Here is a 243,793-nt window from a genome sequence, read left to right on the forward strand (position 1 = left end):
TATACATAGTTCCTTTATCAGGCAGATCTGCACTTTGGGTTTCATTCCAGTGGAGGTGAAAAAGATGTTTGTTTTTATGCCTTTGAAGCAGTATTGCAGGTTTCAGTTTTAAACAGTTTAGTGAGAACACCTGGAGCTAAAAATTGTGATATTGCCAAAGCCCTCTGGGTTCTTGCATCCTGAAATACCATAAGCGTCATTCTAGCTTGGTGAGGGAGGTTAAAAATATCATATGATCCAGGTGAAAGGAGCACAGGGATCAAACAGAAATTTAATCTTAGCAAGCTGCACAATATAGATCCCCACAGCAATGTCTATTTCTATTTTAAAAACTCTCCACATGGTTTGTGGGGAGAGGAGGGACGACAAATAGCTACATCACGTTACCATGTGTTGCATTGCCTAAAAAATAAGCTAAAGCCTAACTGTGGAGTGTTTCAGTCTCCCGATAGGTATACAGACGTCCCTGGGAAGATACGTGCGGGTTAAATATCTTGTTTGCATTACTGTTTGTAACAAAGCATTTTAAATCTGAACTGGAGCCAGCTCTAACTTCACCTGTTTATCCTGCATTTAGATGCAAGAAATGTCACCCACTAACCAAAATGTTTATTTTTTTGTGGACAGCTCCTTCTAAAAGAAGCCACAAGTATAAAAAAGAAGATTTGCAATAATATTAGCATCACCAGCAGTTAGTGGTAATTTTCTTCATTATTGCTCACTCTGGTTTCTGTGCAGCAGGAAGGAGTTATAACTGGAGCAGCCATTCTTGTCTATTCTATTTAAAGAACAAATGTAACGATCTGGCAAAGGTTAACAAATATTCAGAAATCCAGGGTTAGAGTCAAAACTGTGCACAGCTCCATAATTAATTTGTATATATAATGTCCACACCTACATACGGAAATTGGGTATAACGGGTCAGTTGTGAACACAAATTCCTGATTTGCACATGGAATCGTGATAGTTGCATATGCAAATTTAGCAAGCATCATATGGCCCAATCTCCTGAGGTTTTGAGAAATCGGACCTACATTTTATCAAAGTCTCCACCCATACAATGTTATTGTTATTTAGATGGATACTTCTGTTAGACTCTGTTTTTCTCTCTCTCTCTCTGATTATATATGTAGCACCTCATCACCCCAATTCATTCTGTGATGCTGCAATCAATGCGAGGGATTTTCTCCTTGAGAACCAAGAAAATGTTACAGCCAATGACTTGGACTATGAAGATTGAAGAAGTCTTGCCCTTTTATAGGCTGCAGGGAGCTGCTATTGTTACTAACAAACACAGAGTGCTTCACATCTCGCAGTCCAGACAGACACAACCAGTTGAGGAAAAAATACTTTGAGATCTTTGCATGGTAGGCATTATGTTAGGACAAAGTATTTTCATTCCAGGCCTCTGAATAAACCCTTCTATTATCTATTACAGTCACTTGGGTTTATTTTGAAGACACAAAACAAAAACAGAGGGGGGAAAAGATCCTTCTCCTTTAAAGAGTCACCTTGAATTCTTGTTGCTATTGGAATCATAGAATATCAGGGTTGGAAGGAACTTCAGGAGATCATCTAGTCCAACCCCCTGCTCAAAGCAGGACCAATCTCCAATTTCTGCCCCAGATCCCAAATGGCCCCCCCCTCAAGGATTGAACTCACAACCCTGGGTTTAGCAGGCCAATGCTCAAACCACTGAACTATCCCTCCCCCCAATACATCTCCTCTGTTCTGTTCTTATTTGCCAAATGACAGCATGCAAAATGGAATTTCAGGACCCACTTCTACCTAATGGAAACAGCAGCAATACTGGCCCTTCTTTGGAAAAAGGGGAATAGGGGGTGGGAGACTGATTTCCAAGACCTGAAATGGTTACAGAGAATAGAAAAAATGCTAAATTACAGAGGAAATCAGATCAGAGAGACTGAGCTAAGGGGATCTGTGAAAAGCCAACAGGATTACATGGATTGACACCAGTGCTTCTAGGACTAAACCATAGCAGATTAGGACCCCAATACCAGCATTATCCTCTTTTAAGAAAATTTCCCTTCAGCTTTAAGAGCCAGATCCTGCTGCCTTTGAAGTCAATGGGAATTTTACCATTGACTTTAACTGGGGCAGGATGTAGCCCCAAACATGAATTGAGGGAACTTCTACTGCTACAAAGACCATTGTTCCCTTTCAAGTTTTCTGCAGAGAGGCAAACTTTACAGCACTAATGGGTCATTGAGAGAAAGCAGAGAAGCATGAAAATTAAAGGTGGCAGAGACCTCCAGCTTATATCCAATTCCCCCACTGCCAGCACAGAATTGTGCCTTACAGCAGACCCATTAGTGCTCTGTTCACATCAGGGGGGCTTCTCATTACTAATCTGCCTGACTCTCTGTCCTAGGTAGGAAATGCTCATGCTATGCTGCCTGCCATTTGTAGCTTCCCTCCCCACCCCGTCCCCAAAATTATGATGCTTTCTCCTAGTTTCTCTCTCACTTCCTGGGCCAGCAAGGGCTAGCATCTCTGCAGAGAGGCTGTGCACTCGGTCTGCAGGGAAGATAGACCGTGTCCACAATCTATGGTTGATACATGGAGCAATCCTGACCATCTCCCCAGAGATTCACACTCAGCTGGAAACGGACAGTTATTCACTATTTATACACCACTAGACTGCTTACAGGAATTAGCCAGTGCATTCCATTCAGATTGCCAACCCCTGTGCCAAGACAGAGTAACCTTAGTGGTAGCACCATAAAACAGACCATGGGACACTGCAAACATAGATAAATGTATGTCTCAAAGGGTTTTCCTGCCTTTAAGAGTTTACAAGATAAATCCAAAACAAGACACAGGGCAGCAGTTCAAGAAAGGGAGGGCATGAATATTACTGAGGAAGAGGAGGAGGAAGGATTGTTTGAAGGAGTGGGCTTTATAGAGGGTTTCAAGGCGATGACAGAGGGCAGTTGCTGGATGCAGACAAGGAGAGAGTTCTGTGGCAAGGGGCAACACGAGATAAAATGAAGCAGTAAATCAGGAGCAGTGGGAAGACAGAAGGCCACAGTGTGTAGCCGGAGGTTATCAGGACGTGGAGGGATGAACAGAGGAAAACTTGATGATTCAGAAGACCCCTTCCTGCCTCCCAGCTGTACTTTGCTATGAAGTATGTCACTTTCAGACCCAAATATACGTCCTTGCACAGAAGCCTGGTGTTACCATTCTAGCATGCTGCTCTAAAAGCAGGTGCCAGAAAATCCTGTAAATGGCAAAGAAAGGAATCCCACACACCACTGAAAGCTGCCTCCCCCAGACTGTTTGGAACTCTCTCACTCATTAAGCCTCAGCAAGTTGAGTGTTATTGTGTTCCTTTTACCTTCCTGCACTTATCCAACAAGTCATAACCCATAATGCAAAATGCTTTCTGCAGAGTACGCTGGGGATGAGATGGCAGCTGAAGGGACCTTCATGTATGTGCCAAACCATAATGAGCGTGATCAAGCGTCGTATCCGATGATTCACTGGGAGCTCTATCCTTAGCACTATCTTTGCCAGAGGATGGATTAGATTATTTTATTAGTCCACCTCTATCTACCACAATCCGAATTGTTGTCTACCCAGGAAGACAAGACTATTGATCAGTTTTTCATTTCCCCAGAAAGCCACTGAGTTTGAAAAGGCCCATGTCTCAAGATGCTTAAAATGCCTGAAGAGGTCTTTCTGGGGGTCCTCTTTTGCCTTTCCCAGACTCAGTAATGTGCCAGCTGTCATGGGCTGGGTGGCAGTAGCTCCATGCCAACTTCTTTAGCTGGCTAACACAAAAGGGAATGGCTGGAGATTGGTGCAAAGATGATATGTGACCTTTTCACAAAAATAACTGGCAAAACAAAAAAACAACTCCAACAAATGAAACAACTTGTTTCTTCCCTTTGCTATGTTTTGATGGTGTTGGGTCTCATATGCCGCTTCAAATTAAAGAGGGAATATTCTCTGTACCTCCCCCTCCCTCACTACCCTGTTCTAACAACAGAAATACCAGCCACAGTCTGAGTTTGAGTACAAAGATTTTAGTCACAATGGGCTAAATCCATCCCAGTGTAACTCAGCTGATGTTGGTGGAGTTGCATCAGAGATGCATTTTGCCCATTGATTTAAAAAACAGGTAAATCAGCTAGAAATGCTGAAACCATCCTTTTCATTAACAGTGCAAGTCCCCAGAATTCTTATTTTTTGGTAACATGTTTAAACATCATTCCTGTTTCAAAGCATTTTAACATTCCAAGCACTGATTTACTCTTAACCTCAGGAAAAATCTGTAATTCCTCTAAAATAAGGAAAATAGAATAATGGCATTCAGCTACTCCATGCATCAGTGCAACAAATATATCACTGAGGGCAAGATTCTCTGCTGGTGTAAGATGGCCTGGCTCCATTGACTTCATGGTTCCATGATGATTTATACCCACTAACAATCTGGCTGTCTGAAGCTCAGCCTCCTGTTTTGCATGCCAGATAGAAATAGACTAGGATAGAGTAGCAAGTCCAAGACAACACATGTCTTAAGGACTGTTTATCCCTTGAAATTTGTGTAGCAAGGTACTGAGTCTATCATGTCCAAACAGTGTCATAGAATCACAGAAGATTAGGGTTGGAAGAGACCTCAGGAGGTCATCTAATCCAACCCCCTGCTCAAAGCAGGACCAACCCCAACTAAATTATCCCAGCCAAGGCTTTGTCAAGCCTGACTTTAAAAAGCTCTAAGGATGGAGATTCCACCATCTCCATAGGTAACCCATTCCAGTGCTTCACCATCCTCTTAGTGAAATACTGTTTACTAATATCCAACCTAGACCGCCCCCACTGCAACTCGAGACCATTACTCCTTGTTCTGTCAAGTCAGTCTTGGAAAGAACCAAGAACCATCTCTCACTACCAGAGGACAATCATTTCCTCAGGAGATGCCATGCTGCAGGCCTTACTGTCCACCCAGGGGATTGTCAATAGGAAAGAAAAAGACCAAAGACCCAACCACTAAATCCTCCTAGGAGGACTGAAAGCTGAAAACAAAAACATCTTTCTGATCTTATCCTGATTTTGGCCCAAAAGTTTCATCCTTTGTCTTTTGTAGTAATTTATCATGTTGCAACATTTCCCTAAATGTCCTGAAAACCGACTTGATATAGTTGAACAATTCATTTATCTTACAAACATGCAACTTTAAGACAAGCAGAGCTAAGCTTTCCTATTTATTAATTAGCGCACAACAGAGTCCAATATGGGATAATGTTAGCATTTAGGGGCAAGATGTGTTTTTACCCCACAGTGCCATCTTGAGTTATATCTCAGATTCACCAAATGAAATAATAGTGCCATGCACGCGTGAGTAGCTTTTTGTACGTTTCTCACTTTTTGAAATACTGTAGAAGGTCACTGAAATGGAATACTGGTAAGTGATTGAGTTTTGGGAGAGACAGAAGACTAAGGATCTCAGACTTGATCGCAATAACATCTGTAATACCTAAAGAGACAGAGAGATTTGAGGAAATAAAAGGAGATAGGTAAGAAGATGACACAGATGCCTGGGATCAGAGTCTATTCCTGCCTTTCACAGTTCATAAAATGCTCAAGAAAACTCCATGCATGTGATTGAAAACAAGATGCCTGTTTTCCCTCAGAGCTGACCTTGAATTGATTTACTTCTCACAAAGCCACCATCTCTTAGCACTTTTGTGGTACCGTCATCAGAGGATTTCAACATTAACTAGGCCTCAATGTGTTGCCCAAAGGAGGAAGGCAAGTATTATTATCCATTTAACGGAGGGGAACAATAAACAAACAAGAGTGAAGTGACTCCCAGAAGATCACAGAGTATCACAACAACCCATCTAATGAAGATGCAAAAATCAAACTTACTGTGTCTCCTATTTGGAGATCTGCACACTTCCTGAGTCCAGGATACAAGAAACCGTCTTGGCACGTAGCTGTGAAGGTCAGGCTGACATCCTCAGGACTGTCCCAAACGGTTAGTTCTACTTTAGACCGAATACTCTAGAAAGCAAACAGAAAAGAAACCCATCAGATTACTAAAATCAGTAGGCATCTTTCTTGTGCATGTGGTTCTTCTTAGTCTATTGAGGTTCTTATACTGTGCTCAGTGTGGCTGGGCATCTATATATATAAAAAAAAATTTAAAAAAATAATGCGTGCACGCACGTGTATATGTAACATTATATCAGCTCAGTGTACTTTTGACCAGCACAGCTAGAATTGTGGGCAGCTATCCATTCACACACATGCACCCACTCCTTCACAGAAAGGATAGTCATCTTCAAACAGTCACAAAAGGTATTTTTTCCATTGAAAAGTAAAGGACTGATAAAACATGGCTCGTATCCTGAAGACATCAGTTGGAGGTTTTATGGTGGATCGAGGACAGTACTGTGCATGTGTCCATAATGCTGCATATTCAAATCACAGACTAATATACCTGAGGATTGTTTGTGCACAATGTGACTGGAATGCAGAGATGTATAACTAGATCTTAAAACAGATATTTCTGTGCCAGGAAGAAAAACTGCTCTAGAGTATGAATGGGCTCTGTTGTCTACCTCTGAGGAAAAGGTCAGCATCTGGCCTGAACATCCATAACTCTCCTGTATAAAATTACTGTTATTAAAATACAGGGCCTGATTCTTCACTCTCTTGCACCCTGAGAAGTCATTTACATCTGTGGAAAGGGTGTGGAAAACTTTACCAAGTCAGAATTACCATGCCAGCAATTGTACTGTATTCGCTCGCTGATTAACAATGCTGATCAGAAAACCAATAGTTTTCCAGAGAAAATATTTCTCAGAGGGAAGGGGGGAAAAAACAGACAAGTTTTGAAATTTTTTCTGTTGAAAGATATCATGTCAGGTTTTCTATGGGAATTTTTGTTGAGAACTAAAAAGAAATTTTTTGTTTTGTTTCATTTCAGAACATTTCAGACTAAAGAACTGTGTTTCTTTTCCATTTTCAGATTTGAGGGGTTGGGGGAGGGTTCCTCATCCCTCTCTTATACTCTTCTTCCTGCCCTTTCTCCCCCTCCCCCCAACTGGGACATTTTAAGTCAAACTGAAACCAAACTATTCATTTCATTTTGAAATACTTATTTGAAACCAAGTTTCTTGTTTGTTTCTGATCAGAAAAAATCAAAATAAATTTTTTTGTCAAGGAATATTTTGGTGCATAAAATTGTTTTGATCAGCTCTTCTAATGCTCTGGTAGGTTCTCCAACCCACTCTGGCTTAACACCATGGCCAATCAGTCTGCTAATGAACTCTGTGTTCACACTGAAAGGCAATGCTAGCAAAAGGCTAATGCTTTTGGAAAGCAGCAGGGAAGAAACTGGTTTACACCATGCAAATCTGAACAACCCAAGACAAAAAACCCTAACTTCCCATATCTATGTTGTAATACAGGAAACTATTTCCTGTCTGGAGTCTGGATTATGCTGTCAGGTTCATGGGTTCACATTACAACCCCTGCAGAGGTTCTATTACTTGGAGTCTGAACACAGTATGTTTCTATAAAGTTCAAATGCACTCCACACACATCTGCCAACCCACTCCCCCTAAAACTAATCTCACAAAAATGAACATTGACCTGTCAGAATAATGTGCTATCTCTTCTTCCTGATCTGGGAAAATTTCAGCAGCCAGCTGTATCCTAGAAGGGAGACTAACTATCAGTAATATAAATACACTGAGTTATCACTTGATCAAGACTGAGTCTATTTAAAGAGCTGGAGAAAAGCTGTCTTGGCATTTTTCTATCAGCACTTGGAATACTCCAGCCAGCATCCTTTCCTAACTATCATTTAACCACTTGGTGCTATCTCACGTACTCAATAAGCCAGGAGAAGCATACGCTCTATGGAGCCCCCATAGCTATTAGACTCTGATCGTCTCTGAGGATCTGTCTACACTGAGGGGGGGAAAAGTCTGTTCTTAGATTAACTAACTTGAGTTAAAAAAGCAGTGAAGATATGGCAAGTCTGTTTTTAACTTGGGTGAGCAGTTCCAGTTACAGCCTATAAAGGAGCTTGGAGTTGAACTCAAGCTACTAACCCCAGTTAAAAGCGGAGTTGCCTTGTCTGCACTGCTATTTTAACCCAAGTTAGCTAATGTGGGTTAGCTAAACCGAGTCAAGAACACACCTTTTATTTGCAATGGAGACATACCCTTAAGGGACTGGTGGGAGCTCTCAATAGCATACTCATTTAAAACCAGACTGAACACAGCACTGAAGTGCAGACTGGGGAGAACAACCCCACGCTGCTCACAAGATAGCTCACAAGATAGGGGTCTTTTCTCTTATTTCTAGGATTCTATGATATCCTTACTGACAAATGCATGTTGTTTTTTAAATCAGCAACACTACATAGCTCCTATAGCTATAGAAGAGCCAGACAAGTTCTATTTCACCTCATGCTTCCTCAAAGTAACAGACAAATGTGATGTGATGTTGGTGGCTGGTGGTGACGTGCAAGGCAGAAAGAACACAGCTGGATTGTCAGATGCCAGATTGAGAGTAGGAAGAGCAGAGCAAGAGGTGGAGGGAATCCAGTTGTGGCTTATACAGTGAAAGTTTGATATGGAAAATAAACAGGGAAGCACCAGAGAGGGAGAAAGGATTGAGGGAAATCTCACTAATCTTCCTTCTTCCTAGCCATGGCTGACTTTCCCTCAGGACAGAAGTGCAAGATGCTGGCTTCCCTGGTCTTCCTACTTGAAAGAACTTTGCCTAAGCAGGTTTCTCATCTATATTCAGTTCCCAAAGATCTCAACCCCCTCTTGGTTGAAGGACTTATCTTTCTCGGCTTGCAAGAGCTCTGTTTCCTTGTGTCTGTCTAGGGATAAGATATCAAAATGGCCTTCTGTCTCGCTTATATCTTCCAAAGTTCAATGACCTTGTTTCAAGAGGCAGGATGACCTCATGTTGTTTCCCCCTTCCTGTGGGTTTCCCCTCCCCCTGTACGTACATAGGGCTTCCATGGTTTTGATTCTAGGAAGCGTAATTTACATAGAAGACAGTGTGAGGTTCCCTCCTGTCTGGGAGAGACCCATTTCCGACTTTGTTTGAGCACAGACTGACAAGCCTAATATCCATGAGTATCCATAATTCCTTATGTAGTGTTAATACATACAATTCACAATGTCAACTACCAGTTGCCATAGGCATTCATAAAACACCTCACTCGTTATACTTTTATAATACAGCAATATTGTCTACAATCAGTTGATTCAATTGCTCATCACTTGAGGTTCAGGCCCCCTTCCCACACCTCTTCAGAGACCAGTAAAACTTTGTAATGTATTGTTTGAAAAGTAAAACCCTGACCAAGGTGTAGATGCCATGCTGTCTCCTCCCCATGGGTTAGCTTGACAGTTTTGTTTACCTAATATCTTAATGGACCTTCAATGTCTCTGCCTGACAGCTGGACTGGTCAGAGAAGCAAATACACATTCCTTTGTCTAGGAAGACCTGTTTATCAACTCCCTGTGACATGCCTGGCTTAAACACAGTTTAGTCAGCATTCCAGCACATATCCATAACTCTTAATACACACCTCCAGGGCTTAAATTCAGCTGGAGCTGTCTGGAGCGGAGCTCTGGTAAATATTTTCAAACCTCTGGGGGGCTGTGAGCCAGATTCAGGGGAGTTGCGGGGCTGAAGCCCCGAGCCCTGGGGCTCCAGGAAATACTCTAAGAGAATTTAAGCCCTGCACACTGCATACATACATCACACAAGAATATTAATGATCAGGGGGATATTAGTTTTCCAATGACATGTTACAGGTCATCTTTTAGATACAGATTGTAACCACAGTGAGTTGGGGCACACTGAATTGATCAAGCCAGCTGAAACTCATTACCTGATACCAGTGAGCCCCTTACCCTCTGGCACTAGGATGCTCTGAGTGTCACAGAGCTGGATCAGGCCCACAGTGAGCTGCCTGACAAAGACACACTAGCTAAGATATCACTGGCTTTACCATCATCAGGGTACTCTGATTTAGGGACAGCAATACTCAGGAAGAGAGAAAGCTACCCTGTGTTAGCCTGCCGTGCACTGGCTGTCCATGTGGGCCCTGCTGACACGTTAACAGTTCATTAATGTGCTTTGATTAGTCCTTTTTCAAATAGCACTAGAATTAGATCAAGGCGCATTAACAAAGTGTTAATACACGTCAGCAGGGTCAACATGGATGGTTAGTGCATGGCAGGCTAGTGCAGGGTAGAGTCACAGCCCAGCTTGCCACGTTCGGGTAGACAAGCCCTTAGTCTCACTGTGCCTCAGTTCTCCATCTGTAAAATGGGGATAAGAGCAGTTCTCTGTCTCATGGGGTGTTAAGAGGATAAATACATTCAAGACTGTAAGGGGATCAAATACTACAGTAAGGGGCGCTGTATAAGTATCTAAGATAGACAGGGCGTGAAACCAGCACAAACAACTTCATCCTGAATCTGACCCAGACGCTACAATCCCTGCAGGGTGGAGGCAGCAGCTCCAGTGATAGTTCTGGTCCTACAGACAGCTGGTTCAGAAGGAACCAGTTATGGGTGGAGCCCACAAGGGAGGAATAAGCAAGTTGAACTGAACTCAGTTTTTACTACACATCAGCTGAAATGTTAAAGTAAAAGAGAAACTTACATTGTATGCCTTGACTATCAGCTGGATAATGTTGTTGGAGTCTTGATGTAAAATCTCCACTGTCGTTCCGGGAATTAGTGCTGTAAAATTCTTAAAAACAAACACAGAAAGATTCACAAAATGAAATACAGAGCATGGGTTAAATTGTGCTCTCAATTCTACCAGTGTAGCCATTAACCTCAATTGTTGCTTGCATGGGATGGAGGACACAGTTTTGCCCAGAATCTATTAGTTAGAGTACATGATACAGTGTAATTTTAATATGGAGCGCTTGACAAAGGAAATAGGAGCATTATGGGTCCATAAAATGCTAATCAAAATCTATAGCCAAAGAAACTGGCCAAATAATGATCAGCAACCCACTCCCAACCAACCAAGGCCCACACCCATTAGATGGAGCAAGATCCAGTGGATTTGAACTTGTGTAAATGAGAGCAGAATTTGGCACACATTCCTGCCATACAAGAAGCAAGCCTTGGATTGCATCAGAGACTGCTCTGGTGGATATGCTAGTTTGCACTGAAAAGGGTGTGGAGAATGAGATAATAAGCCATTTAGCTCTCTGTGGGTTACTAGCATGATTTTGAAATTACCAGCATTTACGATTGTCTTGCTTTAGTGCAAGGGATGAGTTTCTGGGATAAGGTATTTTTTTTAAAACATGGATGCAAACATTTATGAGAGCACCTTCCATGCAACCATTTCCCCTCTCCACTTTATTTTTTATGATGAACAGCATGGTTTCCTTCTTTAAAAAATAAAAATTAAAAAGGCAGCAGTGGCAGCAGGAACCCAGACCCAGTTTGTGTGCGTTTCTAGAAATACTTGAGACTGAGAATAGAAACTCTACATGTGTTTTAGCCCAGATACTATTTGAATTCCCTCAGAAAAAATATTTTTTGTTTGAAAGCTCTGGATTTAGTGATGGAAAAATACAGCCAGGCAGAAACACCGTGCGTTCTTAGGTAATGGGATTAAGTAATAGCAGTGGGGTGAACAGGTGTGTGCTCTCTCAGATGCTGAATGGCTGGCAACTTTCCTAAAATCAGGATCAGGCCAGAGTCTATTTTAGGTATTCACATGATCGTAAACGTTTATCTGTTTACTTTAAGACGCTTACGTGCTTTTCACAGAAACGACAAGACTTTCAGTGTCTGCAGAAGCACAACTGGGTGAGTTCAACTTATGCAAGAATTTCCAGGCTTTACAGCACAGCTCTTGCTCACATGTATTTAATTCAGAGTTGTTCCTCCTTTCCTCCCACACCAGCCTGCTTCATTCTGTTCCTGTTAGAAGGAAGACTATTCCAAGTGTCACTAACGGCTCTTTCCCCACCAATTGATCACATAAAAACCATCTCCCTGCTGGTTCAACAGCACTTACCTTGTAAAGTATATAATGAGCTTTTGTCACAGCAAATATGAGATGAATGTTGTTTTCATCCAGTTTCTCCCCAAGAAGTGCTAGGGAAGGATAATCCTAGGAAAACAGATCGGAAAGACTCATTTGTGACACAGAAACAAAGAGCAATTTAATGTTTATTCTAACTAGAGCAGCAAATTTCCTTATGAAAACACAGCATGTGTTATTCTTATGCAGAGTCCTTATAGTGTAGTTATAGCCAGAAAAGTGACATATTCTCTCTGTATATGTATTTCTTACACACCTATCACATGCAAATGCCAACAAAATCAGCTACGGCAAACAACCCATCTGAAACACTGAACTCCCCACTCTTTACTTTGCCATCAGTGAGTGCATGGATTTAAATTAGTTGCTATCTTCAAGGAAGGGAGATGAGGCCATTATTTGGGGTTGCTGTCATGGGAAATCTACTGCAGAGAGAGAGAGAGATCTGACATTATTTTGCCCTGAAAGTGGTAAAATCCATTGTCTGCTCCTTGTGTCTTAGAGTAATGACAAGAAAATAAGCAGCTTAACATCAGAGTTTTAACTTTAGCCCTGCAAAGCCCACATAGATGTGGGGGAGTGAGATGGATTCTATGTGGCCCTGCACACCATCAGCAGACCATCTGCAGGATCTTCACTGTGTTGATTAAATGAAGACGACAGAAAGAGATTGGCTGGAATTTCAGATCCCAGGCTGAGTTTGCAGTTAGGGGAGAAAACCCCACCATCTTTTTACTTGCAAACTTATCAAGTTTAATTTGGAGCCAGTGAGATGAAAAACATGGAAGCCCGTGGATTCCTTCTTTGCCAATTTCACAATATAATGCCACACCAATACACAGAAAGTAGGAGTGACCAATGGAAATGTAATTTTATTTGTTACAAATTCAAACAGGCAAAACAAAAATTAGCTTGCTTCAAGGACTCCAGCCTGTCGTCATTAGGCAGCCAGCCAGGAAAGCCTGGCATAATGAGGGTGGGGAACCTTCTATGTACATTCAGGAACACAACAATCATCAGGGTTTGTAAGCAGCAGAATAAAGCGTAGATCTGCGGAACACTTGATAATTACACAACAGACAAGGACTCATTCACCCAGGAAGTAACCTGCAGTCTCCTCTGTTGACTCACTTGTAATTTCCAAAGAAAGAAAGAAAGGTTACTTTGTCTATTATCATTTAATATTTATATAACTATCAGACCCAGAAGCCCCAGTCAGGAACAGGGCCACGTTGTGCTAGATAATGTATACACAGGCCCTGCACTGAAGAGATGACAGACAATCTACTGCACATGTACTAGAAGAGGAGTACGACATTTTACATTTTCTTTACACTCTGTGGACGAATCTTGCCATGATTTGGGATGTCAAATGAACCTTTCCTGTGTGCAACTAACCCTGAGGGGTCTGCAAGCTTGAAAGTCTGCTTAGCCATTTTTGGATGCTACAGGAAACAAGGGGACTGGATGGGAGGGATAGCTCAGTGGTTTGAGCATTGGCTTGCTAAACCCAGGTTTGTGAGTTCAATCCTTGAGGGGGCCATTTAGGAATCTGAGGCAAAAAAAATTGGGGATTGGTCCTGCTTTGAGCAGGGGGGTGGACTAGATGACCTCTTGAGGTCCCTTCCAACCCTGATATTCTGTGATGGCTCAGGGACTTGGCAGTGCAAGAGGAGTCTTTCACTTGTAGACTGCCGACTCAAATGAAGCCCCCAGGGTAGTAGGGAGTGCAAGTTGTTGACATCTGTCAAAGGGTCCTACAACCTGCAAGATCAGCTCTTTTAATAGGGGTATTTTGAAACCAAATAAATAAATGCAAGGAATTTGCTGACACTCAAAGGTTTCGAAGCGCCCAATAAAAAGGGAACCCAGCACACAGGAGGCACTGTGGTTTATTCTCACCAGCTGGTTGGACGCACTGTATTCGTTCGCCTCATTCAGGTGACACTGGCCATCATGTGGCTGGACCAGTCCACCTAACTTCCCGTCCAGTGCTATGTGTGGCACATCGTCTGTCGTGAAGACCAGCAAGTGAGAGGCCTCTTTCCGCCAGCCAATCTTCTCCTGGGTGGAAACAAAACCAGGAGAGAGTCATCAGTCTCCTTTTCTGAGCCAAGTGCTTCTCAGGTTGTGCTGTGTATTGTCCCAGCCCCACACCCATACAACAGAGGAGTCTCTGTTATCACTGATTAAAAGGATACTGCAGGCCTGTCCGCCGACTCCTGACCAGGGATAAAACTCAGGAACCCCTTTGGGTACCATTTCCCAACATTTCTTTCAAGTAAGATTATTTAAAAAGGCACTAGGAGGTATGTACATAAGTGAACCGTCCACCAGACCCTCTCTATGCTGCTCCAGGAATAAGCGTTTCAGCTGCTTTTATAGCCAAAGGAGACCTGCCAAATATCTCCAAACACAGTAAATCTGATCTTGTTTCCTCAGCAACATGGAATTGCCATGCTGCTGCAAACAGCATGGAGCGATAGTGAGAGCTGTACTCATAATGGATGGCATTTTCATTAAATACTGGTCATAAAAAGCTATTCTGAGGTGTAATACACCAGAAGAGGTCTCTACCCATATAGCACACACACCCCATACACAAACTCAGGGTAGGTTTTTACTTCAGAGTTAATCTGGGCTCTTACTTGGTGTCATCGTAGGGCTACAACTTTGTCACTGAGGTCATGGTGGTCAGAGAAATCATGAATTTGAGCAACATTCATGAAATCTTGGCAGTGGCTGTAAAAACACATTTGATTAGGTCCCCAAGCCAAGTGGCGTTGTGATCCTGTGCACCAGGTCGCAATGCCTGGGGTGGAGAGCCAGGTCCAGACACATGGGACAGGAGCTGTCATTATGGGGTGAGTGTGGCGTGGGCTTGCTCTCCAGTCCCCCGGCAAATCCCATCCCAAACATCACCTGTTGTGTCTGTTGATGTAGTGGAAATTACATTATTTGGTGACCTTTCCATTACTGATCCTTTTCTTCCTGCACCTCTGCTATGAAATTAACTAAAAATTTCCCTGCTAAAATCAGAGCCTTATTTATCCCTAACTGTTTTGGACCAGGATGTAGGCGGTCTGGCCTAGTAGTTAGAGCAGGAGTCTGTTCTAGTGGGCAGTGCAGGCAGCCAGGTTGGGGAACAAAGCCAAGGCTCATCACCAGAGTCAACTGTCAGTTACCAGAGCCAGGGGTCAAGCCAGATCAAAGCTGAGGGTCAGAGCCAAGGTCAGATGCCAAATGCCAGAGGCAAGGGTCAAGCCAGACTCAGGGACAGAAATCAGATGCCAGGGTCGGAGCCAGGACTGGTCACTGAAGACTGGAGTCGAGGCATAAGGGCAGGAGGAGAGGCAAGGATTAAGCATGGTGCAGGAGCATGGTGGAAACAGGAGTGAAGGTGGGGTAAGGCAGGAGCCAGAAGCAGACCAGGAAGCCGGGTGCAAGAGACGGACACAAGCATGGTCCAATGGAGCACCACAGGGAACCACCTTCTTACTCAGACAAACTTCCTATTCCTCCTCCTGGCTTAAATAGCGTAGTTGGACCAATCAGTGGAGCTGGGTGATCCTCCAATCACAGCTCCTGTGGGTGGTGCCTTGGCTGGGGCTATAGCTCTAGTAGATTCTCAGCCCACCTGGTTTCAGTAGTCATTAGATGGAAGCTAGAATGTGGTAGCTGTCTGGGGATTCTCTTGAACCAAGGCCACCACACTAACTCTCCTCCTGTCTGCACACAAAACCCTCCCATCCGAGTTTGGTGGTGTTTTACACCCAGGTTAGCTGGCTCATCTGGAGCTGGGGGCTAAAACCCAAGTGGTGCTTTCACTTGAGCTGATAACCTGCCCACTTTGCAGTGAGGACAGGGGTCTGGGGCTAAACCACACAAGCACTGATAGTCAGTCCTCCAGTGCCTTCCCACAATTCCCCCATGTGCCCAAAAGGACAGACATGTTCTCCCACAATTCACAGGGAAAGTATCACAGAGCAGCTCAGCTTACCTCTGCACAAAGGACCATGGGGTAGGCCCCCAGAAGCCCTAGTGACACACAGTGAAAGTGCAGCACTAGTGAGGACACAATAACTTGGGTGGGGCTGTGCAGTGAGCCTGCTCACTACCAGGCTGGGCTATACCCAGATGCCAATCAACCACATTAACTCTGCAGTGAAGGCACATCCTTCAACAGAGAAATCCTCCTAGCTACCTGGAGAGAATGCTCACTCAGGCCATACTCTGACTGGCTCATCCGAGAGCCTGCAGTACGGGCTGCGGAACAGTGCCAGGAGTATCCCTTGCTACTTATGCATAAGGGCCAGACACAATTACAGTCTGTGCTCAGGAGAGCACAGGGACTGCTCCCTCTGCACTCCCCCATGGAGGCAGGGCACTGCGTGGGGAAGTGCTCTACCCTATATGTTCCCATCCTTTGGAGCTCCGGAAGGCATTCTTCCTTCATGATGTAAAATGCTTCCCTGTCCTCTCCTAAGGCACTCCAGCTCTGCACCACCCACAAAAGCACCGCTGTGCTTTTAAAAGCACAATCAAGGTTTAGATCCCCTTTTTGGGGCACCTGTAAGGCAAGAATGGCATTTTCAAAATTCTTTGTTGCTGGTTGTTAATCCATAACGTTACAGCACATTCCACCAATGCTCCTGGATTGCATGGACCCCAGGCTACATGTAGGTGCAATTCAAAGCCCAGATGATTGCACTAACAAGCCCTAGATATACATGCTGGGGCAGAACAGTCCCAGAATAGGCCCTCCACTCTTAGCTTCTCCCTTTGGTGCAGTGGAGTCCAAGGCTGGGATTTTCAAATGCACCTAAGCAGTTTGGGAGCACAAGTTCTCTTGACTTTGACAGACATGTGTTTTCATGAGTGATTTAGGCACTTCTGAAAACCGCAATCCAACTCTGGTGAGCTTCCTGGTAATTTCAATATTTCAATTCAATCAATCAAAGAAACAATTTCCCAGTTTATATTTCTCCTTTTTGACATGGTTGCTAACCCGAGGTTTTCATAATGGCATTTCTAAAGAGCCACACAATGAATATAAGATTGTAGGAACAAATATTTGCCAGTCACGTGGCTAACACACCAGTCTCACTCATTCTCTCTCCCACCCCCACTGTCCTGGAACAGACACATTCCAGCTCATTTTGCAATGTGCATTTTTGATCTGGCAAGCACAAGGCATTCGACAGACCTGATCTCTTGGACAAATGGCAAAAAAACTTCTCAGCAACATGCAACTCCTCACGTACTGGAGTGAAAAAAAAACACTTTAATGTTAAACCATATCAAGCATTGGATGTTCAAGTACTTTGCGATACCTCCCTTCTCTATCCCTTTGGGAGGTCAAAAGCTGACATAGTTCGCAGGACTGAGTCCAAAACAACCCCAATGAGGTTGGAAGGATTAAGCTAGAGTTTCATTAGCTGTGAAACGTGTGTGCATAGACAGAACTGGCTGCATTTAAAAAGTGGTTATTATGCCATTCAAAAGTATGCTGCTTCAATTCATCGGACTATTGAGACCACCTTTAAATCAAGAGCCGATTCTCTTTTAATGTATTTTCCCTTATTCTTGTGCTTAAGCCAAACACAGGGAAACTTAAAAAATGACTTTTCTTTAAAAAGGGAAAGAGATTTTGTACTAAGCCAGACAAATCACACTGGAGATTTCTGGTCCAATTAATAATAAGCATAGTCCCCTGGAAGAAGAAAACTGGCCCAAGATTTTGTTTGAAGAAAAGAAACAAATGTTGATATTTAACCATTTACCTGTTGCCTTTGTTAGCTAAGGAGCAAAATCTATCACCTGAAAGGGTTGGAGGCTGCGTTAATTTTCAGGCTCACTCATTTTTGTATTTGCAAAAAGCAGGGCTCTGAACAAGTGCATTGGTGCCCTAGACAACACTGAAGTTTGGCATTTAATTCCCTTCTCTGGCTGCTATCACCTAACCCACCATTTCACCCATCCTTCTCCTGCCATCTCGTCCTCCAAAAGGACACCATTTTCTGCCTGGTTAGCAGCACCCATGAAGGGCCAAATCCTGAGAGGTATTAAGCACCTTCTGGCTCCCACCAATTTCAGTGGCAGTTGAAGGTGCCCAGAACCACTCAAGATCTTGGTCTAAATTTTCAATAGCGTCCACCAGTTTTAACCCTCTAGGCCCAATACTCAGGGAAGCTGATCCCCTCACAGCTTCAGCGCAAATCAATGGGAGCTGCAGGCATTCAGCACCTTTGAGGAGTAGGTCCCAGATGTCTCAAATTGGGCGCCAAAATTAGACATGCACATTATTTGTAGCAAGAAAACGGATGGTAACTGGAAAGGGAAAGATGCCCCCTATGGACTGTAAGTTTTTCACGAAAATTCCTATTAACTAGAATCTTTGCTGGTGGTGTGGCTCACCGTTCACTGGATAGGGAAGACATCAGGGAAAGGTGCAACTCTTGTAGCTTCCTACCAGATCTGGCTTTAGTAGCCACATGCTTCCCAATTATTCCCGGAATGAAACTAGCTTCTCTTTCTAATATATGACTTGTGTTATGGACAGGCAGGGCTAGACCCAAGGTTTGTGGAAGGAAGCCATTAAATACTCCCCAAAGTAGAGGAAGGTCAGGGGAAGTTTAAGCAGTGCATATATATATTTAATATGTTTATTTTGGCACTAACCTTTGACTAAGTTAAAGGTGGCAAGGGCATGTGTGGAGCAGGAAAGGAGACTTTCAGGGCGGGGAATGCATAGGAGGGGAATGGAGAGGAAAACCAAATTGTGGTAGGGCTGCCAATGCACTGGGTGGAACTACTAGGAACCAGGAGGACATGTGAAACCTGCACAAGGCCAGCCAACCAAGTGTACGTAAGCAGTTCAGAGGAAACCAGCATTTCACACAGCCTTAAGCAACTACATCATAAAAGTGCTGAAACATGCAGCCAGTCATTCTTCGGTAGTTAGTTTCTATCATGAAATGCAGAACACACTGCTCCGTTTATGATCATAAAAACATCCAACCAGACTTTAGTTTATTTCTACCCAGCTAACAATTTGAAAAAAAAACGTGGAGATCTATTTGTGCCCCTCCCCCCCCACATCCTTTTAAAAAAATCTATATCCACGAGACAAAAGGTGACCTTACAAAAGGAAGGGATACAGGGTCTGATCTCAAGCCAAGCGACGTCAATAGGAGCTTTTCCATTGGTTTCAATGGGGTTTGCATCAGGCCCGTAACTCCATGAGTAAGCAACATTGCTTCCTCTAGAGAGGGAGCAACAACTGAAAGCATGAAGCAGCAACGAGCTTCAAGCCTTCTGTACTAAAACCAGTATTTCCAATGGTAAAAAAAATAAATCAAGCCTTCACTGCAATTTTAGCAGATCCCAAGATCTCTGAACTCTGCTGGAGAATGAAAAACCAACAAATCTTATACCAAATTTTTCAAACTTGGATGCCTAAAGTATCTAAATTCCTATTTAGGCACCCAAATAAAAGGGGCCTGGTTTTCAGATGCACTGGGCACTCTGAACCCCCAGTGAACACGTGTAGAAAAACAGGGCATTTTATTATTGTGATATAAGATCTTTAGAAGCACATATATGATTTAGGAGCACAAATCCCATTGGCTCTCAAAGGGACTTGTGCTCCTAAGTCACTTAGGCACTTCTGAAAATATTGCCTTAAAACTTAGGTACCTAGAGTGGGATTTTCAGATTATGTACCAAATGTATAGACATGAATTGGAGGAGGAATGGAAAGCAATGAGTTGGGGGTTTGTTTCTAAGTGATTTGCCCTTTGTACTGCTCAAGTCAAATTTCCAAAGGGAAAATATATATATAACCAAGCAATCGGGACTAATCACTCTTATTTTCTTCCTGCAGCTCACTTCATAGAACGTAGGAGTCACAAACTTCTTAGGCATTGACAATATTTGTACTTTTAAAATTAAACACAGCAGGAAGCCAAAAAGCTGCAAGTGGAAAATGTAATTACAGAAGACTGGTTAATATTCCTGTCTAGCCAGTTTAGCCTCAGTATAAAAGCTCATTGTGCCTGGCTTTTTCATTGCCTAAGACAGTTAGCCCATCAGTGTTGATTTTTACCATAACATCTTTCAAAAAGAAGCCAGATGTTGGTACGGCTATTAGTTTGTATTTATTGTACAAATCTTTCCCACTCTAGGATCTTAAAAAAAAAAGAGCGAAATGAGACCGGCCAAAAGAGTAATGACTCGGGGATACAGAACTTCTCAGACAGCTAACTCAGAAAAGCAGCACTGTACTAGGCATTGAATACACTTAAATATTTAGACAATTTAGATATTCAAAGAGACTAGCACTGCCTCCAAATGTGGGTGTCCAACTTGAGACACCTTAAAAAGGGGCCTGATTTTCAGAAATGCCCATCAGGAAAGTTGGGCACCCAAAAATCAAGGCACCTAAAAATCTCTAGTCGCTTTTGAAAATCTTGGCCCTGTAATTGGGACAACATTAAGGGAAACACGGGAAGTGCAGGAGCCAGATGCCAAGCAAAACGCATGTATAAGACATGAAGATACCCATACCGACTGCCAAAGTGACTGCTGATATTGTTTGTATTGTGTCCCTTCACTGTGAGCAGTGGAGGTGTCCTGGAGATCCCAGCCACACAGTGGGAACTTGGCCATTTACACCACATTTCAAGATGGTGCAATGTGCATTGACTTCCCTGGTTGACCTGGTCTCCTAACTGGCATGGAAGGGATTGTCAGTGCCATGCCCCTTCTGTCCCACCTCCAGAAGAAGCCAGTAGTTCCTCTCCCCTTACTCAGTAGGATCTACAAAGAGCTATCCTTTCCATATGGAGGGAATAAATATTATCACATTTTAAACAATCATAACAAAACCCCACCTGGGGTCACCAGTAGGAAGTGAAACTGAGGCCATAAGCACCAAAAACACAGGCCTCCACTGCTTGAACTAAAGGAAAAAACTCCTTTAGCTGTTAGCAAAAGTATGCTCTTATCATCTCTGAAAACAAATTCCTAGAGGAATGTAACACTATTACCTAACATGCTACATATTCTCCCCATCAGAAGTTTGTTCCAAACTTCAGAGGTCCCACAGCAAGTGTCATTACCACTAACCTGACACACTGGTGCCCTGTGGAGGCAGGGATGTGGTGATATTCAGAAGAAATCAGGGTTACAGAATTAAAAACAACAACAAAATATTAAATATTAGATTAATAAAATAACCAGTCTCATGAGCTCTGCAAGCAATGGGTCTCCAGACTATTTGCTAAAACTGGAGCGCACACATGGCCTGGGTTATTACAGATGTTGCATCTCTTACAGTCTGTCTATTCTGCAGCCACTAGATGTGACTGCAGCTCAAACAGACATACCCAACCTAACTTGAACCTAGCTAACGCAGGTACCAGAGCAGTGAAGCTGCAGTAACATGCTTCATTGTGGGCTGCACAAGCCTGCCCAGAACCCTGGGTAATTACTGGGACTAGCCTGCGATGAAACATGAGCTAGATTAGAGCTACCCCAGGTATGTCTACTTAAACTGCAATCAGGCCGTGTTATTGCAGCATAGACATGCCCCTAGATTTCAAGTTCCTTGGAGCAGTTATTGTGTCTCCCTCTACATTTTGTACAGTGTTGAAAGTGCTGTTGGAGCACAGCAAATAATACACTAATGATTAATTAATACACTACATTGTTCAGAACTTTCAGCACCAAAAGCACAGGATTTTAACAGCTTGAGTCAAAGGAGTTATACCATTAGCTAGTAACACTAATTGGCTGTTATCCTCAATGTAGGCCAGCCATTATAAGAAGATCTGATTCACACACACACTCAACAGGTGTGTTATGCACAGATGTATATTGTCGGCACTTCAAAGAATTCCATCACTTCACTCAAGCATACAGAATGCAGATTTCTTCCAAGATACTCAATAGGGGCACCCACAGAACTGACAATGGAATCAACTCTTACAGCTCGAAATTCACATCTGCAAGGACTCACATTCTTTATCCCTTTGAACTATGCAAGATACTAATGGTTGTTTTCCATACATAAAAATCTATAAAATAATAATAAAAAACCCCTTTCCGCTGTATCTTTGTTATGTACTCTCTGCAAATTTAATCGTGATTTCCAAGAAATCACCAAATGCTGAAGGTCTTTTTTCTATTGCAAGAATAGAGTTGAGGAAAGCTCCTAAACCTCCTTTTTGTTGTGCTTTAAAACTCAAGCAGCACAAGCAACCAGTGACTCACCTTGCACACAGCAGCCTGCAGGATTGCATCAAAGCCACCTTCTGGAGCATCTCTGTTCCGGGAAACCTTCTGTTTCCGAACTTCTTCATTGAAACTGTCCACTTTATCCGTGAGGGACAAGAGATGGCGGAATCCAAAGGATGGGACACAGTGTGGAAATAACTTGTAACTGGAAGCAGAAATAGGACAGAATGAGGAGCTAGGAATTGCAGAGTTCTGTTCCCAGTTCTAACACAGGTAAGTCCCCCCAGACAAGTCACCCAAAGCCAAGTGTTCCAATGCAGCTTCTCAATTTGATAACCCCCAGTTCTGGATGCTCAACTAGAAATGCCTCCCAAAGAGCAGGAATTGTGGTTGCTCAACACTCCTGGAAAAACTCAAAAGTTGAGGCACCCAAAGTCAGAGGCCACTTTTGAAAACATGGGCTTCGCCGTTAAGTTTTGGCTCCTGTATAATAGGGCTAGGATTGCTTCATCACTTAGGACTGTTTGAATCTACAGCACACTAGCTGCTGCACCATGTAAGTGATATTAGAAAGACAAAACAAAGCAATGAACCAGAGATCTGAGCATGATAAACCAGAAGGCTCAGGGCTCTGGATCCAGCTGATGTCACAGATTAGCATGATGTCTAGGAAACACTGCCGACTCCTGGTTGAGCACTTCCACCCTGGTGTCTAACATGCTTACACTACGTGACATTCATGACACCTAAGCAGTTTTCCAAATTGATAATCATCCTTATTATTGATATTGCACTTAAAGCACCACACAGATATGAACTAATTCATCCCTACAGCATCAATCTGAGGCAGGTGAGTAACTATTATCTCAGTTTTCCCAGTCCCCGGGTAAGTCAGTGGCAGAGCTGGGATTAGAATGCCCTTCAGCGCCTGTGCCACTTCCACCATGTTACTCTGCTTTTGGCTCAAGCACTAGGTTCTGATTGGAGTTAATATCTTCAGCCCAATTGATTGTGTCTCACAAAACACATCACATGTGTAAGCACTGCAGCGTTAGCTCTCAACCTGTTTTGCTGGGGTAGGAGATTTTCACAGTTTAACAACTTCAAACCCAATTAGCTAACATTCTGCAGCCTAAACAGAGACTATCTTTTAGTGCTAGGTTAATTACATGGAAAAAACAGTGAATGCACGGGGGTTTGGGAGGGGAGGAAAAAAACAATGATTTTAAAGTAAGTGAGTCTAGAGAGTAAGACTTTTACTGATTCATTATTAACTTGTAAAATAACCCAAGAGAACAATTAAAGGCCTTTGGTGCCAGCTTTATATTCAGGGCACCATTTGACTTAACATAGCTTAAAAGATGCTTTTAATAGGCCGAAGATTCTTTTTTAACACAACCCACTGAGAATTCAGATTCCTTACTCGCCAGTCATGTATGCAGGTGTACAATGTTCAGTCTCCAGGGACCAAGGATAAGCTCTTTTAACTGAACTTCAGGTATTTATCACACTGCTATGTACATATCCATACGTAAGTGCACTTTATAGTAGTGATTGTATTGTGTGCAATGACATCATCTACCTTGGGTACCCTACATGCAGAAGGGAACAAATCATCCAGTGAGGTTTCTAGCTTTGTAGGGTTAAAAAAAAAGAACTAGATAAGTTCATGGAGGATAGGCCAATCAATGGCTATTAGCCAGGATGGGCAGGGATGGTGTCCCTAGCCTCTGTTTGCCAGAAGCTGGGTGACAGGAGATGAATTACTTGGTGATTACCTGTTCTGTTCATTCCCTCTGGGGCACTTGGCATTGGCCACTGTCGGAAGACAGGACACTGGGCTAGATGGACCTTTGGTCTGACCCAGTATGGCCATTCTTATGTTAGTATGTACACATTTGCCTACCGATTTAAAATGCATGATGGCGCACAGGAAGAATGAAGAGAAGAAAGAGGATATAAACAACAGCTCAGAGGGGCCTGCTACATGTGCAGGGGATAGCATGGTGTGATCACTTGTGATCAAGCTTTTGCTCAGGGTTCCTATTCACTTATAGGGGCAACTCAAGGTGTTTGTGCTCTTCAAAGCCTTGATTTATCTGGGGCTCAGCAAGAGGCTCCTATTGCTGGCTCTGAGTAAAATGCCTGGGGGGCTAGAAGGCAGATTCTATCAGCTGAGGACCCTCTCACCTTTGAGATCTGCTCATCTTGGCACATCACCAGAGCCCCAGGCTAGTGCACATCAGGGCAGCGAGAAGATGCTGAGTTAGCACTGGGTGTGTTCGTTTCCCCCTACACATAGTTTTATGGAAATTTACGATAGTCACTTGTTGACATGAACCTGACTGAGCCAGTGATGTGGGCTCTAGACAGCAGCAAAATAAGAAACAGACCATGGAAATAGAAATAAATAGCATATATTCATCATCACCGCATGCTCCCCAAGCCTTTACACTGTTCATGTCAAGACATTGTACATGCCAGCTGCATAAAAATGATTGTTTCCTAGGTCCTGGTTTTTTAATACTGTCCCTGTGACAATTCAGATCTTCAGGTGAGTGATGCTGGGTGTCTGTTCATATTCTTAGAGGCCAAATCCTGGCTCTTGGGATGTAACCCAAAACAAGGCACACATTAACACTGCAAAAGCACCAGAGCTCGGACTTACTCACACACACACACACATCGCGTGCGCGATCAGAGTTTGGGGCGATTCAGAGCTCATACCCAGCTCAGCACAGTAAGCGCTGAAAGAAACGGGCCACCCCACATCAGTTGCAATCTCTAAATCCTGCTCCAGAAACCATCTGCAACTCAGTACCCAGAAAGCCTGCAGAGTGGGAACTCTATTGCTTTTGGGTAGCCAGGAATGGGGCAAAACAGTTGTGCCCCCAGTTCCACTTCTGGCTGCAGTTTTTTGGGTGCCGGTCAGCAGAGAGCTCGGGATTTTTTACATGTGTCTAAACACAGCCAACCGAAAAGACCTAACTCCCTAATAAGCAAACGACCTGTGCTCTGCAAGGTAAACATGGCAATGCAATCCACTTCTATGGCAGCAATCAGGGTACAATGGCGATCCAGAGGAAAACAAATGAATAGACAAGAGGAGAAAGAACAGCCCTGAAGCAGGCATTCCAGCCAAACCACTCAGATTTCTCAATGCCTCTTAAATCTCTTCCCAACCCCCCACAGCTGCTTCGGACACCTCATAAAGGTGAAGAATGTTATGATATAAAGATAGTCCGATCTAACAGGAATGTGCGCACGATGGGAAAGAAGAAGGCAGCAGCTCTAGGCTGATTTAATTAAAGGACTGCAACAGTTTGCAACTTCTCACTGCACACTCAGTTCCCCTTCCTCTTATTCCCCCTTCACCCTCCCAATGTCTCTTTCATTAGCACTGCATTTCACTGGATATAATTCATTTAATCGTACCTTATCTGTACCTCAACAAGCTCTTGCAGATCTGATTTAAATCCCTTCCCCAACCTGCCAGAAATGTGAGACAATGGCAGTGAAGATGGCTGAGCATGTACGCTCCAGGCAGTGCTCAGATTGCAGGGGGAAAGTAGAAAGCCCTGGGTATCCCATATCATGGTGGCAATAAGCCATCCCTATGCCCTGGAGCCTTGTCAACTGCAGCAGGTGAGCACAGCATTCAGAAGCATGGGCTTTGACTGAGTGACCCAGGACAGCCTTCAGAGTGAAAACATTCATCCCCAGAGCCAAGCGTTCATCCTCAGCCAGTGTGGTTTTCGCTGCATCAGCATCCCAAAGTTGGCAACACAGGATACTTTACTTTAAGCTACATTGAATGAAGGCCACTTTAATTCTGAATAAGTGCCTCCACACAAGGGTTTAATGCGGTTTAGCTAATCCACTTTAAATTCACACTGTTAGTTAATTTGGATTAATTTTCCAAAGTGTATCCCTACAGTCAAATCTTAAATCTGGTGTAAGGATATTGACGTCAATGGAGTTACACCAACATTTAATGGGCATGAGAACCAACCTGTCCTGGGGTGTATATACCCTATTCTGGCCTGGCAACCCAGGGGCTAACGCAGGAACTGCCAGCCAACCCTGATTGGCAGCCCCACAGCAGCTGGGAGAATAAAAGATCTGGAGAGCAGAGGGGTGGGGTTAGGGTGACCAGACGTCCCGATAAAATCGATTGTCCCGATTTTTAGTTCTTTGTCCTGCGTCCCGACTGATGCACGGCTGATATTGAGGCTTTGGCCGCTACAGCGTTTCTTTCTTTTTTTTCTTTTTTGCTTCCCCCATGTGTCCCGATATTTTGTCTGTTTCATCTGGTCACCCTAGGTGGGGCGGCTGCCAGAGGAGCAAACAGGCTAAAGAAGGAAATTCCAGCCAGCAACAGACTGAAAAGCTGCCCAGAGAAGGGACAATCACATCTATGAGCTGGAGAAGCCTACAGAAACCAAGGGAGGTAGGAAGGAGCTCAGGGCACAGTGCGAGGAGTTGCTGAGGCCTGATTCTGCCTGCCTAGTTTAAGGGCCCTGAGCTGGAACCCAGTGGAATTGGCAGGCCTCATCCCCTACTGGATCCTTGGGAGACATAAGAACTGAAGGGGTTTCCAGACCCCCCAAGCACAAGGACCCATTGACCTCGCCAATTATAAGGGGGAAACCCACACACCGCAGCAGGCCTGAGGCTAACACCCTTCATTGCCCGATTGGGACTACCACAGAGATTCAGGCAAGAGGAGATGACTGACTGTCCTGACAGATTGAGTGAACTCTGGTGCAGTGCTCCACCTCGCCAAGGAGGGAGTTGTTGCATCAGCACACCCACTCTCACAAGCCATTCAACATGCCTTCAATGACCACCTGACATTACTGCCCCCCCCCTTCAAAAGCTTCATTGTTAGAGGCCAGCCAAAACATCTCATCTCATCTTTGAATTGAGGATTGCAGTTCACATTCGCACCCACGGTTCTGAAGCCAGACCTGTAATTTTGGTTCCAAATCAAACCCAAAATAGACAGCAAATGTTTTTCAGTTAAGAGTTGGATGGTGCCAAAATCTCACAAGAAATGTTGTTCTTTTATGGTCTTTGGCCTAAGAGAGCAGAAGCTCATAAGAACAGTTCACCCACTTTGAGTCGACTCCTGGCCCTGAGTGAGATAATCCAGATGGGAACAGCACATCCTCAGACCATCACAATTAATTTGGAAGCTACACATATGAAAACATGTCTACTAATGTGAAGCATTGACCAACCAAAAGTTTTCCCAGACACTGCTGGCTCCAGGAACACAACTGTTCTTGGCATTTTCATGGTCAAGGGGTCAAGAGTTGCCGTGGGTGGGATTTTCAGAAGTGCTCTGAATTGATCTAACACTACTCCCACTGAAGTAAATTGGAGTTTTATCATTGACTTTAATGGGAGAGTGTTAGTTTAATGCTGAGCACTTTTGAAAATCTCACCCCACGTGTCTAAAGCAGGAGCGTCTGGCCTTTTTCACAATAGCACAACACCACATATAGTTGGTGCCCCCAAAACAAATGGGGGAGGGGGTTTGATGGCCAGAGGGTGTTCACATGTCCAGCAAATAAACAAAATTCCTGTGAGAAAATGCACTAACATGTCCCTCCTTTTCTGCCAAGCCAGACTCTAAGGGCCTGATTCTTCTCTCACTTAGACCAGTCTTCCTCTGGTATAATTCTACAAATTTACTCTATTTTACACTGGTGTAGATGGAAGATTTCAGGCCCAGAGTCTCTAGGCAGAGCAAACCAGAGCAAGGAAGGCTCTGAAATGACTGCAGAGCTAACAACTGAGCTGTATGGATGAGCAATAGCTTCTGGACTCCAACCATGCTCTCTCCACCCGCTCCATACCCAGCATCATCATTAAAGAATGAAAAAAAAAATAGCAACAGTTTCTAGCCCATTATCTTCAAAATACTTCAGAAGCATACATTAGTCCTCCTAAGACCAGTCCTCCCAATACCCCTGTAAGGTAGGCAAGTATTAATGTGGTCTCCATTTTAAAGATAAGGAAGGGGAGGCAAAGAAGCTGAAGTGATTTGTCGAGGGCCACAGAGTGAGTCAGTGTCAGGGCAGGATTAGAATTCAGAAGTTCCTGCCTCCTGGTCCTTTGCTCCAACCACACCTATGTCTGCTCCTTCATCTGAGCATCCAACTGCACTGAAGAGTCTGTTATAAAGTGGGGGTTTTGCACATCTTGATGTTCTGCTGCTCCTGAGCTGTAAAAAGCTGTCCTTCTTAGTATAGCACTAGAGCATTACAACAGTGTGGCTGTGGGTGCTCAGCCCCTCTGAAAATCTGGACATAAATGTGTGTAATCCAGCTGACTCTAAAACAGCAACAACAAATCAAATCTTTCAATAATGGCCCAGGAGAACACCACTGAACCTGCAATGAGAATTACGTAGGTGGGCAACGGACAGAGTATTTTTTGGTGGAATTACATAGGGCCTGAGACAAAAATGCTCATCAAAGCCAGTGGAAAGACTCCTTATATTGTATTTTTCCATAACTGGAGATGTGCCTGAAAGAATGACAGAGCTTAACCATCATGAAGTTGGAGGGGAAGAAGGGCGAGTTAAAATCCATATTGGAATTTTGCTGATTGGACCGAGTGCTATCCCTGAATATAAATGCATTGTAAAGAAAAACAGTGAGCTGTATTTGCTTGCTCAGTTCCTAAACAATGCTCAGTATTGTAACCCAAATGGAAAGAAAGGATCTTATGGAACCATTGTCAAAGAAAAGTCAGCAAGAAGACGCAGCTAGCAACTGATGCATGCTGATGGAGCAGTTGCCTGCAGTAGTCCCATAATCACCCGAAGTAGACACGGCATTTCATCCAGCAGGATCACTAACATAGTGCATGCAGCTAGCCAGAGAGCTGTGGCAGGGTGTTCTCAATCTTGCAAATGTGAAAGATCACGCAAGTCACCATAAAACAAAGGATGCTGCCAACAATGAAGAAAACTGCCTGGCATCTCTACTCTACAGGACATATGCCAGCCTAATAATAATAAATAATAATACCGCCTAGCTCTTATATAGCACTTTTCATCAGTAGAGCTCAAACTAAGGTATGTATTACTACCCCTGTTTTACAGATGGGGAAACTGAGCAGAGAAGTCACACAGCGGGGAAGTGACTTGCCCTAGGCACCCAGCAGGCCAGTAGCAGAGCCAGGAATAGATCCGGGTCTCCCAAGATGTAGTCCAGTGCTCTATCCACTAGGAAACACTACCTCCCTCAGCCTGCATCCCCCCCACCCCCACCTGAAGCCTGCACCACAACTGGTCAGTGGGGCTCCAGAGAACACTTACCCTATGCAGGGATTGTTTTGATATCGCGGAGCTGTGTAGGAGAAAGGAGAAATATTTTTGTCCACAAACGACCCAAACCCCAGCCGGAAATTGCTGGTGAGCTTTCTCATCTCCTCAGCCAGCTTGGTTCCCAGATTCCGAATGTTATCCAGGTCATCCTTCATGGATAGCGAGAGATCCATCAAATAATACAAATCCACAGGATAGTCTTCTACCTGACGAACCTGCACTCGGAAGGAGGTCTTGTCACCTGCAGGAACAGAACAACAGGAACAGAACAGAGGCACTGAGAAGAACTGCATTGTAGAAAGAGTCCCCTGCCACAACACACACTCTTTTGAATCTGGGTCCATATCTATTCTGCTTCTAATAGATCAGTGTAACCATCAACAGCAATAGACATAAGGATTCATGTTGAAAATAGGAGCTGTTCTGCAAAGTTTCCTGTTTCAAAGTGAAACTGATATATGCAAAATCCAGATAGCACACTTTTCTTGCTGTAGCCCATTCCAACATGTATACCATTCCTTCCCTAAACTGACCACAGAAATAGCTGGAGATAAGCAAGAAAGGGGAGAGGGAAAGGAGGCTAAACATGTCTTTTTGTAAATCCATTCCCATGTATATGAACTGAGAAATGTTACTCTAGTCTGTATCTACATATAGTTTTGGTGAGGGAAGTGAGGAGTCCCTCATTTTTAGTTTAGGTAGCACCTAAGTATATGCAGCACTGTATATATTGTGTCAAACAAACACCAAAATGCTTATAATCTAGATACACACTTGGGTCCAAAACAATACAGAAAGAAAAGGAAGCAGCATGGATCACAGCTGAGATGCTTCATGGAATAGAGCAGACTTTTAGAAGGCTATCGAAATAGGGACCTTGGCAAACCTTGTTTGGCGGTCTGTTCAAAATAGAATGGGCATAGTCAATGAAGGAACAAGGTGGGTATGGGCAAAAGAGACAAACGGAATGGTCCAGAAAGAATCTTCAGTGGAACAGAAGGAGTGAGAAAAGTGTGGGAGGAAAGGAGGGCAAGAGATGTAGACAAGGAGAAGAAAACAAGAAGTCTGGACTTTATGCAGAAGACAAGTCAATAAAGAGATTAAAGAAAGGAGGAGACCTGGCCAGTCTCTCTGATCATGAGAAGGGATCATGTCAGCGGCATTTTGGATAGACTGGGAGTGGAGGAGAGATGAATTAGAGAGAAGACTGCTGTAGTTATAAGAGCAATGTATTTACCTGTGGTAACTGGAAGTTCTTTGAGATATGTGGCCCCGATCTGTATTCCACTGTGGGTGTGTGCATGCACTCCATGCACCGCAAGTTGTAGAATTCTTGCAAGCAGTGTTCATTGGATCGCGCATGCACTTTTGGCCTCCTCAATGTTGAGTGCATAAAGGGCAGAGCATACTGACCACCTCCCCAATTAAATCCAATAAAGATCCGAAGTAGAAGGAAAGGAGGGCGGGAAGTAGAATACAGGCAGGAACCACACATCTCAAAGAACCTCCAGTTGCCACAAGGTAAGTAACTTCCTCTTCTTTGAGTGCTTGTCCCAATGTGTATTCCACTGTGGGTCACTGACAGGCAGTACTCAAGTTGGAGGAGGATGTGAGGATGCAGACAGCAGAGTCATTTGGAGACCTCTGTCCCAAAGGATGCATCAGTGGAGGAGTTAGATTCTAGTGCAGAACGTCTCGCAAACGTGTGGATGGAACTCCACTTGGCTGACCTGCAAATGTCAAGTAAAGGTACTTCCTAAAGCGATGCCACTGAAGTTGCTTGAGTTCTTGTAGAATAAGCCCTCAATCCATGAGGGGGAGGAAGATGCAACAATTGGGTAACAGAGCAGGATACAGCCCAAGATCCATTTAGAGATCCTCTGGGAGACTACAGCTTGACCTCTGACTCATTCTGCTATAGTGAAATACAGCCTAGGTGATTTTCTGATTGCTTTTGTCCTTTGCAGGCAAGAGCACAACATACACTGAGGGAATGAAGTCTCCTCTCCTGCTCAGATGAATGTGGTTTTGGGGAAAAAAAAACAAAACACAGGTAAGTGGATTGGCTGGTTTATGTGAAACTCCAAAACTACTCTGAGGGTCAGTTTCGGATGTAGTTGTAAAGAGACTTTGTCCTTATGGAATACAAGTGTATGGAGGATCTGCCATGAGGGCTACCAGCTCACCTACCCTCCTGGCTGAAGTAATAGCCATAAGGAATGCAACTTTCATTGACAATTGAGACATGGAACATATAGCTAATGGTTCAAAGTGAGGCTGAGTGACTGCTGAAAGTAAAAGGTTTAGATCCCACTGAGGAGTAAGTTTCCTTACTAGCAAGAAGCTTCTGATTAGACTCTTCAAGAATCTGTTAATTAACAGCCGAGTGAAAATTAAATTACCATCTGATGGTGGATGGAACACACTCATTACTGCCCAGTGGACTCGAACAGAACTGAGGGAAAGCCCAGCCATTCTGAGAGAAAGATGATAGTCCAAAATAAGGGGAATATCTGCTGACTCAGGAGATAAGTATTTCTGCTGTGTCCAGATGGACAAACGCTTCTATTTCCTAGTAGAACCTTTCCTGCTATTCTTAAGGATGGTTTGGTACAGCTTCAGAGCAAGAATGTTCTGGTGTCAATGCCTGTTCAAAAACCAAGCCATGAGATGAAGCGCTTTAGGGTTGGAATGCTTGATCCTGCTCTTCTTGTGGGTCAAGAGATTAGGAAAGTACTCGATGCTGATTAGAAGGAGATTTGGGAACTAAAATTATCTGGGCCAAATAGGGGTGATGAAAATGACTTGTGCCCTATCCTGATGAATTTTCCCTATGACCTGAAGGAGTGGTAAAAGAAGAAAGGCAAAGCTCAGATGGTCGGACTGAGAGAGAAGGAAAGCATCATCTTGGGAGTGTAGTCCTAGAGATCCTCTGGAAAAATGTATGTTGCATTTCTTGTTTGTTTGGGAGGAAAATAGATCCCAGTTGGGTTTCTACCACTCATTGAGCGAAGATACTATACACTTTGTCTCTTACGAGGACAGTCATAAGATCAGGTTTCAGAGTAGCAGCCGTGTTAGTCTGTATTCGCAAAAAAAAAAGGAGTACTTGTGGCACCTTAGAGACTAACAAATCACCGATGATAAAACTGTCGAGATGCTGGTCTAGGTTTGCAAGTATTCTACACAGCCCGTGGCAGCGAGCTTCCCAGCCCAGGTCAACATTTGTATTTTTAGTGCGGTAGTGCAAGCCCAAGTCTGCCAACCTGCTACGGGCTGTGTAGACATGCCCTTAGTGTCTTATCACTGGTGGGCAAACACGCGTGGAGCTGCGCAAAACCTGGTACCTATGCTTGTTATGAAGCATCACTGTCAAGCAGTGTAGATCCTAGATTCTCCTCTCTTTCACTGGACTAACTCCATTTAATTCAATGGGTAAAACCAGGAGGAGACTCAGATTTCGCAGCTTGGTTTAGGAGCCACAGCTATTTAAATTATTTCCCTACAGCTCTAGTTCAAGAGATACTTCCAAAGCAGGGCCCCTTTTATTACATGTAACTGCTTTGCCCTGGGGCTTGCATAGGAAGAGTTCCTGATAAAGGCATAGCTATTAAAGAAGGGCAGTTTCTATATTAACAATTGCATTATAGGTTGTAGCTACTAGATAACAGCTTCTAAAACAAACGATGTGTCTACACTGGCACTTCCTCTGCAAAACTTTTGTCGTTCAGGGAGCGTTAAAAAAACCCCACACCCTGAATGACAAAATTTTTACTGACAAAAAGCAGCACCGGTGTGAACAGTGCTTTGTCGGCAGGAGCGTTCTCCTGCCGACAAAGCTGCTGCGCTCGTTGGGGGTGGAAGTTTTTTGCTGGTGGGAGAGCTCTCTCCTGCCGACAAACAGACAAACATCAGCTACACTTCTGTGTCACTAAAAGCCTCATAAAAGCCAAAGCCGAAGAGTATCAAAGAGGCTGCATGCTATACTAGTAACTACTCCCCCCATCCAATCCAAGTTTCTGTTTAAATACCATTTTCTTTCTGTAGCGCTGGAAAGCCATTACACCACAGGGCATGAATTTGCATAGGGCCTACAAGTAAACAAAGTTCTCAGGATGGCTATGTTTGATCAGCTAAACGTAACATGCTACCAAAAATATATATTGGTGGGGAGAGGTGGTAAAGGGAAAATGATACGTGTGCAATACCTATCAACACTGAAGGGGTGGGTGGGAGAACAGATGCCCCCAATTGCAGACGTGGCTGTTTGAATTTAGTGCCCTAAGGATCAGTTTTAAATGGGAAAAAACAGGAACATCTAAGTGAGAATCAGAACGAATTTCCTGCTGAAACATTCAGCCTTTTCAGAAACAAAGTTTTGGACCTAACCAATTTGAATGAAACCTTTTAAACTCAGCCACAAAAATTATCCCACCGTTCTAACATGTTCAACTGCTGCAGGAAGAAGCGGTTCTGTACATGGAAGGGAAGGGGAATACTGCACAATCCGCGAGGTGGCATTTGACCACTTGATCCTGGGGTTCTCAATTCTCTTGTTGAAGAGATGCACACAAACTGAAGGCACTTTAATTATATGCATTTAATTTCACACCATCACCTATGATAATTTAAGATCTGTCACAACTACTGTACATTAAATACACAGTACAACTCATTCCAAGTCTGTTTAATCTTCAGACACATTAATGGCTTCCATCTCTTCCCTAGAGAGCAAGAGATGTTTTAATCATTAACATTTATTTAAAGCTACAATCCTTTCCTTATTCCCTGCATTAAGCGAGATTCTTCTGAGTAACAATTTCACCTGCAGCACTAAATATGCATTCAGTGGAAGTGATTGATGTGACAGGAGGCTTAGCTAAAGAATAGCCTTTTCCCCACTCCTCCCTAAAACTGTTAACAAGCAGGTTTTTTCTCTCCAGTTGGTAAAAGGATTTTCCTTTGTGCACGAAGAGCAGTTTTCGCATGGTGTTCTTCTCTCTTCTAGAGAAGCATATGGACTTTACAGTCATAGGGTGAAATTCTGTCTCAGTTGAAATCAGTGGGAGCTTTGGGATTGACTTCCATGGGGCCAAGATTTCACCCAGGGTATTTATAACCCAAATAACTGAAGAATAAGTCCACAACTGTAGATCTCAAGGCAGGGAACAAGTCTTCTCTATGGCTACAATCCTACTAACAGGTTTCAGAGTAACAGCCGTGTTAGTCTGTATTCGCAAAAAGAAAAGGAGTACTTGTGGCACCTTGGAGACTAACCAATTTATTTGAGCATAAGCGTTCGTGAGCTAGAGCTCACTTCATCGGATGCATACTGTGGAAAGTGTAGAAGATCTTTTTATACACACAAAGCATGAAAAAATACCTCCTCCTACCCCACTCTCCTGCTGGTAATAGCTTATCTAAAGTGATCACTCTCACAAATCAAGTATTTGTGCTGAAAATGGCCCAACTTGATTATCATACACATTGTAAGGAGAGTGATCACTTTACATAAGCTATTACCAGCAGGAGAGTGGGGTGGGAGGAGGTATTTTTTCATGCTTTGTGTGTATAAAAAGATCTTCTACACTTTCCACAGTATGCATCCGATGAAGTGAGCTGTAGCTCACGAACGCTTATGCTCAAATAAATTGGTTAGTCTCTAAGGTGCCACAAGTACTCCTTTTCTTAATCCTACTAACATTTACCCATGTGCTTAAACTTTACACTGTGCAAGCAGTCCCACTGAAGTCTGCAAACTAAGCATGTCATTGTTTGCAAGATCAGGGGCTGCATTTCTAAAGCACCACGCATATAGCAACAATCTGTGAAAGTATTTTAATAACAACCTGCACATGGAATTGCTTTCATCCATTCAGCTGGGACTAACATAGCGCTGGTTGCTTCCACTCCCACCCAGTGTCACCCCACCACTAACAACATCTTGCACTAAAATGATCCCTTTCATCGTAAGACCTCAAAACCCTTTACAAACTCTACTTAAAGCTCATAGAAACACTATGGTAAGGTGACACTAGGGGCCCAGATTCTGAAATGCATCCAAATAAGAGGGAAGAATCTGGCAGAGGGAAACAGATTTTAAGTGACAAGTTCAACAATCCACAGCAAGTCAGGGAAAGCACCTTTAAGTATAAGCCCTTTTAAGTTTTGACTCCCAGTCACCAGCTCTTTCTATTAGATCATATTGCCACACTTACGTTTTAAAGAACTTATTCAAATCCCTCAAAAATGGAGGAACACAGAAGTTGCAGTATAGGATCAGATGATTAGTCTGTTATATCAGGTGTCCTTACCCCTGCAGTAGTCACTGAGAAAGGAGAAAACCCCTTTAAATATACCTAGCCACTTGAACAATGCTGTCTGTACATGAAGGAACAACACTTCTTCTTGACCCTTGCAACCTACACCTTTGAACATGGAGATGCAATTACCTTTTTGATCTCAGTTTGCAAACCACACTTCCTCTCAAGAAGAGGGTCAATACAGCAGTAATTGGATGAAATTCTATGGCCTGGGTTATGCTGGAGGTCAGACTAGATGATTTAGTGGTCACTTTTGGCCTTAAAATATAGGAATCAATTAATCTATGAAAGACTTGCCTTGAGAAGGAGTGAGATACTGGGTCCAAATCTCCTCTCACTCTAATAAATCCATCGATTTCAATGGAGTTACCGCCGATGCACACTGGTCCATCTTTCCCACTCCATTACTCCTAGACAGTTTCACCCCCAGGAATAATCCACAACCCCCAGAGCTTTGATTTTAAACTTTCCCTAAACCTGAATTAAGGAACACTGCTGATACATTGTCTCAAACAGTTCATTTGAGAACTAGAAAGACTGCTTTTACCTGACTTAAGAATGAAACCTCAGCAATTTTTCTCCTCACTGCTGTAAAAATGAGCAGAGGAAGATTTATATACATTGGGCTTTAATGTGGAGAAAGCATCTGTCTTGTTTATTTAGCATGTGACAATCTTTCTAGGTACCCTGAAATGCAACTATTCTCCCAAAAGCGCTCTTAGTCCTATTTCGTAAGGCTTAGGGCTAAATGGCCAATAAAACATGCATTCTATTTTATATTTTTAATTCCATCTCTATGTCCCCACCATTCACATTTCTGATAGCCAACCAGGGCACGGTGCATTAATGCTAGAGACAAGCTTTAAACCATGGTGTTAAAAACTGCACACCTGACTTTGATGCCCCTTCTATGTCTGTAAATCTGGAGTGACTCCTATAAAGTCAGTGGAGTTATCCCACTTTGAACTAGGAGCCTGCCTCGAGATTTAGGATCTAACTTTACACACTGAGATTTGAAAATTTGGTATTAGGACATTAGAAATACCTTGAGAGAGTCAGAAGGATAGATCAGATTGGAGATTGATACCTCCCAACTATCTACTCTGTTCTGCTTCTAGTTACTAGTCAAAGATACAGACACGTTGATTCATCTTCAAAGTATTAAGACACTTATGCAAAGTTTCCTGATGTAACACAAAATTGGAAGCACATGCAAAGTCCAGACAATGCTGTTTCCTTTCTGTTTCATATTTATTGTCCTGCCATTAAGTGAAACCATCAGAACTCAAACTCTTACATAAGGATTAATATGTAATTTCCACAGGAGATGCTAACCTACAGGATTAGGAAATCATTAGTCCTAAATGAGATGGGATCCTGCTCAACGTTAATGGAAAAGAATGAAAGTGGGAGATCCCATTACAAACATCCAGAATTATTCCTCCCTGTAATGGTCCCTATACCCTGCTGTGCCAGCATACAGGTGCTGGGAAAGCCCTGTAGCTGGCTGGGGAAGAATTTCCTCCGCTCAGACACTGGGTAGGCACCACTACACAATCCCCCTGGAGTAGTGGGTGCACCAAAGGCAAAGATAAGCCCCTATAGCACTGAAAACTATGTGGATTCTAGACTGTTCAGGTAACACAGATGCCCATTAGCAGCCCAGGCAGAGCAGGTTTAACTTAGAGCAACCCCTGGGGTAGCTAGTTTACATCAGGGGCTGCACTGGCCTCCAGCCAGCCCAGAACAGAGAGAGCACAAAGATGGACTAAAATCATTTTTGCCTCCCACTGTGCTGCGGGCTGTGCCTCCTAGAGATGCAGCGCACACGCTACCCTAAGTCTCTATTTTGGAATGCTCATTTCTATTGATCTGCCATGCAAACAAACAGAGACCAGTTCACAGCAACCCCAAAGACACGTTATATGTAGTATATCTATCTAGCATAGGTGTTTCTAAAGCACCCTTCGCCTAGGAGTTGTACAAGTAAAGACAGCGCCAAGTGGATTCCAAATGGCAACATTCCCACCATCTCTCTCGCTTGCAAACCTCTCTCTTCTCCTCTCTCCAATAAAGAAGGCCTTATCTAGGCATGGGATCTTACATTGTGATCCTAAAAAGGCCAGTGTGCATTGCACATCTAGTCAGAACTGAAGCCTGCCCACCATTCTGCCCAAAACTCTACCACTAGAGTACCTATCAAACAGGAGAACTGCTCTTATTTCTGAAGGCTACTGGCCAGTAGCCAAAAGGCCAGCCTGGGGGAGTTCCACCACCTTCTCTCTAGCTCCAGTACAAAAAGGTCAATTTAAATGTTGCAAACTGTGCAGAACTGTCCTGGGAAGCTCTGAAATTTGCTGGTTACAAGAAGTTTCATGGTAGGGAGGGTTTTGGGGAGTCAGGGTTTGATAGCAATGCTCTGCTGATACAGTGTTTGCCAGCAATTGCTTCAGGAAACTCTTTAGCATAAAAGAATTAGAGCTGGTCTTCTGCGGCAGTAAACTTATTTGGTATACAACACTAAGTCCCAGAAACCATCTGCATGGCCAGCAGCAATTCCATGCATGCCTGTGATTTGTCTACTATAGTAGCAGCGCTCACTCACTCTCTCTCAAGAGCAGACCATGGCTTTGTCTACACTGCCAAGTGAACGACAGGTGCTTAAAAGAGCCCCCCCACTCTCCCCAAAAGACAAAAGCTTTGCCATGGCGAGTGGCAGTGTAAACGGTTCGTTGTTGGCAGGAGCGCTCTCCTGCCAACAACACAAACCCTGCTCGTAGAGGGTGGAAGTATTTTGTCGGCAAACGTATCTTGTCGCTAAAAGCTATGTAGTGTAGACAAAGCCCATGCTTCCCTTCCTACTCCTGGGCTGCTTAGTCTTTATCACCGCAGCCAAAAGAGTGATTGGAGAGGCTCTGTCCTGGGATGGAAGAGTGGGTTTGATCTGCCTTTTCAGAAGCATCCACTAATACTGGGTGCCCAATTTAAAACAGTATTGGCCTTGAGACACTAGGGCCTGCTGCTTTGCAGAATAAGGTACTTTCCAATGTCAGCAGCCCTAAGAGAGCACTGCATTGATTCACAGTGGGAAGAGTTTATTCAGACCCTTAAGGGCTAGAATAGTTGTAATGTTACAGCTTGCATCGTGCAGAAACCGACGGACGCCCTAGAGCCGCACTGGCGCTAGAAGCCACCAGCTCAATCTTCCCCCTCTTCACGGGAGAAGACGACATACTTCCTCTTTACCTCTATGCTTGAAAAAGCTAGAGCAAAAACACAGGTCCCAGATTCACACCCACTTTCCTTTGACGAAGCAAGCGCTTATATCGGCTGTTAGCTTTGCTCTAAAGGGTCTTACGCACCAAATGCCAAACGTATTTGTAAGAATGCTGAACCCACACGACAGCTTTTTTTCCCTTTGCAAGAAACATTAGATAACAAACATGCTTCCACGGCTGAGTCCCGCTCTTTCAATTATAAATTCTTTGCTTTGTAATTGGAAGTTCAAGGGGAACGGGTGGCGTAGGGTCACAAGTTCAAACCTCCTATGGCAGTGACAGCCAAAGCCCTGATCTTGCCATTTGTATTTTTCTGGGTCTTTCACACAGCAACAGGGACTAGCAGTTTTTAAATGTGGTTAATTAGAACATTATGATTGTAAACCACAACAATTGTCAGGCTGGGGGTTATGTGTAGGAACTTTCGTTTTAATCGACTAATTTTGAAGTTGAGAATGTCCGTTTACATACTTATAAAGGATTAAGACTAGTACTTATAAGGGTTTTATAAAGAATTAACTCATCTGGAGGTCACCATAACAGGAGTACCCTCTCGAGTGAGCAGAAATACTGAGGCCCTTACTCCACAGTGCACAGGTGGACTGAAGTCAATAGGACTGTGTGGGTTTAGCAGTTCCCCTTTGTGTTGTAAGTTACAGGATCAGGGCCTGAGATCTCAAATCTACTCAGAATTTTACACACACCACACACACACACCCCTCAAATATCTTCTAATCCAGAACAAAGGTCAGCATCATTGTTAACTCACCAGGCCGCAGATTCAATGAGATCTTCTGAGGCATTATTTGTGTCACATCCGAAAGGGTCAAGCTGGAGCCCTTGCTACTTAGAGGAAGATTCTCCACGATGTTAATGCTGCTTTTGGGAGTCTCAAGTTCCCCCGCACAGCCATTCGTAATCAGGTTTTCTACGAAGTCGCACCTCGATGTGATGAATTTTGTGCTGCCGAATTCCTAGGAGTTGGAGAAGGAACAAAAGAGAAAAAAAAATCAATTCCGCAACGGGAACCTTGTTTTGACATGCAGCGATCTGCAGCAAGAGGGAGGTGAGCGGGAGAGGACAATGTCATCTAGATTGGCTGCACTGCCAATGCATCCAGCACCTAGAGGGACTGAACCTTTCAGATCAAACTAGTGCAAAAGTGAGAAAGCAGGGGGGATATGGGAGAGGACAATCCTTCAGAATAGTTGTGAAAGCTGGAGTTTATGGTATGATCAAGAGGCACTGCTCTGTGACAGCAACTCCTATCAGGCCTGACAAACTCATTACACCTAACATATTGCTGTCATAGTATTTGTCTATAAAGAGTGTCTTGTAAGGTATCAAATGAAAGCTGTAACTAGGGCTCCATGTCTGTCACAGAAGTCACGGTGAGAAAGACAAATTTTCAAGTCTCACAGAGCTCTTCTTCAAGTCTGGGAAATGTACTGCCAGGATCACAGTAAAATGCAAGGTTTCAGAGTAACAGCCGTGTTAGTCTGTATTCGTAAAAAGAAAAAAGAAAAGGAGTACTTGTGGCACCTTAGAGACTAACCAGTTTATTTGAGCATGAGCTTTCGTGAGCTACAGCTCACTTCATCGGATGCATAGGTGGAACAGATTGTTTAACATAAATAGTTAGCACATACTGTAAGGGACCATTCAAGGTAGAGTTGCCTGTTAACACCTCTGCAGTCTTAGGACAAAAAGAGGGGGTTAGTGTGTTACAGATTGTCTTTATAAGCCATAAACTTTGTCTCTCTAATATCCAGGGACCGACACAGCTACAACACTGCATACAACAATGGAAGATATTGAATTTAGCCATCTGAAATGGAAACTCCACAACATGAAGAAAAAAGAAAAAAAACTTAACAGCAACAACATCTGCTTCCAGAGCAAATGCAAGAAACAAAACATCATCCTTAGAGGCCTCGCCATCTATAACTCTCTGACCACTACACACAACTCTACATATGCTGAACAGCTCTGCACAGATACTAAAAATCATGGACTGAACAGAGACACTGGATTTTTGGCTTATAAGAACAATCGGTAACCCTCTTTTTTTGTCCTAGGACTGCAGAGGTGTTAACAGGCCACTCTACCTTGAATGGTCCCTTACAATATTGCAGTGATGCTGGGAGTACCTTTCCAAGACTTGAGGAAGAGCTGTGTGTGGCTAGAAAGCTTGTCTCTCTCAGCAACAGAAGTTGGTCCAATAAAAGATATTACCTGCCCCACCTTGTCTCTCTAATAAAAGGAAGAGTGAGGAGAGATTCTGGGATCGCTGGGAGGGAGTGGGAGCAGAAACAGGTGGGAAATGGAATGTTTTAAAGGGGAAGGGGAGAAATAAGCTGTATATGTTGAGGAAGATGTTAAAACCTAATATGGGCTCGTAGATAAATGGACTCAACCTCCAACTTGCCCTCATGTATGTCTGGCGATTAATGTTGAACCAAACTACAGCAAATGTGTATCCTATCTATGTAGAAGGAAGAGTGCTGGGGTGTAGGCCACAATTGATATCTTGCTCTGGGGCAACAAATGGCTGTTATAATCACAGGGAGTTTACCAACTGCATTGAGATGTCCCTCAGCCCTAGCAACAAAGAAACTTAATCCAAACACACAGCATTCCCTGGGGCAGTGGCTTTGTAACAGCCGGACACATAAAGAGGCCAAGTATTTTTCCAAAGAGTTTTTAGAAACTATGGAGTGGGGATTTTCAAAGACGCCGGAGGAAGTTAGGTACCCAAAGCTCAATGAATTTTGATAGATTTCCTCCAATTTCTGGAAGATAGCTGCATAGAGACACCCATCCTATGCTCTGAGTGCCGACCCCATAGGTTAAAACCACACAAAATAATACAAAAATAAAAGGACAGCCCATAAATACAACCACTCCAACCATCCCTCCAATTCACTCAACAGCCTGGGAAAAATAAAAATAAGCAATTACCCAGTTTAGGCATCTTCACATCTTTCTACACAGCTCTTTTCCTCAAAAGATCTCAAAGCATTTTACAAACAAAGTCATCCTCTCACAACCCCCATTTGTGGTAGGGAAGTGTTACTTATCCCTACTTTTCAGAGGGGGAAACTGAGGCACAGGACCATCTAATGAGTTGCTCACGGTCACACAGCAAGTCAGTGGCAAAACCAATGATAGAATCTACATCTCATGGCCTCATCTTTAACCATCAGACTGGCTTCTTCTTAATAATGAACAGAAGAGCTTCTCACTACCTCCTAAAACATGAGGGAAGAACTTGAATATTGTGCCACCAACACACACACAGAATCCCCAAAACATTTTTTTAATACAAGGTTAGAATGTTTATATTTGAAATATACTTGATTTACATTCCAGCTTCCAAATACTAAGTCTAACCAAAGGAATGGTATGTCATACAGATATTAACATTAATTTCTTGGAACATGTAATGCAAACAGATGACCTTCCAGATAGAAAGACTATTTAAATCATTTTCTTTTCTTTTTTTCTTAAAAAACAAAAACAAAATCAGAACAGTGGGTAAAGGGACAGATTTTAAAAAGATTACCTAGGGCCTGTTGATAACGTTGTAAGGGTTTGATTTAAGCCCCACTGAAGTCAATGAAAAGACCCCCACTGACTTCAATGGGGGTCTCTGCATAGCCTGAGTGATATATTGTACAAATGGTGGGAGGAGTTAAGGGAAATCTAAAAGGAAGGAGGCTCTGCTGACTAAAGCCCCCTCTGGGAGTCAGGAGACTCGGGGCCTGATTCTTGATCTCATTTACACAGGCTTTACACTTGCACAGCCCCATGGACTTCAGGGGTGTTGCTCCTGGCTTAGCTGAGACCAGAATCAGGCCCTGGAGTTCTACTGCCAGTTTTGCGACAGTCTCCCTCTGTCATCACAACCTCTCTATGCCTCAAAGTCCCCATCTGGAAAATGGGAATATGTTATTAATCATGTTTATTACAGTAGTGTGTAGGGACCGAGCAAGATCAGGGCCCCAGTGCGCTAGGCACTGTATAAACTCAGAGGAGCAGATAACCCCTGCCTCTAAGCGCTTACAGTATCAACTGCCAGATTGTGCAGCCCTTACTCACACTGGCAGGCACTTACTCAAGCAAGTAGTCTCCCTGAAATCAATGGAGCTAATTGAATGAGTAAGTTCACCAGCACAATGGGGTCCTGTCCATGACCAGCACCTCTAGGTGCTACCACAATACAAATAATAATCATTTGAAAACCTCTCAGGGAAGGCACTACAGAAATGTGAAGTACTGTAACCATCCTGATTGTATATGAGCCCTTTCCTGCAGCCTACGCGCTATGGTTGGCACTGACCTGGCTGTGTGGCTTTATTTGTGTTGGTTGTCCACCAGCATGTCAGAAAGAGCGCTATCACTGCACTAACGTAACCTACACAAGGGCAACAGAAAGTTTCAACCAGTCGCATAGCCGTGCGTGATTATCCCTAAAGTACTAATACTGGGCAAAGCTTTAGTACAGAAACTTCAAACCAGGTGACATTTGGGGTTCATCGCGGACCAGAAATACAGCCCGACCTGGTATGACATGAAACGTCTACCAAACGTCTCCAGGAATCTTAGGGCTTGACCCAAAGCCCATGAATATTAACAGTAAGGCTAGGGCTACTCTAGAGATCCTACAGCCTTGCAGCTGCACCAAGAGAGAGAACTGTCCCATCGGCTTAATTACTCCAGCCTCCTCCCCGAGCAGTGGGAGCTATGTTGGCGGGAGAAGTTCTCCCCTCGACATAGCGCTGTACACCCCGGCGCTTAAATCGGCATAAATTATATCGCTCAAGGGGGTGGCTAATTCACACCCCTGTCAACTTAAGCTGTAGTGAAGCCATAGACAAAGACTCCCACTGACTTCAATGAGCTTTGTATCTGGCCTTTATTTTTTGGAAGGGGGGAAGTAAACACAGACCTACTTAGGAAGATAGGGCAGGTAGGAGCAGCAAGGTCAGCTGCAATTCTTTCCTCATCAGTGTGTGACCGCACTGTGAAAAAGGTCTCTAGATACAGCATTGTTTACCATGTTGTTGAGCTTCTCTGTCCGTGTTATTTAGAGAAGAAGGAAGAAGCCAGTATGCAATGGCCTGAGTATGCATGGATCTGTATTTGAGTGAGGGGAAAGACACAGCAGAACATATGTAGCAATGACACTCTCGTGGCCTATTTTCCTCCTTTTGGTAGAGCTGTAGAAGATGGAGTCACCAAAGTCACCCACAAGGGAAAGAATCAATTAGACTTAGGGAGGGGAAGATCCACTGAAGAACTATGACTGTTATTGACTAGATGGGCTACCAGCCACATTCAGCCCAGGTTTCTGCAAACAGCACAGGCCACACACCCCTCCCGTCCAGAGGTGGAAAGTTACCAGGAATGGTGGGTATTGCAACACTAGATAGCAACCACAACACATGAAATTGAAGGGGAAAAGAAAAAGAGACCAGCACAACTCAAGGAGTGGGCCCATTTATGTGACGGGTATGGCAAAGGTGTCTGGATGCACCGGTTCAGCACATCTCCTCAGCAACCTCCACTACTGGGACTGCCATGAAGCCACCTTTCCTCCTCCTTCAGCGCCCCGAGTCAAAGCTTCACACCCTTGGCAGAGATCATGAGGGAGGAACGGGGAGGTTACCACTGCATGCCTCCCTGGGAGTTTTCATGGGGCAGAGGGTGGGGCTCAGTTATTGCTGGGAAGTCTCTGTGCTCCTTTGGGCAAATCTCGCCATGCAGAGGTCACCCCTAAAAGCTTGTCTGGTTTTCCTTATACTAACAGATACGGTTCTCTCAGTGGCTACAGCATCCCCATGTATATTTCTATAATTACGGTCGGGAATACACCGCGTACTACAAACACTGACTCAAAGCTATTTAGTTACTATCCAGAAAATTTAAGGGCAACCACTGTACATAGCCATCTCCTAACAATAACTGTTAATGCCTCTCAGCTCATTGTCATCTGCGCACTCACTAAATATTAATCCACCCATTTTTTTGACATTTAAGTCTTTTCTACTGAAATTTCTTCTTCTAAAATAACCCAAAGTAGGACCACAGGAATTGCCAAACTGGATCAGATCGTGGTCCATCTAGTCCAATATCCTGCCTGCAACAGCATTCAGCACCTAAGCCCTTCCCTCTAAGTTTTGCACTGATCAGGGAATTGTCTTGCTCCTGTTAGTTTTTTAAAAACAGATGTATCAGCAGGGGAAACAGTAGCAGTCTGCCTCCTATGTGCTGGCTCCTACAGAGCTGAAAAGCCGGGTGACCTTTATAGTAGTTCACTACCGAGAACCTTTCACATTTCTTTATAATGTGAATGAGATCAAATTAATAAACAGATTAATTAAATGCAGTGCTTCTGGCAAAACCCCCAGCCCCCACTAAGCTACATGTAGGAAGAAGTAGTACAGGTTTCTCACATCATTGCTTCAGGAACCAATTGCCCACTTGTGATCCCTATATTTACATTGTCAAGCTGTCCGGAGTGGCTCAGGAACATTAGTACCAACCTCAGGGGAGAATGTTACCAACCAGGGCACAAACCTCAAACTGGTTGTGAGTTCTGTACTTAGATTTCACCAACCAAGTATCCAGCGTGAAGTCCTGAAGCACTATAACAGCCTTAACATGGAGTCACAGACCGTCCCCTTGGGCACTCAGTCTATCTTGCCATCCAGGCAAGCCTGCCTTTGTGTCAGATGGCCCCTTACACCAAAAATCACAACAGTATTTAAGTTACTCCCAGTTCCAGAAGACCAGTCGCTTACTAGTCAATTGCACCTTAGATCTTATACCAAAGACAACACTTGTAGCCAACACACAGATGAGCCAGACTGGTTTCCAGCTATGTGCTGGTCAGTGTTCAGTTGAGGACTAGTGGCCTTGGCATGAGCTGGCACCTAGTCTGCTAGCGTCACATACATGCTTTTGATTTTTTTTTTAAAAAAAAAAGGATCCGATGAAGTGAGTTGTAGCTCACGAAAGCTCATGCTCAAATAAATTGGTTAGTCTCTAAGGTGCCACAAGTACTCCTTTTCTTTTTGCGAATACAGACTAACACAGCTGCTACTCTGAAACCTTTGATTTTTTAGTGTACCTTACCAAGGCCCCGGAAGAAACTTTGAAGTCATATGTCTGCAGTTCGTGAGTGCAGGAAATCATGGTAACTTGCTGCAGAATGTATCTCATAAGCTCAAGCAGCAGCCAAGATTTCATGCTTGGTAACTGATGTGGGGCTGGTACCAAACCACAGGTCCAAATACTCCTGAACTTTTGGACTGTCTGGATCTAAATGCAGTGGTTCAGACTCTTTGCTGTTTGTTTGGATACTATGCTAATACGTGGGGAAGAAAACATGCCACCCAGAGGTTTAAATGCACAGGTAGTATAACTCAGACACTGAGGGACTAGAGCGTAGCAAGAAAAGCAACTAAGAGGAAGGTGTAAGAAGGGGCATTGCAGGACTCCCTCACATATACACACATAGGCACCAACTTCCCCTCTTCCCCATGGGTGCTCGACCCTGCCTCTGCCACTGGCCCCGCCTCCAGCCCACCCCTTCCATGAGGCCCTGGCCCTGCCCCACCTCTTTCCACTCCTGCGCCGCCCCCATTCCAATCCCTTCCCCAAAGTCCCCGCCCTAACTCTGCCCCCTCCCTGCCCCTATTCCAACTCCTTCCCCAAATCCCCGCCCCGGCCCCACCTCCTCCCCTGAGAGCGTCATGTTCCAGCTCCTCCCCTCCCTCCCGAAGCGTGCGAACGCTGCTAGACAGCCCCGGAGCACCCATGGAGCCGGCGTCTATGTATACACATACAAACTACACTGTCTTCTGGCTCCTCCATGTGTAGGTTACACCAATTTAGACCCAGTTATTGACATATGCTTATACATTGTTCTAGCATTTAGCCTCAAAAATCATAAATTGGTACAAAGAGGGCTCAGAAAAACATAAGAATGGCCATACTGGCTCAGACCAAAGGTCCATCTAGGCCAGTATCCTGTCTTCCGACAGTGGCCAATGCCAGGTGCTTCAGAGAAAATGAACAGAACAGGTAATCATCAAGTGATCCATGCCCTGTCACCCATTCCCAGGTTCTGGCAAACAGAGGCTAAGGACACCATACCTGCCCATCCTGACTAATAGCCATTGATGGACCTATCCTCCATGAACTTATCTAGTTCTGTTTCAAACCCTGTTAGTGTCTTGGACTTCACAACATCCTCTGGCAAAGAGTTCCACAGGTTGACTTTATGTCAAGAAATACTTCCTTTTATTTGTTTTAAACCTGCTGCCTATTAATTTCATTTGGTGACCCCTTAGTTCTTGTGTTATGAGAAGGAGTAAATAACACTTCCTTATTTACTTTCTCCACACGAGTCATGATTTTATAGACCTCAATCATATCCTCCCTTACTCGTCTCTTTTCCAAGCTGAAAAATCCTAGTTTTATTAATCTCTCCTCATACAGAAGCCGTTCCATATCCTTATTCATTTTTGTTGACCTTTTCTGAACCTTTTCCAATTCCAATATATCTTTTTTGAGATGGGGTGACCACATCTGCACGCAGTATTCAAGATGTGGGCGTACCATGGATTTATACTGAGGCAATATGATATTTTCAGTCTTATTATCTATCCCTTTCCTAATGATTCCCAACATTCTGTTTGATTTTTGACTGCTACTGCACATTGAGTGGATGTTTTCAGAGAACTATCCACAATGACTCCAAAATCTCTTTCTTGAGTGGCAACAGCTAATTTAGACCCCATCATTTTATATGTATAGTTGGGATTATGTTTTCTAATGTGCATTACTTTGCATTTATCATCATTGAATTTAATCTGCCATTTTGTTGCCCAGTCACCCAGTTCTGAGAGATCCTTTTGTTGCTCTTCGCAGTCTGCCTGGGACTTAACTATCTTGAGTAGGATTGCCCACTTTCTACTCGCACAAAACCAAACACCCCTGCCCCACCCTCCTCCAAGGCCCTGCCCATCTCCCACCCCTTCTCTGAGGCCCCGCCCCCACTCGCTCTCCTCACCCTCACTCACTTGCTCATTTTCACCGCGCTGGCTCAGGGGGCTGGGGTGCAGAAGGGGGTGAGGGCTCCAGCTGGGGGTGTGGCAGCAATAAAGTCCAAGGGCAAAAGGTAAAATAGTTTGTACCTTGGGGAAGTTTTAACCTAAGCTGGTAAAAATAAGGTTAGGGGGTTTTTCATGCAGGTCCCCACATCTATACCCTAGAGTTCAGAGTGGAGAAGGAACTTTGACAACCGCTTTTTCCAGATCATTTATGAATACGTTGAACAGGTCCCAGTACAGACCCTTGCAAGGGGACATCACTATTTACCTCTCTCCATTCTGAAAACTGACCATTTATTCCTATTCTTTGTCTCCTATCTTTTAACCAGTTACCAATCCATGAGAGGACTTTCCCTCTTATCCCATGAGAGCTTACTTTGCTTCAGAGCCTTTGGTGAGGGACCTTGTCAAAGGCTTTCTGAAAATCTAAGTACATTATATCCACTGGATCCCCCTTGTCCACACGCTTGTTGACCCCTGTCAAGGTTCCTTCAAGACTCTGAACTCTAGGGTACAGATGTGGGGACCTGCATGAAAAACCGCCTAAGCTTATTTTTACCAGCTTAGATTAAAACTTCCCCAAGGTACAAACTATTTTACCTTTTGCCCTTGGATCTTATTGCTGCCACCACCAAGCGTCTAACAAATATATGACAGGGAAAGAGCCCGCTTGGAAACGTCTTACCCCCCAAAATCCCCCCAAGCGCTACACCCCCTTTTCTGAGGAAGGCTTGATAAAAATCCTCACCAATTTGCACAGGTGAACACAGACCCAAACCCTTGGATCTTAAGAACAATGAAAAAGCAATCAGGTTCTTCAAAGAAGAATTTTAATTGAAGAAAAAGTAAAAGAATCACCTCTGTAAAATCAGGATGGTAAATACCATACAGGGTAATCAGATTCAAAACATAGAGAATCCCTCTAGGCAAAACCTTAAGTTACAAAAAGACACAAAAACAGGAATATACATTCCATTCAGCACAACTTATTTTATCAGCCATTTAAACAAAACAGAATCTAACGCATATCTAACTAGATTGCTTACCGACTTTTTACAGGAGTTCTGACCTGCATTCCTGCTCTGGTCCCGGCAAAAGCAACACACAGACAGAGAGAACCCTTTGTTTCCTCCCCCTCCAGCTTTAAAAGTATCTTGTCTCCTCATTGGTCATTTTGGTCAGGTGCCAGCAAGGTTATCTTAGCTTCTTAACCCTTTACAAGTGAAAGGGTTTTTCCTCTGGCCAGGAGGGATTTAAAGGTGTTTACCCTTCCCTTTATATTTATGACAATCCCCCTCAAAGAATTCTAGTAGATTGGTGAGGCATGATTTCCCTCTACAAAACCCACGTTGACTCTTCCCCAACAAGTTATGTTCATCTATGTGTATGACAATTTTGTTCTTTACTATAGTTTCAACCAGTTTGCCGGTACTGAAATTAGGCTTATCGGCAATAGGTATGATAATCTGCAGACACACATAACTAACTACAGAAGCAACATTACAAGTTACCCCTACGATGGCATCAGTGACTTACTATCAGCAAACAACTATTCACACCTCCGGGTGGCATAACAGAAACACTTTGGAGAGTTTCCAGTGTACAATGGCCATCTGTCAAAGGAAAGGAGTATGTGGACTTCATCTGGGAAAGCTAAGGGCTCCGGAATGAGTGATGAATGCTTACTCAGGCTCTGGCCCACTATCCGTTGGCAGACACATGCAAAGGAGCAGAATTCCACACACCAGCCTCAACACAAGATCAGCAGGTTTTAGTTCCTTCATGCTGTGGTTTTTGAAGCTTTATCAATTACCTGCACCTGGGTTTCTCTGTGGAATCCACAGAATGTCAAGTCGCAACTTCCCATGCTTCTTTTTCAGACACTTCTGTCCCTTCCGCACTCATCCCACCCTAGTTTGCTTACTTCCTAAGATGTCTGGCACGAAACCAAAGAATTTAAAAAAAAAAATCAAGCTGATGTGCAGATGTTTTATTTATGCTATGCCGTGATTTATAAAATCTACAGTATTTCACTGATCTACTTCATACCTTGCAGGAGCAATGAACAAACAGTCTATCAGGAAATTAAAAAAAAAAGTCACTACATTATCTCACTCCTACACGATCGGTAAGGTGCCAAGCACACTTTTGGCACCAGATCCATAACCAACACTAAAGCCAAGTCTTCAATGACAGACAAGTGAGATGCTCCCAAAGATTGTACGGAAAGAAGCAGGGGGAGGAAGGGGAAGAGGAGAGGATATTATACAGTCCACAATAGTTTATAAGCAAAACAGAATCTAGGGATGAACTGAAACCAAACTCCCTGACCCAAACTTTACAAAAGCTGAAATTCAGACCCAGACTTTCCAGCTTGCTCCCATTTGTAAATTAACATCAAAACACTCAAATAAGCACCATCTATGCAAGAATAGGAATGCAATCTTGCCAATAAGTTCACCGTCTGCCTCTCCTACAAAGAAACCCATTAAATAGCCACCAGAGGTTAGCAACCAAACGTTGTTTGTTCTAGAGCAAAGCTAATCTGGCTAGAAAGTGCCTGAATGTTTTCATTTGTTTACAGTAGCACTCACGATGTGCTAGGTGCTTGCCAAATACTGTCCCTTCCCCAAGGATTTCCCAACTAATGGCAGCCAAGCAAACAAAGGTTAGACAAAAAAAGAACTGGAACAACAATAGACAAATTATATACAAAACAACTTGATTCACTGTAGGAAACATTTAGTTCATATAATAATTTAATTCCTGCCTTGATCTGTGCCGGATTTTTCCCTGGCATTTATTTCTTCTTTATTCAGTCCAATCTTACATTAATTCAGCCTAAATTTCCCTTTCCTTAGCTTCATCATTTGATTCATTTCTCAATAATATCTCTTGTTCCCCCCTCAGCTTCCCAGCATAAATACCAGAGATGACATTTTTTCCAGTGGTTTTGATGAGACCAGCTTTTTTTTTTTTTTTTTTTCTCCTTTTGCTCGTTCCATATGAGGCTAAGTTTGGCAGGAAATAAAGGTGCAATGGCAGCTCCCACTAGGAAAGAAGAGCTTCCATCAGAGCCATCTGCTTTCACCAGCACACCTGAGCAGCTCCAGCAATATTGGCAAACAGGCCTCCAAGGGGAGGTCAACTAGATTCCTCTGCTGCCACCCAGAAAACATTACGCTGATGAAAAAGCCCAAAGACTGTACAAATTAGTACAAGTTTAAAAGGAATATGTAAGGCCTTAGCAGTCTGAAGAAACGATTCTGGTTTTTCCTCTAGATTCCAGCAGAAAGGGGCGGGCTGTAGCTGTTTGAATCACTTTGCAAATCCATATTCTATTTCTCTGACATATTTTTACTCATACACCCCTGCCATTGCATCATCTTTAAAAACCACACTATGGAGAGGCCTTCAATACTATCCACTTAAATCTGCATATCTTGCAGTTTCTTCTTTAAGAGATTATTAATCATGTTTATCAGGGTAGTGCCTAAGGACCAGCCAAGAATGGGGCCCCTTTGTGCTAGGCACTGTACAAACAGAGTAACAGACAGCCCTTGCCTAGAAGAGCTCACAAATTTAAGTAGACTACGAGACACGGGAAAGGGGGAAAGGGTAGAACACACAAGCAGAGTGAACAAGGTAATGGTGGCAAATATGGTTGTTTCATTATTTGGAAGAGGGGTTAGTTAGGAGGGGATCAGATGAATGGAAACAACAGGGAAGAGAGAGGGGCATTAAAAGGAACAGGAGTGAGGGGGACAGGGCAGTGGAAAAGAGGGTAGGAGGGGAAGATGTGAAGTGAAGCTGAAGTGAAGAGACAGAGATTGGAGCAAATGACCAATCAGCACAGGGCAGAAAAAGTCCAGTCAAACCTGCAGAAAGTTGTCTGAATGGCCAAAGTCCCCTGCTTCGGCTGTTTCTGCAGCTGCTCCTACCAGCTGCAGTCTCTGACTCGTTCTTCTCTACAGTTCTCCCCTCCCCGCAAGGTCACATGGTGCAGAGTAGGAGATTTAAATTGACTCATTTCAGTCCCAGCTTTCAAGGTGCTCTGCCGTGAGCCAACCAAATTTGTGTTCATTTCCAGGTTTCTAATAGGGGCAGTAGATTTTTCACACCCCTGAGCGATGTAGCTATGTCGATCTACATTTTAAGTGTAGACGAGGCCTAAGACAGGCAGAACTCACATTGGGCAATGAACTGGAATTGCTTGCTGGGAGCCCCTCAGAACACACACACTGCACTTTAAAGACATTTTGCCTCAATCACAACGAAAGGAAGTAGGATTCAAACCGTTAATCACATTTTAAAGAGTCCCTTGTTCCATCTGATCACATAAGAAGAGGGAAAAGGTTATTACAGCACTTTCAATTATCTAACCACAAGCCACCAGCTACATGCAGGGAAAGTTCAGCTAGAGCCAGCTGTGTGATAGTTCTCATCAGAGCCCAAACCCTCAACATGCAGTTCTGCTCTGAAAAGTGACTGTCAAAATGGCATCGTTGGCTTCCATGTTTATTGGGTCTTTGTCATAAATATAAAGGGAAGGGTAAACACCTTTAAAATTCCTCCTGGCCAGAGGAAAAACCCTTTCACCTGTAAAGGGTTAAGAAGCTAGGATAACCTCGCTGGCACCTGACCAAAATGACCAATGAGGAGACAAGATACTTTCAAAGCTGGAGGGGAGGAGAAACAAAGGGTCTCTCTGTTTGTGTGATGCTTTTGCCGGGAACAGAAAAGGAATGGTGTCTTAGAACTTAGTAAGTAATCTAGCTAGATATGTGTTTGATTCTGTTTTGTTTAAATGGCTGATAAAATAAGCTGTGCTGAGTGGAATGTATAGTCCTGTTTGTGTGTCTTCTTGTAACTTAAGGTTTTGTCTGGAGGGATTCTCTACGTTTGGAATCTGATTACCCTGTAAGGTATTTACCATCCTGATTTTACAGAGGTGATTCTTTTACTTTTTTTCTTCAATTAAAATTCTTCTTTTAAGAACCTGATTGATTTTTCATTGTTCTTAAGATCCAAGGGTTTGGGTCCGTGTTCACCTATGCAAATTGGTGAGGATTTTTATCAAGCCTTCCCCAGGAAAGGGGGTGTAGGGTTTGGGGAGGATCAGGGGTGGGGGGGTAAGACGTTTCCAAGCGGGCTCTTTCCCTGTCACATATTTGTTAGACGCTTGGTGGTGGCAGCAATAAAGTCCAAGGGCAAAAGGTAAAATAGTTTGTACCTTGGGGAAGTTTTAACCTAAGCTGGTAAAAATAAGCTTAAGGGTTTTTCATGCAGGTTCCCACATCTGTACCCTAGAGTTCAGAGTCGGGAAGGAACCTTGACAATCTTAGTGATTTCTGTTCTGACTGTGCTAACACAATACCACGGAGTAACTAAAACACCAAAAGCTATCCATTTCTGAGGGCTCTTTTTCAGTATTGGAGTGCATTAAGTTAGTACTATACCCATAAATATTTCATGGATTTTAGGAGCTAACACTATAAAGATCACTGGTCAGAAAATTGTTTTGGGGAATACAAACTGAGCATATAATACATGCTATTATACTGATACCATTTTAACACCCGAATTATTTATATTTTGTAAAAACATCCATCTACAAAACTTTAGACATGGGAAATACCTCCATGAGTTTAAGTTCCAATGGAGCCATATTTGGTTTAAAACCGGCATTCCCTGGCAGAATAATGCTACAATGCTTGGGCTATAAATGCTAATTAATGAAAATATGAAAGTGAAATGGTCTAGAAATCCACGATCAGAAAATATAACTGACTAGACTACTGTGTTTTCATTGTTCAAGTTTAAGAGAAATAGACAAAAGTGATATGCAAACCAAGAATGTTTTTAGATTTTCAGAATTAATAATCCAAGGTGACATTTATAATACAGTTAAAAACACTGTCTTTTAGAAATACATGGTTCTTAACTGGCCAGTTTATTATTTCATTATTATGATTGGTATTTGCAAAGAAAGGCTTTGAAATGGATATTTAAATAGCTGACCCAACCTAGATCTAAGAATGTATTTCTCTCTTGTAAATAGATTTTTCCCCTTTTTGCCCCAAATTCCATTTAGAAATCATTACCAAAAAAAAAAAAATCTATGGCTTGCTATGCAACATCACAACACTAGTGCCAAAAACTGACCTACAATTAACAGTCACCACAACTACCAGACAAACATTTGCATTGGCAGAATTGTTCAAAAATTGCCTTTCTATGCCAAGAAAAAAAGCCTATTGGATACCCACAGCTTAATAGACAACATTCCTGTATTCTAAAATCACCACCACCGATTACTTGGCTGAAATAGTTTTTGCAGCTGTATACAAGATGTCTCAAAAGCAGAGGCTTTTGCTGCATTCCTTCTCCCTGTACACACTATGCACTCTTTTGCAACGGCATGAAAACTATTACGATTTTAGGTTACACAGTAATGCAGTCTTAACAGGTTTCCCCTAACAGTCGTAGCTGTGCCTATGAATAAATGAAAGCTAACAAAGTGTCTGAGCACTACAGTGGTTCTGCCTTTCAGCTCAAGACTATGACAAAAGAAATTTAAAAAAGAAATGACATAAAATGTCCTAACTGAACTAGAAGAAAAGTAGCAGTGAAGAAATGGGCAGCAAAGAACTTGAGAATTTTACCTCTGGCCAAACCAGTTGATGGCCGCACAAGCAGTAAACCTCCTTAATCACAGATCTAGGGCCCAGCAATAAAACAGCTACAGTAAGTCACAATTGCTCTTTGTTCTTCATACAATGACTTTTGCTCAGTTTCTTATGCAAGCTCCTATAGGGATTATGAACAGAATTTCTTGGTCTTTTTCCCCCTCTCCATTTGAGGATCCAGATAATTAAACTCACGTAGGGCCCAATACACTAGGCACATGGCAATGATGAGCTCGACAACCAGCATCAGTTCTTCAGAACCCACATCACATCTGCATTTCTAAGCAAAGTGACAACAAGATCTTTGCAGTACACTGTACTTCCCCTCCCAGTCCAGCGTTTGGAATCATAGCTCATCAGGTAGATTTTAACGTAGGGCCCAGCCCTCCAAGGAGATGAGCACTCTGTGCATACATTATGAGCTCTTTAGGGCAGGGATCATGCTTTTTGTTTCTCTCAAACACTATGCACAATTTAGGACACTACATAAGTAATAATTTAAGGCTATCATTTTATTAGGTAGTGTATATATTATAAACACGCACTGTAAATCTGGACACAAGATAGTGTGGCAGTACGTTTTTATGGGCTACACTACCAGTTTTCAATCTGTCCTGTGAAAAGGGCAGCACGTAGCTGCAGTGCCCCAGAAGAGATCGGGGGGGAATTGCCACAATTCCCTCCCTGATTCCACCTTTCCTCCAGGGGGAAAAACAAGCCTATATTTAATGTAGATTGCTTCCTCCTCTGTGTTGGCTCAGCTATACAGAACAGCACATGGCAAGGGTAGATCAAAGGCTCTGCCCTCTCTCAGTCCCTGCCTGCCCACCTGCGTGGCAGAGGGGAGTAGCAGCCCAGTCAAGACTGCTCTTCTTCCTGGTCTGTAACCTTTCCAAGCATTTAGCCTATACAGGGGTGTAAGAGGGTACAATCTTGCCCTATATTTCCAAACCCAGCCCCTGACCTTTGAGCACTCTGCAATCCTCCTCCATTTGGATACTATTTAAGGAAGAGATCCAATCATTTCTGCCCACACAGGAAGTTTGGAAGCTGAATATTCCCAGATCTGATCACCAGGTCCTGGCATTGTGCAAACACTATGGAAAGTATGGCCAAGCGCACAATCAGATTCTTTCCGGGCTTTGCAGAAACAGTAGCTAGTTTATAAAATATAAAGTCAAATGCTAGTGACTAGGGTCGTTAGAACTCCAGTAAAACCGACTGAGGATGTGACCATCGTACAACCTTCAGTGAAAAGGAATTCACATAGTGCAACATTCAGCAACACACAGTGGTCTGAAAATACGACGTATGGGATTAATTCAGCAAAACATGCTGACCCAGCGAGGTTATTGCACTGAGCAAATGCTAGAGTGCAAGTATATTTAGGATGCATAGAAAGGGAAAAGCAGATCCACTTCTCGGTTTGTCAAAGAGCTTATAAATTATGTGTGTGAGACAGTCTAAACAGGTGGGGTGTGGAGGAACTCCCCTCGTCTTTACCAATCTTTTTCAGTGGGGAATGGTTCTGGGAAGAGGGAAAGGAAAGGAAAAGTCTGTCTCTCTGTTTTGCAGTAAGCAGTTTATATTAACCCACAACTAACTAAAAGCCCACAAGCGGAACAGAAAAGCAAGACCATGTACATACCTCTTTGGAGCACCAAGCGCATTTTGGATGAATGAGCAGGCACTCTTCACAGGAGGTAGCACTTCCACTTGTGCAAATATTGAGACCTTCAACAATAAAAACCAACAGAGAATGGGGTCATCTTACAGGTGAAATAGCCTGAAATTGGAAGCTTATTGCTCATCGCAATACACTTTATGTAACAATTAATGTAAGATTAAACATTTCACAGGCCTTTGGAGCTTGAACCACCAAAAATTAGGACTCTAGTGATTTCCTTTCCTCCCTGCTCAGATCAATTAATTTTGGAAGAGTTAGTCAATTGATCAATCTAATTAAATATTTCCAAAACTTCTGCTAGAACACAACCGTCATTACTTTGATATGAATGTTGCTCCTTGCAAATCCTAGATAACATTGACTTTTAAAAGCTGGCAAAACAAGTCCCAGTAGGCTTTTTATGATTATTATTATTATTATTATTCCTTTTCATCTGAATGAACTAGTAGGGTAAAATATTAATACATCTTTTTAATCTTAAATTAACCTTTAATTATCTCCGATCCCCACTTCCCACACGAGTGATTTACATAATTGAGTCACCTCCTTACTCAAAATTGCTTTAATTTATTAAGAGTCATTTCCATAGGATATCCAGGTTAAGCAGGACAGCTCGTTTACATTGGGTCGTGTCCAATGCATCTTAGAATAGAACATGTTGGTCTGCGCTGTATGGTAGTATGTTTTTTACGTGGACTGCTAATGCAAAACACACATTGACTCCGGCACACACAACTTGCAATGTTATCAGCACCCTTAAATTATTAGCATCATACAGAGTAAAGACAACCAACAGGATTTTATATCCAGAATCTAGTATGGAGGTTCTGAGCACATTAAATTAGTGCTGAGTTGCCATCACTAGGGTTAAATCGTACTAAACATCAAAAGTATTAGGTTTGAATGCAACAGCGTAAGTTTAATGGTGTCTGTAGATATGATGAAAATAACCATTGATGTCTCTGTGCTCCAGTGTGCAGCTATTAACGTCAACTGTCGATAACTAATTAGACAAAATTCCAACAGAGGAGTCTATGTGGATGCTGCACAGTCTAAAAGGAAATGCCTTGGGCTTGAATTCTGAGCCCACTTATTTTTCCCACACTGAATGTCAATGAAAGCATTTCACGCCTCGTGCTACAGCTCATCTATTTGCAGACAATTATATCCACAGACACTATTGCACTATGCATAAAGCCAGTGAAGGCTGAGCGGACTTGGTGATGTCTGGAAATGGGCTGATTAAAGTTTTGCTCTTTAGGAGGAACTTTTTGTTGCAATGTCGGCTTCTGAGTCCCAACTGCTGCCCTCCTTGAATGCATTTATATTTAAAAATTTTAAATGTTGGATTTGGCTGTATGAGTCACTCAAGTTTGAGGGATGTATCGAAGAGGAAGGAAGTAGTGAATCAAGCTGGACAGCTGTATAAGGGAATGCCATGCTCTAGGTTAGAAGCTAGTAAAGGGTAATTTTCACATCACAATTTTTAAGTCACGATTGTGCCATGACTGTTTATGTCAATGTCTCACACTGGCAATTATCTATAACCCACAGGATGATTCATTTTAACTCACTCTCCTTAAATCAAGGGAGCTATGACTTGTACTTTTTCAATGGTTTTCATTGAAGGATACCGTCTGGTTTTGTTTTCATTTAACAATAGTTAACAATTATTATAATGTTATTTAATTGATTGCTATTATATACATGCAATTTACTCCTTAAACCAAGCCCAATTTCTGGACTTTTCAAGAATTCAAAAAATGAAACAAAATATTGATTATAAAACTGAGCTACTGTCTGCACAGATCTGTAATTAACACATTGAACTCTATTTCCAAACCATGCAATTAGATGTGGTTTTCAGAGAAGCGGTAAAGCTTTCCCCGCTCACAAGAAGTCTTGTAACAATGGGTTTTGTAGTATAGCAAAACTGCTGTGTTTTATTTTCCTTATAAATGAATTCAGGGGGCAAAGGAGGGGACTAATTGGAGAGAAAACAAACTGTTGTAGAAATCAGCCTTCCTGTTGCAGGTACAACCAGCACCACTGCTCTAAATGTCCAAGATGGGTCTCTGATACTGGTTTTGAAAAGTCAGTGCCTCACTAATGATATTTTGTGATGTTTACCAAGTAGTATGGTTAAGAGGACATCTCTAGAAGCCAACAGCAGCTGAGTTCTAATCCTGGCTTTCCCACTGACATTTAGACATCACTTGACCTTCTGTCTGGAAAATGAGGCTAATGTTTACCTACCTTCTTTACAAAATATTGTAAATGGGCTATCCTCACTTATAGGTGGGACTGTGAGGATTTACGTATTAATAGAGTTTAAGGCCAGAAGCAACCACAAGATCATCTAGTCTTAACGTTATTATTAAAATGAAAACCAAGAGTTCCCTTCATTGCGCCATTCCCACTCTGTACCATGGCTAATGCCTCCTCCACAGCCCCCTACTCAAGCCACTCAGCGAGGTGCAGGGAACATGGCAGCTTTTGAAGTTTCAACATTTGTTTTTGTTATGCACTGGAATAAAACTAAATCTTTCAACCGTTGCTGGAAAAAAGGGAATTGTGTCACAATGCCCATTTTTGGATCAAAACCTGAGCTTTTTGATTTGAGTGGTGTGCATCACCACTGGCCTGGGAGACCCAGATTCAAGTCCCTGCTCTGCCCAAGTCAGTGCTGAATTTTTCATCTCAGATTATGCTAAATCAGGTGGAGCAGAGACACGAACCTAAATTTCCTACATCCCAGGCCAGTGCCCTGATCACCAAGCTTTAGAGTGTGAGACTTAGGCTCTCTCTAACTTGATTAAAATAGATACACCTCCATGTAACACATTTCAGCTTCAGCAAAACAGCATATTTGGACAAAAATGTTTGGACAAGCTCTAGCTGGGAAAGGAATCCACCCCTCCGAAGCCACAGATCTCCACAGCTGCTAACATACCATCCTAGTACAGCAGCCTCTGGCATAACCCAAGCTTGCATGCCACCAACCACAAGAGGCTGGAGGATCTGCACCCATTCTCCATATTGCTCTACCCTGTATCTAGTTCCACGCTGCTCAAGCACCCAGCAGGCTCTGAGTGGCTTCCTCAAATCGTGCCGTTTCCTTGGAACAGCAGAACTGCACTGGTTCCAATGCAAGAGGGACCTCTGCACCCATGGGTGAAAAGGGCAAGATTTGCACCCAGGAGGATAACTCAGCTATGATCCCAAAATTCTGATGATGCAGAATGAGCTACACCAAACAGCAACTTTGTGAGAGGCGCCCAGGGAGGCCACCAAACAGATGCTCCATGCAAATTGCTGTGACCTTTTTTTAAACCAGTTCTGCCATAAAGCCCAATATAGCCAACTCCATAGTACATAACACATTTTAATGTACCAGCTTGCCTAAAACAGAGATACAGAGATAGCTCTGTATCCATGTAGTTAGGTGCGAGATTTCATCCACCTTAGCTATGTAGGGGCTGAAGTCAGTAGGAGTTATGAGTACTCAGCATCTCTTAGGATGGAAGAAAATCTATGGTCAAAATCTGTTGAGTTTTACTGCCCCATGCCATAGCACTCTCCACAGGATGAAGAGCTTGTAAATGTAGCTAGTTAATAATGTAAACACAAGGGGTAAATAAATGAATAGTGGACTCAAAGCAGTTTATTGGGTTTACCTTATAAGAGACCAGCACTACACTAATAAAGAGAGTGGCCATTTCCAGTATTATCAGAGCACAATCACAAATTGCTGCTGTTTTAATAGGTGTCCGGGAGCCATAAAAGCATCCCTGCTGAGGAGAACAATGACAGCTCTCTGGATGAAGTACATCTTTCACATTAGGGCTGAACCTGTGCCAGGAGCAATATAAGGAAAGGAGGCCTAGATATTAACAGATAATAAAATGAATGTTTTAGATTTTATGATTATTAATGCTGCCACTCGCCATCTAGATCACTGAAGACCTGTAACCCAAACACTCAGGGGAGCCTAATCAATATTCTAGGGAGGAATCTTTCTTCTGTTGAAGTTGATTATAATCAAACTTTATTCCTTTTCATGCCAAGTAGAGAATGGCTTGAGTTGTAAAATCCAGACCCACAAAGTTTAAGGCAGTTCACATCCGGACATGTGGTCTTCTAGGCCACATTCAATAGCAAGTCTCTACCAACTCTGAAAATAAAGCATCACATTAAAAAGAAAAACCTTGAAGTGGGGACCTTGGAGAATATCTATGAGCAAGAACTTGCCTGTTCTTTGTACTTAGGAGTGAAATGCAAAATTGTTCAGAAACCATTGGAAATCAAAGCTGAGCCCTTCGTTCAAATGGTTCAAGTCAATATGACTGCTGGCTAGCTCTCCACTAGCCTCTCAGGACACTTAGAGAAAGATAATCAGGTCTGTTCAGATAACAACTGCTTCTTGTACTATCATTACAATATTTGCTCCGAATGGACACAGAGATCTGGTACTTTTGAGAAACAGCAAAAAGCAATAGTATATATGGAAACCTGGGCACATGCAATTCCAGGCTTAGCTGAAGACAACACACCTCAAGTGTGACTTACTCAAAACATCTGTATTTTTAAGAGCAAGGCACATGTGGTTATTATTTACCACTGTGATATTTGGCAATTTGGTAAACATTTTGGAATATAAAACACAATCAAAACACAGGAGGAAAAAATCAAGAGAACCTTTGAGCTGGTGAACTGCCTATTTTATTGGGACTGTTGATTTTCATGCTCTGTATTTTTATTTTCAGTTATAATAATTATATATAGTCTCTGGGGGAAATTTTTTTTTTATTGGGATTGCTAGTAAAAAGGGATACCAGTCCAAAAACTCTTGAGCATCCTGACACCACTTGCAAAAAAAAAATTTAACAGCCTGTCCCCAAATTTGATGGGAGTTTGTTGTTTTCAGAACCACATGTAGAATGAACTAGCGCTTTCATTGTTTGGCCTAAAATGAGGAGAACCAAGGACTGTAACATGATGCATGTGCGTGGACTTTGTGAGGTCTACTCCTTTCCTGATACGGTTATCTCATTTCGGTAGGTGTGTCAGAGTCATGTCGGGCAGTATCATTAACCATATACCAGCTACTGCACTACATTCTGCCTTGAAACCAATTCAGCTCCTTTATAAAGAGCCCCTTATAACATGGCCAAACCCAGCATTAAAAACACCTCCTCACAACGTGCACATTTTCCCTTGGTTCAGATGGGGGAACCCTACCACGGAGACCTCTTTCGTGCTTCCGGATAAACAACCCCAATCATTGGTGGCTGCGCCTCGGTGGTGGATGAAATGAGCTCTGTGATATATATAGTGCCTGTACAGAGCTTTGAGTCCAAAGGCCCTGTAGACAACGTACAGTAACAAGGTTATGGAATTTTAAAAAAACAGATTATTTAAAAACCTGACCTCACACTTGGCAAGGCAATTTCCATCTTTTCATGTATTTATACCTGCTCCTGTATTTTCCACTCCATGCATCTGATGAAGTGGGTTCTAGCCCACGAAAGCTTATGCCCAAATAAATGTGTTCATCTCTAAGGTGCCACAAGGACTCCTCTTGTTTTTGCTGATACAGACTAACAGGGCTACCCCTCTGAAACAGATTATTGATAACCTTCGATCCAGAAAGTGTTTCAAGGAGTCTTTTGTGCTGGGGGATGGGGGGAGATCACCTGCCCCTCTAAGGGGGGGGGGGGAGGAATCCAGAACCCAGCCCCCAGAATCTGGAACATCAATGGGGCACTTCATCTGTCTTTAGCTGTTTCAGGGGAAGGCCGCCCTCCCTGAGCACTTGGCAAAGGGATGCCTTGCCAGGAAGAAACAACCCCCCCCCCCCAGCTAGTCACTTTCCCCACCCCCCTCTCTCTTGTCACAAGCCCCTGTGCAGCCCCAGGAAGCCACCACAGAGCTGATGGTTAGTACTATTACCCCTGCAGCGCAATCTTCGCAATTTCCACTCAGAACAGCCCCCCAGCTTCCCGGTCGGGTGAGACCTGAACAGCCAGCTTACCCCTCAGGTGGTGGAGCAGGGCGGAGAGGACGAAGAGGCGGGCGGCGCTGGGGGAGGAGAGCCCCCGTCCCCGGGGCATAGTGCCTGCAGCTGGAGGTGGGGTTGCGCTGCCGCGGAGGAGCCCGCCGAGCTAGCAGCGCCCACAGCCGCCGGGCCGGCGGGAGGCAGCGAGGCGCTCGGCCGCTGCAGCAGGAGCGATCGCGGGCTGCCGGGTGCGCATTACTGTCCCGGCGAACAGGTCACGGAGGCGGGCTGGGCGCAGAGCATGCCCCGGTCCCCGCGGGACCATGCAGCGAGCCCTGCGGCGCCTCAGGGGGTCCCCTCCCCGGCCATCAGCAGCGGGCAACGGCCTGGAGCGCAGCGCCACCGGCTCAGGAATTGCGTGGCGGGACCTCCCGGTTTGCAGCCAAGTTTCCCAAGCCTTGGATTAATCCCTTCATTTCTCCCTCCCCGGGTCTGCCCCGCGCCCGCTGTCCCCTCCCTCCCTGGGCCTGGCTCCCGCTGTCCCCTCCCTCCCGGGTCTGCCCCGCGCCCGCTGTCCCCTCCCTCCCTGGGCCTGGCTCCCGCTGCCCCCTCCCTCCCGGGTCTGCCCCGCGCCCTCTGTCGGTCCCCTCCCTCCCTAGGTCCGTCCCCCGTGCTCCGAGGCTGAGCAACTTTCTTCCTGCAGGAGGGTGCGAATATGAAACCTCCGCCCAGCCTGTCCAGTGAGCACGCCGGGATCCTTAACACTTAACTGCCCGCTGGGGATGCCTCTCTCAAGTCAAACACACACATGCCCCAGCCGTCGCGCCAATTGACACACGTACTCCCCCCCAAACACACACACACACACACACACACCCGCTCCTAGACGCCACCCAGACACACAAACAGCGGACATGCATCCACTCATACTCTTCACCCACACTGGCACACAAGTCCCATACTCCCCCCAACACACACACACACACACACACACACACACACAAAGATTCCACCCAGACACACAAACAGCAGACATGCACACACTCATACTCTGCACACACACTGGTACACAAGTCCCATACTCCTCCCGATACACTGCAAGCACAAGCCTTCGAACTAAACTAGTACACACACACTCACACACACACACACACTCTCTCTCTCTCCCCCCCCCCCCCGTGGGTATAGTTTTGTAACCTGTTCATAGGCTTAGAAGAATTCACTTTTTATTTTTTTGTCATTTCAATGGCTAATATCACTGTTTATTCTTAAGTATTTTCTGTTTTTATCCATTTACATTGTCAGAGTTGTGAGAAATTGGGGGAGGAGGGCTCAGCCAAGAAGGACGACAGACAAGCACCATTTAATGACAGTGTATGCCGAGATTCAAAAAGTTAAAGTTTTATAACCATTTAAACACAAATTGTCAACATCAAATGTAAAAATATACAAAGTTACAATACAAATATACAATATCCTTTAAACAAACTAGTAAATTTTCAAACCACATTTTTCTTACTTTGGCTATCTGTAAATGTGTGTCATCAATAGAAATAGTTTTTCATCAGTTGTGTATGCACTGTGAAATCAACATTTTTCAACATTTACTAATAAAAATCTAGTTTTTTAAAGCCTGCCCATCCATTTGCTTTCATTACTTTTCTTTTCCAGAAATGCATTAAGTATATCTGCATTACAAAACATTAAAGAACAATCCAAATCAACTGAATTGCCTGTCCTCTGTTAACTCCAAATGGAAGAATTATTTAAATATCACTGATAATTCCCTTAATTCCCTCCCTGCCTTCTACAGTTTCAGAAGCAGGTTCCAAAAACATATTTTCTGTCCATTTGTAACAGAGTGGAGAGAACAAACATTTCAGATCTAGAGGATGATTGTGGATTTATGAGGGCGTTTCAGTTGCTGTTTGGATTTACTAGTTTCTTCTGTTTTCATGGATTATAACTCAGTTATGCAACATTAAAGGAAAATTCCAGTAATTAGTTATACTAGTTTAGGCTTGGATCCTGAAAAGCTTTACCATTCATGGTGCTACATGTTTGCTGGAGCGGAGCATTAGAGTTTGAGCCTAAGAGATACTGAACACACACATCTCTATTCCTAATCTAATATTTACATTATTTTGTGTATGTAAATCATATTAACTATAATATTTGCTCTATTCCCATTAACTTTCATAGTTATTTTTTACAAATATGGCCAATTGTTTCAGTATTGCCGTAACTGTGAAAGGTCATGGAACTGGGTTTAATTTAACTAATTATTTGTAATCTGTCTTCAAGGCCACTGTTAGGAATTGTCCACACACAAAAGTTGTGCCACTTTCACTGTACCAATATCTTTAAAGCAGTACAATCCCCTTAGGGTGGGCACAGTTATATCAGTACACATGTATAGCTCCTTCTCATGTAGAAAGGGGAATAAACAGTATTACCAGCCCCGAAGGTTAAAAAACCATCAATCAGACCCCCAACAATCATGGGATTGGCCCAAAATCATGGTGATTTGGGTTTTGTTTTTTTAAGATTATATTATATTTTTGGCCTGTCTTTTGATTTCTATACTCCCCCCGCCAGCCCCCAATCTGTGTGTGTGAGAGAGACACAATTAGATTGCCAACACTCCCAAATTTGAGGTGATTGTGGCCCCCACTGCAGGAGCTTTTACCCCCACATCTGCCCAACCCCCTGCCAAGCAATCAGTTCTACCCCCCACCCCTTCCCGCCCCCTTCTCCTGCAGCTCCTGGGTCTTCACCCCTTGTCCCAGGCCAGAGTTGTGTGGGGATGCAACAGGGTTCTTTTCTCCCCATTCCAGGCAGGGGAGACGGGCAACTCCAGGGGTTCTTCACCCCCCTCTCTGCCCCTTCCTAGACCTGGTATTATACAGCTGCCCTGAGCTGCTGGGCACTTTCTGCTCCTAGTCCCTGCTCCCCTCTCCCTTTCTGTGAGAAAGGGGTCTGCTCCTGAGAGGAGGGGGAGAGAGCTGCGTCCACTTCCTGCAGCAGCTCTGATTGGCTGCTTTCCCCCAGGAGGCAGAACTGGAAAAGCAGCTAATCAGAGGAGGGGCCACTCTCCCACTCCCCCAGCTGAAATTCTGGAGTGACTGGTTTCTGAGTCATTTTGTTGCCAGACTAGTTCTGCTCCGCCAAAGTGGGGTGATGCGTGAGGTAACTGGGAGAGTTGGCAACACTGGATCAGCAATGCCAGTAGAAGGGCAGATAAAAGGTGCTGAATTTGTGCTGAGGCTTGCCAGGGCTGAGCCCCAGCACCGCTGGGCTTGCCGCGTCAGTTGTGAAAGTAAAGAAGTTGCTCAAGCCCAGGCACCTCTTTCCTTACAAATTAAGCACTGCCTTTATCCCAGTGCAATCGCGTCCATACTAGGACAGAGTTGTACTGCTATTTCGGTAAACCCCAAAAGGAAAAAAAAAGTCACACTCCAAACTGACGTCGTTATTCTGAAACAAACCTGTGCATAGCCCAAGCTTAACTGCCGTATTGAAAAGAAAAGAGCCAGCATTAGCTGGCCATTTTGTTGCAGGTATCACAGCCAAAGTGGGGTCTTGAGGAGAGATCTGAAGGAGGAATGTGTGTGTAGTGTTCATTCAAAGTGCAGTGTGCAAAGCGTGCCTGAAACAAATTGACCCCTGCTGTAATTTCAGCCATGTCAAGTTGCACCAGGGAGGAATATGTCCCAAAGGTTTGATAACAGAGAGGAGAATGTAGCCTGTTATGTGTGTATATCTGTCCGTTCAACAAACTGAGCCAAATTCAGCCCTGGATTTACAGTGCAGATCCACCTGGCCCACAGTGCACTCTGTTGCTGACATGCCTCTAGAATAAAAGGCATTCCTTTGTGGGGAACCTGGATAAAGGATCTCTGTGCCACAGAACCCCTGTGAAGGTGTAATGAGATAGGTAAAGCAGCAGTGCAGGGGGTTCTCTACCCTTTGCCCACCATGGTAGTCAGTTCTGTCCAAACTCTGAATATGCCAGCCTAGAGTGGACAGTAAGGGTATATCTACACTGCAATAAGACACCCACAGCTGGCCTAGCTTGTGGGACTCAGGCTTGCAGGGCTATAAAATTGCAGACGTGGTGAAGCCCAGGCTCTGGGAACCTGGTGTCCTGAGACATCATCATGCTCTAGGTAATCCAGTGTTCTGAATAAAGAATGATATTGACTATATCCTATAAGCAGACTGCAGTACTTGAGTGCTTTAAAACACCCTGCTTGTCAAGAAAAGAAACTACCAGGAGCTCCCTGTGCTGGCCCAGCTCACCCATAATCCCTCCTCTTGCTACACAGGAAAACAATGGGGATAAAAAAAAACCCACAGATGTACAAGGGAGAGCTGAAGAATGGTAAATAAGTAACACAGAGAAAGGAAACCCAAGAGGTAAGAGGAGAAATCTACAACAGTGGAAAAGTCAGGCAAAAAAAACCCCACCACTGAAAGAGATGGAAAACATACAGGGTATATTTTTGAAGAGAAGTTGCCTCAGGAGCTTGGTTCCAGGAGACACAGCCTTTCACCACTACATCACTGATTGTATTTAGCCCAGCTAGGTAGCATCCAAAGTTCATATACTGACTATTTGGTGGCCCGTGTGAAACTAGTGACTAGTTGGTGTCATTGCAGTTCCACTGGGATGGTGGATTTTGTGTGTGTGTGTGTGTTGTGGATACCAAATGGCACTGGGGGCCAGGTCCTGCTCAGTGGGAGTTTTGCCATCGACTTCAGTGGGAGAAGGATTGGCCCAAGGGTTTCAGTTCCATCTTTCCCTCCCACAGTGAATCTTGACAGAGGGAGACAGCTAGTCCAGGAGCCCCTGTGTGTGGTTCACTTTACAGACTTAGCTTTGAGAGTTCCACTTAGCCATGGAGGGGAATCAGCAGGGTATTAATGCTGATTAAAGCAGCATTAACACAGGGTCACATTTCCAATGGGAAATCTATGGGGTCTTGAGAAGAACATGGTATGGAGTGTGATTGCTCCTTGATTCCATGGCTCCTGCCCTGCTCTCCAGTTCCTGTAGAGGAATAACCCTGTAGAGCTTTAGTGGAGGAAGTTCTCTGGGTCCCTGGGGGAGAGCATGGTGCAAAGGCAGTTGTCTCCCATTTGGTCACATGCAGAAGCAGCAGGAAGGATATTGCCCTAGATATTTATAGAGCAACAGTAAAGTTAAGAGAAGGACTTTTTCATAGTTTTCCATTAAATGTGAGGAATCCACCCCACAAGAGCGAGGACAGCCACTGTGTCTGTAAGGTTGGCTACACAGCCAGGAAATAACCCATTAAATGAGGTTATGTGCGGCCTGAATTGAAGCTCCTAGACTAGTCTTTATCTAATCCTTTCTAATTGCCTGCTATGGTGGGCTCTGAACTACATGCCTATTGCTGACACTCTGGAGGATTCGGGGACAAGCTGAGAGCAGCTACCAGCATAGAGCAAAGTCAGAGAATGAAGATTACCTCCTGCATTCCTCTGTGTGACAGCATTTAATGAGCCACACACCTTTTCCCTAGAATTCCCTTATACAAAAGAAGGGACCAAGACCAGAAAGATGCAAGTGTAATCTGTGGAAACAGAATTAGTCAATATAAGGTGCAATGCAAATTGATGAGGAAATGGCATCTCGGGAAGCAGTGTGGTGCTGGGATTAGAGCGCAACATTCACAAAGTGAATGTGTCAGAGCTGGGATCATGGATGGACAAGTTGCATAAGGGCCAATCCTGCTCTATTGAAGTCAAGGAAAGTTTTGCCATTAACTTCAATGGTGCAGGATCAGGCCCTTAACCTCTCTAAGCCTCCAGTTCCTTATCTATAAAATAAGGATACCACCACCTCTCATAGGACTATTCTGAGGCCCAGTTGATTAATGGTAGCAAAGTGCACTGGGATCCTTGAATGTCAAATGGTAAGTATTACACATACTGTATTGTGAGGTCATGTGGTTCAATCCTGTGAGGCGCTGAGCACCCACTCAATGGTGCAGAGTACACTTACCTCCCACTGAAACCATTGAGGACATTCAGTACCTTGCTGGATAAGGCCCGTGAACTGTCCAAACGAAAAACCTGACTTGTAGTTAAGTGTCACAGTGCGTTTCCTCTGGAAAGGAAACAGGAAGAGCACTTGGACTCTGCAGGGCTCATCTTTTTTGTTTGCTTCATCTGGCACATCTTAAAGCTACTGTTAAGGCAGGACTTTCACCCAAGAGAATCCTTTCCAGTACATCTGAGCTTAAGATCTGTTTACATGGGACATGGTTTTAAACTCAGTTCTCTTGATCCCCAATCATCAGTAGAGAGGAACAAACTCAATGGGACTGATTTGGATTTTGCAAAACCCAAATCAGGTATATTTTGTTTGCAAAAGCCAAATCAGAGATGATTTGGATCTGAGTTCCAAATATCTGAATCCCTGGATCCTGCCTGGGGCAAGGAGGGTAGATAATAAGGGCTGGGATATCTCTAGATACCAAGTGATTCATTTAATAGGCCCTAGTCCAGATTTTTAATATGGCTCCTATCTTTATAAGGATTGATGCAAAACTCTGGTCTCAGACATGCTCTAACCTTGTTCAGATCTGAATACTGGGATGCGAGTCCAGCTCTAATTTAAAATAGAAGTTGCATCTTTCACTGCCCATTGCTTTGCCCCTACTTGACACTGCAATGAAATCCTAGTCCTGAAATTGTGACATCTCAATCCTCCCCCGAAAACTTCCCTGATGGCTGTAAAGTCATAAACGTAGGGTTTGTAATTTACTATGAGAGCCAAAAGGAAGAGAAGCCAGGTGGTGAGAGCATGAACTTTTAATCAAATCCCAGTAGGTGCAATAATAGGAGAAGCAATAGGACTCTGCAACCAGGGAACTGTAGTGTCCTGGGGACACCCCTTTAGAATCCTGGAAAGGACTTTGGAGCAACTAAGATAATCCCCTCCCGGCCAGGTTTCACACTGAAGCCTGTGAATGCTGGGATAGGACCCAAGAATTTAGATTGCATTAGAGGGATGCCTGTATCGTGTACATATGATCATTAAAGCTCATAGGTGCTGCATATATCATTATTAATTGTTTGCATTCATGCAAACAACATCTAGGAGCCCTGGTCATTGATCAGAAGCCCATCGTACGAGGTGCTGTACAAACACAGAACAAGACAGTCCCTGCCCCAAGGAGCTTACACTTCAAATTGCAAGACCAGGAGACAACAGATGGCTACAGACACATAGGAAAGTACAAGGAAACAGTGACACGAATATGGCCAACAAGATAGGCGATGGACTCAGCACATCAGCAGCCTAAACAGTGACGATTTATTATAGGAATCAATGCAAAAAGAGAGAGTTTTTAGGAGAGAGATGTGAAGGTGGATAAGGAGGTAGCTTGATAGATGTTTATCCAGAACTTCTTTCGAGTGTGTGTGGGGCAGCCTGGCCGAAAGCATGAAGGTGCTTGTTTGAAAATTTAACAAGTGAGTGATGGCAGCTGATGTCATGGGCCAATCAGAGGCAAGCATGGCCAGTTAGCTTGTGAGAGTGAGAAATGCTGGATTGACAGAGTGGGGATTGACCATGAATACAAGTACAATATGTTTGATGTGATAAAGAAGGGGAAGCCAGCAAAGGGATGCAAAAGAGAGGAGTGACATGGTCAAATTGATGGGATAGGGAAATGATCTTTGCAATAGCATTCTGAATAGTTATGGGTTTGTCAACATTGCATTTGTGAAGGCCAGACAGAAGGATGTTGCAGTAATCCAGATGTGTTCTGATGAGACGAGAGTTGTAGCTGCATGGATGGATCAGAAAGGCCGTACCTTAGAGATGTGAGAAGAATTGGAGAGAGTCAGACATAGGCCTGTAAACTGGGTATCATCTTCAACTCAGACCTTTTTAGGTCCTCACATCCAGGCTGAGTGACAAGCAGGATGATGGTGTTATCCACAGTTATTGGAAAAGGAGGTAGCAGGGAGGGCTTGTCAGGGGGAGAAGAAGATTAGGAGCTTTGTTATAGCCATGTTTAGCTTCAGCTGATGGGTGGACATCCATGAGGTGATGGCAAAAAGACAGGCTGAGATTTTAGTTTGGACAGGTCTGGAATAGCGAGGTAGATCTGTAAATCATCAGCCTAGGAATGGTAGTTAAATGGTTTGCAGATGAGATTACCCAGAGGTAAGGTGTAGAGAGAGAAGAAAAGGACAGGGATCTGGAGGAGGATTCTTTGAAGAACATGCTGAAGGAGCAACTAGAGAGGTAGGGGGAGAACCAGGAGAGGACACGGTCACGGAAGCCAAGGGAGGACAAGATTTCAAGAAGAGGAACATGGTAGATTGTGTCAGAGGCAGCTGACAGGTCAAGGAGGAGGAGCAGCACGTACCTCAGTATCCAGTCAATCTTTTGATTCAAGCAGCTCCTAGTTAAATGGAAGACTGCACATACCTAGGCTCAGATTGAACAACCTGGACTGATTTATGATTTTCCAAAACAATCCCCCAAAAGGGAGATGTGCTGGCTTCAGGTGAGATTTGCTTGGAGTTTTTCTGGCTTTTGTTTGAACCCAAAACTCAAAGTCAGAGAGAATGAAGCTCAGTGAAATGAAACAAATGAAAAAGCAAACTTGTGTGAATCCTGGTGCCCCATAGCACATTATGGAAAGCTCTGGTTTTAATACACCTTCTCACCAGCTTCTTATCTGAGCTGTTGCCAGACTTTCTTAAGCATCAGGAAGTAGACACAATGGTAGGCAGGATATGGGACTTGATAGATCAGTTTTCTTGACCAGGTTAATAACCAATTCTCTGTTTTTCTTCTCTTTCCAAAGATCTTCAAAGAAATGCCATTGGCTGAGACACGATTTCTCCCTGACTTCACCACCTCATTTATTCACCAGAGGCTAGATCCTTATCACTGTCCCAGATCACAGCCCAAGTACCCATCAAGGAATCCCCTCCAGGCCACGGAACCACTCTGCGGTTGCCACTAACGCTTCAGTGCTGCAGTAGCCTCCACTTCTACTGCATCCCCTTGGATTGCTACAGTGACAGTGCCACCTCCCCTGCCCACTCTTTCCCTTCCCCCAATTTTTTGCTGTGGGCTCGGACACAGGAAGACCCTGCAGAGTTATGTCAGCACACAGGGAGTCAAGAGCCCCCGTGTGACGGGTCTGGGCCCTTTGGGGTCACCTGATGTGCTGGGATGCCACTGACTCGGCCTATTTTTCCCAGCGTGGGTCCCCTTTACCGGGCCTTGCTGGGCTAGGCTCACAAGCCTCTTCCAGCCAAGCACACAGGCAGGGCCACACCCAGGTTGGCAGAATAGGCTGACTCGGTGGCATCCCAAACCCAGTTTATGTAATTTCGAATGGAGGGGGCGGGGCAGGGAAGAAGTTGTGCATATCTCCCTCCACATTGAGGGAGCGGGTGAATTTCATAAAACCTTTGGGTTTGTACCCCTTAAAGGGAGCGGGCACCAGAGCGTTGGGGAAAACCCCTAAGGTTGAATCTTTCCAGAGCGGATCTCTGTCTCTCTGTGCAGCTGGGTGCGGCCCTGCCTGCCAAAATAGCATTTGTTCCTATGTGGACAATGTACTGTACAGGCTGTGTGTGTGATTCTGCCTTTTAGTGGCTGGGCCCACAGAGAGGATATCAGATCTGCTACAGCTACAACCTGAGGGAACATTCTTCTAGCCCAAGTGATAGATACCTGTATTTTTGGAGATGGAGGACCAGGAGCGTGTTTGATTAATTGTCTCTGTTATTGATTGATCGACTGACAGTTTTCAGAAATGATGTAGGCACTTTATAGGAGCATATGAAAATATCATTCCTGGGAACACAGTCCATGGATTATTTACATCAGAGCCCTGCACATCCTTGGAGGGAGGAGTGGGACATGCTCCCAAATCATCTCAGACAAAACCGGAAGGATTTTTGTTTGGCTGTCAAGTTATTCCAGATTTAATTTTTAGAATCTAAACAAATTGTGGCTTGGCTGGTGTGCTGTATTAAAAACTGTGTTAAAATTGTAGGCTGTCTCTTTAAATTTCAGGATATTTTCCTGGTCCTGCTTGCAGGCTAGGGGGCTCTGTGGGCTAGGGGGTGCTGTAGGGAGGTGTGCAGACTGACTGCTGTTAGGCCCAGATGCAGCCAGCCAGCCTATAGTAAGGGTGGGGGAGTTGTGCCTCTCTGTTCAGGAGGAGCCTGTTTTGGGGTCCTTGTGTGTTATCATGCTCAATTCTAAGAAAGAAAGTAGTCTTATGTTCCAGCAAGAGTATTTATATTTGTCTCTAACTTCTCTGTGTGTGTGCCATGAACATAACAGCTGAAAAGCTGACTGTGGTGGGCTACATCATTAATTTCAGCAGTGCGGTTAATTAAAATGTGGATATACAAGTGTCATCTATTCAGTGCATGAGGTCAGAGGATATCTATGGCTCAAATGAAGGGTCACACCTGTGACCCCGATAAGCGTGCCCTGATCTGTGACATTAATAAGAATACCATCAATGGGATAGACCCATGGTTGCATGAGGTTATGACACAGAAGGGGGTTAAAAATTAACTCCAAGCCAATGGGAAAATTGTTTAGCATCTGTTACTGGTTGACCCAGAAGTAGAATGAATGCATTAAGGGTTCTTTGGTTTCTAAAGGATATTCCTGCTGTTGAGAAGTGACAGTACCACCTTGTGGCTGAACAAAGACTTTGCCGAGTAGAATAAATGAAAGTCACTTTGTGCAACACTGTGAAAGAGCAACATAAAACAACAATGACAATTTATAACACAGATCTAATAGATTCTATCAAAAGAGTAAATGGAATGGAAACAGTGAAGAGGTTTCCTTGGTGGACATCATCATTGGGTCGTATTTCATTTTGCTTTGGTATGTCAGAGAATCAGGGAAATCCTGGCTATACCAAAGTCAATGGCAAAACTCCCATTGACTTCAATGGAGCGGGGATTTCAAGTGAGTGAAATGCTATGAAAGCGTGAAAGCTGAGATTTGCAAAGCTGCCTAAACAAATTCTCACTAAAGTTAGTGGGTGTTAGCCTCCAAATCCCCTATTCAGCTTTTTAAAATCTCATCTGAAACTTTTAAAACATTAGCAGATTATTGTTCTAAGCAAATCCCTACACATTTTCTTTTGCCCTTTTCACCATGAAACATCCAGAATTTTAAATTGCTTACTGTCTAGATACATAAAAGGAAGCTTATGCAACTTTTGAAAGATAAAATCCTTTACCACTGGAAGGAATGAAAATCCTAAAAAGAAAGTCCTTGTCTTGTAAAATCATTTAACCTACAATGACGAGAGGTGGAACACATGCATTGTTTGGTTTGTAGTTAGTTAAGTTACACACTCTCTTTTCATATTTATTACATTTAACAAAATAACATGAATGGCTAAAAAAAACCTTAACAGCTAATCTGAAAAATAAGGAATTCCTGCAAGGTTCTCTGTGAAGGTAGCTCAGAGTGCCGGTTTAGTTACCTTGAAAAATTAACCAGTTATATAAAATATTTCTCAAGGGATTGTCAGATATTTTCCAGAGATTCAGCCATGCAACTCACTTCCTCTTCCTGGCTATATCTCTGATTTATTTGTAGAGTAACGGCAGGAGTGATCTTATTTTGTAATCAGTCTCACTTCAGAGGAGACACGGTGAGGAGAAAGGAATCCAATAAACTGTGCAGTAAAACAATTGTTCTTTGAGACAGGTGGGGATGGGAGGGAGGGCCCTAAAAACGGGTTTGAGTGTCTTCCTCCTCCCACTCTCCAAAAAATGTAACAAGCACTATGTTGGGAAACTATTAATATCCCATTAGAAAATTTATTACAGCACCCATTCTTTACCCCGAAACCCAACCACTTCTGAGAAAGATGGACCAGCATGATGGGTGGGGATGGTGAGTTCTGATTAATATTAAATGAAATAAAACTTCAGGAGTTCGTAGACTCTATTGGACAGTTTAAATATAACCCCAGGAGTTGTTGAACACTATGGGTGACTCTTTCTAGCAACTCAAAGTCATTAAAATAATATATTTACAAAATTAAATAAGGGTCTAACCCAAAACTGAAATGTTTCAAGGGTTCACAAACGTCCACCATACTTTTATAGAACAAGCATTTGCTGTAAAAACATTTAAAAGCTATGGGTATTTGTAGGGTGTTTACTATGGTTGTGATACATCCATTTTATTTCAAAATAACCCAAAACTTTAAGCAAGAAAAAAACATATTTAAAAAAAACCCACCAAGATATTCATTGATACCAGTAACATTAAGGATTGTTGTGCATGGTGATTTACTGTTTAATACTGTAAGAAGGCCCTACAGTGCTATGTTTTTTAATTGAAACAGAAAAATGTATTACACCTTAAAAAAAAAAAAGCACAGCCCAGTTGTGCAGACAGCTTAATTCCCCCACCCCTTAGATCGCAAAAGGGAACGTTGGGGATGGGTGCCTAATTTCCTTACGTATCGATTAATTCCGAATCGCAAGTGATCGCGTCAACCTGCTAACTACAGACTATGAAGCAAAGTGTTAGGATGGTATAAAAATCTCAGTCTTTTGGACACTGTCCTCTTTCAACAGAAACGATCTTGAACAGAAACTCTGCTGGACTGCAAGACTAGGTATGCTGCTTGTTTTTAACTCTGAAAATATATATTATATAATGTCACTCTTTGTCCATGCTGTCCTCACTAAATAATGGTACCTATCTTTATTGCTGTGTGATCTGTTTAGCATGGAAATAGCAACTTCATGCTGTTTTCACCAGGGCCAGCTAATACCCCATTTTTAACTATAGGTGTGCTTAATACTGTTAAATAAAAAAAACACCAGGTATAACACAGATTGCATAGGGATTTGATGCAATTGGGGAATAATACTAACTAAAAATTTTGCGTGTTCTTTAATCCAAAGGCCCAGATACACATGGGGGAAAAACAGAATAACCATGTGCCAGCATCCCTTTACCCTGTGGTGGAAGGTAACTTTCTGCAATTGGCTTTTAAAAGCATGTGTGTGTGTGTGTGTGTGTGTGTGTGTGTGTGTGTGTGTGTGTGTGTGTGTGTGTGTGTGTGTGTGTGTTTTAAAATGTTTGTAATTAGTTTTAATGTTTAAATTGTGAGTTAGGGGTCTATGCAAGACATAAGTGTGGAGTTTTTTTAAAGTATATGGTTGAAAACTGTTCGTTTGGCATGTTTCAAACTAACAGGGTTTTTACACTCTGCAAAATGTGATGTGTTTTTTAAAATGGATTGTTTTAAAATTAGTGTTTAAATTGTTGTGGGTGATTTAGGGGGCCTGTGCAAGACATAGTTATGGTGGGGGATTTTAAAAGTATTTTATTACACACTTTGTTTTTGGGTGCATGGTGGAAACATGCACTTGTATTAAAAAATGTCTAGGTTTTAGAGAAACACTAGCGGTAGAAATAAACCAAAATCGGCGTTTGTTGTACAGCCTGAAACGGATGATTTTGTTTTAAAGCTATGACTCTTTAAATAGAAAAAAACACCCTAATGAGTATTTTATTTTTTAAGTTTACAAGACAGTTTCATGTGTTTTATAAGAATGTTGTCGTCTGCTCCACAGTACGGTCAAAACATGAGAGATCCTAAGACCAGAGGGTAAACAAGCTCAAAAGTAAAAGGAAAGAGACAGCTGGAAAGGAAAATTCACCAACATCAACGGCTGATGGATGGATGAAGCCCAGTAAACATATTTTGCTTATTGGTTTGGTTATCTTATGAGGTTTTGTAATGTAAGCAAATACATAGGTGTGGGTAAGAAAAATGGTAAAGTTAAGTTTTGTAAAATGTTTATTTGATGCTAAATTGGAACATCTGTTTTTCTTAATCAGGCATGGGCAGCTCTCCTGACAATGCTGTAGTCAGAGCTACAGGGACACCTCCACCAGAACCGCCAAAGAACCAGGAATCTGCTCTGAGATCTTTACCACCACCACCACCAATGCAAAACAGCACAAGAACGCAGACAAAGCATCAGGCAGTCCAAAGCTCATATACGTCAAACCCAAGGACAAAACAAAAGACTTTGGTAAAAAGCAACCCATTGCAAACACAGCACCTTAGTGGTCAGCACCACACCAAGCCCTGAGAAAACAGAACGAAAACACACATTCACAAACCCGGAGCACGCACTTTAGGGTTTGTGAACAAAAAAATCAAGGACTGAAAGCTCCTGCGATGCTGGGGTATTACAACCACAACTCCAGTTCCTCTGTGGTCAACATCACACCAAACCCTGAAAAAACTGAGAGTGAACACACACACACACATTCACAAACCTGGAACATGTGCTTTAGGGGTTGTGAATAAAAAAACCCAAGGACTGAAAGCTCCTGCAATGCTGGGATATCTGAAAATTATTACAAACCATTCTCCCTACACAATAAGCTTGGCACAGCTCTTCATATTTTTCCCAAATCTTTTAAAAATACCGATGCTAGGTTCAGAAAGCTGAGGGACACTGTATCCTCAGGGCTTCTAAAATAAAGAAGGAATGGAAACTACATCAAAAATGCAAAAGCTCTTGAGGGTGACTTTTTGCAAAATACTTCACTTTTTCCAGAGGGTGGCTCTGAGCAGGCGTGACTATTCATGGAAAGGGGCCTGGGTAAAAGGGGCACCCTCAAGGGTACACATCAGCTAAGTTGTAAACAAAAGCGGGGGACAGCATTTGGGGGGGATAACCAGATGGCTGCCCAAAAGTTATGAGCTGGGGACACCGTAAAAATTTTTTAAAAGGCTAAAGAGAAAAAAATAAAAAGAGATGCCCCCTATTGGAGGCTCTCAGACTGATGTGTCTGAGAATAGGGAGGCGGAATCTGACCTGCAGTGTGGAGGTAACTCTCACACAGTCTAATTTAGAAAATTCCCCAGAAGGCTCTCTAGATGGGTCCCTGTCTACTCCTGATGATCCTTTCGGTGGCCCCTCATAGTCTGACTCTCAAATAGTGTCTGACGTAGAAGACGCAGCTGATGGTCCCATAGAGGAACCCCCAGGTAACCCTGAAAATGCAGATGCAGACCCCCAAACAGACATGACTGAGTGAGAAGTTGGCAACAGAAATTACCTAGATTTGGGGGTTCGGTGTATTGTGAGGAATTTCGTTTTGTCGATCTTGAGTGAATAAATTCAGCTCAGCAGGTTGTTGAAGCCATACACAGGTGGATAAAGTTAGTTCTCGACGACGTTAACAGTAGGGTAGCCCCCGACGATTACATTCAGTTACATTTAGAGCGTGGTAATTTAACCAATCCTTTGTTTTCGGTAAGGAGAACTAGGGTTGAGCTGTCTGCTGAAGACTTCTTAAATCAGACCTCAGAGCTGTTACAGAGTAAAACAGAGATGCATGTCGATGGGACATTGCGCCTCATTGTGACAGTTGTAAAAAACATGGGCAGGGTGGCCGTAGAGTTTTAAATTCTATCCTTAGTAGTCAAATCATCCATAAAAAGCGACAGTGTTTAGCATAGGTGCTGACTCCGTGGGTGCTCCGGGGCTGGAGCACCCACGGGGAAAAATTAGTGCAGCCAAGCTCCCCTCACCCCCTGCCCCATCTCTTCCTCCTCCCCTGAGCATGCTGCGTCCCCGCCCCTCCACCTACCTCCCAGGGCTTCCTGCCTGGCCACCGCCAAACTGCTGTTTGGCAGCGTTAGCATGTTCCAGGGGCAGGGGGAGGAGTGGGAATGTGGCATGCTCGGGGAGGAGGCAGGGAAGAGGCAGGACCAGGGTGGGCATTTGGGCAAGGAGTTGGAATATTGGCAGGGAGGGGGCAGAGTTGAGGCAGGGACTTTGGGAAGGGCTTGGAATGGGGGCGGGGAAGAGGTGGGGCAGGGGAGTGGCCAGGGGTGGGTCGAGCACCCACGGGAAAGAGAGGATGTTGGCACCTATGGTGTTTAGTAGGCCTGACTTACACCGGTACCAATCTGTGTTTTGCGGGCGGGTTCTTGGCCGTCATGTCCGTCTGTAAACCCACAGATGCGAAATTGCTAGACAGGGCGAGAAAGTTGCATGAGAAACTGGGGTGGTCAGATAAAAAAAAAAAAAAAAAAAAAGATTATGCTCAGTGATGTAGCGGCATTGAACAGCATTTAGGAGTCAACATACAGGTGGTGCTTTATGCGGCGAAAGGTGGGTGCTTTTTTTTTTTTAAACGGGAGGCCCAGTGTACCCCAAGCCTTTTTTCATCCTGTTGCACGATGAGCATTATTATGGGGTTCCGGATGTGAAAAAGTTGTTTGGTGCGAAAAATTATTGTGAGTTTTGCCACACGGTGTACAGCCACGACCACTCTTGCAGGTATCATTGCCACCTCTCCTTGAGTGTGACATACTCAGACGGCGTGGGCGTGCAGCTGAGGTGTCCTAGCTGTAGACTATATTGTTGGTCCCAAGAGCGTTTAGACAGACACGTCGACTGCGCATCGAAAAAACGAGTCAAATGCCTGTCTAAAACTTTGTGTGATAAGTGTTAGTCTTATGTGGACAAGGGGCACAGGTGTAAAGGGAGGCAGTGTCAGGGTTTGATCACCGGTGATATAGATAGCCACCTGTGTTTTACGGATAGCATTAGAAAGCCCAAATCATTGGAAAAGTATATTTTTTATGATTTTGAATGCATGCAGGAGATGGGGTTGCATGTGCCCAATTACATTTTTGCTATGTTCCTAAAGCTGGAAAAATCCTGGGAATTTAAGGGCAGTGAGTGTCTTTCTACCTTTGTTAAGACCTTTATTGGCAAAAAGTTCTAGGACTATGCTTTCCTAGCGCACAATTCCAAAGGTTACGATGCGTACTTTGTCGTTAGACAGTTACTGAAGGAAAAGATGTGCATAGAACTGATAACTCAGGGTAGTAAACTAATGTGTGTGGAAGTTAAGGCCCTGGGCATTTGTTTTATAAACTCTTAACTTTTTGCCCATGAAGCTTAGCAAGCTCCTTCAGGCAATGGGGTTTGAAGGTTGCAAAGGGTATTTTCCACACGTCTTTAACACTTTAGAAAACCAAAATTACATGGGGCCCATGCCCAAGGTGGAGCACTATGGCATAGACAGCATGATTCCCAGGGAGAAAGCATTTCTTGACTGCTATCAGGAAAACAGATATGAGACATTTGACTTGCAGAAAGAGCTCGCATATTATTGTCAGCAGGATGTCAAAATTTTGAGACAGGCCTGTATCCTGTACAGAGAAGAGATCATGAAAATGACAGAGATGGGAAATATTGTATAGAGAGGCCCTGGTAAATTCACAAAGGTAAAATTGTGTATAGATCCTTTCTGGTACATAACACTGGCATCTGTCTGCATGGCTATGTACAGGTTTATGTTTTTGCAGCCTAACACAGTAGATCTTCTTCCTCCAGACAACTATAACAGGCACAAAAAGAGATATTCGACCCCCTTTATTCAGTGGCTGTTGTATACTGCTCAAAGAAAATATACAGATACGGCATGCTTTACGGAGTGGGGAATTACAGGTAGGCCCCTACTTTCTAGATGGTTACGCCATTGTTGACAGTGTACGTACAGCCTTTGAGTTTAGTGGGTGTTTTTTCCACAGCTGTGTCACCTGTTATTGTGAAAAAGCACAGAACCCTATGATGGGGACAACTTTTGGGTTTCTTTATTACAAGATGCAGCTCAAGACCAACCTGATTGCCTTCTATGATGAGATAACTGGCTCTGTCAATATGGAGAAAACGGTGAATGTGATATATCTTGACTTTAGCAAAGCTTTTGATATGGTCTCCCACAGTATTCTTGCCAGCAAATTAAAAAATGTATGGATTGGATGAATGGACTATAAGGTGGATAGAAAGCTGGCTAGATTGTCGGGCTCAACAGGTAGTGATCAACGGCTTGATGTCTAGTTGGCAGCCGGTATCAAGCGGAGTGCCCCAGGGGTCGGTCCGGGGGCCAGTTTTGTTCAACATCTTTATTAATGATCTGGATGATGGAATTAATTGCACCCTTAGCAAGTTCGCAGATGACACTAAGCTGTGGGGAGAGATAGATACGATAGAGGGTAGGGATAGGGTCCAGAGTGACCTAGACAAATTGGAGGATTGGGCCAAAAGAAATCTGATGAGGTTCAACAAGGACAAGTGCAGGGTCCTACACTTAGGACGGAATAATCCCATGCACTGCTACAGGCTGGGGACCGACTGGTTAAGCAGCAGTTCTGGGGATTACTGTGGACGAGAAGCTAGATATGAGTCAGCAGTGTGCCCTTGTTGCCAAGAAGGCCAATGGCATATTGGGCTGTATTAGTAGGAGCATTTCTAGCAGATCGAGGGAAGTGATTATTCCCCTCTATTCGTCACTGCTGAGGCCACACCTGGAGTATTGTGTCCAGTTTTGGTCCCCCCACTACAGAAGGGATGTGGACAAATTGGAAAGAGTCCAGCGGAGGGCAACGAAAATGTTTAGGGGGCTGGGGCACATGACTTATGAGGAGAGGCTGAGGGAACTGGGGTTATTTAGTCTTCAGAAGAGAAGAGTGAGGGGGGATTTGATAGCAGCCTTCCATTACCTGAAGGAGAGTTCCAAAGAGGATGGAGCTAAGCTGTTCTCAGTGGTGGCAGATGACAGAACAAGAAGCAATGGTCTCAAGTTGCAGTGGGGGAGGTCTAGGTTGGATATTAGGAAACACTATTTCACTAGGAGAGTGGTGAAGCACTGAAATGGGTTACCTAGGGAGGTAGTCGAATCTCCATCCTTAGAGATTTTTAAGTGCCGGCTTGACAAAGCCTTGGCTGGGATGATTTAGTTGGTGTTGGTCCTGCTTTGAGCAGGGGATTAGACTAGATGACCTGCTGAGGTCTTTTCCAACCCTAGTATTCTATGATTCTATAAGACCAACTATCTGAAAAGACTTGGTTAAGTAGTGAGGACCCTCTGGGAGCATGAGTGGGAGGTGATAGAAACAGACATGGAACTTGCAGATTTCTTAAACAAAGCCCAGCTGCCTCAGCCTCTCGTGCTTCTGAAGGTGATGCTGCACTCTGATTGGAAGAGGGCGGTAGGGGGAGTTCTTAGAGGGGTAATACAACACTCTTCTGGGCGGGTCACCCTGCCCCAGAACTCCCCCCGATTGGTCAAATCCACTCTCAGGGATGTTCTCTGTGGCTGAAACCCATCCTGATTGGTAGAGGATGGTGGGAAGAATTCTTAGATGGGTCACATGACCCACTTTTGGACAGATCACCCCACCCTGGAACACCCCCGATTGGTCAAATCTCCTCTCGCGGCAGTCCTACAGGGGGGCGAAACCCATCCTGATTAGTAGAGGGTGGTGGGAGAAGTTCTTAGAGGGGTCACATGACATCCTTTGCTTCCGGTCATGTGTCCGTCTTGACCCTGGAAGTAATACCCCACTGAAGGCACAGTCTTGCTGCAGTGGGATTCCACATGTATCACTAGCAGGGGTCTATACTTTTGCCTGCAGAATCTCAGTTACTGGCAATAATAGAAGAGGACTGGCTCCAGTTTCATTCTCAGATCCCAGGCTGATTTGGCAGGCTGGGCAGCTAGAATAACCTTTTGAACTAAAAGCTAATAATCACAAAACCCCACAATGCTGTTTTCCCAGACACATTTCAGAGTAGAATAATACTTTAAAATAGCCAAACAGAAAACAAATCCCTCCCACTTTGCCTTTTATAACTACACACAGAGTTGCAGCCTAGATCAGATGTTTATGTCTGAGTCTGAAATCCTGAAGAATAGGGGTTTTAAAAGAAACTCTGACAGACCCTTGTAGCACAAGCAGGGGATGCTGTTGCTGCTGCTATGAAAGTTAACTTTGAATGCAATTAAAATTCCTCAGTGTTCAAATGACATGAACATCTGACAACTCTTGCAGTCTGTCTCGTCATTGACCCGCAAATAACTTACTGAGCATAATACAGCAGATTTAATTAAAGAGTAACTCATGATTCCACCTTCAAATACAGTTCAAATTCCTATGATTTGCTTTGCAAGAAAAAAAGGATTTTAATAATTATTTACATAAATGTTTTTAACAGCCAACAGCTGTATGTATTTTTAAAAAATTCATTGACATTAGGAGGTAGAACTGGAGATCTCTCTTAGATTAGAAACCTCAATGGACAGTCTTTTGCTTTACTTACCAACAGACATAATTTAAAAAAAAAATTGAAAAAAAAAATCACACACACTGAAAAGACTAAACTTAATTAAAATAATACATCTGTTCACTGAGACTTTGGCAGAGAGAATTAAGGCATCCATAGATATTGACTGCATAAATCAATAAGTTCGTTTGTAGGTTTTCAAGATGCAGACTGATATATCTTCAGATATAATCCCCATGAGTCCTAAAGTTATTAACCAGAATAGGTTGGAGTATTATTTATCTCCTAAGAAGTATTTCTGTTATAAGTATTTATTACCGTTATACGTAGGTATAGTCCAGCACTTCCATACAGCCATAATACTAACTAGACTATGGAATACCCATGGAAAGGTCGAAAAACCTATTGTGATGTCTGAACTTCAAAAAGTTCAGCAGTACAGTATAAGACCGTTGTATCCTAAGCTTCTCTGAACCAATTTGGTCTAGGCATCAGGCTCGAAAGCTTGCAAGATCAGTCTGCCTTGGCAAGGTTTCTAGTACATCTTGGATTCAGCTGGGTCAGAACAGTATGGTCAAGATATTCTAGACCATCTAGATATGGTCCTATTGAAGAACAGAAGCTGAAGCAGCAATAAAAAATGAGAAGTGTTCAGATTCTGGTTAAGGTACACTGTTTTTAATTGGAACCTGTCCACAGGTCTCTACCAAACCACGCCTCACTGTTGCTTGTGTTTCATGGTTTATACATGACCAGCATTGTGAGTAGAAAAGTATTGAAGGTTCAGTCCCTGGCTGGTGTTGGAGCCCATCCATCTCTGTCACGCCCTGCCTGCAGCTACTTGGGCCATTCTGGGTATGCCTACACAGCAAAGAAAAACCCACAGCTGGCCCATGCCAGCTGACTCGGGCTCATGGGGCTCAGGCTGTGGGGCTGTTTCACTGATGTGAATGCTTTTGGGCTAAGGCTAGAGCTTGAGCTATGGGACCCTCCCACCTTGCAGGGTGCTAGAGCCTGGGCTCCAGCTGATACAGCAGTGAAACAGCCTCAGATCTCTACCAAACCACCCCTCTGCCTGAAGCCCACAAGCCTAAGTCGGCTGGCACAGGCCAGCCACAGGTATCTGGCTGCTGTGTAGACATGCCCACTGTGGTCTGTTCCTTCTTATGACTCACCCAGAGAGCTGAGAGCCTCACCCCTCCTAGGGAAACAAGAAGTCCAAACAAAAACCTAAAGCCTTAGTGACCATGAACCAGGTCTTCAGCCCCAGTGTAGGCTCAGTAGTCCTTGCCCCTTTCCTCTTGCGGCTTACACTGCCTCTCCTGTAGGGGGGAGGTACAAGGGAACCCAGGCCCACCCTCTCCTCCGGGTGATAAGCAGCTAGGGTCTGTTTCTTATGATCCTTTGCTAGTTCCCTTGGCTATTTCCTACCTTTGCCTGTTTGCGGGTGTCTCTCCTGGAGCTGTGCTCTCCACTCCTCTCTCCTTGGAGCGTCTTCTCTCTGTGCAGCTTCTCCCAGTTTGTTGCTGAGTTTTCTTCTCAGGATGGCTCCCCACTGGCAGTCACCTGGAACCCCTGTTAGCCTCTCCTTTCAGGACCAGTCCCAGGGTAAAAGCTCACTGTTGTAGCTCTCTTCTCTTGTGTTCTGCTTTTGGCCCCACTGTCCTTCCTTGATAGAAACCACCCAGTCTGGCTATCCCCAGTTGGATCTAATCCTTAATTACCTGTCTCCCCTCCAGGTGTCACAAAATGGACTAATTGGGATCTCTGGCTGCCTTTAACCCTGTCATTGCCAGTGTGGCGTCAACCCCAGATGGCCAGTTGTCTGGTGTGACTTTATCAGAGGACATGAAGTAAGACTAAAGAATAATCATTCAAATATTGAAGCTTATCAGAGAGGGCCCATGAAAAATATCAGAACCACTTGGCACATCTTCCATTCTTCACAACTGGCTGGTATCCTTCCAGTCACATATTGGTTGCGTTAGAACATTTAAAGTATTGAGGAAGTGCATAGCTGCATACAAGTGTCATAGGTATCAGCAGGAGCAGACCTGTAGTCTCCAAACGAAAAGCCTCTACGTTCTGAGCTAATGGAGAGCTTCCTTACCTGGGAGAAAGTAGCAGACTGTTATGGGCATAGGGGCCAGCCAGAAGAAAGATAGATGATCATATACCCAAGGCTGGCATATCATAGAACCATTAAGAATCCAGGCTGGAATTTTCAGAGGCCTTTGGGAGTTAGGCACCCAACTCCCATTGAAAGTCAATGGCACTGGGTACAAAACCCCTAAGCAGCATCACTACATTGAGATTTAACCAATATTTCTAAATTGATCATCTGAATGCGAGGTGGGCACAAACCAAACTCCTGGATCCAACCCCTCTCTGCCTTTGGGGGTGTTCAGAAGCTGTATTCAGACGTCTACAACTAATTATACTGCATTCATCAGTGTAGTATCTGAGCATCTTCAGTTGCTCATTAAGTAACATGACTAACATCTGTCCTGTGTTTGTTCTCTTCTCCTCTCCCCTGGGGGAGAAGTGTGTGCAGTGGAGTGTTTTGTTTTGATTTTTTTTAAATAACACACACTGCTATGTATTTATATTAGAGAGAGCAGGTAAAAGAAATGTGCCTTTCACTTAAAGTGGAAGGGGTGGGGTTTGTGGTGGTCCTTAGTTCTTGTGGGAGCTCATTCAGAGTCTCACATTGGCTCCTGAGAAAGCTCTGTCTCCTGCACAGACGAGCTTTACCCTTACTATAAAGAGTTCCATCATGGTCTTCATCCTGCGGCTTTAGTCAATCTTTTAGGTACCCTGACCCCAGACCATAGAGTGCTTGGAAGAGAAGGACTGAGATCTTGAACTTGATTTGATATTCTGTGGGAGCCAGTGTAGGGTGCAGAGGACAGGTCTGATGTGTGCAAGGGAACCCTACATCTCTGTGAACAGCATTATATGAAAGTCAGTTTATTGAGCAGGTGCTGTGTTTAATAGAACACAAGTTAGTTTGTGTGTCCCAAGAACACAAATCGCAAACTGTAACATGGTAATTAAATTAAATTAAATTATATTTTATAGGCGCCTAACCTTTTTAAATATATATACAGAGTTTGAAATGCTAGTGCTAATCAATAGAGACATTATATGATAAATTATACAGTAAAATATGGATTAGGTATCATATTAAAAAAGATTTACTGAATGTAAAAAGACAGCGAAATTGCATAATAAAAATAATAAGGGGAAAAAAATCCAAGTAACAATTCTTTTCAGGAAGCTTAGTAGAAATATGCTTTATACAGCCTTACGTCCAGAGAAGCTGAAAGTGATCATATGTGATGGGAAGCTATAGCTTTTGTAAAAGGCATCGTTGGGAGGTAGTGGCCCTGCCATTGTATGCGGAGGGAAGTGTAAATGGGTTCAGACCAAAGCCCTGGCTCTGGACACCAGGCTCAGGCCTCGATCTGGGTCTCACAGAACTGAAGACCCTCCAACATGAAGGGGCTGTGGCAAGCAAGAGTTGGAATCTGAAACCAGATCTTTTATTATTTGTTTTATAGCAACACTTAGGGGCTCCAGTTGAGATTGGAGCTCATCTGTTTGAATGTTCCCAAGACAGCACTATCTATTTGGAACCCAAAGCAGTATAAAATCTGGGAGACTGTTCTTTGTAGCCTGGACTTACACTACTTTTTTTGTGTGGCAGTTTTTCATGATGTTAACACATCTTTGCCCGTGGTAGCAATGGCAAGAGTGCTGGTGCAGACCAGCTCAGATGGCTGTCATCACCATGTCATCTGGACCTTCTCTGAATAGGGTTAGACAACACAGTGGTTAAAATGCTGGTGCCCTGTATACGCTAGCTCTCCCACTATGGCTGCCACTGCTAAAGCTGCAAGGGTGGGAGGCTTCCTGAAAAAATCTTGTGTAGACACAATCTGTGATGGACAAGCCCATAGTGTCCTTAAATACATCTTGTCCCCATTTTAATTTTCACTTATTTAAGCAGATTAGTTATACAGATGTCTCCTTCAGATTGCTGTCTTCATTTAAAAAGTCGTCTGCAGAATTTGTCGTCAATTTAAGCATTCTAATTGCTACCCAACGAAAATCCTCTGGTAGGTGATGAAGCTGCAGAACCCATCGACTGTGGTCTGTTGTCATGGCTCTCATATCTCTTCAAGCTGCTGGTCTCTTGTTCTGCTTAAATTCAGTATCTGCGCTGAAGCCTGAAGTCATCACCCTTTGATGTCGTTTCAAACTAGAAAAAGCAATATGAACAAGTTGATGGGACAGAAAATACAGGTCAGTGTTCATGTGTTCTACTGCAGTAGCTCTTCCTCAGCCTAACTTGAGCTTTAATGGAAAACAGAGAGTTTTGGGGCAATTATTTTTCAAGATATGTTTTCATCTGTGAAAAGTTAATCTTGATCAGCCAGGAAAGTCTGACAAAATCACTATTTGGCTAAATCAGATCAAGTGATTGTTACCTGAAGTAATTAGTTCCTTTTTATCAGCTGTTTTTGTATATGACACAACGTAAAATTTACCATGTTTCTCAGATTCAAGGATTAGGCCTCAATTCAGCACAAGCATGCGCTTAAAATTAAAGCCCTTGTACAAGTTCTTTACTAAATAGGGACAATTTGCTGCATCAGGTCCTTACTGAGGTGGACCTAAAATACTTTTTTAAAAGGCTTTGGATATTCAAGGTCCAATTCTGCACTCTGTATCCAGACAAAACTCCAAGTCACTTCACGTGGGTGTTTTCCCTAAGCCAGGACTGCAAAATTGGGATGCCAAACATTTAAAAAACACTTTTTCCCCTAAAAGAGGGGTGTGTGTGTGTGCGTGCAAATGTTCAAGGATTGCAAGGCTCCAGATGAAATTGAATTTGATGGAAAAAATCTAAAACCTGGGAAAATTAACATTCGATATAAGTTATTGGGGGGCAGGGGAAGGGAGGAAAATGACACACAAAGCATAGAGAAAAGGAGGACTTGTGGCACCTTAGAGACTAACAAATTTATTTGAGCATAAGCTTTCGTGAGCTACAGCTCACTTCTGAAATCTCTGAAATCACACATCTGCCTGTACCACCGATGTGTTATTTATGGGGCGCACGCAGGATACAGCACATGCCCTTTATTGATCGCTATGTTCTCAATGTGATTAAAACTGCCGCACCAAGTGCCACGGTGCACCGCAGTTCTCCTGCTGAGTATAAAGAGCCAAAATCCAGGCAGTGCATCCCAGTGTGTCAGAAAACACCCTCTAGCATAACTCGTCTATGCTCGTTGGGCTCCCCCTGTGCATTGTTAAAGCAATGGGTGAGGTTCTCGGTTATGCCTCTTACGGCCCTTTAAGCCCCCTTCGTGCCCTCCAAACCCTGGGCTGCTCTGGGGGGCTGGAGTGGCCCCCAGTATAAATTAGACAGTTCTGAGAGCTTGTCTAAGTTTCAGCAGCCTCCCTGGGCAGCAGCACTGCACGCTGTGGCCTCCCCCATGACACCCTTTCCCACCCCTGCAGCTCTACCCACAGCACAAAGGCATCAGGGCTTTTAAGGGGGTCCTCAAAAGGCAGACTACAGCTGTCTTCTTCAGCTCCTGTGATAGGGGTATGTTTCCAGGGCTTGATCAAGGGCTTTCAGACCCACCACTCTATCCCTTTTACCCACTATGAAGGGGCTGGAGTGGAGGTGAGGAACTCACCCTTTCCCTACATTACTAGGGTTAAAATATACATTCTCTTAGTCATGTATGAATCACCTACCTCATCATCATCATAATCCCTCTCAGGAAGTCTCCTTGTTCGTGGTCCCATCTCATAAGGGTTGCTTATCTCAAACCTTTGGTTCACTTGACTACCATTGCTAGTCTGGATTGTGGGAAAGATTTTCTCATTTGCAGCAGGGTTGATGGCAGAAACAAGTCCAGGTGTTTCTCTGTTATCTGAATAGTCTTCTCTCAGCAAATGCCTCTTCTCTGGATTTTTTTGCCTTTTATTTGCTCTTTAATGAAAAAGAAAAGCGTCTTTTCCAAAGCTTAACTTTTTAGATGTATCTTGATCCATTTAACCCCCCACTCCTCCTTATTTTTCACACTCTCTTGTCCCTCTTTTTGAAATATGCAATGAGAGTAAGTATTGGTGCACCTGCTGCGTGCTATGACATCACTTGTTACAAAGGCCAGACAGCGCAGTTTATAAAGCAAGCCCCAAAACTTCTTATTACAAATATGGTTTAAGGTGCCAGGAGGGGCAGAGATCAGAGAAACCCCTTTCTATTTTGTCATGGGAAGAGGGAATTCCCCCTGACACAACACTAATTGCACTTGTAACTGTGTATGCAAACAAGAAACTGGTATGTTAATTTATACCCATTACAAAAGCTACTTTCATACATGCAGTCAAGGTCCTCCACCCTGCAAATGCCACACTGTATTCCTCCAGGAGTGGGCAAGGGTAGAGTGACTATGCTTGAGTGGCCTCCATACCCCTGCTTGGGAGGATCATAGGCTCCATGGCAATTCAGAATAGGCCAGTGCACAGGGGAGCATTGGAGCTGGGCTGAGAAAGGGGCCATTGGGTTTAAGATTAGGCAGATCTAGTGGCTGGGAACCCCAGATAAAAGATGCAGAGACAGCTGTTGTCATTCCAGCCCATAGGCTGGAGTAGTGGCTGATGGAGTTGCCACCTCTGAGGTATAGAACACTGCAACATGCCTATCAGTTACATGCCAAAGACCCAACTACCCCACTATCATGCCAGGGCACAGTGCAGCAGGTACCATCTCCCTCTGCCACCCATGCCAGGGTGAGGAACCTGCAGCCACCAAGCCAGGCCCATCCCAGCCCCTATTCTTCCTACGGCCTCAAGCACCTAGGCTATGCCCCCATCTTCTGCTGCTCTGAGCCCATGACCCCAGCCCCTGTTGCTGGACACCCTGGGTTGGTCCCTGTTGCCTATCTGGTGGCTTGCTTAAGGGCAGGTTGGCCCTGCAGCACCCCAGCCTTCTTGTTATTGCCACTCTCTGTCCCTCAACCACGAGTTGCCCCTGCAGCCAGTCCTGTCCCACCTCCTGGAGCTCACCCTCATTGGCTTCCCACCTGCCAGCCCTGGCTGCCCATTGGGGCTCAGTGCAGATGCAGCCCGCATCCCTGAGAAACTTTCTGAGAAAACCCGGGACTTTTATTGTCCCAAGAAGACTTACAGATTTCCCACAACAGCTACCTCAAAAAAAGGGATGATCCCAGGAAAACCTGGACAGGGGGCAACCCACGTGGCTAAGGAGGACCACAGAGGTGCTGAACTTGAGCTCCACAGTCTGTCCCTGGGCTCAAGGGGTGGAGTCTGACCTCCCTTCGGGTTGTGTGTTGTGGCAGAGATATGACTTTAGAGGCTTTAAGCAGGGGGAGGGGGTTCATTTCAGCCATACCTGCATATTTTGGAAACAGACACCCAGGGCCAGATTCTCAACAATGTGAGCACACATTTCTCATGACAGCACACAAACTATTAGAGGAACACATTCAAAGGGAAAAATACCTAACCTTCATGCAAAATGGTGGTAATGATGTGTCCCAAATAGAGAGACAATTGCATTGGCAGCTTTAAAAATCTGGCCCCTCTTTTTGAAACTAGCAAATCTGTAGAGTTTAGCAATCTCCCTTGTGTTTAAACGCCTAGCAAGCAACTATTTGTACCTCATTGAAGTGAAAATGAGTCCTGCAGCTAAGCCCAGGATCAGAGCCCCACATAGGACAGCCACAATGATAAGGATCAACAAGGAATCTGAAAAGAGAGAGATTAAAAATTCATAGCAAACATGATATACAAGGGAACCTCTCCTTTTCTCTAATAAGAATATATTTTGGAGTAAAATAGATTCTGTACCATCAAAACGTATCTGTCTTTCATGCTATTACTCTTGGGGCAGTGCTTATGAGATGGCCACCATCATGGATTGAACCCGTCTGCTCCAGAGCTAAAGGCATAAGCTGCTATAGTTTGAGCTAAAGCTCAGAGAGAACTGTAACACCTCATATCTGCTGTAAATCTGCAGAGGGGGACCCCATAACACCCACTCACCAGTGAGTTACATACTTTCTCAGCTCAAAGGAAGCTCATCCAAAGCATCTGAGGCCCATAGCAGTTTGAATCCTGGATCACCCCCACTGACATGACATCTGCCATCTTATCTTGGCCAACACACGCTGGGGATTGAACTAGGAACCTCCAGAGCTAAAAGTATAAGCTACTACAGCTCGAACTAAAGAGCTAAACCTGTACGTGTAGGGATTATAACAACTCATATCCTCTGTGGATCTGCACGGGGGAGGGGGAGACTCTTTAACACTCACCGGTGGGTTACACTTGCCATCAGCAAACTCCTGCTCCTGCATTAGGCTCTGCTAGTAAAGACCCTTGCATGGGTGAAGAGTTCTCTTGAAGTAAATGGTCCTCAGCACATGTTCCATACCAGCAGACCCTAGTGCATGCTCAAGGTCTAAGGTTGCAAATTAACCTCTTTTGCAACCTCCTATTTACATTTGCTTGTGCTTCACTGACATATTTTCTTTTTGTACTGAAATATCACCTGTTTGCTCTCAGTCAAAGGCTGGAGTTTTTGGAAAATTGGAGAAAATCCCTCTGTACGGTTACAACTGATGGAAGGGTGGGAAAAAATGATTTTTTTCTCCTGACTGGCTGCTATTTTCCAAATTTTGTTTGTGAAAACAAAACACCCCCCCCTCGCCCCAGTTTTCCTAAAGCCCTTATCTACCCTCCCAAAAAAATAATTAAAAAATTGTTTTCGTTCAATTGTTTTGGGGGGTGGGGCATGAAGGAAAGTTCCAACTAGGTATGCTCTGAACGTTTAAATGTTTATCTCTTCACAGGGGAGGAAGGATGGGCTTGTGGTGCAAGTATGAGCCAGAAGGGCTGGGTTTAATTCCCAGCTCTGCTACAGACTTCTTATATGACCAGGGCAAATCATTTAAACACACTCTGCCTCAACTGTCTTTCTATAAAATGGGGCTCATACTGACCTCATAGGGCTGTTGTGTAGATTAAAGTTTGTGACAACACTCTGAACTCCTGAGTCAAGAATCATTGAGTTGATCAATTTGGGGAGGAAATTTCAGAAGGGAAGTTCTCTTTTACTTAGGATGATGTTTTTTCTGACGCTTTTAGTTGTGTAATTGCCTGAAGCACTGTGGAATAATGAAAACCAGCTGCCCAATGCCAGGGTGCTGCAGCTATGTTTTTTCTGCATCTACAGTGTGGAGGAGTTTAAAAAAAAATCCACATGGAATTAAGCAAACTACATTTGCACAACTCCATAATGCTGCCGCTTCAGTGTCTGCTTTAAGATAGAGTAATCAGAAACTTATTTGCTAACTTTAGTGAGTAAAATAACTTTTCATTGCTCTTTACTCCTGCAGAGTCAACACAATTGAGGGCAGATCTACACTAGACATGCTACATCGGCGCAGCGGTGCCCCTGTAGTGCATCTAGTGAAGACACTCTATGCTGATGGGAGAGTGCTCTCCTGTTGGCATAATTACTCCATCTCCGTGAGCAGCAGAAGCTATGTCAGCGGGAGAGCGTCTCCTGCCATCATAGCATCGGTGTGAACAGCGCTTAGGTCGCTGTAACTTGCATCACTCAGGAAGGTGGTTTTTTCACTCCCTTGAGCGACGTAAGTGAGATCGACTTAAGCGGTAGTGGAGATTTGCCCTCAGAGAGCGTGAACTGGATTCCATTTCCTCTTGCACATTATTAATGCAGTTGCCTACTAAAATCCAGTCACTTAGCTCTGTGCAGCTACACCGTAGGCAATGAGGGTACAAAGTGTCTCTAAAGGTTTACTCTGAAGATAGTGGGGTGGAGGGGAAGAGGTATAATTGAGACTATCACTTTGCCCACACAACCTTTAGTACTAGTAATGCTGTACTATTTTGGATCATGAGTTAGTCTGTTAAATGTATATATTTGAGAGACACCATATGGTGTGCGGGTGAGTTGATGTTGCCCTCTGAATTTTATTGTTAGAATTTCCCAAGATTGTCTTTAAATTCATAACCTTGCTGTTGCATTTGTGCATATTTTAAGCAATTGGTTTTCTTAAATTGTTTTAGAAAAGGCATTAGAAGTAAGAACCCAAAAGCCTTCTTAACAAAATACATGCAGAGCATTTAACAGGGTCAAAAATTTCTTCCTCTTATAACTTATGCTTATGCCTGGCCAGCTTTACTCTGTGCTGTGTTAAAACTATAATTAGCCATTTCCCTAAAAACTTTCAGGCAAAACATGCAAAGGTTTTGAGGTCTTAGAGTTGAATACACACACAGGTTAAACATATACCAATTTAAGAATACAGTGATGGTAAGAGGAGTTGAAACATTCACATGCAAATGCACCCTGCACTGAATTAGACCCCAGCCAGTCATAGTGATTAAACAGTCATAAGTGTCAAGTTCTTCAGCAAACTTCTCTCTACACAGGATGATACTGTCAGCACAACCTCTGAGAGGGATGAGGGGGACATTTCTCTCAACAATATTTTCCTATCCTATAAGATGTTGAAAAATTGGAGAGTTTGCAGATAAAACTCACAAGAATGAAGGAGCTCAATCTGTTCAGCTATCAAAAAGAAGATCAAGAGGTGACTTAATCATAGTGTATAAATATCTTCCTGAGGAGAAAATATGGGGTACTAAATGGCACTTTAATGTAGCAGAGAAAGGTATAATGAGAACCAGTGGATGAAGTTAAAGCTAGACAAATTCAAACTAGAAAAAAGGCATGAAGGATGATTAATCACTGGAACAAATTAACTACCAAGGGAAGTGGTGGATTCTCCATCTCTTGATGCCTTCAGATCAAGACTGGATGGTTTTCTGAAAGACGTGCTCTAGCCAAACACAAGTTATTGGGCTCAACGCAGGCATAATTGGATGCAATTCGATAGCCTGTGTTCTATGGCCAGAAGGAGATCAAACTGGATAATCTAATGGTTTCTTCTGGCCTTAGTGTCTATAATGCTTCCTGCCACATGGCTACAGGACTCACGCTTTTTAACTCATCCTTCCCTAACTTTGTGTTGTTGTTAACATGGTGTGTTTGCATCTCCATATGCTACTAATGCTCACTCTACTATTGCAGGGTCTGCTCTGCAAATAAAACATTGCTGGAAATCTTTCCTATAAGTAAACATCAGAAACTCTTGTACTCACTGTTGCTACAGTTTACTCCAGAGTAGCCCACATCACACCTAAACAATAATAAAATAAATGGAAATTGAGTTCATGCTGTTCAGTAGATGGTCATGAAACAATGGAACACTCCCACCCACCACCATCTTCTCTTATTGATGGGTTTCATATTTGTGATCTTCTCTCTAAATCTACGTAGTTTCTCTCTGTTGATTTGGGTGAGAAGAAACAGTTGAGGAACACCAATTTCCTTTCTAAACTAAAATTTCTTTGTCCAAGATTTTCAGGCATGACTAGTGATTTTTGATGTCTCCATTTTTGAAGTGCCCAACTTGATACACCTTAAAAGGGGCTAATTTTCAGAACAGGCCGAGCATCCGTCTATGAAAATCAAGCCCCCATAGGTGTTTCAAGATGGGTGCCCAAAAATGGAGGCACTCACAGTCACAAGCCACTTCTAAAAAACTTGGCCTTTGTGTGTCATAGTCTTTCTTGGGCACCTGAGTGCCGACAGCGCCTCACTTTTCATACCAATGCTACCATTTTGAAATAAAACTTATGCTAGTGTCAGAATTAATTTTGCTGGTGAATGTAACAGTCATAGGAACAGCTGGATTGACAGAGAATGAAGAAGTTCTCTGTTTATCCAGAGGTACAGCCTGGGTAGTAGCATAGCTTCCCCACACTACTCCAGTAATGAGTTTCAACCCTGTCCTGGAGGAAGCATCTCTAGAGGGAAACCCAAGCAAAATACCATAGGACTTATACTGGTCAGCACATGTGCTTCCCCTGGACCTCAATGGAAGTTCTGCCATGAATATGAAGCAGTATAGCTCAGTCTTTGTTGGTTACTTAATGTCATTTAATTTGTGCAGTTTAGGGCTGTGATTCTAAAAGCAATATTGTCAACTCCATCCTGTTTTAAAGACTGTGTTGCCTTATCTTGATAGAACAAAGGAAGTAGCTGAGTACTCACTTCACGCAGTTTCCATCTTTGTTTTTGAAATTAGGAAGACATTGGCAAACTGGGGCGCTGTTTTTACCCGTAACACAATGCATGTGATCTTCTTCAGAACATGTGTTATCACAATCTACATTTTCAATGGAAAAAAACCGAGAGTTGTTTTAAAGACAGTCTGAAAATGGATATTCTGATATAGAGGCTTAATACTTCAATATGCAAATATTTACATTTTCAGTTAACAAAGAAGGTGGCAAAATACACCTGGTTTTTTCCTGTCCCCTTATAAACTCACAGAATTCTGATTTGCCTCTGTGCTATGTTATGTGTTTAAGGGCTATCGAATGATCTTTTAATAGAAATACACACACAGAAAAGAAAGTTAAATACAGGCACAATAGCAGAAGAAAAAGTACCATTGCTTGGTTCCCACCAGTCTGTGGCCTTGCCAACTCTTGTGATATTATCATGAATTTTTCCAAGATTTGCTGTTTTTCTTAAAGGCTCAGCTCTTGGAATCAATTAATTAGGTGAGAATCTCAGCTAATAAAGCATGTTTCTAGCACTCGTGGTTACGGAGAAAGGCTTGAAAACATGAACTGAATGTCTGGTAAAGGCTCCAAAACCAAAAGGCAAATAAGAACCCCAAATTTGTTATCTTCTGAAATCCCCTCATGATTGTTGAATGCTTAGGGCTGGCAATGCTGTCTTGTGCGGCACAGTCACAATACCACCCCTAAAACCCAGTGGGCAGCAGGGCAGCTGAATCCTAGAAAGGGGATTAGGGGTAGCTGGACTGCTGGCTAGCTCTGGGTCATGGTGAGGCAATGGGCCAACCTCATAGGCCCCAAGAAAATCTGCAAACCGTCAGGGAAAATAATAACACCAAGTCCTACAGGCATGCTAGTAAGAGACAATATTTTATTCAATAGGTCCTGACAAATAACAAAGACCTGCTATTTGTAAACCGCTGGTATGCACAGTCAGGCTCCAGATTCTTTCAAGCCCAGCAGCCCTGGTGGATTGACTCCTGAACCATTTGCAAGGAGAGTAGATTATCTACCCAATGCTCAGCTGGCTATGTGGTGCCAATACTGTGATTTAAATCACAATACCCAGATGGTTTAAATTAGTCATATGCTTACGAGCGTTGCTAAATTGGAATGGAATGACTCATGCGATTAAAGTGAAGCACCTGCTTAAGACCACTGTTTCATCAGGGCTTCAGTGCCCAATTTTCAGAGCTGCAGATGCTCAGCACCTGAGAAAATCCCTTTTTCTCAAATGGTGCTGACACAGAGTGCAACCAAGGGGAAATGAAGGCGGGGAGAGGAAAGCCCAACCCATTATAAGAGCTTATAATGGTCATAAAGCTCTCACCTGAACAGGTTTTTTCTTCTTTGTTCTTCTTAGAAAATCCTGATTTGCACTCACACTTTGGTCCATCAGTTTCCATACAATTAGTAGTTGCCTCATCACAGCCATAAATGTCACATTGTGAAAGTTCTAAAAACAAAATGAAATATTTCAAAGACTGATCATAAAGTAAAATCTATAATTAGCAGTAGCCTTTAATACGAGGTAGTGTGCCTGCTTAATAGCCTATGTACTTTGTAGTTAGTATTTCTGAATTCAATTTTAAGCTATATTTAGGGTACAAATACCCCCCGTCACCTTGAATTAACCTTTCCAGTATTGATGACCTTCCCAGCAACTGAACCATTCCCATCACAGGTGCTGATCTCTCATCTCTCCCTGCCTAGAGCTGGCCTGATTTGCCTCCCAGCGGCCTAACCTTCCCCAATGCCATCCAGAAAGAAGTTCTGCCAACACTTTAACAAAGAGCTCTCGTGAAAGTTTCTTCCCTTAGCCCCTTTAAAAAACATGCAATCCACCCCCTGCCCTCCTATACAGGGAGTTGCGCTTTAGTGGAGACGACTGATGGATGTAAAGCTGAGCATACATGTAAATATTTGCAGGATCCGGGCTTATAAGTAATATGTCATACAGTGTTCAACTTATATATAACTTGAAATTGGGATAGAAGCTCAGAATAGGAGAGGAGCTCTATAATTGATTGGGGTTAGAAAAAATTTCCCCTGTGGATGGGTTATTCAATAATTTCCACTATGGAGGTTGTTCTACCTTTTTCTGAGGCATTTGGTACTGACCACGCAGAGACATTAGGTTCACTTGATTGTCTAAATTAGCATAGCAATTTCTATAGTTCTAAATTATTTAAAATTGATTCAGGAAAATACACCTCAAAATGATACTTTGAAAAGAAATCTATCAGGATTTTGTTTCAAGTTGGTTCCAAAAGCTATGGCTTTGTTTGATTTGTACAGCTGTAAGTGATGACAAATGAGTAAATGGCACTAATAAAGCAGTGCTTACATCTTAGTTTAATTTTTCCATTTAGAATGTTACATCCTCGAAAAAAAAAGAAAAAAAAAGGACTAGCATAAAATATTCTGTCCGACTCAAACTTCAAATATCAAACTTGCTGCTACAGCACTGAGAGTGCTCAGACACCCCGTGCACAGAAGGAATCTTCTTGAGAAGATAATTAGGCATCTTAAATTATTTAATAATTGACTATAAATAGAAGTGACTGAGTTGTAGATTTTAAAGATTCAGTTTTACAAAGCAATCTTAATCCACCAGGACTCACACGGATTTCAAAGCTATTGTAATTCCGGCAAAATTGAGTCCCATACTAGGTCATCCTCTGAGCCTTCCCCCAAATTTTCAGCAAAAGATTCATCTCTGTTCCTAACTATGGGCTTAATCCTACAAGGCGCTCAGTGATCTGACCTTGATCTGTCAAAGCACTTAAGCACATGCTTAACTTTAAGCATGTGAATAGTATTACTGGGTAAATATGCTGGCCTTGTTTTAGCAAGGCAATAAAGTGCAAAAATAGTCCCACTGAACTCAATGGAATTATTCATGTGCTTACAGTTAAACATATGCGTTTGTGCTTTACTGGCTAAGGACAAAGGGATTTGGCATCTGTACAAATGAGCCCTAAGGCCCTGACCCATCACGAGTTCTGCATGGACACAGGTGTCCATTTGCATGGAGCTCAGTAGCAGGATCAGGGCACTGGTGTGCAAGTTTTATTTTTGCCAGAGTTCATTAAAAATGTGAACATTTTTCATGAACATTTTAGAAAAAAATACCTTGTGCCTGTTTTTCCTTGAAAAATGTCAACGCTTTTTGACTGGTCCCAGCTTCTGCTGATTTTTAATTACTGATACTTGTGCAGGAAATAGTAGAGAAAGTGCAAAACGTAACAAAAGATGTTCAGCTCTAAGCATTAATGCATTTTTCCTGCAAGAGTTGGTTGTTTTAGTAACGTAAGAATTTCCATACTGGGTTACACTGGTGAGACATCTCATCCGGTACCTGGTCACTGTGGCCCCAGTTCAGGAAAGTGCTCAAGCATGTGCTTAATCCGTCCCCATTCAGAAAACACTTAGGCACATGCTTAAGTTAAGCATTTACTTAAATATTTTCCTAAATTGGGATGCTGGCCTAAATGTGGCCAATACCAGATGCTTCCAAGGATGGGGTAAGAAACCCACCTACTGGACAATTATGAATAATCAGACAATAAGGAATTTTCCTTACTCGCTCGCCAATAAGAGATTGTCTTATACTCAGAAACACAGGAGTCATATTTCTTTTATTTTTGTCCTGTGTAAAGAGAGGGACTGTATTTTTATTCTGTGTTTGTCCCGCACCTGGTACAATGGGTTCCTGGTCCATGGCTCCTAAGTGCTATGACAATACAAACAATAAAGAATAATACTCCCATTAGCTACATAAACTGTAACATTCAGAAAAACATTCATTTTGGAAATGAATATTCCTCTTCTATTCCCAAATACAAATATAACATTATCTGTGTCTCAAAAAGACAAAAAGTTACAATGAATGGTTGAGTTTTCAAAGTAGATTAGGGGATTCGGACATAACTCATTAAAATTAATGGAGGGTATGTTTCAAAGAGCTTTGTCCTCATCAGCTTGGAAAATCTCCGCCAGTGTTCTCAGTGTAGTACTTACTTTGATAGCTGTCATTATTGAAATAGGAATGGCCTTTCAATGCTTCTTCTATGAGTCTATCAACAGTACTAGCGTTTAATTCTGTGGTCACTTCAAACATGTTGCTTATTGTCACGCTAGTTCCACTGGTCTCCGCTTTAATCTGTATTTTAGATTTTGCTGAACTTTGTCTGAAAAATAAGAATCTAGTGTAATTGTAGAAAGTACCATAAAAACCACATTTACTTTAACAACAGATTTTTGTAATCAATCACACAGGCATATCATAGGCAGCGAGAGCAGATTTGCCCACAGACACATTATACCACTGTGCAGTGCCTCTTGGTTCTCACCCGGCGATAACATCTTGAGGGGGTGAAGATCATTCAGTCTCCACATCCCATTCTTTAGTCTCTGCTCTGCCAACACGTGAGCCAATGAATGCAAATGAGTTGCAACAGGATTTTATGACATGGTCGTTTTCTCACTAGAAATTAGACTGAGATCACAAATTCACTGACTACTGGTTATTTGCACCAACCTGGATCTCATGTCAACTGGTAACCAAGAGGTTTACAATGCTCTATCCTACTTAGTAACTCCTTGAGGCATCCAGTCCCTGTTGTGATGAGGTTTTCACTCTTAACCCTAATCATTACACTTTCAAGAGCCAGATTTTCAAATAACGTGGGTGTACAATTGCCCAAATAATTTTTGCACATTGTGTTAAGTGCATATGTACGTGAACAAATAAGTAAAAGGCTGAAGTCAGAGTGGTCCTAAATGTGCCCCAAACATTTTCCCCTCTTAATGCTGCTGAATACAATAGTAACTTTACTAAGGGCCAGATTCTGATACCTATTCATGATGAACAGGGTCTTATGCCATGTTTGTCTTATCCCTTTGGCTATTATCAATAGGAATACCCAGGGAGAAAAGTGCTACTCAGCATAAGTTAAGCTCTTGGAATCTGGCCCTAAAAATTTACGTACCACATCAATACCATATTCTACTCTCAGTATTTATGCAAAACTCCCATTGTTACTAGTGAGGGTTCTACTGCGCATCAAGGGTTATTGTCTCAGCTCACCCTACACACAGGATGAGTCTGAAACTTCTGATGCTAAAATGTGTATTTTCCAAAGTGGGCCACATTCCCAAAAGCAAGAAGTCCTCACTGATCTGAAACCTTGTTTAGCTGAGTTCATTTCATATTGCTCATCTGAATTGATTAAATGAGGATTGACAGTATATAAGTTGGGGCAAACTAAGAAAGCAATGTGAGCGATGCGTTCTGTATCTATGCTATGTACACAAAGAGAGATCACAAACACAAACACACACACACAAACACAGGAGCTGCTGAACTTACTTTATATTCACAATTATTGTCTCTCCATAGTCTGTCTCATTTTTGAAAGTTGTGTTGAACTATGAAAGATAAAATGAATTTGGTTTATACCTTTGTAAAACCACAGAACAAAATAGCGAAGGGACATTTGTGGGGTTCATCTCTCTCAGAGCCAGTTAGGGAAATTAAAGGCCCAGAGTTCCCCATGCCATGTCCAGGCAAATTCCTATTGGCTCCTAAGAGAGCTCTGCCTAAACAAGGAGTGCCGGAGTGGGCCATAAAATTGAGTATAATAATAAATGACCACTACATACAGACACTGTAGGGGGCACCATCCTCCCAGGCTCCACACTTAAAGGGATGCCTCTATGCACAGATCTTCCTCATCCAGCTTGGACAGAGGGGGAGGGGGACTCAGCCTCCCCAGGGGAACCAAAGCCCTGTTCCCCATGACACTCTGGAGGGGCATCCTTGGGCCTCTGATATCCATGGTGAGGAGCAGACCAGGGACAGAGGCAGTGGGGTGGGTTCAGGGTGAACATCATTTCCCGCCCTGCCGCCTTGGCAAGCTGTGAACGGTGAGTGGAGTCTCAAGCCGTGGTAACTTTTCTGGGCCAGCACCTCCTCCCCATCTAGCCCTCAAACATGTGCACTGGAGCTCCCCCTCCCCCCGCGTAAGGTAGGGGGAGGTTTCTCAGAAGCATTGGATAATGGCGGAATCCTTGGTAGCACAGGTCCAATGGAGGCTCACAGCTAGAGAGCATGTGCAGGAGTGTGAGCCCAGGAGACGGTGGGGAGGCACATCCGCCCACAGATGTTCCTATTCCTCCAGCAGATCACAGATATTCATGTGACTCTGGGAGGTTTAGTGGCTGAGCCCCCTTCTTATGGCACAAGAATGTGTGTGTGCGGGCACACTCATACACCGATTCCATCTCTCTGGCTGAAGTACCCAGGGGAAATCCCACAACGGGAAACTCATAGTGGCTTCTGTTCCTAGACCTCTTCACACAGGTTTCTTAGCAGGAGGGGAAGATCTCTCCTCCCTTCACCAATCAGTGCGACATGGGGCACCAAGAAGCAACTCTTATAATGAGCAAATCCATCATCATAGTCCATTAAAGAACATTAGTATAATCACCCAGTATATCCCACTTCCCTAGGAAAGCTGTTCCAAGACTTCATTCAATGTTTATACAAAAGCACATTGTGTTTAACATTCCCCTCATTCATACTATTCATCTACCTATGGAACAGAAATTAGGACTCTTATTTAGGTGCCTAAATCCATATTTAGACATCTAAACTTTAGGCACCGATGTCTGAAAATGCTGGCCTTTGCTTATGCTCATATGGTAGGAATACATTTTCCCGTATAAAACTGTAACCTACTTTTACTCTTATTAATGAGAATTACTGTCTCAAACCTGCTGACGATGTTCAAATAGTTATCACTGAGTAGGATCATGTTTACTATGATGTACAAGTTATTCCAATCAAGGCATGAGGCCTACAAAAAGTACAGAATTTGTAATAAAAAAATAAATATGTATTCGTCCACCCTCCTTGTAGAAACATTTGAATTAAAAAAAGGGTGCAGATACAGCAGCCTTAGGACACAGGTTCCCAGAGCTTTAAAACTGTACAGATTCAAGGCACACAACAGAGGCTGGTCAGCAAATTTCCAGTTGAACAGTTTTCCAGCAGAAAATGCTGTTTTGTCAAAAAATTTAAATGTTTTGCAGGAACATGTTGATTTCTATGAAAGCTGCAATGGAAAAAGTGGAGATGGTAATGGAGTTTTCCCTTCTATCAGCCTGGGGGGGTTCCCTCTTCGCCTCAGACTTCCTCCTGTCGCCAGTTTGGGGGTTTCTCCCTCCACCTCCCTGCCATCTTAAGTCAGCCGGGAGGAAGAAGCAGTGCAAGGGGACAGGGAGACCTGGGACAGGTGCCAGCAGCATTGATATGTTCCCAAATGGGAATTTTCCCTTTCATGGGAAATTCTGAAGTTCGACGTTTTGATCCAATTTGGAACAAAACAAAATCTTGCACACTTGGAATTTCCTGTGTGACAGAAATCCCATTTGTTGACCAGCTCTAGTATATAAGGCCAAATTTTGGTTTCTTATCTATGAAAGAAAGAGAACAATACTTCAGGCACAACCTGTACTGTCAAACTCAGTTTCTTATCCGCCTCTAGGCCCTGTCTTCACCACAGCCTGCCCCCAGACTGCATTCCCTGCACCAACTCTTCTTTAATACCTTGGAGAGGGTATCCTGCTTGCCTTTCTCTTAAAGAGATAGCACCCTGTCATAGGGTCTGTTTGTTTTACATTCTATGGGACTTTTTAATAAGGGAAGCAAGTAAGCAAATTAGGGGCAAATTCTGATCTCCGACACATACATGCAACTTCCACTGACTTCAGTGGGAATGATGTGTGTACCTCTCTGAGGGTCGAATTTGGCTGTCATGTAAAGGAGTCTAGACTGATGTAGCATATCCCGTGACGGAGGTAGAGGAAGGTGTAAGTTATGCTGACCAAGACACCACTTTGAGGCCCCATATCTTCCTGCACATATCTCATTCCAGGAAGCAGATCTCAAGATTAAATATGTATGGAAGAATTTTTTTAAATGACTCACAAAATCTGTGACATTTTTGTATAATTGCTTATACTCTGGAGAGTTTTCATTTGCCATGCTGTCGGTATACGGTGTTTTCAGTGTCAACTGTCCAGGGAATACTTTTCCTAAAAATAAAGCAGAGACATTAATTCATTACACTGCATTTGTAATAAACAGGGTTACAATGTTGGGTTATCCATGTTTTATAGATGAGAAGCAACTCTGCATAGGATCCATATTTGCTAATTTTCTTCTATTGGAGGAGACAGGAAGGGATAAGTATTCACTTAACCAGCCCTTATCAAAAAAGGGTTAAACCCTGCTATCAGTGGGCACGGAAGGAAGAGAAACTGATGTCGTTCTTCTACTAAAATAATGTTAAACTATGAGTGTGGCTCAACACAAACAAAAACAGGATATGTCCAAGTATTACCGCATTTAATGGCATAAGCCAAGATTTTCATGAGTGGGTGCGTAGATGTCAACATGGGGTCCCCAGGGATCAGTTCTGGGTCCGGTTCTATTCAATATTTTCATCAGTGATTTAGATAATGGCACACAGAGTACACTTATAAAGTTTGCAGAGGATACCAAGCTCGGAGGGGTTCAAAGTGCTTTGGAGGATAGGATTAAAATGCAAAATGATCTGGATAGTGGATCAAAAGCTAAATATGAGTGAACAGTGTAACACTGTTGCCAAAAAAGCGAACATCATTCTGGGATGTATTAGCAGGAGTGTTGTAAGCAAGACATGAGAAGTAATTCTTCTACTCTACTCTGCACTGATTACTCCTCAACTGGAGTATTGTGTCCAGTTCTGGGCACCACATTTCAGGAAAGATGTGGACAAACTGGAGAAAGTCCAGAGAAGAGTAACAAAAATGATTAAAGGTCTAGAAAACATGACCTATGAGGGAAGATTGAAAAAAACTGGGTTTGTTTAATCTGGAGAAGAGAGGATGGAGAGGGAACAGAAGATTCACAGGGGACATTTTTCAAGTACATAAAAAGTTGTTACAAGGAGGAGGAAGAAAAATTAACCTTATCCTCAGCGGATAGGACAAGAAGCAATGGGCTTAATTTGCAGCAGGGGCGGCTTAGTTTGGACATTAGGAAAAACTTTCCAACTGTCAGGGTGGGTAAGCACTGGAACAAATTGCCAAGGGAGGTTGTGGAATCTCCATCACTGGAAATTTTTTAAGAGCAGGTTAGACAAACACCTGTCAGGGACTGTCTAATACTTAGTCCTGCCATGAGTGCAGGGGACTGGATTAGATGACCTCTTGAGGTCCCCTCCAGTCCCATGATTCTATGGCATATGGATTTTGGGGCAGATTTTCAAAGGCCTAGGGGTGCCCAAAGGTGTCTAATGATTGAAATCATGGGTGTTAGGTGCCTAACCTGCTTAGGCACTTCTGAAAATCCTACTTGGTGCCAATCTGCATCTCTAGGTGCCTAAATAACTTTGAAAAGCTGGCCTTTGGGCACCTAAGTAAGAGGCCTAATTTCCCCAAATGCTGAGCACCCAGCAGCTCCTATGCAGTCCCACTTCAACAGGACTTGGTGGGTGCTCACCAGTTTGGAAAATAAGGCCATTTTTTTAGAAGCCTATTTTTGGCACCTGCTTTTTTAGTCTTGGCCATAAACATTAGCTTTCACTTACCCCGGGATTTCCGTCTGCTTTTCACACAATTTAATTCACACCCTTAGCCCTGTGGGAGTGCAGTTTTTTCTAGTGTGTTAAATCCTTTTGTTTCAATAATACTTCAGGAGGTAAAACAGGTCAACCCAATGGGATATTTGCAGAGTAAAGTACTACTCAGCGTGGGTCAGAGTGGAGGAGACTTGCCCAGACCATGTACATTTTCACTGAGAAAATTAGAATGAGTATAGAAAATGCACCATTGTCTGTGCAGTGGATTAAGAAAACAGATAACCAGCACCCAACTCACCTTCCTGACATCTTGATGTTCTATAGTAGTATCCATACGGGCACTGGCACATATAACCTTGATATAGGTTAATACACTTAGCACTGCCACCACACGGTTTATTTGCACAGGGCAGAGGTGCTTCTAAGAGGAAAGATATTGACACAGCTGAACAATGCACTAGACCAGGAGGATGGAAGCTTTTTAGTTTTCCTCCTGTTAAACTATTCATGCCTCAAGAAGAGTCACACACTTAAACATTCCTTATGACAGTAGGCCAAATCCTCAGCTGGTATGAATTGGTGTTACTCCATTGACTTCCATGGAGCTATGCCTGTTTACACCATCTGAGGATCTGGCCCAGCATGCAACAGTAAGGCCACAGATGAATCATGATATGCAATCAATTCTAAACTGTTAAGTTTTCCTCTAAGCAAACAAGCAAACAAGGCCAAAAGGACTCTAAGCAACCTGTCCCAGCTGCTCCTAGGTGGAGGCCTGGCAAGCAGCTCTGCGCACTTCCCCTGTCCCACCCCGAGCACTGGCTCCCCAGCTCCCATGAGCCGGGAACTGCAGCCAATGGGAGCTGCAGGTGGAGGCAGTGAGTATCTCCCGCATCTGGCACCCCGCACCCGCTCCTGTGCCCCAAGCTCCCTCCCACAGCCTGCACTCCACACCCCCTCTCATGCCCCAACCCCCTGCCAGCCCCGCGCCAACCCGACTATAAACCGGACTTTCAATGAAGATCAGAAATGCCAGTTTATAGAGCTTTCCAGTTGGTGAAGTGCTGGATAAAACAGCTTTTACTCTGTGTGTGTGTGTGTGTGCACGCGCGCGCACTGAAAAGTTAGGAAATTCCACAATTAAGGTTGCCTGTGCAACCTTAATTTAGCCCCCTAGTGCATATGCATTACAATACAGTTTTTAATTGCATGATCACATACTATTTTTTCCACAAGACCCCTGCCTCACTCAGTGCACAGGATGGATGGTGCTCACTGCACAGGTGGCTGTTACTATTACTTTTTATACTGAAGGTGTGGCCCGGGTGATATTTCCTGCACAATATTCATTCCCTGCTCTGAATACAGAATTATTAATTTCCTCATGGGCATCTCTGTGGCACTCATCACTGTTATATCTGAGTGCTTCACAAACACTAAAGACCTTACCTTCACATCACTCCTGCAGAGTAGGGAAGTATTATTATCCCATTTTACCAATGGGGAACTGAAGCACAAGGAGATTAAGGCCAAAAGTGTCCACTAATGTTGAGTGCTCAGCTTCAGACACCAAGGGCCTGATTTTTCATAAGAACATAAGAGCATAAGGATGGCCATACTGGGTCAGACCAAAGGTCCATCTAGCCCAATATCCTGTCTTCCGACAGTGGCCAACGCCATGTGCCCCAAAGGGAATGAACAGCACAGGTAATCACCAAGTGATCCATCCCCTGTCGCTCATTCTCAGCTTCTGGCAAACTGAGGGTAGGGACACTATCCCTGCCCATCTTGGCTAATAGCCATTGATGGACCTATCCTCCATGAATTCATCGAGTTCTTTTTTTAACCCTGTTACAGTCTTGGCCTTCACAACATCCTCCAACATCATTTCAGAGTGCTTGGCTGTTTTATACCACTTGATATTCTCAATGCACAGCTCCCATTCACTTCAGTTGCCATTTTATGAGCAGGTGAGTGCATTTCTGCAAATGTGACCTATAAAATACGGCACACACAGTTAGCAGACACCAGTAAAAAAATGTGGCTTAAGAGACTTGACCAGCATCACCCTAGAACTCTGTGGCAGAGGCAGGGATAGAATTCAATTCTCCAGGAGGCTAATTCAACCATTTTAACGACAAGACCATCCTTTCTAATGAGGCCCAAAGAGGCCTGTAAACAAATGTGGGTCCCACAGCCAACAGCCCCATTCACGACACAGTCTTGATACTAAGTGCATGTGATGGACCTGCTCTGGGAATGTGAGGCCAGAGTCTTGTGGAAAAAATATTAGTGATCATGTAACAAAAACTGTATTGTAATGCATATGGACAAGAGGGCCAAATCATAAGCTTGTTAGCTGCAGTAGCTACAAGATGGTAATAACTGAGAGAGATTGGAGGAAAAACCTGTTTTTCTTTCTTTAGTCAGTTTGTTTCCTTTTTCATTTGACAACACTTTGTGACCAGTCTGTCAGTGTTTCCCCTGTAGAGCCAGGCAATTCTATGTATGGGTGTCCCACTGCTAGAGGGTGATGGAAAGAGAGGACCTGAAGCTTCTTTTAAACAACTCTTATGAACTGACTGGGAGCTGCCCAAGGCAAGCGCCGCCCGGCTGGAGCCTGCACCCTGAACCTCCTGCCCCAGGTCAGAATGCCCTCCCGCACCCCAAACCCCTGCCCAAGGCTGGAACCCCCTTCTGCACCCCTCCCTCTCAGAGCCTGTACCCCAGCCCCCTGTCCCAGCCCTGAGCCCCCTCCCGGAGTGTGCACCCCCTCCTGCACCCCAGCCCCCTACCCCAGCCCAATGAAAGTTAGGCAGGGTGGGGGAGAGTGAGCGATGGAGGGAGGGGAATGGAGTCAGTGTGGGCGTGGCCTCAGGGAAGCCGGGGGGGGGGGCAGAGGTTTTTGGTTTTGTGCAACTAGAGTGTAGAGTTTTTGTATGTATGATGTCACTTCCATTCCATTCAACCTCTTACCTGTAGAAGATGCAGATTGTGTAGCAGAGGTATCTCCTGTAAAAGAATGAACATCTTACAATGCAAACCTCAGATGGAGGTTTTTCAACAACCTAGTTTTCTACAACTACCCATCCAAATCAAACTGATTTTTTAAAGGAAATTGTATCTACTTAAAAATCTCTCTTCTATCCGGAAACTTATTCGCTGCTGCATCTGCAAAATGGCAATAACAGAGAGATTGGAGGAAAAAACTGTTTTTCCTCTATTTAGTCAGTTTGTTGCCTTTTTCATTTGACAACACCTTGTGATTAGTCTGTGTTAGTGGGGGCAGGGGTTCTGGGGGGGCAGTCAGGAAGGAGGGGGCAGTGCATGGGGTGGGGGGGCAGTCAGGGGCAGGGATTCCAGGGGCAGTTGGGAACAGGGAACGGGGGGGAGGGTTCTGAGTGGGGACGTCAGGGAACAGGGAGGGTTGGATGGGGCAGGAGTCCCGGGGGGGGGCCGTCAAGGGGCGAGAAGCAAGGGGGAGCAGAGGCACAGCCTGGCACAGCCTCCCCTAACCAGCCCTCCATACCATTTCTGAAACCCGATGTGGCCCTCAGGTCAAAAAATTTGCCCACCCCTGGATTAGAGGAAAAAACCCTATTTTTCTCTGTGTAGTCAGTTTCTTTACTTTGGGCAGTTGATAACACTTTGTGCCTAGCCTGTGGCAGTGGTTCCCCTGTAGAGTCAGACAATCAGTTCCACCCCCATTCTTTGTATGGGTGGCCCACTGCTAGACGTGACGAAAGTGGAGGACTTGAAAGTTTCCTTTAAACACCCATTATAAACTGACTAAATTTGAAATTGACATCAGCTACTCCGTTGAGTCTTCACAATTAAATCATCATCTTTATCAGTTATATTTTACAATTCTTTTCTGTAGCAAAATATTTTTGATTATGATTTTAAGATATATACTTATCAATCAGCTCCATTCCTCCCACTTACCTGTCGTAGTTATGGGTGCCTGGGTAGTGGTGGGTCCCTGGGCAGTGGTACTTACTGTAAAATAAGAAACAAATCTTTAAATGCAAGCCACACTATGGCATCCTAGTAAATATATATAGACATTAGACTTGACCTCACTAAATTTGAAATTGACATCAGCTACTCTGTTGGGTCCTCACAATTAAATCATCGTCTTTATCAGTTATATTTTACAATTCTTTTCTGTAGCAAAATATTTTTGATTATGATTTTAAGATTTATACTTATCAATCAGCTCCATTCCTCCCGCTTACCTGTCGTAGTTATGGGTCCCTGGGTAGCGGTGTGTCCCTGGGTAGTGGTGGGTCCCTGGGTAGAGGTACTTACTGCAAAATAAGAAACAAATCTTTAAATGCAAGTTAACTATGGCATCCTAGTAAATATATATAGACATTAGACTTGACCTGACTAAATTTGAAATTGACATCAGCTACTCCGTTGAGTTTTCACAATTACATCATCGTCTTTATCAGTTATATTTTACAATTCTTTTCTGTAGCAAAATATTTTTGATTATGATTTTAAGATTTATACTTATCAATCAGCTCCATTCCTCCCACTTACCTGTCGTAGTTATGGGTGCCTGGGTAGTGGTGTGTCCCTGGGTAGTGGTGGGTCCCTGGGTAGTGGTACTTACTGCAAAATAAGAAACAAATCTTTAAATGCAAGCCACACTATGGCATCCTAGTAAATATATATAGACATTAGACTTGACCTCACTAAATTTGAAATTGACATCAGCTACTCTGTTGGGTCCTCACAATTAAATCATCATCTTTATCAGTATTATTTTACAATTCTTTTCTGTAGCAAAATATTTTTGATTATGATTTTAAGATATATACTTATCAATCAGCTCCATTCCTCCCACTTACCTGTCGGTGACTGGGTAGCGGTGGGTCCCTGTGTAGTGGTACTTACTGCAAAATAAGAAACAAATCTTTAAATGCAAGCCACACTATGGCATCCTAGTAAATATATATAGACATTAGACTTGACCTCACTAAATTTGAAATTGACATCAGCTACTCTGTTGGGTCCTCACAATTAAATCATCCTCTTTATCAGTTATATTTTACAATTCTTTTCTGTAGCAAAATATTTTTGATTATGATTTTAAGATTTATACTTATCAATCAGCTCCATTCCTCCCACTTACCTGTCGTAGTTATGGGTGCCTGGGTAGTGGTGGGTCCCTGGGTAGTGGTACTTACTGTAAAATAAGAAACAAATCTTTAAATGCAAGCCACACTATGGCATCCTAGTAAATATATATAGACATTAGACTTGACCTCACTAAATTTGAAATTGACATCAGCTACTCTGTTGGGTCCTCACAATTAAATCATCATCTTTATCAGTATTATTTTACAATTCTTTTCTGTAGCAAAATATTTTTGATTATGATTTTAAGATATATACTTATCAATCAGCTCCATTCCTCCCGCTTACCTGTCGGTGCCTGGGTAGTGGTGGGTCCCTGGGTAGTGGTACTTACTGTAAAATAAGAAACAAATCTTTAAATGCAAGCCACATTATGGCATCCTAGTAAATATATATAGACATTTGACCTGACCTGACTAAATTTGAAATTGACATCAGCTACTCTGTTGGGTCCTCACAATTAAATCATCGTCTTTATCAGTTATATTTTACATTTCTTTTCTGTAGCAAAATATTTTTGATTGTGATTTTAAGATTCATACTTATCAATCAGTTTGATTCCTCCCCCTTACCTGCCGTAGTTGTGGGTGCCTGGGTAGTGGCACTTACTGTAAAATAAGAAACAAACCCTTAAATGCAAACCACACTATGACATCCTGGTAAATATATATAGACATCAGACCTGACCCTAATTCAGAGAACTGCCATGAAGGTTTTAACTTCCTTGCAAATGGAAGATGTGCTGTTCTTGACTGTTTGTTATGGTAATGTCCCAAATATTAACATATACATTGAATGTTCTCATGTTATGCTCCTGGGGGCATTCTGCGCTAAAAATAAAAAATTCTGCACCCAAAAATTAAAAATTCTGTGCACAATATTTTAAAATTCTGCAAATTTTGTTTGTCAACATAATGCTACACAATCACACCAGTTTCAATTATTTTGGTAATTTATTTCAAAATACCTGCCAGCAAGTATGTCTGTAACAATACAGACACACACATTAATTCCCCCAGGAGCAGAGACTTAAAGAAACCCTCTGACAACCCAGTTCCTGTTTCTCTGCTCCCTTCACTACCACTCCCGAGCCCAGCCATGACCACCCCTCACCCACCCCAGACATCCGCACCTTTCCTCCCCCACAGCCCAGGGATCCAGAGGGAGAAACAGCCTGATGCTTGGTCCCAGGTTTGGACAGGTTTTCTGTGCACTGCCCTCTCCTTCCCTCAGGGCATGCTCAGAACTGCAGCTGCCAGGAAGGCTCTAGTTCCCTTCCCCTCACCTCAGCATAGTCTTCTATGTGCGAGCTGGGCTCTGCCAGGTTCAGTAGCCCCTAGTGGTAGCTAGTAGCATTGAAGTCCATTTCTGTGGGGGAAAGGAAATTCTGTGCGCACGTTAATTTCTGCAAAATTCTGCATTGCGCAGTGGCACAGAATTCCCCCAGGAGTAACGTTAGGATAAGATATATTCATTGAAAGCACTAAGGGGCATCAGAGGAAACAAACCCTAGGATTGTCAGTGCCATTTGTTCAGCAGCAGCTGTAGCAGGTTGGCAGACCCCAAAGGGCCGTAGCCTCCTTGCAGATCATGCTAGTGCCCCACGATGAGTTGCTCAGTAATAATGATTTTTCTTCAGCGTCATAGCTGTGCCTGATGCTTGAAACATCCGGTGTACTCATCCCCACTCCACTCCTATTCCTCCTGCTAACCTGACATGGCTGTGAAAGCTGCAGCAGAACCTCCTACCAAAGAGCTAACTACAGGACATCTCTGGAGATCAGATCTGATTTTTACATACGTAATATCCCAGGCGAGTAGCCCAGGGGAGTTAGAACTCCCTACAAAGTGAGAGATGGGATGTTCTTGTCTCTTTGTTATGCTTATGTTTCAAGTGTAAACATTTAAAGGACCCGTGACCAGGTTTGTGGACAGTTTGTTTATCAAAACCACAGGGGAGATTCAGCCGGAACAAAGTCCTGCTCCTATAGCACCAAAGACGAAATTCACCAGGTACTGTGTTGACTTAGCACAGTGATATTATCACTGTTATTTAGACTAATAATTCTTCTCCACAGAACTATATTTGTGCCTGGTGTTTTTATGCCTTTGACATTTTTATTCCTTCTGCTTAGCTCTTGCAACTGCGGAAGGTGTGGGGGAGATACCTCCTATAAATGATTTCTGTCACCTTTTAACAGAAACCTCACAACCGCAGTCCAGTAAACATATACTGAGCCAGGGACCCTACCAATAGACACATATGGAAATAAATATCAGTACTTTTAAAGGCACCTCCACCAGCCTAAAAATCTTGCTCATGGCTGACATACATGTTACCTGCTATCGTTACAAAATGGCTACAACTGAAAGACTAGTGCAGGGGAAAATGTTTTCTCTCTGTTTAGTTTATTTACTCCATATATTTGACAGCACCATGTGTATAGTCAGTTTCACTATTTCCCCTGCATAAACAGTTTCTTCCTTTGTTTATATGGGTCACACACTACTACAGAATGAGGAAAACACAGGAAACACAATTTTAACTCCACAGAATTTGGCCAGGTGGCACAGAGACTTATATAGGTTCTGAAATTACTGTAAAGTCATGGTTTTAATTGACTGGATTTCAAGTGAGTAATGTGCTCTTTGATATCACCAGCATATGTCTTGGCTATTTGATAGCCACAAAACATCCATTTGGAATTTTAAAGAGACATTGTACATTTAAAAATAATATTGGTCTCTTACTCCCCACCACTTACTATTACGTGGAACGCTAACTTGATTGTTTTTGAAAGTGTTCAGAAGGGAATACATTGGGGTCAGAGTCAGGTGGCACGTGATCAAGACTTGTTACTGAATTTGGTCTGATTAGCTTCCCCAGCATGGGCCGGGTACTGACGGTGAGTGCGACGAGAACGCTGAACCGGTGTTTGATACTCCAATGAATCACTCCAGAGGTGGATGATGTCTTGCAGCTTGAGCAGACCAGGTTCAGGAAAGGACTTAGTACCTGTGACCAAGTCTTGGCCTTGACCACCTTTATCAAAAATAGTTTTCAACAAAATCTAAAGACAGGAACAGTCTTCCTGGATTTGACCGCCGCTTATGACACGGTTTGGGGCAGAAGCCTTCTGTGTAAACTCTCTCGAGTTGCCCTGCTTTGGGTGGTTGAAGTTGCAGAGCTCTTCCTCCAAAATAGGCAGTTCAGAGCACACATGGGCAACTGTTGCAGTTCCTGGAAATGTCAGATTAACAGTCTTCCTCAAGGGTCATTTCTTTCACCAATACTGTTCAATGTGTTTATCAGTGACTTGCCAGCAACACTCTCGTGCAAGCTTATCTATGCCGAGATCAATCTGCCGCAGCTATCAAGCTCAGCCCTTCTTAGAAACGGACCAAGTCCTGAATGATATGAAGCTCATGGCAGACTAAGCTCCTGCAGCCAAGCTTTTCCAAGACGGTTTCTATCCTATTTCATCTGCATAATGCAAATGCAAGCCACGAGTTAAATACTTTTTTAAATGGCCAACACCTTCAGCACAACTCAAACCCGGTTTGCCCTCAGCGTCCTATTGGATAGATCATTGACGTACTGCAACCACTTGAAGACAGCAGCCAAAGTTAGTACTCAGAATAACTTGCTCAGAAAACTGGCCGGCTCAGCCTGGGGTGCAAGCAGCCAGACACTTAGAACATCAGTCCTTGCCCTGTGCGATTCAACAGCAGAGGACTGTGCTCCTGTCTGGTGTTGCTCGTCTCACACGAGGCTGGTTGATGTAGAGCTTAACAAAGCTATACACATTATTACCGGTTCTTTACGTGCAACTCTGTTGCCGTGGCTGCCAATACTTAGTAACAAAGCATATTTGCTGTGAGGGAGCTTCCATCATGCTCCTGGCCAAGATCCATGAGAACAGCAACTTGCCTCTGTACTCAGACCTCTTCAACCACCTTCCAGTTCGCCTGTCTTCTAGCTGCCCTTTATGGTCTCTTCTGCCATATGGCGATGGAATTCGCTTGGTGTGACGAGTGGTCAGCAACAACCACCATCAATCACATTCTCGTCACCAACTGAACCATCCGTCCACCAGGTTTTCACTTGCCATGGCACCTGTGGTCATCCCTGAACTGGTTCCAAACAGGACAGGGCAATTGTGTGGCCAATCTCTGTAAATGGGGTTTTTCTAATGACCCACTACGTAGATGTGGTCAACTTCAGACTATGTCGCATATCCTTGACTGCTGACTTATTTCTACGGGGGCTACTGGCTCTTCACCAGGCTGATGATAATGCGATCAAATGGCTGGGCACACTGCGCTTACGCTGATGATGATGATCAGAGGGGGAAAATATAACATTTTCTTCAGTTCTTGTTTTGGTTTGTTTGTTCACTTGGGACTGCACTTTGTATACAGTCATTTTCGCTGTTTCGCTGGGATAACCAGTAAATGCATCAGTTTCCCCCCCTTTGTTTTTGTGTGGGTCTTTCACAGCAATGGGGGAGAGAAAACATCTAGGAAAATGTGATTGTAAAACCATAAAAACTGTCAGGGGATTCAGGGGCAGGTGTACTTGAAACTATATTTAATGTATATTTGAAGTTGACTATCCGTTACGTAGCCAATACCCTTCTAATATCACCAGCTATTGATATTAGCTTAGCACAGTTACATTACTCTCACTATTGTTTCTTATCCACTATTAGCTTTTAAAGCAGTGTATTTCCGCATAGTGATTTTAAATTTCAGATTGAGTGGTTCTTTCTGCTTACCTGTTGTGGCTGGGGTAAGTGTGGTAGTGTCTATAAAAGATAAAACGTCTTCAAATGTAAATCACAGAAGAACAGTCTGGCAAATATGTATTGACATGAGCTCTGCTTCTTACTCAGGCAAATCACCCTGGGGAATGGGGGGTGCTGGTATGTGTAAAATGCCGGTTAACTAAGAGGGAGGGAGTTTGGGTGTGGGAGGGGTTGTGGCGTTGGGGTGCGGGATGAGGTGCAGGTTCTGGGAGAAAGTTTGGGTAAGAGAGGGGGTGCGGCGCTGGAGGTTAGGGCACGGGATGGGTGGGGGCACAGGTTCTGGGAGGGAGTTTGGGTGCGGAAGGGGCTGCGGGGCTGGAGGTTGGGGCATGGGATGGGGTGTGGGTTCTGGGAGGGAGTGCAGGGTCGGGGCGCGGGATGTGGGCTCTGGGAGGGAGTTTGGGTGTGGGAGGGGGCTTTGGGTGCCGGATCCAGGGGGCGCTCACCTCGGGCAGCTCCCTGCAAGCGGAAAACTGTCCCAGCTGCTCCTAGGTGGAGGCCTGGCAAGCAGCTCTGCGCACTTCCCCTGTCCCACCCCGAGCACTGGCTCCCCAGCTCCCATGAGCCGGGAACTGCAGCCAATGGGAGCTGCAGGTGGAGGCAGTGAGTATCTCCCGCATCTGGCACCCCGCACCCGCTCCTGTGCCCCAAGCTCCCTCCTCCACCCAAACTCCCTCCCACAGCCTGCACTCCACACCCCCTCTCATGCCCCAACCCCCTGCCAGCCCCGCGCCAACCCGACTATAAACCGGACTTTCAATGAAGATCAGAAATGCCAGTTTATAGAGCTTTCCAGTTGGTGAAGTGCTGGATAAAACAGCTTTTACTCTGTGTGTGTGTGTGTGTGTGTGTGTGCACGCGCATGCGCACACACACACACAATCTATAAAACACTACATAAAAATGTTAAGGTACAAAAGTCAAGCACTGAAAAGTTAGGAAATTCCACAATTAAGGTTGCCTATGCAACCTTAATTTAGCCCCCTGGAGCATATGCATTACAATACAGTTTTTAATTGCATGATCACATACTATTTTTTCCACAAGACCCCTGCCTCACTCAGTGCACAGGATGGATGGTGCTCACTGCACAGATGGCTGTTACTATTACTTTTTATACTGAGAGTGTGGCCCGGGTGATATTTCCTGCACAATATTCAATCCCTGCTCTGAATACAGAATTATTAATTTCCTCATGGGCATCTCTGTGGCACTCATCACTGTTATATCTGAATGCTTCACAAACTCTAAAGACCTTACCTTCACATCACTCCTGCAGAGTAGGGACGTATTATTATCCCATTTTACCGATGGGGAACTGAAGCACAAGGAGATTAAGGTCAAAAGTGTCCACTAATGTTGAGTGCTCATCTTTAGACACCCAGGGCCTGATTTTTCTTAAGAACATAAGAGCATAAGGACGGCCATACTGGGTCAGACCAAAGGTCCATCTAGCCCAATATCCTGTCTTCCGACAGTGGCCAACGCCATGTGCCCCAAAGGGAATGAACAGAACAGGTAATCACCAAGTGATCCATCCCCTGTCGCTCATTCTCAGCTTCTGGCAAACTGAGGGTAGGGACACTATCCCTGCCCATCTTGGCTAATAGCCATTGATGGACCTGTCCTCCATGAATTCATCGAGTTCTTTTTTTAACCCTGTTACAGTCTTGGCCTTCACAACATCCTGCAACATCATTTCAGAGTGCTTGGCTGTTTTATACCACTCGATATTCTCAATGCACAGCTCCCATTCACTTCAGTTGCCATTTTATGAGCAGGTGAGTGCATTTCTGCAAATGTGACCTATAAAATACGGCACACACAGTTAGCAGACACCAGTAAAAAAATGTGGTTTAAGGGACTTGACCAGCATCACCCTAGAACTCTGTGGCAGAGGCAGGGATAGAATTCGATTCTCCAGGAGGCTAATTCAACCATTTTAACGACAAGACCATCCTTTCTAATGAGGCCCAAAGAGGCCTGTAAACAAATGTGGGTCCCACAGCCAACAGCCCCATTCACGACACAGTCTTGATACTAAGTGCATGTGGTGGACCTGCTCTGGGAATGTGAGGCCAGGGTCTTGTGGAAAAAATATTAGTGATCATGTAACAAAGACTGTATTGTAATGCATATGCACAAGAGGGCCACATCATAAACTTGTTAGCTGCAGTAGCTACAAGATGGTAATAACTGAGAGAGATTGGAGGAAAAACCTGTTTTTCTTTCTTTAGTCAGTTTGTTTCCTTTTTCATTTGACAACACTTTGTGACCAGTCTGTCAGTGTTTCCCCTGTAGAGCCAGGCAATTCTATGTATGGGTGTCCCACTGCTAGGGGCGGTCAGGGACAGGAAGTGGGGGGGGAGGGTCCTGAGTGGGGACGTCAGGGAACAGGGGGGGTTGGATGGGGCAGGAGTCCCGGGGGGGGGGGGGCGTCAAGGGGCGAGAAGCAAGAGGGAGCAGAGGCACAGCCTGGCACAGCGTCCCCTAACCAGCCCTCCATACCATTTCTGAAACCCGATGTGGCCCTCAGGCCAAAAAGTTTGCCCACCCCTGGATTAGAGGAAAAAACCCTATTTTCCTCTGTGTAGTCAGTTTCTTTACTTTGGGCAGTTGATTACACTTTGTGCCTAGCCTGTGGCAGTGGTTCCCCTGTAGAGTCAGACAATCAGTTCCACCCCCATTCTTTGTATGGGTGGCCCACTGCTAGACGTGACGAAAATGGAGGACTTGAAAACTTCCTTTAAACACCCATTATAAACTGACTAATTTTGAAATTGACATCTGCTGCTCTGTAGGGTCTTCACAATTAAATCATCATCATTCTCAGTTATATTTTACAATTCTTTTCTGTAGCAAAATATTTTTGATTATGATTTTAAGATTCATACTTATCAATCAATTCCATTCCTCCCGCTTACCTGTCGTAGCCTGGGTAGTGGTACTTACTGTGAAATAAGAAACAAATCTTTAAATGCAAGCCACACTTTGACATCCTAGTAAATATATATAGACATCAGACCTGACCCTGCTGCTGCTCTGCCTCCAGCCCCCTGGGATGCTTTTCTGGCCCCACTGGATGGCACGGCTCTGTTCCTTAGCTCAGCTCGGGACCCTGCCCTCTCCTTAGCTCGGCCCCACTCTGTCCGACCCAAGCAATTCCAGCTCACACAGAGGATGGGACCCCCGTGGCCTCCTGATTCCCTGATTAGCCTGCCTGGCCTGTCAAGCGGGCTGACCTGGAGCGTTGCCCTCTCCCCATTGTTCCCGGGGACTGTCAGTCTCAGGGTTCTGATTTCCCATAGACCCTTCCCCTTTTAGTACTGGGAGCTGGCAACCAAAACACCCCCCCTGAATGTTAGTCAGGGGGCAACAGTCCCCTCACATATGTGCGAGGTGGGCTCTTCCAGGCTCAGTAGCCCCTAGTAGTGGCTCGCAGCTGCAGCAGGTTGGCAGACCCCAAAGGGCCGTAGCCTCCTTGCAGATCATGCTAGTGCCCCACGATGAGTTGCTCAGTAATAATGATTTTTCTTCAGCGTCATAGCTGTGCCTGATGCTTGAAACATCCGGTGTACTCATCCCCACTCCACTCCTATTCCTCCTGCTTACCTGACATGGCTGTGAAAGCTGCAGCAGAACCTCCTACCAAAGAGCTAACTACAGGACATCTCTGGAGATCAGATCTGATTTTTACACACATAATATCCCAGGCGAGTAGCCCATGGGAGTTAGAACTCCCTACAAAGTGAGAGATGGGATGTTCTTGTCTCTTTGTTATGCTTATGTTTCAAGTGTAAACATTTAAAGGACCCGTGACCAGGTTTGTGGACAGTTTGTTTATCAAAACCACAGGGGAGATTCAGCCGGAACAAAGTCCTGCTCCTATAGCACCAAAGACAAAATTCACCAGGTACTGTGTTGACTTAGCACAGTGATATTATCACTGTTATTTAGACTAATAATTCTTCTCCACAGAACTATATTTGTGCCTGGTGTTTTTATGCCTTTGACATTTTTATTCCTTCTGCTTAGCTCTTGCAACTGCGGAAGGTGTGGGGGAGATACCTCCTATATATGATTTCTGTCACCTTTTAACAGAAACCTCACAACCGCAGTCCAGTAAACATATACTGACCCAGGGACCCTACCAACAGACACATATGGAAATAAATATCAGTACTTTTAAAGGCACCTCCACCAGCCTAAAAATCTTGCTCATGGCTGACATACATGTTAACTGCTATCGTTACAAAATGGCTACAACTGAAAGACTAGTGCAGGGGAAAATGTTTTCTCTCTGTTTAGTTTATTTACTCCATATATTTGACAGCACCATGTGTATAGTCAGTTTCACTATTTCCCCTGCATAAACAGTTTCTCCTTTTGTTTATGTGGGTCGCACACTAGTACAGAATGAGGAAAACACAGGAAACACAATTTTAACTCCACAGAATTTGGCCAGGTGGCACAGGGACTTATATAGGTTCTGAAATTACGGTAAAGTCATGGTTTTAATTGACTGGATTTCAAGTGAGTAATGTGCTCTTTGATATCACCAGCAAATGTCCTGGCTATTCACCATTATATCATCAGTAGTTGCACGTGTTATTTACAATTATTTTTCAACACCCAAGTTTTCTAGCGCCACGTTTAAATAAAACTCTGGATTTTTAAAAAGAACTTCCATCTACTTAAAACCTGCTTCTATTCAAAAAACTTGCTACGTGCTTTATTTGCAGAATGGCTTTGACAGAGAGATTTGAGGGGAAAAAACTATTTTTCTCTGTGTAGTCAGTTTCTTTACTTTGGGCAGTTGATAACACTTTGTGCCTAGCCTGTGGCAATGGTTCCACTGTAGAGTCAGACAATCAGTTCCACCCCCATTCTTTGTATGGGTCTCCCACTCCCTAGGCGGTGATGAAAACGGAGGACCTGAAAGCTTCCTTTAAACACCTTTTATAAACTGACTAAATTTGAAATTGACGTCAGCTACTCCTTTGAGTCTTCACAATTAAATCATCATCATTCTCAGTTATATTTTACAATTCTTTTCTGTAGCAAAATATTTTTGATTGTGATTTTAAGATTCATACTTATCAATCAGTTTGATTCCTCCCGCTTACCTGCCGTAGTTATGGGTGTCTGGGTAGTGCTACTTTCTGTAAAATAAGAAACAAATCTTTAAATGCAAACCACACTATGACATCCTAGTAAATATATATAGACATCAGACCTGACCCTAACTCAGAGAACTGCCATGAAGGTTTTAACTTCCTTGCAAATGGAAGATGTGCTGTTCTTGACTGTTTGTTATGGTAATGTCCCAAATATTAACATATACACTGAATGTTCTCAGATTATACTCCTGGGGGCATTCTGCACTAAAAATTGAAAAATTCTGCACCCCAAAATTAAAAATTCTGTGCACAATATTTAAAAATTCTGCAAATTTTGTTTGACAGAATAACACTATGTAAACCAACCTGCTGCAGCTGTAGGAGTTGCAGTTGATGAACAAATGAAAACAAATATCCACATCACTAGAATATTAGGATAAGATATATTTATTGAAACCACCAGGGGGCATCAGAGGAACAAACCCTGGGATTGTCAGCGCCATGTGTTCAGCAGCAGCCTCCTTGGAGTTGCAGCTGATGAACTAAAGAAAACAAATATTCACACCACTACAATAGCGGACATCGGCTCTGATCATAACTCGGGCAAGTAGCGCGTGGGAGTTTTAACTTCCTAGAAATTGGGAGATGTGATGTTCTAGGCCAATTATTATGCTCAGGCTCCAAAAGGTAACAAGCATTGCTAGGACAAATTTATCTAAATCCTTAGGGGGTATCCGTGGGGTCACCACTTGGGACCTTCAGAACCAAGGGTGAAATTCACCAGCTACTCCACAATTTTATGAATACAACCAATAAATATATTATTTATTAATCATTACTATTTGTCTACATCATATTTGTGCTTGTAAGCCCCAGAGTGAGCAATCTCTACTGTGCCTCCTCAATTTCAAAACCCAACTTGACAATCTGATTAAAACATAATTTATATATAGCCCTCAGGTCTGATCCTTACTCAGGGAAAAATCACCTGTGGGAATTTTAACTTCTGAGCAATGGGACATGTGATTTCCTTAACTGTTTGTTATGGTAAAGTTAACTTTTAACATAAATGTATCTATGATTTGGTATAACATGAATCAAAACCACCATTGGGACCCAGAGAGAAAAGCCTAGATCATGAAGCACTCACGGAGAAGTTCACCAGCTATTTGCTGGATCTTCACCTTTGGGGTTGTAAGTTAATTGGGGCTCGGATGGTCTTTTTGTTCCATCCGTACAGCGCCTAGCACTGTAGGATCATGGTCCATGATAGGGGCTCCAAAGTCTACCACAACACAAATAATTAGATAAATCAATGTTACCAACAGATTGGCTCCATGTCTAGTTGGCAGCCGGTGTCAAGTGGAGTGCCCCAGGGGTTGGTCCTGGGGCCGGTTTTGTTCAATATCTTCATAAATGATCTGGAGGATGGTGTGGATTGCACTCTCAGCAAATTTGTGGATGATACTAAACTGGGAGGAGTGGTAGATACGCTGGAGGGCAGGGATAGGATACAGAGGGACCAAGACAAATTGGAGGATTGGGCCAAAAGAAATCTGATGAGGTTCAATAAGGATAAGTGCAGAGTCCTGCACTTAGGACGGAAGAACCCAATGCACAGCTACAGACTAGGGACCGAATGGCTAGGCAGCAGTTCTGCGGAAAAGGACCTAGGGGTTACAGTGGACGAGAAGCTAGATATGAGTCAGCAGTGTGCCCTTGTTGCCAAGAAGGCCAATGGCATTTTGGGATGTATAAGTAGGGGCATAGCGAGCAGATCGAGGGACGTGATCGTTCCCCTCTATTCAACATTGGTGAGGCCTCATCTGGAGTACTGTGTCCAGTTTTGGGCCCCACACTACAAGAAGGATGTGGATAAATTGGAGAGAGTCCAGCGAAGGGCAACAAAAATGATTAGGGGTCTGGAACACATGACTTATGAGGAGAGGCTGAGGGAACTGGGATTGTTTAGTCTGCAGAAGAGAAGAATGAGGGGGGATTTGATAGCTGCTTTCAACTACCTGAGAGGTGGTTCCAGAGAGGATGGTTCTAGACTATTCTCAGTGGTAGAAGATGACAGGACAAGGAGTAATGGTCTCAAGTTGCAGTGGGGGAGGTTTAGGTTGGATATTAGGAAAAACTTTTTCACTAGGAGGGTGGTGAAACACTGGAATGCGTTACCTAGGGAGGTGGTAGAATCTCCTTCCTTAGAAATTTTTAAGGTCAGGCTTGACAAAGCCCTGGCTGTGATGATTTGATTGGGGATTGGTCCTGCTTTGAGCAGGGGGTTGGACTAGATGACCTCCTGAGGTCCCTTCCAACCCTGATATTCTATGATTCTATGAGTGTTATTTATTATCAATAATTATTTTTCTACAGTATCATATTTGTTCCTCCTTCCTTTAAGCCTCGTAGTATAGGCAGGGCAGATAGCACCTCTTCTGATTAAAGTTGCTAAACACTTCTATTATAGGACCTTGTTTTCAACTGCTTGTAACTTTGCCAAACTTCAACTGTTTGGGCTGAAATTTTCCATGCTGTGTAACTGCCTCAGGCTGAATTCTTGTGGACAGGAGCCAGGGACTGGGATCAGAAATGGGACTGGCTGGATAAAAAGACTGGGACAAAGAGCCGGAGGCCTGGGGAGGTGATTGGACAAGGACTCCAGGGGAGGATTCTGGGACCTGAAGCTTCCTTTAAATGTATTTTATAAATTAACTAAATTTCAGATTGACAGTATCTCTTTAATATTATCAGCTGGTCTGTTGGTTCTACACAATTAAATCATCTTTGGCATTATTTACATTTTTTCAATAGAAAAATATTTGTGACAGGTGATTTTAATGCTTATCAATAGGGGTGGCAGAATTCAATTTTTTAAAAATAATTTTGATATATAATATAGACGTTTATTTTTAAGCTTTTTAACATTTTGGATCATTTAAGTTTTCACAGGTCAGGGAAGTAATGGGGCGGGTGTCAAGAAAGCTTTTAATGACAGCAGGTGGTAAGATTAAATAAGTAAAAGTTTTATAAACCATAAAAACACACTGTTATCATTATGTATCAAAATATATGAAGTAAATATTCTTATATTAAACTCTAAGAAGGTCTCAAGTAGCATTTTTTTTTCTTTGCTTATCTGTACATTTCAACTAGTATAAAAGGAAATATTTTTTCTGGTTTGTCTATTTACGGTGAAATTGAGGTTTACCAACATTTAGCAATAAAAATGTAATCCTTCCAAGCCTACTAATCAGTTAATTCCATTCCTCCTGCTTTTCTGATCCTAACTCAGATAAATAGCTCATGAAAGTAAATTTTCTTGAAAATGGGAGATGTGATGTTCTTGTCCATTTGTTATGTTAATGTCCCAAATATTAACATGTAAATTAAACGTTATCACTAGTTGCAATAATATATATTTATTGAAACCACTAGGGGACATCAGTGGGAACAAATCCTGAGATTGTTGTCAGTGTTAACATCTAAAGTAAATGTAACTGTAGATTGAAATAACAGAGTTCTCTAAATTACCAGATATTGTGTGGGAAGAAAATATGGTACTATCAGCACCATTACCTTCCATTTCTTCTGCTTAACTCTTGGAGCTGGGGAAGGTGTGGGTAGAAAGAAGTTTTATAAAAGAGTAAAGAACTCCTAAAATGGAAACCTCACTACAACAATCTGGTAAAGATATATTGAGCAAGGGACAGACTCGGCCCATATTGAAGCTAAGGACAAAACTTCTGCAAGAACAGGCTTTTCTTTTGAAATTACCATGGAATGAACTTGTCCCCGTACTTGATTAACATTACAAATGCTAACATGTAAACTACAGATTAACACATATTTTAAAGAATCATATTCTAGTTCCCGTTTGAATTTGAGGAAGATTGACTTAGGTCTTATCCTGTTCCTGCTGAAGCCACCAGCAAAACTCTCCTTGACTTCAGTGGGATCAGGCCCATGGTACATTTTATTTAAAAAATGGTCCCGGTCTGAAAAGTGACTAATGAATAACAACACCTTTTCACTCAGCAGCTCCTGTGTCTCTGTTTGGACAGCAAACCATGAAACACCTAAATCAGTAGTTCCTGTTGGAAGTCTGCTGTATGTTCCTGTTGCAGGGGCAAAACCTGACTCTAGTTTTATCTGTGCAGCTCTGCCTTGTGTGAGCAAAACAACCCTTAAACAAACAAACAACCTTATTGTTTTTTCAGACCCAGACGTGAGTTTGCAGTGCTGAGTTGGGAATGGGAGTTTTCAGTTGTAAACTGACCACATTTGGTAAGGACCCACTGAGTTACAATGAACATGGTACCCTATTATGCTATTTGTACAGTCAGGTTTTGGAGTAGAATTTCAGTAGAGAATTTCAGCCCTTTTAGGTATCCTTCTTAACTGTTGAATTTGATGAAAATGTGGTATTGTTTGGGTCTAGAAAAAAGGAAAATAAATCTTAATAGGCATGCTGGTAAATATATTATACTGACATAGGCCCAGATTCTGATCTCAGTTCAACAGATTCTGGTGAAAATTGTTCCCCATTAGTCACTGTAGTATCCACACTCACTTTCACCCCAATGTTCTAATTTCAAAGCCATGCACGTAGGTTGCCAGTGAAAGTGAGCTAGTGTGGGGTCCCATCTGGGATACAGGAGACCACTGTGCCTGCTCCAAAGAAGCTCTGGACTTGGATCCTTTCAGAAGCTGAGTACATCCTAGCAGCAGTTGCAGGCTAGAAATGAAGCCAGTTTGCAGCTTCTGGGGACAAGCGATAAACAGGAGAGGAGTCTGGACCATGGGTAAGGCTCAACTGGGAGGGGAGGAGAGGGAGCTGCCCCTTTTCCCTCCCCGACTCTCTGCCTGGAAATTAGGAAGAGACATGGTGGGGGAGCTGCTGGGACTGGTTGGGAACTCCCACTGGAGAGAAAGCAGGCGGTGACCACACTCCAAACTGAAGAGGGAGGTAGGAAGTGGTCCTGGGAAGGCTGGTCAGATGCACCAGGAAGAGGTGACTGAGACATTCCTTGTCTCTCCCCTTTGGGCCCTGGGTCCCCCTACTTTCCCCTCTTCTCCCTCTCCCCTGTCTGTCTGGGAGAGCTCTGGGGCACCAGGGAATTGATGAGCCATGGTTGGCCCATTGGTCCTGTTGGCCTCTGATTGAAACCTGCTACAGGAGGCTTAATATAGGTTTTGTCAACAAGATAGCCCGCACTAGTGAGTTTCAGTCCCTTATTTTAATGAGCAGCCATCTGATTTCAACAGCAACAGAATTAGATTAGATTTGAGGTTTGTTGGCTTAATTCCCAAAGAACAGGTGATTTGCATTCTCTACAAGATTCACTTACATATGTATTAACCTTAACCTGAGGGAAGGCCATACCCCTGTGTTATCAGCACCAGCTACTGCAGACAAAGATTTCCATTAAACCTCATCTACACTCCACAAGGGTGGAGGAGGTTTTACATATTTAAAGGTAAATTTAAGGCTCAAGCACAATGCCAAATGGACACCCATGGAGACTGAAATTATGCATTTAGGCACAGAACTTTTGCAGAACAGACAACAGCTTCCCACTGCCTTCCCTGCATGCTTGCCAATCAGCTCCTCCTCGTCCCTCCTAGTGCCTCCTGTCCGCTGCGACTCAGCTGTTCAGCGGCATGCAGGAGGTGCTTGGGCGGAGGAGGAGTGAGGGCAGGGCGTGCTCGGGGGAGGGGTTGGAATGGGGCAGGGGGCGGAGTGGGGGTGGGAAGAGGCAGAGCTGGGGTGGGGACTTGGGGGAAGGGGGGGAGTGGGGGCGGGGCCTGGGGCAGAGCAGGGATTGAGCACCCCCTGGCAACTCATAAAGATGGCGCATATGCATGAGGTATTGCTGCCCTGAAACAACTCAAAAGGATTTTCATTTAAAAATTAAAGATTTGGGAACAAGCACAGCAGTTCCCATGTCTCCATGCTTATAATATATATTTATAGGTCATTGGACTGTACGCTATTCATGTTCGTACAGTGCCTAATACATTGTGAGTGCAACTGGAAATTATAATAATACCACCTAGCTTTTATGCAGCACTTTCCATCAGCAGATCTCAAAGCAATTTGTGATGGCATTGGAAGAAATGAATGTGTCACAATGACTGGTTTATCTAATGCATTGTGTGTGTATCACCATAGTCACTGAGATTGTGTCCTCCTTTCACATTGCTCTAAAGCAGCGAAGACCTTCAGACAGCTGCCATCCAAGCACCTGCTCTTTCCCACCCCTCCCTTTTCTCCTACATTAAAAGAAAAATCAGGAAGGAAGGAGTTAAGGCTGATCCTCTGTCTCATGTTTATATCAGTGGCAATGCTCCAATCAAATAAAGTAAGTTAAAGATTGACTCTCAGTTTTCACTTCGCAGATTCCTGGCTTTTGTTGATTTGATACTTAATTAGATGTAACCCTGGATATCAGATACATATCCCTGGCCCCTTATCATTTATTGTGTACCCAATCCCAAGCCTTCAAACTCAACGGAAAACTCCCATTGACTTCAACGGGGCAGGATCAAATCCTGGGTGAATTAGATGGTGTGGAGCTGTTTTTTGTGAAGATTATTCTTTCAGGGATTAAGTGTTTTGCTGAAATAAGGGACACCTACAGCAGTCCGTTCTCCTGGAGCTGAAGTTGAATAGTTACTTATTTACTAATGAAAATAGCCCTGCTTCTTATCTTTTCTAATGAAGGGTTAATCTCTGTGCTCTAGTACATAGGTCATACAAACAGATTGATGCACTAAATTAATTTAATCACAAACAACAATGTTTTTGTCTGGGTCTGTGAATGGGTAAAACTTGGTTTCAGTTAAATTTTTCCACCCCTTAATTAATCAGAAACTAGAAGCGCTAAAATGTAACCATTCTTCTGCTGAATATTGCATTCTTTTAGGAACCATCTTAGTAAATGCACCACTAGGAAAATGTTATCCATTCCCTGTGTAGATGAATTGGGTTGTTATTTAAAAGTCCCAGAATAGAAGATAGCGTTTCTTACCTGACTTGGCACAGGAAGCAAAGCTAAGCAGAAGGGCGAGAGATACGTAGCCTTTCATTTTTGAGGCTGCTCTCAGGCAATCCTACGAGGAAGTGGTTTCTCTCCTTATGTCTGCTCATTTAAGATTGTTCTAATGGGTACAGAGTTCAACCTCTAACTGACGTCAGAATTGCAAATGGCAGCAAATGGATGATGTTAATTTGTTTTAGCTTCCTCTTTAGACTTTGAGACAGACTGATGCTAGCTTGCTTAATACCAACAATTAACTTGCTGTAAACTGACGGCACTTTAAGCCTCAGCTCATAATTGCATTAGTCATATAAGCAAACGATTCTTTCCATATGCTCAGTGGGATACAAATTCTAGGCCAAGACATACAAAAAAGTAAAAGGTAACAGAAAACAGCTGGCGTTTGGAAGCCACAGAAATGGGAGTTGGATTGAGCCTGAACAAAGCAGATATGTGAAATAAACACTCTTTATCCTCAACTCCTGGCAAGACGAGTGTCAGCATAACCAACTGTCGACATAATCGACTGTGGGGTCAATTATAAATTTCTTTGCTGCTGTTTAAGGTTTGAAGTTGCTCTGCTAGGCCTGTAGGACTGGGTTCAATCTGTCTAGAAGGCCTTTCCTAAGAATGCATAAAGCTTAGGCTCGAGGGCTGAGTCAGAACCGTAGCTCTATTACGTGCTCTGGGAAATTAAAGTGTAACGTCCCTGGTCTCCTTTGCAGGCACCTCTTCCCTATGCGTAAGCCCTCAGATTTCTTTGGGAACATGGAACCACAAGGGTCTGGGGGAAGAGGGGACAAGCCGTCACTAGATACGTGAAAACCCTCTATATATTTACATAAACGAAACAGAGCCACCCAAATCAGAGCATCAGGAGGGTGGGCACCCCACAGTTCTAATAATAATTGTCTGATGTCTGGCGGTCCAGAACTCGTAGTCCCACCCCAACCGCCTGAAACCCCCATCCTGAGTCCAGTTAGTGACAGGCAAGGGGCACCAAGGGGCAACTCAACACCACCTCTGTTCCAGTCCAGAGAACCACTCTGTCAGGTCCTGGTCCAGTGCTGTAATATCAGCCCTGCTTTCACCTGCCTGGTGGGCTGGGGCACTGTGAAGTCAGCTCAGCATTGTTGCTGTCTGTCAGGTTGCTGCACCTACATCTCTGTGTCATTGTTGTTACTGCTCCAGTCGGGCCTTGCTGCAAAGTCAGCTCTGCACCACAGCCATTTGTCTGGCTGGGCCTCACTGCAAAGTCAGCTCAGAGCAAACTAGGACTCTGGCTCCTGACCTTTAGGACACAGCCCTCCTCCCTGATAAGCCTGAGTTTTGTTACCAAACCTTAGTTCACTTCCCATGAAGTCAAGGTGGCTCACTCTTTCCAGGTCCTCACCTGCATGTGATGCCCTTCCAAGAGCACAGGAATAAGAATAATCTATTCTCACTCCTACAATCAAAGCATAAAGGCATTCCAGCCAAACTCAGGAGATGGAATTATGGGTAAGCAATATTATAATTCATTTAAATGAAGCTGACCAGAGCTGGGCTTTCCTCGTCTCCCTTAGACTGGTGAGCAGAGTTCCATCCAACTAAATCTTCTGGCCTGGCAGGTGTATAGAGCTGAAGACTAGCTCTCTGCCGAGAGGGGCAAAATACACCAAGCCCATCTACTGCCATGAGAAGAATGTAGAAATTGCCATCCAGCTCTTTCTTCCCCAAACACGTACATATGTACGTACGTATGTACGTACGTGTGTGTGTGTGTGAGAGAGAGAGAGAGAGCGAGAGAGAGAGAGAGAGTGCTGGCTGTTTATGGTAGTGGGGAGTCTGGGAAGGGAGTGCTGGAAGGCTGTCATCGCAACTGGGACAGAGTTATGGTTGTGGTCTGATATATAGTGATTGTTCTAGCAGTGAGATGTGCCTCTCTGATGGGAGCAGTAACAGGCGTGTCCTGTTAGATGCCTTACCTTTTCATTTCTGTGGTTTTGTGTTAGGTATGTGATGTGCACAGTAGCAACAACCTTAACACACACACAAGATAATGCTCACAGCATGGCCGTCTTGATATTCCAAGAGGGTGTTGCTGGGAAGGAGCAGACAAACACAGCTTGATTCACTGTTTAGCTTGGGATTGTACCTATGTTTTAATTTCCACCAAACTATAAAACATCTGTATTCAAGAATGAAGCATGATCATGGGAAGGGAAGGCGTGTTTCAAAATTATGAATGTTAGATGGTTTCCCCCTCACACAGACTTCTGGTTTCTAGCCAGATCCAAAAGTGGAAAAACACAAGTCTTTGCAGTATTTATGGCTGGGTGGAGAATCCATTCCCCCCTCCAGGTAAATTAGTGGAGATGGAATCTACCAGCCAAATCTATACTGATAGATTTTCTTAAACCTTTTAAAAAACCTCTCTTTTAGAGAGCACAATTCATATGCCTCAGTGCTGGTATAGAGAACCATTTTCTTTCTTGTGTCCTGTGATACTGAGCCCTATGGAGGCTCCAAACTTCCAAGTCTGGCTCCATGAGCACAGCTGGAATCCCAAGGAGACCTTCCCTCTTCTATAGAGTGATTGGAGCTGGACCATCTCTCATGTGCTTTTGGGGAATGGTGTCAAGGAGGATCTGAGCAAGCAGAGAGCCTCAATCTGCAGAGCCCAGAGCAAGTCTCTGTGGCTTACTGATAATCAGCCATGGAGATCAGCTCCAAAACAGAGCTGTTATCAGAGTGAAAACCTCTCACCTACCCCCTCCTCCAGACAATAGGAGGGATGTCTGATAGAAAGGCCACCCCAACCATCCCAGGAAGCATCCTCCTGCAGGGGATCACTTTGTACCTTCATCCTAATCATTCTTTCTCCCCCCACACATTTCCACTGGTGTGACTGAAGCAGTGGATTCCACAAGGGAAGGTGTGTGTGTGTGTGGGGAAGGGGGAAAAGCTGGCTCTTTGGAGGCCCAGTTTAGAGGGTGACATTCAATTGCACATTTCCCCCTCCTCCCTACACACACATCCTCAGCAGCTGTGTCCCCCAGCCACAGCCCAGTGCTGCTTAACATCTCCGAAAGTCAGGCCATTTTCCTTTTAAATATATGACTTCTAACCACTCAGAGTCCATTTGATCCTGGAAATGGATATGAAAAACCTTTACTAACCAGGCTCTGGAGGGCATTCAAAAGAGGGGTTAATCTTAAATAATTGTTTTGTCACTGTTTCCCTACCCCAATGTGAGATCCTCCTGGCACTTCCTGGTTCACTAAAAAGATCTCAGAATTCATTACGAAAAATACAATGGTATTTGACACAATGCCACCTGTGAAACAGGAAATACAGCACCAATATATTGGCAAATATAGTGCCAGTCTATAAAAAGTGAAATAAGAAAAACCTGGGGAATTACTAACAGACCAGTCAGCTTAACTTCTGTACCCGGAAAGATAATGGAGCAAATAATCAAGCAATCAATTTGCAAACATCTAGAAGATAAGGTGATAAGTAACAGTCAGCATGGATTTGTCAGGAACAAATCATGTCAAACCAACCTCATAGCTTTCTTTGATAGGGTAACAAGCCTTGTGGATGGGGGGGAAGAGGTAGATGTGGTATATCTTGATTTCAGTAAAGCTTTTGATAACATCATAAACAAACTAGGGTAATACAATCTAGATGGAACTACTATAAGGTGGGTGCATAACTGGTTGGAAAACGTTCCCAGAGAGTAGTTATCAGTGGTTCACAGTCATGATGGAGGGGCATAATGAGTGGGGTCCTGCAGGGATCAGTTCTGGGTCCGGTTCTGTTCAATAGCTTCATCAACGATTTAGATAATGGCATAGAGAGTACACTTATAAAGTTTGTGGATGATACCAAGCTAGGAGGGGGTTGAAAGTTCTTTGGAGGATAGAATTATAATTCAAAATTATCTGGACAAACTAGAGAAATGGTCTGAAGTAAATAGGATGAAAGTCAATAAGGACAAATGCAAAGTACTCCACTTAGGAAAGAACAACCAGTTGCACACATGCAAAATGGGAAATGACGGCCTAGGAAGGAGTACTGTGGAAAGGGATCTGGGGGTCATAGTGTATCACAAGCTAAATATGAGTCAACAGTGTAACACTGTTGCAAAAAAAAAAAAAAAAAAGGGCAGCAAACATCATTCTGGGATGTTTTAGCAGGAGTGTTGTAAACAAGACACGAGAAATAATTCTTCCACTCTACTCTGCATTGATTAGGCCTCACTGGAGTATTGTATCCAGTTCTGGGCGCTACATTTCAGGAAAGATGTGGACAAACTGAAGAAATTCCAGAGAAGAGCAACAAAAATGATTAAAGGTCTAGAAAACATGACCTATGAGGGAAGATTGAAAAAAATTGGGTTTGTTTAGTCTGGAAAAGAGAAGCCTGAGCAGGGACATGATAACAGTTTTCAAGAACATAAAAGGTTGTTACAAGGAGGAGGGAGAAAAATTGTTGTTCTTAACCACCGAGGATAGGACAAGCAATGGGCTTAAATTGCAGCAAGTTGGACATTAGGTTTAGGTTGGACATTAGGAAAAACTTCTTAATTGACAGGGTGGTTAAGCAGTGGAATAAATTGCCTAGGGAGGTGATGGAATCTCCATCATTGGAGATTTTTAAGACCAGGTTAGACAAACACCTGTCAGGGATGGCCTAGATAACACTTAGTCCTGCTATGAGTGCAGGGGACTGGACTAGAAGAACTCTCGAGGTCCCTTCCAGTCCTATGATTCTAAGAGGATTGCAAAGAAGGAAGATTATGAAAGAATTGTGTGTAGAACCTTAGTGGTATAAATTGGCGTAGCTTTGCTGGCTATGCAAATGTATGTCAATTGAGTATCTGGCCCTGACTATTTTTATAAGGTAAATTAAAACTTATTTCTGTGAGGAATGCACTTCAAGGCCTGGATAGTGGGGGGCATTTAGCACATTATTTTAAATTTAATTTTTATTTTTGCCTTGTCATTTTCTGTTAACACAGTTACATCTTGAAGAAGCCCATTTGTATCTGAAACACGTGTCATGGAGCACGTCACTCACTCGCGGACTGGCACCTCCTCCTGGTCATTCTGGGGATTACCTTGAGGCTGACACCCCCGTCTGCAGTCTGCACCCCACCACTCCTTCTCCGCAGTCCGCCTGCAGCCCCTCTTCACAGTGTCAGAAACTGTAGTGTCCTCTTCATGGCTCGGCCCTCCAGCCACATCACTGTCCATGTTCCCCCCTTCCAGGGGAATTTAGCTTCTAGTCCAGCCACTTCCCCAGTGGTGAGTGGGGGGACCCAGGGCTGCCCACTATTCCATGTCCCAGCACAGGGACCTGGTGGATTTCAGCCTCCTTCTGCACCCCTTTGTCTCTACTACCGGTACATTTCCCTAAGGCCACTTCCCAAGGCCACAGCACCCTCCTCAGTCTCAGCAGCCCATCCAGAGCTCTCTCTCTTTTCCCCAGGTTCCTGCCTGCACTGCTCTGTCCAAGGTGCTACAGGTCTGCAGCCTACTCCAGGCACAGTGTTCCCTCCTCAAGCTCCAGGCAGCTACTGACATTGGGGGCCCCCACATCCCCCCCACCATGGGGCCCCACCTCCCCACTCCTCCCCTTCCCCCCAAGGCCCTGCCTCCTGGCCTGGCTGGAAGTCAGGCTGTGGTATGACCTGCCCAGGGAGCCTGGGCTGCTGTGGGGAGTCCGGGATCCTCCACATGTCCTGGATGGCGGGCCCTGGGAGGCAGAGGCATGGGTCAGGGGCTGGTCTCAGGTACCCCAGCTCCTCGCTCAGGGCAGGTGGAGGGTCTGGGGCTCCCCACAGCTGCCCTGGCTCCCTGGGAGGCTGTTACTACAGTCTAGGGTGACCATACCTCCTGTTTTGTCCAGGACAGTCCCCTTTTTAAGCTCTGGCCCAGACATCCCAAATTTTTTAGCAAAACTGGGCCTTTGTCCATCATCAACTGGCAAGAGCAAGTGAGACAAATTCCCAGTTTGGCCAAAAAGGAACTTGGGGAGGGGACAGCTCTGTGGGAGGTGGTGGGAAAATGAGTTCAGGAGGGCCCTAAAAGGAAGGTCTGTTTACAAATACAGGGAACAAAGGAGCAGTGTGTATATATATTTTAAGAAGAGGGCAAATTTTGGCTGTCTAAAAGGCCCATTCAAATAGGGAAGGAAGGAATCTGAGTGAGGGTGAGAGGGGAGCAGAGCCAAGCCTAGATAGCTGAAAGATAATGTACTGGGCTGGCTGGAAAAGTCTTTTAAAAAAAACAGCTATGGGGAGAAACCAGCTATTTACTAAAAACAAAGGAACCGTGTACAGTTGCTGCACGTTATTTTACCGCCTTTATTGTTTTACATGAGTTAGAACTGCCTATCTTATGGCAACTGGTTTAATAAAGAAAAACACAATGATTTAAAATACTTCAGTTATTCCTGTTTAACTTAGATACGATATGTACATTTCCCTTTTTTCGGTGGTTTGAGAAGCTGATGTAGTCAGAGCATCTGAGCACGGGCAGTGGAAACGAGTTCTCTTCCTCGCGAGGTGATCTTTGCTTCTTGCATACCTTTGCATTGTCTGAGTTTCCACATCATAAACGATTTGTACGTACTTACCTCCCAGCAGGGAGTGAGGATTAATTATTTAGCTTTTATAAAGCAGCTTGACGTTTAAAAACACTAAATATAAGCTACATATTTATTGGGAAACTACTAGATGGTAAGCTGCTCAGAATGGGAGCCGTGTCTCTTTACATGTCAAAGAATCCAACAATAATATAACATAGGCAGCATAGAAATACATATGAATGAAAATAAGTGGTTCAATGGACTAAAAATGTGGCTATCTTAAAGTTGTGATCTTGTCAATAAATTGTTTGGTTTTGAATTAATAACCCCGCTGCTACCTGTGATGGTAGTTTTGGAACCTGTAGTTTCCGGTGAGTGAGTGTGGCCAGGCGCAGCTGTCTGTACACATAATACAGCGTTATGCCAGAGAACGCTGCCTAAGTGCCAAATATTGTAATAGCTAAGACATGAGGTTTGTTATTAAAACAGTGTTGTCTCTTGGTAAGTGTTGGAGACTGGCAGTCAGGACTGTTGAGTTCTCTAACTAGCCGTGATAGTTGATTCACTTTCTGCTTGAGTGTAGGCAATTCCCTTAACCTGTGTGTGTGTTTTACTATACCCATGTGTAAACTGGGTGGAAGGAGAGGGGTTGGGGGGGGCAGTTCCACACAGGAGGGAGGGGGGAACATACTCACCCACACACAGCTCCGGCGTCTGGCCTAGCCAGGGGATGGGGGCCTCAGAAGGAAGAGGAGGAGCTGGGCGACATCGCCCCAGGAGGAGGGAGAGGAGGAGCAGGGCCGGTGTTACGGCTATCCTATGTGGCCCCTCAATTGGCTGGGGCCCTGCCCCTGGTTAGGGCTCATTGGCAAGTTTTAGCAAAGAGTCTTGGGTATTCACTTGCATGTCCTTATTCAGAATGCTCTTTTAGGTCACACTGATTCCATGGCAGCATGGGTGTCCATTTTCAGGGAACAAATGTAAAGGTCCAAGTGTTGCATCTGGATTCACGTAGTGATTTCTTGTAGGCTTTGCAAGTTACAGTCGTAGCTGGATTTTATCACTTTTGGCATCCAAACCTCTATTGCACCTGAACAGTCAATGAAGATTTTTCATAGCTCATCTGTAGTCCAGGATTTCAGTTCTCCTCTTGTAGGCCATACAACAATTATAGCCGTGATCATAAGATAAAGGGGTAAGGAATTGATAGCAGGAATGCAAGAGACCTGTAGGCCTAGACCTGCAAGAATAGCTTAAGCAGTTAGCATAAGTATAAGACCTTATAGCCTAAGTAGGACTAGTTGCTCAATAAAATAGCTTTAGTAAACTAACAGTGACCTTAAGTCACAAGATGGCACAAGATTTTGTTTATTGTTTTGTAATAATCATGAGTGTTGTAAACTACTCGTTGGTAACTGCATGCAGGCCGTTTGTACCATCATCGTATTTTTGGAGGGCTACATTAGCAGGCACTCAACCACAGGTAACCATAGTAATCCAACTGATGTATATGTTACTGAGCCTTGCCTAATTAGTATCCTAATATACAGCACCACCTTGGCTTACCGCCCTCACTTGAAGAAATAGAAAAGGCAATCAGTATGATGAGCTCAGGAAAGTCCTGGGGCAGAGATGGAATACTGGCAGAAATATATAAATCTACAGGTCCAAATATATAAATCTGTGGTAACAACACTCCAGAAGATCCTTACTGACATCTGGGACAACGACGAAATGCCACAAGACTTCAAAGATGCCACAATTATTTCTTTATTTAAAAATAAAGGCAGCAAAATGGTCTGTGATAATACTGTGGGATATCTCTCCTGTTTGTTGCCAGAAAAATCTTTGCTCATGTCTGTTAGGATATAGATATTCAGGGCTGTCTGCAAAGGCCTGTACTTTAAGAATTTAGGTGTATTCTTATCACTTGGCTAGTTCTAGAGGTATAAAAGAAAGAATCAAAATCACTGTCTGCTGGTTGTAAGGGCCTTCTCTTACTGTGACAGTCTGAGGCCCTGTTCTTAGGCTAAGGCCTTTGGCTAAGCAACAGAGGCAGCCATAAGCTGGGCAGCGACCGGTCACATCCTCACATTCCAAACTAGTCACATTGAAAGAAGGTGAAATAAGGTCCATTGGGCTGTTAGGAATACAATCCTGTCCTGATAATGCCTATCACCTCCAGAGAAAGGGAAGTGCCTAGAAAATGTAAAAGGAAACAGCATCCTGTCTGGCAAGAACTCACTTATCAATACTGGGATGTGAAATCCTCACTTCTGTATTGTTTTGTCATTATAGTTCCCACTTTGCTATTGTTTATCTGTATAATCTCTGTCTGGTTCTCTGATTGTTCCTGTCTGCTGTATAATTAATTTTGCTGGGTGTAAACTAATTAAGGTGGTGGGATATAATTGGTTACATAATCATGTTACAATATGTTAGGATTGGTTAGTTAAATTTCAGGAAAATGATTGGTTAAGGTATAGCTAAGCAGAACTCAAGTTTTACTATATAATCTGTAGTCAATGAGGAAGTGAGTGGGCGTGGGTGGGAGGGGGTGGGTGTGTGTGGGGGAGATGGGAACAGGGAATGGGGTAAGGAAATTGCAATCATGTTTTGCTAAAGGGGGAAATGGGAAAAGGGAATGGGAGTAAGGAAACTGGAATCCTGTTTGGCTAAAGGGAGAAATGGGAACAGGGACACAGGTGTAAGGCTCTGTGGTTTCAGAGCTGGGAAGGAGGATACTAAGGAAGGAAACTGGAATCATGCTTGCTGGAAGTTCACCCCAATAAACATTGAATTGTTTGCACCTTTGGACTTTGGGTATTGTTGCTCTCTGTTCATGCGAGAAGGACGAGGGAAGTAAGTGGGTGAAGGAATAAGCCCCCTAACAATGTCCTCCTGAACCGACTAATTTCATCTGTCTCAGAAGCCAGTCTATCTGAGACTCAGTATGGATTCAGACCTGGTCGTAGCACCATAGACATGATTTTCAGTATCAGGCAAATACAAGAAAAATGTATTGAACAAAATATGGATCTGTTCAGTGTCTTCATTGATCTGACAAAAGCATTTGATATAGGCAATAGAGAAGGATTATGGATGATCCTCAGCAAACTTAGTTGCCCACCAAAACTGGTAAAGATCATTCGTTTATTTCATGTGGGGATGCAAGGTCAGGTACTTTTTAATGGAAATCTCACTGACTCCTTTCCCATTTCAAACGGAGTCAAACAAGGCTGTGTCCTTGCCCCTGTACTGTTCAACCTCTTCTTCACCCAAGTTCTCAACCATGCTACAAACAGGCTCCACAGAAGCATATACATCAGACTCAGACACAACGGCTCAGTCTTCAATCTTATAAGGCTTAGAGCGAACACAAAAGTAACAGAACTACTAACAAGAGAAGTGCTCTTTGCGGATGATTGTGCCCTCCTAGCACACACAGAGGGAGCTCTCCAGTGCATCGTAGATTGCTTCACTGAAGCATCAAAATGGTTTGGCCTCACAATCAGCCTGGAGAAAACTGCGGGGTTGCATCAGCCATCGTCACTGCTCCGTGCCCTATCCCCGAACATCTCCACGAGTGGAATCCCGCTAAAGGAAGTTGACAGTTTTACCTGTCTCGACAGCAACATCTCCCATGATGGATCTCTTGACCAAGAGATCACGAACAGGGTACTGAAAGCTTCTCGGTCATTAGGAAAGCTGTGTAACAAAGTCCTGAAATCCCACAACATACCCCTCTCAACAAAAATAAAACGTTATCATGCTTTTGTGCTCACATCTCTCCTCTCCGGCTGTGAGACCTGGACACCATACAAATGGCATATCAAACAGCTAGAGGCCTTCCATAGGCGGTCTCTGTGCGCCATTATGGGGATCTGCTGGCAGGACAAAATTAGCAATCTGGAGGTTCTCCAAAAGTCAAATGCCATAAGCATCGAGGCCATGCTGATAAAAGCCCAACTACGCTGGGTTGGACACATCATTAGGATGCCTGAACATGGACTCCCCAGAAACATTTTCTATGGAGAATTGGCACAAAGACATGAGAATCAAGACCGCCCCAGAAAGCACTACAAGGACAGCATCAAGAACAGCACACACTTTGGTGCAATAAAACCGGGTGATCTTGAGAAGGCTGCGTTAAGTAGATCAGCCTGGCACCACACAGCACTCAGAGCTTTCCAAGCCTTTGAAGAGGACCGAAGTAATCGACTGTAAGCTGCAAGGGAAAAGCATCATACTACTGCTATAGCTACCAAGATGCTCACCAATGACTTTGTCTGCCTGATCTCCTCACAAGCATGTGCGTCTCGCTTTGGACTTCAGAGTCCCTCCAGAGTCCACAAAAAGAGAGAGCATGAAAACGTCATTGTCGAACCGACGGACTACACATATATACATTTCCTACAGACTAACCTATACGATACGGGAACCCTAATATTATTAGAGTGAGGAAGTTAAGATATAGTAAAGGAGGGAAGAGCTATGCATACATATGCATGAAGGACAGTGAGGCCTATACAACATGTGGTCTCAAGTACAGCCATTGGAGGTCTTCATCAGCATGCTGGAGTTGTACTAGGATCTGTCTCAACCCTTTAGAGCTCCCCCCAAGGACACAGTGAGTATATACCTGTGACGGTCATGCTGACAGTGTTATATTACATCACCTCACTTGTTTGGACTGTTTTACTTATTGGACCAATCATTGTAATCATAAAACTTTTATAGTTACGGAGGGTCTTCCGTGAGTGTGAGTGCTGTTGTCCTTGCCAGGCCCTATGGGGCTGCCAAACCAGTAATTCTGATAATACTGGGCCTGATCTTGGAACAAGAACCTACCAGTTACAGAGTGCTAATTGGGCAAACTAAATCAATACTATAATCACTAAACAATCAATACATCAGGCAACAGGTGTCCCTGGGTAAGCCCTGAGAGGCACATGGCAACTCCTCCTAGACTGGGGTCAAGATATCTCACTTCTGGAAGATTTAGAGTTAAAAATAATATTCAGTCTGTGGTGAAGATTTCAATGCCTGCTTGCTGCAGTAGCATGGTACTTCCTCTTTGGTTTCTTCTTGGTTTTGTTGTGCTGTTCCTCATGTGGTATTTCTTCATTTTTCTTGCTCAGCTTATATAATTAGAGGAAGATTTGGAGCACACTCTTGGCCAGAGGAGGGGGAGGGAGAAGGCGGTGATTGGGTGATCACTGTTTTGAGTAACAATTGGTAAGGAAGGAGAGTTGTTTTGTTTGCTAGATACATGTGTTACATAGGAGTCTTGTTGTTGTTGAGGGAGTGAGCGTTAAGAGACACCAACCACAGGAATAGAATCAAAATAAGGAAAAGGCTCCTGAATAAGAAATAAGTGGTTGTACAGGACCCTGTAACCCATACTTAGCGGTGGCAGAGGAAGCTGATTTTCTTCTGTAAGGAACAACATAATACAGAGCATAACTGTGGTGGTGTCTGTAACAGTTGAAAGGTCCCAGAGCGCCTCTGGACCATTCTCCTTAATGGTGGTCAGGTATGAGTATGCGGATTTACCCTGATCCCACAGTGACCTTGGTGGAAAGCTTGGGGCAATAACAAAAGAGGGAACTATGCTGACCCTCTATTGATGTAATACTTTTTTGGGACCGTAAGGGATAAGAAAGGAATACACGCAGACCGGTCAATAAGGGGAATGAGAAAAGCTAGGTATGGGGGGGTGGGGATTGACTCCGCTACACAAGCTTGTAAGTGTTTTTGTTGTTGAAGCAATTGTAATATATTTTGGGGGAAAATGGGTATCAGGGTACACAGTGTTCAGTGGTGGCTACAATCCCTTTGGCCTTGCAACTGTAGTTATATGTGTTGAAATACATTGAGGTGGCTCTGGTCATGAACAGGGACAAGACGTTTTTGAGCAACCCAGCAGGCTTTCTAGGTCATCTGTTTGAAGCAAAGGCGATTAAAGAAAAGGGCAAGGAGATAAAAGGCGCAGCTGTAGAGTGTCAGTTTGTGGCAATGTGTTAGGGCAAAGATTAAGGAGAAAGGTAAAGCAACTTGGCCAGGTGCAACAGGAATTAAAGAAGGAGAGGAGGTTCTCTCAGGGTTAAACAAGCAACTAGGGTCATTGAGACAGACACACCTCACTCTTACCCATAAGCAGCAAGAGTTGGAGGATACGTTTGAAGAAAGTAAGTGTGAGATGGGGGAAATCTGGGAAGGTGCATGTGTGAGGCATCTAAAGGTGATTGAGAGCTTGAGGTCTTTTGCAGAGCGTAGGGTAGAAACGGGGCAGCTGCTAGAGCACATTAACGGGTTGCAAAGTTCTTGTCATGAGCTGGAGACAGCCATGGATAGGGTGAATCAGCAAGTGGTGACAGTCACAGCAGGAGCCTCTTCTGGGAGCTCACAGGCTGTAGAAAAGCTGAGTATTCAAGAGCAAGTGGTTCCTTTGAAGGTTGCCAAGATGGAGGATGCAGGCAAGGAAGGGAGTCAGCCAGCTGTTCCCATTAGTAGGTGGCTCTGGACCTGGAGACATCAGTACCTCTGGGGCTTGTCACTAGAAGCAGAGCTAAGCAGATGGCAGAGCTGGAGGAATTTGAATTGGTTACAGTAGGCGATAGCAACACATCACACCTGGCAGGGAGTGTAAGGAAGTTGGCAGTTTCAGTACAGTGGGTGGTGTGCAGGCTGAAAGGGTGAGAAAAGGGAAGTGACAGGCAGCTCAGAGAGAGATGGGGTGATTGGAAGCAGCAGTGGAAGAGAGATATAGTGCTTCAGAAGGATCAGATCAGGAAGATGTAGGAGGCAAGACTGGCTCAGAAGTGGTGGTGACTGTGGACAAGGGGTGTAGCCCATACTTTCCCAGGAAAGTAGTGGCAAGCCAGCCTTTGTTTACTAGTCTTGTTGCGGGGCTGGAAAGAGTTACAGCAGAAGTGAAATGAGCATTGGCTGCAGGTGATTTTATTGAAAAAAAAAATCCAGTGAGGGCTCTATGGAATCACCTGCCCTTACACCTGTTTTATGCTATCGGACACCCCCTCTTGAGCACATGAAGACAGGGCTGGCTTGCCACCCATTCTGCCTAGATCACTACCCCAGTCTAGGGAAGGAAGCCAAACAATCAGGCGTTTGACATTGACTGTTCCCGTTGCTCACTCCCTCCGCCCTGCCTCTCCCCTGGACGATGAAGAGCTGGAAAGAGTCCCGGTTGGGATTATAGTGATCACCAATTGTGCCTCAGGGATTCTGAGGTTGACCCTGCTATGAATGGTCTAGTGACGAGGAGGTCGGATGCGAAACCTCTCCTTTTCCCATAGCTGTGGTCACTGATGTAAAAACATTAGATTTTGTAGCCAAGTCGGCTGGACCTATGCAAAAAGGAGGCGGTGGCTGTGAATGCCCAGCATCTGGAAGCCAGAGCCTCTATGCTGCAGAAATTAAAAGATGTAACACTCCGGTAGCATCAGTATAAGGGTCACAAACACAACCTGTGGTTATGATGGAAGGAGCCCCCAGCCACCAGGGGGTGGAGCACATGGGCATTCCTTCTTCTCCCCGAGATTCAGCAGGAGGCAAAGTCAGGCCCGTACACCTCATGGGAGTGGGGCTTTGCCCTCTCCTAGTTGTCAGGGTCCACCCTGAACAGGCGCTGTGGGGGAGGCATGTACTCTGTTTCAGGTGACACACCCAGGCCCAGGCAGTTACTGGAGGAAAGATGATCCACCCCGCCTAGAGCTTAGCAGAAAGAGGAATTTGGACCTGTTTTGCTTAAACTGCAATGAGCAGTGACTGCACAACACAGATGTCAAAGGCCTTCAGCAATAAATGAAAGATATGATCCTAGCCTGTCAGCCCCACCCATCCCATTCCATGAGCTACATCACAGGAGCCTTCCTTCTCATGGCTTCTCCTCCCCGCTTCAGGGTCAGCTGGCCATTATGGAGGGGAACCACAGGCATGACTCCAACAAGCCCTGTGTAGTATTGGGGCCTCTTTAGGCACTGACACAAACAGAAGACCCCTATATCAGCGATGGTGAGGGGCTGCCATCTTATTTTTGTTATCAATACTGGGGCAGCCATCAGCATAATTTGGGACGGGGATCCACAACATTCTCCCTGGTCCTCGGGAACAACCAAAGTCCTAGCCACATTTATAAACATCTGTGTAACAGTGAGACTTTCACGACCACTTGTAATTCAAGTGGAAAACACGAGAAGAGTGCTTGTATTTCCAAATATCAAATTACCTAACCCTTACAGTAATTTATTGGGATCAGATTTTTCTGAGTTATCTTGGAGGTATTGTTGATCTGACTAACCAGCTTTTGTGTGTTCCAGCAGCAAGGGAATTAGACTGTCGACTAGTGGTCATACCTGTGTGTGGTTTGGTGACACCAGTGGAAAAGCCAGTGGCCTGTGACCTGGATAAAGTGGTAGAGAAACATGCAAGACAGAAGGTGTTACAGGCATTGAGTCTGAAACATGGAAATGTCTGTGCCAAACACAAGCATGATTTGTGGGCATATGGTAGTTACCATTTTCGTGGATGGTGGAGACGTGCCTGCACAAAGACAGCACCCCTTCCTGGATAAAGCTAACCCCCTATACATATTCCTATAGCATCCCGTTTAGAGCAAGGAGTTCTTCACAGATGTACATCAACTGCTTATTTACCTTTCTGGCTCATCCAGAAGCCAGATGGCTCCTCATGCCTTACCATTGATTACAGGCACCTCAATCAGGCCACACCTTCCTATACAACCACAATAGCTAAAATGCCAGATTTAACTAAGTCATTTTCCCCCAAGGCTGTGTGGTTTACAGTCCTGGATATAGGTAATGGCTTTTGGGCTTTACTGCTAGTCAGAGCGTCACAGTACAGGTTTGCATTTACCTTCCAGGTGGTCCAGTTCACTGAGGAAAGATTACCCCAGGGATATCATAACACTCCCACAATACTCCATGCCCAGCTGGAGCAGGTGTTATCATGATTTTCCCAACTTTCTGTTGTGTTTCAGTATGTAGATGACATCTGTCTAGTAACTCGGATGAAAGAAGACCATCTAGAGAGACTGGATGAGCTCTTACAGCTCCTTGAAGCTGCCAGATTAAAGTGTAACCCTACCGAAGCACAACTAATGGCCACTCAAAGTTTCTTTCTTAGGAATCACCTTGACAAGATGGGGAAGGACCCTTGCACAGAAAAAGGCAGGTGCTGTCCGAGCATTGCCTCTGCCGAAGAGGCAGCAGCCTTGCGGAAATTTTGGGCATTAACAGGATATCACTGGGATTTTATTCCTAACTAGGCCTCTACTGCGTGGCCTTTATACCAACTTTGGAAAAACCATGTAGCTTGGGAATGGACTCAGCAACACACGGAAGTATTGCCACTCAAACCTACCACAGTCCCCAGTGGAAATTGCTCTCAGGATCATCTTCTATCATTAGATACTTTTTCCCTACCCAGAAAGCCTTCAACATGCCCATTAAATGATATTCAATAATACAAGACCAGAGTCATAATATTAATAGTTTTATTGTATTCTTTTATGATGCTGACTAGAACGCCAGACATAATTGTACTGGATGCAGGTATAAAAATAATCCAATCCTTAAAAATTATACTTTGCTACTACAGTGCTGTATAATTAGTGGAGGTTGCAAATATGATACAACTTTAAATAACACTGGTTTGGAAAATTAATTAAAAAACTACTCAGAAGCTAACATTCAGAGATATGAGAAAGGAAATCCAGAACAATGTAAAAGACATAAAGCAGGTCTACTGACTGTACATTCATTTTAATAATAGAAACATAAACAAATGTCACATCTTTGCCTTTTGCAACAGACTTTGCTGAAGGTGAACTTTACTGAAGCAATTCTGAAGACTACTCCAGCAGTAGTAATGATTCGTGTATCATGTTTGCTTTGTCTTAAGAAAAAGTCCTAGAGAATTTAACAGGGATGAAACCAATAGGTTTCCTCTAAAAATTTCCTCTAAAAACCTAAACCATTTAATAAGGGAGAATATCCTTCCTGTAAGTTAATAAGGGAGGATATCCTTCCTGTAAGTTCTTCTTTAACCATTCTACATGATTGTATAGCAGGGATACAATTCTCTATCAAATTTTGTAGGATTGTTCAAGAAAAGTTATCCTTTTCTGTTACGTTCCATAGGACTTTCCCACAGCTCACTGTTGTAGTTTTCAGACCTGTGGGCCACACCCTTCACTTATTACTTTAACAAAGCTCCCATTGATTTCAATTAGAGTTTTGCCAGAATAGGCACTCCAGGACCTCACCATTTAATTACTACTTCAAAAGAATATCAAGCCAATACTTCTCAGGTCTCCCTCATCATTAGGGATATCCCTCAGGTTGAACCCAAATTCCACGCATCACACATGAAATAATTATTGCCCCACTTGGAGCAAGATTTTTACAACAAAAAAGCCAAATAATTAAACTGGCTGAGCCATTTATTTCTTCTTTTTGGCTTATTGTTTTGGCTCATTTTCTCGCATCATTATGGGTCTTTGTCCTGCATTGGACCTTTGTGGATTCAGGGCAATGAAAAAATAAATATGATTTATTTGGCTCTGTGAAACTTACAAGACACACACAGTATATTAGACACAGCCCATCAACATTGGCATGCTCTGTGTTCTTATTTCCAGTGGGGCATTTGAGAGTAAATTGGCCAGTGGTTTCTCAGTACAGGAAACACCATCTTTAGCTCTAGAAGGCCTTCGTATAGGAGGAATGTTGCTCAATTATTAAAGGTTTCCCCACCTAAAACAATGTATGAAATTCTCATTCATTCTCTCTTTAAGAAGGTGCTCCAGATCTTGAAAAATAACATATGTACAAGCTCACATGCTACAGGGTTTGCTACAATATTAAGTACACGTTTTAAAATTAAACACAATATTAAAGGTGGTAAATAGTCATACAAATGGCCAGAGTTGAAGTAATGCATGCAGTGAAGCACAATTCATCCTGAAGTTGGCGTGAATTGAGGCTTGAATCAAACACCCATTAAAATCAGTGGGCGTGTGTTCCCATTGACTTTAATGGAAGTTGGATTAGGTCCTGGGTCTGCTACGAAGCACAAATAGCACAGAAAGAAGAACATTTAAGTAAAATGTATCTGTTTCTTTTGATTTTAAGGAAGAAATCTGAAGATTAAACATTGACTAGAGGGAATAAGGAATCCAGATAAATTTGGAAAAGAGACTGGAACTGACAAGTGCCGGGAAGGAATCCCTATAAAGTACTAAAGTAATGGCCAAACCCACTACATTTGATCATAGTGCTTGGGGAAAGTCCGGTGGAATACTGCAGGAGAAATACATATAATAAGGAAACAAGTTCCTATTTAGATGCATCAGTACAGGATTTTTAAATGTATTTTGCTCCTGACACCTCAGGCAAATGCACCTGCAGTGCTGAGCCCTGTTGGGGCTAGGAGGGGTGGAGTGCGATGGCATTAGACAGGGTGTCAGAACTTTATAGGAAATATGGCAAGAGAACAAGGATGAATTGCCTCAGTGTTGCTTAATGTATTAGGGGGCACAGGGCAAACTGCATTGACAGTTCTGCTCTTTGTTCTGGTTACGGCTTTAACTATTTAAAGCTGTAAACTGTTTAAAGCTTTGAAGTTCTGTTCGCACATTGCCACGTTCTACTGCAGACCAGAGGGTAGCAGCAAATCACACCAACAAAGCAATCAAGTCCCCCCTCAAATTTAGTGGTGGGTCTTGAATGCCCCCAATAGCCAGGCCAAATTTTGCTGTTCTATTCATCTCAAGTGGGCTGTCCCTCTGAACCTGGCTATTGGGGGCATTCAGCCCATAAAAGCCCCTCGGGCACAGCAGGGTCAAAACAATTGATAAGTCACCATAAAAAAAGCCCAACCACATAGACAGCTTTTCCTACCAAGTAACAAAGTTGGTACTTTTTCAAAAGTGAATCAACACCCCACCTACAAGGCTGCCTGTTGGCCTGGTTCTGCTATGATCGGCCAAGCAAGCTGACCTAGCTTTGATGCCTGCTCCTGGTCTCTTGCTCTGCATGCCAGCAGGGGCTAGGAGACCTGCAGACGCAACATGCTAAATTTATGGTGGATGCATAAGTGGAGATGGGATAAACCTCATCTTGCTGAATCACTTGTAGCCTATTAATCAGCAATACTGAAATACTCTGAATGGAGTTCTATCCATCCCTCCTTGCTCAGGAGAATGGCGGCCGTGACACATGGAAGCAATATTAAGAGTGGCCTAAATGTTCAATTTCCGGTACCTAAAATTAGGAAACATAACCATTGGAAAAACCAGGCTACCTTGATTTAGCTGTGTGTCTATGGATTTAGCTTAACATAAGGTGCCAAAGTTTGAAAACATTGCCCTACGGGCTGAGGGTAAAGAGGAGGAATGGTTTATCATCTGGAACACTTCCATACCTACAGATAGGAATAACAAACAATGTACCATTAGTGTATGGGGCTTAGATACCAAGGTGATAGCGAGATAGAAATAGATGCAGTAGATAGAAATAGACAGGATTAGTGTTTTGTTTTTAATTGAAGCGAACAATGAAAAAAATGTATCATATCCACGTCACATGTAGTGATGATCAGGACGGACTCTACCTGTTGCATTTATAGCACTAAACACTAAGGTGCATTGCACCCAACTAGCATTCTCTGCATTAGCAGAGTTAGGATTGTGTCGGTATGTGGCAAAAATTGGAAAATTATATTCTCCGCATACTGTGTTTGAGGGGATCAGCAATCAGAAAGACTGGCTTCGAAGTGGCCTGTTTCATGGGGGACATTTTTGATAGCACTTGTATTCTGAAGAATTTCACACAAAAAGTGAAATTCACCCTTGTGCAGAGAGCCACCACCAGCCCTATGCACTAAGTCCCACTTAAATTCTCTAAGTAGAGTTTAAGTCGGAATTGTATGAGGCATAGGTTGCATGCTGACTGTTTACACAGGGTAGATTTCACCCTGGCTGCAGATAACCATTGCAGATTTTCCTAAATGTTGCTGTGAGAAAAAACGATGTTTCCATTTGCAACCAAGACAGAATGTACAGTAGCTCTATGAGCCCAAGAGTTCATTTAGGTACCAGTCTGAAAGCATGTGGCGTTTTTAAAGGATAAATGCTAGTGTAAATAAATATTTTCTTATCTCTACCTGCTGTGCTATGTACAAAGGTTCAATAAAATAAAGATAAGAGATCTTTCTGGAAAAATCCTGCAGCCATTACCCATGGACTAGAATCAATGTTTCTCAACCTTTTTGCTACCAGGAACTAGCTTGCTGCCTTCCTACAGTGTGTCAGAGAGATCTTGGGGACCAGTGCTGGTCCATGGACTGGTCATTGAGAAACACTCTTGAGATTTCTCGCGGTCCTACATTTCTATGATTCAGGTAATCCCGCTGATTTTAATGGGACTGTTCACATGATTACAGGCTGCAGGTATGCACCCAAACGAGGGTTTAGAAACAAAGACATTAAAATGAACAGTTAACAATTAGAAAAGGAGGACTTGTGGCACCTTAGAGACTAACACATTTATTTGAGCATAAGCTGTAGCTCACGAAAGCTCATGCTCAAACAAATTGGTTAGTCTCTAAGGTGCCACAAGTCCTCCTTTTCTTTTTGCAAATACAGACTAACACACCTGCTACTCTGAAAGTTAACAATTAGACTGTTTAGTGATCCAAAGTTGGAGTGATCCTTTCAGTTCTAGGTACTGGTCCTGCAGCCCTTACTCACCCAGGTAGTCCCACTAACTTCAGTGGGACTGCTCATATAGAGCTCAACTCCTGTGAGCGATTGGGCCTCCTTAACTCTTAGTGAATCATTAGGAACTGAGCACTTTGCAGGATTAGATGCCTAAAGGCTACTTGTTTGAGGGCTGCAGGATCAAGTCCCTCATTTGTATCATCAGATAAGCCTATGATGGGATGTAGCACGAAGACAGCAGCCCCCAGCGAGGGGGGCAAAAGCACCATTCACTGAATGGAAATACTGATTAAAGTGCCAGGGGTTTCTAACAGCTATATTGAAAGTTTAGATCCTTTATCACAAAATCATGGACGTGTAGGACTGGAAGGGATCTTCAGAGGTCCTCTAGTCCATCCTCTGCAATGAGCAGAACCAACTAAACCTAGACCATTCCTGACAGGTTTTTGTCGAACCTGTTCTTAAACACTGCCAGTGGCAGGGATTCCACAGCCTCCCTTGGTAACCTATTCCAGTGCTTACCTATCCCTCCACTGTTACAATGATCAACACCCCCACAACACACCTTTCAAAATCCACGGATCCTACACATGCCTATCACAACATATGATGGTACCTCATCCAGTGCACTAACTGCCCCAACAACAACTATGTGGGTGAAACCAGGCAACCACTACGCTCTCAAATGAACTCACACAGGAAAATGATAAAAGACAAAAACACCCAGTCACCTGTGGGTGAACACTTTTCACAAAGCAATGTGACCTTTCAGTCCTCATCCTCAAAGGAAACCTGCACAACACTTTCAAAAGATGAGCCGGGGAGCTTATATTCATTACTCTGCTAGACCCTAAAAAACATGGACTGAAGTGAGACACTGGATTTATTATTACAATAATTTGTAACCCACTAACCCCTCTTTTTGTTAACAGGCCACTCTACGTTGAATGGTTCCTTACCATATGTACTAACTACTTATGCTAAACAATCTGTTCCACTTGCATTTTGCTCTGATGCTGGGAGTATCTTTTCCCAGACCCAAAGAAGAACTCAGTGTGGTTCGAAAGCTTGTCTCTCTCACCAACAGAAGTTGGTCCAACAAAAGATATTACCTCACCCACTTTGTCTCTCTAATATCCTTGTAGTTAGACAGTTTTTCCAATCATGTAACCTAAATCTCCCTTGCTGCAGACTAAGCCCATTACTTCTTGTCCTACCTTCAGTGGACAAGGAGAACAATTGATCACTGTCTTCTTTATAACAGCCCTATCTGACTGCTGTTATCAGGTCCCTCCTCAGTCTTCTTTTCTCAACACTAAACATACCCAGTTTTTTAACCTTTCCTTATAGGTCTGGTTTTCTAAACCTTTTATCATTTTTGTTGCTCTCCTCCAGACTCTCCTCCATTTGTCCACATCTTTCCTAAAGTGTGGCACCCGGAAATGGGCACAGTACTCCATATGAGGTCTCATCAGTGCACAGCAGAGTGGTTAACATATACCAGAATGTTATTTGTCTTTTTTACAACTGCATCACATTGTTGGCTCATGTTTAATTTGTGATCCACTATAACCATCAGCTCCTTTTCTGCAGTAATACTTTCTAGCCAGTTATGTTTATCTATTAAGCTGTTTTGTGTATTATAACTAATCACTAGAGTTTTCCTTTAAGTAGAGCTCCTTAGGCAGGAGCAGATTATGCAAGAATCACACCGCCTGCTTGTTCAGACTTGAGATACGTTAAATATTACCATCTGTGGCCTTGAGCCTGCACAAGGTAGGTATGAAGTTCAAGGCAAGATCAAAAGCCTAAGCAGGGTGGGAAGAACAGGGGATGCTGACCCTGCATCACTGAGAATATTGGTGCACAATCACATTGTTACTTCTGCCTATTGCTTGCAGCAGTAACATAAAAAGCAGAGTGCGCAGTTAAGTGCTGTATTTACACACTACGGATCACACTTAAGCAAATGTCTCCTCAGATACACTCCTCTCTTATCTCGCACCTCTCTTATCTCGCAATCTCAAGAGCAAGGGACAAGGCATGAACCGGGGTCTGAAACCTACTGCCATGAAGTACAGAGAAGGAGAGGTTACCCACCTAGTGCAGCAACTGGAGTTCTTTGAGATGTATGTTCCTGTGGGTGCTCCACTTCAGTTGCACCTGCGCCTTTGATCAGAGGTTTTTGATAGCAGCACCCGTTCGGCCCATATATGTGCCCCACACATCCTTGTACCCCGGCACTAAGCCTATATGGGGCCGCTGGGTGAACCACCCTCAGTTCCTTCTCCACCGCAAGTCCCACAAAGGAGACTCCAAAGCCAAGGGGAAGGAGGGCGGGTAGTGGAGCACCCATAGGGACACACACGTCAAAGAACTACAGTTACTGCACAAGGTGAGTAACCTCTCCTTCTTCCTCAAGTAGTGTCCCTGTGGGTGCGCCACTTCAGGGGACGTCAGAGCAGTACACCCCTAAGAAAGTGAGAGGTTTGGACCAGGGTCCAATACAGAAGAGAGAACTGCATCGCCTACAGCCACCTCTGATCTTGCAGCAAACACCAAGGCACAGTGATTAGAAAAGGTAGGTGCCGAGGGTCATGTTGCGCTCCACAGATGTCTACAATTGACACATCCTTAAGCTAGACTGTAGAAGGAGAAAGTACTCTAGTGGAATGTACCATCACTCTTGAAGGGGGCTGAATCTGAGTTTTGTCATAATAGACTGTAATACATCAGAGATTCACTTTGATAACTTCTGTTTTGAAATAACCGAACACTTGTTTCTGTCTGCAATGGACACAAATAGTCTAGGAGACCTTCTAAAAGGTTTGGTCCTATCTAAATAAAAAGCTAATGCTTTCCCAACATCTAGAGTATGCAACATGGCTTCTTGACTAGTCCAATGTGGTGCTGGGGGAAAACAAACAAACCAGGCGACTGATGGTTTGATTAATAAGAAATTCTGAGGACATTTTAGGTAAAAATCTGGGATGGGCCCACAGAAATACTTTCTCTGTAAAGCATACCATAAATGGGGGGGGGATGGTCCACCATTAAAGCCCCCAATTCTCTGACCGTTTGGGCAGAAGTTATAGCTATCAAGAAGAATGTCTTCACTGATCGATCTAATAAAGAACAAGTACCTAGTGGTTCAAAGGGGTACTTCATAAGGCAATACAGGACTAGGTTCAGGTCCCAGCTAGGAGTAGAGTCTCTGATTTGTGAGTAGAGATCTGACAAACCTCTTAGGAATCTTACCATGGCTGGATGAGCAAAGGGCAAAAAACCCCTTATGGGTATGTGAAAGGCTGTTATTGCTGCTAAGTTATAGCCTAATGCAGTTCATAGAAAGACCCAATGTTTTCAATTCCAACAGGTAATCCAGTTGATGACTAGAATAGCCTCATGACAAGAGAAACACTTTTTAAATCCCAGGAAGCCTAGCAATCCCAAGAAAATTAATAACAAATTGATCCCTACTGAAGGGGAGGACGGGACTCAACACTAACTATATATATGAACAAAAATGTTTTAAATAATATTTTAAACTTTTTTGTTGAAAGAAAGAAAGAAAGAAAGAAAGAAAGAGCTGTTCCAACAACTACAAACACTACCTATTAACCAACAAACTAAATTCTGAACACAAGTAGAGAACAGGCACAATTGTAGACTCTGTCTCAGGCCGCAGGTGCTTGAGAAGGAACTGAGGGTGGTTCGTCCGCACGGCCTCATATAGTTTCTGTGTGGGGCAGGAGGAGTGTGGGGTACATATGCGGACCAAGCAGATGCTGCTACCAAAAATCTCCAATCAATGGCTTAAGCACACCTGAAGTAGAGCATCCACAGGACACTGCACTCAAAGAAGAACTAATGCCTAGTACTGAATCTTACTTGTGTCTCTGTTCACACTTGAGATGGGACACAACAGCTTGCTGAGTGCTGGGCAAGACTCTTTAGGATCACAGGCTCTATGGCAAACAAACACTATTAAGTATCAGAGGGGCAGCCGTGTTAGTCTGGATCTGTAAAAGCGGCAAAGAGTCCTGTGGCACCTTATATAAGGTGCCACAGGACTCTTAAACACTATTAAGTGTCAGTTAATTGAGGGTCTGTTTTCACTATAGAGTTAACTCATGTGACCTTCACTGCAGTTACTGCTCTAGATTTAGCCTAGCCAGAGTGAGAGCAGCCACTCTGGGATATAGCACTCAAGTTCCTGCATCCACACTCATGCTGTACTCATTCATATGTGGCACTAAGAATTCTAAGGGCACGTTCCATTGTTAAACACTGCAGTAAGGAAAGCCACTCTATAAATTCTCTCTCATGTATTGTGGGAGAACTTGTCAGCCTTTTCTGAGCACGCAGGAGGAATTGTGGGAAAGCATTGTAAGATTAGTGGCACTAGAGTGGAACTAGCCTGCATCCACACTGCAAAGAGATTATGTTAATAGCTGATTTGAGTTTAGTTTATACCCCACCTCAGATCAGCTAACTCGAGTTAAGGATTTTTGTGTGTGGAAGGGCATTGAGCTAGGGCCAACTTGAGTTATAATTTGAGTTCACTTTGCAGTGAAGACAAACTCTAAGAGTATTTGATTAACGTGATCTTCACCAAGCACCCAACCCTGCACAGAGTGAAGTCAGAGAGCTTTGGATCAGACCCTGAGTTAGGAATGTAATTAATTATCAATTTGGGGCTTCTTCCTCAATGATCAACAGACATTTTTACAACAGCCAAATGTGATATCTTCAAAAATACGTATGTTCAGGGAAGCTACATAGTATTACCAAACAGGATGGGAGAAACAAGTTCAGAGTTTTCCAAGAATGAAACAATTGTGAAGTTAGACCCTATTGAAAAATGCAGAAAGACCTTCATAACAAATATTTTGTAGTTTTTCATGCAAATTTGTTGTTGATCATTCAAATTTTCTAGAATCACAGACTATACAATAAGCTTGTAAAAAATGCTTTTTAGTAAAAATGTTGAATTTTTTTGGGTCAAAATGTCACAAATTCCCGACCAGCTCCATTTGCAGTGACTAACTGTCAATCCAGTGCGAATTGCCAGCTAATAGGACTGACACAGAGAAGACAGATGGAAGTCCTTAACAGTTTTTTTATGATCCAAAGCCTTGTGCTGCTCCCACCGTCAAATGCCTCTGGCCACAACAGGCCTGATTTTCTGATGTGCTGAGTAGCTCTGCAGTGCCCATTGAAATCATGGGAGCTGTGGCTGTCTGGATCCAATGCAAAGTCTAAAATTCATGGTACATAAATCCAACCAGGGCTATAATACTTCTGTTCTCGCCCACTTTCTCCCTGAAGTTCATTATGGCTACACACATCTTCTGCAAAGCAATGCGATCTACCTCAACAATTCTATGTTGTAATTTATTGCTCCATTAATGAATACTTTATCTGATCTTGCTGCTTTTAAAAAGCATTTAAATCCCTGCTGGAGGTTGCTATGGTGACTTACCACAATATAATAATACAAGCTTTGAACAACATTGCAGATCAGTGGACAATACACTGTCACGTGCAGACATTTCCAAACACAAAGGAGATTTTCAAAGCAATGCAAGGGATTAGCTATACCTTTTCCCACTAAAATTAAGACAGTGTGGCTAAATCCCCCATACTCCTTTGAAAATGTCAACCTATGAATTCAGCCATCATTGCCAGATGCAGTGCTTAGTTAAGCGCTGAGACATTTGACAGAATGACACACCAATAAAGACAAATAATATTTAGTGGGCACCCCAGCTCCCTTGTTGCATAGGAAGCAGATCAAACCAGGGAAAGGCAGAGAAGGGTCTGAAATGAACATACACTTCCTACCCAAAAAGAGCACACAGTGTATCTTTGCATAAAAGTTGGCCAAGAGGAAACACACAGCAGTCAGACCAATATCTGTAATTTTACAATATCTGTAAACAAAACACTCCCTAGTGGTATCAATTTTAGAGTGTGGGCAACAATTAGTCTGTCTGTACTGATCTATTAACAAATTCATGTTATGTGACGTCAATGGCGAAGATAAAAGTGGAGCACGCACGTTAAGCTTCCTTATACTTCCACCTGGGTCTTTTACAGATTTGCATATTGGCTCATTCTTCCCCTCCGTCTTCACTACTCAACAACTACAAATGCATTTTCAAGGCAGCAATGCTCCGTGTTCTTTTGAGTTCAAAGTCTTTCCTGTATGTGAAGATTAAGACTGATATCGGCTGAACTGTCATGTGACAGAGTGTACCTGGTAAACAAGGACACGTATCTATGTTGATCTTCCACTCCCACACAATTATGTTAAAAATAGTCTCTTCGTCTGCTTTCGTCACTAATAAAGGATGGGTTATATTGTCCAGGGTAGATGCATGAATGTCGGGATCCAGGTAAACCAGTGTAAGGAGGATAAAGTCCATTTCTTTCAAGTTCAGCGTTTCTTAGGCCAGTTGCCTATAGTATAAAAAAGAAAAGAAAAGGCTCTTATTCTGAGGCCTGATTCCTATTTCAAATGTAGCCTTAAAATCTTTTCTTTCTCCAGACTCAAGCGATGAAACAGACAAACACCTGAATTTGTTTGGTTTTTTTTGTTCTTGTCTGAGTTCCCTTTAATTTCAGGCATTTATTTAGCTGATGTAAATTAGCATCGCTTCAGTGAAGTCAATGGAGCTATGTTACATAAGAACGGCCATACTGGGTCAGACCAAAGGTCCATCTAGCCCAGTATCCTGTCTTCCGACAGTGGCCAATGCCAGGTGCTTCAAAGGGAACAAAATGTTGATTTACATCAGCTGAGGATCTGGACCATAATTTTAAGCAATGATTGAATACAGTTATTTCAGTGGCTACAAGGAAATGTCGTCGTTTGAGATGATCTCTCAGATCCATTCCACCTGCTATTTCAGGATTGTTACTTGCTATTTTCTAGGGCTTTTAGTTGTTTGTTCAGTCTAATTTTAAATATCTCAAGCAACGGGGACGTGCCTAGACTTGATCTCTGATTCCATGATGCGCACTCTCAGAGCAGTGGAATAGCAGGACTCTGTGAGGCTCATTAATACACTGTGAACATTTATCTCTATTACCACCATGTGTATACAAGCGCAATCGTTTGGCTAACTCTCAATCGACAAAGTGATACAGGCCCAAACCGCTGGTTAGCTCAAACCACTGTTGTTAGCCTTTGCACCTGGTAATTAAGAGGGGAGAGGATCTGGAAACTATCAGGGTTTAGCAAACACTTCCTCAGTCCCTGTGAATGCAAAGGGAGGCGCTACGCACCTGAAGAGCACTAATACATCAGCACAGTGTGCTGTGGGAATACCCCTCTTAGGGAGCCCAGAAAGATGTTAGCAGCTCAGCTTTCAAAGAGAAGCTAATGCCACATGGAAGCCTCTGAAAAAAGTTCCATTTAGAGACAACTCTGCTGAGTCACCATAGTAAATTATTGGTTTCAGAGTAATAGCCGTGTTAGTCTGTATTCGCAAAAAGAAAAGGAGTACTGGTGGCACCTTAGAGACTATCAATTTATTTGAGCATGAGCTTTCGTGAGCTACAGCTCACTTCATCGGATGCATACTGTGGAAATTGCAGAAGACATTATTATATACACAGACACCATGAAACAATACCTCCTCCCACCCCACTCTCCTGCTGGTAATAGCTTATCTAAAGTGATCATCAAGATGGGCCATTTCCAGCACAAATCCAGGTATTCTCACCCTCCGCCCCCCCACAGACAAACTCACTCTCTTGCTGGTAATAGCCCACCCAAAGTGACCACTCTCTTCACAATGTGTATGATAATCAAGGTGGGCCATTTCCTGCAGAAATCCAGGTTCTCTCACCCCCTCGCCCCCCTCCAAAAACCACACACACACAAACTCACTCTCCTGCTGGTAATAGCCTATCCAAAGTGACCACTCTCCTTACAACGTGCATGAAAATCAAGGAAGGGGGGGGTGAGAAAACCTGGATTTGTGCTGGAAATGGCCCACCTTGATTTTCATGCACGTTGTAAGGAGAGTGGTCACTTTGGATAGGCTATTACCAGCAGGAGAGTGAGTTTGTGTGTGTGGTTTTTGGAGGGGGGTGAGGGGGTGAGAGAACCTGGATTTCTGCAGGAAATGGCCCAGAGTGAGTTTGTCTGTGGGGGGCGGAGGGTGAGAATACCTGGATTTGTGCTGGAAATGGCCCATCTTGATGATCACTTTAGATAAGCTATTACCAGCAGGAGAGTGGGGTGGGAGGAGGTATTGTTTCATGGTGTCTGTGTATATAATAATGTCTTCTGCAATTTCCACAGTATGCATCCGATGAAGTGAGCTGTAGCTCACGAAAGCTCATGCTCAAATAAATTGGTTAGTCTCTAAGGTGTCACCAGTACTCCTTTTCTTTTTATAGTAAATTATTGGGTACCATCTGGATACCAGCAGGATCTTTGCTTCGTAACGCTTAGACTGTGGAATCCTTACTCACAGTGAGAAGTGCCATTGAGTAGCATGAAACCATTGTTTGATCCTGTTGTGAGGCTCGTCATTCCTGTACAATGCACCTGTGCAGGCCCTTACCAACCATCTGCAAAAACTCACCATCCTGTTTACTGGTTATCATAAAGGACTTCAGAAAAGTTTGGGAAACCCCTCAATTTCCAAGGTGCTTTTGCTTTCTGAGAGCAGGGACAAGGGTCAATTCCATTGCTATGGTATATCCCAATAAATGTGCTCTGGAAAAACTTAAATTTACCTTGCAAATAAAATGCAAATCAAAACAAAGTAATGCTCATAGTCCTCTTATATCACTGGACAACATCATTGCAAAATATGGGCCTGATCCTTCAGCATTTGCTCACATGAGCAACCACATTGACTACATTAGATTTACTCACATGAGTAATGGTTTGCAGGCTCAGAAACTGTGCCCGCAAGACTCCCAAAACTCTATTCATAACCTCAGGCATTTGCTTTTGTCTTTTTGTCTTACATGCCATGCGTCCACATCTCACGTAGCAAAGGATATAATATCTCTGGACCATCAGACAAAAGAGACAGTATAGATGGAACCCAGGAATAGATACCGAATAATATACATCCGTCATCTGCAGCAGGTTTTTAGTGCTTCCATTTTCTTGCATTTCTATGGTCTCTCTGCCCCACTCCTGTGCTCGAGGATTCTTGGGGTACTCGGCATATGGCGACATTTGGAAATCTCCACTCTTGAAGATGAGTTTACTTATGTCATTCTTATTCTTCCTGTTAAAAAAAAAAAAAAAAAAGTTAAAAGCCAAAACTGACCTTGCTGTCTTGTTACGGTGACCTGATCTAAGGAGATTTGCCCTGATTCCAGGCAGTGAATCATAGAATATCAGGGTTGGAAGGGACCTCAGGAGGTCATCTAGTCCAATCCCCTGCTCAAAGCAGGACCAATCCCCAACTAAACCATCCCAGCCAGGGCTTTGTCAAGCTGACCTTAAAAACCTCAAAGGAAGGAGATTCCACCACCTCCTTAGGTAACACATTCCAGTGGTGTGAACCCAGACTGTAGGTGAAGAAAACTCCAGTTTTCTCCAATGCAGCTTATCCCTGGAATAAGTTGCACTAGTGTAAAAATTGCAGCTTTTCTTCTTCACAGTCAGGGTTTGCACTGGTGCACACTTGGTTGGAATCCCCAGTGCAGACAAGCCCAAACCTTGTGACTAAGGCAGGAATGACTTAACAGTGAGGGTAATTAACCACTGGAACAACTTACCCAGTGACGTGGTGGATTCTCCATCACTTGAAGTCTTTACATAAGGACTGTCTGTCTTTCTAAAAGAGATGCGCTTTAGCTCAAATATAAGTTATGGGCTGGATGCAGGAATCATTGGGTGAGAGTCTATGGCCTGTTTTACACAGGAGACCAGATTAGGTTATCATAATGGTCCTGTTTGGCCTTAAAAATCAGTGAATTGATGTATCTTAGTTCACAGAAGAGTCATGGAAGTGTCAAAAGTCAGGGAAAGGTCACAGAAAACCTGGGAATCAAGCTCCTCAAGTTTCTGTACATTTGAATAGACATATTTTGCAGGTATAATAAAACTGCTTGGACCAATGCCCTAGGCAGCCGGTCTGAACCCCCTGAATCTCAAAAACATCCCTCCCCCAAACAACCCACCTATCTACTGTATCTTATGAGAATCTCCTTTGGAGGAGATTTAGATCCAAAACTGTGTCCCCAAGGAGGGTGATATCCCAATGCTGAACATATATGCTACTGAGTGGATAGCCTACTTAAGGAAGGGAGGTGATCTTGTACCTAGATATGAAGACAAGGAGTCAGGACACCTGGGTTCTGTTCTTTGCTATACCACTGACTTGCTAGGTGCCCCTGACACAATCATGTTACCCATCTACAGAACTGGTATCATAATACTTGTCTACTTCACAAAAGTGTGGTACAGTTTTAATTAATATTGTAAAGTGCTATATTAAATACATTGAGTATAATTCTATTTAACTATGGGGTAAATCCTGCCTCTTATTCGGTGCTTAATTTGCAATGAAAGACGTGCTGGGGCTCAAGCCTTTAGATACTGGGCTTCAAGCAATTTTTTTACTTTCATAACTGACGCGGCAAGCCCAGAGGTGCCAGGACTATGAACTGCCAAGCCCAGAGGTGCCGGGGCTATGAACTGCCAAGCCCAGAGGTGCCGGGGCTATGAACTGCCAAGCTTAAAGATGCTGGGGCTCAGCCCTGGCACAAATTAAGTGTTGCTCCCAGTCCATAGGTACAGAAGGCCTCCTGGCCAGGGTAATTTTGTGGTGCCAAAGAGAGGCAGCACTGGTAAGAACATGTAGAGGCCTGCACTTCATGTGTGATATGGAATCCAGCTCTGCAGAACCTTCCTACATGGCCAAGAACAGGGTGTCTGAGCAGTGGGGCTGGGCTGGGGTTTGGGGGTGACCAGAGCATTACCCACTACCCAAAATCCTCTAGTCTTTCCTATTGCATAAATTGTTTCTTTCATCTCAGCTGGAGTTGCCTTTGCAAGGCAACTCCATGGCTCGGAGCAGGCAGGATTCCTTTATCTCCCCATCCCAATTAACATGATTCCCAGCAATCAGCTGAGTTACTTGGGCTGGCTCCTGGGAAAAAAAAAAGATTTTCCCCAAAGTGTAAGTACAATATATCCCTTGGTATCTCCACTAAATATATTTCAGAGTAGCAGCTGTGTTAGTCTGTATCCGCAAAAAGAAAAGGAGGACTTGTGGCACCTTAGAGACTAACAAATTTATCTGAGCATAAGCTTTCATGAGCTACAGCTCACTTCATCAGATGCATCCAATGAAGTGAGCTGTAGCTCACGAAAGCTTATGCTCAGATAAATTTGTTAGTCTCTAAGGTGCCACAAGTCCTCCTTTTCTTTTTACTAAATATATTGTTTACACTAGGTTTTGTTCTCTGCATGTTTGGCCTTTCAGCTCTAGAGGTGAGGCACTAAGTCCTGTATAATCCATTAACATCAATAACACAGGATTTTGCATCTGGTTTATGATACCTACCGGCAGCAAGTGATGATCAGTGCTATCCCCAGGATAAGCAGAAGTCCCCCTCCTGCAGCTGCAATCACCACGGTGATTAGCTGATACGCTAAACACAAGAGACAAAGGAGACCTCACTCACTGAGAAATGATAACATGCTTGTAAATATTTAAGTGAGTATACAGGTATATAACTACATATCCATCAGGCAAAAGGATTAGGAATTATCTTCTCTTGTTCAATAATTATCAAATAGGACATTAAATTATGTCAGGCAGATTTACCTGGAGCTGTGGAGTTTTGGAGGACAGAGTAGAAAAATGGGAACTGTTAGACATGGAAAAACAGGTCCCCGTTTTGGGACAGTTTGTACTTATGAAAATATGAGAGGCGTGCAACGAAAAGTCTGCCAATTCACTTCAGATCATCTTTAAGCAGCAGCGATCAGCTCATGACAGACTGTACTTTTTCACTTCCTCTGCAGCATGGGGCACGGGTCCCCTGCAGGTTTAAACTAGTGTAAATGGTGAATTCTCTATAAGTTGAAGTCTTTAAACCATGATTTGATGACTTCAGTAACTCAGCCAGAGGTTATGGGTCTGTTACAGGAGTGCGTGGGGGAGGTTCTGTGGCCTGCAATGTGCAGAAGGTCAGGCCAGATGACCACAATGGTCCCTTCTGACCTTAAAGTCTGTGGGTCTATACGTGTGCAGAGGAGGCTTCCAAGAAGTCATTTGTGTAATAATGTTGAGTAGAGCTGATCGAAAAAAAGGATGGAACACTCTTCCATTGGAAAATTCAGTTTGATCAAAATTGAAACTTATTGCAGGAACAAGAAGATCTCAACAAAATGTTCAATGGTAAAATTTTGAAATGATTTGTTACGACTTTCTTGTTTGTTTCATTTTGTTTAGACATTTAGATTAGATTAGATTACATGATTAATGTTTTGAGATTATTAAATGAAACTATATGATGCTTTCAAATCAAATGATTTTTGAATTTTTGTTCTGAGAAAAATTTTGAAATTTCAAATTTTGGCCCAATTTGGGACTTTTTTCCACCCAAAATGTTGGAATTTTCTGACCAGCTTTAATGTTAAGCAAATGACCACACCTGGTTCAGCAATAAAACTTACTACTCCAACTTTCTAGCATTGTGTAAGAGTTCTATTTTATAAAAAGTATAAGAATTTCTCATTAGTGCTGACTGGTAACTGTGATCCAAGGAAAATTCTGCCCCGCTAAGTAGAAGAACAAAGCACTCTGATTGCAGTTCAGGCTGAAAACATATCAGAAATAGAAGAGCCATTTGTGCCCTCATGACCCTAACGAAGAATAACGTGAAAGGACAAGAAGTTCCATACTTACGGTTTCTACAGTTCAATCCCCCTAAGCCGAACGGGCACCTGTAACATGAAAGAACTATGAGTTTTAAACATCTGAGCCTTAGTTGTGACAACATGTTACCAAAGCAATTTTGGGAGTGGGTGGGGAAAAGGGGGTTAGGTTAAGAAACAGAGATTACTATACCTCACACACGTCTCATTTTCAAGCCTATATCCATCTTCGCAAGCTAGAAAATGAAAGAGAAAGGTGATGAGCACCCCTCAGTGGCGAACTGTAAGTAGGTTTGTATTTATTATTTGTATTGCTGTAGCTAGAAGCTCTAGTCACAGACTCACAGAAGTGTGGAACTGGAAGGGACCTCCATATGTCATCCAATCCAGCCCCTGCACTCAAGGCAGGACTTAGGGCATGTCTACACTTAAAATGCTTCTTTGGCACAGCTGTACCGATGCCGCTGTAGTGCTTTAATGAAAATACTCTAAGTCTGTTGGCTTAGTCAGTCCACCTCCCCAAGAGGCAGTAGCAGTGTCGGTGGGAGAAACTCTTCCACCAACATAGCGCTGCCTACACGGGGGGTTAGGTTGTGGATTTTTCACACCCCCAAGTGATGTAGTTATACCAAGATAGGTCTGTAGTGGAGACCAGACCCAAGTAATAACTAGACCATTCATGACAGGCGTTTGTCTAATCGGTTCTTAAAAGCCTCCAACAATGGAGATTCCACAACCTCTGTAGGCCATTTGTTCCAGTGCTTAACCACCCTGACAGGAAGTTTTTCCTAATGTCCAATCTAAACTTCCCTTGCTGCAATTTAAGCCCATTGCTTCTTGTCCTATTCTCAGAGGTTAAGGAGAATCAGTTTTCACCCTCCTCCCTGTAACAACCTTTTAGGTACTTGAAAACAATGATCATGTCCCCTCTCAGTCTTCTCTTCTCCAGATTAAAGAACCCCAGTTTTTTAAATCTTTCCTCATAGGTCATGTTTTCTAGACCTTTAATCATTTTTGTTGCTCTTCTCTGGACTTTCTCCAATTTGTCCACATCCTTCCTGAAAGGTGGTGCGCAGGACTAGGCAACAAAATGGCAGATGAAATTCAATGCTGATAAGTGCAAAGTAATGCACATTGGAAAACATAATCCCAACTATACAAATAAAATGATCTAAATGAGCTGTTACCACTCAAGAAAGAGATCTTGGAATCATTGTGGATAGTTCTCTGAAAACATCCACTCCATGTGCAGCAGCAGTCAAAAGAATGCTGGGAATCATTAGGAAAGGGATAGATAATAAGACAGAAAATATCATATTGCCTCTATGTCAATCCATGGCACGCCCACATCTTGAATACTGCGTGCAGATGTAGTCGCCCCATCTCAAAAAAGAGACTTTGGAATTGGAAAAGGTACAGAAAAGGGCAACAAAAATGATGAGGGGTATGGAACAGCTCCCGTCTGAGGAGAGATTAATAAGACTGAGACTTTTCAGCTTGGAAAAGAGAGGACTAAGGGGGGGTATGATTGAGGTCTATAAAATCATGACTGGTGTGGCGAAAGTAAATAAGGAAGTGTTATTTACTTCTCATAGCACAAGAATTAGGGGTCACCTAATGAAATTAATAGGCAGCAGGTTTAAAACAAAAGGAAGTATTTCTTCACACAACGCACAGTCGGCCTGTGGAACTCTTTGCCTAAGGATGTTGGAAAGGCCAAGACTCTAACAGGGTTCAAAAAAGAACTAGATAATTCATTGAGGATAGGTCCATTGATGGCTATTAGCCAGGATGGGCAGGGATGGTGTCCCTAGCCTCTGTTTGCCAGAAGCTGGGAATGGGTGACAGGGGATGGATCACTTGGTGATTATCTGTTCTGTTCATTCCCTTTGAAGCACCTGGCATTGGCCACTGTCAGAAGATAGGATACTGGGCTAGATGGACCTTTGGTCTGACCCAGGATGGCCATTCTTATGTTCTTACATTCGGCTGACTCCCTGGACCCCTTCTGGGAGGCTGCGTCTACATTGCAAAGCAATAAGGCTTGGATCCTGGTTCTCGGCTTAACTTGAGCTTGGATCCTCCAGCCCTGCAAGGTCCTGGGACCCTGCTTCTGAGCCCTGGGTTAGTGCAATTGCAGTGTAGACGCAAGGGGGGTTAGCTTGGAGCCCAGGATCAAGGGTGGGCTTATGTTACAGTGTAGATATACCCTTGAAATCTTCAGAGCTTGAAAAGAAAAGACAGGCAGCATCTCAGCTCTTTTCCAAACATACGCACACAAGCTGCAACCACAACAAAGCCTAAATGTCAAGCATTTGGGCCTGTTAATACATAATCTGAGATGGTGAAGGAACTGCAGGAGCCACTGCTCTCAGTATGAGGCAGGAAATGCAACATATGACAAAGAAGAGGTCAATATTCACTGCCATGTATAGCAGAATAGAAGCACAAGCTCTTACTAACAAGAAGCTAGGCATTATTTCTGGCATTCCTGGTGCTTTAAAGGCCTCCTATCAAGAGAACCGAGTACAATGGGGTCCTGGTCCATGAATGAGGCTCTACAAAAATAAATAATAATAATAGGAACTCAGCTATCAGATCACACTGTGCAATTGCTATCAATTTTGGCCCATGCTTAACTTTATGCACAAGAGTAGCCATCTGTCACAGGGCAGTGCCTGTCTGGAGCATCCTCTGGTGGCAGTCTGAGGCATGACAAGCACACCTGCCTCAGTTTCCCTCCTTCAGGCTCCCCAAGCTATCTTTCTGAGAACGAATGGCCCTTGTGGGGTTCATTTATTTTAAAAGTCCTATGCATCTAAACCATAATGAAACAAGACCCAACCAAGTCCCACAACCCGAGTCCAGAGAGAACATCGAATAGAGCCCCAGTGTTATTTTGCCATGCCCCAGATCTCCAGTACAGCACCCCATTCCTCACCATGCCTCAGCCCTCCTGTACGGCTCCAGCATCCCTCATGATGCCTCACTCCCAGCCTTCTGGCCCTCTAGCTTCAGCTCTCCAACTCTGAGGCCAGCAGACCTCTCCCTCTGTTGCTCTGAGCCTTCAGCCCTCTCCAGCCATGACTTTCTGGCCCAGGAAGGATGGCTGGCGATCCCCTCCATTGGCTTCCTAGCCCGCAGATCTTTTCAGCCTGCTGGCTCTGGCTTTGGCTCTTGAAAAGTCAGCAGGCTAGCTCCTCTGCTGGCTTCCTGATAATTCCTCCTCCTTTCCAGGGAGGGCCTGCAGACAGCTCTCTGTTGCTTTTCCCAGAGACTTCCTTCTGTCTCTCCCTGATCCTTTAACCCCCAGGTGCTGCCCTGTCCTCTTAATTGGCCAAAAGGGAACACCTATCCTGGCACAAGGGAGCTGAACTTACTTCAATGATGGGGCTGAGCCAGACTGTGAAACCCCGCAACTGCCTTCAATGGGACCAATTAAGTGCCTTGCTGGATTGGAGCCTCAGATAACAATTAGAGCTGGTCCAAATGTTTTTATGAAACACGTTTCCACCAGAAAATGGAATTTCATCAGCATCAAAACTTTCTGTGAGAATATGTCCATTTCAATGAAATTTTGTTTTAAAAATATTGGAAACGAAGCATTCTGATTTTTCGTTTTGAAATTTATATATATTTTTAGATGTCAGAATTGGAACAATGTTTCAATTTAATCAAAACAGAGCATTTCAAGTAATCTAAAACAGATTTTTTTTTTAATTTTGTTTCTAAACTTTTTGTTTTTTCTGTTTTCATTCCAATTCAGTAGTACGGAGCTCTTTCTTCAGTTAGGAGGTCAAACTGCATGTCTTTCTCTAAGGCCAAAACTAGTGATGATGATCTGACAAGATGTGCAGTCAGCCACCATCCTCTAGCCCTATTACTTTTCAGAGTCCAAATGCATCATTTTCTTATGTTCTTAAACTGCACCGGCCCACTGTGATGTGATCAACCTAACCACACAACCTTGGACTCTTGTTGACTCTGGGCCAACACTTTCTAATTTGTACTTCCATCTTAAAGCAGAATATAAAGCATATGGGATCTGTAATAAGAACCCAAAGCTATACTTAAAGAACAGACTACATGTGATAAACACAGCTGACCAGTGAAGGCCACTGCTAACCCACAGCAATACAACTGACAACATCTTTGTCTCCTAGCTCTATGACTGTTGTGTGCAGTTTGCAACGTACGAAATGCCTTTAAAGTTCTTGTATAGCTGGATGAGTAGATATCTAGTCATAACACTGTATCTCTATGTTCAGATATTTGGCAAGGAAAAGAAAAGTGTGTGACATTAATCTGTACACAATTCAGATGTGTTGGCAACAGCATCATAATAGACCAGGAGAATTCTGTAGCAGGGGGATCTCATAACACCAATAGTAATTGATAGACTCCTCAATTTTAAGGCCAGAAGAGACCACTGTGATCATCTCCTGCATATCATGGGCTATAGGATTTCCCTGAATTAATTTCTATTTGAAATCCAATAGCTGTGGTTTTACTGGAGCATATCTTTTAGGGAAAGCTCCAATTTTGATTTTAAAATTTTCAGTGATGGAGAATCCACTGCCTTGACTGTTCAAAATTTTATTACTTCTTAAAGGTAATTTTAGTCTAAAATTTGTCCAGTTTATTTTTAGTCTAAATTTGTCTAGTTGTAATTTCCAGCCATTAGATCTTGTTATATTTTGTCTGCTAGAAGGAAGAACCCTCTATTATAATATTTCTATTCCCCATGTAGATACTCAAATAACCCCCAACCTTCTCTCTGATAAGCTACATGGATTGAGTTCCTTGAGTTTACCACTGTAAAATAGGTTTTCCAATACTTAATCATTCTCATGGTTCTTCTCAGAACATTCTCCAATGTTTCAACATCCTTCTTGAACTGTGGACACCAGAAATGGACACAGTATTCCAGAAGAATTGCACCACTGCCAAATGTAAAGGCGATATAACCTCCCTACTCCTACTTGACAGTCCCCTGTTTATACATTCAAAGATCTCATTAGCCTTGTTAGCCAGTATTGCACAGCGAGTTTATATTCTGATGCTTATCCATCAGGATCCCCAAGTCTTTTTCAGAAGCACTGCTTCCCAGGACAGAGTCCCCCATCCTGTAAGTACAGCCTACACTCTTTGTTCCTAGATGTGTGGCATTACATTTGGCAGTACTGCTTGCTCCCAGATTACTATATGGTCCAAATCGCTCTGTATGAGTGACCTGTCCATCCTCAATGTTGGGTCATCTTCAAACTTTATCAGTGATGATTTTACATTTTATTTCAGATCATTGATAAAAATGATAAGTAGCGTAGGGCCAAGAATTGATCCCTGAGGGAACCCATTAGAAACCCACCAGTTGATTCCCCATTTACAACAACATGTTGAGACCTATTAATTACCCAGTTTTTAATCCATTTAATATATGCCACTGGTGATTTTGTTTTGTTCTAGTTTCTTAATCAAAATGCTGTGTGGTACCAAGTCAAATGTGTTACAGAAATCTAAGTATATTATACCAACTTTGTTATCTATATCAACCAAACTTGTAATCTCATTAAAAAAAAACCCATCAGGTTACTTTGATAGGATCTTTCTTCCATCAACCCATGTTGACTGGCATTAGTTATATTACCCTCCTTCAATTCTTTATTAATTGAGTCTCATATAAGCCATTCTATTGTTTTGCCCAGGAATTATGTCAGGCTGACAGGCCTATAATTGCCCAGATCATCTTGTTTACCCTGTTAATATATTGGCACAACATTAGCTCTTTTCCAGTCTTCAGGAACTTTTCCAGTGTTCTAGGACTTATTAAAAATCAACATTAATGGTCAAGTGAGCTCCTTAGTCAACTCTTTTAAAATTCTTGAGTGCAACTCTTTTAAAAAACTTGAGTGTAAGTTTTCTGGACATGTTGATTTAAAACTGTCTGATGTTAGTCGCTACTATTTAACATCTTCTTTAGTTATTGTCGGAATGAAAAGTATTTCATCGTATGATATGAATACATTATCTGATTTTTCCCAGAATGGAAATATGTACTGTACACTTCTTCCTTTTCTGCTCAACAGTTCTACCATTTCCATCTAATAATGAGCCAGTACCATTATAAGGGCTTCTTCAGTTCCTGAAATACTTAAGAAACTCTTTCCTATTGTACTTAACTCTTCTGGCCATAGATTTCTCCTTGTAACCTTTTCCTTCCCTTACCAAATATTTCCATTTGCTATCAACTTTCCATTTTTTTCCATTTGTTATTTATATTATTTGGTATTGCTGCTTTCATTTCTCTTTTAAACCAGTCTGGCTTTTTTTTTTAAAACCATTTCCCCCCCAGTATCTTGCTATTGTAGTTTTTTTTGGATATTTAGTTGCCAATCATCATTCATAATTAAGTCTGTCCATCATACTCTTTGTATTAGATTTATTATGAACTTCCTCTTTTGACTTTTACAAAATCAAGGAAGAGCCACAAGTAGAAGGACAAGTGATAAGTGTCTCAATCAACCAGAAACCAGGACAACATGCACATAAATACAAAATTATATACACCTGACCTATACATAATAGTGACGTGTCAGCAGAAGAGCAGAGTGGTTTGTTCATGTTACAAGATCCATGAGAGGGACTTGGGGAAAACGGAGTAACTAGATTGGCCATTACAGAACCCTGTGTTGGGAGCAATCCCATCTCCCAGGCTGTACTCCACAAAGGTGACTGCAGCCCTAGCACTCTTCTGCTGCTTGGGAAGTGGGGAAGGACTGGCGGATTTTGTGGCCCAACCTGACCCCAATCCCTCACCCACAGGGATGCCACTGCACAGTGGTGCAGTCAGTGCACCCCCCCCCCCTTACTGCAAACAAAATTCTCCAGTCCCACAGACAGGAAAGCTATCACATAGAGGGCAGGGGCAGGTCCTGAATGCCCCACGTCGGTGCATCCTAGGGTTCTTCAAATGCAATGCAGAGCTGCAGAACTTTTTGCTCCTATTTCCCTTTCACTACCCCACCCGCTCTCCCCCTCCTGTCATGCGGCTTCCCTCCCACACCTCTCCCCAGTTCCTTTGAATCTGCTTCGAGGAGAGCTCACTGTGCCACTCCCACTCTCCTAGTTTTTAACTATTACCGGCTATTCCAAAATCTAAACATCAGTGTAGTTCGGGGGAGGCAGGGGGTGCGTTGCCCCCGCAAGCTGCGGAACTGGACCCCCACACACGTCCCCACTGGCCGGACTGGAGCTGGCCCTCAAATACAGAAGTCAAACTATGCCTATGAATCTAAACTGGGAGGTGGAAGGGGGGTAGAGGGGTATTAAGGACTAGAGAGGCCTGCAGCCAGGCAGAACTTTCAACTCCAGTCCTCTTTTGACTTTTCACTCAGGATTTCTTTTTGTCCAGTTCGACCTCCATCACCCAGTGAATGCCTGAGGGGTCTCTTGGAACCTTTTGGATGGGAGGAAGTGATCAGAGCCTTTCCCTGCTCACACAAGGGCACTTGGTTTTATTGAGAAAAATGCACCCTGCAGAAGCCGACAGGGCAAGCCTGTGGTGGCCTTTTCTTCATCAACCCTGCAGGCTTGGTGTCCTGTCCTGGAAAGGATGGGAACAGCAGCTACCTGGAGATGAATGGAACGTATGATGAATGGTATTTAGGCTGAGATTTTCAAGCTCCCTCCGGCTCCTTTGAGAACACCTCCCTTAAACCTTATTGATACTAGATATTTGTGGAGCCAGAATTACCAGTGTACTCCAGGTGGCAGATTTCCCACAAGTGGGCTTTAGCTTTTTGTCAGGAAAGAGACACTCCTGGAGGTTTGCTGCTGACCATTCACCATGCCTTATGTGCTCTCCAAATCACACCCAACTTCCTGTAAAGGATTCCGGGTAGCTCAGTACAAAAGGCATTTCCCACAGGAAGAAACACTATAATTAGAATTACCACTTGTGAGCATTTAACATGCTATGGGTTACATTTTCACCACCCACAATCAGGGCCACTTTTTCCAGACACTAAGTCCCTTTCTAGGCACCTGTATGCGGGGCAGGTTTTCAAAAGAGCTCAGCACATTGGGTCTGGTACTCTTTTGAAAAAAATCTCTGTAAATGTCAAATTGGGAGCTGCTGGGTGCTGAGTCCTTTTGAAAATCTGGATTGCACAATGGGGGCTAAATGGGAGCACAGCTTTGTCAAAAATCGGGCCCCAACTACAAATGCTGAGCACTTGAAAAATCTAGCCATGAGCTCTTTCGAAGATCTTACCCCACTCTGACTACAGAAGATGGCTTCCCGCTCTGTCCCCAGCTCTTGACAACATGGAGGTAAAATTCCCCTCAGCATGGCAGTGTGTAAAAGAAAAATTCCTCCCACCCCACTGTCCTGCTGCTAACAGCTTATCTAAAGTGATCATCAAGTGATCATCAAGGAAGGCCATTTCCAGCACAAATCAAGGTTTTCTCACTCTTCCCCCCCCCGCCCCACACACACAGACACACATACAAACTCACTCTCCTGCTGGTAATAGCCCATCCCTCTTTGAAACCTCTCTTTATAATGCGCATGATAATCAAGGTGGGTCATTTCCAGCACTAATGATGATCACTTGATGATCACTTTAGATAAGCTGTTAGCAGCAGGACAGTGGGGTGGGAGGAATTTTTGTTTCATGGTCTCTGTGTGTATATAATGTCTTCTGCAGTTTCCACGATATGCTATGCATCCGATGAAGTGAGCTGTAGCTCACGAAAGCTCATGCTCAAATAAACTGGTTAGTCTCTAAGGTGCCACAAGTACTCCTTTTCTTTTTTCTTTTTACGAATACAGACTAACACGGCTGTTACTCTGAAACCTGTCAGTGTGTAAAAGGCCATTTGCCCTAGAGCAATTTTCACCTATGCCATTTGCAAGCTCATGGAGGTGTCATCCTGTCGAAAATGTGTGGTGCCTGATTGTCCTGCTCATTTGATCATAACAGAGGTGAGTCTTTTATTGCTCTGCTGCAAGCCCCTTGACCAATAAAGTATCCTATTTATTTTACAGATGGAATGAGAACAGAATTATCCCATCCCATCTGAGGTACTTACAATGCCCCTATTACCATAGTATTTGAGCATCTCACAATCTTTATTCTTCTCACAGCATTCCCCAGGGGATGGATAAGTACTATTACCCCCATTTTACAGGTGGGAAAGCTGAGGCACAGAGAAATGAAGTGACTTGCCCAAAGTCATAGAGGAAGTCTGTGCCAGAGCAAGAAACTAAAAGCTGGATCTCCCAAGGCCCAGGCTAGCACCCAAACCACTGGATCATCCTTCTTCTCAGCCCCACCCCCTGCAAGGTACACTGCAGCAATCTCTGCATCATTTGACACCCACCTTCCTCCATTCTTAGAGGGAAAAAAAGGAACGTTACTTTCTCGGACTGGAGCCGATTGAAATAAAAACTAGATGTTATTTTATGTGGGTTTCACGCATCCTGTCTCCTCCTCTTTGTTGCTGTTAGATGCCAGTGCTGCTGGAGATCCCATTACATGTATGAGGGAAAGCAGGGAAACATTATCACATATTTTTGAGCGAAGGCAGATTAGATTATTTTAAGCTTACTTCAAAGCCACTGCAGACCTGACTAGAATTGTTTAGTGCTGGTTGACAAGGTTCTTTCATTGTGCTGTCAACAAGAACCTAGCCAACTAAGGATGGCAAGGTTAAGGACTAATTGGGGATAGTCAACATATTTAACAAAAATACCCCCCCTACACACAGGCACCCCCCGCCCCACATGTATACACTCACAAAGGATTCATTTGTTTTACAATAGCACTTACAGATCCCAACTGAGATTGGGGCCACATTGTGCAAGGTGCTGTATATAAATATAGCAAGAGATATACCTTGTCTCAAAGAGCTCACAAATAAAGGTGGGGTGGGAAAACACAGGCACAGTCAGGTGAAGTGTCCTGCCCAAGATCACACAGAATGGCTGAACCAGGGTTGGAATCCAGGACTCTGGGTTCCAATCCAATGCCCATGTGGTCTCTTACAAATTGTGATATTGTCAAAACATGACTAATCACCAATTGGCTGCTTCATACAGACAGAGAGGGGAAGAGCGTGTCATCTTTTGTAGATTGTGAGCTCTCTGGAGCAGGGACACTCTTCCCACACGTTTATACAGCATCTAGCATGTTGCACTCACAGCCAGAAACAAAAGTACATAATAACCATCAAAGTCATAAGTGTATTCATGATCAGGAAGCTGGACTTTTTACAACACACCACAGTACTGACTAATCTAAGCAGGCAATGGGCTCCACTGAACCTAGGTACATTTATTTTGATCACTGCAGGAGCAAAATTGACCTTAGTTTATTTAAAATGTAGTGAAATAGCTCTGTGTCTGCTAAGGCACTAGTTAAGATACTGGCTCTTGTATTTAAATGTCTATTATGACTCTTTTTAAGATCAAATAAATTCACACTCCTTCTCAGCTACTTGGTCATTTCAAAATACTAAGGATGCATCAATACAGCTTGTGAATTTAAAACAATTATCTTTACTTCCCCTGGAGTTCAGAGAAAAGAGCAACACAAAAAAGCGTGCTATGTTATCTGTGCACTATGCCACTGAACTGTAGCCTCTGGCATTCCAACCCCTTGTCTCTGTTCACTGGATCTTTCTGACGTGCACAGCACGCTCCCGAAAGCGATAATATTATGATAACTGTAGTGAGAGAGTATCTTCAAGTTCTTCTGTAAAGCACCATATCCAAATGGAGGAAATCTAAACTGTTAATATTTATTCATAACACTGAGCTGCTTAGCATGCAAAGAAATACAAAGAATACATGTGTGAAAATAATTTCAACTGGAAACAAAATATTAAGCAAAAAACAAAGCAAATCTGGCTGTGAAAAGAACAATACCTCTGCAGGAATGATCCATCTTGTTGTATTTAAAGTATCCACTCTTGCACTGGCAGACTGCAATGCCATCCCAGTCGGTGCATTCCGAAGTCTCTCTGTCACATTCAGGGTCCTTCTGTTTACACAATCCACCAACTACCATAAAGACATCACCAATATCAGCTCATGTCCTTGTAAATTCACTGTTATGCATGTTGATCATCAGCTTTCCCCATGTATCACACTTAGATCAGGTAATGCTTTCCCCTATTTCTTTATTAACATTTGCTCCCTTTTGAGATAAAGCCACAGGACCGAATATGGCAGTCCCTACAACAGAGATTGGTCCAAATATGTAGGGAATGGTTGGAACCAGAACATGGATCTGAATTCTACAGCTGTCCCTAGCTCTGTGATATATATATCTATATATATCTATATATCCTTTTTATGTGATTGTACGATGGGGTTCTTGTCTATGACTGTGGTCCCTAGCCACTACCACAATGCAAATAATAAATAATAATATAATGGGCATGAATTAAAATTCTGCATCTGTACACTCCCTGGCTTTGGAGGGCTTATAACCTGGATGAGATTTTTGCCCATTTCTGCATTAAATACATAATGTACTTATTAAGAGGGTCAATATTTGAACGCAGATATTAGAGATAGAAAAGACCTACTGAGTCATCAGGTCTATCTCCTACCAACCAACACAGCATTGTTCCCTGCAATATATTCTTGGGTGCTTTGTCCAACCCTGACAGAATTCAGCAGTCTCACAGATCTCTCCATTACGAAGTTGTACATGATATTCAGTCTAAATGTGTATGAAATCTTCAGTTAAAAAAAAAAGAATTTGTATATGCTGTTCTTTTTGCCATACACAACTTGTACGTCCAGTCTAGATGATTTCTTTCAGATTAAGGGACACAAATATTAAATCCCTGTTAGAGAGATACCAGAGTATCCTTCACTCTGTAAAGCTCTTCCAGCGTAAATGCCCTCACATCTCCGCCTTCTAGCAGACAGACAGACCTCTGACATGTAAAGATGTAGTATATAGTAAGGAGAACCACAGCAGCATGCTCCACAAATACTGTTATAATTTCAGCCAAGATGTAGTTTCCCCACACTTCTGGTACAACCAAACCAAACTAGGAGAATAGAGAAAGAGAGGGGTATGGCCCACTGCTCTTAGCATAGAACCAGGAGCTAGAAACTCATGAATTTTAATCCTAGATCTAATCTTGAGTCTATGGGTATGTCTACACTGCAATTAAAAAATGGTGGCTGGCCCTTGCCAGATGACTTGGGCTCCTGTGGCTTGGGCTAAGGGGCTGCTTAACTGTGATGTAGATGCTGGGGCTCGGGCTAAAGCCTGGGCTCTAGGACCCTGCAAGATTGGAGGGTCCCAGAGCTTGGGCTGCAGAACCGAGCCCGAACAATTACACTGCAATTAAACAGCCCCTTAGCCCGAGATTGGCGAGCCCAAGTCAGCTGGCATGGGCCAGCCGTGGTTGTCTATCTGCAGTGTAGAACACTATGTGGCCTTGGGCAAATTACTCTCTATGTGGCCTTGGGCAAATGACTTAACCTTGCCTCATTTCCATTCTCTTTAATACGGCAACACAGGCAAATGAGCAATTAATGTTTGTGAAGTACTTTGAAGACGAGAAGGGCTATATAAGTACAAGGTATTATTGAGTGAATTCTGCAGTATAGGAATGCGCTCCCCAAAACCAGTTCTCTGAGCTTTTACAGATTATGGACCAGGCTGTGCAATACATATGATTGCAGAACAAGGAAACCCCAATAACCATCTGATCACTGTAATGGACCCAAATCCTCTCCACAGGCTTAAGCAGCATGAAAATGCATCCCATCATCTTAATGCTGAGTCACAGAATGTGGCCGGCCCGATAAAAGAATTAAGAGAACTGGAGTTACTTACTGCTTGTAAAGATTCATAACTGAACTACAGGCCTGTTCCAGCGCCCTCTGCAGTCTGCAGAAAGACTTCCATTAGCTTTACTGGGCTTTGGTTCAGGCCTGACTGAGGAGAGCTGGGTCAAGCTGGGTGAACTTGGATAATAATAAATCATTGCTACAATTTCTATGCCAATATGTTTCCCAACTGGAGCTCATAACCCTTTACTGTCCCAGCTCTTCTCAATTCCTTTCCCTCCTGAATTTGTCAGCTTGATTTTCAATACGTGTGTCAGAGAATAATTTGTGCTGTCAACAATTCTGTTTATCTTTAATGGGAAATTAGACACTAACCCTCACAGAATAAAAGAGCGGAAGAGGCCCCCGCTGGACTTGGGCTCAGCTGGCCTATCAAATCAAATCCCACCACTTTAATTGGGCTGGCGGCAGGAATTAGCAGGTGAAGAGCTCTGGCATGTGTTATGCAGGAGGTCAGACAAGGTGAGCAAAATAGGCCCTGTCTGGCCTTAAAATCTATGAGAAAAGGAGTTTAAAACTCCCAAATTTCTCATTTTTATGCTTATTTAGCTTAAATGGCCAGACCAATTTTTCTTTCAGACTCAGACCCAAGGCTAAATGTTGCCAACTTTCATCTTCAAAGCAAAACATCTACAAGTACGTCACAAAGCTCTGGATGCAGATTTTTTTTTTTAATGGAAACCTTGTCTCTCAAATGTCCCTCATTTCATGGGATAGCACTCATTTTAGTCTGAAGGCTACCTGTGTTGCACACACATTTGGGGTCCCCTCACTTGGACTGTAACATCAGTCTCATGAAACGGAGGCTACAGAAACCTATGTCCATGGAAGGAAGGAATCCCACAGAATTTTAAAGTTTCCTGCATGCATCATGTTTTGGTCCCTAGTCACACACTGCATCCCACGGTTGGGCCTGGGCAGGTGGAGGGGTCTGTATAGAAATGTTACTCAGCCTCGAACCATTTTAATACCGTTCACTTTTACCAATGGAATCTGGCACCAAGAAAAACCCAACCCCCAGCACGTACAGATTAACCATAGCAGCAAAGAAAGGCTATCATCAAATTGACAGGGAGGGCTTGTCTCACTATAAACCTCACCTTGCTGTCACCCTCCCCTTTTTTAGCAGCTCTAAGCCCTGCACTCAAATCATTTTGATAGGTTCAAACCACGTGGTTAGAATAAGTCTCGTATTTTTTTGATCTGGATGGGATTCAATGCCATACCCCAGAGAGGAAAGGACCATTCACAATGACTGTAATTCTGCGCGGTGTAATCTTTCACCCCTCTAACATTTTCACAAAGAGGCAGATTTCTCATACATGCGGGTAAGATAAAGCTTGACATCTGCAGTCTCTTTTTACACTGCAGGGGCTTTAAGATGACTTCCATTTAAATGAGATACATATTTGAAAGGGACTTTTCAGAAGGCCACAGTCACTTTAAGAACAAACAAACAAATAAAAAGCTGATTGTTTTCCAGTTTCATTATGATCAATCCGGATGTTATTTACCTCTGGGGAGCAGCGTATACTTGGAGATGAACTGGCAGGTTTCAGCAGGAGTTTTGCAAGCACTAATGTAGCTTCGTACACTGTTAACAATGTCAAGGAGCGTCACGTTGGATGCTAAAGAAAAGGTGGTTTGGACTGAAACTCGGACAGAATTGGACTCCCTGCCAAAAAAAACCTATGCATCATCGTTTTGCATTTTATTTCATTGTTAATATGTCCTCGGCAGATTGCTATTAATATCAGTAATACATAGTGTGCATACAACACTTGATGTATATTGAAAAGACTGTCCAAACATTAGCTAAGTTCCCATAACAACCCTGTCTTATGTTACCCCCACTTTACAGACAGGGCAAACATATACATTTAAGACCCAATTCCCTCCGCAGTGGGATACAAGTAATTCACAATGAAGCCAATGAGAGGAGATACTCGTATTTTTCAGGGGCAAAGTTAGGCCTAGGGATATTAATGACCTGATTTTGAAAACAGGTGTCATTGACTTCACTGGGAACTGGGGTTGGTCAGCACTTCTGAAAATCAGGCCATAAGTGACTTGCCTAAGGCCACAAAGAAAGTCAGTGGCAGAGTACTACAATGTTCCTTGCTCCCAGTTCCATAGCGAGTCCTCTTATGCCACACTGTGTCTATCTTATTATCAACTGCAAAGCTTGGATCCAGAGCTGAACTTTCCCAGAGTTTTAGGCTGTTCAGATCAAGGAGGTTGCTTCTCCCCTATCCCCGACACATGCATTGTATTACATTCCTTACCTTGCAGCTTTAACTACTGAGTTGTAATAGCCAGGTAACGCTGAGAGAGACACGTTCAGCTGAAGGAAAGAATGGATATTCTATTACTGTTCGGGAATTAAACAGGGATCTCTGACCTTCGTAACAGCCTCTATTTCAATGAGACAGAGGGGCTTTGTATTGGCAACAAGGGAAGGATGAAGTCGCCATTGTGCAGCTTTGGACATGAGCAAAGTCCTATGGTTTATAAAAATGGGCATCTGTCCCGGGCCTGCTGTGCAGCGAGTACAATGGGCGAGGACCAGCCAGCAAAGCAGTGGGGAAAGGGGCCTGCATAAGGCACTATTCAGAATGACACACTTGGATGCTGCACATTATCAAAGGCGCCTCCCCCCGAATCCCACCCTCAAGGAAAGAGTCTCGGACTCAGTCATTTATTTTGATTTCTCCTAAGTCTGTTTAGTCAATATCACGGAGGCTGTCATTCCCTCTTCCTGTTGCTTTAGCTATGTCACCAGGCAAGCTGCCTTGCTTGGTGAAAGGCACAGTGAACTGCTGGGACCAAGGGCTGCTAAAAAGCTGATCTAACTTGTGCGAAGACAAGAATGAATACGTGGTAGGCAAGAGAACTATCCCTGGTATGAATGATTCACAGGCTACCTCTCCACTGTGAGGTAGGAGTTTGATTCACCTGCTTGCGTACACAAACTCGCACTAGCTTGAATTGAGCTACACGAGTTTCAATAGCTGTGTAGACGCCATAGTGGCCGCGGAGGCCTGGCTTAGTTGTGCCGAGAATAAACCTGCCTGAAACTGGTGGATATGTACTCGGCACAGCTATGCCATGCCGCCACTGCCCGGGCTACCACGGCTACACTGCTATTGATACTCGTGGCCAGCTTGCTGAGAAGAAAGGAGTATGTGTACGCAAGCAGGGGAATCACAACCCTAGCTCGTAGTGTACTCAGAGCCCCAGTTCTCTTTTCCAAGCAACTTCAGCACCAGGTTGGTATTTATGAGACCTGTTGCTGAAACTGGGGGAGCCCAGGATTATTGGTCCTGAGTTTGTCTCCGAACCGGAAATAAAGAGCTTTATAACCCCTACGCCGGAAACTGCAGTACAACAACAAGCCGCTAGGGGGAGGGCACTCAATAGAAGCCTATAGGCAACCCCAGCCGAGTCAGAATGAGCTTTGCCTTAGTCTAACTCACTCAGCCTCCTTGAAGCAGGGTCTCTCCACTGAGGTATTGATGGGATGGGATGAACTAAGATTCAAAAAATGAGCAGATCTTTGAATATAATTATCAGCCTAATCACCTTATTTCCTGCCTGGGCAAGCCATCCCTCAGCCAAGAGAGAAAAAAGGAGCTAATGATTCAAGTTCCACACCTAACAAAAAGAAAAGGAGGACTCGTGGCACCTTAGAGACTAACCAATTTATCTGCGCACAAGTCCTCCTTTTCTATTTGCGAATACAGACTAACACGGCTGCTACTCTGACACCTAACAAAGCCCATCCCCTGGCATGAAGGAAGAGCTGAAGTTATTCTTTCTTGTCCCATTTCTCACTGCTGAAGCTTTGTTCTCCAGGTGGGTAATCAACTGTGGTTTCTGCCTTCCCAGAGATGGGCAACTTAGATTGGAATAGCATGAACACCAACCAGTATTATTTGGCTATATTTAGTTAGTCTAATGTTACCACTATGTGTACTCTTCTGCAAATGCAGCATTCTTATAATTTATTTGTATTGTGGTAGCAACCAGGAGCTCCAGTCATAGACTAGGACCCCACCGAGCTAGGTGCTGTACAAACAGAACAAAAGGACAAGTCTTGCTCCAAAGAGCTGATTCATTTTTTTTTCCCACACAAACACAAATTCTGTCATGAAGCACTGGAATAACAGAAGCATAGAATCATAGGACTGGAAGGGACCTCGAGAGGTCTTCTAGCCCAGTCTCCTGCACTCATGGCAGGACTAAGTGTTATCTAGGCCATCCCTGACAGATATTTGTCTAACTTGTTCTTAAAAATCTCCAATGATGGAGGTTCCACAATCTCTCTAGGAAATTTATTTCAGTGCTTAATCATCCTGACTGTTAGGAAGATTTTCCTAATGTCCAACTTAAACCTCCCTTGCTTCCAATTTAAGCCCATTGCTTCTTGTCCTATCCTCAGAGGTTAAGGAAAACAATTTTTCTGCCTCCTCCTTGTAACAACCTTTTATGTACTTGAAAACTGTTATGTCCCCTCTCAGTCTTCTTTTCACCAGACTAAACAAACCCAGTTTTTTTAATCTTCCCTCATAGGTCATGTTTTCTAGACCTTTCATCATGTTTGTTGCTCTTCTCTGGACTTTCTCCAATTTGTCCACATCTTTCCTGAAATGTGGCACCCAGAACTGGACACAATACTCCAGTTGAGGCCTAATCAGTGCAAAGTAGAGCAGAAGAATTATGAAGAATCATGTCTTGCTGACAACATATTTTACAGTCTTTGAGGAAAAGTCCCTAGCATCTGACATGGTCATGACATAGTAAATGACGAATGCCTGAACCAGAAAATGTCATTTGTATAAAGATGAACCCACGATTTACAGTCTCTGTATCTTGTGCTTTGTTGCACAGACCATGACACTGGATGAAATCTACATGAAGCAGCATTTGTTAATGTTCTAGAAATGACACTTACCATTGTTATTATTTCATCTTCAATTCGATGAAGCTCAGAATACATCCCATGAGTAGTGTTCAGTTTCAGTGCAACTTGACCAACAAATGTTCTTACTAAAATTAAAAACAAAGCCTGTTAGCTACAATTCATGCAGCTTTGATACCCCAGGCTGAGATCTTATCATGTCCCATGAGCTAGACAGAGTTTAGTCTGGTTGAAAACTATAGCAATGGGAAACCTATGAACGAGTTTACCACTAATAAAGCACAGATCCCATGGGATTCTTCACAAGAGATTGTGTGTCAGCCCCGGTGTCCTAGCTAAATTCCATCTCAGACAGTTATATGTAATCTAACTGAATACTCCTGCAGCTTAAATTGAAGAGAGAGTTGTTCTTTTTCATTTCCTGTCCTAACCCGTTGTGCAGTGGTACTACTTGCTGTTAATCAGTCTGCATTCCGCCCAAGAGGTAACTATATTTCAGTGCTGGGTGCAATAATTCTTGTACTATATAATCTCTCTGTCTCTATAGGGACATTTATACGGTTACTCTGAAGGTCTTGATAGACTAAGATCATCTGCTTCCCCCCCCTCCCCCCCGCACCAAGTCTCTTTTTTATACTGCATATATTTTGCTCATTCCATTTCTAATCTTCCATTCTTTGCATCATGTATCTTGATCTTGCTGTTTTGTTTTTTTTTAATTTTTCCAAATCCTTTCTATGTTGTGGTGCCCAAAATGGCATACAGTTGTTGAGGTGAAGCTGCTGTAGGCTTAGAGAGAGCAGCACACCACACAACCTGCCATGGCCCAAATATGGAGTGCAAATGGGTGACAGAGACTCCAAAGGAGGGACATAAAAACATTGTCAATGCAGGAAACTTTAAATATTGTGGGATTCATTCCTCCAGTAAATAACTCTTTCTGTAACCTCAGTTACAAGAGTCTTTATTTCGGATTTGAATAACCTCAGCGTGGCCAACTCTCATGATTTGCAGGTATGATTTGCCATATTTGGTGGTTTTCTTAAAGCCTCAGCTACTGGAGGCATGTGATTAGGTAAGAACCTCAGCTTTCTTTCTTTTTTTTTTTATTTAATATAACAGTAATTTTCTAACCCTCGTCAGTGTAGAGAAAAACTTGAAAATGTGACCCAGGTGTAAACTTGTGATGGGGTCTACAGGCCCCACACTGAAGCTGGGCTGGGAGTGGAGCAATATTGTGCTAAGGGGTGGGCCCTGCCTATGTGCACAGCATGTTCCCACGACAGGGACACTGGTAGCTCAGGGAAGTGGGGAGCGAGCTGCAAGCTCCACCAGGAAGCAAGACTAAAGCTGAGAGCTATGTCAGGAGTGGCAACAGCTTTGTGAAGGCTGCTCTAGAAGCAGGGATTTGGGTACCCCCACTTTTGGGAGCTGAAAGCCCTAAAAGAGATTACTTCAACATGACACTAAGACATTACTTCAACATGACATGACAACATGACAGACTGATGAATGTCTCTGAAGCCAGCAACCATGCTCCAACTGGAATAGCTCCAGACTGGTAGGAAGTGACCCAGAGGAAAATATAATTTAGGGTAGCTCAATAGCTGGGCCAGATGCTTTGATAAACCCCTAGGGCACTGGGTCAGGACCCAGTGGAACAGGTGGGCCCAGATCCCCCTACCTTGCCCACTCCCCCACGCCTCTATAGTGACAGAACCTCTGTGAAAGCAATCTGAGCACGCAGAAGTGATTAAGGCTGCAGCCAGGGCCCCTTTGGGTTGACTAGGCTGGCAGAAACTATAAGACCACGACCCGACCGCTAGGACAGCTGATCATCGGACCATCCCGCTACAAACCTCAAGATTCAAAAACTAGAAGGCAAATAAAAATAATTCAGAATCTATTTCTTTTTTAAATCTTGTGGTTTTTAAGCTAATTTATTGATTTTGGGGGTTTCTGACTCATGAGTTTTGAAAGCTTGGGGTTGGAAATATTTAATTGTTAAATATATGAGAGAAGAGATGTCAAGTTTGTGTGGGATTTAGGTAACTTTGGGACTGAAATGTGTGATGCCCTTTGAGATGAGGTACAGTTTAGAGTTAAAAGCACTCTTGCCTACCTAGATTTATACAAGCCTGGGGGCAGAAGCTAATAACCCAAGTTGGAATCTGGTCAGAATAGCAGGGATTCTATCCCTAAATCTTCTATTAAATGTCATGAGACTGTCAGTGAAAATGGAGGATCACAGCTTCAGCTTTATATCCCACCCAAAAGACAAATACAGTTGCGGATAACATTATAAAGCCTCCAATCCTTTCCCGTGCCTTCAGGCTACACACAGAGGCCAGGTGCTCCTCTCACGGCAAGTTTTGTACCAGAGAAACCTCATTGACGTCTCTGATTCCTGATTTACACTGGCATAATCAGAAGAGAATTAGATTCACAGTGTTTATATAATCTGCCCTTAGTCCAAAATAAAATAAAATCATTTGCTACCCTAGCAGTCCATCTTAAAAATGCCCTTCATTAATACCTCAGGCATGATTCAACAGCACTATTTTCATATTTGTAATTCTTTCAGATCGTGGCTCACAGTAAAGTCTTGTAAAACAGTCACTTCTACAATGGGTCACGAGAAAAGCGTGAAATTCAGAGTCTTTCTGCATACAGAGGTGATGGAACTTGGATATTGAATAATTGTGCTATATGCTAAATGAAAGCTACAAAATAAGGCCTTGTTCCTACAAAGACTTATACAGTTGCTTAACTTTATGCACATGATTAGTCTAACTGAAGGCAAATTTCACAATGGCCCTACTAACATGCGCCTAAGTCTTGGTAGGAGTAGGATCTAAGTATTTTGTGAAATTCTTTTAGATTGTTAGAATTCATTAAAAAAAACCCTGGATTTTCTGTCCTTAAAATACAAATAAACCTGTAACCATTATTTGAAATATGCTGTTCCTATAGCTTTATGAAAGTGGAGGAAATCTTTAAATATCACTGAATCCCCAGGACATTCCACCACAAAATACATGAGACTACATATTGGTAAAGACAATAAAAGACAATTATGCTAATGGAAACCAGCTATCGGTAGCTAAATTTTAAAGGAAAGGATTTTTCTGATTCCTGGTTTTATTTCTGTCTTAGAAGATTTTTATTTTTAACCAAGTATTTCTTTCTTTCTTTCTTTCTTTCTTTTTTTTTGCAGTTCAATTCTCTTACCTAAATTGCATTTTCCTTTTTCTAGCTGGTATCCAAGAGGACATTTGCAGACATAGGAGCCGTGAGTATTATTACATGTGGCCAGAGCTGGGCATGGATTAGAAAGACATTCATCCACATCTGAAACAAGGGAGAAAACAGAACAGCTGGTAGAATTACAAGAAATCATTGGCAGTAGAACTAGAAGACCCTCTGCGTATTGTTGTACGACTCACTGCATCATTACCACTTATTATTATTTATCGTGTTCTTGATCATCCTACCGAAGCTGAGTGAATAAATGCAAAGAAAAGCTTTCCCATTCTCATTGTTTTACTGACTTTGCTTCAGCCCCAGTGAATAATAATGCCTAGCTCTTATCAATCACTTTTAATCAGTAGATCTCAAAGTGCCTTATAAAGGATATCCCCATTATCCCCACTAACACACAAAAAGGTGAAGGAACTTGCCCAAGGTCACCCAACAGGCTAGTGGCAAAACCAGAACCAGAACCCAGGTCTTCTAAGTTCCACACTGGTACTCTAGCCACTGGGGTCATAGCCTGTTTCTACAAACTGCTATCACTCAGGCAATGCAGATTGATTTCTTTGATGTTGCTTGAATTATCACCAATATAAGATGGAGGAGCCATTGGCTGCAATATTGTCCTTTACCTTCCCTGCAGTCTTCTCCTTGCCAGGCTGGTGAACACTTGCACTGATATTTGCCCATAACACCATTAATAACGCATTTTCCATCATGCAGACAAGGGTTCGTGGAGCAGATATTGACTGTGAAATAAGACATTTGGGGGATTAATTCCTGGCTTGACTAGCATGATTGTAGTTTTGTCTAGTTGCTATGCATGCCATACAACTGAACATTCAAATTCTTGGGGGAAAAAGCATTGGATTCTCACCCTCTTTTCTGCCATATCTGGAAATGCTCTTCATGATGCATGTGTTAGTCTCATTAGCAGGAAGATAAATTATGCACATGTCCAAGTGCAGAACATAGCCAGAAGGGCTGGCTCGTTTGTTGATTACACGGGATTGCAAGACAAGCTAGGGGGCACACGTCACTGGGATCTGTTTTCTGGTTATTACTGAGCAGTGTAATTCACAAAGGCTGTAAGGATGGTTGTAGGGTTAAAGCACAGGAGTCAGGAACTCCCGTGGGCTGTTGCTGGCTCTGCTGCAGACTTACGGTGTGGCTGCATACAGGTCACAGAGGCCCACACATTTCAAAAATGGCCACTGATTTTTGGTGTCCTGCCTGAGACAAACTGATTTTTCAGAGTTGCTGAGCGCTCACCCTGGCGACGTCTCCCGAGTGGAGTTATGAGTGTTCAGCACCTCTGACAAGCAGGGCCAGTAGCGTAGCCAAGGGGGAAGTGGGGGGAGCGGCCGCTCCCCCTCTGAGCACAAGTGGAGCCTTTTTGATTTATAGGTGCCTTTTTTCGTTTATTCACGCGGCAGTGCTCCAGTTCCTCGGCGGTGGGGGCCTTCACGCGGTCCGGCTCCTCGGCGGCGGGGGCCTTCACGCGGTCCGGCTCCTCGGCAGTACTTCAGCAGCAGGGGCCTTCAGTGCCGCCGAGGACCCGGAGCCCCACCCAGTGAGTACAAGCGGGTGGCACCTCTTTTTTATGTCCGCTGCCCCTGTTCGTTCCACCTAGCTACGCCACTGAGCAGGGCTAATGTGTCTCAAGCAGGGCACCCAAAAATTAAGTAACCAAAAGGTACTTCTCTGTCTTTCAGTTTTCCTGCTGTAATATGGGGAGGAAACCGATTACCAAAAACAGCGTGTGGGGGGGAAGAGGCATGGAATTGCATGGACGTTTTTAAGGCTTCAGACCTTATTTTTTTAAATATGAATTTGTCAACATTTTGAAACCTGATGGGAGAAGTAATTGTGAAAACACGGAAAATTTTTCCCGTTTTTTTTTTAAATGTCAAGACTTGGAATAGTGCTAAAAATCGTGAAATTCAAAAAATGTTGACCAGCTCTAACAATGATGAGATAGGCATGGGACTCCGCCCTGCAACTCATATTCATGTCAGTATTCCCACTGAAATCAACGGGATTGCTTGCATGAGAAAGGCAAGCAGAATTGGGCTATTAATTCCTTAACGTTTCTAAAGCAGTTTGGAAGGCATTACAAAAATACAGAGTGTTATTAAATCCATAGTACAAAGTGTTAATCCAGGTCACTGAAAGGACTTCCTCTTTACAGTAAATGTCAGAACCTTACTTTTTAAAAAAGAATAAAGTAGCAAAACATGAATCACTCAATAAAAAGAGGCTACATTAAACTAGGTTCTCACATAAAATGCATGAACCCATGTCACTATTCCCAATAGAATACTTATATACTGAAATACAATCTGTAATAAAAATATTCAGTCAAAGAGTTCAGTCCTGTAAACACTTATTAGTGGCTGTAGTACTTTCTACTTTATGTAGTCCTACGGATGTTAAAGGGGTGACCGAAGTCAGTAAACACTACACTGTTTAGCAAGTGTTTTCAGCTGCAGGGGCTTTAATTATGGATTATATTTCCATTCTGATAAAAACATTACTGAATATATTTAATTGAGACAATAAGGAGACTAGACTGACTGACGCCCTTGGGTTTTTGTGATACAAAGTCCTTCACGCACTCCTCCCAGTGTACTGATGACCTAGCCACAGCTACCTTTCCTCAACCCCCTTAGTCCCTTAAGGATAAGTACATGAGTCACCATTCCAGTTCACTCCTAGAAAGAGTTTTCCCTTAGCCAAGTGTGAAGATGCCTGCTTCTGCCAAATTATGTATTCTTGTTTTATGGAGTTTTTGCCAAAGTTTCTGCTTCTAATATCAATATGGTTTCATGTTCTTAACACACAACTGGCTACGACAAAAGGCAAAACTGGAACTTGTGCTTAACGCTTTTCTCTACTTTGCTTCAAAATATAAAATATAATAATGGCTATGACTATGAGTGGCAATAGACTCAGCAAGGATACAGAATGTGGCCTAGACTTTCACTAACAAGTGACAAATGCAAAATAATGCACATTGGAAAACATAATACTAACTATACACACAAAATGATGGGGTCTAAAGGAGCTGTTACCACTCAAGAAAGAGATCTTGGAGTCATTTGGATAGTTCTCTGAAAACGTCTGTTCAGCATGCAGCAGCAGTCAAAAAAGCTAACAGAATGTTAGGAACCATTAGGAAAGGGATAGATAAGAAGACAGTAATGTCACTATATATAAATCCAGGGTACACCCACACCATGAATACTGTGTGCAGTTCTGATTGCCTCATCTCAAAAAAGATATATTAGAAAAAGTACAGAGAAGGGCAACAAAAATGATTAGGAGTATGGAACAGCTTCCATATGAGGAGAGATTACAAAGACTGGGAGCGTCCATCTTAGAAAAGAAACAACTGAGGTGGGGATATGATAGAGGCTTATACAATCATGAATGGTGTGGAGGAAGTGAATAGGGAAGTGTTATTTATTCCTTCACATAACACAAGAACCAAGGCTCAGCCAATGAAATTAATAAGCAACAAATTTAAAACTAACATAAGTAAGTCCTTGTTCACACAACACATAGTCAATTTATGGATTTTGGTGCCAGCGGATGTTGTGAAGGCCAAAAGTATAACTGGGTTCAAAAAAGAATTCATGGAGAATAGGTCCATCAATGGCTATTAGCCAAGATGGTCAGGGACATAACCATGTGTTCAGGTTGTCTCTAAGCCTCTGACTGCCAGAAGCCAGAACTGGACGACAGTAGATAGATCACTCAATAATTGCCCTGTTCTGTTCATTCCCTCTGAAGCATCTGGCATCAGCCACTGTCAGAAGACAGGATGCTGGGCTAGACAGATCATTGGTCTAACCCAGGACAGCCATTCTTTTGTTCTTATGACAGGCCCTTTTGAGGGAGATTATATATAGAGAGAGAGAAAATGATCATAGGTTGTAATAACAGGACAAGCTCCAATGCAAATACTAATGCTGGCCAACTGTCTTTCCTCATTAACAAGACATATATTTATATGTATCTATTTTTTAAATTAGAAAGAAAGAAATTGTTAATTTTAAATGTACAAGCAGAGCTGGTCGACGGTTTTTGAATTTCAATTAACTTTTGGTAAAATTTCCACCAAAATTTTCCGCATTTTTCAACAGGGGGATCTATTAAACTCTATCCTTTTGTTTCAAATGCTTAATACCTAGAATTAAGACTAACTCATATCCTCAAAGATTTTCATAGAAGCTATGTCTGATGTTCTCTTCATTCTACATATCCAATGTTTCTGGGCAACCTTTTAGGTGTTTTACCTGTTGTATGAGAAGAAGTTACTAATGCCCTTGTGCGACTTAACAGAGCAATAGTAGTTGGTTTGGTAGCTGCTGCCGAAGTGGTGGAAAACCCTACAGTGGTTTTGCTAGGGGAAGATGTTTTGGAAGGATGTGTAGCTGGGATATTTTCTTCAGTGATTTTAATGCTAGTTGCAGTGCTAGTTTCCATTGTTTTTGTAGTTACTCCAGTTATGTAGGCCAGTGTCGTGGCAACAGCAGTTTTAACTCTGCGAGTTTTCGTAGTAAGAGAATGATCTGTAGTTGGCACAGAATGTGGTGGCCCAAAAGTCATGTCTGTTAACAGTGTAACAGTTTTCCCTGTTGTTAATACTGCTGCGGGGAACACATCCCTTTGACTTGTTATATTTGGCAAGATACTGGTCGATGCTTTTGTCATCTCAGTGTGTTGGGTATCCTTGCTCAGACTTGGAGCAGCTGTTGTCAGAAGCAAAGTTGTCTTTTCAAAATGGTCCCCACTGGAAGTGAAGGTTCCTCCTGTGGAGCTCTCTGTTGCAAGTGTGGAAGCTGATGTGGATGAAGAGCTACTGCTGAGCTGTTCCATAGGTTCAGTCTGAAGAGGAAGTGGTCCTTTGGTTTTGAAAGTAGTGCTCTCTTTCAACTGGTGTGGTCTGCTGTGATTGCTGTACTGTCTGGGTGTACTCCCATAGAACACAGCAGTCGATGGCTCCATTCTGTCTGTCCCTCCCGATGTAATCATGGACCCACTGGTTTGAAAACTGTCACCAGCCTGTGATGGTGAAGATGATGAAGAAAATGAAGGTAATAAAGGAAATGATGCAACTGATGAGGAGGTGGATAAAGATGACGGCAAAGATGGTGGTGGGAGTGACAATGATGGTATCACTGATGAAGAGGATGGTCGAGATGACTCTGATGATGCAAATGAATGAGGTGGTGATGGCGTTGATGAAAGCAAGTGATGTACTGATGACTCCGAGGAAGAGGATGGAAATACTGGTGAAGATAATGATGAGCTGCCAGTTAGTGACGATTCAGTGCCAGTGAAAAACAGAGTTGCATTTTGTAGATTGACTGTAGAAGAGTAAGTTGGCATTTTGGAAGAATGTACAAGCAAAGGCTCCGTAGATGGAGCAATTAAATCCCCATCACTTGATGCCATGTTACTTCCTCTGCTCTGAGCCACAAAAGATGAGGATTGTGCTAAATCTGAAGAGTTGGAAATTTCTGCATAAAAAGTGGAACTTTCTGATGATTCGGCAGAGGTGCTGTTATTTGATATAGACAGTAATGTCCTGTCTCCACCTCTACTGAATGTGGTTGGAATGTACATGCTGTCAGTGCGAGAAACAGAGGTCCTTTTCTCAGTGTCGATGCTGCTAACTGGTTGATGGCTACTTGCAATGCCTGGAATAGAAGAAAAAAAGTAACATGACAGTAATATATAGCAAAATATTTTGGCATTTTACTGAAATTATATGTCTGATACATAAAATGTACTAGTCTGTGTACTGGTCCACTCAGTCCGTCAGTTTATAAGGCGGTTATCTGCCAGTGAAAACTAGCTAGAGCGCAATGTTTTTGCAAATGTAACTATATTGTAATTTTTAACACCTTCTGAAATGTTAACCTCAGACTCTTGCAGCCTTGAGTCCCACACAGGAACTGTACGTTCACTAACAAGTATTTTTACCTCTTTTCAACATGTTGCCTTTTCACATGATTGAGTACTGTGTCCTCTTCTTGTGCTTTGTGAAAGGGTAAACAGCAAAGTCCATTTGTCCTCTATGTCATTCAGAATGACCTTATCCTCTAACTCTCTTCCTCCATTCCAAACTAAGTAAAACCCATCTTTTTTTAAATCCGGTTTTGCACAGAAGAATTCTCATGCCTCCATAGGAAGAAAATACTTTCAAGGACATGTTCTATGTTACTGTGCATAAAATAAAATAATGTCTTACAAAAATTCACTGATCAAAGACTTTATAATCAGGAACCCTCAGAAGTACAACACGTCTCTTTGGAAAGTTAGCCGTGGATGACACAGAATATTAACATTTATTTTACAGTTAATCGCAGGAAGAGTGTGTGTGTGTAGCGAATTTCAGCGTTTACAGGGAGTTTGGCAACGTTCTTGGAAGTACAGGATGGGATTTTCAAAAGCCCTCTGAATTGGCCTAACTCTGCTCTACTACTGAAAGTTCCCGTTGGCTTAGGCCAACAAGGAGCACTTTTGAAAATACCACCCATTAAAAATAAGAAAGAATGCAAACGACTGGCATATCTATTGAGTTTCTTACTAACACTGGCCAGTCAAGAATCACAGTGTCAGTGTTAATAATCCTAGCTGGCTGGATGTTTACCCCTTTGGAAAGATTCCCCAGAATGTATGAGCTTGGCTTTGATTCGGTTACTTTAGATAGCACATGGGTATATGGGAGCACCATCTGTCTGCACACATGCAAAGTATTCAATGAGATTTTGTACATAAGACTGGCATTCTCACGGTGACATACACACAAAACACTTACTTGAAGGATCATTTTGGAAAGAAGAGTAAGTTGGTATCTTGGAAGAACGAATAAAGAAAGTCTCAGTTGAAGACCCGGTGAAACCCATATCATTTGCTGAGATACTTGTCCCTCTAGTCTGTGCCATTGAAGGTGACTGAATTAATTCTGAGGAATTGGCAATTTCTGTATATGAAGTGGAGCTCTCTGTTGTATGGGCAGATGTGCTATTTGTCAGAGATTGTGACGTCCTCTCTCCACCTCCGGTTAACGTAGCTGAACTGTACATACGGTCAGTATAAGGACTGGAAATCTTTTTTTCTGTTTTTGAGCTGCTAAGAGACTGATGGTTACTTCCAACGGCTGAAATGGGATTAAAAGGTGGAAATTAAATTTTATATGCACAAATCAGAATGAAATTGAGAGTTTTATAATAATTTTACCCTGAAATACAGGGCCAAATAACTCCAGCAACTTAAATGGAGCTATGCATGGGATTAATTTGGTTTATAGACACTTTTTACAGAAATAATAGTGGTGTATGAACCACTGAGTATTTAAAAAAACAATATAATTTCTATAGATGGAAACCTTTATAACCGGGACTTTCTGAGGATGAAAGGTATTGACACAATGTGTGTCAGTAGAGTTGGAATGATGCAGTAGAAGTACTTGTATGACCTGGACTAGTCAGGAAGTGAACAGTCTCCTACACTAAGACGACATGGTCCACTTTCCTACACTGTTAGATTACTGTTAAATACCAAATGCAGGGTAGGTGATCTCATTGAAGAGAATCATTACTGCTTACAGATATTGCGCCTGGCAACTGCAGTAGCTTTGAATTTGTTAGCAAGAATAGTACGTATAACCCACATTGGGGAGGAGTGGGAGAGAATGTTTTTCTTATCAAAATGAGATTTTTGAGTTCAGAAAACTCACTGGGTGTATCATTTGGTAAAGTCAACGTTGAGCTCTTGGAAGAATGTGTAAGCAAAGACTCGGTGGAAAGCTCCGTGAAACTGGCATCACTTGATGAGATATTGAAACCTCCAGCCTGTGATACAGAAGATAAGAACTGGGTTGAATCTGAAGACTTGGCTGCGTCTATATTATGAGTGGTGATTTCTGTTGCCGCAGTCGATGTGCTGCTGTGAGTTTGAGATTGGGATGTCCTCTCCCCACCTCTGGTGAATGTTGTTGACACGTACGTACTATGAGTAGGAGAACTGGAAATCCCTTTTTCTCTATCTGAAATTGTAACTGATTGATGGCTACTTCCAACTCCTGAAAAGGAATTAAAATCTGAAAATTAAAGTTTTTATATGCACATGTTGAGCAGAACAACAATACTTCTTTACACACACACACCTGAAAACAAATCTGGAATTATTCACTCTTTACAATGTTATAATTATTTAAAAGATAATCATTCATTAAAACCTACCGCTTAGATTCCTCTAGCTGTTCCAGAGGAGAAAGGTAGCAGAGAGTTGGATCCTGGCAACACAATGGCCAGCAGAAAATTCCATTTGCGCAGGGAGCTATTAGATGGCATAACTGGCTTCTACACCAACTGCCCATCACACCTGAAAGGTGGAATATTGGAGGCATGCTGGGACATATGAGGGAAAAGGACAGAACATGCCTGTACTATACCAATTCTTTGTAGACTTATGATCCCATAGGGATATAGCCAGCTGGTGTAAGTTAGAGCAGCCCCTAAGCTGATCTAACTTATGCCTATGGGCCAGGGCCAGTGCAAATGCACCATGAGAATCAGGGAGGTGTAACTTGATCTCTGCTTGTTCCCTTCCTCCTGCACTAAGCAGACCTCAGCACAGGAATCTGAGCCTTTATATTCAGAAATCTTCAGAAGTTTGGGCATCTCTTTGTAAAATGCAGGCTCCGAAAGCCATAAAAGGGGTTACTAAAACAAAATTGGTAATTAAATTCAGTGAAGATAGTCATTGGAATTCAATACATATAGAAATAGAGGTACAGTCTACAGGTACAGTTTAAATCTAAGCAGTACCGATTGTATGCCTCTACAGTCCAGCTAGTTGGTAAAGAATCCCTAAAGGTATGTCTACACTGCAGGTAGACACCTGTGGCTGGCCCATACCAGCTGACTCAGGCTCACAGGAGTTTAATTGCAGCGTAGATGTTTGGGCTCAGGATGCAGCAAAGGTCTGGGACCCTCCCACTTTGGGGCGCCTGTGAGCCTGGGCTCCAGCCCAAGCCCGAATGTTTACACTGCAATTAAACAGCTCCTTAGCCCAAGCCCTGAAAGCCTGAGTTAGCCAGCACAGGCCAGCCGCAGGTTTTCAATACCCTAACGGCCTGAATCTCCTCTCTTATTCACACTAATATCTTACAATACATGTAATCCCATTCAGTATAATGGGAGTACTTGCAGGGTATGGCACTGCTGGATATGAGCAATTGTTCCAGAATCTGGCAGAGAAAAAAATACCATTGTAGAGGGGGAAAATGGGTTACTATTTTTTTAAAGTGATTAAAATATTCAGAGCAATGCTAGAAGAGAAGGTTGGTCCAGGGTTATGGTGCTAGCTTGGGACCCCCATATTTAGTTCCCTGATCTTCTGCAAACTTCCTGTCTTATCTTAGACAAGTCACTTGGTTTTTCACTGCCTCAGTTCCGCATCGGTCAAACGGGGATAACAGCGCTCAGCTACCTCACCAGGGTGTTGGGAGAATAAATACATTAAAGAGTGTTAGGCGCTCAGACACGATAGTATTAGAGGCCATATAAGGACCTTTCAAAGGTATAAGTCTGAGTTAAAGAGCAACTGATTCTTTAATGAAAAGGGTTGACTTAGTTTTTGGGGTTGGGAGGTTCTTTCTTATTGTTTTTTAAACTGTACGATAACCAGTTGGGAATTGCAAAACTCACCAGCAAGATCATTTGATGACGACGAATGAGTTGGGATCTTGGAAGAATGTGTAAGCAAAGGCTCTGTTGAAGGCTCAGTGAAGTCACTTGATGAGATATTACTTCCTCCAGTCTCTGCTACAGAAGATGAGGGCTGGGGTAAATCTGAAGACTCAGTATTTTCTAAGATAGAAGTAGAGCTTTCTGCTGCATCAGGTGATGGGCTGCTGTTTGTTAGGGACCTGAACGTCTTCTCTCCTCCTCTGGTGAATGTCGCTGAAATGTAAGTACTGGTGGTATGCAAATCAGAAGTCCTTTTCTCTGTAGCTGAGATGCTAATTGGTTGGTGGCTACTTTCCACAGCTAAAATATGATAAAGAAAAAATAGAATTTCATATGCATAAATCCAAACACATGAATGAGTTTTCTTCCAACAGAACACACATGAATACAGTGCATGTATGAATATTAAAACAGGGTAAGTTTCAGTCCTGAGAAAATGCTGCTTTGGAAAGACATGTACACTTCATATTCAGTAACCCCTGAAATTACTATTTGCAAAAAAGAATATTAGAGCCATGAATAGTGCCACCAAAAAATAACTGTGGGACTAACAAGCCGCATTCTTAAATTCACCATCTGGTTACACTGCTTTGCATTGCATGCTACTGGCACTTACAAAAATTTTTAAACTGTAGAAATAATGTCAGTACAAGGACTGGAAATTGTTTTTCCTTTATTTGAGCGGCTAAGGTACTAATAATTATGTCCAATGGGAGCTATGGTATCCAAAGGTGGAAATTACATTAACTCAGAATGGATTTGTGAATTGTATAATAATTTTGCTTGAAATACAGGACCAAATAAATCCATTAACTAAAATGGAGCTACACATGAGATGAATTTGGTTGATAAAGAATAGATCAAGAAAAATAGTTGTGTATAGATCATTGTGTATTTAAAATAAAATATTTTCTATTGATTGAAACTTTTATAAACAGAACTCTCGGAGGATGAAGGTTATAGACAAAATGAGTATCACTAGAGCTTGAATAATGTCTACAAATCATTATAATCAAAGTGTGACTCAAACTAGTCAGGTAGCGGGCACTCTCCTACACCAAAAAGATGTGGTCCACTTTCCCATGTTGTTACTTCAACAACACTTATAAACTGATTGTGTGTGTGTATATATATACACACACACACACACACGTACGTACGTATGTAAAAACAAACCTGGACATTTGAAAATGATAACTTAAAAGAAAACAATTCAGTGAAACTTGTGGCTTAGATTCCAGTGACTGATGCAGACGAGGAAAGTGGCAAAGAATGCTGGAACTTGACCTAAATGGCCAGCAGAAAATTCCCTTGGTGAAGGGAAGGTCTCAGCTGGCTTCTTCACCAACTGCCCCTCAAAAGCATTCTGGAAGGTGGAGTACTGGATGCATTCTGGGGCTAGCAAGGGGGCAGGGCATACCTTATCTACATCAATTCTCAGGAGAGTTATGGTTCCATAGCCCTAAACTGCTCTAAGTTATGCTGATGGGCCTGGGCCAGTGCACATGCATAGGAGAATGAGGAAGATGTAACACTGATCCAAAGAAATTTCTCCTCCTCCTATGCTGAGCAGATCTTGGCTCAGGAATTTCAGCCTGTATAATCAGGAATCTTTAGACATGTTAACATCTCTATAAAAAGTGGGCTCAAAAAGACATAAAGGGTGTTACGAAAGCAAAGTTGGAGCACTGAAGTTGATGACTGAAATTCAGTACCTACAGAAATATTTAAAAGTACAGTCCACAAGTGCAGTTTAAATGTAAACTATCAAGATTGCATGCCTTTTCCTATCCCACTGGTTGGTCATGAGTCACTAAGGGCCTGAATCTTCCCCCTTACACTGAGTAAAACTTTCCTCTGCAAGCATTCCCATTCAGCATAATGGGACTACTTGCAGGGCACAGCACTGTTGGATGTGAGCTATGGGGGCAAAATCTGGCAGAGGAAAAAATGGTGTCATTGTAGAGAAAAAATGGCTTTTTTTCAAGCAAATAAAATATTAAGCTCCGTGCTAGAAGGGAAGGCTGGTCCAGCTGGTAGAGTGCTAGCTTGGGACTTGGGAAGCCTGAGGTCAAGTCCCAGCTCTGCTACAAATCTCCCTGTGTGCCTTTAACAGATCTCTTTGTGTCTCCATTTCCCATCTGTAAAATGGGGATAATAGTACTTCCCTGACACACAAGGCTGTTGTGAGGAAAAATACATTAAAGATTGTTAGGTGCTCAGATACCAAGATAACAGAGGCAATATAAGGACCTGTGCACCTCAGTCCCTCCTATCCTCTGCCTGTGGCACATAATAGTCTAGTATCCTGTGGGCTGTAATACTGTGGTCTCGTTTCTGTCATCAGGTTAAGTGGGCAGATGCTTGGTGCTGTTGGTGGCCTGTGATAAACAGGAGGTCAGACTTAATGATCTAGTGGTTCCTGTGGCCTTAAACTCTGACTCTATGGCCTTTGCTGGGTTTGAGTTACTAAAGAGCGTCTGATTCCTTAAAAAACGGGTTGACTGAGTTTTCTGGGTGTGAAGGGTTCTTTTTATCTTTTTTTATTACTGTGCAATAACCAGTTATCACAAAACCCACCTGCAAGATCATTTGGTGAAGATGAATAACTTGGGATCTTGGAAGAATGTGTAAGCAAAGGCTCTGTGGAAGGCTCAGTGAAGTCACCTGATGAGATATTATTTCCTCCAGCCTGGGCTACAGAAGACGAGGGCTGCGGTAAATCTGAAGACTTGGAATTTTCTAAGTAAGAAGTGGAGCTGTCTGCCACATCAGGCAAGGTGCTGCTGTAGGTTAGAGACCTTAATGTCCTCTTTTCACCTCTGATGGATGTCGTTGAAATATAGGTACTGGAAGTATGCGCATCAGACGTCCTTGTTTCTGTAGCTGAGATGCTAATTGGTTGGTGGCTACTTCCAACACCTAAAGTGGGATGAAAAGATAGAAATTAAATTTCATATGCCCAAATCTGATTGGATTTGTGAGGTCTACAATAATTTTGCCCCGAAATACAGGACCAATTATGTCCCACATATCATTCCATCAATTTAAAGGGAGCTAAATATGGGATGAATTTGGCTTATAAAAATGAGATCAAGAACAACAAGCTGTGTATAAATCACTGGGTATTTAAAAAACAATATATTATCTATTGATTCAAACCTTCATAAGAAGGATTCTCCAAGGATGAAAGGTACAGACCACAATGAATTTCATTAGACTTGGAATGATGCATTAGAATGATTATAAATAAACCATGACCCAAACTAGCCAGGTGGTAGATACTCTCCCATTAAGAAGATGTGATCCACTTTCCTACATTTTTAGTGTAACACTTATTGATACATATACACATTGCATGGGAAAATAAATCCGGAAATTATTCAGTCTTTAGAAAATGATAATTACTTAAAAGTAAATTACTGAGTGAAACCCGTGGCTTAGATTCCACTAGTTGTTCCAGTGGAAAAAGGTTTTAGAGATTTGAGCTCTGTGGAAAAACAGATTTTTTAGCTGTCTGGCAATTAAAAAAACCCCAAAAACCAAAGCCAAAGTTTTGGGTTGACCAAACAACAAAATGATTTGAAATTTTAGGCGAATTGAAAAGTTAAAAAATGAATTTCAGTCGAACAAGAGTTTTATTTTGATATCAATACATTAAAAATATTTTTGCATTTAAAAAAAATAAAAAATTGAAGGAGATTTCTAAATGAAAAGTCATTTCAAACCAAAAAATGAAAACAATTTATTTAAAAAATATCAAAATGAAATATTTTGACTTTTTTATAATTTTGCCTAGTTCAGGCAGACAGAGCGATGGAAGTTAGCCCTATGGCCACAGGGGAGCTCTCAGCTGCCGTAGCTGGCTTCTATGTCAACTGCCCCTCACACACAGTCTGGAAGGTAGAGTTTTGGAGGCACATTAGGAATGGCAAGGGGGCAGGACAGGGCATTACACCATTACACCAATTCTAGATAGGCTTATGGTCCCACAGGGAGATAGCCAGCTGGTATAAATTAGAGCAACTCAAAGGTGCTTTAACTTATGCCAATGGGCCAGGCCCAGTACAAAGGCACCAAGAAAATCAGGGAAGTGCAACTTGCTCCTTGGAAATTGCCTGCCTCCTGTACCACACAGAACTCAGCACAGGAATCTGAGCCTTTACATTCAGAAATCTTAAGAAACGTTGGAATCTGTCTGTAAAAAATGGGCTTAAAGCCATCAAAGATGATACTAAAGCAAAGTTTGTATTGAAATGCAGTGAAGTTATTGAAGGTTTCAGTCAATGACTTTTGAACTGGAATTCAACAACTCTAGAAATATTTAGAGGTACAGCCCACAGGTACAGTGTAAGTATAAATTAGCAAAATTGAATGCCTTGCTAATCCAGCTAGTAGGTAAAGAATCCCTAAGGGCCTGATTTCCCCTCTTACTCACACTGAGTAATACCCTCCTCTGCAAGTAGTCTCATTCAGCGTAAAGGGAGTACTTGCAAGGCATGGTACTGCTGGACATGAGCAATGGTGGCAGGATCTGGCAGAGAAAAAATAGTGATATTGTAGAGAAATACACAGATTACTACTTTTTTTTAATGAAAGTGATTAAAATGATCAGAGCAGTGTAGATGGGTAATATGGTCCGGGGACTACAATGCTAGGTCGGGACTTGAGAGACCTGGCTTAAGTTTCCTTCTCTACCACAGACTTCCTGTATGATTTATGGGTAAGTCACTTAGCATCTCTGTGCCTCAGTTCCCCATCTGTACAATGGGGATAATAATCCTTACCTTGCCGGGGTGTTGTGAGGATATACACGTTAAAGATTGTTAGGCACTCAGATACTATGGTAACAGCGGGGGAATATAAGGACCTTTGGTAGGTATGAGTCTGAGTTAAAGAGCAACTGATTCTATTAAAAAAAAAAAAGGTTGACTCTGATTTTGGGGGGTGGGAGGTTCTTATGATTGTTTTATGTTTGTAAACGGTGCACTAACCCGTTGGGAATCACAAAACCCACCTGCAAGATCATTTGGGGAAGATGAATAACTTGGGATCTTGGAAGAATGTGTAAGCAAAGACTCTGTGGAAGGCTCAATGAAGTCACCTGATGAGATATTATTTCCTCCAGCCTGGGCTACAGCAGATGAGGGCTGCGGTAAATCTGAAGATTTGGTATTTTCTAAGTAAGAAGTGGAGCTGTCTGCCACATCAGGCAAGGTGCTGCTGTAGGTTAGAGACCTTAATGTCCTCTTTTCACCTCTGATGGATGTCGTTGAAATATAGGTACTGGAAGTATGCGCATCAGAAGTCCTTGTTTCTGTAGCTGAGATGCTAATTGGTTGGTGGCTACTTCCAATACCTAAAGTGGGATGAAAAGATAGAAATTAAATTTCATATGCCCAAATCTGATTGGTTTTGTGAGGTCTACAATAATTTTGCCCTGAAATACAGGACCAATTATGTCCCACATATCATTCCATCAATTTAAAGGGAGTTAAATATGGGATGAATTTGGCTTATAAAAACGAGATCAAGAACAACAAGCTGTGTATAAATCACAGGGTATTTAAAAAATAATATATTTTCTACTGATTGAAACTTTCATAAGAAGGACTCTCCAATGGTGAAAGGTACGGACCAGAATAAATTTCATTAGTCTTAGAATGATGCATTGAAATGATTATAAATAAAGCATGGCCCAAACTAGCCAGGTGGTAGGCACTCTCCCGTTAAGCAGATGTGATCCATTTTTGTACATTGTTAGTTTAATAACACTTATTTATTGATACATATAGACACTGCGTGGGAAAACAAATCTGGAAGTTATTCAGTCTTTAGAAAATGAATATTACTTAAAAGAAAATTACTGAGTGAAATCTGTGGCTTAAATTCCTGTAGTTCTTCCAGAGGAGAAAGGTTGCACAAAGAGCTCTATGAAAAACAAAAGGAGTACTTGTGGCACCTTAGAGACTAACAAATTTGTTTGAGCATAAGCTTTCGTGAGATGCATCCGATGAAGTGAGCTGTAGCTCACGAAAGCTTATGCTCAAATAAATTTGTTTGTCTCTAAGGTGCCACAAGTACTCCTTTTCTTTTTGCGAATACAGACTAACACGGCTGCTACTCTGAAACCTATGAAAAACAGACTTTTTAGGTCTCTGGCAATTCCAAACCCTCCGCGCCCTCCAAACTCCACGCCCCTCCAAAACCACATTTGGCGTTGAAAAGACAACACTTTTTTGGTGAAACAAAAAGTAAAAACAATTCATTTCCATCAAACAAAAAAGTTTCATTTTGATTTCAAGTACTTTTAAAATATTTTTGCTTTTTAAAATAAAATTGAAGGATATTTCTAAATGAAGTCATAGCAAACTGAAAAATTAAAACAATTCATTTCCAAAATGTCAAAAGGAATGTTTTGACTTTTTTTTTAATACTTTTTTGGGGGTTTTTCACCTGAAGAATTTGGTGGAAGTGACATGAAATCACAACACATTTCAGTATCACCACATCTTCATTTTTCACAGAAAAAAACTTTTGGTCAGAAAAATTTCACCCAGTTCAGGCAAAGAGTGATGGATTCTGGCCTTAACTGGCCAGAAGAAAATTCTTTTGGTGTAGGGGATCTCTCAACTGGCACAGAAAGCTTCTACTTCAACTGCCCGTCATACCCTGCCTGGAAAGTGGAGTAGTGGAAGCACATTGGGGCTGGGGAGGGGGCAGGACAGGGCATGCCTGCATTATAATTCTCAATAAGCTTATGGTTCAGTTGGGAGATAGCCAGCTGGTGTAAGCTGGAGTAGCCCCTCAACTTCTCTAACTTATGTTGATGAACCACTCAGATACTATGGTAACAGAGGGTCATATAAATAATTTTGATTGGTATAATTCTGAGTTGAAAAAACTGATTCCTTAAAAAAGAATTTGGTGGGTGGGAGGCTCTTTTTATCATTTTTTTGAATGGTGCACTAACCAACTGGGGAATCACAAAACCCACCTGCAAGATCATTTGGGGAAGATGAATAACTTGGGATCTTGGAAGAATGTGTAAGCAAAGGCTCCGTGGAAGGCTCAGTGAAATCAGTTGATGAGATATTACTTCCTCCAGCTTGGGCTACAGAAGACGAGGGCTGCGGTAAATCTGAAGATTTGGTATTTTCTAAGTAAGAAGTGGAGCTGTCTGCCACATCAGGCAAGGTGCTGCTGTAGGTTAGAGACCTTAATGTCCTCTTTTCACCTCTGATGGATGTCGTTGAAATATAGGTACTGGAAGTATGCGCATCAGACGTCCTTGTTTCTGTAGCTGAGATGCTAATTGGTTGGTGGCTGCTTCCAATACCTAAAGTGGGATGAAAAGATAGAAATTAAATTTCATATGCCCAAATCTGATTGGTTTTGTGAGTTCTATAATAATTTAGCCCTGAAATACAGGACCAATTTGGTCCATATCATTCCATCAATTTAAAAGGAGCTAAATATGGGATGACTTTGGCTTATAAAAACAAGATCAAGAACAACAAGCTGTGTATGAATCACAGGGTATTTAAAAAAAGTATTTTCTACTGATTGAAACTTTCATAAGAAGGACTCTCCAATGGTGAAAGGTACGGACCAGAATGAATTTCATTAGTCTTAGAATGATGCATTGAAATGATTATAAATAAAGCATGGCCCAAACTAGCCAGGTGGTAGGCACTCTCCCGTTAAGAAGATGTGATCCATTTTCGTACATTGTTAGTTTAATAACACTTATTTATTGATACATATAGACACTGCGTGGGAAAACAAATCTGGAAGTTATTCAGTTTTTAGAAAATGGATATTACTTAAAAGAAAATTACTGAGTGAAACCTGTGGCTTAAATTCCTGTAGTTGTTCCAGAGGAGAAAGGTTGCACAGAGAACTCTCTATGAAAAACAGACTTTTTAGGTCTCTGGCAATTCCAAACCCTCCGCCCACCTCAAAAAAAACAACCCCAAAAAGCCACATTTGGCGTTGAAAAGACAACATATTTTTGGTGAAACAAAAAGTAAAAACAATTCATTTCCATCAAACAAAAAAGTTTCATTTTGATTTCAAGTACTTTTAAAATATTTTTGTTTTTTAAAATAAAATTGAAGGATATTCCTAAATGAAGTATTCCTAAATAAATAGCAAACTGAAAAATTAAAACGATTCATTTCCAAAATGTCAAAAGGAATGTTTTGACTTTTTTTTTGTACTTTTGTTGGGGGTTTTCACCTGAAGAATTTGGTGGAAGTGACATGAAATCACAACACATTTCAGTATCACCACATCTTCATTTTTCACAGAAAAAAACTTTTGGTCAGAAAAATTTCACCCAGTTCAGGCAAAGAGTGATGGATTCTGGCCTTAACTGGCCAGAAGAAAATACTTCTGGTGTAGGGGATCTCTCAACTGGCACAGAAAGCTTCTACTTCAACTGCCCATCATACCCCCCTGGAAAGTGGAGTAGTGGAAGCACATTGGGGCTGGGGAGGGGGCAGGACAGGGCATGCCTGCATTATAATTCTCAATAAGCTTATGGTTCAGTTGGGAGATAGCCAGCTGGTGTAAGCTGGAGTAGCCCCTCAACTTCTCTAACTTATGTTGACGGACAACTCAGATATTATGGTAACAGAGGGTCAAATAAGTAATTTTGATTGGTATAATTCTGAGTCAAAAAAAACAACTGATTCCTTTAAAAAAGAGTTTGACTCAATATTTGGTGGGTTGGAGACTCTTTTTATCATTTTATTGAATGGTGCACTAACCAACTGGGGAATCACAAAACCCACCTGCAAGATCATTTGGGGAAGACGAATAACTTGGGATCTTGGAAGAATGTGTAAGCAAAGGCTCCGTGGAAGGCTCAGTGAAATCACTTGATGAGATATTATTTCCTCCAGCCTGGGCTACAGCAGTTGAGGGCTCGGGTAAATCTGAAGAGTTGATATTTCCTAAGTTAGATGTGGAGATTTCTGCTGCATCAGGCAATGTGCTGCTGTTTGTTAGAGACGTTAAGGTCCTCTCTGAGCCTGAGGTGAATGCCATTGAAATATAGGTACTGGAAGTATGCACATCAGAAGTCCTTGTTTCTGTAGTTGAGATGTTAATCGGTTGGTGGCTACTTCCAATAGCTAAAATGGGATTAAAAATGGAAATTAAATTTGATATTCCCATATGTGACTGGATTTTTGAGGTCCACAATAATTTTGCCCTGAAATACAGGACCAATTATGTCCCACATATCATTCCATCAATTTAAAGGGAGCTAAATATGGGATGAATTTGGCTTATAAAAACGAGATCAAGAACAACAAACTGTGTATAAATCACAGGGTATTTAAAAACAATATATTTTCTGATTGAAAACTGATTGAAACTTTCATAAGGAGGACTCCCCAATGGTGAAAGGTACGGACCAGAATGAATTTCATTAGACTTGGAATGACGCATTGAAATGATTATAAATAAAGCATGGCCCAAACTAGCCAGGTGGTAGGCACTCTCCCGTTAAGCAGATGTGATCCATTTTCGTACATTGTTAGTTTAATAACACTTATTTATTGATACATATAGACACCGCGTGGGAAAACAAACCTGGAAGTTATTCAGTCTTTAGAAAATGGATATTACTTAAAAGAAAATTACTGAGTGAAACCTGTGGCTTAAATTCCTGTAGTTGTTCCAGAGGAGAAAGGTTGCACAGAGAGCTCTATGAAAAACAGACTTTTTAGGTCTCTGGCAATTCCAACACCCCCTTCCCCCACCGCCTTCCTCCCCCCCCAAGAAAACACCCCCAAAAACTAAATTTGGCATTGAAAACACAAATTTTTGGTGAAACGAAAAGTTAAAAAAATTCATTTCCATCAAAAAAAAAGTTTCATTTTGATTTCAAGTACTTTTAAAATATTTTTGCTTTTTAAAATAAAATTGAAGGATATTTCTAAATAAAGTCATAGCAAACTGAAAAATTAAAACAATTCATTTCCAAAATGTCAAAAGGAATGTTTTGACTTTTTTTTTTTTTTTAATACTTTTTGTTGCGGTTTTTCACCTGAAGAATTTGGTGGAAGTGACATGAAATCACAACACATTTCAGTATCACCACATCTTCATTTTTCACAGAAAAAAAACTTTTGGTCAGAAAAATTTCACCCAGTTCAGGCAAAGAGTGATGGATTCTGGCCCTAACTGGCCAGAAGAAAATTCTTCCGGTGTAGGGGATCTCTCAACTGGCACAGAAAGCTTCTACTTCAACTGCCCGTCATACCCTGCCTGGAAAGTGGAGTAGTGGAAGCACATTGGGGCTGAGGTGGGGACAGGACAGGGCATGCCTGCATTATAATTCTCAATAAGCTTATGGTTCAGTTGGGAGATAGCCAGCTGGTGTAAGCTGGAGTAGCCTCTCAACTTCTCTAACTTATGTTGATGGATCACTCAGATACTATGGTAACAGAGGGTCATATAAGTAATTTTGATTGGTATAATTCTAAGTTGAAAAAACTGATTCCTTAAAAAAGAATTTGGTGGGTGGGAGGCTCTTTTTATCATTTTTTTGAATGGTGCACTAACCAACTGGGGAATCACAAAACCCACCTGCAGGATCATTTGGGGAAGATGAATAACTTGGGATCTTGGAAGAATGTGTAAGCAAAGGCTCCGTGGAAGGCTCAGTGAAATCACTTGATGAGATATTATTTCCTCCAGCCTGGGCTACAGCAGATGAGGGCTCGGGTAAATCTGAAGAGTTGATATTTCCTAAATTAGAAGTGGAGCTTTCTGCTGCATCAGGCAATGTGCTGCTGCTGTTTGTTAGAGACGTTAAGGTCCTCTCTGAGCCTGCGGTGAATGTCATTGAAATATAGGTACTGGAAGTATGCACATCAGAAGTCCTTGTTTCTGTAGTTGAGATGTTAATCGGTTGGTGGCTACTTCCAATAGCTAAAATGGGATTTAAAAACGGAAATTAAATTTGATATTCCCATATGTGACTGGATTTTTGAGGTCCACAATAATTTTGTCCTGAAATACAGAACCAATTATGTCCCACATATCATTCCATCAATTTAAAGGGAGTTAAATATGGGATGAATTTGGCTTATAAAAACGAGATCAAGAACAACAAGCTGTGTATAAATCACAGGGTCTTTAAAAAACAATACAATTTCTATTGATTTAAACTTTCATAAGAAGGACTCTCCAAGGGTGGAAGGTACGGACCAGAATGAATTTCATTAGACTTGGAATGATACATTAAAATGATTATAAATGAAGCTTGGCCCAAACTAGCCAGGTGGTAGGCACTGTCCCGTTAAGAAGATGTGGTCCATTTTCATACACTCAGATACTATGGTAACAGAGGGTCATATAAGTAATTTTGATTGGTATAATTCTGAGTTAAAAAAACAACCGATTCCTTTAAAAAAAGAGTTTGACTCAATATTTGGTTGGTGGGAGGCCCTTTTTACAATTTTTTTTAATGGTGCACGAACCAACTGTGGAATCACAAAACCCACCTGCAAGATCATTTGGTGAAGACAAATAACTTGAGCTCTTGGAAGAATGTGTAAGCAACGCCTCTGTTGAAGGGTCAGTGAAGTCAGTTGATAAGGTATTACTTCTTCCAGCCTGTGCTACAGCGGTTGAAGCCTGGGTTAAATCAGAAAACTTCGTATTTTCTAAATTAGAAGTGGAGCTTTCTGCTGCATCAGGTGATACGTTGCCGTTTGTTAGGGATCTTAATGTCCTCTCACCACCTTTGATCAATGTTGTTGAAATATATGGAGTGATGGTGTGTAAAACTGAAGTTCTTTTTTCTGTAGCTGAGCTGCTAATTGCTTGGTTGCTACGTACTATGGCTAAAACAGGATTAAAAGATAGAAATTAAATTCAATGTGGACAAATGAAAATTGATTTGCAAGTTCTATAATCCATTTTGCCCAAAATAAATAAATAATAAATCCAAAGTTTAACTCTAACTTAAATTAAGCTATGCAATGAATATGGCTTATAATGAAGAATAAAATCAGTGGGGTATTAATCATTGTGCATTAAAAAAAAACCAAATCTTTTCTACTGATTGCAATTTTTATAAGCAGGTCTCTCCAAAAATGCTGACACAGTAAGTACCTAACAGTAGGAATAATGCATTAGAATTATTATAAATTATGAACCAAGCCAGTCAAGTAGCTGGCACTTTTGTACACTCATAAAATGTGGTACACTGTCTTACACTGTTAGCTTAACAACACATTCATTGATATATATATAAAAGGCATATGAAAATAAACGTGGAAACTTTTCAGTCTTTAGAAATTGATAATTTCTTAAAAGAAAATTATTGAGTGAAATCTATCACTTAGATTGATTCCTGTGGCTGATCTAAAGCAGAAAGGTAACAGAGAGTGACGGATCTGCCCCTTAATGGCCAGCAGAAAATTCCGCAGGCATAGGGGAGTCCTCAGTTGGCACAGCTGGCTTCTACACCAACTACCCCTCACACACATCCTGGAAGGTGGAGTATTGGAGTCATATTGGGAATGGCCAGGGGGTCTGACAGGGCATAATTCTCGATAGGCTTATTGTCCAATAAGGTGAAAGTCAGGTAGTGTAAGTTAGAGCAGTCCCTAAAATGTTCTAATTTATGCTTATGTGTCAGGGCCAACACACCATGCAAATCAGGGAGGTGTAAATTGCTTCATGCTAGTTCCCATCGTCCTGCACTGACCTCAGCACAGAAGAGAATCCGAGCCTTTATATCCAGGAATCTTTAGAAACTTTCGCTCTTTTGTAAAAAGTGGGCTCAAAAAAGCCATAAAATGTGCTACTAAAGCAAAGTTGGTAATGAAATTCAGTGAAGTTGGGAACTGAAATTCAACACCTATAGAAGTATTTAGAAGTACCACCCACAGGTATAGTTTCAAGGTAAGCCATCCAGAGTTGCATGCCTTTGTCAGTCCTGCTAGTTGGTACAGAATCACTACGTGCCTGAATCTCCAATTTTACACTGTCATATCTTACAATGCATGTAGTCCCATATATCATAATGAGAGTACCTGCAGGATATGACACAGGTGGACATGGGCAATGGTGGCAAAATCTGGCAGAGAAAAAACGGTTGCATTGTAAAGAAAAAATGGATTGCGATTTAAAAAGGGAAAAAGGCTATTAAAATATTAAGAGCAGTGTAAAACAGAGGTTGTTAGAGTGCTAGCTTAGGACCATAAGGGGAACCAAGTCCAAACACCTGGTCTGCCACAGATTACCTAGGTGACGTTGGACCAGTCAGTCTCTCTGTGCCTCAGCTCCCCATCAGCAAAATGGGGATAACAGCCCTTCCTTACCTCACAAGGGTGTTGTGAGAAGAAATACACTAAAGACTATGTGGTGCTCAGATACTGTGGTGACGGGGGGCATATAAGAATGTTAGATAAGCATGAGTCTGAATTAAAGAGCAACTGATTCTTTAAAAAAAAAAAAAGGGTTGACTCAGTTTTGGGGGATGGGAGGTACTTTTTATTGTTTTTTGTTTGTAAATGGTGCATTAAACAGTTGGGAATCACAAAACCCACCTGCAAAATCATTTGGGGAAGACGAATAACTTGGGATCTTGGAAGAATGTGTAAGCAAAGACTCTGTGGAAGGCTCAGTGAAGTCACTTGATGAGATATTACTTCCTCCAGCCTGTGCTCCAGGAGACGAGGGCTGCAGTAAATCTGAAGACTTGGTATTTTCTAAGTCAGAAGTGGAGCTGTCTGCTACATCAGGTAATATGCTGCTGTTCATTAGAGACGTTAACGTCCTCTCTCCACCTCTGGTGAATGATGTTGAAATGTATGTACTGGTGGTATGCAAATCAGAAGTCCTTTTTTCTGTAGCTGAGATGTTAATTGGTTGGTGGCTACTTCCAATGGCTAAAAGATTATAAAGATTATAATTCCATATACATAAATCAAGATATATTTTCTTCTCATATCACCCTGATGCAAATAGTGTATGAATATTGCAAATAATGTATGAATATTGAATACGGGTACTTTTCATTCTGGAGAAATTGCTAGTTTAGAGAGATCTGAACCCTTTATAGTGAGGAACAACATGTGAAATTAGTACTTGCAAAAAATTAACATAAACCATGAAAAGTGCAACTAAAAAAACTGTGGCAATAACTATCAGCATGCTTAACTTCATCATTCAGTGATATTGCTTTGCATTCCATGCTGCTAGCACTTACAAATTATAAAACAACAAAAATATTTGGAATTTAATCAGCACGCTTAGAACACTGAATAACTAAGGGGTTGTCTACATGAGATGTTACTGTGCAGCAAGACAAAGTGGGACTCTATAGTGCACTAACTTGCTGTATGCTAACATCCAGTGTGGACACTGCTATAATGCAGTAGAAGTCCTGGACCATTCTTTGACTTACTATACTTTACAAGCAGACATGGCCAATGCTCCTGGAACTTTTAGGGTATGGCTACACTTCAGTTAAACACCTGCAGCTGGACCGTGTCAGCTGACTTCGGCTTGTGAGGCTCTGACTATCAGGCTGTTTCGGCTCAAGCTGGAGACTGGGCTCTGGGACCCTCCTCCCCTGCGGGGTCCCAGAGTCTGGACTCCAGCCCAAGCCTGAAAGTCTACACCGCAATTAAACAGCCCAGCAGCCTGAGCCAGCTGACACGAGCCAGCTGTGGGTGTTTAATGGCAGTGTAGACATACCATTTGTGCACCACAGCATTGTCCACACAGGATATTGCTGCATGGCAAACTAGTGGCTTGCTGTGTAATAGTGTCCCGGTGTAGACAAACCCTTAGAGATATTCAAAAACACATGTGATGCTAAGGGGTGGGATAAGTGGATATTAAGTCTCCTTCTCCAGTGTAGCTGGCCAAGAACCACAAATCTTAGTGGACACAACAAAGTCAGCACGGCCTTTAGTTTGAATTACTGATGACCGGACTCAGTTCACAGGCAGCAGTATGGTCCAACAGATATAGCAAAGGACAAACACTCAGGAGACTTGGGTTCAAATCCCAGCTTTGCTGCATGACTGGAGGTAATGATTAGAGATAGTCAAAACTATTTTTTGACAGAAAATTGGATTTTGACTAAATTAAATTTTCATGAAAAGTGTCAGCTTTCTGTGTAAATTTTTTGACTAAGTATCAAAAAATCAAAACCCTGAAAACCAAAAACTTTTCAGTTTTTCTACAAAAAGTTGAAATTTTCCACCAAAAATCTAAACCACACCTCCATTTTCCTACAAGCTCTAGTAATGATACCTACCATGGATACCTAGCTGTGAATTTTGTTGATATCTATGGGAAAAGGCTATATAAGTGCAAAATATTATATTATTCCTCCTCTAGTAAAAGAATAATTAGGCATTTTGTTCACAAAGGCTTTTTAAAATAAATTTAAAAAACTTTAAAACAGCAAGCTAGTGGACTAATAATGCTTACCTTTGGAAGCAGTTTCTGAAGCAGAATGAGACGGTGTAAGCAAAGGATCTGTTGAAGGCTCTGTGAAATCTGTGGCAGCCAAGGAGATATTAATTCCACTGGTCAGTGCTATAGAAGATATAGATGATGACTGGGTTAAATACGAAGAGCTGGACATTTCAGTATCAGAAGTAGAGCTTCCTGTTGCATTAGAAGATCTGCTGCTGTTTATTAGAGATTGTAACATCCCCTCTCCAGCTCTGGTGGATGTAGTTGAAATGTATGTACTGGCAATGTGAGAACTGGCAATATTTTTCTCTGAGCCGCTAATTGGCTGATGGCTACCTTCAATGGCTGAAATAGGATAAAGAAATATTAAAATTCCATTCTCATAAGTCAAAACACTTTGACAATTTTTCTTCCAATAATACTCAGATTCACAGTTTGTATGCAGCGGGGAAAATGAAAATTTTGCAGTTTGGAGAAAATAAATGATACCATGGAAAGAAATTATTGACTGAAACCTTTATACTGAGGAAACCCAACAAGTATTGACAGATGTCTACTCATAGAGTCATAGAAATGTAGGGCTGGAATGGACCTCAAAAAGGTCATCTAGTACTTCCCCCTGTGCTGAGGTAAGATTAACTATACCTAGACCATCCCTGAGAGGTGTTCGTCTACCTGTTCTTAAAAACATCCAATGACAGGGATTCTACAGCCCCCTCAGGGAACCTGTTCCTGTGCTTAACCAGCCTTGTAGTTAGAAATTTTTTCCTAATATCTAACTTAAATGTCCCTTGCTGCAAACTAAGCCAATTATTTCTTATCCTACCCTCAGTGAACATGGAGAACAATTGAACACCATCCTCTTTATAACAACTTTTTACTATTTGAAGACTTATCAGATCCCCCCCTCCTCCGTTTTCTCTTCTCTAGACTAAATAGGCCCAATTCTTTCAATCTTTCCTCTGAGGTCATGTTTTCTAACCCTTTTACCATTTTTGTTGCTCTCCTCTGGATTCTCTCCAACTTGTTCACATCTTTCTTAAAGTGTGGTGCCCAAAACTAGACACAGTGCTCTCCAGCTGAGGCCTCATCAGTGCCAAGTAGAGTGGAACATTTATCTTCCATGTCTTACATACGACACTCCTGTTAATTCATCCCAGAATGACATTTGTCTTTTTTGCGGCAGCATCACACTGTTGACTCATATTCAATTTGTGATCCACTCTAATCCCCAGACTCTTTTCTGCAGTACTGCTGCCTAGCCAGTTAGTCCCCATTTTGTATTTGTGCATTTGAGTTTTAATTCCTAAGGACAGTACTTTGAACTTGTCTTTATTGAATTTCATCTTCTCAGTTTCAGACCAATTCTCCAGTTTATCAAGATCATTCTGAATTCTAATCCTGTCCTCCAAAGTGCTAGCAACCCCTCCCCGCTTGATGTCATCTGCAAATTTTATAAGCACACTCTCCACTCCATCATCTATGTCGTTAATGAAAATATTGAATTCTATTGGACCCAGAACAGACCCTAAGGGGATCCAACTGGATATGTTCTCCCAGTTGGACAACCAACCATTGATAACCATTGATAAAATAATTGCTAAAAATCTATTAAAGGATCGGTTAAGGAAAAAAAAATCAATGAACAAAGATGCATACTGAACTTCACCAAACTGCATTGCTTTTGCATTTTCCCCTTTGTCCCTCCCCTGTCTGTATGTTGTCCATGTAGACCCTGCCCCTGCAAACAGACCCATGCAGGTGGACCGGTTCCCCAGTGAAGTCACTGAGTTTCAGGTGGGGACAGATCAGCTTGCAAGATCAGGGCCTTAGACTGCATGATCAACATCTGTTGGAGACGGCCTATCACACTGTTAGCACTAAAAGAACAATACAGTAAATCCCAAAAAATATAAAATAATAGAATAAAAATTATTTTTAAAAAGTCATCATAAATAATAAAAATACCATAGCGTGTTTGCAATTAAGTTCAGCATATCTGGGAGACTGAGTACAAAGGATCTTTCTTAAATGTATGGCCTAAGTGCACAAAGTGTGAATTACCGATAATGACCTCCCTCTCCACCACAGTTAGTTGTTCAAGAAGTACAACTACTAATCAGGCCTGGCTCTTATATAGCACTTTTCATCAGTAGGTCCCACAACGCTTTACAAAAAAGCATTTCAGAATCTCCAAGAATAACTAAACCATTACAAAAATATTATTGACTCATGAAATCTAGAGTGGCCTTTAGTGTGAATTTCTGACAAAAGGACACAATTCAGAGGAAGCCATTTGTTCCAATAGGTAGCAAACAAGACTGAGACTCAAGAGGCCTAGGTTTGCATGCTGGCTCTGTTACAGACTTCCTTTGTGACCTCAGTCAAACCATTTAACCTCTCTCTACCTCTGTTTTCCTATCTGTAATATTAGAATAATGATACTTACCCATCCTTTTGAAGCTTTATGAGATTTATGGCTGAAAAGCACTTTTCAGATTCTAAGGCCAGAAAAGACCATGGTGATCTAGTCTGACTGCCTGCTTAACAGCCATAGAATGTCACGCATCGATTCCTGCATCAAGCTTAATGACCTGTGATGGAGCTAGAGCACGTATCTTTTCAGCAAGACTTCCAAACTTGATTTAAAGATTTCACGAGAATCCCTCCTGCCCCTCAGAAAATTGTTCTAATGCTCAATTACCCTGACTAGTAAAAATCTGCAAGTTATTTCCAGTTTGAATTTGTCTGGCTTTGATTTCCAGCGACTAGGTCTTGTTATGCCTTTGTCTGCTAAATAAAAGAGGAATCTACTATCAGATACCTAATTATGCTCAAGTCAGCTCTTAACCTTATCTTTGCTAAGTAGATTGAGTTCTTTAAATCTCTTACTGCAAATCTCTTAACTGCAAGGCATATTTTACAGCTATTAAATAATTCTTGAACCCTCTCTAAATTTTCAAAAAAAATTGCTAAGTGCTTAGTACTATTATTCCTATATTTTCAAAAAATGACATTTTATCATATTTTTACTGTAAAATGACAAGCCTCCGGACTGTAAAGCTCACCTGGGAGACCACTCTTTAAAGGTGAATATATAAGTAAAGGCCCTGTTGAAGACTCAGGGAGATCAGCGATAGTTGACGATCTATTACTTCCTCCAGACCGTGATATAGAAGCTGAGGAGTGGGATAGATTTGAAGACATGGCAATTTCTGAATGAGAAGTGGCGCTTTTTAGTGAATTAGTCGAAGTGATGCTGTTTGTTAGCAACTGTATTGTCCTCTCCCCACCTCTGCTGAATGTAGGTGAAATGTACAAACTATCAGTATGAGAACTAGGAGTCTTTTTTTCCATATCCCAGATGCTAGCTGTCTTGTGGCTGCTTCCAATGGCTGAAATACAATAAGGAGAATTAAAATATTTGTATTGTTTTGTGCTAACAGCGCCTACAGTGGCAGCTCTTAAAGACATGCCAATTTTGGCTTATACAAGTAGCTAAAGTTGCCACGGTATTTGCACTCTTACCTAAACTTCCCTATACTTCACACAGAGAATACTGCAAATACTGGGGTGACATTGTCTAATTATCCAGTGGAATTAAGCATGTTTTTAAGTGTGAACGCTGTAATCAGACACATATAGCACATGTGAGAATTTTTCAATCAGTAGGGGAAAAAAAAAAAACCCATAGCCCTGCTGCTTTTGCAAAAACTCAAGCATGTACACCGCTGTACTCCTGGTCACAGTCAATGGGACATGTGCATAAAGAAGTTAAGTGTTTTCAGGATAAGGGTCTAAGAAAACAATCACTGACTGAAACCTTTCTACGCAGGATCTCTGCCTATAAATAAGAAAATGATTTTTATTTACCCTACGGCCCTGTCCAATTGCCAGAGCTGCGTAATGGGCCTTAGTGTAAATGAGAATCAGTCCTGAAAGGCCATCAAAGATGTTAGTTGCCTTAATGTTTGTAATGAAATTCAGCAGGGTTGGATGGCTGAGCTCAATAACTTAGAGACATATGTATGGTTAACATAAATTACCAATAATGGACTCCCTCTCCATGTCACTGGTTGGTCAAGAATGACAAATGAAGCTTCTAAGAAGCTCACAGAAAAAAACAGATCACCTTTCTTTAAAAAAAAAATCACCCCCTGAAATTAAGAATGTCCTAGAATATAGCTACCCAACAACAGGGCACGATTCCTTTATAAATCATTACTTACATTTGGTGCAGAGTATTGGGTGGGGTTTACCAAGACTACTGCTCTTATGGATGATAAAACTCACCTGGAGGATCACTTTGTGAAGATGAATAGGTTGGTATCTCAGAAGAATGTGCAATCAAAGGCTCCGTTCCAGGCTCAGTGAAATACATCTCACTTGAGGAGCTATTTCTTCTGTTCTGCTCTACTGAAGAGGAGTGCTGGGTTAAATCTGAAGATCTGATCATTTCTGTATAAGAGGTGGTGCTTTCTGTTGCAGTTGTAGACATGGCACTGTTTGTTATAGACAGCAACGTCCTCTCTCCACTTATGGAGAATGTAGTCAGTGTCTCCATATTGTCCATAGGAGAACTGGAAGTCCTCATTTCAATATCTGAACTTCTAAGTGTCTGATAGCCGCTTCCAATGACTGAAAGGGAGGAAAAGGGAAGTGACATTTTTTTTATCTGCATGAATACCAAGTCTGCAGAGTCAGATTCTGATGTCTGTTACACAGGGGGAAATCTGGAGTAATTAAGCTGAAATTCATGGAGATTCTTTGGGTTTACACCAGTGTAAATGAGAGCAGAATCTAGCCCATGATGTCAAATTCAGAAATCAATGAGTTTGTGCAATGTAAGCCATGCTGCATTTGGTTCCTTCTCTTTGTCTGGGAGACAGTTTGGGGGAATTACTCTAAAAATAGTAAAAATGAATCCCTTAAAAAGAAATTATTGATGGAATACTTATAAACTGGAATCCCTAAAAGAGCTGGTACCTCCAGGACAATTAGTCTTGGAAGCCAACTATTAGTAATGGAAGATCTATCATGAATTTCAGTGGTTTAAAAAACTGGAGTTTAGAAACTTCTCTCTTCCTGGATAATAAGATGAAAAGTGTACTTTAAAGTCAGAGGTTGGTATAATCTAGCCAACAAAAAAGGGAGACACCAAAATATTAGGGCTGCATTAGAAAATTTTGGCCACTGTCTCTCGTAGAATCAGAAACAAAGCATTGGTCTCCCTACTCAAGCCTCAATTCACTCCACCACAGCTGTGTGCTATTACTTTAATGTTGATGTTAAGAGAGGCGGTTGCTTCTCTGTATCTCTAAATGTCAGACTGGGTACCCCATATTGGGCACCCCAAAAATGAAGCACTCTGGGTTGATGGGAACTCTTGTATAGCAGGGCCTTAATCTCTATTTTCCACCTGTGAAACAGTCTGATAATCATAGTGCTGACCTATCTTTGTACATCCCTTTGAGGTCTGTAGATGAAAGTGAGCAATCAGGGGAAAGTGTAATTAGTTATTGCCATGAAGTGAATCCTAGCTATCACAATAGCGCCTCTAATGTTCTCTGAGGATAAGTGGGATCATTTTATGACGATTACTTCTGAAAGTGGCTTCAACAGTTAAATCTACATAACGTGTAGTGATCAACTAGATGTGTGCAGCAATTTCAATCACATTCTGTTCAAAGTCTGAAAAAGACAGTGATCGAGGGGAAATTGAAATAAGTCAGTGAAAACTATTCAGTAAGGCTAATAGGAAAATGAGATGTAATTTTTCTTTAAATTTCCCCCCAAATATGTCATCCTTCCCTGCTCCTCATCAGAATTTGAAACTTCAATTAAAAATAGTCATATTTTCAAATGTCAAAAATTTCACCCACTCTGTACGAGGTCAAAAAATGAGACAAGATTTTGGAGAAATTTTTAGCCTGTTTTTCCATCACAATGTCAATAAAAAAAAAAGTCATCTATTGGAAAATATCAAAAACATTCATCCTGCCCTATTTTACTTTTTGACCAGACTTACTTTTGAAGTTCGTAATTGAAAACATTTTCAACGTAGTACAAGCATTCTACTGCTGGTGTGTCACTTTGAACAGGTACGGTTGTATTCAGAGAGAAGGTGGCATTCAGAGCTAGATTAGATTTCTTCTGGCACTCAAGGCTGATTCAGGGCTATCATTCAGGCCCAGGTTTGAGGCCCAGCACCAAAACCTAACAAGTTGTTCTGGAGAGACTTCGTCCCTAAGTAGAAGAAATCTCCCGAAACAAATTTCAGCCATTGTGGATAATGGAAATCTCAGGAGAACTGGGCTGTGATCTGACTGTGTCCAAACTGGAAAATAGGTCCCATCTGGTTTTGGATGCCATTCAGATTTGACTCGGACCACTCCTTGCTGGCCAGTTCTGACAGGCTGCAAAAGCTGTGTTCCCAGGCAGCATCAGGTGGGGAGGGGGCATCCATAGAGAAGCAAAAAGAGTTGTGAGCATCTTTGCTTTTCACTCCTCCTCCCTGTGCCAGACTCTAGTGTGAGAAATTTGAGCCAGCTCTGCACCATGCCCCCTGCACCCAGAGACTACACAGCCCCCAGGAAACCAATGGGAGTTAGGCACCCTGAGATTTTCAAAAGCACCTACCTGCATCTTTAGGCCCCTACATAACTTTACAAATCTGCTCCTAAAAAAGGACTGAAGTGGCTGTTCATTAGTCAGCTTCTTGGTTCCATTACAGCAGTGGTCCCCAAACATTTTTGTCCACACCCCCCTTACCTGGTCTGCACCTCCCTCCTAGAAGCAGGACTGCAGTAGAGGGCCGCGGTCAGGGGCGGGGCTGGTGCTGCCGCTGGGGCCTCAGCCAGGAGCGAGCCCACAGTTGAGCCTGGAGCTGGGGGCTGCGGCTGGGAACCGGGGGTTGCAGCCGGGAGTGGGTCCACAGCTGGGACCGGGGGCCGTGGCTGGGCCCACAGTTGAGGCTGGGAGCCAGGGGCCATGACCGAGGCCGGGAGCAGAGGTGTGGCTGGGAGCGGGGCCACAGTCAGGGCCGGAATTGCAGCTGGGGCAGTCATGGCTAGGGTTGCCAACTTTGATTGGATGAATTCCTGGAAATATCATTACATGACATAATCTTTAATTCCTGGAGACTTCAGGGCAATCCTGGAGGACTGGCAACCCTAGTCAGGGCCTCAGCTGGGGCTGCGGTCAGGAGTGGAACCACGGCCGGGAGTGGGGCCAGGAGCCAGTGGCCGAGGCCAGACCTGGGGCTGGAGTGGAGCTAGGGGCAGAGTGGGCCTGGGTGGCGCTCCCTCCCTATGAGGGCTCGCCCGGACCACTCCTGGCTCCTGGCCCGACGGTGGGTCCCCCCCCCCCAACAAACGTTCCTCTGTGCCCCAGTAGGGGACATGCCCCACAGTTTGGGGACCACTGCATTACAGTATTAGCAAATACTGCTGACCCCAGTAAGTCTGTATGCTGGCATTGTAGTTTTAGCCTAGTACTACTCCATAGCCCAATACTTTTCTGACCACAGTGCTTAACTATAACTGCAGTGAGCAGTTTGTGGAAGTCAGGCTTATACACACAAACACACACACACACACACAATATACATAGAGAGAGACAGAGAGAGAGAGAGAGAGAGTGTGGGTGGGGGCTTGGAAGCATCAGACTTTTATCAGTAAATGTCATCAAGTGTTGATTTCAATGTACACAAACCGACAAAAAAAACCATTTCCATTTGTAGTAATCAAAATTTCAGAGAGGCCAAGAAAGAAAAATGCTGCTTGAGAACTTATTGGAGTTTGATTTAAGGATATTTACTTTGTCTATTTTGACCATCTCTTGTAGATAATTTGTGTTTTAACAGTTATAAAGCTTTAACTTATTTCTGAGTCTCAGAATCTCCTGTCATTAAATAATTATTAACTGACCTCCGCATCATTTCCTGCAACTGTGAAAATTTAAAACCAATAAACATTGAAAAAATGCTTATCAATAAACGTCAATATTACCAATAGTAACTGTCAACATTAAAATTAAATTCTGCCAAGCGTATATGTACGGCTGTAGGAAACATGAGGATTTCAGTTCATGTTGATCTCATGAACCAAAACACATGAGTTCAGTTAATCTAAGTTTGCAGCCCCTGAGGCTTCAGTAATGTTTTGTGTTCAAATAACCCCCCAAATCTATATAAATGCCAAATCTGCCGGCTTCACTGTAAACTAAAACAAAACAAAAAGCCCACTCAGTCTTTGCTGATTACCATAAGCAATTTTCTAGGAGAGCAGCCTGAAATTCCCAAACCCTTTTTGGCTCCTGTGTGGGGAGTGCGGCAAACTAGCTAGCCTGTTTCTCCATCTTCAGACGGGTAGGAAGCAGTGAGGGAGTGGGTCTGCAGCATTCCAATAAATGAGGAAAAATCTAGGGGATGAAAACCTGCTTCTCCCCCTCCACATCCAGCAGCACTGGGATTCACAAAGCTATAGCATATCCTGTGTCATCATCCCACTCCCAATTACTGACTACTGGGCACCTCAGAACAAGGTAACTGACAATCATGGAGAAAGAAGTGGGATCATCCAGACTCCACCAAAGATCATGCTGCTAAGAGGGAAACCCTGCTCGCCTTTCCTGTATTCCCCGGCCTAGCACTTTTCACAAGAGCAGGCGTGTTTACTGCCAGGCCCTGGTTAAATTCCAGGGGGGCAATTCAACCTCATTTTTAACCTTGTACGTATTCTTAATCATCTTCCCAGAAATGTCATGTAGGATTGCGGTGAGCCTGCCACACCAGAGGTGGCTGCATTTCCTGGCTGATATGATCTCTCTTAAATACAGCAGTTTCAATGTGAACGCAGCAAGAAGAGAGAGGGAGATGGAAAGTATTTGATTTAGATAGTAAGTACTTTGTAGTAGGCACTTTGTTTCTAATACAGATTGTAAATCACGTGGGGCAGGGACTATCTTTTTGTTCCTAGCCCAATGGAGGCCTGGTCTATGAATAGGGCTCCTAGATACTACAGTAATATGAATAAAATAATAATATGTTTACATAATGCTGAGCACAAACAACAACAAGAGTTTGGCAGAGTCGCTCATGTGCTTTGACATCAGCTGATGAAAGACTATGCATTCAGCTGTTACTCCCATGCAAATAAGCACCAATTGTCCCAGTTCCATTCTTCAAGCCAATATCCAGACAGAATTCTTGTATCCAGCACAGTCACAACAAGCCAAGCCTACTCCCCTTTAACAAGCTGCTTGTTGCTGCGGCCCTTTTGGATACAGGGATTCTGAAGCAGAGGGGGTCGGGCTTGGCATTTTATTTGCAAGTCAATACCCAGACTGTCCTTGTGTAGCGGGGCTGAGGCTCAAAAATGTGGGTGTGTTTGTGGAAGGGGCACCAAATTCTTCTCTGCATCCATCTGTCCCTAAAAGCTTTCAGATGTGAAATAGCAGATCACCCTGCTGGTGAAACACTGAGATGAGCTCTCGCATCCATTTTTGCTCTATACAATAAATGTAAAGTAACAGACACTGAAAAAGCCTTCTGGGGCTAAATACTGATAGAGCAAGATTTACCTTCCCAGACTATTGAGTAACTTGTCACTGAACCGTCAGAAGGGCACACTAACGTATATACTGTGATACATTCAGGCAGATTGCACAGAGCAATAATATAATTCAGGCCAAATTCAGGTGCCTAGAGTGCAGCTCTGCTGTTAAAATTAATTCTGTAAAAAAGGACAGCCTGGGGTTCCATACTTATGGTCTCTCAGTGACTCCTGATCAAATGTCATCAGTTTAAAAGTAAAAAGACGGATGTGGTTTTTTTAGCTGCTTGCTCAGCAAACTTACCCTGGGATCTGGGTTCTTTCCTGTTTGCAACATCACCAGTGATAAATGGCCTGCTACACCTGTGAAGCTCCACCGTCTTCAAATTATGCCCTCACTAACACCTGTGCAATGCCACCACCTTCAAGGAGGGCAGAATCCAATACTATTCTTGGAACTTCACAGCTCAGTTGATGGTGTGCAAGTCAGAACAGAATCCAATTCATTCTCCCGGGATATAATTCAGTTTGCTTTCCTTACACTAATTTGGCTCTGCAGGGCAAACAGGAATAAAAAGGGAGTAAAAAACTTGTCTTAGTCACTCAAGTCAGTAGATCTAACTCTGAATACAGCCAGGGAGCAGCTCCACTGAGTAAGAAGGTGCCATTTTCAGAGCAGAATCGCACTTTCAATTTTGCCCACAAAGTATGTGCAGCTGCATGAGCGAAGGAGGAAGAAAGCATGCCAATGCAGGCTCAGTTACCTGGTTTTGAGGGCACAGTTTACTCAGTTACGTTTGAAAATCTGGCCCACATTTTGCAATAAGGACACCCAAGACAGAATGAAAGAATCAAACATGACAAAAATCTGCAATGACGGCTGAGTCCCTAGCAAGGAATATATGATCTGGGCTCATTACACAGCCGTCAAGTCAATCAGAGATGTGAGACAATTACAATCAGATTGTTGTTGACTCCCTTGCAGAAACTGGTCTTCAAACATGACCCTCCGCTTGTGCGGAATGACCCAGACCCAAACATCTTGCAAAATAAAATAAACACAGGACCATCTGGTCTCTTCAGATCCATTGAAGATTTAGACTATAAGCAGTCCCATAGATCAGGTACAGTTTTGTCACTTAAGATTTTGTCACATGCTAAGCTGTTCCCTTTGATTTAAAAAATAAACTCCTTCTACGCTGCCACAGCTGTCAAGACAAAAATTTTAGTGGTCACGTGAAATTGTCGCACCACCTGCAGCATCAGTGTCTTTGTTTCCAGTTGGAACTATAGGACTAGCAATGATGCTTACCAGACATATCTAATCTTAAGTGCTACTTTTTCTTTGTAAGCACAAAAAGTATGCTACTTATTCACAGCGCAGTTATAACCGGTCCAGTATAAACAGATCGAGTTCCAGCAGATTTTTCAGCCCTGGTGTCTGCTGTTTTCAGCCTTGCTCTGTAACCAGCTTATGAAAGTCTTCAAACACATGCAGACACGTGAAAAGTATTTCTATATAACATAGCTGGACTTTATTCCTTCCCCTGCGCCAGTGAGGCCCTACTTTGTGTCAGCATCACAGTCCCGGTCTCTCCCTGCTTACAGACCCAAAGTTCTCTTCATCCTTGAGGCTCATATCACATGTAAACTGTGCCACTGTGGAACTGGTTGTTAAGCTAAAAGCTAATCACAATGTTTTCATAAAATCATAGGGTTGGAAGAGACCTCAGGAGGTCATCTAGTCCAATCCCCTGCTCAGAGCAGGACCAACACCAACTATATCAATGGACATCATTCAAGCCGATTGTCACAAAGCACATGGTTACTAATGGTGGGCACAGTTGTGACCTAAAGGCCTTGAACGGGGAGTAGAGAGAGTAGGATTTCCACCTCCTGTTGCATCAGGCCTACCATACTGCACTCTGGACAGCATGGCAGACGCTCCCTGTGGTGGGCTGGAGGCGGGCAAGGATGAAAATTTTGCCTGTGCATCATCTCTAACTTCAGCACAGTTTAACTTCTCTGCTTCTTTACTATTATTCACACCCAGTATTGACAGAGGTGGACTAATCTTTTTTATTCAGACTCTCTATCATGGCAGGTAATTTGCTTGGCTTTGCCTTTGCCATACCTCATGAGCTGGGGTGGGCAGAGCAGACCCACATAGCATGTGCAATTGGCACAACTTTTACAAGCCAGCTGGCCAAGCCTGAGAGAGACACAGGGAGGGGCAAGTGACTTGCCTAAGGTCACCCAGCAGATCCATGGCAGAACCAAAACTAGAACGCAGGTCTCCGAAGTCCCAGCCCTGCACCTGCTCCCCTGTGGCAGGCTGCTTCCCACAAGTAAGCTGCTTGGCTCACCAGTGAAATGCAGTCCCCTCTGGTGCGGAACACTACAGAACAGTTTTAGGACAGGAAATGAAGGAGGCAATATCCAATCTGAACTACAGGGGGAATTTAGGTAGGCCAAATGTAACTATCCATACTGGAATTTGGCCAGGATGTTGAGGGTCCACACCTCTACCCTTGCATGGGATCTTCCATCAGCTCCTTGGTTTTATATCTGAACTGAAAGACAGCACCTCATCCCCTAAGACATTAGTACAATACTGAGTCAGACAGACACTTAATCACCAACAGCAGTCCCTTGAGCACCCAAGGATTATTCCTGGAGGTCACCCAGCCAAGTACTACACAGGCTTATCCTTGTTTAGTTTATAGAGGCTGACAAGTGAACAGCCCAGCCCTGCTCCCAGGGACGTCAACAGCAAATCCCAAACTGATTTCAAAAGGAGCAGGCCCTAAAACAGGGGTCCCTTCACTGAAATGCAGGCAGCTTGGGGTGGAACACCGCTGCTGTTAAATTGCGACATGACATATATTTTAGAAGAATATTAATAATAGAAGAAGAATATTGTATACCTTTGAAATTGCAGGGGGGTTAAAAGGCAAGAATGGGATCACCTGAGCTGAAATTTGACCACAGTGCCAGGGCTAACACCTGTACAAACCATGCAACATGAATTGATCTATCCATTTATGTCATGTTCACTGAACTGAGAAGTATTCTCCATTCTTCTCTAGAAGGGATTTCCTAATTTAACCTCTAGAAGTGAAGAAATGATCCCCTCTAACCAGGGAGCAAAATTAAACTGGAGTTAATAATTTATCAGCAAAAATTGATAAAAGATAATATCCTAGTCACCCAATTCTAGGAAACAACCACCCTTAACTCAGTTTCCATCATGTACAGCAGTTACTTCCCCCCACATGCCTGATTGTTAATCTTCCCTTCACAGCTCATTTGAGAAGAGAAGGTAACATTTAGCAGTGGAAGGACAGGCTCATTGTACGGTGCAGCTGTGTTAAGTTATTGTATGAGAAGAATAAGGTGATGTTTTGCGCCTTTCTGGGACGAAGCATACTTAAGTAGATCTCTCATGAGAAAGAGAAGCTGTAATTGTAAAGCTCCCATCTGTTCAACTACATAATCTCAGCATCAGACTGAGAGACAGAGAAAAAAAAATCTAAACACAGAAAGCTCCTTGCCAGCTGCAGGAAAACTTTAGGACTCAGATTAGGCCAGGAAGGATCAATAAAGACCAGAGCAAGCCATCGACTTGCTGAATCTGTCCAGTCTCACTAGGTGGCACATACTTCTGCTTGTGTCTTTATCAGCCACCAGGAAAATGGCTCTGTGTCATGTTTTGAAACACTGCTGCGGATGTAATGATTATGGGTGGAGGCCATTTGGGAGCCAAGCGAGTTTGTATGAACAAAAGCTACAGCCCTAAATCTGGACTGTCCAGGGCTCTGTGGGATTTTCAGTTTCCTTCCTTGTCCTTACCCTGAAACAGCACTGAGAAAAAATCTGAAGCATAAAAAAAACCCCCTTTTCATGCTTTAAACTGGTCAGTTCAGTATAAACATGTTGATATCATTCCTTCAAAAGGGGCCTTTGTGTGGTGCACTAGCCACCAGAAGAGTTTAAAGGGGGGGTTGCAACATACATTTCACCTCTTCATTATTTCTACTGATATTTATAAATGGGCAAGGGACTGAAGAACATAATCTCTAGGAAATATCCTGCTAACACTAGCCAGAATCAATAGGCAAGTCCCGCAGTCTCTCTCAACCATGAATGGCAGTAACAATGCCACAATGGAGGGCAGCATCAAAAAACATCATCTCCAGACTCCCTCTTCCTGAGAACATCCCTGGTATCCCATCCAATCTCAAGCAACTGCATGAGAAAACAGCTGGGGCTTGCACTGGGTCTTGGAGGCCAGCAAACCCAGGTTCTAGCAGGCCACCATTTTTCCATCCGTGCACAGCTATTTTTTAAAATTCAGCATCTTCAGGGAAACACATTAAGTATCACTCAGTGTCCAGTATCCCCAACATGGTTTTGTTTCTGTTCAGCATTTGAACTAAGCCTCTCTACACATTCTATCCCCCAGAGAGCTACTGTGTGTCTCCAGCGAGTTACGGGACAAGGAACAGATGCACTGACAACAGACTTTACGTTCTCCCATTGCACCCATTTCACCCACCCACCCCTCTCTGCCTTCACAAGCAGAGGAGACAACAAAACAGCAAATCCAGACTGTTGCCCAGCGCTGGCTCCACAGCACACTCCCCCTCTGTCTTCGCTCACAGAAGTCTCCCTTGGAAGGGGTAGGAGGGTACAACCGCTCTTTATGCTGTAGATCCCTCAACTTAACCTTGCAGGGCACCCCTGTGCGAGCTCACGCTAGCTGGCTCAGCATAAACACTGTGATCCCCACTATGACCAGCAGCACCACTGCATATGGACGTCACTGGCACATGCTGGAGCTTGGAAGTGTTATAGAGACGCATGTCCTCTTCATGGATGGCCCAGACCTCCGAAGAATCTTGGGGGTGCATGGGGTTTGGAGGCTGAAACTTTCCCTGGCCTCAAGGGTAGTGAAACTTTTCCCACTTCTAAAAAGACCAACCAGGTGGAACCTCAAGCAGTTCCCAGTCTCTTAAGTGGGAAATTTGGCCCATATCTTGCATAGGTTCCTCCAAAGAAGATAATTATAACTGTCCAAGACTAATACTAGGACAACCAGCCCAGCAATGCCCACCTACAGCACCTACCACAATGGACTCCTGGGCCATGACTGGAGCTCCTAGGCGCTACCACAATACCAATACATAACAACAATAATAAGCACTTACCCTAGCTCTAGAATAACAAATGTACTGAGAACACCTTCCATTTTTCCCTCCCACGGATATCAGGAAATTGAAAACACACTAGTCAGATAGGCAGTGGAGCCGCACAGCATGAGGCACCTATGCCAGTCACTCAAGCACTGCTCTCATTGCCTCTGCTCAGAAAAACAGAACACGCCAAACAAAAACCCCAAGGGAATCTTTTCTCTGTAGCAATTGCCATCCAGCAATCAAGCTTTACATGGGGGAAAAAAAGGCTATAGGAGTCTGTGATTGAATCACTGAGGCTCACAGCTTGTCCCTTTTGGTGAGTCCTTAAAATATAAGGGTAGGATATAAGATGGCAGGAGAGGTGAGGAGAAACTTGAAAAAGAGGGGGAGAAAGGGGCGGGAGGGGGTTTGTCCGTTATATTTGCCTGTGATAGATTGAAAAAAAGCCTAAAGGAGTTTTGTTTTCTGGTTTTTCACCTTAGAAATCTCAGGAATGCCAAGTCTGGCCTTCCCTACTGTTGTTGTTGGAGAACTTCTTGGAGGAATCAGAGATGTTTATTGGGGACTTTTCTCGGCCCTTCACTGAAGGCACAGGGGTGCCAATTCCTTACTGAAATGGAGCTTCTCTCTCAATGGTTTAGTTAAATAACTGTTAATAAAAAGAAACAGAAAAAAATCTTCTAAATACTATGAATAATAACAACAACAAAAATTCCCTTCCCTTCTCAGTTAATCAGGTTTCACTTTCTGCTATGTGATCCTAATAATTCCCCAGCCACCCACAGCATGTAAAAGACCTCAATTTCTAATGGTAAATACTAGCAAGATTTCAATTTATTTTCAAAAATCTTTCAGGCCTTTCTTTTATAATGAAGCACAACAAAGAAGTCGACCACCCAATTCCTCCCCCTCACACACATTTTTTAAAGTTCCCTTGACATTTTCATTAGCTGGAAGGCAGCATCAATGCTTCAGGCCCTAAGCAGCTGAGGAAAGAGAAAAGCCCTTTAGAGATCTATTTTGCTGTCATTTTAATTTTTGCTCCCTTCTGAGGGCAGTGCTGCTGGAGTCTGTCAGACGGCTGGGAGAGGAAGTTGACTGGCAAGACTCCACCAAAGTGGAGCTGCTAGGTCATTGGAACAATAAAAAAGCAAGAAAAAACATCCTGGCTGCAAAAGAGAGAGAGAGAAAAAAAAAAGAGTAAAGCCCATAGCAGATCCCTGGGTGTGTACAGTACAGGTTGAATGGAGTGAACTAAGCCCTAAAACATCAGGACAATGTCACTGCTGACTTTTAGAAGCATACAAGTTAATTTATAGCACAGACTTTTCTGCAGTGCTCCAGTAAGTGTAAGGAAAGAGAAAAAAAAAAACCCCAGTGGGTCTGGAAAGTTTCTAATCATTAGAAAACTTACACGGGGCTTGATGGAACAATATTTCCGAGGCAGCTAGCCTGCTGCTTGTACATAAAGATTAATTACTCTTTGAATGTTAAACAGAGTATCACACAGCTTGTTGCTCCATTAGACAGCTTGCAGCAGCCGTTTGCACTTATTTAAATGGAAAGGCACAGTAAAACTCTCCTTCAATAGGAACAGATTTCAGTAACAACACCAGAACCGACCTCAGGAGGCATTGAGTGATCTACAACTCACAGATTCAGGCTCTTAAATAGGAAAAGGTGTGCGGAGCTCAAGTTTCAAACTGAAACTCTGGGACAGGATGCATCCGATGAAGTGAGCTGTAGCTCACGAAAGCTTATGCTCAAATAAATTGGTTAGCCTCGAAGGTGCCACAAGTACTCCTTGTCTTTTTGCGAATACAGACTAACATGGCTGCTACTCTGAAATCTAGGAGAGTGAACCCTAAGGCCAGAAGGGAGCATTAGACCATCACATCTGACCTCCCGTATATCACAGGTCACTGAACTTCACCCAGGTTCCCCTGCTTTGAGCCCAATAACTTGTGTTTGACTAAAGCATACCTTGAATGAGAACCCCAAAACTTTGCTGCTTGAGGCCTGGTCCACATACAGATTTTGTACCAGTATAACTATTTCAGTTAGGAGTGTGATTTTTTTACCATATGGGGGAATAAACTATAGCTGGTTAAGCACTTTTTTACTGGGCTAACAGCATCTCCAGCTTTTACTATACCAGTAGAGTTGAAGTGGCATAACTTTTTGTGTAGACAAGACTTGTGTTAAAAATATTCAGCCATATTTAGTCTGCAAAAACAACCCAAGCCCTTCAAATAATTAATACTTGACATTTCTGGAAGACCTTCCATCCCAGGATCTCACAGTGCTTTACAAACATGAATGATTTACCACATACTTCCCTCCCATCCCATCCTACCCACCCGGTAGGAAAGCACTGTTTTCCCCATTTTTACAAAAAAGAAGGTACAAAGAGGTCAAGTGACTTGACCAAAGCCACAGGGGAAGTAAGTGCCAGAGCCAGGATTAGAACTCAGGAACATGGTCTGCACAAGGTCACCCAGGAAGTCACTGGCAGAACTAAGAGCACAACTTCAAGCCCCTGACGTCCAACCACAAAACCATCTTTTCTTTTCTTAACTCGACGTTGTACTCCTTGAGCAGATAAAACACCCATGGGAGTTTTATTTATGTTAGGGGTACAGGATCGGGCCCTGTGAGCCTCTCATCCCATCACTCCTTCCTCAAAAATGTTATTCCACTTCAAGACCTGCCCTCCAACAGTTCTTTGCTCTTTAAACCCATTCCTACTCAGCACCTTATTCTGGCCCACTCCCAAGCTGATTCGTCTTCGAAACCTGAAAAAGGGCAGCCCAGCACTTGCAAACGCTCCCTTTGGAGTGAATTTTTAAACACGTATTTACCGTTGTCTCATTGCTTTTTAATCCCATTGTGTAACAGGGATCACATTAACATGACGCACGTCTGCAGTAAAAAGCTTCTTTGGTGATCAGACACTGCTGATTTGCGTTGGCTGTTAATCAGCCTCATAAAAGTGTTTATCACTTCGCATGCAGCAACACAGAAAGCATAATCCCACTGATTGAGCTGTTTGCTGGGAGCTAATAATGCATCTCCAGCAAAAGACACCTCAACTGATTCCTCCCTGCATCTCTCCACATTGCTTCCAGACAGTAGCTGAGTTCCCATTGCAGATCTCAGCGCTCTTTGGGAAGCAGGACTGCAGCAATGCCACTAGTCTGAGTTCTGTCCAGTCACATCCTTCCAATACATGGTCTGGGAACAGTGTAGTGCTTTGGTTTGAACTGTACTTGATCTGAACACCCTATCATTTGCTTCCCCCTAATGAGCCATCCTGCCATCTGGTGCATGAAAAGCCTAAATGCTAGAACGGCTTTTCCATTGCTAATCAAAGCACAACAAAGCCTTGTTTCAATTGAACGCAAAGATTCAGGATAGGGGAGGTGGATTACAGCATACTAAAGATCCTGTGGGTTCTAACATCTGCAGCATTCATCCCCACAAAAGCCACAATTCAGTTTGGCTGGAGGACAGGAATGAGTTTACTGCAAATGAGACTATTGGACTCAAGCAGATCTGTGCTCTGCCAGGTCTCCTTCTACAACAAAGCTGTTCAGTGACTTCTTCCATGCATCACCACTGTGCCTGGAATCTCCTTGCTGACCCCATGTGCCATGGAATCTCACTCCCCTCCTTCAAATGCCTCCCACTTGCAGACCATGGCCACGGCAAAGCACTTAAGCATGTGCTCAACTTTAAGCATGTGAATAACCCCAATGGAATTACTCTTGTTCTTAAGTGCTTTGCCGGATCAAGGCTTTAGTCAGGATCTTCCAGTACCAACCTTTACCCAGGTCTTCATTATGAACAGTGTCTACAAACTTCCAAGGTATCTTTTTTAAATCCAAAGTCAAACAAAAATTATTTTACCTCATTACATCTTTCAGTGTTGCAACCCTTGTTCTCCTAGTGTTTACCATCAAACCCTTGTTGTGTAAAGTCTCATTTAGAATGTAAGTTCCTCAGAAGAGGAATTTCATTTTCAGGTTCCAACACATAAATACAGCTTTGTCTTTTCTTAGAGTCACTACAAAGGGATATAGTCCCCATGTCTAGAATCAGATGACTTTGCTCATATGGCTGTTCTCTGTTAGATCTGCAAAGTGATACACACAGCAGCCAAGAAAAACAAATCTTACTACATATTATGACACACACCACATACTCTTATGCATATTTATTAACTGTAAAGAAAATTAATAGTTATTAAGGCCAGAAGGGACCATTATGACCATCTAATGTGACTTCCTGTGTAATACAGGCCAAAGAACCTCACCCAATAATTGCTGGGTCAAGCCCATGACTTCTGTTTGAGTTATCACAGATCTTTTAGAAAGACACCCAGCCTTGATTTAAATACTTCAAGCGAGGGAGAATCCACCACCTCCCTGGGTAAGTTTTTCCAATGGTTAATACTCTCACAGTTAAAAATGTGCACTTTACTTTTAGTCAATTTTTCTAGCTTCATCTTCTATCATTAGCTCTTATGCATTTTTCTGCCAGATTAAAGAGCAATATACCATCAGAAGCCTATTCCCCAGGGTGGTTACTTGTAGACTGTGATCAAATCATCTCTTTAATTTCTCTTAGATAAGCTACACTGATTGAACTTCTTACATCTCTGACTTTAAGGCAGGTTTTCCTGAACTTGAATCATTCTTCTCTCTCTTTTCTAAACCATTTCCAAATTTTCAACTTTTTAGAATGTTCAAAATCCCATCTTGGCTCTGCAAAAAACGTACTATGTCCCATGAGAACAGTCAGTATGATTCTGATTCTACATAGCATCCACATTGTTTGTAGGGTGTGTAATAGAAATTAAACTAGCAGATTCAAAACTCTGCTTCCGCTTGAACTGGTTTCATCACTTCCTGTTCTATGCACAGAAGTAGGAATTCAGGTCAGAGTGAGAAAGTGTCTGTCAGGTTGGAGGCCGCAACAGTACAATTTTTGTCCATAACAACACAAACATGCCACTATTGGACAGAAATTCCTGGCTTGGCTTGGGGGAACTGGCTTAGAGTTGCAGCAATGCTAAAATAGGGAGCTGAATTGTGTAATGGATGCTTGCATACTGCCTGTCCCACACTATACCCAGCTCATTCTCTTATTTTCATGAATCTGCAGCCCTGTGCTGCCTTATGGATGAGAGGTAAAACTCAGGTCAATGGTCATTGTGGTCAAAGTTACTGTAACACTTTTCAAAAGAGGAAGGGTTTCAAAGCCAGGGTTCAGGCCAGATTCCAACTGGGATAACCACATTCTGCTTCTGAAAATCTACTCACTCTTTGAGTTGGGCTTAGTATAGAGCTGAGCAAATGTTGAACTTTAAAAAGGAAAAACCCAGGCATTTGGCAGGAATGATAACATAATATAAATAATAGAAAGTGACATCAAACACTTGCTTAGGAAAATAATATACTGTAAATTCTCATCACAATAACTGAAGTTTTTCAACGAGAGGTTGTGTAACCCCACAAGGGAATCAACGCCTTCCTCTCCCTGGCTGCAAAGCCCACTTTTCATCCCAGCTGTCCTGCCTTTGTCTCTCTCTCGCTTGCAAAGCTCCTTTGCGTCAACGCCACAGTGACCACACTCTTTCCAGCAGGTCCACCCGTAAGTGACAGCTCCTCACCTGGAGGGCCACACCAGTTCCACAGGTGCCTAAACTTATTCCCTTTGTCGGTGTCCCATTGGTCAGCCTCACGGGTCATATGGTCTATGTCCCTCATGGCTGGCTCCTTGCACACGGCCCTTCGAAGTCCACCCACCTCTCCCTAGCAAATCTCCTTTTTACCCCAGCGCTGCCTCTTTCACCTCCTTCTTCTCTAATCGCCTTCTAACTGCCTCCATCAGGCAGATCCTGAGCCCCGCCCCAGCTCAAGCTGCCCTCTCATTAGTGGTATCTCTCCCCAGGACAGCATCCTGGGTGCTGCATCACAGCTGTCAGCCCTAACATTACCCCTCTTGGTGAAAACTGCAGCGGGTGATAGTGCCAGAGCTACTACACCTGTTCAACCGAGACGAAATGCTTTGTTCAGGCTGCATGCTGGGTTTTAACATTTTTTGAAACAATACAAAAATAAAATAAAAATAAATAAAATAATGTTTTTGGCCGAGAAAAGAAAATTTTGCCCTGCTCTGACTTAGTACTCAACCATCACTCACTGTCCTGAAGTGCGGTGCGCTGTTTTAACATATTTTGCCATATTTCAGCCCAGCGGCGGCTACATTTCAGTGGTGAGCTATGATATTCAGCCCTCTAGGATTCTTGCTCACTGGCCAGCCATGGGGCTACTGGAAACCAATCGCCCTCAGAGTGGGACTGACAGCAACTAGCTAAGCCTTACCCCACAAGCCCTGCCTAGGAAACAAACTATTCATGACTGGTATGCTATTATAGCACCAGCGATGCCTCACTGACCCTCCCACAGCTGAGCTATCCAACTTCCCAGCAACAGAAGATGGGATTTGGGAGGAGATCGGAGAAAAATGCAAATGAGTAGATAAGCCGCTTAAGGAGAAATTAATCCCTAGGACAGATAAGGCCCCCATCCCCCTGCTCCTGGAAAAGGATGATGATCTAAACTGCACTTCCTAGATGAAGCTATAACCATCTGCCGCAGGAAGTAGTGATGGCAGTGCTGAGGGGGACACTGGAGGGTGTATCCCTTCCAAAGGTTGAGTTAGTTCCTCTCTCCTCCTACCAGGCATGGGAAGAAACACTGACTAATAATCGCTTGATGTAATGAGCAGCTTTCAATGTGCAGCTAATGCTAGGCCATCTGTGTGATTACCATGTACACAAATACATACACAGATAATTACACACAGCTCCTTTGTGAGCATTAGGGATGGGGACAGGGGATAGGTATTTGTGTCTACAGTTTTCACTGGCTTTTTTAAATGCCTCAGGGAGGCTCAAAACTGTGTGCCTTCTCCAGGCTCTCTGATCATTTCTCCCTAGGGACTAATTCTGCAGCGAAGAGGATACCCAGAAGAGATTCTCCCTTATGAACTATGGTTCCCAGCATTTCCCTTAGAGTTCAGCTTCACATCTGCATCATGCCGCCAATGCAGACAAGCCTAGGACAATGGAGAATGGCAGGACAGCGCTGTAAACCTCATTAGTGTCAGTCAAGGTGGACACAGAGAGAGGGTCAGATAAGAAAGATGGAGAGATCTTTGGCAGGGTTTACACCCACTTTGCATAGGTCTGAATGGCTGCATCAGGAACAATGGAGAATCAGGCCCAGTATCTGCTTGAAATCTGTTCAAGCCACAGCCCTGGACATCCACCCACAGTGCACAGACAAGCCCCAGCTCAAAGTGATTGCTCTGGTATTCTCTCGGAATCAAGTGACAAACAAATTCAGGCTTTAATCCAGCATGTGACCTGACTTCATCCATTGCGGTTTCTTGTGGAGATATGAACACTGGCCGCATTACTAATCCTCGGGGCTGAATTCCAAAGATCTTTTATATTAAAAAATAGGACATTCTGGCAGACTGTATTTTATGAAATGTATCTAAATACAAGTCAACAGGCATGCAATTATAGCCATTCCAGTTCTTTCATTCCAGTACAGAATTTTCCTCCTTTATATTGATCCCTTCATGTGTCCACATTTGCTTTTTCTGTGTCCCCCACATAGAATCATAGAATCATAGAATATCAGGGTTGGAAGGGACCCCAGAAGGTCATCTAGTCCAACCCCCTGCTCGAAGCAGGACCAATTCCCAGTTAAATCATCCCAGCCAGGGCTTTGTCAAGCCTGACCTTAAAAACCTCTAAGGAAGGAGATTCTACCACCTCCCTAGGTAACGCATTCCAGTGTTTCACCACCCTCTTAGTGAAAAAGTTTTTCCTAATATCCAATCTAAACCTCCCCCATTGCAACTTGAGACCATTACTCCTCGTTCTGTCATCTGCTACCATTGAGAACAGTCTAGAGCCATCCTCTTTGGAACCCCCTTTCAGGTAGTTGAAAGCAGCTATCAAATCCCCCCTCATTCTTCTCTTCTGCAGACTAAACAATCCCAGCTCCCTCAGCCTCTCCTCATAAGTCATGTGCTCTAGACCCCTAATCATTTTTGTTGCCCTTCGCTGGACTCTCTCCAATTTATCCACATCCTTCTTGTAGTGTGGGGCCCAAAACTGGACACAGTACTCCAGATGAGGCCTCACCAGTGTCGAATAGAGGGGAACGATCACATCCCTCGATCTGCTGGCTATGCCCCTACTTATACATCCCAAAATGCCATTGGCCTTCTTGGCAACAAGGGCACACTGTTGACTCATATCCAGCTTCTCGTCCACTGTCACCCCTAGGTCCTTTTCCGCAGAACTGCTGCCTAGCCATTCGGTCCCTAGTCTGTAGCGGTGCATTGGATTCTTCCATCCTAAGTGCAGGACCCTGCACTTATCCTTATTGAACCTCATCAGATTTCTTTTGGCCCAATCCTCCAATTTGTCTAGGTCCTTCTGTATCCTATCCCTCCCCTCCAGCGTATCTACCACTCCTCCCAGTTTAGTATCATCTGCAAATTTGCTGAGAGTGCAATCCACACCATCCTCCAGATCATTTATGAAGATATTGAACAAAACCGGCCCCAGGACCAACCCCTGGGGCACTCCACTTGACACCGGCTGCCAACTAGACATGGAGCCATTTATCACTACCCGTTGAGCCCGACAATCTAGCCAGCTTTCTACCCACCTTATAGTGCATTCATCCAGCCCATACTTCTTTAACTTGCTGACAAGAATACTGTGGGAGACCGTGTCAAAAGCTTTGCTAAAGTCAAGAAACAGACATATGACTGTCTTCATGATTATTCTGAGCTCTGATCATGTTACCACTCTAGGAAACTGATTTTCAAAGAGCCTTTATTTCCTGGGTCGTCTGCCAGTCTAATACTACACCACCGGCCTGCATTTGATAAACGAGCCGATAATATCCTAAAGAGAATTGAAATTTAGTGCTTAGCCCTGTAACCGAATCCGAATCAAATGATGAATGTTCAGATGCCTGAAGCTATTCAGGGGCATTTTTATAAGGTCTTTTAAAACTTGTGCCAAGGGTAAGAAGCCTTTTGAAGAGGTCTTTGTGAATTACAGCTGCTGAAACGCTTCTCTTTGTCCTTCTAGACACGGGTGCAATTATGCCCAGCTCCAAAATACAAGATAAGTGATAAATTACAAGAGCCGCATTATGCCTCACGATCAAGGTCATCCATTCGAATTCATGAGCAAAGCACGTAACGTGCAGTTTGATGGTTTGCTGATGTGCCTTTCATGCACGTGCGTTTACAACTTAGCCGTTGGAAATGACTTTAATATGACAATGCTGTTTGCCTCATTTAAGCATAATTTCATGTGGTTTTGGCAGCCATCTTACCTTGACCTGTGAGCTTATCAGATCTCACAATCTAAGCAGGGTCCGACCTGGTCAATGTTTTTGGAGATCTCCAAAAAATCATTCAGATACACCAGAAAGTCGTGTTAGTAGGTGCTGCCCTTCCCTCCAAGGCAGTACCGATGCCCAATATGGGGGCTAGGGTAGCATGGGCCTGTGCTACTACAGAAGGTATCTTTTGCATAGCACTGAGATCCTGGGGCAGATCTGACCTTGTGTGAATTGTCATAGCTCAACTGAAGACAATGGAGCTCTAACATTGTCCACCAGCTGACAATCCAGCCCTGAGTCTTTAAAAGATTTTCCACAACAGTAAGTCTGTGAACGCCAGTAACCTTACAAACGTGCTGTGGCTAACGGTATTCTGTAGAGCTGAATCCCTCTTCTGATTTCAGCTGGAGAAATGCCTTTAACTTTCTCCTCAAACAACTCTTCTGGCACGTGGCAAATACAGAATGGCTGCCACTCTCCACCCCAGAAGTGGCTGCACATCAGTGGCCGGGTAAGTGAAGACTCAGGTTGTTTGGGATCCCTTACGTTGAAAGGCATCCCATAAATCTGAGCTGATATGATTTAGCCCATCTTGAATGAGACAGAATTGCTGATAGAGAGAGTCCCACATGCTCACCCAACACTGATGACTATAAGGAATGCAGGGTATCTATGTAACAAATGTTGTTATGTTTTATGAAACGTTCATGGTTACAGACAACAGGAAAGATGGTACTTGGAACAATTCATACATTATACAATAAAGTAGCTTGGATCACTAATGATGTAAGCAAGGTTATGGAAACAAAGTTGTTAAAACTACTGAGAAAATTAAAACAAACCAAAATATGTAATGAAAGAAACAAGACAGGGAACATCTTTGTTACCATCTATAAAAGGGAAACAGGCACTAATAAATCAGCTGATGTAGAGGCCTAGGTGTATGACTCTTCACTATAATGCCAAAGGCCCTGGCTTCAAAGCCCTCGTGACAGAAGTGAAAATTATCTATAGCCCATGTTGTGCAAGAGGTCAAACAAATGATTGTTTTAATGGCTCCCTCTGCCTTTAAAATCTCTGAAGTCATAGTTCAGTGCAAAAAGGAGAAACGTAAAACAACCTAATTGTCAATGATAATAATGACAGGGAAATTTGACCTTATATCCTAGGAATCTGCATTAAAAACCAAACAACGCACCTGCCCTAAAAGAGTTTTTACTTTACTTAGGGATAGACCATTACACGGTTTTTCTCTTTGCTCCCCAATATTTTGTGATCTCCTTGGCAGTTCAGAAGATTAGGTTTAACAGCAATGTTACAGAAATGCAGGCAACAGCTATGTTCACAGCTTGGAGAAACTGAAGTTTGCAAAGCTTCCTTTCCTCGAGGGAGCTGCATTTTTCTAAGATTATATTATTACTTGGGCTGGCCACTCAGCAACTCAGCATCATTTCCCTTTTGGGTGGGAAAGTTGTCTCCTCATCCTCTGACTCGAATTATGATTTCAGCCTGAAAGGATAAATGTAAACTCTCTGCATAATCAAAATACAATAAGAAAGCAGTGTCTCGTGAAGCAGAAGCAGGATGTTATGGTATGTATGGCCTGTGATGCCTTAAAATATAGACATACATCTGTACACACACCTATTACGTCTACACAAAGAGAGGGAAACCTGGCTGGCTATTATAGAACAATTTCCCATAAATATGCACTTGAACTGTCAATACGTTCACTTAGACTGGGTTTGTGCCCCTCTTACATCTGCTCCCCATGAGCATTCTTGGCAACGAGTTTACTAACGTTCATGGAAATAGCGCATTTCAAGTGACAATTGCAAAATGGCCATGAAGAGAGCATTTTGAACATGTAATAATAATAATAATACCTAGCTCCCACATAGCATTCTTCCTCAGTAGATTTCAAAGCACCTAACCAAGGAGGTTAGTAATTGTGAGTATTCCCACAAGAAATTGGAGTCTATCTCGTCAATCAGCCAATCAGGAAAGAGAAAACACACCATAGGACCTACATGTCAAATTAAATATAAATAACAGAGCCCCCATTCGGGATATCAAATGCTTACAACAACAAGCTGCTTGCAAACAATTTGCAGGCTAAGAATTACTCTCATCTGGTGACTAGTTCTGAATAAAGACGTCGGTTTGCAGAATCCTCAGGTAAACCAGAATCCTCTGGTTAAATTGCCTTTAAGGCTTCTTTGCTCCGCCAGAGAGTACAACGCAGCCTTAGCAGGTGCCAGGAATCGGTCCCGTGCCTTTTCACAGAAACTCAATGTGGGCTATGGGGTGAGTGGATTAATAAGATTTGAATTAACAAGGTGCTACGGTAGGTAGGGGTGGGTGTGGGGGGGTGAGTGGGGGAGTTACGGTAGGTAGGGGGGATGGGTGTGTGTGTATGCAGGTAGAAAGATACCTTACTTCAAATGGGAGGGGGGGAAGACCTTGTGAGCATCCAAAATGCCACCTTAACACACACACCCTCCCAAGAAAACACGGGAATTATTTTGGGGAAATTCTATAGCCTGTCTTATATGGGAGGTCAGACTAGGAGGCCACAATGGGCCCTTCTGGCCTGGGAATCTATGAATCTACATAACATCATTACCCTCACTCTAAGAAAACAAAACAGAAATCCCTGAGCGTTTTAGAACTTTCTGCTGCCCACTCAGATTAAAATACAGCAAGCCTGGGCTTTTCAAAAGGACTTAGCACTGTGCGTTGGGAGCAGAGTTAGGTCAGCGCTGTGCCTTTTTGAAAATCCCGGAGTGAGTGCTCATTTGGCAAGTTCCACTTTTATGTCAAAGTTGTGAAAAGGAAAAGTGGAGAAAGCTGAAATGCTCTGGGGCAGACAGGATGGAGGCTGCTTTGCCATCCAACACTCTGGCTTACACACCCCCACAAGCTGTTTTATTTAGCCTCAGTTTTGAAATCTATATACTTAACTTGGCGAGAATGCTTGCAATTCTGGCAGTCTGGCCTTTAAGCAGGGCTCTTGCTGGGATTTCAGAGAAGTTGGGGAACAGGAAAATTTGCAAGTTCTTAGAAGGAAAATAATAGAAAGCCCAGGAATAGCTTTTCCAGGGTACAGGCACATTATTGCTGCACAGGTGGGATTTTTGTTTGTTTGCCTTTTTAAGAGAGCAGTCTGGGGTTTTTTAATGGTGCTTTTATTATATTTCACTCATGTTTTTACTACATTGTGAAAGTGCCCCCCCCCAAGTGTGAGCGTTTAATAAATAAAATTATTATTGTCAAGTGAAGTACTGTTAAAGCCTCAGTTCTTCAGCCTTTACATACTCATATGATCAATGGTCCTGAACACAACTTTCAGGTCTCTCATGCCATTACGACTTCAAGTTTTATTCACAGACTTTAAGGCCAAAAGGGACTTTTACAATCTGACTTCCTGCGTCACACAGGCTGAAGAGCCTACCGCTTACCAGTAGAATCTGCCAACTAACTTTAGCCTTCCAAGGAAACAGCTAACGCTCACACACAATTGACTGGACATTTTGTTTATACTTTCAAATACATGGTGACTCACAATGGGTCAGAACTAGGGGCCACCAATAGAGCTGGGCAGGAAATGGTTTTTGAGATTTCCGAAATTTTCCCATTCCGCTTTGGGACGACACCAAGACCTTTCAAAGTTTTTTTGAAAAAACTGAAGAGAGAGAGACCCACCCCAGGACAACCAATACCCTGGTGGTTAGCGCACTCATCTGGGATGTGGGTCTCCAGAGACGTGAACCTGGGGCTATTGGCTATTCTAGGTAGAGTCTCTCTCTATTGTTTTAAGCAGAAATCCATCCAGGCCTTGGGAAACCCTTTCCCGATGAATGTTTCACTAAACTTGTATAGTCTCAACAAAAAAACAACAAAAAAACCCACAGTTTAGAAGATTCGGCATTTTCTGAGGAAAAACCGGTTCATCAAAAAATTCTTGACCTGCTCTATCTACCATTGTTTTCCAGTGATGTAAAGAAATCTCTTTCCAAGAATGACTTGAAATATCACAGTTCTGAAGAAGCAGTCTGAAAATGTACGACTTCTGCCCATCAGAACCACAACCTCTGAACAATTCCTTTTCAAGTTGTATGCTGAAACCACTTAAAACAAAAGTCATTTCACGCAGAACGATTTTCTGCTGCACCTCAGGAAAAACAAGTCCATTTCTACCAGCGAGTTTCAAGATGAAACTTGCACTTGCTTCATTTATGGTAGGCACAAAAGCTCTGGAGCAAAGACTCCTATGATCACACACCCAAAGGGAACTCTATGGGAGATTAGGCCTGAATTCGACACAGACTGTGGCATCCCACATAAAGTGAACTCCCATCTTCTCACAGTACAATTTAATTTTACAAGATGCCACTCAAGTAACTGTCCCACAGTATACATCAGGGACAACAGTGGAAGTGTTACAACAAGAAAATCTGAGGACAAGAAAGTTAAGGCCCTGACTCTGCTTAAGGCTATAGGATTCATGAAACTTGGGTTTTAGGGCCAGTTTAGCCACAGAATTCCACAAATGACTTAATCACTCTGTGCCTCACTGCCTCGCTGGTTAAACAGGGGTGGTGTTATCAAGATCCATTAATTTTGTGAGATGTCCAGTTGTTACAACAAGGAGTGCAATAGACAAGGAAGGTAGAGGATGGTACCAGCAAGTGCCAGGGTACAAACTGCCTGAGATCTTAAGCAGCATTGGAGAGCTGGGGTTTAAGTTCTAGATTTAAACGATGGATCCCAGAGGATGGGGGAAAGAAACAAACTGTTCCAGACACTGAGGATGATGGGCAAAAATACCATAGTCATCCTTATCTGATCAGTACTGTTAACTCTTTTGATACTTACGTAAATCACATTCACAGAGGAACTCATCCAGGGCATGTTACAATGGCAGGAGTATGTCACTTGGACATTTCTCCTAATCCAGCATCAATTAATGCACTGTGAGAATAAACCTTTCCTATTGTTTTTCCAGCCACAAGAAAAATTGCAGCTCATTACATTAACCTGTTTTAAACTAAAGCAGTGGTTACTGAGTGGCTGGGATGATCTTAGGAAGCATGCTGGACTGCTGGGCTTGTGTGAGGCCTGTGATGGCTCTAATAGTTTGCAATGCAAGACTGAAACCATCAGAAATAGCTTCTGTAATCGCACTTATAATCAAGTATCTCATCTCACATTCATGATCTGCTTATTGCAATAACCCAGCATATGACAGATTCATTCCATATTAATATAGATGTCATAGTCACTGTGAGTTTGGATTACAAACGATTGCATTTCATCATTCATTAATCTGCCATTAAAATAAATGGTTACTGCTTATGGTGCCTGATTCAAAACCCACTTAAGTCAATGGAAAGACACCCATTAACTTCAGTGGACTTTCCATCAGACCCTTAATGCCTGTAAGGATCTGGGAACTGAGTAGCTCTCTCTCCCCTTCTCTTTTGTTCCCCTGAAGGAGCAAAGCTAAATCCATATAACTTCAGGGACTACAAATCTGCAGCACAAAAAATAAATTAATTTACATTTTGCATAAGGATGAGTAGGGAAGGGGGCAAGACAACAAAGTATGTTAGTGCACAGGTCTTCCAGGTACAGTTCAAAGACATGGTGCTTGATGCACCATTGCTCTGCACCTGAAGCAGTCATTTACACCAGTGCAAAGTGGGTGCGATCAGAAGGGCAGTGTTTTATGTCCACTTTGCACTGATGTAAATGATTAGATAAGGTGCAGGCAACAGAGAATCGGGCTCACGGACTGGAGGGAATCATATGATCAATACTAACTATTGAGTAGGAGGGAGATTTGAAGCCAGCTTGAGGACACAAGCCCCCTCCCAAACCCATCTTCCTCCTCCCCAACCCTCCTAAACTCACCGCCTCTACCAGAATGCTTCGGAGATGGGAGCGGAGGAGAGTCAATATTACACAGTTACTTCTAATGCTCATAATGTGCATTACTAAAGAAATGCAAGGCAGCAACTGGCATGGAAAAGATGACGGAGGAAGGAAGGAAGGAAAGACAGCACAGACATGGAAAGGAGGAATCTACTTATTTAGGCATTTGCATGGCTCCCATCATCACCATGCTATCCGAGTGCCTCACATACCATGGCCACATAAGAGGGACAGCAGAGAAGAAAGGGAAAAAGACAGAAGGGGAAAAATTTGCTTGACTAAGGACCCTTGTCTAGATAGGAAACTTGTAGAGGCCCAGTGCTAGCCTTTATCATCATCGTTTGTATTATGGTAGCACCTAGAGGCCACAGCCCAGATCAAAGACCTATTGTACAAATACAAAGAGCAAGTGGCAGTCCCTGCCCTAAAGATTTTACAAATCAAAGTAGACACAACAGACACATATGAAAAGGGAAGTATTATTATCCCCATTTTACAGGTGAGGAAGTGGAACAGAGAAATAAAATGACTTGCCAGTGGACATAAAGAAGTCTGTGGCACAGTTAGGAATTGAACCCCAATCTCCCAAGTCCCAGTTCAATGCCCTACTCACAGGCTGGCCACTTCCTTTCAGGCACACCCCCTCATGCTATGATATTAAGATAAAACAACTGCCAATAGAAAATGCATAGCAGAGAGATTAGGTGGTCCCATAATTCCAGCTATTGCTCAAACCATTTGTCCTGTTTCTCAGCACGACTACTTTTTCTGAATACATCTGTGCCCGGATTCAGTTTCTATTTTACACAACAAGCAAAAAGGATTTGGCCTAGTCCTAATGTATTCACATCACAAAATGATTGCACGGTTTGGGCACAAACAGCCTACTGAAGGGAATGGAGGTGAAGTTGAAAGTCAAGACTGAGGTGCCCTGGCAGAGGTGTGGAGAGCAGCTTAGATAGGGCCTGCCTCTGTTATGCCTAGTTTGAACCATCTCTGTCAGCTGCTCACTTTCACAGGCATTAATTTGTAAGATTCAGTTTCACTGCAGAGCTCCTCTCTGCTGATACCATCTACTTATCTAACTCTGCTGAGAAAGAACCTTTTTCATTCTGACTTCAAAGAGAGTCAGACCACAAGCTGCCAAGATGCAATCTTCGTTTCCATGTAGCGACAGAGTGATGAGTTTACAAGAAATGCTTGTGGAAGGGTAGGCAGGATAAACAAAAGCTAACTTTTCAAGTGTCTGTAGCTCAAACCCCAAATGATTCAGTAGACCACATCAGCCTACAGCTATAATACAGAATCATTATCTTGACTGACAGGCACAGAACCTTACCTAACATCTAATTGTCAGGACATAATGTAATTTATTATGTAGTTTACCATGGTTTCCAAAAGCCACCATGCTCACAGCCTTCCTAATTCCTCCTAGGTTAAGATGGACATAATTCGTGGTCTACTACAGCGTGGTAAATTCTGTGGAGAACGGCTCTCAGTGAAATGCCTGAGCAGTCACTCACAATAAGCCAAATTTATTTTAGAGCTCTTGGGCAGATTGTTTTAGTTTTTCAAACTTTAATGATTGAAATGCATTCCTCTCTCAACTCAGGAGTCGTCAGAGTCATGAAAAGATGCTGGACTGCTATCTGAGCTTAAATTATATATTTTTCTACCTATCTAGGAATTTACATGACCCTCATCATTTAAATCTGAGCACATGATGATCATTAATGGATTTTATCTCTGTCCGGTGGGGAAGTATTGTCCCTATTTTACAGATAGGGAATTGATGCACAGAATAGGTTAAATGACTATCCAAAGGAAACAGAGACCTCTGTGGCTGAAAATGCAATAGAACTGAGGCCTCTTAAATGGAGGCCAGTGCCCTATCTGCTGGGCTAGTCTTCCTCCCTTGTTATGTAAGCATTATTGAACATAGTTCTTTATAGAGCTTTATTTGATCCACCCAGTTATAAACTTTCTCTTATATGTGTACATTTGATAAAAGGCACCTTCTGGATATGTTAAGAAAATCAAAATAGTTTTTCAAAGTAGTTTTAACCATATGTTCTGAAATTGTAGCTCTATAAATAAAGTACATCTCTAAATAGCACACTAAATAGTTCTCTCCACAGCAGAAATTACTGGGTGAAATTCTATGGCCAGTGTGACCACGAGGTCAGTAATCATAGTGGTGGTCCCTTCTGGCTTTAAAACCACGGAAGTTATATTTATCACATGCTAGATTTCTTTACACTGTACATAGAAATCCAGTGCCATCTTTTCAAACTTATTAATCATCCTTAGAGTTACGTGTTCAAGTTGGAAAACAGGGAAGTCATGCTGTTTAAAATTATATCCACTTTCCCTATAAAGAATTTGCCCTGTGCGCCAGCCTGTGTAATGACTACCTAAGATATTTATAAAGCGCCAATCTAGGCACTGACCATGGTCAGTGGATACCTGTGTATAGTGTATACCTGACAGATGACTAATAAGAAGAGGATTTTACAATCTATTGTGACTAGCTTCCCATTCTTCACAGCAGAAGCGCAGCAAAGAAAGAAAGAAATTATTACAGTTCTGAAAAATCCCCTACATCTGGATCTGATAGGCCAGTAATCAATGTGAAGCAGGATATGGGGAAATCTGAATGAAGAAAACATCTGGGTGGTATACAGAAGAATTCTCACTGCACCTGCTGATTTCCTGCCCTGGAAGCATCGCGTAACACCTGGTAAAATATGCACCTTTGGAATGCAGCAACAAATAAATAAATAAAATAACAAATAAATTGGTTAGTCTCTAAGGTGCCACAAGAACTCCTTTTCTTTTTGCGAATACAGACTAACACGGCTGCTACTCTGAAAACAACGGCCATTCTAAGAGTCGGCTATTGAACTAAGGACCATCCTGGAGCTTATCCACTTCCTACTGAAGTTCTGCTAGCCTTGTCATTTTCATTTCCACGTTGTTTTTAAAAAGTAGGAGGTAGAATCTTTTAAAGTTAATTCAGTCAGTATAGTGGAAATTTACAATCTGAAATATGTAAATGAAGGAATCTGAATGAATTTTATTGTATTCTTTGCACAAGCCTTCATCTGCTCAAACCCTCCTTTTCTACACTAGTATACAACTGTGCAATGTTCAAGCGATTTCAAGGGACCCAATAATTTATAATTACCAAAGCAAGTGAATCTGTGCTTATAATATTTCTTTACAGTTCAGTTTGATATTTTGTCACAGGCTTCTGTAGTCTGTACTTAAAAGTATAGGGGCATCATACTCTGTTTAACTTAATCATCTTTTAAACCCAGTGGTATTTCTTTTCATATTCTATTCTCCCCCAACAATGTAGCTTTTAAACTTTTGAAACTCTAAACTACATCTGAGATTTTACAGAACAGCCAGGAATGTAAATTTTAATTCCATATGTATTAACTAACAGGAGACCATTTATTTTCTTTTTTACAACATCACTTGTTTTGCATTTTAATAAAACGTTGCCACAAAAAGCAGCCTGAGGAGGATTGCAAATTAAATGTAAAACCTGACGAGGAGAAATAGTCCAAACTTTTCTCTCTCTCCTTTTGTATCATAGGTGATCGGCTACTAAGGTCACCAGAATGACACAAATGCTTACGCTGATCAGGGCCTTAACCTTTGCTGTGGTACAATTCCAGTATGTTGAAAGGGATTCAGCCAACCGTACCTTTATCATGTATATGTTATCTCACAGACTTTGCAATCGGAGGCTAAACTCCTTAGCTTTCCAAGGGCACGATTCAAAGAGAGTCTTTCCATCAACTTCAAGGGGCTTTGGGTCAGACCTAAACCCAGCTGAAGGGTGACCGCTGTTCTGCAGCGCTGCCCACACACACCCCCTTGCTGGAGTTCCTACATGAACTTTCCTTTCCTTTGCAGCCCTTTGTGTTGGAGATTTCCCCATTACCCAGAAACAGCTTCCCCATGCCTGTGCACCCAAATCCGCCAGGAAGTAGACTCGGGACAAGCCCCCAGCCTGCTCGCAGCGTTCCCACCGCAGCCCGGAGCCCCCAGGCAGGCTCACCCCAGCAAGTGACAATGACATAATTCCAACCAACTACCCCAGCAGCTGGTTCGCCACTTCTTAGCACAACTCCTCTGCGGCTCTCTCTCTCTCCACCCTCTGGGATAACACAAACCAGAGCCCATTCCCCCTGGATACGCTCCCACGCCGCACCCCAGCGAGCGCTGCAAAGTGGCCGAGGAGGTGCATTGGCCCCCCCACATACACACATGCGACCTACTTGCCAACTTTTGAAAGCTGCAAATAGGGATTTTCGGGGTGGGAGTGGGGGATAAAATAGGGACATGCTTATTTTAAAAACCCAAACCAACTCCTCCTCCCTGGAAGTGTAGCGGCGTGGAGGGGATTTTTGCAGAGGGTGGGGAGTTGCAATGATTTTGCTCCAAAAATAGCCACACACTTGGCCCGGGTCTCTCTGCAGCTGGCTTCGGTGCTGCCCAGCCCTGCCTGTCCTTGCTGGGACGCGGGATGATCTGATCAGCCCCCCACAACCAACACACACGCTCGCTCCCGCGGGCAGCGAGCAAGGACCGGGAAAGGGGGAGCCCCCTCCAGGCAGGGCAGCGCCTTTGCTGAAGCCAGAAGGGTGCCAGGGCTCAGGGGCACAGAGGGGCGAGCTGGGTGGGTGCCTGGGCGGGAGAGCGCCCCCCACGCCCTCCCCAGAGCAGCAGCAGCAGCCCCTGTGCCTTGCTCCCTCCCGTCCCTGCCTCACTCACCCGGGCTGCTCGTGTGTCCTCCCGCGGCCGGCTCCGAGGTGCTGCCGGACACTGGCGGCGCCCAGGGCACGGAGCTCTCCCTCTCCCAGGGAGGCAGCCGGGAAGCAGCCGCCGCCGCCGCCGCCGCAGCAGCCGAGACGCCCCGGCTGGAAGAACCCTGCGGCCCCGCGGCCGGCGTGGTGGCTCCGCTGAGCTGGGTCCGAGCAGGGGGGTCGCTGGAGGAGGCGAAGGGGCCCGATCCCGCAGCGGGCTCCCGCAGCAGCAGCAGGAGGCTAAGTTGGCGCAGCAGCAAAGTGCACGTTGCTCGCATGGTGCAGCTGGGGGGGGGGGGGGCTTCACATGCCCGGCGCAGGTCACACCGGCTAGTAACACTGATGCTGATGATTATTAATGAACCCGGGGTAGAGTGGGGGGCGGGGGGAGGGGAAGGAAGCAGGAAGATCAAGCCCCTGCCTTAAAAGTTCCTCGGGTCCGTGGGGAGGCTGAATGGGGGGATTTCATGGTCGAGCCCCCGAGGGTAACACCAGTAAGTGACTAACAGCCTCATGCTAATTACATGGAGCCTGAAAGTAAAAGGACAGGCACAGGCTCCTCCTAGAGGTTGACATCACCAGCCAAAGCCGCTTCCCCGGCTCCGCTGGTGCCCTGGCCAGCCCTCCTCCGCAGCCCCATCCCGGGGAGAAGGGGCCGGGGGCTTTGCAGACCGGGGAGGGAGGGGGCAGGGGCACCTCAGCTTCGCCCGAAGCCCTGAGAAATGAAAAGTGCTGCAGAAAGGCCAAGTGTGAGGCTTCTCCTCCCGCCGCCAAACCAGGCTGTGGACGGCACAGGAGAGGGGCAGCGATGGGGTTTTGTGAAAGCATCTGACAGCAAATAATTCTCTGCCATTATTATTTACTTGTCAAGAGAATTGCAAGAGGCCCGGTAACAATACGTTACACGCCCACCCTCACCCCCCTCCTCAGTTGTTCCTGCCTCTGGGCTCCCAGCTTCTCCAGCTCTGTCTGAGATTGCAAACTTGCCAGAGGAGGGTCTCTTGCTCAGATACATTTGTTAGTCTCTAAGGTGCCACAAGTCCTCCTTTTCTTTTTGAGCACATTGGCAGCACTTAAACAAGAATACGGCCCTGGTCTATGCAGGGGTGATTTTATCCCTACACCCTGCTTGCACATAAATATAAATGAATATATAACTGAAACGTTTGTGTGTGAGTTACCCTGGAGTAAAGGGTGTGGACCATTGTGTCACAGCAGTAGTCCATCAAGTCTGGTATCGTGTCTCTTGTCCCTTGGCAATGACCAGTACTGCTTCAGAAGCAGATGACTATCTGCCCAGTTGCACAATGGTAAACAAGAAGGAACAGTTTTCCTCCTGACCCCCATGGTGTTCATCTGAGTCCATGAAGCATGAGATTTGGTTGCCGTTTTAGGACCCAACGTTTAATTCCCATTGAAGCTGCTCAGGAAGTGCCTTTTGCAAGATCAGGCCCTTAGCATACATAACTGCACATTCGTCCATTGGCTGTAAAGTTATCCAGCCCTGGTTTAAATTCCAGGAGAGCATTTGACTTCGCAGCCGCCTGCAGTAGTGAATTCCACAGGCTGGCTGCATGCTGTGTGAAGGATTTCCTTTTATTTTTTTTTAATTACCTACCATTAACTTCATTGAGTGACCCCTTGTTCTTGTAACGTGAGAGCCAATATAAAGGATCAGCAGATTCGTGTTTACTATACTATTTGTAACCCTAAATAGCTCACTTACATCCACTTTAAGTTTTCTCTTTCCAAGTCTAAATAAATATAGCCTGGGTAGTTTCTCCTCATCTGTAAATCCTGACAGACCTCTCACCTTCTTCTCTGCCTTTCTCTGGAGCTTTCTAGTCTCAAATTTAACTTTCTCAAAATGCAGCACCCAAAACTGAACACAAGGCTCCAAAACAGGGTGCCTCATTATTCAGTATATTGTCACTGGAGTGATACAACAAATCCACAACTACCTCTACATCCACAGCGGCCACTATGCCACACACCGTGGCCACTGCGTCTCTCCTGCTCCTGAAGCACCGTCAAGCTAAAGTAGAATCAGGTTAGCTGGTAGCAGTATAGGGCCTATGAGTCTGACACACACAATTGAACACTTCTGGTTCCATCCAGTAGAGGGCAGTGGTACACATGGACACCAGCCAGTTCATTACACTACAGTATGGTCGATATTATTTTCTATCCTTTTTTAAAATGTTCTCTGGTGTTACATTTGTTTTTAACTACTACTGCATGCTGGACAAACATCTCTTCATTGAGTCCAGTCATTCCCAAATCACTGAACACAAAGACTCATGCATGATCAGTGCCCATTGGTGCATGATCTTAAACATCCCCCCCCCCACGCAGTTATGCATTTCCTTACCTCCCCCATTGTGCTTCATAATCGCCCCATGTGGACTGT

The 243,793-nt window shown here is 43.1% G+C and overlaps 3 protein-coding genes and 1 long non-coding RNA gene across 10 annotated transcripts in view; 1 reads left to right on the forward strand and 3 right to left on the reverse strand.

Annotated features, from left to right (window-relative positions):
- ITGB5 (integrin subunit beta 5) overlaps positions 1–63,198 on the reverse strand; it is a 115,476-nt gene extending 52,278 nt beyond the window's left edge. Inside the window, exons 1-9 of the mRNA XM_074967176.1 lie at positions 62,805–63,198; positions 56,732–56,817; positions 40,042–40,246; positions 29,663–29,912; positions 22,366–22,534; positions 13,993–14,154; positions 12,064–12,159; positions 10,681–10,770; positions 5,899–6,033 (exon numbers count right to left, since the gene is read on the reverse strand). Of these exons, the coding sequence (XP_074823277.1) occupies positions 5,899–6,033; positions 10,681–10,770; positions 12,064–12,159; positions 13,993–14,154; positions 22,366–22,534; positions 29,663–29,912; positions 40,042–40,246; positions 56,732–56,817; positions 62,805–62,883 (1,272 nt within the window). The 5' untranslated portion in view covers positions 62,884–63,198. The remainder of the gene's footprint in view (positions 1–5,898; positions 6,034–10,680; positions 10,771–12,063; positions 12,160–13,992; positions 14,155–22,365; positions 22,535–29,662; positions 29,913–40,041; positions 40,247–56,731; positions 56,818–62,804) is intronic.
- A 23,929-nt stretch (positions 63,199–87,127) lies between these two features.
- MUC13 (mucin 13, cell surface associated) lies at positions 87,128–127,063 on the reverse strand. Of its 7 annotated transcripts, none has more exons than XM_074966785.1 (22): positions 126,917–127,063; positions 119,886–119,921; positions 117,684–117,710; positions 114,730–114,759; positions 110,524–110,559; positions 110,240–110,284; positions 109,947–110,000; positions 109,663–109,707; positions 109,352–109,423; positions 109,042–109,113; positions 108,749–108,802; positions 107,780–107,815; positions 105,102–105,224; positions 103,168–103,274; positions 100,546–100,604; positions 99,195–99,364; positions 96,502–96,627; positions 95,137–95,251; positions 94,182–94,219; positions 90,647–90,734; positions 88,716–88,953; positions 87,128–87,204 (listed from the first exon to the last, which is right to left on the reverse strand). In XM_074966785.1, the coding sequence occupies exons 1-22, from the start codon at positions 126,972–126,974 to the stop codon at positions 87,154–87,156; spliced, it is 1,680 nt and encodes a 559-aa protein (XP_074822886.1). In that variant the 5' UTR covers positions 126,975–127,063; the 3' UTR covers positions 87,128–87,153. The 7 variants fall into 7 exon arrangements, with proteins under 7 accessions (XP_074822886.1, XP_074822885.1, XP_074822887.1 ...); XM_074966784.1 differs by having other exon boundaries at positions 114,730–114,777; XM_074966786.1 differs by lacking the exon at positions 110,524–110,559.
- On the forward strand, positions 124,564–132,514 carry LOC141995545 (uncharacterized). The gene is made up of 3 exons (XR_012641350.1): positions 124,564–124,687; positions 128,311–128,425; positions 131,934–132,514. It is a non-coding gene; the product is annotated as an uncharacterized LOC141995545 (long non-coding RNA).
- An 18,853-nt stretch (positions 132,515–151,367) lies between these two features.
- On the reverse strand, positions 151,368–241,661 carry HEG1 (heart development protein with EGF like domains 1). The gene is made up of 26 exons (XM_074967227.1): positions 241,352–241,661; positions 210,719–211,063; positions 209,494–209,820; positions 206,438–206,770; positions 204,541–204,882; positions 202,486–202,827; positions 201,566–201,910; positions 199,762–200,103; positions 197,961–198,302; positions 195,981–196,322; positions 193,544–193,885; positions 190,922–191,263; positions 188,947–189,291; positions 188,026–188,367; positions 185,495–186,901; positions 181,826–181,942; positions 181,173–181,292; positions 177,975–178,069; positions 175,306–175,364; positions 174,535–174,695; positions 171,071–171,205; positions 160,334–160,376; positions 160,172–160,209; positions 158,822–158,909; positions 156,358–156,532; positions 151,368–153,734 (listed from the first exon to the last, which is right to left on the reverse strand). The coding sequence occupies exons 1-26, from the start codon at positions 241,659–241,661 to the stop codon at positions 153,585–153,587; spliced, it is 7,329 nt and encodes a 2,442-aa protein (XP_074823328.1). The 3' UTR covers positions 151,368–153,584.
- Positions 241,662–243,793: the final 2,132 nt, after the last annotated feature.

Source organism: Natator depressus, chromosome 11 (genome assembly GCF_965152275.1).
Source record: "Natator depressus isolate rNatDep1 chromosome 11, rNatDep2.hap1, whole genome shotgun sequence".
Lineage (NCBI taxonomy): Eukaryota > Metazoa > Chordata > Testudines > Cheloniidae > Natator > Natator depressus.

Excerpts from the sequence above, each read along its gene's own strand:
- MUC13 (XM_074966784.1), bottom strand. The coding sequence starts at position 126,974 with ATGAAAGGCTACGTATCTCTCGCCCTTCTGCTTAGCTTTGCTTCCTGT. Across the intron at positions 108,803-109,041 it reads GGGACCCATAACTACGACAG|TAAGTACCACTGCCCAGGGA; the intron begins GTAAGCGGGAGG and ends CTTATTTTACAG. Across the intron at positions 100,605-103,167 it reads ACAAAAATGTCACAGATTTT|TTCAACACAACTTTCAAAAA; the intron begins GTGAGTCATTTA and ends TATCTTTCATAG.
- HEG1 (XM_074967227.1), bottom strand. The coding sequence starts at position 241,661 with ATGCGAGCAACGTGCACTTTGCTGCTGCGCCAACTTAGCCTCCTGCTG. Across the intron at positions 209,821-210,718 it reads TTCACAAAGTGATCCTCCAG|CCATTGGAAGCAGCCACAAG; the intron begins GTGAGTTTTATC and ends ATTGTATTTCAG. Across the intron at positions 178,070-181,172 it reads AAAAGGAAAATGCAATTTAG|TAAGAACATTTGTTGGTCAA; the intron begins GTAAGAGAATTG and ends TTTTAATTTTAG.